Below are 288,358 nucleotides of genomic sequence, written 5' to 3' on the forward strand. Positions count from 1 at the left end.
GAAGACCCGTTTTATTGCTTTCCATTCTTCCATTATAGCCCTATGTACCTTTCTCAAATGTTTTGATAAAGCTTTATTGCTGTTGATATACAAAACATCTGATTTGTAATTTGACCGAACATGATGTGCACCCAATGTAGTGTACATGTTTTCTATACTGTGTGCATGATGCCAGGTAGATAACCACGGTGGTATTGCTATTAATGTAAATGTGCACAGTATGCCTACAGCTATCATGCGTTACAAAAGACTCAAATTAAGAACCTGTCTCAGTGTATTTGTGAGCAATACATTTAGTGTGTCTTCACTTGAAACAAGCCAGATATCTACGACAGACTCTGTTTTCTGTTATAATTTGTATAGAACCCATTTCCATTAAGTGTAGGAGTAATCAGGGTATAAAGGGGTTTGTGTGTGCTGCTATGAATGACAAGCTGCTATTATATACAATATATTGGGGCAGATTTACTTACCCGGTCTGTTCGCGATCCAGCGGCGCGTTCTCTGCGGTGGATTCGGGTCCGGCCGGGATTCACTAAGGTAGTTCCTCCGCCGTCCACCAGGTGTCGCTGCTACGCTGAAGTTCCCCGGAGGCCCGCCGGAATGCCCTGAAATTCACCGGCCTATACCTGGTGAAGGTAAGTGTAATTTTCGCGACACATTTTTTGTCTTAAATGCGGTGGTTTTTCCGAATCCGTCGGATTTTTCGTTCGGCCACGCCCCCGATTTCCGTCGCGTGCATGCCAGCGCCGATGCGCCACAATCTGATCGCGTGCGCCAAAATCCTGGGGCAATTCAGGTACAATCGGCGCAAATCGGAAATATTCGGGTAACACGTCGGGAAACCGCAAATCGGGCCCTTAGTAAATGACCCCCATTATATTCACTTGCAGGATACCGGGACGTATTTGTCAGGGTTAGAAGTTAATTGGGATAAACTCATTTAATGATATAAGGGATCTCCTAAAGTATTAAAGGAGGAGGAGAATTTGGAATATTTGGGGTAATGGGTCAGCAGGGATCCCGACCAATTTAAAGGTAGCAATTTGTTATGATTGATACAGAAGATAAGGGCTCAGACCAAAGTTTGGGTGTAACTACCGTTGTCTCGTGCCGACAGAGTTGCACTAATTACGATGGTTACACTTCCGCAGCTTCTCTATGTTATTAATGCTGCTGCGGTTTGGATTGATGGTAAATTCTTACGAGTTATTGAGTGTCTTTTAAATTACTTGATTTGGGAAAGAAAGAGGGTTTACATAAAAAATGTACTATATAGACCAAGGGGTATGGGAGGATTTGCTATCGGATACTTTTTTGGGTACTATATTGGGTCATGATTACAATATTTGGCTGTGGAAGAATATGTCGATATTATATGTTCATAAAGTTTGGTGTTAGTTTAAAGGTTTTGTTGATCTGGGTGGGAGCATGGTATTTTCACCCTCATGGCTACTTAACCCCTTAGTGACGCAGCCTGAAAAGCCGAATTTTGGTAAGTGGCGGTTTAAGGGCCATAACTGTTTTTTTTTTTTTTGCGTGCTACCTTAAAAATGTTATGCAGTGTTTTTTTCTGGACACAGAGCTATTTGGGGTTAAAAGTGGAAAAAAAGTATTTTTTTGTAATTGACTTAAAATTAACATTATTAATGAATTCCCTATTTTGTTTCGGTCGTTTTGATATAAAATATGTATAGTCTCGGGCAAACGGGGAGACTATGGGGGTGTGTTTTGTAGTGTAGCGGGGGATTTTTTTTATCATGGGGAAATTTAAATTTTTTTGAATATTTATTAATATTTTGTGTGTGTTAATTAATGAAATGTCCACTGCAGTTCCCCCCATTAATGAATTGTCCACAGCAGAGCCCCCCATTAATGAAATGTCCACAGCAGAGCCCCCCATTAATGAAATGTCCACAGCAGAGCCCGCTATTAATGAAATGTCCACAGCAGAGCCCATTAATGAAATGACTACTGCAGAGCCCCCCCATTAATGAAATGTCCACAGCAGAGCCCCCCCATTAATGAAATGTCCACAGCAGAGCCCCCTATTAATGAAATTACTACTGCAAAGCCCCCATTAATTGAATGTCCACAGCAGAGCCCCCCATTAATGAAATGACTACTGCAAAGCCCCCATTAATGAAATGTCTAGTGCAAAGCCCCCACTAATGAAATGTCCACAGCAGAGCCCCCTATTAATGTAATGACTACTGCAGAGCCCCCCATTAATGAAATGTCCACAGCAGAGCCCCCATTAATGAAATGACTACTGCAGAGCCCCCCATTAATGAAATGTCCACAGCAGAGCCCCCCATTAATGAAATTACTACTGCAAAGCCCCCATTAATTGAATGTCCACAGCAGAGCCCCCCATTAATGAAATGACTACTGCAAAGCCCCCACTAATGAAATGTCCACAGCAGAGCCCCCCATTAATGAAATGACTACTGCAGAGCCCCCCATTAATGAAATGTCCACAGCAGAGCCCCCCATTAATGAAATGTCCACAGCAGAGCCCCCCACTAATGAAATGTCCACAGCAGAGCCCCCCATTAATGAAATGTCCACAGCAGAGCCCCCATTAATGAAATGACTACTGCAGAGCCCCCCATTAATGAAATGACTACTGCAGAGCCCCCCATTAATGAAATGTCCACAGCAGAGCCCCCCCATTATTGAACCTACCTTCGGTTTCTTCTCGTCGTGGCTCCATCTTCTTCTTTTCAAAGCTTCCTGGCAGAGCGGACAGAGGTGCGTCTATGGGCCCTGCCTATTTTCGGCCTTGGGCCGTGACCCGGTGGTTGGGGGCCACTGGATTAGGGAATGGGAAGACCAATATGAGAAGATGGATAGATGGATGGAGAAAGCTCTGGCTACTTGGTACAGGAATGAGGCGCATTACATCTTGCTGGGGCCACATGAGAGGCTACTGTACACGGGGTCCACGGTCCACGTGGGGGCATTTTACATTTTAATAGGCCTCAATAACACACAGTGAGGATGGAGGATGGAAATGGGACATTGTGCAGTGTGGGGGTTATAAAGGAGGGGGTTATTCTCTGCTACTGGTGGGATAGGGCATAAAGCTTTTCATGTGGTTATGGATATGATAATATAATATAATGTGCGCTGCTGGTCTCCTCAGGCTCCATTTCCCCGCGCAAAATTGTAACTTGACGTGTGTGCTAGCATACACTGCGCATGCGCCACCTGAAGCGCCATAAATTCTGAGAGGAAACGAGAGCCGTGTGCGCGCATGCTCAGTTCGGTAATAAAAATCAATAGGAACCAGTTGTGGCAGGAGGATGTTTCTATTGGGAACGCCTTTTAGCCTGGACTAGTGTGCGGCAGTAAATTAGGTCCCCCTCAGTACGGCGCTGTTTAGCTGGAGCTACAGTGATGAGGCTGACCTGTTTTCTCCGCCGACCCTTTGACTTTGGGCAGCGGGATGTCGCTCACTGGTTCCCGGGACACATGGCTAAGGGTGAGACGGACAGATAATAGCGGGACTACAGTTGTGTGACAGGGAGAGCTGTCATGGAGCACAGCCCCAATTCCTTCATAGCTAAGGCGGTGAGGACTGTCACTGTCCGTACCCCGCTCGTATACGGCTCCATGTGTGAGATGGGACAGTCACCGCAGGGCTCTGGTTACCATATACAGTGTGAATAGAGCGCTAGGATCCCCTGTGCTGCGTTTATGTACAGGACATTGACTATCGTGATGCGGATCTTGGCAGGACACTGATTATATGGGTGTTAGTACAGCCCAAAGAAGGAAACATGACTGCAAAAGCTAAACTAAAATAACACAGACAATACAAGGGGCAACTTCCAAAATTATTTGCCTGATTTTAGACATTTCTTTTAATGACTAATGAAGCATTTTTTTCTCTCTCCTGCAGGGCTTAAACAGATGAGAGCTAAACTTTCCAAAGTTGACTGCATTGTGGAAGTGCACGACGCCCGAATATCCTTTCGTACGTGGACTAAATAGTTGATAGTCGGTCACATTCCGCATTTTGTGAAACCTATATAAAAAAAAAAACAATGTTGGTGCTCGAACTCCACAATAAAACATGAAGATTGAGAATTCCACAGAACGGTCTCACCCAGTTCCTTATAGATCAAAGATTGAAGAAATTCCTCGGTAATTCGTCCTGTCACGATATTCACTTCTCTGTACTGTATGACAGGAGGAATTACTGATCTATAAGGAGCTTGGTGAGACCGTTCTGTGGAATTCTCAATCTTAACGTTTTATTGTGAAGTTGGAGAACTAACATTGTTTTTTCTGGATAATTTGGGAGTGTGCCAAGTTAGTAGCTCCTCCAGTATTTGCCTCCCTTTTTCCGGACACTGCAATACAACTTTTTCTCATTTTGTGGAACCTGCCTGCCTCCCTTCATCAGCCCTCGCCAGTGGAAGGAAGCTGGGGCTGAATACAGTCTCTTGCAGCTCTTGAAATGACGGCCACACATTGATCACATGCCGGGTCTGTGGAAAGTATATGATGCAAGGAATCCCTGTCTGCTGGTGGTAATGGGTAATGCTGTTCCACCAAATAGCACAGATTCCTTGCATCATTTTGTCTAGTGCTTTGTCCATGGAATCTGACCAGCTTTCTCCACCTCTGTGTATTTGGCTGCAATAGCAACAAAAGTTTGTTGCTAAAAAGTTTTAGTAAGGGATCACGTATGTTTGTTTCAATAACTTTAAAGAAGTTTTCAAATTCTCAAATCTAAACCCCTAGTGATAACACAATAAAGGCCAATTTAACCCTTTACTTCACAATTTTACTCAGTTTTATTGCTTTTTAGCTCCTATAACTCTCTTGGCTGATCAGTGCAAAATTCCAGAGTGCAGAGGCGACTCTATTAAATAGACACATCATGATTCATTTAGTTCTTTGAGCTGACAATGTGGCTAGTTTATCAGGGTTGAAGGTTTACATACACTCATTTAGCTTCTGAACATTGTACTAGTATCTGACACATAGAGAGATGAGACAGATCAGAGATGAAAGATGATGAGATACATGCTACACACAATGACACAGTTAGCTCTCCTATATCTCTGCTATTCCACAGCACACTAGATCTGCTGTACCTTCCTCCCCCGACTGAAACTGAAATTGTGTACAGCAGGACTAATAGAGACCGGTTGGACTGTGAAATGCTTTATTTTTATTTTTTGTTAATAACAGCAAATTAGAGACAGTGTTATTTTGTTGTCCTGAGTACATTTAGGAAGGGAATACACCTTTAAGTTTTGGATTCTCTCCATTTGGTTACATTGAGTTTCACTTCTGTATTGTTTATCAAAAATTTCCTTAACTATAAACAAATTCCTCTATCTGGTCGGAACCCCCTCTTTAAGGAATACCTTGGGATTAAACCGCACTTGCTTGTGCTCAATAAAGTTGACTTGGCAGACTCCTTGCATCAAAAGGTGAAAATATTTATGTAGTTTTTTTTGTATGTTTGATTATAGGTTTGGAAAACAAAACCAGTGTGTTTTGATTATTCTTTTTTTAGCTTATCATAGGTTAAAATGCAGCCTAAGGCTACATTCACACTACCGTATGGGGGACGTTTGTACGGCCGACATACGTCCCCCGTAGATGACAGTGGGCACACGGTGCCCCACGGGAGCAGTGCGGCACCGTACCGCTCCGTACCCGGGAAAAAGATGGGAACTGTCCTATCTTCACCCGTAATACGGCGCCGTGCGCCATGTATCCCTATGGAGAGGGAAATTAGAGACAGTGTTACCTGCGCTCACCTCTTCCACCTCTCCCTGTGCACTGCCGTTGCCCGGTACGGTACGGGCGGGCAACGGCAGTGTGAATGTAGCCTTAGGCTACATTCACACGGACGTATGAAACGGCCGTTACCGTACCGTTTTTTACGGATTACATACGGCCACGTTCATGTCAATGGACAATACGTCTGACCATTTATATTGCCGTTGTTAACTCCGTTCCGTATACTGGCTGTATAAAAATATGGAGCATGTCCTATTTTCTCCCGTATTTCAGTTCCGTATGCCCTAGAAGTCTATGGGGACGTATAAAACACGGGTTACATACGGGTTACATACATGCTGCATACGGATGAAAAATGTCACGTATATACGGCCCATAAATACGGGACTGGAGAAATCATACGTCCGTGTGAATGTAGCCTAAGGACGACTTATCTTGGATTTTGGTAATTTTTTTAGGTTCTTTACATTCCCCCAGCTCTAGGGGAGCTGATATACAAATAAATATCGTTGCTCCAATGGCATTAGGTGACCCCTGTGTTTTGGTCATTCAACCCTGACCGGGGTCACGACCCACAGGTTGAGAACTGCTGATCTAGACCGACATTTAGTATAGAGGAACAGGTCATCCTTTATTTACGTTTTCTTTTATTATTGTCACACTATTATATTGTAAATGATATGTCACGTATCATGTATGATGTACCTTGTAATTTTCATTAAATGTTTAAATACCACTGTCATCCTTGCCGGCAGCATTTAAAAAGTTAACACCCACGATCAGTGCCAGCACCGACTCTTACTGATGGGTATTTGCTGCATAATGCAGCAAACCCCAGGTCTGTATGACAAGTGGTTACTGCGTAAGCCATCATCATACATCCTTAACAGCATTGCGACGGATATGTCATAGAGCGTTAAGGAGTTAAAGCCCCAGTAATACATCTATATATGTATAGTCACTAACCAGCACCCTAGATTCACCAACAACCATACAGCAAAAAATGCCACCCCAGAAATGATAAATACCAGTGTAGAAATAACCGTAAATCAAATACTGTGTTCAGAGCTTACAATTATAATGGAGGGACCCCCGAGCAGGCAGCGATAATAGTGGAGGGACCCCCGAGCAGGCAGCGATAATAGTGGAGGGACCCCCGAGCAGGCAAAAAATGAATTAATCCTCTCCTTTGCTGGCTCTTTTTCTCCTCTCTGCACCAGATCTGGCAGCACAATTTGCAGCTGGATCATGGACCCCATTAAGGTCTATGGCAGCCGGTCACAGTGTGGTGAACACAAAGGGGCAGATTCATTAATCTCCTGCACAAGATTTTCTTTCAGATTTGAGCCAAAAATAGCCTAAATACCCTTCCGACACATTTATGAGGGCTTTTAGCCTATTTGTATAGGTGCGTTACCAACTTGTCCAACAAATGGGGTGTAGTCTTGAGAAAGGGGTGTGGTCTTCAGAGTGCCTTATTGTGTTTTTAGAATAGCAAGTATAAAATAGAACACAACATCCTTCCCACCGCAGCCGCTTGTTTTCTGCCTAAAAAATGTGACGGTATTTAATATCCCCTGCCCTGCAAGAAAAAAAACATTTCAAATGCAGTGAAATTGGTAAAAAAAAAAAAAACCACACATTTGCGCAATTTTTCCCCTTCATCACGACGGCACCACCAGAGAGATAGGGATCCGCCCTCCAAGGACAGGAAACCTGAGCATAAAAAGAGGCTCCTCCTACTCCACTTCAGTTTTGGTTTCCTGTCCTTGGAAGGAGACCTGAGCACGCCGTGATGAAGGTGTCCCTGCGGTGTCTCACTTACCCTTCTCTATGAAAGGAGTATGGGCCGCCGGCAGTTCGATCCTCCGGTGTGGGGATGAGGTTGTGGCGTTTTTCTCCTCCCTCCGGCTGTGCAGGACCGCGGTCGGAACAGAGCTGACAGGAACCTGCGGCTGCCGGCAACGGGGGTGAGTGATTACGCGCGCACCGGAAGTGACGCGTAGTCACTTCCGGTTTCAACTACGAGCGCCCGAAGTGGCGCTCGGAACAAGCAGTAAGCGCGCCGCATGTCTTCAACAGCGGTGAGGCGCACAATTTTTAATTAGTCTAAAGGAAAGTGTTCTTTCTTCATCACCTTTTAATATTCGTGTCTCGCCGCTGGCAGCCTGACCGGAAGGGGATCAGAGGCCACGCCCACTCGGCGGGAGGTTTAAATAGAATAAGGTGCAACTGCTGAGTGCTGGTTACAAGTCAGCAGTGCAGCATGGCAGACAAACGGGATCTTGTAGATACACCCAGGACTCCAGCCCCGGTAACTATACTGCAGGGCGGTGAGTGTTTTTCACTTCTTTGTGCTGATCTTGTAACATGTGTTATTGTTTGTCTGTCTTAGGGAGAAGAGGGGCCTAAAAAGGCTACCCGTAAAACGCACCATAGAGAGTGTAAAATTTGCGCCCATAAACTCCCTTCCAGTTATGAAAAAGCCACCTGTAACACCTGTATTGGCAAAATCTTAACTGAGGAATCTGCCGTTTGGATGGAATCATTAAGAAGCGTGGTTAGAGAGGAAGTCCAAAAGGCCAGAGAGTTGTCAAACCCACCCCCACTCACTCAGGATCAGCCAGGCATCTCCGCGGTATACGTGGCAGAAGGGTCAGGTTCGGAGGAAGAAGGTGTAGCCTCAGTCAGCGATTCAGGTTCCCTGGCCTCTGAAGTAGAACATGCGGGGCGGCCTCTGTTTAATATTGACGACTCGGATCGTCTTCTTAAATTGGTCAGGATGACTATGGACAAGAAGCAACCTAAATCCGTTCAGGATATTATGTTCGAGGGCCTTAAAGAAAGACATAAATTATCTTTTCCCCTTCATGAGACAGTGTCTTCCCTGATACAGAAGGAATGGGAGAAGCCAGATAGGAAATCATATATCCCTAGATCAGTTAAGAGGAAGTATCCCTTTGACTCAGAGGTATCCAGTACATGGGGCTCTGCTCCTAAAGTGGATGCGTCTGTAGCAAAGGTCAGGCGCAGGTCTTCTCTCCCGTTTGAAGATTTAGGTTCCCTAAGAGATCCTATGGATAAGAAAATTGAAAGTTTTCTTAAAAGGTCTTGGGATTCGGCTACTTCGGCCTTTAAGCCTAATATTGCAGCCGCTTGTGTTTCCCGTTCTATGATGTTTTGGTTAGATCAGCTAGAAACAGATATTCAAAATAAGGTGCCAAGGGATGCTTTAGCCTTGTCAATTTCTAATGTGCAGAAGGAAGCCGCCTTTTTAGCAGATGCCTCTGTCGATGCCCTTAGACTTACTGCTCGGTCATCAGCATTGTCCAATTCTGCTAGGAGAGCCCTCTGGCTAAAAAATTGGCCAGGGGATGTAGGGTCAAGGAACAGACTATGTGGAATCCCTTGTGACGGAAAGTTGTTATTCGGGAAGGTGTTAGAGGAATTATTGGAGAATGCAGGGAGTAGGGTAAAATCTTTTCCCTCTACCCAAGGTAGTTCCTTTCGTCCCTTTCGGAGGCCGAGATCTCAAAGAAGGGGAGCAGAAAGGAATCAGAATTCCAGATCTTTTCGAAAAAAAAAAAAGAGGACTCCTGTTCAATCAGCCCAGAGACCCAAAGCGTCAGAGACCTAATGCTTTATGACGCCAGGCTTCCCGTAGGGGGAAGACTAGCCCACTTTTTCGAAGCCTGGTCGGAGATATCAGGCAGCAAGTGGGTGCTTCAGACAGTTCAAAAGGGCGTCTCGATGGATTTTCTATCTCTTCCTCCCTCTCGATTAGCCATCACGTATCCCGCTTCCAGAGAAAACAGAGAAGCGATGTTTACAGAAGTCCGGACCCTGGTCCAGAAAAAGGTACTGTGTCAAGTTCCGCTTGCCGAACAGGGCCAGGGAATTTATTCAAATCTGTTTCTGGTAAAGAAACCGGGGGGTTCATTAAGAGTCATTTTAAATCTAAAACCTCTAAACAGATTCCTGATTGTCCCAAAGTTCAAGATGGAGACCCTGAAATCAGCGGTAAACCTGTTGTTCCCCGGTTGTTTCATGGCCTCAATAGATCTAGCCGATGCGTATTATCACATCCCCATACATCAGGATTTTCAGAAATACTTAAGGGTGGCCATTCAGGTAGACTCGGAGGTTCATCATTATCAATACAGAGCACTACCATTCGGGATTGCTATTGCCCCAAGAATTTTTACGAAAATAGTGTCAGAAATGGCAGCCCACATACGAGAAACACAGGGGTTGTTCATTCCATATCTGGACGATTTCCTACTAGTAGGGTCATCAAGTCAGGAAGTACAAACTCAGCTATCCAGGGTTCTTCAGATATTAAAGAAATTAGGGTGGCTGATAAACAAAGAAAAGTCATCTATGATTCCCACAACAAGAAAGCTCTTTTTAGGGACATGGTTAGATTCACAGAGACAGAGGACCTTTCTTCCAGTAGAAAAGATAGAGAAGATAAGACTCCTAGTGCTAGAGGTAAAGCAAAATCCCCTGATTTCCTTAAGAAAGGGTATGTCTCTTCTAGGTCTTTTTTTCAGCCGCCATCCCTGCTGTTCCTTGGGCTCAGTTCCACTCAAGGAGTCTACAGAATTTTCTTCTGGAGAAGTGGGACAGGGATCGGGCCTCCTTAGAAGTAAAAATTCTCCTCCCCCAAAGAATCTTAAACTCCCTAGATTGGTGGTTAAACGTAACAAATCTAGAGGTTGGTCTTCCCTGGAACCCCAGTCAGGACAGGTTAATCACTACGGATGCCAGTCCGTGGGGGTGGGGGGCCCACATGGAGAATCAGTATTTTCAGGGCATTTGGGAAGTGACAGAAAGGGACCTGTCATCAAACAAAAAAGAACTATTAGCAGTCTTAAAAGCCCTGACGCAAGCACTTCCTCTGTTACAGGGACATGGGGTGGCCGTGATGTCAGACAACACTACAACCGTTGCCTATATCAACAAACAGGGCGGCACAAGAAGTTCAGGCCTCATGCTCATAGCCACTCAGATCCTAACCCGGGCAGAGACCTTTTTTTACATCTCTAAAAGGAATTCACATAAGAGGTGTAGAGAATGTTTCGGCAGATTTTTTAAGTCGAGAGACCCTATATCAAGGGGAATGGGAACTGAATCAGTCAGTATTTCGGAAGATAGTCGGGCTCTGGGGGATGCCTCTGATAGATCTTTTCGCCACAAAGAAAAATCGCAAGGTAGAAAGATTTTTTTCCCTCAACAGGGCAGACCTTCCCTTGGCTGTGGACGCCTTTTCTCAAAAGTGGGACAGTCCTCTTCTTTATGCCTTCCCCCCCCCCATGATCCTCCTGCCCAGGATTATCAGGAAGATAAGACAGGACAGGGCGAAAGTAATTTTGATAGCTCCCTTTTGGCCTCGTCGGGCATGGTTCTCAAGTCTAAGGGAGCTGTCAGTAGCCGATCCCTGGGTGCTTCCGGAATCCAGGAAATTATTGTCGCAGGGGCCGATCCTCCATCCAGAGATAAAAGCCCTGCATCTGACGGCATGGCTATTGAGAGGATGATTCTCCAAAAGCAAGGTTTGTCTCGTGAGGTGATTTCCACTCTACAGAAGAGTAGGAAACCAGTTACGTATAGGATATATCATAGGATTTGGGAGGCTTACTTTTCCTTCTCTGGTCAGGTCCCAGAGCGGTTGGCTCAGCCTAATGTTAGTAAGATTCTTGAGTTCCTGCAAAAAGGTCTAGAGAAGGGTCTCAAGCCGGCTACTCTTAAGGTTCAGGTGTCAGCTCTAGGAGCCTTATTTGATCAAGAGTTAGCCAAACATCCCTGGATTTCCAGATTTATTAGGGCAGCAGGTAGAATTCGGCCCACAATTAGGAGTAAGTTGCCTCCCTGGGATTTGTCTATGGTCCTCAAGATTTTGTCAGGTCCTCCCTTTGAGCCATTAGATAGTATTTCTATAAAGCTCCTCACTTTCAAGACGGTTTTTCTTACAGCCATTACCTCAGCCAGAAGGGTAGGCGAGATGGCAGCTCTGTCCTGTAAACAGCCATATTGTAGAGTCTTGGATGACAGGGTTATCCTTAGACCAGACCCAGGGTTCCTGCCTAAGGTAGTTTCTGATTTCCATAGATCTCAAGACATCATCCTTCCATCATTCTGTAGTAACCCTAAGACAGAGAAAGAGAGGGTTTTTCATTGTCTTGATGTTAGACGGAGTATTGTACAGTATTTGGATTCCACTTCTAGTTGGAGGAAATCAGATAGCTTGTTCATTTTCTTTTCAGGAAAGAATAAGGGGAATAAAGCATCTTCCACAGCCATCGCTAGATGGATTAAAGTGACTATTCAGATGGCCTATGAGATTGCGGAAATTCCTGTTCCGGTCGGCATCCGGGCCCATTCGACTAGATCATTAGCTACATCATGGGCCGAGTGTAGGGATGCTACGCTGGAACAGATTTGCCAGGCGGCCACCTGGTCTACCCCTCACACTTTCCTAAAACACTATAGGGTGGATGTGATGGGTTCTTCCTCTCTTTCATTTGGAAGGAAAGTCTTATCCTCTATTATCCCCCCCTAATTGTTTGTATTTTCTCTGCAATTCTCTCTGGTGGTGCCGTCGTGATGAAGGGGAAAACAATGAATTACTCTTACCGGTAATGTTGTTTCCTCAAGTCACGACGGCACCTGGTATTCCCACCCGGGTGTTACTTTTTTGTGTGGTTTGGTTCACGGATGTCGCAAAAAAAAAAAATTATAAATAAAAAGAGACATGAAGAAGATATATATATGCCGAATGAATATGTGTATATGTTTTGTCTACTAACTAAACTGCTCTTCCAAGAAATTCTCTGTAACCTAACTGAAGTGGAATAGGAGGAGCCTCTTTTTATGCTCAGGTTTCCTGTCCTTGGAGGGCGGATCCCTATCTCTCTGGTGGTGCCGTCGTGACTTGAGGAAACAACATTACCGGTAAGAGTAATTCATTGTTTTTTGTGCGGATGGTTTTTACGGCTTTCACTACTAATCCCAAAAGACGTGTTCCCTTGCGTCCCAACAGACATGTGTCCTGTATTCTTTGGGTTGGTATTTTTTCGCCTTTTTTTTTTTTTTTAGAATATTTTTAGGTTTTTTTAAAGTATTTTTAAAACTTGTTTTTATGTTATATGAACCTTTTATGTCTAGGTTGTCTGATTAATCTTGCCATATACTGCCATACTACAGGCACATTAAAATAAATGCAGTAAAACTGCGCAGCCTTGGGTCTTATAAAGACGAGAGGCTGTTATGGTGACAGATCGTCTCGCCCTGATAATGTATCGGGGAACGACAATCTCAAATTACGTCGGGTCAAATCAAGTCGAGTCAAAGTTGCTTTACAAATTTCCACCATTGACTTTGGGCTCCTTTAGATGAACGTTCGGTGCCACCAACGCATTTGTGTCTTGTCCGGATTGTATCTGCAGTTTAAGTCAGTTTGACTGTTGTCACTGTCCCACAAACTTGTGCTCATGCATCAGCTGCCGGATACTTTGAGAGACTCCTGCCTCTTGGTGTATGTAAAGCAGACTGTGCAACCAGTTTTGCAAAAGATGACCCCAGATGGTGATGTAGAGGCCTACCTCACTGTGTATCATAGGGTGGTGGAATGAGAAAGAGAATGACTGGGCAGATGTCGTCATGCTTTATGTGACAGGCAAACCAAGGAAAGCATATTATACCGGCAGGATGTCCGAGACTATGACAAGCTGAAAGCACAAATCCATGCTCGGCTAGGGGTAAAACCTGCTGTCTGTGCCTGGCAAGTTCATTCTTGAAGTTTCTCTGTGGACAAACCTGCCAGGTCCCAGATGTACGACCTTATACATCTGGTAAAGGAATAGCTGGAACAAGACTCCTGCGCAGATGGTGGAGAAGGTGCTCCTAGACCGCTTTGTCAGAGCTCTTCCTCCTGAGTTGCAGCACTGGGTTGGACATAGAGATCTCAAAGATGTCATCCAACATGATTTCCCATTGTTGTGGGGAAATCTTAAGACTTCTAAACAAAGTGTGTAAACCCCTCCGACCCCAGACATGCACAATGATTGTGACAGTTTTCCATTACAGGTTCTAGCTGAAGTGGAAGATGATACCCCTTCCCCAGCTTCTGATCATAATGTCCCGGAGGTAGAGGTCTCACGTGATAATTTTGGTACAGCACAGTTGAGAGATCCCACTCTTGTTACTGCTCTGGAAAGTGTGACCGTTGTAAATAGTGTGCCTCAGGAACCGGATGTTGAGCACCAATTTTCACATTTTGCTATGAATAACAACCTCTTATACCGCCATATGGTACTTGATATGGCCCATAATCATGCACTTGGGGGACATCTAGGGACTGAGAAGACACAGAAGAGGATTCTCCAAAGGTTTTATTGGCCAGCTGTGTATAGGGAAGTGAAGGACCACTGTGTGCTCTGTCATTTAAGTACCTTTTTAAAAGGATTGTTATGGATTTGGTGAGTCCAATAGTCAAGTCAGGGTAAAGGTCATAAATATATCCTGGTGGTCTTGGATTATGGAAAAAAAAGAAATATTACAATATCTCACCAAAGTTGCCATGCCGACTCCTAAAATATTTCGGTCCTTTATTTCATAATAGTACTAAAAAATCAAGGCATAAGATTCCAGGTGTACAATACAAACTTGTATCCATTTAAGAGGGTAGAATGACCTACACGGTTCAGACAAAAAACATTTGTTTGGTTACTCTCTATGTAGAGGCGGTTCCCTTGCCTTATACTGTATCAGAGTATTGCCAACGAGTTGTTCTATATGTTTTCAAGAACAGGCATACCGAAATAAATACTGACTCAAAAAGGTGACGAATGAGCTGTGCAAGATGTTTCAAATTTACCACAAAAGGACCCCTGGTGAAAAAATATGGTCGTGATTGGGATTGCCTGTAAATTTATTCAAGCCCTGGAACCAAAGGGAAGCCTTGTTGTCCACAAATACAGAAGTAGGTGATTTATTGCTAACAATCCCTCCAGTCCATTTAAATGAGACCCTGTCAGCGCACCAACAACTTCCTGCGGAGAAATAGACATAAGTTCTGTCAGGGCATACGCACCCGAGAGAGAACCATGTAGAGACAGTACACAAAGACCAGTATTCAAGACATATGTGACTAGCTGATGTGCTACAAATCTATGTATTTTAGTCACAGGGACCAATCAAAAGATGGCTGTCAGGGTTCTGGGTCTTTGGACCCTCTGGACCACCGTGGGAGATGATACTAGCCGACACTTGGGACTGGAGTCTAAGTGGCACCTGGTCTTCACCAGAGCCCGCCGCAAAGCGCGATGGTCTACCTGGTCAGCTGGGTACCACCAGGTCATTCCACTGGTGCGACCGGCCTGGGTGGCAGCCAAGGTGGAATTACAGGACAGTCTGAGCCCAGGGTGACAGCAGGAGAACAGTGTAGGAAGGAACACTGGAACTCACAGCAGGATGACTGGAACACAGGAGGGCTTTCACTTCACAGGGAATGGCTTGAAGATCCAGCGCCGAATGATGGGAGCCGCCAGATTATATAGCAGACCCAAAGTGGCCAGCGCCAATCACCAGTGCCCTTGCCCTTTAAATCTCCCCCCTCTTTAAAATGGGGCGTGCACTCCCTAGGGAGCAGGGACGTGCACGGGCCTAGACCAAGCAGGAACGTGAAGTAAGTTTGGAGCGCCACGGACAGGGGCTTGGGTGTGCCAACGATCCGTTGCATAGGTCACTGGGGCACCCGTGACAATGGCACAAATGTATGTATTATTAGAGATGACATGGTTACACAGATAAAATAATAATACAAGAAATTCTTTATAGAAAAATAGAAGCACATCAAGCACTTAATCCAACATTTGTATAATTTACCAATAAAGTGCCTGTCCCTAGTAACAAATGCATAACTGAGTCAATCAATGCATACCCATGTCAGTAGCACACCAGTTAATGCAACCCGGGGCCGGGAAATGCTGATGCCCTGTCATGACTACACGGAATGATGACCACAAATGCCCAGCCCTCCAGTCTGGAGAAGAGGGGGGGGGGATATGTAAGCCGATGGCCGGACACATACTGGAAGGGATGCACATCTCATCCAGATTTCTCAGATGGGTAAAATGAGAAAAACCATAATGTTTGTTTCTCATCAAAAACTGTTTGCTAAGCAATGTTTAAGTGCTGTGCTGTGCCAGAGGTGGCACTCAGAGCCCTTTCTGTGGGCACTCAGGCCATCAGCCCAGGACAGAGTTCACCAAACAGGACCAAATCCATCAAATCTTCCTGCTGTCCCAGGCAACTTATGAGATGCTGCGCTCAACACTATTTTAAGGCAACACTTCATTGACTGTGAGAAGGTTTTGACAGAACTGCATTATCTTTGGAGGTCCTCCTGCTGGACTTTCCATTCTTCCTAAACAGAGAGCCCCTGGAGAGAAGCTACAATGATGGTCTGAATTTGCCCACCTTCTTTCATCTGTATTGGTGGCCTCAAGTGGGCGATACTATTAAAGAAGTGGAAGAACAGGTAGCAATAAGTTACTGTTTAAAATGGAACATTGGCACATCATGGTAAATAAGTGGGTTTTGGTTGTAGTTTGGGCACTCGGTCTCTAAAAGGTTCACCATTGCTGTTTTAGGGAATGGCAGTTAGGCTGGTAGTGGAACTTGGCATTCCCATCCCCTCCAGTCCACATCTTGTGGACTTTCTTGGGGAAAGTCTACTATAGGAAGAGCAGACAATGGCAGAGCTTGGCTATAGAGCCAGAAAGGTGTTTTGGACTGTGTGAACTATTTGTTATTATCGGTGAGGAAACCAATTCCTGATTGTTTAATACCCGGGCGGGCAGGTGTTTGTTTTATGTTTTGTTCTTGTGCTGCATTTGTATACCCCTGTTGGAGTGAATAAAACTCAACATTTGAACTTCTAACCTTGTAGTCTGTGTCATTGCCAGCCACCCAGCCATCCCAGGTCCTGACACTGCCTATATATTCCTTTGTGCAATTGTTTAAATAAGGAAAGTGTCTGCTTTCAGAAAATATATGGTTTGTTGGGATTTAGTGTAATTCCTTATGCTGTCATTTCAATTTTATTTGTACATGTGAAAACTAGAACTCTTAAAAAAAATAGCTCTTGCTGTTTATAGTGCAACAAAATGTGCAGGGGGCATCCTCTACACCTAGAGGAGAGGAGGTTCTACCATCACCATAGACAGGAGGCATCCTCTACACCTAGAGGAGAGGAGGTTCTACCATCACCATAGACAGGGGGCATCCTCTACACCTAGAGAAGAGGAGGTTCTACCATCACCATAGACAGGGGCATCCTCTACACCTAGAGGAGAGGAGGATCTACCATCACCATAGACAGGGGACATCCTCTACACCAAGAGGAGAGGAGGTTCTACCATCACCATAGACAGGGGCATCCTCTACACCAATAGGAGAGGAGGTTCTACCATCACCATAGACAGGGGGCATCCTCTACACCTAGAGGAGAGGAGGTTCTACCATCACCATAGACAGGGGGCATCCTCTACACCTAGAGGAGAGGAGGTTCTACCATCACCATAGACAGGGGGCATCCTCTACACCTAGAGGAGAGGAGGTTCTACCATCACCATAGACAGGGGGCATCCTCTACTCCTAGAGGAGAGGAGGTTCTACCATCACCATAGACAGGAGGCATCCTCTACACCTAGAGGAGAGGAGGTTCTACCATCACCATAGACAGGGGGCATCCTCTACACCTAGAGAAGAGGAGGTTCTACCATCACCATAGACAGGGGCATCCTCTACACCTAGAGGAGAGGAGGATCTACCATCACCATAGACAGGGGACATCCTCTACACCAAGAGGAGAGGAGGTTCTACCATCACCATAGACAGGGGCATCCTCTACACCAATAGGAGAGGAGGTTCTACCATCACCATAGACAGGGGGCATCCTCTACACCTAGAGGAGAGGAGGTTCTACCATCCCCATAGACAGGGGGCATCCTCTACACCTAGAGGAGAGGAGGTTCTACCATCCCCATAGACAGGGGGCATCCTCTACACCTAGAGGAGATGTGGTTCTACCATCACCATAGACAGGGGGCATCCTCTACACCTAGAGGAGAGGAGGTTCTACCATCACCATAGACAGGGGGAATCATCTACACCTAGAGGAGAGGAGGTTCTACCATCACCATAGACAGGGGACATCCTCTACACCTAGAGGAGAGGAGGTTCTACCATCACCATAGACAGGAGGCATCCTCTACACCTAGAGGAGAGGAGGTTCTACCATCACCATAGACAGGAGGCATCCTCTACACCTAGAGGAGAGGAGGTTCTACCATCACCATAGACAGGGGGCATCCTCTACACCTAGAGGAGAGGAGGTTCTACCATCACCATAGACAGGGGACATCCTCTACACCTAGAGGAGAGGAGGTTCTACCATCACCATAGACAGGGGGCATCCTCTACGCCTAGAGGAGAGGTGGTTCTACCATCACCATAGACAGGAGGCATCCTCTACACCTAGAGGAGAGGAGGTGCTACCATCACCATAGACAGGGGGCGTCCTCTACGCCAAGAGGAGAGGGGGTTCTACCATCACCATAGACAGGGGGCATCCTCTACACCTAGAGGAGAGGAGGTTCTACCATCACCATAGACAGGGGGCATCCTCTACACCCAGAGGAGAGGAGGTTCTACCATCACCATAGACAGGGGGCATCCTCTACACCTAGAGGAGAGGAGGTTCTACCATCACCATAGACAGGGGGCATCCTCTACACCTAGAGGAGAGGAGGTTCTACCATCACCATAGACAGGGGGCATCCTCTACACCTAGAGGAGAGGAGGTTCTACCATCACCATAGACAGGGGGCATCCTCTACACCTAGAGGAGAGAAGGTTCTACCATCACCATAGACAGGGGGCATCCTCTACACCTAGAGGAGAGGAGGTTCTACCATCACCATAGACAGGGGGCATCCTCTACACCTAGAGGAGAGGAGGTTCTACCATCACCATAGACAGGGGGCATCCTCTACTCCTAGAGGAGAGGAGGTTCTACCATCACCATAGACAGGGGGCATCCTCTACACCTAGAGGAGAGGAGGTTCTACCATCACCATAGACAGGGGGCATCCTCTACACCTAGAGGAGAGGAGGTTCTACCATCACCATAGACAGGGGCATCCTCTACACCTAGAGGAGAGAAGGTTCTACCATCACCATAGACAGGGGGCATCCTCTACACCTAGAGGAGAGGAGGTTCTACCATCACCATAGACAGGGGGCATCCTCTACACCTAGAGGAGAGGAGGTTCTACCATCACCATAGACAGGGGGCATCCTCTACACCTAGAGGAGAAGAGATTCTACCATCACCATAGACAGGGGGCATCCTCTACTCCTAGAGGAGAGGAGGTTCTACCATCACCATAGACAGGGGGCATCCTCTACACCTAGAGGAGAGGAGGTTCTACCATCACCATAGACAGGGGGCATCCTCTACACCTAGAGGAGAGGAGGTTCTACCATCACCATAGACAGGGGCATCCTCTACACCTATATACTAGCCTTATATACTATGATACTATGATGTAACAAAGAGAGATGAGAAGAAAATGCAAGTTCCTGACTTGTGTGTGGCTTTTGCTTCAGTAACTCCTAGAATCATACATTAAGCAGAATCTTCAATGATAAAAAGGAGATAAAAGCCCAGCAATGCCGCGGTTCAGCTGTTGGGGAAATGCCTCAACGCTCGGCTTCATTAAAGAGGACCTGTTGGGTCAATTTAGGACCCTAAATCACCTATATCTCCGTATGGACCTGTGATTTAGGGTCCTACCTTTTACTTGTATAAATCTGTGAGTGGCTGCAATATAAAAAACAAATAGTTCTGCTTACTTGGATGTGATTCAGATGAGGCACATCGCACTCAAATCAGCATATGAGTCCGAGAAGTGAAGTCAGGACACTTCACTATGCATGCGCCGTACCTATAGCACCTCCATAGTGAAGCCAGATTGCACTATGCCGGCTTCACTAAGCCGCAACACGCAGGTGGCACGACTTATGAGCGAGGTAAGGTATAAATGTAGGAGCGATTTGGGTCACTAAACACCAGTCCATAAGGTCCGGTAGGCAGTTTAGCATCCCAAATCACGCTGCAGGTTCCCCTTAGGGCATGTTGGGCTCAGTGTGTTAGGGTCCAGATGCACCTAGCTACATGCTGTTTAGCAATAATGATTCCCATACAGGCGGTCCCCTACTTAAGGACACCCGACTTACAGACAACCCCTAGTTACAGACGGCCACTTGTGACCTCTGGTGACCTCTCTGGATGTTACTATAGTCCCAGACTGCAATGATCAGCTGTAAGGTGTCTGTAATGAAGCTTTATTCATAATCCTTGACCCCATTACAGTAAAAAAATTTTGAAAATCCAATTGTCACTGGTGCAAAAACATTATCTCCGGGGTAAAAAAAAAAAAAACTTTGTCTGGAGCTACAATTATAAAACATACAGTTTCGACTTACATCCAAATTCAACTTAAGAACAAACCTATGTAACCCGGGGACTGCCTGTATTGCTTTTTGCTGTGGTCCCTGCAGAATAGGATTATTTAATTTGTAATGGATTTTCAGATTTCTTGAAATATTGCTGTGGTGCCTCGTATTACTTCATGTCTTTGCTCTTTTTTCCAGAGAATTGTTTCCGAGCTACAGAAACAGGGAGTCAGAAAGGTGATTTACACTGACTGTATCCATGAAGAGAACATCAAACAGGTGGGTAGTGTCTGCACCTCCGCGGTCAGCTGGGAGTCCAGAGAAGTAGCTGCTGTCCAGCTATTAACAACCTACAGTATCTATAGGAAAAGTCCCATCAGCTGTTCCTATCACAAGTTTTTGCTATTGGTTGGTTGTTGTCTTGATGTACATCGACCCCTTTGACAAGAATACAAGTAGTTGTTTCTAGTATACTGTATATATTCGAGTATAAGGTGACCCGTGTATAAGCCGAGGCCCCTAATTTTAATTTTAACACAAAACTGGGGAAAACTTTTGACTTGAGTATAAGCTGAGGGTAGGAAATGCATTGGTCACAGCCTATATACCCTGCTTCCCCTGCCCCCCATGTATATACCCTGCTTCCCCTGCCCCCCATGTATATACCCTGCTTCCCCTGCCCCCCATGTATATACCCTGCTTCCCCTGCCCCCCATGTATATAGCCTGCTCCCCCTGCTCCCCATGTATATAGCCTGCTTCCCCTGCCCCCCATGTATATAGCCTGCTTCCCCTGCCCCCCATGTATATACCCTGCTTCCCCTGCCCCCCATGTATATACCCTGCTTCCCCTGCCCCCCATGTATATACCCTGCTTCCCCTGCCCCCCATGTATATAGCCTGCTTCCCCTGCCCCCCATGTATATAGCCTGCTTCCCCTGCCACCCATGTATATAGCCTGCTTCCCCTGCCACCCATGTATATAGCCTGCTTCCCCTGCCACCCATGTATATAGCCTGCTTCCCCTGCCCCCCATGTATATAGCCTGCTTCCCCTGCCCCCCATGTATATAGCCTGCTTCCCCTGCCCCCCATGTATATAGCCTGCTTCCCCTGCCCCCCATGTATATAGCCTGCTTCCCCTGCCCCCCATGTATATACCCTGCTTCCCCTGCCCCCCATGTATATACCCTGCTTCCCCTGCCCCCCATGTATATACCCTGCTTCCCCTGCCCCCCATGTATATAGCCTGCTTCCCCTGCCCCCCATGTATATAGCCTGCTTCCCCTGCCCCCCATGTATATAGCCTGCTTCCCCTGCCCCCCATGTATATAGCCTGCTTCCCCTGCCACCCATGTATATAGCCTGCTTCCCCTGCCACCCATGTATATAGCCTCCTTCCCCTGCCACCCATGTATATAGCCTGCTTCCCCTGCCCCCCATGTATATAGCCTGCTTCCCCTGCCCCCCATGTATATAGCCTGCTTCCCCTGCCCCCCATGTATATAGCCTGCTTCCCCTGCCCCCCATGTATATAGCCTGCTTCCCCTGCCCCCCATGTATATAGCCTGCTTCCCCTTCCCCCCATGTATATAGCCTGCTTCCCCTTCCATCCCAGTATATAGCCTGCAGCCCCCACCTTGAGCTATATCCAGCCTATAAGGAAAAAAAAAATGTACTCGCCTTTCCCCCACCTACCCCTCGATAGCGGCGCACACATTAGAATGTCAGCGAGTGGCTCACATCATGATGTGCGTTACTAAGAGCCACCGACACGCAGCCGATGCCAGATCATTGATGTATAGAAGAGGACCTGCTGGGGGGTGTCGAAAGGTGAGTACATTTTTTTTTTTTTTTTTAAATAGACTTGAGTATAAGCCTAGTTAGGGTTTTTCAGCACATTTTTTTGCTGAAAAACTCAGCTTACACTTGAGTATATATGGTGTATGTGTGTATATATATATATATATATATATATATATATATCTCAGATGTCTACAGTGGTTAGAAGAATAGCAATTGTTGGGGCAATAATCTGATTTGTATTTGGCTCTTTTCCTAGTTGATTTCCCTGCGCTCGTGGGTAGTGAGGAATTGGTTGGTGTCTTTTATGCGCTGCACACAGGGATTGCCACTATGCACTTTGCCTTTATAGTCTTGTAACGTTTTTGCTGTATCTTATTTTTTTTTAACTTTAGATTGTTCCAGCTATTACTGAACGGATCGGAAGTAACCCTCGGTTCAACAGAGCAGAGGTCAGGTTCTATCTGGACAGGTAGAAGTGTGTTCAATGTCATTATCTCCTAGAGCAGAGTGTCCTCTAGTTACAAATATGGCATTGGGGCTGGCACAGCAATCTGTTGTATTTATAGAACGAGCCGTTCAGACACTTTCCCCACAGTGATTTCTCCCCATGGGCATAACCGAAAATTGTTACTTTAGAGTGAAGGGAATACTAGCACTTAGTAGAAATGTAAACTAAATATACTTACCTGTCATCTGCTCCCCGATCCCGACACTTATCTTTATTAGTCTTGACATTCCTGGATAAATGCAAAAAAAAAAAGAGACTTTTTAATAAGATGCTACTTGGCCCCGTGCTCTGTGAGATTTGGTGCTACAGGATCAGAAAACCAACTGTTTGTAGCTCCGTGTCCCTGTGTTTATATAGCAGCAAGTGACTCCGGACAGATGAAGATTCTCCCTCCATCCCATATCCGGGGCAAAGCCTTCTTAATATCTGTGCTTGGAGATAAAAGCGTGAATTGTAACATAATAATTGCAGAACTCTATTGCTGCCATCATTTCCTTATCCTTTTATTTTATTCTTTGACTCATTTATATACAGTAGCGTAACTAGGGGAAGCAGGGGCCCATAGCATGCTTCTGCATGGGGCCCCCCTTCTCACTAAAGAAATATACATATTTGTATACTCACACATGCAAGTTATAATCACACATTTATACACACATATACATCACAGTGTATGTTATATACATGTTATACTGTACAATGTGCAGCATAATTTGTATATACTGGTGCACATCCTCCTCTCTTTAGTATGTCAGGTAGGATGACGGGGGCCCCTGACACTGTGGGCCCCATAGCGGCTGCTATGGCTGCTACCACTGTAGTTACGCCCCTGTTTATATACATAGATGCTTGAGATGTTTTCCTTTGTTTACCCTTCACAGAACCCGGAAATATCGATTATGGTTACTGGAATTCCCAATGTTGGCAAATCCTCTCTAATAAACGCCCTGCGCAGAACACATCTAAAGAAAGGTAGAATCGCTCTGGTTATACAGTGCAGTATCCCTAATCCTAGCGGGACTGTAGATGTATAACATCATCGTATTCTTCCATATCCTAGGGAAAGCTTCTAAAGTTGGGGGAGAACCTGGAATCACTCGATCTGTGCTTTGTAGGATACAGGTCAGTATTAGTTTTAGTGTTGGGATGCAAACTAGTGACGTATCTGGATATTTTATTTATTGGGACACCTATAAAAGCCGGTTACATATTAAAGGGGTTGTACAAGTTAGACCCAATCCACCGGATCCTCAGTGATGGGAACCCCATAGATCAAAACAACACGGTCAGTTGTTATCTGCTTGTACCCCCAATAAACAGAGCAGTCTGTCGTGCATGCGCTGACTGATATTGCGAGGAGCCGCTGCATTAGCTACTTGGGCATTTAACGAGAGCACAACTGACCCTGTTCTCGTGATCTGTCGGACTCCCATGACTGCGGATCCTGTGGATAGGAGCTAAATTGTCACACCAGACAACCCCTCTAATCATTGCTATTAGTAAACATTTTGGGGCAGATTTACATACCCGGTCTGTTCGCGATCCAGCGGCGCGTTCTCTGCGCTGGATCCGGGTCCGGACGGGATTCATCAAGGTAGTTCCTCCGCCGTCCACCAGGTGGCGCTGCTGCGCTGAAAAGCATCTGAACACGCTGGAGTTCACCGGGCCGGACCAAGTGAAGGTAAGCGCGTCCCAAGCAACACATTTCTTTTTTTAAATGCGGTGGTTTTTCCGAATCCGTCGGGTTTTTCGCTCGGCCACGCCCCCCGATTTCCGTCGCGTGCATGCCAGCGCCGATGCGCCACAATCCGATCACGTGCGCCAAAATCCCGGGGCAATACAGGGAAAATCAGCGCAAATCGGAAATATTCGGGTAACACGTAGGGAAAACGCGAATCGGGCCCTTAGTAAATGACCCCCTTTGTCTTCAGGCCACAGACTACTTTAAACAGAAACGTGTCATGTCTTACAAACTGCTTTTATTTCAGCTCATGTGTCACATTTTGTGCATATTGTAGATTTATCTCTAGAAGAAGCTCCTTATAAAGAACTTTCATATTTCAGGTTTCAGAAAACCCCCTAATTTATCTCTTGGACACGCCAGGCGTTCTTTCACCCCGCATCGAATCGGTTGAGACAGGAATGAAGTTAGCCCTATGCGGTAAAGCATTAAACCTGTACCGAATATTCAGTTTCATGGATTATGGAAAATAAGTTAGTCATTTAGAAAGTGATAGATTCTGTCAGTGCCGCCCTGACAGGTTTAGTTTCCAGGTTTGTGCTTTGTACCTTCCTGTGCTGTAGTTCATACACGGTAAGTGACCGATGATTTTATCCCAGCAGCTCCTGAATAGCTGATTGACAGAAGTCTTAAAACAAATAAGGGAAAAGGGGTTTATCCCTCAAAGGGAACCTACCACCAGGGATCTACCTATCGGTCACTTACCGTGTATGAACTACAGCAGAGGAAGCTATAATGCACAAACTTGGAAACTAAACTTGTCTTATGTAGTTTTCCCTCTGCAATAACATTATTTTTGGATTTGTATATCACTGCAGGAACAATTCTGGATCATTTGGTGGGTGAAGATATAATTGCTGATTATCTCCTGTATACTCTAAATCAGCATCACCAGCATAGGTAAGAGCGGGCAATGTGACCTCCTGTTAGCCATAAATACAGGCGGTCCCCTACTTAAGGATACCCGACTTACAGACAACCCATAGTTACAGACGGCCCCTATGACCTCTGGTGAAGGCTCTGGATGCTTTACTATAGTCCCAGGCTGCACTGATCAGCTGTAAGGTGTCTGTAATGAAGATTTATGGATAATCCTTGGTCCCATTACAGCAAAAAATGTTTAAACTCCAATTGTCACTGGGACCAAAATTTTTTTTGTCTGGATCTACAATTATAAATATACAGTTTCGACTTACATACAAATTCAACTTAAGAACAAACCTCCGGACCCTATCTTGTACGTAACCCGGGGACTGCCTTTACATTGAAGTGGGATTGAAATTAAGTGGCAGCCGAGAAAAACATTCATGTCACTGCACCAGCGGAAGTCCTGTGCGAGCAGCGAGACTCTGCCACAACATGGCCTGGAGGGAATAGTATAAGATTAAATGGAACTTTTTTTGTTAGTAGTTTCAGTTTATCCATGGAGTTATTGTGACCACCAGATTAGGGGTCGGGAAGGAATCTTCCCCTGCTTTGAGCCTTGCAGGGTTTTTTCTTCTTCTGGATCAACGCTTTATTATCTGTAGGTCGGCCTTGATGGACGATATATTTTTTCTAACCTTTTTTACTATGATACATAAGCTTTGTCTTATTTACAGACCTAACGTCTCCTGTAACTTCATTTTGACCACAGGTCCCCCCCCCCCGCCTGTCACCAGAATGGGGTTTTAAGTCTCTATTTTGAATAGAGCATTGTTCTTGTGTTTGGACAAGAACACTGCCTTTTCTACATATAGGATATACGTATATATCGCTCTCTGCATCACCATTGATCAACACGTCTGCTTATACCTGGATTGTACCAAAAGTTTTGCACCCACTTTCCTATTCAATTCTGCGTTGGACACCAGGGGACGCTGCAGCTCTGTGTATTATTGTAGCTCACATGTATTTCATCACTATATTTGCTATACTAAACCCAATGGAGCATCTCTGGAGACGCTTATAAATGGCGTCCACCAACATTCACCATCCAACCTGAGGGAACTGGAGAGGATCTGCAATGAAGAGGGAACACACACAGTGGGTAAGATGAAAAACGTTATTTCTTTTGGTGCATTAACGGACACTGATCCCCATCTTGTCAGAAAAAAACGGAAATGTAGATGCTGATTTATTAAACAAGAAAAACTGCAATATCACATGGTGATAAGAATTCGGCCCCTTTGCTCAGGATTGTGTAGAAGCAGCTTTGGAGCTGGTGCAGCCCGGAGTCTTCCTGGGAACGATGCAAGAAGTTTTTCCCACCTGGATTTGTGGATCCTCGGCCTCCTCCTTGCAGATCCTCTCCAGGTCCCTCAGGCTGGATGGTGAATGTTGGTGGACGCCATTTTCCAGTCTGTCCAGAGATGCTCCATTGGGTTTAGTATAGCAAAAAAATACATATATACACACACAGCGCAATATAGTGATATAGTTATATATAATTATATAGTGATATATATAGTGATATAGTGATATAGTGATATATATAGTGATATAGTTATATATATATATAGTGATATAGTTATATATATATGTATATATATATAGTGATATAGTTATATATATATATAGTGATTAAACAAATGTTTATGGTTATGTACAGTGAGATACTTTAAAAAAAAACCTCAAATATTTACCCAAAACAGAAGTTAGACTCACAGGTCTGTAGTTTCCAGGACGGATTGTTGTTCCTTTTTTTGTATATTGTCACCACATTCGCTATGCGGCAGTCCTGTTGAACAGAACTTAACTATAAGGTTTTGTAAATGAAGTGTCCTGCATCAACATTTTGTATTTCCTGGGAAATATTGTGGTCTGGAACTTCATTTCATTATACAGATGATTGTTTCAGTTCACCCTTCTTTGCCTGGTTTCACCATCCAGCACTTTGCACTCAGACTTGCTCCCTTGGTGGCGTTGGACAAGAGATCACATCCATGATGCACTGAAATGCTAATTGGCTTATAATTAATAAGAATATTGCAGGAAACAGACGATTTCCTACATATGTAGTAGTGGAATTGTAATGATTGTTTGAATGTGCATTTCTTTTTCAGATATGTGGAACAATATGAGCTGGAGGGACCCTGCTCAAACATAGAGACCCTTCTAAAAAAGATTGCTCATAGGTTAGGAAAAACGCAGAGAGTGAAAGCCATTACTGGTGTTGGTAGGTATTAATAAAATATAATAAATACAGAAGCATGAAAGAATATTTTATTCAATTATATCAAAACGATGCAAAAGGGCAGTGCTCCCAAAAATGGGAAAGAAAAAGTTAAAAACACCTTTTATATAATGAACACATGGGAGACCGGAGCCGGAGATGAGGCTGAAAAATTGTGCCCCTCCCCCTTTCGGTCTGTAATGAACAGATAAAAAGAATCAAAAGAAGGAAACAAAAATAGTGCATATATGTAGTTTACAAACCATGCCACATATGTATCAAGCCTGACAAGGACACAAGCGTCATGTCCGCCGTTTACCTGACCGCTTCACCTTTGTTGCTGACTGCAGCCACATTGCAGGCTGATGCAGGATTTGACCTTGTCATCATTTTTATGGTCCCCCTTTCTTAAAAAAGAGGTTTTTAATATGCTAATGAGCTACTAGTGCTGGGGCCTCTATACTATGCTGATAGCACATTGTAATGAAAGGGTTAATACGAGACAGCCTCGGGTTTTCGGGAAGACCCAAGGCTGTCATGGCAACGGATCGCCGCTCCCAGATGACGTCACGGGGAGCAACAATCTTCGGCAAGATGGTGAGCCCTCTCTGTGCAGTGGGACCCGAGGTGCGACATACTATTCCGGCGCGCGTCTGTACAAAGCTGTACATAAAAATCTTAGTACATAAAAATTTTAGTACAATTTTAAGGGAGAATATCTCCGGTTCTGTTAAGCATCCACCCGCAAACCCACAATCTCCTCTTTGATATCATTAAATGACATAACAATTATGTTTCTATGAGCCAGGGTTGATGATATGGCCGTTTATAAGACGTCCCTTCTGCCCGGGGCATCAGCAAACAGGACGTTTCTAGCAGTCGTGAAGGGGTTAATATTAAAGACAGAGTTTTAGAAACTATTTCTCATATTCTACCTAATAGATTAGAATGTGGTGACAGTGTTTGCGCACATAACGCTTTCTCAGACCTCCTCGTCATGTACAGGACACCTCCCTAAAAGAAAAAGGGGGCGGTGCCTAACAATACGGCAATCACTGTGGGTTACACTGTAATCAATAAAACGAATACACTTCTGTATTGCTGGATATAGCAATCTTACTGATGATGTCTAATGACCTGTCATTTACTGGTATTATACAACCCACTGTGTATGGAGAGGGCTCTCTCCATACACCCCCGCAGCACCAGGATGTAATAGTACGTCCTGGTGCACGAGGGGTTGAACCACTGGAGTGGTGGTTGTTGGAAATGGGCCTACATACACCTATGTAGATATTGCATAAAAACCAGACGTTTGCAGTGAGGATAGTCATTTACAATGTACAGAGTGCATTTATGGTTCATTTAAAGGAAACCTACCATGTGATTTGGTGCAGCAAATGAAGCAAATGAACCCTGAGACTGCTGTAGCTACACTGGTGCAGGATCAGATCTTGGTTAATCCCTGAGCTGAGTGGTTATACAATTCAGGACCTTGGGAAAGCTGGTTCAGCATGGCTGCCTCAATCAGCACTGAGCTTGTAATTACAAATGGAGGTTAGTCAAGACATGACTAATCAATCTGAGCTGGATCCCTCATACACAGCAGCTGGGGGATGGTGCAGCAATTGATTATTCTGTCTGGCAGGGAGAAAAGGGATTGCATCATCATCTCCTGCAGAGAAAAACTCACATGCTAGGAGAAGCGTGGAAGCAAGCGCTGGAGCACCCATAGAAGCCACAGAGCCTCATTATCATAATGTTATATCTGTTTTATCAGCAAAACCCCTCAGCTCAGGGATTAACCAAGATATGTTTCTGCATCAGTGCAGCTACAGCAGTCTCAGGATATGTTTGCTTCATACTGCATCACATCACATGGTAGGTTTCCTTTAATGTTAGCTTCATCCAAAGACAATGTGCTTTTCTTTAAAAAAATACATTTCTAAGTGACCCCAAACTTTTGAGCAGTAGTGTATGTAAAAAACATTTCGGTGTTCCCTTGTGTTGTGCTCCGTTCATGTTGCTGTTATGTTTTTAGGCGATGTGACTATCACAGTACCAAATTACTCAGCTGCTGCTTATGACTTCATTCGATCCTTTCGAAAAGGTGATTTGGGAAAAGTGACTTTGGACTAAAGCAATGTTAAAGGAGACGCAAGAGCCGGGGGAAAATTGGTCGTTAAACTAAACAAGTTTTTTCCAACACTATTTAATGGGATTATGAAAGACGTGAATTTTTGATGCATCAAGGTCCTGCCACGGTGTCAAGAGTTTTGTCTATTTGCTATCAAGGAAGTAATAATACAGTGGATTTTGATTAACACAGTGGGTGTAAACATGCAGGAGACATATTTTTGTATAGAGACATTAAAATATCTGAAAAATATCAATAAATGTATTTTTTCTGTTTTGAACTTGGTTGTGTTACCTATTGATTACATTACTATAGTGTTGGCTTCTGAAGACTGAAGAACTCCTTAACTGTGAGAGACATAATCGAAAAAAAAAAATCGAAAAAATTACAAGGGGAAAAAGTGGATATGAACAGACAAAAGAAAGGGAAAAAATGGAGCTCCCCCCCCCCCCCCCCGTCACCTATGGATCATCCCAGTAGCTCATGGTAGGCAAGATCAAGGGCCACGTCTTTTAGGATCTAGGAGTATAGTTTGATGTCTATGTTGATTGTTGAGTTGGGCCTATAACCAGAAGTGACAGCCGGTGGTGGTCAAGATGGGCGTAAGACCCTTGGTGAGGTACGTATCAGTAGCTTCCTGTACTATGTATAAAAAACGACTGTGAAGCCGCCGGGGCACGGGGACCTCCCCAACATGAACAGTGTAACAACAAGGATTACAAAGATCACTTAAGTCCAGTGGTGGCGAACGTATGGCACAGGTGCCAGGGATGGCACTCGGACACCTCCCTGAGGGCACTCGGGCTGTTTCCCAGGCACAGAGTTTGCCAGACATGGCAAACTGCAGTCTCAGACAGTCTGTGTTATTTTAAAGAGACCCATCTTGGGCTGCCTGGGACTGTAAGAATAGTGAGGGGGTGTGATTAGGGTTGGTTTAGAGAACTTGCTCCAGGCCCCCACGATTCTTCCTGTCCAGGGGGCCCTATTGTCTTTGAACGGTATTGGGGCACTCAAGCAGTTATGTTACTGCTATGTTGACATTTTGGGAAAAGGGTTTTGGGTCACATTTTGGGCACTTGTTCTCAAAGGTTTTCCATCACTGCTTTAGTCACCCGTAAGAGTATAACGACTACAAAGAGCCAAGGATTGGGAATCCAGGATTGTGAAGTCGTGAAAGATAGCGGAGTAATAGGAGAAAAAGGTTTCCCGTATTTCCAGTGCGTCTCGGGGCCTGAGGACGTTATCGCCAGGACGGAGGTTTCATTTTAGCTGTTGGTAAAATAGAAAAATTGGCAACTGCAAGAATATGAACTATTACTGGTCTGATCATCGGATGGTGTACGATATAGCTGCTCTGGTGACAGGAACCAAGAGGACAGGAGACCGCGGTGCACATGGGCAAGAGCAGCGGAAACTACACTTACAGGGGTGCTCCCATTTAGGCAAATTAATGTTATTGTTTGTATGATGAAATTTATATAATTTTCCAATATACTTTCTGTATCAATTCCTCACGGTTTTCTAGATCTCTGCTTGCTGTCCTTCTATAGAAAACTTCTATCTTCAGTTCCAGTGGACAGAAACCCGTCCATGGTCACACAGGTGCACGGCTCGTTATATCACACAGGTGCATGGCTCGTTATATATCACACAGTTGCACGGCTCGTTATATCACACAGGTGCACGGCTCGTCATATCACACAGGTGCACGGCTCATATCACACAGGTGCACGGCTCGTTATATCACACAGGTGCATGGCTCGTTATATATCACACAGTTGCAAGGCTCGTTATATATCACACAGTTGCACAGCTCGTTATATATCACACAGGTGCACGGCTCGTTATATCACACAGGTGCACGGCTCGTTATATATCCCACAGGTGCGCGGCTCGTTATATCACAGGTGCACAGCTTGTTATATATCACACAGGTGCACGGCTCGTTATAGATCACACAGGTGCACACCTCGTTATATATCACACAGGAGCGCGCCTCGTTATATATCACACAGGTGCACAGCTTGTTATATATCACACAGGTGCACGGCTCGTTATATATCACACAGGTGCACGGCTCGTTATATCACACAGGTGCACGGCTCGTTATATCACACAGGTGCACGGCTCGTTATATATCACACAGTTGCACGGCTCGTTATATATCACACAGGTGCACGGCTCGTTATATCACACAGGTGCACGGCTCGTTATATCACAGGTGCACAGCTTGTTATATATCACACAGGTGTACAGCTCGTTATATCACACAGGTGCACGGCTCGTTATATCACAGGTGCACAGCTTGTTATATATCACACAGGTACACGCCTCGTTATATATCACACAGGTGTACAGCTTGTTATATATCACACAGGTGCACAGCTTGTTATATATCACACACGTGCACGGCTCGTTATATATCACACAGGTGCACAGCTTGTTATATATCACACAGGTGCACGGCTCGTTATATATCACACAGGTGCACGGCTCGTTATATCACACAGGTGCACGGCTCGTTATATCACACAGGTGCACGGCTCGTTATATATCACACAGTTGCACGGCTCGTTATATATCACACAGGTGCACGGCTCGCTATATATCACACTGGTGCGCGGCTCGTTATATATCACAGAGGTGCACGGTTCGTTATATCACACAGGTGCGCGGCTCGTTATATCACAGGTGCACAGCTTGTTATATATCACACAGGTGCACGGCTCGTTATAGATCACACAGGTTCACGCCTCGTTATATATCACACAGGTGCGCGCCTCGTTATATATCACACAGGTGCACGGCTCGTTATATATCACACAGGTGCACGCCTCGTTATATATCACACAGGTGCACGCCTCGTTACATCACACAGGTGCACGGCTCGTTATATCACACAGGTGCACGACTCGTTATATCACACAGGTGCACGGCTCGTTATATCACACAAGTGCGCGGCTCGTTATATCACACAGGTGCGCGGCTCGTTATATCACATAGGTGCACGGCTCGTTATATCACACAGGAGCGTGGCTCGTTATATCACACAGGTGCGCGGCTCCTTATATATCACACAGGTGCACGGCTCGTTATATCACACAGGTGCGCGGCTCGTTATATAACACAGGTGCGCGGCTCGTTATATCACACAGGTGCGCGGCTCCTTATATATAACACAGGTGCGCGGCTCGTTATATCACACAGGTGCACGGCTCGTTATATCACAGTGGCTGTCACCAGGTAACATCCTAACAACTTTATTTTGGGCCAGGAGGTATATAAAGGGAAGCCCGACACGCAATAGAGGTGGTGAGTAGATGGCATGAAGTCCTGACCATACCACAATTTTGTGGAAATTCTAGTCTCTACTGTCCGTTTATTCCCATTTAGCAATAAGAAAAAATAAAACTAAGGAGTGAGAGTTAACCCCCGGGGGACTACAAACCCCATCATATTATATTGCCAAATTTTAATAACCCAGAATATTAACAATGTTTGTCTATGGAGAAATATTGTTAATCATCCAGTTCTAGATAATAAGTGAACTGTGCTGCGCCAAGGTGTCAGGGTTCAGGGTCAGTGAACCCCCTGGACCACCGCTGACGATGACACCTGGGACCGGAATCTAAGGGGCACCCGGTCTACACCAGAGCCGCCGCAGAGCAGGATGGTCTTTTCATAAATCTGCCCCATTGTCTGCAGTTGTGCATGCAGGATTTAGTTCCCCCTTAACTAAACTCTGAGACAAACGCCGGGTCCTGAAGCTTCATGCACACAGATGTGTCCATCAACCGTGAACTAAACCCATTCTTTTCTATTGGTCACATTCGCATGGCACCAAACAGAACTGGAGCGGCAGAGGGGACCCGTATTTCATGTTTGTTATGTTCAGACCCTCTTGTGATTTATATGCAAATCCTGATCCCAGAAAACCCCAATCAAGGCCTCACGTGCACGAATGTGTTATACTATTATGTATGGTATAGTATATTATGTATAGTATAGTATATTATGTATAGTATATTATGTATAGTATAGTATATTATGTATGGTATAGTATATTATGTATAGTATATTATGTATAGTATATTATGTATAGTATAGTATATTATGTATAGTATATTATGTATAGTATAGTATATTATGTATGGTATAGTATATTATGTATAGTATATTATGTATAGTATATTATGTATAGTATAGTATATTATGTATGGTATAGTATATTATGTATAGTATAGTATATTATGTATAGTATATTATGTATAGTATAGTATAGTATATTATGTATGGTATAGTATATTATGTATAGTATATTATGTATGGTATAGTATATTATGTATAGTATATTATGTATAGTATATTATGTATGGTATAGTATATTATGTATAGTATATTATGTATAGTATATTATGTATAGTATATTATGTATGGTATAGTATATTATGTATAGTATATTATGTATAGTATAGTATATTATGTATAGTATAGTATATTATGTATGACAGTATATTATAAAGCATGTAGGGGACCTTGTTGGAGTCTTGTTGCAAAGCTGACTACCACAAAGCATAGCTCACTGGGGTATGTTGATGACAGAATTAGACTAGGGGGGATTTATCACGGCTTTTACGTCTGAAAACTTATGTACAACCTGTGATTTAGTCGCAATGCAATTTGGGTCGGGCCATGCAGTGTGCGGCGAGGGTCGTTCCTGCATTGTGTCTGCACACTACTGGTAGAAGGCGCAATCTATGGCTCACTGTTATGCCAGATCAGACCGGGACTCATCGGTAGGCCGCAGACCCCTGATTGATCTGATGCAGGGACAACAGAGGTGACAATCTGTGGTGGAAGCACATAAATATTACTTAGCTATATAGTCAGTACTGTTGAAAAAAATGATGGGGCACATTTACTTACCCGATCCCTCAGAGTTCCCTGAGAGTGCGTTGTCCGACTACAATGCACTGTGCCGCGATTCACTAAGATTGTGCAACCGATATCCTGCATGTGTCTCTTCCCCGCTCAGGTCCCCGGAGTTCACCTTCTTCTTCCTGGTGCATGTAAGTGCATTGTCCGTGTATAATGCACTGTGCGGGGAGTCACTAAGATTGTGCCCCGATATCCTGCATGTGTCGCTTCCCCGCTCAGGTCCTCGGAGTTCACCTTCTTCTTCCTGGTGCATGTAAGTGCATTGTCCGTGTATAATGTGCTGTGCGGGGAGTCACTAAGATCGTGCGTCCGATATCCTGCATGTGTCGCTTCCCCGCTCAGGTCCCCGGAGTTCTTCTTCTTCCTGGTGCATGTAAGTGCATTGTCCGTGTATAATGTGCTGTGCGGGGAGTCACTAAGATCCTGCGCCCGATATCCTGCATGTGTCTCTTCCCCGCTCAGGTCCCCGGAGTTCACCTTATTCTTCCTGGTGCATGTAGGTGCATTGTCCGTATATAAGCGCTGTGCGGGGAGTCACTAAGATCCTGCCCCCGATATCCTGCATGTGTCACTTCCCCGCTCAGGTCCCCGGAGTTCACCTTCTTCTTCCTGGTGCATGTAAGTGCATTGTCCGTGTATAATGCGCTGTGCGGGGAGTCACTAAGATCCTGCACCCGATATCCTGCATGTGTCACTCCCCGCTCAGGTCCCCGGAGTTCACCTTCTTCTACCTGGTGCATGTAAGTGCATTGTCTGTGTATAATGCGCTGTGCGGGGAGTCACTAAGATCCTGCGCCCGATATCCTGCATGTGTCACTTCCCCGCTCAGGTCCCCGGAGTTCACCTTCTTCTTCCTGGTGCATGTAAGTGCATTGTCTGTGTATAATGCGCTGTGCGGGGAGTCACTAAGATCCTGCGCCCGATATCCTGCATGTGTCACTTCCCCGCTCAGGTCCCCGGAGTTCACCTTCTTCTTCCTGGTGCATGTAAGTGCATTGGATGCAACATTATTTGAATCTTAAATCCTGTGCTCAGTCCGAATCTGTCAGATTATCCTACGGGCCGCCCCCTGATTTCTGTCGCATGAAAGCCGGTGCCCATGCGACAGAATCTGATCGCGTGCGACACAATCCCCTGCTAAATCCCTTTCAAAGCGGTGCAAATCCCGAAAATGATGATCCATGGATCCTTAGTAAATAAGCCCGATGTGTCCATCAAGTTCAACCTAGGAAGGAAAGGGATATGATCAGATTGGGATGGGATGGAATTGTATATTATGTTATTTTCATCCCTTTCCTTACTAATAAGCTGACAACGTTTAATAATGAAATGTTTGCCATCAGTTCAGGTACATTGAAAAGTAAATTTCCATTTAACAAAACAACAATGTTGAATTTCCCAGTGAATATGCATAAATATATATAGTAGATATAGAAAGGCTTGTAAAGACAGTGACATGCAGATAGCAGAACACAATGACTAAAATGTAGAATAAACTTGGAGTGGAGTATAGCTTGCAGCTCATTGCTGGTAGTTTCCATGGAAATGCCGTTACAGGCACAGATGGGTTACCACCTCCTCTACAGTCTGTGTTCTTCAATGTACCGCGGGCAGGAAACAGCACAGGGAAGAGAAGAATAACATAGACATCATCCAGTTATTCCGACCATCACTGAGGAGGTGTCATAGGGGACAAAATCCAGGGAAGCCACAGAGCCCCCCACAGACCCAACTCCAGAGGAGGCAGAACACTGAAAGAAGCTCCGAATCCTCAGGGTCCATTCTGTAGGTGATGTATAGTTACATGAATTATCCTGTGTACAGTAATGGACCACCTAGCTGTCTGTTACATCCATACATATACATTACTTCATCTAATAGCCAAGTACACGCATCTGCTCTGCTTTACATGACACTGATACATTATACACTGATACATTATACACTGATACATTATACACTGATACATTATACACTGATACATTATACACTGACACATGATACATTATACACTGATACATTATACACTGATACATTATACACTGATACATTATACACTGACACATTATACACTGATACATTATACACTGATACATTATACACTGACACATTATACACTGATACATTATACACTGATACATTATACACTGATACATTATACACTGACACATTATACACTGATACATTATACACTGACACATTATACACTGATACATTATACACTGATACATTATACACTGACACATGATACATTATACACTGATACATTATACACTGATACATTATACACTGATACATTATACACTGATACATGATACACTGATACATTATACACTGACACATGATACATTATACACTGATACATTATACACTGACACATTATACACTGATACATTATACACTGATACATTATACACTGACACATGATACATTATACACTGATACATTATACACTGATACATTATACACTGATACATTATACACTGATACATGATACACTGATACATTATACACTGATACATTATACACTGATACATTATACACTGACACATTATACACTGATACATTATACACTGATACATTATACACTGACACATTATACACTGATACATTATACACTGATACATTATACACTGATACATTATACACTGATACATTATACACTGATACATTATACACTGACACATGATACACTGATACATTATACACTGACACATTATACATTTTAAATGATTGAAAATCGAGACACAGTTACATGGAAAACACAATAATGTTTATAATGTAATATACACGATAATGTATAAAATGTAATATACACGATAATGTTTATAATGTAATATACACGATAATATATACTGTGTAATCTGAAGCGGCTCCTTTTCAATCATCTTTTGGATTTATTACAAAATCTTTGCTGTTTTCTCTCTGGTGCTCATGGAGCCTTAATCCAGCCCTCACATATTCATATGCAGCGTTCATGCTTTCTTCAGCTGATCTATTCTGGCAGATCTAACTGCAAATGACCCATTTTTGCTCAGACTGTGAAGTGTTGTGAACTGCCATTTACACCAACCAACCACAGCGCTGCAGTGTATGTATCTCAGGGGCTTTGTGGGCTAAAAAAATAACAATACAGGCGGTCCTCTACTTAAGGACACCCGACTTACAGACAACCCCTAGTTACAGACGGACCCCTCTGCCCCCCTGTGACCTCTGGTGAAGCTCTGGATATTTTACTTCCACGTTGCAATGATCAGCTGTAAAGTGTCTGTAATGAAGCTTTATTGATAATCTTTCACCCCTTTACAGCAAAAAATTTTGAATGTCCAATTGTCACTGGGACAAAAAAAAAATTGTCTGGATCTACAATTATAAACCATACAGTTCCGACTTACATACAAATTCAACTTAAGTACAAACCCAAGGATCCTGTCTTGTCCATAACCCGGGGACTTCCTGTACAATTCATTTCCGGGGGATGTAATAAAATATAAAGTTACATTGTGAATATATTATATGCATGGATCCTATCTTGTCCATAACCCGGGGACTGGCTGTAATAATAATAATAAATACTTCTTTCCCTCGAACGTTAAACAATTCCTTCTAAAAATTCATCATTTGAACATTTCTAGACGCTTTATATAGAAACACATACGATTTGTTACATTCTTAGCTTATACATTATATCGCCAAAATATTATCCAGTGTTATCACACTGTGCGCCTGGCAGGACCTGCAATCTAAGTCTCCAAACAGACACGACACATGCAAATATTGGAACACAAGGCCCTAATGCTGTAAGGCCACAGTAACCACCGGCGGCCTGGAGTTTCTTGTCTTTTGTTGGAAAAAGGGTTATGTGAAATGATCCTGCTAATTGTTTTGATCCGTAACTTTTGGCTTTTTGTCATCTAAGGTATTGTAAAATGCGGGGAAGCTCAGCCCTGTGTTGGTCAGTTCTACTATTGGTGGCACTTCTTACCCACACTGTCAACACTAAAGGAGGTCGTGGTGGGGCCAGAGGAGGAGCACGTGGAGCCGCTAGGGGGGCATCTCGTGTGCGTGTAAGGACCCCCACTCGTTATGGATCCTTTAGGGTGGCAGCTGGAGCAGCTGCTGCGGGAGCGGTGGCTGGAGCCGCAGCAGGAATAGCTGGAAGAAGAAGATGGAGATATGACGATAGCTCAGAAGTCAGTTCTCAATGGGGCAACCAGACAGACGATGGGATCTACAGCTACAGAGCATGGACATCCGGCACTAATATTCTCCATACAAGTTTACCTGTCACTCTCACCTACTGTGCTGCTGCCATTTTAAAGTATTTTTGTTGACAATTGGTTATTTTTTGTTCACTCACTTGGAGCGATTTTACTTCTGGGAGATTGTTATTGATGTCCTGTATCTTACAAGCGTGAAGTTTACCCCGTTATACTACGACATTGCGGCAACCTGTAGGGTTTTATTTTACAGGTCTGCAGCCTTTGTGACCTGCGACAAGCTCTAAATGAGAATTACCCGGACATATTTGTATTTAATGAAATGTGAACACCGTAGTAACGCAGCAATCCATATTGGTAATTGTAGAGAATTCAGTGTCTGAAGGTTAAGGGGGGGTCTAAGAGTCCCTTCTCCATTTATGAGGCGATATGTGTACGATAGATGTGCGATCGTTTTGTAATTTCTGATTTTGTGTTGGTATTTCCTCTGCATTACAAATATCCATTATATTGTTGAAAAATGATTGTGCACATCATGTAAAAGTCTTAGGCTGCATTCATACGAGCGTATGCCTGCCGGGCCGTAGCCTGTGATGGAGATAGCACATGTCCTATCTATTCCCCGTGTATGGAGCGTTACAGTGCGGTAGTCATTGCCGTCTATGGGGGACGTATGTAGGCACCGTGATTTTGTACCAATGTATATACGTCCTCCCGATGGTCGTGTGAATGCAGCGTTAGACCACATTCAAATTGACGTGTGCCCGCCATACCGTAGCACAGCCAGCATAGGACATGTCCAATCTTTTCACGGCTACGGAACGGTATGGTGCCACGCGCCCATTGCCCGCCTATGGGGGGGCGTATATGCGATGTATATATGTCGCCCATACGGCCGGGTGAATGCAGCATTAAACTGCTCCATTACAAGCTCTACTGTATTCACACAGAAGTGGTGACACATAGCTGGAATATACACCAAGGAAAATGCAAACCAAAAAGGTCACTATCCTAACAAGGAAGACGGTTATTTACAGCTGCTATTTTTAGTTACCGGTAACTTATTTGCTAAATATCAGAACATGGTGAAATGTCGTGTATGTAGTAAAATTGTATCTTTTGCTTAGGTTTTAATGTTAGAGGTTTAACATGCAGTGTGTGAAGCCAAAATCAGATAAAGTCAAAGAAAACATATATATATAAGGACAGTTACTCCATTTTATTCTTTTTCTATCCACTTTGGGTTTTCGTTTAAAAAAAAAAAACTAAATAAAATGAGAAACTGATTATATATAGAGTATTTTCTACGTAGCTTTAGGGTTGGATGGGATGTATGACTGGTATCAGTATACAATGAGTGGAGAGATAATCTGACATTTACATGATTTACTTCTTAGTTTTTTCTAATGATGGACGTCTGCTGATCCTCCATTTCTCTTACTGTGTATTTTACAATAATGTGTCCTTGAAGATCACTTTTAGTAAATGACTGTTTAATAAGATTGCTTAAACATATCCACTTTTGATCCACAAGTTTTTTGCTTATTATCTTCGAGCTATAATAATAATATTATAATAATGTCTATAGCGCACACAGATTACTTAGCGCTGCACAGAGCTGCCAGATCAGTCCCTGTCCCCATGGGGCTTACAATCTAATCACCTACCAGTATGTTTTTGGAGTGTGGGAGGAAACGGGAGGACCCGGAGGAAACCCATGCAAACACTGAGAACTTACAAACTCTCTGCAGATGTTGACCTGTTGACCTGGGTGTGACTTGAACCCAGGACTCCAGCGCTACAAGGCAGAAGTGCTGCCCGTTGAGTTTTTCAAGTCCAACCGTCTGCAGGTGTGAAAAAGTATTCGTCCCCCTCTTAATTTCTTAATCTTTTGGATATTTGTCTCACTTAAAGGACACCTGTCATCAGGTCTCTGTCACTAGTCTTGTCACTACTACCTGTTGGAGCAGCTCACAGGGATCCCATCCCAGCCTTTATCTAGTTATTTCATACATTATTCATTGTAAAATCATCTATTTTTTATCATGTAAATGAGGCTGGTCACATGGTCAGAGGCAGTGATGTCACCCCTGTTCCCCCTCCCCTCTCCTCCCCCTGCTCATGTCTGTGTGTAATGTATAGTAAAGCATTGCTAGTGTGTGTGCTGCATCTGCTGACATGCTGCATCCTCCTAATACACATGTGTGATACACTGACATCAGCTAAACAAGTGCCTGGCATGTTCTGCTATAACATGGCTGCATCCTGGAGCTGTTGTATCTCTCCTATACACACACAGGCTGCAGGAGGCGTGGCCACCAGCAGGCACATGGAGCAGCCAACCTGAGTGAAGTTGCCCCCCCCCCCTACCTTGTTCAAATCAAACAAAATTGGTGTCAAACGTTTGTGCTACGTTTGTTCTGGTTTGTGCAGCAAAAATTTTCGTTTGTGTCGCTATCGTTTTTAAGATATTAATGAAAGTTTCCAGAGGTCATCAGAGGTCAACCAGCCCCCCACATTGCCCAAACCAAACCAAACTGGTGGCAAACAATTCTGCTACGTTTGTGCTGCTCAAGTTTTTGTTTGTGCTGCTTTTGTTTTGAATAAATGAACAAAAAATTAAAGGTCAAAAGTTCAAGCAGCCCCCCCACATTAACTGAATCAAACAAAACTGGTGTCAAACATTAGTGCTACGTTTGTGCCGGTTTGTGCAGCAAAGATTTTCATTTGTGCCGCTATCATTTTTAAGATATGTTCAGGTGTTTACATAGGTTAAAGGTGTTTAGGATGAACTGCTAAAAAACAAACTTAGTGACAGTTCCTTGGTTTGATCACCAGGGGGAGCTAGCAAACACTTTGTACTTTGGAAGAAATTAACTCTGATAACCTCTGGAAAAAAGTATGAATATCTTCAAAACGATAGTGGCACGAACAGAAATTTTTGCTGCACAAACCAGCACAAACGTAGCACTAACGTTTGACACCAGTTTTGTTCGATTTAGTTAATGTGGGGGGGGGGGGGGGTCTGCTTGAACTTTTGACCTTTAACTTTTTGTTCATATATTCAAATTTGAGCAGCACAAACCAGCACAAACGTAGCAGAATTGTTTGGCACCAGTTTGGTTTGGTTTGGGCAATGTGGGGGGGCTGGTTGACCTCTGGAAACATTCATTAATATCTTAAAAACGATAGCGGCACAAACGAAAATTTTTGCTGCACAAACGTAGCACAAACGTTTGACACCAATTTTATTTGATTTGAACAAGGTGAGGGGGCCAACTTCACTCAGGTGAGCAGCCATTACATGGAGCAACTGTCAGTCAAGCACTGGGGGTGTGGCTGTACCTCCCACTCATGAATAAGCTGGACAGCTTGAATATGCTAATGACTCATTGGACATTTCACAGGTCATTTGCATACAGCTTTAGGACCTCATTGCTTAGGGTTACAGGCATGTAGAGGGACAATGAAGGGATAGAGGCAATGCTCTCTAATGGCAGTTTATGAAAATATATTTAGTTTATGGGGTTATTTTGCATGACGGGTGCTCTTTAAATGTCTCAGATTTTGAACCATTTTAAATAACATCTACCATCGGAACAGCTGACGTTTATACTCCCCTCCCCGCCCCCTGGTGCAGCCATCTTGTTTTTGTATATCAAAGTAAGTCACCATTTTAGTGAAATAACTTTTTTGAAACTGTAAATGAGCCAGAGCTTCTCTGCCAAGCGCCTCTTGGCTCCTCCAATTAGTAATTATGCATGACCTGTGACCCGGCTGGCTCCACCCACACAGTGGTCAGCCGGTGTGACACCATCCGCTCTCCCTATGCAATTCTCGTGCTATTTGCTATAGTAGCAGAGTATCTAGATGCAATCCTATGATCGGGCGTAGAGCGGGAGCTGCAGAGGGGGAGCCAGTGACGTAATGAAAAGTGATAACTCCCAATGATTCTTTGCCAATGTTCTGGAGGAATTTTGGTCACTCATCTTTGCACAATTTTTGTAATTCACCTACATTTCAGGTACAATTTGCTCTCAGGGTTTCCAAACCTATAAATCGCTTTTTTATGATCACGCCACAACATCTCAATCCAAATAAAGTCCGGATTTTCACTAGGACTCTCCAAAGTGTCGATTTTGTACTTCTTTAGCCATTCAGAGGTGAGTGTGCTGGAGTGTTTTGGATCAAGGTCCTGCTGCATAACTCCAATGTGCTTCAGTTTGAGGCCACAAACAGATGGACTGAAATTCCCCTTCAAGATTCATGGTCAGACAGCAGATTTTATGGTCCCATTGATCACACCAAGTCTTCCAGGTCCTGATGCAGCAAAATGGTCCCAGACCATCACACGAGCACGGCCGCCATGTTGTAGTGCTGGTATCATTCTCTTTTTCTGATTTGCTGAGAAACTTTTTGTCTCCTTCTCCTTTGTGTTAAGGATCATCAAGATGTCTTCTGCCAAAACTGAGACAACCCTTTCTGCCCTGATCTCGACTGGGCAAATAGAGGCCTTCAGTTCTCTGGATGTTGTTGTGTGGGATTTTGTGACCTCTTAGATGAGGGGTCGTTGCGCTCTTGGGGTAGTTTTGGATGGCCAGCCACTCCTGGGAATGTCTACCACAACTGCATGTCTTTTCTATTTGTGGATGACGATGTTTCTGACAATCTTTTGGTCTACTTCACTTATGTTTTTTTTTGCTTTCATCCCTGAGAACATGTGTGGCTTGCGTTTACGGCGCGTTTACACTTCCGTGCCATCACGTTTGCGTTTACACTTACATTTATGTGACATTTGTCTTGTGCTTCGCGTTTACGCTTATGTGGTGTATGCGTTGATGTCTCGTTTACGTTTCTGTTTACATTGCATGCGTGTTTACCAATACGTGTAACATTGCATTTATGTAAACACTGTGTAAACACATGTCAACAGAATATTAGAATATGTGTAAACATAGCCTTTAGATGCACATGGAGAAATTACAGCACACTACTGACAGTATGAGAGAAGATTAGCATAAGACACACCCCCAGCTCCTCCTCTCTGACCAAACACAGATCATAATGGTCAGATCTCGGGACTCATAGCTCCGCAACAGAGAAGGCTAGAAGGAAAATTCTAAGTGTTTGTGAATCTACGTAGCAGCCCCTACAGTATGGTATAGTGATCTCCACATGTGTGAGGTGGTGAAAGGTCCTCTTTAAATAAATGTCACTTTAAGGAAGAAACTATAAAGGGGTGAGTTTCATTCTCTACTATTGCAAGTCTCTGGGAAAGGCGAGGGAAATTGAACTCCCAAAGATGTGAGGGAAAAAAAAGGGCTGTCCTCAGGCATCGCCTGTAAGATCCCATCACGGGATCCGAAAGCAGTGTCAGCCTATACACGTGGATAGGCTGACTGAGCAAATACCCCGCAATACAGACAAGCAGATGATTGCCTCTCCATGTCCCATGCTGGAGCTAATAAAAAAGTAAAAGTTCTTAAATAAAAATAAATTAATAAAATTGCCCATAAGCCCCATAAACATATAAAGAGACATATAATGCGAAAAAAAGTCAAAATTATAACACAAACACCACAAATAAAGCATCACCGCGTCCATAACGACCTGTAAAATTTAATGAACCCCTTCGCTGAACTCTGTAAAAAAAAAGCTGTTAAAAACCACCAAAAATAGATTTTTACATATTTAATCCCGCATAAAATGCAATAAAAAGTGCAACAGTATCATTCTGGAGTACATATGGTTTTTGATCAAAGTGCAACATGTCCGTTAAAAAATGGTCCATCAATAAGCTCCGTAGCCAAAAAATAAAAAATATTATGCTACTTGGAAGACGCAAAAGTGCAAAAATGATAGATTTTTTCCCACATTAGGTTTTGTTTAATTTAGTAAACCGTATGAAAAAATGTCTAAGTCTGGTATCCCCTTAATCACTGGAAAAAGCTTCTCATCCCGCAAAAAAAAAATACCGTCACATGACCCCAATAAAGAAGAAACTAAAATTTTATAGTCTACAAAAGGGGCCAATGAGGAAACTAAAATCCTGGCAGCTGCAGGTCCCTCCTTTCCTTCTGCTCCTCGCTGTGCGCCCATAAAACGAGTAACGGCCACATGTGGGGGGGTCTCTGTACTGGGGAGAAGTAACGGCCACATGTGGGGGGTCTCTGTACTGGGGAGAAGTAACGGCCACATGTGGGGGGTCTCTGTACTCGGGAGAAGTAACGGCCACATGTGGGGGGTCTCTGTACTCGGGAGAAGTAACGGCCACATGTGGGGGGTCTCTATACTCGGGAGAAGTAACGGCCACATGTGGGGGGTCTCTGCACTCAGGAGAAGTAACGGCCACATGTGGGGGGTCTCTGCACTCGGGAGAAGTAACGGGCACATGTGGGGGGGGGTCTCTGTACTCGGGAGAAATAACGGCTACATGTGGGGGGGGTCTCTGCACTCGGGAGAAGTAACGGCCACATGTGGGGGGTCTCTGTACTCGGAAGAAGTAACAGCCACATGTGGGGGGTCTCTGTACTCAGGAGAAGTAACGGCCACATGTGGGGGGTCTCTGTACTCGGGAGAAGTAACGGCCACATGTGGCGGGTCTCTGCACTCGGGAGAAGTAACGGCCACATGTGGGGGGTCTCTGCACTCGGGAGAAGTAACGGCCACATGTGGGGGGTCTCTATACTCGGGAGAAGTAACGGCCACATGTGGCGGGTCTCTGCACTCGGGAGAAGTAACGGCCACATGTGGGGGGTCTCTGCACTCGGGAGAAGTAACGGGCACATGTGGGGGGGGGTCTCTGTACTCGGGAGAAATAACGGCTACATGTGGGGGGGGTCTCTGCACTCGGGAGAAGTAACGGCCACATGTGGGGGGTCTCTGTACTCAGGAGAAGTAACGGCCACATGTGGGGGGTCTCTGTACTCGGGAGAAGTAACGGCCACATGTGGGGGGTCTCTGCACTCGGGAGAAGTAACGGCCACATGTGGGGGGTCTCTGTACTCGGGAGAAGTAACGGCCACATGTGGGGGGTCTCTGTACTCAGGAGAAGTAACGGCCACATGTGGGGGGTCTCTGTACTCGGGAGAAGTAACGGCCACATGTGGGGGGTCTCTGTACTCGGAAGAAGTAACAGCCACATGTGGGGGGTCTCTGTACTCGGAAGAAGTAACGGCCACATGTGGGGGGTCTCTGTACTCGGGAGAAGTAACGGCCACATGTGGGGGGTCTCTGTACTCAGGAGAAGTAACGGCCACATGTGGGGGGTCTCTGTACTCGGGAGAAGTAACGGCCACATGTGGGGGGTCTCTGTACTCGGAAGAAGTAACAGCCACATGTGGGGGGTCTCTGTACTCGGAAGAAGTAACGGCCACATGTGGGGGGTCTCTGTACTCGGGAGAAGTAACGGCCACATGTGGGGGGTCTCTGCACTCGGGAGAAGTAACGGCCACATGTGGGGAGTCTCTGCACTCGGGAGAAGTAACGGCCACATGTGGAGGGTCTCTGCACTCGGGAGAAGTAACGGGCACATGTGGGGGGGTCTCTGTACTCGGGAGAAGTAACGGCCACATGTGGCGGGTCTCTGCACTCGGGAGAAGTAACGGCCACATGTGGGGGGGTCTCTGTACTCGGGAGAAGTAACGGCCACATGTGGGGGGTCTCTGTACTCGGGAGAAGTAACGGCCACATGTGGGGGGTCTCTGCACTCGGGAGAAGTAACGGACACATGTGGGGGGTCTCTGTACTCGGAAGAAGTAACGGCCACATGTGGGGGGTCTCTGTACTCGGAAGAAGTAACAGCCACATGTGGGGGGTCTCTGTACTCGGGAGAAGTAACGGCCACATGTGGGGGGTCTCTGTACTCAGGAGAAGTAACGGCCACATGTGGGGGGTCTCTGTACTCGGGAGAAGTAACGGCCACATGTGGGGGGTCTCTGTACTCGGAAGAAGTAACAGCCACATGTGGGGGGTCTCTGTACTCGGAAGAAGTAACGGCCACATGTGGGGGGTCTCTGTACTCGGGAGAAGTAACGGCCACATGTGGGGGGTCTCTGCACTCGGGAGAAGTAACAGCCACATGTGGGGGGTCTCTGTACTCGGAAGAAGTAACGGCCACATGTGGGGGGTCTCTGTACTCGGGAGAAGTAACGGCCACATGTGGGGGGTCTCTGTACTCAGGAGAAGTAACGGCCACATGTGGGGGGTCTCTGTACTCGGGAGAAGTAACGGCCACATGTGGGGGGTCTCTGTACTCGGAAGAAGTAACAGCCACATGTGGGGGGTCTCTGTACTCGGGAGAAGTAACGGCCACATGTGGGGGGTCTCTGTACTCGGAAGAAGTAACAGCCACATGTGGGGGGTCTCTGTACTCGGAAGAAGTAACGGCCACATGTGGGGGGTCTCTGTACTCGGGAGAAGTAACGGCCACATGTGGGGGGTCTCTGTACTCAGGAGAAGTAACGGCCACATGTGGGGGGTCTCTGTACTCGGGAGAAGTAACGGCCACATGTGGGGGGTCTCTGTACTCGGAAGAAGTAACAGCCACATGTGGGGGGTCTCTGTACTCGGAAGAAGTAACGGCCACATGTGGGGGGTCTCTGTACTCGGGAGAAGTAACGGCCACATGTGGGGGGTCTCTGCACTCGGGAGAAGTAACGGCCACATGTGGGGAGTCTCTGCACTCGGGAGAAGTAACGGCCACATGTGGAGGGTCTCTGCACTCGGGAGAAGTAACGGGCACATGTGGGGGGGTCTCTGTACTCGGGAGAAGTAACGGCCACATGTGGCGGGTCTCTGCACTCGGGAGAAGTAACGGCCACATGTGGGGGGGTCTCTGTACTCGGGAGAAGTAACGGCCACATGTGGGGGGTCTCTGTACTCGGGAGAAGTAACGGCCACATGTGGGGGGTCTCTGCACTCGGGAGAAGTAACGGACACATGTGGGGGGTCTCTGTACTCGGAAGAAGTAACGGCCACATGTGGGGGGTCTCTGTACTCGGAAGAAGTAACAGCCACATGTGGGGGGTCTCTGTACTCGGAAGAAGTAACGGCCACATGTGGGGGGTCTCTGTACTCGGGAGAAGTAACGGCCACATGTGGGGGGTCTCTGTACTCAGGAGAAGTAACGGCCACATGTGGGGGGTCTCTGTACTCGGGAGAAGTAACGGCCACATGTGGGGGGTCTCTGTACTCGGAAGAAGTAACAGCCACATGTGGGGGGTCTCTGTACTCGGAAGAAGTAACGGCCACATGTGGGGGGTCTCTGTACTCGGGAGAAGTAACGGCCACATGTGGGGGGTCTCTGCACTCGGGAGAAGTAACAGCCACATGTGGGGGGTCTCTGTACTCGGAAGAAGTAACGGCCACATGTGGGGGGTCTCTGTACTCGGGAGAAGTAACGGCCACATGTGGGGGGTCTCTGTACTCAGGAGAAGTAACGGCCACATGTGGGGGGTCTCTGTACTCGGGAGAAGTAACGGCCACATGTGGGGGGTCTCTGTACTCGGAAGAAGTAACAGCCACATGTGGGGGGTCTCTGTACTCGGAAGAAGTAACGGCCACATGTGGGGGGTCTCTGTACTCGGGAGAAGTAACGGCCACATGTGGGGGGTCTCTGCACTCGGGAGAAGTAACGGCCACATGTGGGGAGTCTCTGCACTCGGGAGAAGTAACGGCCACATGTGGAGGGTCTCTGCACTCGGGAGAAGTAACGGGCACATGTGGGGGGGTCTCTGTACTCGGGAGAAGTAACGGCCACATGTGGCGGGTCTCTGCACTCGGGAGAAGTAACGGCCACATGTGGGGGGGTCTCTGTACTCGGGAGAAGTAACGGCCACATGTGGGGGGTCTCTGTACTCGGGAGAAGTAACGGCCACATGTGGGGGGTCTCTGCACTCGGGAGAAGTAACGGACACATGTGGGGGGTCTCTGTACTCGGAAGAAGTAACGGCCACATGTGGGGGGTCTCTGTACTCGGGAGAAGTAACGGCCACATGTGGGGGGTCTCTGCACTCGGGAGAAGTAACGGCCACATGTGGGGGGTCTCTGCACTCGGGAGAAGTAACGGCCACATGTGGAGGGTCTCTGCACTCGGGAGAAGTAACGGGCACATGTGGGGAGGGTCTCTGTACTCGGGAGAAGTAACGGCCACATGTGGCGGGTCTCTGCACTCGGGAGAAGTAACGGCCACATGTGGGGGGTCTCTGTACTCGGGAGAAGTAACGGCCACATGTGGGAGGTCTCTGCACTCGGGAGAAGTAACGGCCACATGTGGGGGGTCTCTGCACTCGGGAAAAAAAACGGCCACATGTGGGGGGTCTCTGTACTCGGGAGAAGTAACGGCCACATGTGGGGGGTCTCTGTACTCGGGAGAAGTAACGGCCACATGTGGGGGGGGGGTCTCTGCACTCGGGAGAAATAACGGCCACATGTGGGGGGTCTCTGCACTCGGGAGAAATAACGGCCACATGTGGAGGGTCTCTGCACTCGGGAGAAGTAACGGCCACATGTGGGGGGTCTCTGCACTTGGGAGAAGTAATGGCCACATGTGGGGGGTCTCTGCACTCGGGAGAAGTAACGGCCACATGTGGAGGGTCTCTGCACTCGGGAGAAGTAACGGCCACATGTGGGGGGTCTCTGCACTTGGGAGAAGTAATGGCCTCATGTGGGGGGTCTCTGCACTCGGGAGAAGTAACGGCCACATGTGGGGGGGTCTCTGCACTCGGGAGAAGTAACGGGCACATGTGGGGAGGGTCTCTGTACTCGGGAGAAGTAACGGCCACATGTGGCGGGTCTCTGCACTCGGGAGAAGTAACGGCCACATGTGGGGGGTCTCTGTACTCGGGAGAAGTAACGGCCACATGTGGGAGGTCTCTGCACTCGGGAGAAGTAACGGCCACATGTGGGGGGTCTCTGCACTCGGGAGAAGTAACGGCCACATGTGGAGGGTCTCTGTACTGGGGAGAAGTAACGGCCACATGTGGGGGGGGGGTCTCTGCACTCGGGAAAAAAAAACGGCCACATGTGGGGGGTCTCTGTACTCGGGAGAAGTAACGGCCACATGTGGGGGGTCTCTGTACTCGGGAGAAGTAACGGCCACATGTGGGGGGGGGTCTCTGCACTCGGGAGAAATAACGGCCACATGTGGAGGGTCTCTGCACTCGGGAGAAGTAACGGCCACATGTGGGGGGTCTCTGCACTTGGGAGAAGTAATGGCCACATGTGGGGGGTCTCTGCACTCGGGAGAAGTAACGGCCACATGTGGAGGGTCTCTGCACTCGGGAGAAGTAACGGCCACATGTGGGGGGTCTCTGCACTTGGGAGAAGTAATGGCCTCATGTGGGGGGTCTCTGCACTCGGGAGAAGTAACGGCCACATGTGGGGGGGTCTCTGTACTCAGGAGAAGTAACGGCCACATGTGGGGGGTCTCTGCACTCGGGAGAAGTAACGGCCACATGTGGGGGGTCTCTGCACTCGGGAAAAGTAACGGCCACATGTGGAGGGTCTCTGTACTGGGGAGAAGTAACGGCCACATGTGGGGGGGGGGGGTCTCTGCACTCGGGAGAAATAACGGCCACATGTGGGGGGTCTCTGTACTCGGGAGAAGTAACGGCCACATGTGGGGGGTCTCTGTACTCGGGAGAAGTAACAGCCACATGTGTGGGGGGGTCTCTGCACTCGGGAGAAATAACGGCCACATGTGGGGGGTCTCTGCACTCGGGAGAAGTAACGGCCACATGTGGAGGGTCTCTGCACTCGGGAGAAATAACGGCCACATGTGGGGGGTCTCTGCACTCGGGAGAAGTAACGGCCACATGTGGAGGGTCTCTGTACTGGGGAGAAGTAACGGCCACATGTGGGGGGGGGGTCTCTGCACTCGGGAAAAAAAAACGGCCACATGTGGGGGGTCTCTGTACTCGGGAGAAGTAACGGCCACATGTGGGGGGTCTCTGTACTCGGGAGAAGTAACGGCCACATGTGGGGGGGGGTCTCTGCACTCGGGAGAAATAACGGCCACATGTGGGGGGTCTCTGCACTCGGGAGAAATAACGGCCACATGTGGAGGGTCTCTGCACTCGGGAGAAGTAACGGCCACATGTGGGGGGTCTCTGCACTTGGGAGAAGTAATGGCCACATGTGGGGGGTCTCTGCACTCGGGAGAAGTAACGGCCACATGTGGAGGGTCTCTGCACTCGGGAGAAGTAACGGCCACATGTGGGGGGTCTCTGCACTTGGGAGAAGTAATGGCCTCATGTGGGGGGTCTCTGCACTCGGGAGAAGTAACGGCCACATGTGGGGGGGTCTCTGTACTCAGGAGAAGTAACGGCCACATGTGGGGGGTCTCTGCACTCGGGAGAAGTAACGGCCACATGTGGGGGGTCTCTGCACTCGGGAGAAGTAACGGCCACATGTGGAGGGTCTCTGTACTGGGGAGAAGTAACGGCCACATGTGGGGGGGGGGGTCTCTGCACTCGGGAGAAATAACGGCCACATGTGGGGGGTCTCTGTACTCGGGAGAAATAACGGCCACATGTGGGGGGTCTCTGTACTCGGGAGAAGTAACAGCCACATGTGTGGGGGGGTCTCTGCACTCGGGAGAAATAACGGCCACATGTGGGGGGTCTCTGCACTCGGGAGAAGTAACGGCCACATGTGGAGGGTCTCTGCACTCGGGAGAAATAACGGCCACATGTGGGGGGTCTCTGCACTCGGGAGAAATAACGGCCACATGTGGAGGGTCTCTGCACTCGGGAGAAGTAACGGCCACATGTGGGGGGTCTCTGCACTTGGGAGAAGTAATGGCCACATGTGGGGGGTCTCTGCACTCGGGAGAAGTAACGGCCACATGTGGAGGGTCTCTGCACTCGGGAGAAGTAACGGCCACATGTGGGGGGTCTCTGCACTTGGGAGAAGTAATGGCCTCATGTGGGGGGTCTCTGCACTCGGGAGAAGTAACGGCCACATGTGGGGGGTCTCTGTACTCGGGAGAAGTAACGGGCACATGTGGGGGGTCTCTGCACTCGGGAGAAGTAACGGCCACATGTGGGGGGGTCTCTGTACTCAGGAGAAGTAACGGCCACATGTGGGGGGTCTCTGCACTCGGGAGAAGTAACGGCCACATGTGGGGGGTCTCTGCACTCGGGAGAAGTAACGGCCACATGTGGAGGGTCTCTGCACTCGGGAGAAGTAAAGGGCACATGTGGGGGGGGTCTCTGTACTCAGGAGAAGTAACGGCCACATGTGGCGGGTCTCTGCACTCGGGAGAAGTAACGGCCACATGTGGGGGGTCTCTGTACTCGGGAGAAGTAACGGCCACATGTGGGGGGTCTCTGTACTTGGGAGAAGTAACGGCCACATGTGGGGGGTCTCTGCACTCGGGAGAAGTAACGGACACATGTGGCGGGTCTCTGTACTCGGAAGAAGTAACGGCCACATGTGGGGGGTCTCTGTACTCGGGAGAAGTAACGGCCACATGTGGGGGGTCTCTGCACTCGGGAGAAGTAACGGCCACATGTGGGGGGTCTCTGCACTCGGGAGAAGTAACGGCCACATGTGGCGGGTCTCTGCACTCGGGAGAAGTAACGGCCACATGTGGGGGGGGTCTCTGTACTCGGGAGAAGTAACGGCCACATGTGGGGGGGGTCTCTGCACTCGGGAGAAATAACGGCCACATGTGGGGGGTCTCTGTACTCGGGAGAAGTAACGGCCACATGTGGGGGGTCTCTGTACTCGGGAGAAGTAACAGCCACATGTGTGGGGGGGTCTCTGCACTCGGGAGAAGTAACGGCCACATGTGGGGGGTCTCTGCACTTGGGAGAAGTAATGGCCACATGTGGGGGGTCTCTGTACTCGGGAGAAGTAACGGCCACATGTGGGGGGTCTCTGTACTCGGGAGAAGTAACGGGCACATGTGGGAGGTCTCTGCACTCGGGAGAAGTAACGGCCACAAGTGGGGGTTCTCTGTACTCGGGAGAAGTAACGGCCACATGTGGGGGGTCTCTGTACTCGGGAGAAGTAACAGCCACATGTGTGGGGGGGTCTCTGCACTCGGGAGAAGTAACGGCCACATGTGGGGGGGTCTCTGCACTCGGGAGAAATAACGGCCACATGTGGGGGGTCTCTGCACTCGGGAGAAGTAACGGCCACATGTGGAGGGTCTCTGCACTCGGGAGAAGTAACGGCCACATGTGGGGGGTCTCTGCACTTGGGAGAAGTAATGGCCACATGTGGGGGGTCTCTGCACTCGGGAGAAGTAACGGCCACATGTGGAGGGTCTCTGCACTCGGGAGAAGTAACGGCCACATGTGGGGGGTCTCTGCACTTGGGAGAAGTAATGGCCACATGTGGGGGGTCTCTGCACTCGGGAGAAGTAACGGCCACATGTGGGGGGTCTCTGTACTCGGGAGAAGTAACGGGCACATGTGGGGGGTCTCTGCACTCGGGAGAAGTAACGGCCACAAGTGGGGGTTCTCTGTACTCAGGAGAAGTAACGGCCACATGTGGGGGGTCTCTGTACTTGGGAGATGTAACGGCCACATGTGGGGGGGTCTCTGTACTCAGGAGAAGTAACGGCCACATGTGGGGGGTCTCTGTACTCGGGAGAAATAACGGCCACATGTGGGGGGTCTCTGTACTCAGGAGAAGTAATCTCCTGTCCCCAGCGTTCCCCTACCCTTCCTGCTATGCCTTCCAGGGTTCCAGTCCAGCGGTGTCTTCAGTCCGTGCCAGTGTTACCAGTGTTCCTCCATGTTCTGCTTTCATCCCAGTCTTGGCCTGTTTCCTGTACCTTGGCTGCCACCGCCTGCCTCACACCATCTCCCGCGGTGGTCCAGTGGGTCCACAGACTCCTCCCACCAGACTCTTCCCATAGAGACTTTCCTCCCGGGTTCTCCCAGGTGCCTTGCTGTTGTCTGTGTGACCCGTTACAAAATTTCATTATATACAGTAATTATCCCCAGAAAGGGGAACTTTCGGGGTCTCGCAAGTAAGTGTTTGGGCTCACAAGTCACTATAAAGAGTCACGGAGCGCCCCAGACAGAGCCTGGGGTCAGGGCGCCGGTGCTGGAGATTCACACCTCTATCCCGCAGCTTATTAAATTTTGCTGGACAATTCCTATGTGTATAGACCACTCGCTCGTAGGATACCATAGTGTTAACTCTTTACTTCCATGTGTTGCTGGTAGGAGGCCGAGGGTCCCTTATGAATATCTTATTGTGGTGTGACCAGACCTGCTCCTCCACCCGACCAAACAAACACAGCTCCGGGGTGTGGGGGATCAGACAAGATATGTCTCTGCATCCGTGTAGCTACAGCAGCCTCAGGGTATGTTTGCTTCATTATGCATCACATGGTAGGTTTCCTTGAAGCTCATCTTGTACCTTTTACAATGACTCTTTCCATAACACAAACTATTCTTTGCCCATGTTCATATTTTACATTATTAAAAGTCTTTGTTACATCGAGGTAAATTACCTTCAGTCACATGATCCAAATGTAGATTTGCCGTTACCTCCTCATACATATAGAACACATTATTTATACCTCATCTCATCTTCAGGAATCCATGTGGGTCATTTATTAGTTCTGTTATAGACTTTCGCAGTCTGTGATATGTAACGATTGTGATAATATACGTTTGGTGATTTGGCTTTTCTTGTTCATGTTTATCATTTGTAGGTGAGGTCTTTAGTCTTGTACAACAGGATCATTCCAGAGAAAGGTAATAATCCTTCTCTATTACAGTACAGGCTTACAGGGTTACATACAAAATAGATTCAGTAGGTTTGTTCTTAAGTTGGATCTGTATGTAAGTCGGAACTGTATATTTTATTATTATAACCCCAGTCAAGAAATTTTTTTGGTCCCTGTGACAATTGGATTTCAAAAATGTTGGGTTGTCATAAGAACCAGGAGTAACAATAAATCTCCATTACAGACGCCTGTGATAACTGTTACAGCTGATTATTGTAGCCTAGGACTAAAGTACAGGAAATTACCAATATCCAGAGGTCCGTCTGTAACTAGGGGTCGTCTGTAAGTCGGGTGTTCTTAAGTAGGGGACCGCCTGCACTTTCTTACTTACACCTAAAGATGAAGCTCATATAATGGTAAGGGTATTTTATTAGCTATTCCTGATGTACATTTTTATATATTTGTGTTTCTTTTTTTGTTGTACATTAGACACTTTCAAATGTGTATAATATCATCTTTTCTCCACTCTAAACAAAGAATATACACGCGGTCCCGACCTAAGAACAAAATAAGATAGTGACAGCGCAAGGGGGCAACAGTGCGCACGCGCCGGGGGGCTCGCCCTTTAAATGGCACGAGCGGCGGTCCCGCGCATGCGCCGGTACTGAAGATGGCCGCGCTGTGTAGAGGAGTCCTTCGGGTGGCGGTGCACGGGTGTCGCTATGGTCCCGGGATGTTCAGGGAGTTTAGTTCTGGTAGGTGAGGGCGGGAGGTCTCGGGGTTCACCGGCGCCGTAAACTTAACCTGGAAGACAAAGCCCTGAAGGACAAAACTATAAAGGTCACGTGTCTCCTGGAGGTGACAGCCCGGGGGTGCACCGTGTGGCCCCACAGCTCCGGCCCGGACAGGGGCTATACAGGAGCCAGGCAGGGGCTATACAGGGGCCAGGCAGGGGCTATACAGGGGCCAGGCAGGGGCTATACAGGGGCCAGGCAGGGGCTATACAGGGGCCAGGCAGGGGCTATACAGGGGCCAGGCAGGGGCTATACAGGGGCCAGGCAGGGGCTATACAGGGGCCAGGCAGGGGCTATACAGGGGCCAGGCAGGGGCTATACAGGGGCCAGGCAGGGGCTATACAGGAGCCAGGCAGGGGCTATACAGGAGCCAGGCAGGGGCTATACAGGAGCCAGGCGGGTGCTGCTATACAGGTGCTATACGGGAGCCAGGCCGGCACTGGAGTTGCTTGTCACAAAATGGTGTTATACAGAGACATGCACCTAGTAATGCAGGGTTTGCACGGCTCAGTGTAACAGTACGCTAGAGTTTGCAGCAATTACATAGGATCAATAGTATGAAGAATAGGGATCGGGTCGTACTTGTTTGACAGGGAAATCCCCCTTTGATTTAGGGTTTTAATAGCCGGATACCTCGTATAATGCAGACAATCCCTGAATGTTCTCGCCATGTTTCTCTCTTCTCGCAGGACCCTCCTATCAGTACATTCTGGTAGAACGCAGAGGACAAAGCCAAAATGTTGGTTTTATACAACTGAACCGACCCAAAGCGCTGAACGCGTTATGTGACGGACTGATGACGGAAATCAATCAAGCCCTGGACTCTTTTGAACTAGATCCACAGATTGGAGCAATTGTGATCACCGGGGGTGAGAAGGCTTTCGCAGGTTAGTTTTTCCAATCAGTTTGTAGTAGTGACTGTATAACTATTATCCACTCGTGATATATAGAAGTATTATTGCTCGCAGCGAGATAAGATAATCCGTTATTACTCCAACATTACAGCAGCAGAGAGAAGGCGCGTCTTAGGTTTCATTCTCGTCACTTTTTGTGGATACGTATTAGTACGTCACATGGTTGTTTATGGGAGTATCAAGGTGTCACAGATGAGCCCTCTCCAGATAACCTGGGAGTTTGCTGCACATTAAAGCAAACACCCACAATTGGATCCGGCCCCTTTAGATACACAGCTTTGTACACCGCAGTATGAAAACGTTATTGAGGTTAAAGTAAGGCAAAATAAAAAATGTTTCACCTACACCAACACTGTACCACAGTCCATCCCCGGGGACTGGAGACCTGAGACTTTAGAAGAACAACCCCTCCACCTGCCTCAGTGGTTTCCTGTCCTTGGAGAGACCTGAGCACTATCGTGGTGTAGGGTGGTTTTTGGCCCCATCAGATTGGGGGTGTCTTACCAGACCTGGAGGTCTGCGGTTTCTCGGGACTCCCTCTGTATTCCATTGCAATTATGGGTCTGGAGACTGGAAGTTTGGCGACACCTGATCTCGGACGCAGGGATTTTGCAGTTGGAACTTTGCAGCAGGAGCTGGATTGCATCTCAGGAGCTCGGTTTAAAGACTCCAGTGGACGAGGTACTGTCACCAGCAATCTCCAGGCCCCTGCTTCCTCAGCACCGGGAGTGAAAATACTGAGGGCAGTGGGACCACCTGGAACCTCCAAAACATGTGTATTGGAAGGGGAGGGTGTCCCTACAAAAGGTACCCGGAAGACCCACCATAGTGTAGAATCTGTGGATGCAAATTACCCTCTAATTAGAAAGAATTAATTTCAGGCAGTTTGGGAAAGCTGGTATCAGAGGTCTGCTACGTCTATGGAGACTTTCCCAGAAATTATTAGAAACGAAGTTCAATCTCTCAGGCCGGGACCGTCTGGGGCCCTCTACATCCATTCCTATGGCGTTCCAGAAAGAAAACACTAATAGTCTTTTTAAATTTGTCCGTGCTACTGTGAATATTGAAGTGAAGGCCCCTAAAACCCTTCCTGGGCTCGGAGGATAAGTTTAGAAGTTTTCCTGTTCACAAATATGTTTCCTTAATGGAGAAAGTGTGGAAGCGACTGGATAATTATTAATTCCTAAAGCGGTGAAACGGACGAACCCCTTTAGTGTGGAAGATTCCACATCATGGAACTATCAATTTTAGGAGCCGAGCCCCATTTCAAAGATCTCTCGAAGGGCCCTGCTTCCTTTTGAGGACTCTAGATAAAGGAACTCCAGTGTTTTTTAGGAGATCCTGGAACCCCTGCACTGGGGCATGTAACCCTGATGTTCGGCTCTCCTACTGTCTGGGGCAGTTGCAGATGGATATGCAAAACAGACTTTGTAGAGAAGGGTCTTTGGAAGCAATTGACAATCTATAAACTGGTGCGGCTTTTTTGGCTGAGGCTTCAATTGATGCTCTCCAAATGTATGTCAGGTTGGGCTCCCGGATGCAGCCAATGTGGCTTTATGCTTGAAGAGTTGATCAAAAAATAGATTACTGTTTGGCCCAATTTTGGATGAAAAGGCAGCAGATAGAAGAAACAGATTCCCCTCTTTACTACCCGAATTCTTTTGCTCCAAAGGAGGGGTAGAGAGGATTGATATTTCCGTGGTGATCGCTGCAGGAAGTCCAGGGTTTTCTGTTTGGCCGGGACCCCGATGAGTCCAGAAAGCCCAGAGGTCCGGGGGGAGGGGGAGGCTGTAGCAGTTTTTCCGGGAGTGGTAAAAATGCAGATCAGTTCTAGACACTTTAGAGGAGAACTTAGGCTTCCTCCCTTTAGAATCAAGGTCACCTTGGTAAACTTTATCAAGAACACAAATGCCATCAGAGGTTTCTATTCTTCTGGAAAAAGAGTCCTACAGTTTGTTGCCAGAGAAGAAGTGGCTTGGGTGTTTACCCCCCCCCCCCCCCTATTTCTGTCGCATGGAAGCAACGCAGCTGCGCCAAAATCTGATTGCTTGCGACACAATCCCCTCCAAAATCCCTGTCCCAGCGGCGTGATCCGCGAAAACGTCGGAAAACCTGAAGGAAATGCGGCCACGGGACCCCTAGTAAATAAGCCCCATAATGTTTAAAAAGTGAATAAGCACAACACCCATAGAAATATGGTAACGCCACATCCATAACAACTCTTATATCAGACCCACCAAAATGAATGATATAATTTTTTTTTTTAACAAAAAAGTTACGGCTTTTGGAATGAGGGGAGTAAAAATTAGAAACGCAAAAATGAAAAAGTCCTGTAAGAGCAGAATGACAAAAAATTAAAAAAGAAAGGAATAATTTTAAAGACTTTTTTTTTTTTTTTTTTTTTTCTTGCAGCTGGTGCTGATATCAAAGAGATGCAAAACCGAACCTTTCAGGAGTGTTACGGGGGCAGCTTCCTGTCCCACTGGAATCGGGTGTCTACCGTTAAGAAGCCGGTGATTGCAGCTGTTAATGGCTTTGCAGTAAGTAATTACATATTCTAAAGCTGTTGATCTTTGCACTTTTTAAAGTACAGACGGTCCCCTACTTAAGGACACCCGACTTAAAGACGACCCCTAGTTGCAGACGGACCCCTCTGCCCCCTGTGACCTCTGGTGACCTCTCTGGATGTTACTATAGTCCCAGACTGCAATGATCAGCTGTAATGAAGTCTGTAATGAAGATTTATGGATAATCCTTGGTCCCATTACAGCAAAAAATTTTGAAACTCCAATTGTCACTGGGACAAAAAAAAATTGTCTGGATCTACAATTATTAACTATGCAGTTCCGACTTGCATACAAATACAACTTAAGTACAGACCTTGAGGAACCTATCTTGTACATAACCCGGGGACTGCCTCTGGTGACCTCTCTGGATGTTACTGCAATGATCAGCCGTAAGGTGTATTGTATTGTAAATAAGACGGGTTGTCACTCTGCATTGCAAAAAAAACCCCAAATACTCGGATTGTTATAAACTCCAGCCCGTCCTCCATTCAGTAATCGGTGTCACAGTAAATAGAGGATTGAGATAAAGAAATGTACACGAAAAAGAACAAGAGCCTCTGTTCTGCTCTCGGTTATCACTTAGAGCCACTGGGCGATGGTAACACAAAGCTTTACGACCACTACTTGGCCTTCGACCCATCGTTCTGGCCACTGATTCCACTAAATATTACATCAATGGGAAATAAAGGAGTAGGGTATAGAAGGGTGAACGAGGGACGACCAGTGAGCGCTCATAGAGCAGTAGTGTTGTCACCTGTGGGGGTCATTTCAAGGATTGGAAGGAGGTCACCGGATCCGGTTGTGCTAAGTTTGGCACAACTCTATTGAGGGTTTGTTGGAGAAGGTGTCGATGCCTCCAGGTGCTGCCTATGGACTGGGTCGTCAAGACGCGGTTGCCACACCGGCCTGGAAGCGAATCCGGTAGATCGGGAAGGGCATTTGTCATGGTTGGCGCACACAGGTCATTCACATAGACAGAAATATATTGTGAAAGGATTTTTATTACTCTACTTTGTGTCTCTTACGTGACGACCCCATTACAGGTGAGCGTGGTGCACTATTGAGTATTGATGGACGGTTTTGTTTTCTGTGTGCATAAAGCTCGGTGGAGGATGTGAACTTGCCATGATGTGTGACATTATCTACGCCGGAGAGAAGGCGCAGTTTGGGCAGCCAGAAATCTTGCTTGGAACCATTCCAGGTACGTTTTATGTATCGTGATGATTGTGGGGTTTCATAAACTTCATATTGTGAAGCATTTATAAAAACTTTCCATAAAAAGAATGGATTTGGGTAGTGTAGCAAATACCATACGGCGTGCTGAAATATACCCCGGCTAGAAGAGATGTGTATACAGTATTAAAGAGGGCGTAATAAAAAAATTATTTCACCCATTTCTAGCCACAATTCCACAACATTGTATCTTGTGCGATATAACGAGTCGTGCACCTGTGTGACATCACATGACCATGCACAGGTTTCTTTCTACTGGAAGTAAACACTGACGCTATCTATAGTACGACAGCAAGCAGAGATCTAGAAAACTGAGGAATTGATACAGAAAGTATATGAGAAAATTGTACAACTTTTCTTTACATCGATTAGTTGCTGGAAGTGGACGACCCCCTTTAACGTATAAACGGGCTACGCCCTGACTCGCCCGGTTGTGATATATATGTGTATCATCCCAGCCTTCCTATTGGTAGCGAATTACAAAGCATTTCCATTGCTGTATAATTCTGTGAAATGTTAGGTACAGGATATATAAAACATTTATAGAAAAGTTGCTTAGTAATTCTCTGCTAGTAGAAAAGTGAAGATGAAAAATGCGGACGCTAATCCTCTTTAGGCTACATTCACACTGCCGTATGGGGGATGTATATACGGCCGAGGTCCGCCATACACGGCAATGGGCGCACGGCGCTGTACAGGACCGGTACGGGTACAGCACACGTAGCGTGGAGAAAGACCGGACAGGTCTTATCTGTCTCCGGAATACAGCGCCATACATTACTATGGAGAGGGGCGGGGGTGTGCGGCGCTGTCCCCTCCTTCTCTCCCCGGCACCGGTGTATAAATCGTGTGCATGAAGCCTCAGTGTGAGATTCCTCTTTGTCTCTTCCAGGGGCTGGAGGTACGCAGAGGCTCACTAGAGCTGTGGGAAAGTCCATGGCCATGGAAATGGTCCTTACCGGTGACCGCATCAGCGCCCAAGAGGCCAAGGCCGCAGGTAAGATGTGGATAATGGGTGTAGGTCATCCAGATCTAGTGATTAGGCTATGGACACCTAGAAAAATCAGTCAATGTACATTTTTAGTAACCCCGACCACAAAGCTGTTTTTATGTGTCTTGGATAAGCCCTTTGAGTAGTCTTTAAAGATTTAAAATGACAGTAGGTTATGGAGGCGCTAGATTCGAGGCTTCCTTCTTTTCAGGACTCGTGAGCAAAGTCTACCCCGTGGACAAGGTTGTGGATGAAGCCGTTACGTGTGGAGAGAAAATAGCCAAAAACTCCAAACTCATTGTATCTATGGCGAAAGAAGCTGTAAATGGAGGTGAGGAGATTCTGTTTAATCAAACTATCCGCACCTTAGGGTGTGGTCTCGCGTAGTTTTTTCGATTACGTTTAGAAATGGGGGCGTGCCAAAGCCCAATCACACGTATGTTTCTATGGAAACGCAAGCAATCGGTAACAGCACCCGGTGTCTTACATTTAAACAATACAAGATGTCGTGTACGAGTCCAAAATGTCCCAGTAATTTCCTACAATAAGTCTCCCTGCAACCCAGAACGATGCTTACATTTATGTGCCTTGATCCATGTATTGGGGGAGATTAATCTTTGGTTTTGCTGGACTTTATTTTGCAGATAAAAGTTGCAGAAGAGTCTCATAGGTGTTTGCGACTTTTCATTTGCTCAAAAGTCGCACAGGACTATTCCCGCTACTTCGCTATAGTGCGACGCCAGATTCATGACTTAGTTGCAAGCCGCTGCTTGTGTGCTGGGACTTTGGGATTTTTGGGATTTTTCTTTCAAAAAGGCCGAAATACAAGAAGACACACACAGAGCATAAGAACGCTGAAGGGCTAAAGCCACTTTAATGAATGTGATGGGCAGCGGAGATCCAAAGACTGACCTAGAACTGTCCCACTGAGCCGCCTAATGATAAATGACCCCCACTGTAATTATGGGCAGTTGATTACTTTGCTGCCACCAGAGTTAGTTACTGCAGATGTATCACAGCTGTGCCATCAGCTTCAGGGGACTTTGTGGATGCACAAGGGGGATCGTCAGCAGTGTCCAAGGAGCGTGTTATAGGGGGGGGGGGCTATATCCTCCGAGCCCGCTTGTGATGCCCCACTCGTAGCTCTTGTAGTTAACCTTCGTGAGGTTTAGGCACAAAGGAGGCCGCATCATGGTGTCCTGGGGAATCTGCCACTAGAGCTATCTGGGTGAGTCGTTGCCAGATGGTAATTTCCTTTTCATAGATTTTATCATTAAAGGTAATGAATTACTTGTATAAAGCCAGAACCCTGGAGGCCAGATATGGCCGATCCACAGGATGGAGGATAAAGAAGTCTTTAAGGGAAATACGCCACTAATATGAAGTAAAATGAAACCCCTACGTGCCTATAACTCCTCAATCTCTGCGCTCGTCTAAATGAAGGCTGACAGCGTGGGATTACTGTTAAAAAAAACTTATAAGTAGTTAGAAAGAAGTTATAAAAAGCGGGGGAGAGGAAGGAGATGTCACGGCAGCGTCAGACTTTTTACAAAAATGTTTTGGTTAATGGAGATCCCGTCATTTTACCATTAACAACGACTTGTGTGAGATTGAGGATTAGAGGGTTGTAGATAATTGTGTAATTTAATTTAATATAAGATTGGAGGTCTATTTCCTTTAAAGACTTCTGGCACATCCGCAGGGTGGACAATAAATATCCGGCCTCCAGGGCTCCGACTGTTAGAATCCCTAGATATTTGGACAATGAGAGACCACAAGATTCTTGGGATCGGCCGACCCTGAGGCCCAATCACTGCAGGGACTCGTGTGGTTCGTGGTTATTTGTCGTGTCGTCTTTCCTGTTATGTTTATGTCTATGACTGTTACAGTTGCTCTCCGGTTCTAAGTTCTGTAGGTGATTAACCTTTAAAATCCCTTTAACAAATTGGAGTTATGAAAAATGTTTCTCTCTCTCCGTAGCCTTTGAATTATCCTTGTCAGAAGGCAACAGACTGGAGAAGCGACTCTTCCACTCCACGTTTGCTACTGTAAGTTTTGAAAACTTTGATACATTTGAACAATGGTGGGACCGTCCGGAGGGCGCCGCCATTTATCCCGTCTGTTATTTACTTTTAATAGGATGACCGTAAAGAAGGAATGACGGCTTTTGTGGAGAAGAGAAAGGCAAACTTTGTGGACCAATAGGAGCTGAGCGTTGGGACGATTGTGCACCAGTAAATTATCCTAATCCTTCAGCTGATTCCATACTCTGCCTTAATGATTTCTGAAAGATTGGGTGAGATGTATTCATGCGTCAGCGTTTTAGACCAGTGCAGAGTAGAACCAGACAGATTGATTCCGGCTTCTGATGCTGGATGATTGGTAATAATCTGTTATGGCGCCATCATATTCCGTAGCACTTTAGAACTTTAGCACTTAAGAGTAAAAGTAGTCAAATGGTTACAATAGGAGCGCTGCCGAGAGCTTACAGTCTATTATTAATCTGGTCCAGTATAAGACGGGTGACTAGTACTGGGCACCTCCTCATAGTTGGTCTTGTTTGCTGCATCACAATATTTGAAATTTCTGGCACACAAGACGTTTTCTGTCTGGTCACGCCCCCCTAGGTACAAAGGAAACGCCCATTTTTTTTTTTTTTTTTTTTTTGGAGAAGCGTGAAAACCACCTAAAAATGGGTCCAAAACCTCCATTGGCGCTCAGCAGTTCAGGTGTAAATTACTGCAGTGTTCCGGCGCAGACAGATTGATGCATCTCCCCCCAATGTGATTCGTCTTATTCAGAGCAGAGGTTTATTCTCCATGACTTATTCGGATGACAAATATAACAGGATAAGTACCTGCAGTATGGGAGTGTCACACACTATAAAATACATGAGAGTTGAATATAAGATTATTTTGAAATAAATATTTTTCTCAAAAGAATTTTTGCCTTTCTGTGGATCCAGAATGACAGAGATGGAGACCTATGGAGTAAAGCTCAAGCAATCCTTAAAGGGGTGTTCCAGGAATCGGCATAATTCATATACAAATGAGTCAGTAAAATAGAAGCGAATATGTAATTAGTTGTTATTTAGAATGTTGCTCCCGTTGTGACATAGACTGTGATGGAGAATTATAATGCTCCCGGCCCTTTATCAGTCCGTTATTTTCCTCCGCGCAGAGAAGTCACAGGACAGAAGATGCCGCTGGTCACATGTCCACATCACATGTCCTGCAGCTGCCTGGGCAGGTCATGTGATCACCACTCTGTTTGGCTGTAGTCGGTTGGTTGCAGGGCATCCAGTATGGCCGGTGTGTGGTGATGGCAGTTACACATCATTACTATGGTAACAGAGCAGGACAGTCTGTTACATCATCACTGGGGACAGAGCATAAGAGGGGGAGGAGTTACTGACAACTAAGGGATCATGGGACTTGTAGTTTCCAGTGGTGGCCATCTTGTTGATAACTCCGCCTACTTTAGAGAGGCCTTAAAATCTAATTATTTAAGCTCCATTTTATGACTAATGACATTGAGTTTTATTTATTTATAACATCGCAGCCGCTCTCTGTGACTCAGGGAACATCATAGACTCAGTTTTGAACCAATTTTCCGCCTGCCAGTTGGTTGCTGTTTTGCCCCAGGTCATTAATATGAGCTCTGAGCTGTGATTGGTTACTAAAGGCAATGAGTATAAGACGCTTATGTGTGAGGTAAGATGGATAGAGAGAGAGGTAGATTTATGAGAAATGTCTGAGATAAAACTGCTCCAGTTGCCCATGGAAACCAGAAATCAGCTGTAATGTTATAAACAACTGTGGGAAAATGAACTTCAGCCCATGGCAACCAGATCTGCTCCCAGACACTTCTGTTAAATTCCCCCATAGACTGTCAGAGACAGACATACACAGAAAGAGACAGTGACTCTCTGACCGTCTGCCTCTGTGTCTAAGACTGTCAATGATACACACACCGAGACTGTCAGTCTGTGGCTCTCTCCTTCTGATAGTCTGACAGAGACGCACACAAGGACTGTCAGAGAGAGAGAGATCCATATAAATATTTTTTGTTAACCCATTCCATTTTGTTATAGTTAAGAGCAGTTTTTCACTATCCCAGGCAGCGCTGGGGGCTACAGGTTGTGTACATGCTGGGATGTGGAGCAGGAGCTGTAGGTGTGCACTTGTCTGTGACGCTGGAGTTCTGCGCATGTGCAGCAGCTTTGTTTTCTAAGTTGAGCGTGTGCAGCGTTGTGGCTATGATGCTGGAGCTACTACGCATGCGCGGGACTCCGGCTTCACACATGAGTGTGCGCAGCTACAGCGAGCTGATCGCTAAAGAGAAGGTGATGTGTGGAAGAGAATAAAGGGAAACTGTAAAATAGGAGACGAGGATAGAAAGAACCGGAAGAGCAGAAGAAGGAAAGGATCTTACCCACCGAAGAGCAGAAGAGAGAATTAAAGGGATCATATCCTCTGAAGAGAAACAAAATAAACTTAAGACATGAACAAAAATTCCAGAATATCTCTGAGCATAAAAGCCTCGCACACGATTCTCACTGGAACGTGGAGATAACGCTCCCAGCAGGAGGGATCAATGTCCTAAGAGCGGAAATGAGTAAAACATATTACAGGAAGCGGTTACCATCAATCATTCCTCCATAGTCCTGGCCATAAGTCCTGAGAATGACACAAATCTCCTCCTGTCACATGATGTGTCCCTCTGGTCTGTCAGATGTTTATCACATACAGAGATACAAGTGCAATCATATTATGGGGAGCAGAAGCTTTTATTGTCAGGTGGGAGGAGTTACTGCAGCCAGTCAGTATCTGCAGGACCTCTCCTTCTCCTTCAGGACCTCTGTAATTCTCCCTGGCAGCTCTCACTCACCTCCTGCACCAGATCCTGACTGATCGCCGTCCATTCCTGCACTATCACTGCTGCATTCTGTCACAATGTGTTGGGTTTTGTTTGTCCCCCGTCTCCTGATGATTGACCACAAGTTCTCAATGGGATAAGATCTGGGGAGTCTCTGGGCCATGGACCCAGAATCTCTGTGTTCTGTTCCCGGAGCCATGGACCCAGAATCTCTGTGTTCTGTCCCCGGGCCATGGACCCAGAATCTCTGTGTTCTGTCCCCGGGCCATGGACCCAGAATCTCTGTGTTCTGTTCCCGGGCCATGGACCCAGAATCTCTGTGTTCTGTTCCCGGGCCATGGACCCAGAATCTCTGTGTTCTGTTCCCGGAGCCATTTAGTTCTCCCCTTTATGGCGGGTGCTCCATCATGCTGGAGGAGGCTCTGCTCATCACCATCTGCTCCTGGAGGGTTGGGTGAAGCGGCTCCTGGAGGACATTCTGGTCCCATTCTTTATTCATGGAGGTGTTTTTAGGCGATTCCCTTGGCTGAGAAGCCGCCCCCCCCCACATGAATGGCTGCAGGAGACTTTACAGGTGCAGGAGACAGGACTGGGGCATCGCTCACCTTGTCTTCTCCCAACAATCGGAAAGGGGATTCATCAGAGACAATGACCCCCCCCAGTCCTCAGCGTCCACTCCCTGCACCTCCTGCAGAATATCCGTCTGTCCCTGATGGTCCCTGGAGAGAAGCGGCTTCTGTGCTGCCCTCCTGGACACCAGGCCTTGCTCCAGGAGTCTCCGCAGTGTCACAGTGCGTGCAGATGCCTCACACCTGCTGCTGCCATTCCTGAGCTCTGCGATGCTGGGAGCCCCATCCCCAAGTTGAGACACTTGTAAGAGACGCTCCTGGCGCTTGCTGGTCCTTCTTGGGCCCCTGGAGCCTTTTTGGTAACAATGGAGCCTCTCTCCTTGGATTCCTTGATGATGCGATAGATTGGTGACTGAGGTGCAATCTTTCTCGCTGCGATACTCTTCCCTGTTAGGACAGTTTTGTGCAGTGCAATGATGACTGCACGTGTTTCTTTAAAGATAACCATGGTTAACAGAAGAGAAACAATGATCTCCAGCCCTGTCCCCATCAGCCCCTGCACCTGTGTTACTGGAGACATCACTGACACCATGTTACCTGCTCCTATTATACTGCCCAGTGGTGATTGTTACTTACACATGACACATTGTCCCCCAGCCCTGTCCCCATCAGCCCCTGCACCTGTGTTACTGGAGACATCACTGACACCATGTTACCTGCTCCTATTATACTGCCCAGTGGTGATTGTTACTTACACATGACACATTGTCCCCCAGCCCTGTCCCCATCAGCCCCCGCACCTGTGTTACTGGGGACATCACTGACACCATGTTACCTGCTCCTATTATACTGCCCAGTGGTGATTGTTACTTACACATGACACATTGTCCCCCAGCCCTGTCCCCATCAGCCCCCGCACCTGTGTTACTGGAGACATCACTGACACCATGTTACCTGCTCCTATTATACTGCCCAGTGGTGATTGTTACTTACACATGACACATTGTCCCCAGCCCTGTCCCCATCAGCCCCCGCACCTGTGTTACTGGAGACATCACTGACACCATGTTACCTGCTCCTATTATACTGCCCAGTGGTGATTGTTACTTACACATGACACATTGTCCCCCAGCCCTGTCCCCATCAGCCCCCGCACCTGTGTTACTGGAGACATCACTGACACCATGTTACCTGCTCCTATTATACTGCCCAGTGGTGATTGTTACTTACACATGACACATTGTCCCCAGTCCTGTCCCCATCAGCCCCCGCACCTGTGTTACTGGAGACATCACTGACACCATGTTACCTGCTCCTATTATACTGCCCAGTGGTGATTGTTACTTACACATGACAGATTGTCCCCAGCCCTGTCCCCACCAGCCCCTGCACCTGTGTTACTGGGGACATCACTGACACCATGTTACCTGCTCCTATTATACTGCCCAGTGGTGATTGTTACTTACACATGACACATTGTCCCCCAGCCCTGTCCCCATCAGCCCCCGCACCTGTGTTACTGGAGACATCACTGACACCATGTTACCTGCTCCTATTATACTGCCCAGTGGTGATTGTTACTTACACATGACACATTGTCCCCCAGCCCTGTCCCCATCAGCCCCCGCACCTGTGTTACTGGAGACATCACTGACACCATGTTACCTGCTCCTATTATACTGCCCAGTGGTTATTGTTACTTACACATGACACATTGTCCCTAGCCCTGTCCCCATCAGCCCCCGCACCTGTGTTACTGGAGACATCACTGACACCATGTTACCTGCTCCTATTATACTGCCCAGTGGTGATTGTTACTTACACATGACACATTGTCCCCCAGCCCTGTCCCCATCAGCCCCCGCACCTGTGTTACTGGAGACATCACTGACACCATGTTACCTGCTCCTATTATACTGCCCAGTGGTGATTGTTACTTACACATGACACATTGTCCCTAGCCCTGTCCCCATCAGCCCCCGCACCTGTGTTACTGGAGACATCACTGACACCATGTTACCTGCTCCTATTATACTACCCTGTGGTGATTGTTACTTACACATGACACATTGTCCCCAGCCCTGTCCCCATCAGCCCCTGCACCTGTGTTACTGGGGACATCACTGTCACCATGTTACCTGCTCCTATTATACTGCCCAGTGGTGATTGTTACTTACACATGACACATTGTCCCTAGCCCTGTCCCCATCAGCCCCCGCACCTGTGTTACTGGAGACATCACTGACACCATGTTACCTGCTCCTATTATACTACCCTGTGGTGATTGTTACTTACACATGACACATTGTCCCCAGCCCTGTCCCCATCAGCCCCTGCACCTGTGTTACTGGGGACATCACTGACACCATGTTACCTGCTCCTATTATACTGCCCAGTGGTGATTGTTACTTACACATGACACATTGTCCCCCAGCCCTGTCCCCATCAGCCCCTGCACCTGTGTTACTGGAGACATCACTGACACCATGTTACCTGCTCCTATTATACTGCCCAGTGGTGATTGTTACTTACACATGACACATTGTCCCCAGCCCTGTCCCCATCAGCCCCCGCACCTGTGTTACTGGAGACATCACTGACACCATGTTACCTGCTCCTATTATACTGCCCAGTGGTGATTGTTACTTACACATGACACATTGTCCCCAGCCCTGTCCCCATCAGCCCCCGCACCTGTGTTACTGGGGACATCACTGACACCATGTTACCTGCTCCTATTATACTGCCCAGTGGTGATTGTTACTTACACATGACACATTGTCCCCAGCCCTGTCCCCATCAGCCCCCGCACCTGTGTTACTGGGGACATCACTGACACCATGTTACCTGCTCCTATTATACTGCCCAGTGGTGATTGTTACTTACACATGACACATTGTCCCCCAGCCCTGTCCCCATCAGCCCCTGCACCTGTGTTACTGGAGACATCACTGACACCATGTTACCTGCTCCTATTATACTGCCCAGTGGTGATTGTTACTTACACATGACAGATTGTCCCCAGCCCTGTCCCCACCAGCCCCCACACCTGTGTTACTGGGGACATCACTGACACTATGTTACCTGCTCCTATTATACTGCCCAGTGGTGATTGTTACTTACACATGACACATTGTCCCCAGCCCTGTCCCCATCAGCCCCCGCACCTGTGTTACTGGAGACATCATTGACACCATGTTACCTGCTCCTCCGCCTAAGGCGCCTGCAATGAAGTTGAAATGTGTTTTGGGGGAAAAAGTTCATTTTCTAGGCAAATATTGACTTTACAATGAATTGCTGATAAGCTGATCCCTCTTTATAACATTCTGGAGAATATGCAAATTACCATTATAAAACCTTATGCCAGAGACTTTGTAACAATTAACATTTGTAACTTTTGGCCATGACTGGAGCTCCATACCATCGATACAGGCTATTTATCACATTTAATAAAATATATATATATATATTCATATTCATATATTCGGAAGTAACATCTAGCGACTCTGTTTTTAAAGAACATATCTTCCCATTATAAGCATGAATTGCTTGCTCTTTTTTTCCAATTTGATGACAAGAAGTTACGTTTTGGTAATGCTCAGATATGAACAGTTTTGGTAATACAACTAAGGTATACTTTAGAAACAATTGTTGTCCTTGGATATGACCACCTCTACTGGAGTGAGTCCACAAAGAACCTAACTGCTTTTGCATATAGAATGGCCGGGAGTTACTGCATGTCCCACTGTCATCCTGTGGTATTGAACACTGAATCCAGGTGGTCAGCTAGGACTTAATAATGAATGTCTGCCCACACTGCCTTCATGTGGGCGGTGGTTGTATCCAATTACAGCTATCTGGGACAACATGACCACATTTATGGGTAACTATTGTTAAATAGGAAATGTTTTTTTTTAGAAAACATGTATGTATGTGGCAGAAAAATTAAATATGAATCCCAAGATGGGAACATATATACCTTACATATACAAGGTCCAAAATAAGGAGTGTATCAATAGGACAAGTGAATCCTTGCATCGCACACGTAACCCCCACAAACTAACACAATTTGTTTCAAGTAGCATTGAAAGTTTTAATCATTACATTGTATATATGCAGCAAACACAAAGTAAAGGAAATTTCTTTATTACGGTTGTTTTACTAAAATGAGACAAAATAGAAAGGTTTCAGGTTTTCAGTCTTCGATGGTCATTTCTTTTTTCTCGCAGGTCTAAATCCTCTGACAGATCCGTGGCCAAAGCAAATTGTGGCAGGCACCCTGACAAAGAGGAAGGAGAAATTAGATCCTAGAAATAAAATTTTGATCACTTATAATTTATAACTGCTTAGAGGAGCATCGGGGTCAGATTGCCACAACAAAACAAACCAACGCAGATGAGAAGTTAGGCTACAATTTTGTAGTTCTTAAAGGGGTTTTCCCACAAAAGAAAATTTTCACACTTCAATCCCCTAGTGATGATCATTTTAACCCCTTACGTTACAATGTTACTCAATGTTATTGCTGTTTTAGCTCCTATCACTCCCTCGGCTGCTCAGTGCAAAATCCCTGGTGTGGGCGGGGCCTCTGAGCAGACACATTACTGTATTATTCATCTAGAATGCATTTTTGCATTCTTTATTCATGGAGGTGTTTTTAGGCGATTCCCTTGGCTGAGAAGCCGCCCCCCCCCCCCACATGAATGGCTGCAGGAGCTTTACAGGTGCAGGAGACAGGACTGGGGGCATCGCTCACCTTGTCTCCTCCCAACAATCGGAAAGGGGATTCATCAGATTCATCACCCTTAGTTTTGTGCTCTGGGGGACCCCATATCAGTACCTCTCTGTTCTGAGGGTATTTAGATTTAGCATTTCATCTGCTCTGGGGGTCTCTACATTATTATTGTTGCCTGCTCTGGGGTCTCCAGTATTGTCTGCTATTTGGTTGCTGGGGTGGTATTTGTTGCTGTACTCTGGTATCATTTCTGGGTTGGCATTTTGTGCTGTGGTTGTTGGTGCATCTCGGGTGCTGGTTATTGATGTGGGCCCCTAAAGCCGAGCAGTATGAAAGTATGGCCCAATACTGGACCAATAAATGTCGCTCACCCCTGATCCAAATACTTAGATCTGGAATACATCAGACATTTAAAGGAAATGTCAACATTTTTTTTATCATTTATTATAGGTTTGTGGTCCATATCATTATGACCGACTCCACAGCCCTGCAGGAAGTGTTCATCATTCCTGAGATGGGACTCACATAGATCATTCATATAGGACATATCCCGTAGATAAGGAAACCGCCTTTTAGTACCAAATATCTGCACCAGCAAAGGAGAAACTAGTGAAAACTATTGCATTTTATTTCATCCATGTTCGGCTAAAAAAGTGACGTCACTTAAAAAGAGAAAAAGAGTCTGCGGAGCGCACGGACATAAACACCTCAGATCCAGACCAAGCGCTTTGGAGATCCGGCGCGGGACACGCATCACAAAGGGCGAGCACCGGCCTCTCTCCTTCTTATGAACAATTATTGGGATATTTTCCTGCTAACTCTTATCATAACCAGAGAGAAGCAGGAGGATGAGAAAAGTCCATATATCATATGACAATACAGACATAGGGAACTAACTAAAGAGGTAGCAGCCATAGAAGCTGCTATAGGGCCCACAATGTGAGGGGGGCCCCAACATCGGAGGTATTGTGTATGTATTGGGTGTATGGTGTGTATATATAACATATGTGTGTGTATATATGCTGTATGTCTCCATAAGGTATTGTATGTATGTGTGTGTATGCTGCATGGGTGTATATGGTAGTGTATGTATATGTGATGTGTATATGCTGCATGGGTGTATATGGTAGTGTATGTATATGTGATGTGTATATGCTGCATGGGTGTATATGGTAGTGTATGTATATGTGATGTGTATATGCTGCATGGGTGTATATGGTAGTGTATGTATATGTGATGTGTATATGCTGCAAGGGTGTATATGGTAGTGTATGTATATGTGATGTGTATATGCTGCATGGGTGTATATGGTAGTGTATGTATATGTGATGTGTATATGCTGCATGGGTGTATATGGTAGTGTATGTATGTGTGTATATGCTGTATGTCTCCATATGGTAGTGTATGTATATGTAATGTGTATATGCTGCATGGGAGTATATGGTAGTGTATGTATATGTAATGTGTATATGCTGCATGGGAGTATATGGTAGTGTATGTATATGTGATGTGTATATGCTGCATGGGTGTATATGGTAGTGTATGTATATGTGATGTGTATATGCTGCATGGGAGTATATGGTAGTGTATGTATATGTGATGTGTATATGCTGCATGGGTGTATATGGTAGTGTATGTATATGTGATGTGTATATGCTGCATGGGTGTATATGGTAGTGTATGTATATGTGATGTGTATATGCTGCATGGGTGTATATGGTAGTGTATGTATATGTGATGTGTATATGCTGCATGGGTGTATATGGTAGTGTATGTATATGTGATGTGTATATGCTGCATGGGTGTATATGGTAGTGTATGTATATGTGATGTGTATATGCTGCATGGGTGTATATGGTAGTGTATGTATATGTGATGTGTATATGCTGCAAGGGTGTATATGGTAGTGTATGTATATGTGATGTGTATATGCTGCATGGGTGTATATGGTAGTGTATGTATATGTGATGTGTTTATGCTGCATGGGTGTATATGGTAGTGTATGTATATGTGATGTGTATATGCTGCATGGGTGTATATGGTAGTGTATGTATATGTGATTTGTATATGCTGCATGGGTGTATATGGTAGTGTATGTATATGTGATGTGTATATGCTGCATGGGTGTATATGGTAGTGTATGTATATGTGATGTGTATATGCTGCAAGGGTGTATATGGTAGTGTATGTATATGTGATGTGTATATGCTGCATGGGTGTATATGGTAGTGTATGTATATGTGATGTGTTTATGCTGCATGGGTGTATATGGTAGTGTATGTATATGTGATGTGTATATGCTGCATGGGTGTATATGGTAGTGTATGTATATGTGATGTGTATATGCTGCATGGGTGTATATGGTAGTGTATGTATATGTGATGTGTATATGCTGCATGGGTGTATATGGTAGTGTATGTATATGTGATGTGTTTATGCTGCATGGGTGTATATGGTAGTGTATGTATATGTGATGTGTATATGCTGCATGGGTGTATATGGTAGTGTATGTATATGTGATGTGTATATGCTGCATGGGTGTATATGGTAGTGTATGTATATGTGATGTGTATATGCTGCATGGGTGTATATGGTAGTGTATGTATGTGTGTATATGCTGCATGGGTGTATATGGTAGTGTATGTATATGTGATGTGTATATGCTGCAAGTACAAAGTGCAGAACATTTACCTGGGTTTGTAACTGGGCAATGAGGAGGCGGCGGCACATGGAGCGCTATCCCTCTCTGTAGCTGAAGAACTTATCTCCATTGGTTCTGCCGCTTCGGGTGTTATGTCCATGGATGGAGGTTTCCCTCTGCAGCCCCTCTGCTTCATGTTACTGTAGAAACAAATAAAATATAAAAATAAAATGATTGTGAATACGAATGTTTCCAATCCTGTGATGTGCTGTTCCCGCATTTCTACTTATAATTTATGGATATATCCACACTTGGAGGTTTACATTTACCCTTGTAGATGTACAACACAACATAATAGGGGGGGGGGGGGGGGGGTAACACTGGGGGGAGGGGGGATGTAACACTGGGGGGAGGGGGGATGTAACACTGGGGGGAGGGGGGATGTGACACTGGGGGGAGGGGGGGGGGGAGGTAACAATGTGTCTCAGGTTCCGCCAGTCTCCAGCTGGAGAACACTCGTCTTTAGCTGCACCAGATTTATCCCTGTGATGATGAATTCTGGTACAGGATAAGACTGTCAGTTCCTACTTTAGACCTTACTTTTTAGGCGCACAGACAATTTCTTGCAAGCCACGCCCCTTTCCCACGAGCCCACACCCATTTCCCCCCAAAGACCACGCCCCTTAATCAGACAAGTCAGGAAAGCGCCAAAAAAAGGTCTAAAAGCCTCGATAACTGAGGTGCAAGGCATTTTAGGCAGAGTTTTTGGAGCAAAGCCGCCAGAAATGTGGTGCAAGAGCGTTCATAAATCCCCCCCACTGTGTTAGCAGCTACTAGCCACATATCTGACTGGTACCACCCAGTTGTACATTTAGTCAGAAATTTTTAAAACAAGAAAAGAAAAGCGTCCATGATTTTATACACAGGAAAGCGCAACTGGCAGGAAAAAAAAATGACATAAATGAGTTTTTTCTGTTATTTTCTGATAATTTTGAAGAATTCAGGACAACGGACCTCTTACTTTTCTTAGGTTTGTCAAATCGGAAGTCGGATGGATAGAGATGGGATTTGATTAAATGGTTTTTCCGCTCTCCGCTGGTTTTGAATTTCTCCGTGCAGCCCTCGACCAGACACTGGAACTAGAAAACCACAATCATCTTATAAGACGGAACACAGAACGTCTACAAAAGATACAAAATGCAATTCATTCATACTACACATAATAAATCATCAAATACAGGCCCCGGGTTACATACAAGATAGGGTCCGGAGGTTTGTGCTCAAGCTGAATTTGTATGTAAGCGAAAACTGTATATTTTATCATTGTAGATCCAGACACATTTTTTTTTGCCCCAGTGACAATTGTAGTAATTTTTTTGCTGTAATGGGACCAAGGATTATCCAATCTTCATTACAGACACCTTACAGCTGATCATTGCAGCCTGGGACTATAGTAACATCCATAGAGGTCACAGGGGGCAGAGGGGTCACAGGGGGCAGAGGGGTCACCAGAGGTCACAGGGGGCAGAGGGGTCACAGGGGGCAGAGGGGTCACCAGAGGTCACAGGGGGCAGAGGGGGCCGTCTGTAACTAAGGGTTGTCTGTAAGTCAGGTGTCCTTAAGTAGGGACCGCCTGTATTTGTAACGTGCCACACTGTTGGATCCTTACAGAGGTTTTTTTTAAATAATAACTAGAAAATGATGATTTATTTTATGCAACATTAATGAGCTCCTTATAAAAGCCTCATGCACGTGACTGTGCGCTGCGTGCGGCCCAGAACAGGACCGGCTCTAATTTGCGGCACGGCCAAGCAGCGCGTTCACGGTGAGCCACCGCACCATGCACAACAGAAGGAAATAAACTGCTGTGAGGTGCAAATCTATGGACAACACCATCTCCAATGGGTATTTCCCAAAGTAATGACAGAATTAAAGGGGTTGTCCAGAAGTTGAAAAAACATGGCCGCTTTCTTCCAACAAGAGCGCCACGGTTTCTGTTGGTATTGCAGCCAGGCTGTGCAGCAATGAATGGAGCTCAGCGGCAATAGCAGGCGCTGCCATGGCAAATTATAGACCGAGTACAACAAAGTACAAACAATAAAAAAAGGACACAAGCCCATAATAATACAATAATACTAATAATAATACAATAATACTAATAATAATAATCCAATAATACTACTAATAATAATACAATGATACTACTAATAATAATACAATGATACTACTAATAATAATACAATAATACTACTAATAATAATACAATAATACTAATAATAATCCAATAATACTAATAATAATCCAATAATACTAATAATAATAATCCAATAATACTAATAATAATAATAATACGTGTAACAAACTGTGAGACGCAAGGAAGTCAGGAGGGTTGCGGTAAATGTTCTCTGTGTGTAGGGAAGACGTAGAGGTGCAAAGACTTAGAGCCTGTGAGCCCTCTCCATGCACCCGCACCAGGCGCGCGCCGCACTATTACGGTGCACCTCTGGAAGGGGTTAAAGCAAGTTTTCACCACTTGTAGCCACAACTCCTATTCCATAATGCAGGGATGTACTAAGGATCATTACTTCCACCACTTACCATGTCAGTCCTTTCTGCCATTATCTGGAAGAGACAGTCGTGCCACTCCAGAATATGGATGTCCAGAAGCCGGACAGACGGGAAAGATCTCTTGCAGGTGGAGCAAACATTTCGATGCTGCGTGTTGTAGTGATGCTCGTAAAACTCCAATCTGTCAAACAGCTGCGAGCAGTTTGCTATTTGGCACGAAAATTCGGACACCCTGTAGGAAATGAAATAAACGCACAATAAGGAGAGGTTGTAATACAATTATTGGTGCGGTAAAGAAAAAAAAAAAAAAAAACTTTCCAATCATCAAGTTCCATACGGCATAAACGTCAGACGCTGTCCGTTTTTTGCAGTTCTTTTTTTAAATGATATTTTTTAAAACACTTTTACACCTCTTTATAATTTTAGTCTTCCATGACATACGAGACTTGAATGAATGACATGTTTTTTTATTTATAAAACTGTGGCACCTCCAAACAAAGTTCCGGTATCATTTTAAAAAAAGACTTCTGCAGAATATCTGAGGTTGGGGATGTAAAGAGGCCAATGCCGGCACAGGTCAGTGATCTCCAGCCCCAAATGTCTGAATCCAAGACAAAGCGCTTGGGTCGTGGGGTCCCTGAACAAACTGAGGGATCTGACCCTATCACCTGCCTAAAAGACCTGCCACCTCTTCTCCCTTCTTCATGTGTGCCGTCCTACCCTTGCCCCGAGGGGGATAATCCAAAAGCCTTCTTGGCTAGACCACATACATTTTCGGGACAGAGACGCTACCCTCCAGGCAGTTCAGGCTAAAGGGGAAATTCTATATGGCAACTGCAGAACCTCCTTCCGCCTTTGTAATAATGCAACAACTTGCCGATGTCCACAAACTCGCTTCTTCACTTCTCCGGACTAAGCTCTCCGCTGGGTGGACGCCCCCCTCCTCCACACTTCTGACTGAAGCAAGACTATTTTTCTTGTCTTCCTTTATGTATGGGGGGGGGGGGGGGAGGGGTGTTAAAGGGGTTTCCCCAAGCCTCTCACCCATGCCGTTCTGGATTTGCAGGGCTTTAGACCAGATCAGCAACAGCTCCGAGTGCACGACCCGACCAACGCATAAATAATGATGTCAGCCGGTGTGCATGGGGCTGTCACGGATCAAAGCCGGCTCACATGAAGAAAGAAGTGGAGCTGCCCAGGGTATCGGAATGGTGAGTGCTCAGTTTACTTTTTTATGTGCTGGGCATGGCTGGCTCTGCGCTACCGGGGCGGCCAGGCTGGCTCTACACTACCGGGGCGGCCAGGCTGGCTCCACACTACCGGGGCGGCCAGGCGGGCTCTACACTACCGGGGCGGCCAGGCGGGCTCTACACTACCGGGGCGGCCAGGCGGGCTCTACACTACCGGGGCGGCCAGGCGGGCTCTACGCTACCGGGGCGGCAAGGCGGGCTCTGTGCTACCGGGGCGGCCAGGCTGGCTCTACACTACCGGGGCGGCCAGGCTGGCTCTACACTACCGGGGCGGCCAGGCTGGCTCTACACTACCGGGGCGGCCAGGCTGGCTCTACACTACCGGGGCGGCCAGGCGGGCTCTACACTACCGGGGCGGCCAGGCTGGCTCTACACTACCGGGGCGGCCAGGCTGGCTCTACACTACCGGGGCGGCCAGGCTGGCTCTACACTACCGGGGCGGCCAGGCTGGCTCTACACTACCGGGGCGGCCAGGCTGGCTCTACACTACCGGGGCGGCCAGGCTGGCTCTACACTACCGGGGCGGCCAGGCTGGCTCTACACTACCGGGGCGGCCAGGCTGGCTCTACACTACCGGGGCGGCCAGGCTGGCTCTACACTACCGGGGCGGCCAGGCTGGCTCTACACTACCGGGGCGGCCAGGCTGGCTCTACACTACCGGGGCGGCCAGGCTGGCTCTGCGCTACCGGGGCGGCCAGGCTGGCTATATACAGGGGGGAAGGGGGGGGGGGATTTGTGGCTGGCAATATATAGGGGGTAAGGCTGGCTGTATACAGGGATACTACATTATGGTTCCTGAAGACATGGCCTTAATTACCGTGGTCCATTCCAAGACCGGTGGAGGGAAAGAAAGTAATTATACACGTTTACAAATCTTACATACCTGGACCTTGCCTCTACCTCCCCAATGCCAGTCAACATTTCCTGGAGGTACAAATGGCGATGTACATCTCCATCCTACATAAGAAAGGGTATATAGGTTACATTGATCAAGACGGAGAGACCGGTGATGAAAGAAAACTGCAATCTCATTCACTGTGGTGGATTTACTAAGCAAAATGTACCAGAAGTCTGGCACAAAGTGCACCAAAAAAGAAATTTCCTTGAAAAATAAACTCATTACTCACCTTCCAGGCTTCTCTTCTCTCCTGTACTTTTGCAGCAGTGGCGGCGGAGCCAGCAACATGCCCTTGGCCCGCGTGCACACTGCGATGTCATGAGGCGGCAACCCTCCGCTTCGTAGTATGTGGTGGGCAGAGCTTGTGGAGCTCCGCTACTGCTGCAAAAGAAGAGGAGAGAAGAGGAGCTGCGGGGAGTCCATCAAGTCAAACCTTTAAGAAATAAATAAATGTTTTTACCCATAAACTGTGATATTTTTTCTCTCCAGAAAGGCATCCAGGCCTCTCTAGAACCTGTACATAGAGTCCAACATAACAACCTCCTGCGGCAGAGAGTTCCACAGTCTCACTGCTCGTACAGTAAAGAACCTTTGTCTATGGTGATGGTAAAACCTCCTCTCCTCTAGGTGTAGAGGATGCCCCCTGTCTATGGTGATGGTAGAACCTCCTCTCCTCTAGGTGTAGAGGATGCCCCCTGTCTATGATGATGGTAGAGCCTCCTCTCCTCTAGGTGTAGAGGATGCCCCCTGTCTATGGTGATGGTAGAACCTCCTCTCCTCTAGGTGTAGAGGATGCCCCCTGTCTATGATGATGGTAGAACCTCCTCTCCTCTAGGTGTAGAGGATGCCCCCTGTCTATGGTGATGGTAGAATCTCCTCTCCTCTAGGTGTAGAGGATGTCCCCTGTCTATGGTGATGGTAGAACCTCCTCTCCTCTAGGTGTAGAGGATGCCCCCTGTCTATGGTGATGGTAGAACCTCCTCTCCTCTAGGTGTAGAGGACGCCCTCTGTCTATGGTGATGGTAGAACCTCCTCTCCTCTAGGTGTAGAGGATGCCCCCTGTCTATGGTGATGGTAGAACCTCCTCTCCTCTAGGTGTAGAGGATGCCCCCTGTCTATGGTGATGATAGAACCTCCTCTCCTCTAGGTGTAGAGGATGTCCCCTGTCTATGATGATGGTAGAACCTCCTCTCCTCTAGGTGTAGAGGATGCCCCCTGTCTATGGTGATGGTAGAACCTCCCCTCCTCTAGGTGTAGAGGATGCCACTGTCTATGGTGATGGTAGAACCTCCTCTCCTCTAGGTGTAGATGATGCCCCCTGTCTATGGTGATGGTAGAACCTCCTCTCCTCTAGGTGTAGAGGATGTCCCCTGTCTATGGTGATGGTAGAACCTCCTCTCCTCTAGGTGTAGTGGATGCCCCCTGTCTATGGTGATGGTAGAACCTCTCCTCTAGGTGTAGGGGATGTCCCCTGTCTATGGTGATGGAAGAACCTCCTCTCCTCTAGGTGTAGAGGATGTCCCCTGTCTATGGTGATGGTAGAACCTCCTCTCCTCTAGGTGTAGAGGATGCCCCCTGTCTATGGTGATGGTAGATCCTCCTCTCCTCTAGGTGTAGAGGATGTCCCCGGTCTATGGTGATGGTAGAACCTCCTCTCCTCTAGGTGTAGAGGATGCCCCCTGTCTATGGTGATGGTATGACCGCCTCTCCTCTAGGTGTAGAGGATGCCCCTATCTATGGTGATGGTAGAACCTCCTATCTTCTAGGTGTAGAGGATGCCCCCTGTCTATGGTGATGGTAGAACCTCCTCTCCTCTAGGTGTAGAGGATGCCCCCTGTCTATTGTGATGGTAGATCCTCCTCTTCTCTAGGTGTAGAGGATGCCCCCTGTCTATGGTGATGGTAGAACCTCCTCTCCTCTAGGTGTAGAGGATGCCCCCTGTCTATGGTGATGGTAGAACCTCCTCTCCTCTAGGTGTAGAGGATGCCTCCTGTCTATGGTGATGATAGAACCTCCTCTCCTCTAGGTGTAGAGGATGCCCCCTGTCTTTGGAGATGATAGAACCTCCTCTCCTCTAGGTGTAGATGATGCCCCCTGTCTATGGTGATGATAGAACCTCCTCTCCTCTAGGTGTAGATGATGCCCCCTGTCTATGGTGATGGTAGAACCTCCTCTCCTCTAGGTGTAGATGATGTTCCCTGTCTATGGTGATGGTAGAACCTCCTCTCCTCTAGGTGTAGAGGATGTCCCCTGTCTATGGTGATGGTAGATCCTCCTCTCCTCTAGGTGTAGAAGATGCCCCCTGTCTATGGTGATGGTAGAACCTCCTCTCCTCTAGGTGTAGAGGATGCCCCCTGTCTATGGTGATGGTAGAACCTCCTCTCCTCTAGGTGTAGAGGATGCCCCCTGTCTATGGTGATGGTAGAACCTCCTCTCCTCTAGGTGTAGAGGATGCCCCCTGTCTATGGTGATGGTAGAACCTCCTCTTCTCTAGGTGTAGAGGATGCCCCCTGTCTATAGTGATGGTAGATCCTCCTCTCCTCTAGGTGTAGAGGATGTCCCCTGTCTATGGTGATGGTAGAACCTCCTCTCCTCTAGTTGTAGAGGATGCCCCCTGTCTATGGTGATGGTAGAACCTCCTCTCCTCTAGGTGTAGAGGATGTCCCCTGTCTATGGTGATAGTAGAACCTCCTCTCCTCTAGGTGTAGAGGATGCCCCCTGTCTATGGTGATGGTAGAACCACCTTTCCTCTAGGTGTAGAGGATGCCCCCTGTCTATGGTGATGGTAGAACCTCCTCTCCTCTAGGTGTAGAGGATGCCCCCGTCTATGGTGATGGTAGAACCTCCTCTCCTCTAGGTGTAGAGGATGCCCCTGTCTATGGTGATGGTAGAACCTCCTCTCCTCTAGGTGTAGAGGATGCCCCCGTCTATGGTGATGGTAGAACCTCCTCTCCTCTAGGTGTAGAGGATGCCCCCTGTCTATGGTGATGGTAGAACCTCCTCTCCTCTAGGTGTAGAGCAGTGATGGCGAACCTTTTGGAGACAGAGTGCCCAAACTACAACGAAAATCCACTTATTTACCGTGAAGTGCCAACATGGCATATTAAGCAGTAACTTATTGCTACCTGTTGTTCCACATCTTTCAATCGTATTGGCCCCCTGAGGCCATCAATACAGTTGAAAGAAGGAGGGCAAATTCAGACTCTCGTTATAGCTTCTCTCCAGGGTCTCTGTGCAGAGGAAGAATGGTGGGTTCAGAACGAGGACCTTGAAAGGTTGCATCTCTGTCAACACCTTGTCACTTTCCCAGCAGTTCCAAACAGCCAATGAAGTGTCACTTTAAAATAGCGCTGAGAGCAGTATCTCTTGCCTGGGACTACCGGAAGATTTGGTGGATTTGGTCCTATTTGGGGTGCCCACAGAAATGGCTCTGAGTGCCACTTCTGGCACCAGTGCCATAGGTTCGCCATCACTGGTGTAGAGGATGCCCCCTGTCTATGGTGATGATAGAACCTCCTCTCCTCTAGGTGTAGAGGATGCCCCCTGTCTATGGTGATAGTAGAACCTCCTCTCCTCTAGGTGTAGAGGATGTCCCCTGTCTATGGTGATGGTAGAAGCTCCTCTCCTCTAGGTGTAGAGGATGTCCCCCTGTCTATGGTGATAGTAGAAGCTCCTCTCCTCTAGGTGTAGAGGATGCCCCCTGTCTATGGTGATGGTAGAACCTCCTCTCCTCTAGGTGTATAGGATGCCCCCTGTCTATGGTGATGGTAGAACCTCCTCTCCTCTAGGTGTAGAGGATGTCCCCTGTCTATGGTGATAGTAGAACCTCCTCTCCTCTAGGTGTAGAGGATGCCCCCTGTCTATGATGATGGTAGAACCTCCTCCCCTCTAGGTGTAGAGGATGCCCCCTGTCTATGGTGATGGTAGAACCTCCTCTCCTCTAGGTGTAGAGGATGCCCCCTGTCTATGATGATGGTAGAACCTCCTCTCCTCTAGGTGTAGAGGATGCCCCCTGTCTATGGTGATGGTAGAATCTCCTCTCCTCTAGGTGTAGAGGATGTCCCCTGTCTATGGTGATGGTAGAACCTCCTCTCCTCTAGGTGTAGAGGATGTCCCCTGTCTATGGTGATGGTAGAACCTCCTCTCCTCTAGGTGTAGAGGACGCCCTCTGTCTATGGTGATGGTAGAACCTCCTCTCCTCTAGGTGTAGAGGATGCCCCCTGTCTATGGTGATGGTAGAACCTCCTCTCCTCTAGGTGTAGAGGATGCCCCCTGTCTATGGTGATGATAGAACCTCCTCTCCTCTAGGTGTAGAGGATGTCCCCTGTCTATGATGATGGTAGAACCTCCTCTCCTCTAGGTGTAGAGGATGCCCCCTGTCTATGGTGATGGTAGAACCTCCCCTCCTCTAGGTGTAGAGGATGCCACTGTCTATGGTGATGGTAGAACCTCCTCTCCTCTAGGTGTAGAGGATGCCCCCTGTCTATGGTGATGGTAGAACCTCCTCTCCTCTAGGTGTAGTGGATGCCCCCTGTCTATGGTGATGGTAGAACCTCCTCTCCTCTAGGTGTAGGGGATGTCCCCTGTCTATGGTGATGGAAGAACCTCCTCTCCTCTAGGTGTAGAGGATGTCCCCTGTCTATGGTGATGGTAGAACCTCCTCTCCTCTAGGTGTAGAGGATGTCCCCGGTCTATGGTGATGGTAGAACCTCCTCTCCTCTAGGTGTAGAGGATGCCCCCTGTCTATGGTGATGGTAGAACCTCCTCTCCTCTAGGTGTAGAGGATGCCCCCTGTCTATGGTGATGGTAGAACCTCCTCTCCTCTAGGTGTAGAGGATGCCCCCTGTCTATGGTGATGGTAGAACCTCCTCTCCTCTAGGTGTAGAGGATGCCTCCTGTCTATGGTGATGATAGAACCTCCTCTCCTCTAGGTGTAGAGGATGCCCCCTGTCTTTGGAGATGATAGAACCTCCTCTCCTCTAGGTGTAGATGATGTTCCCTGTCTATGGTGATGGTAGAACCTCCTCTCCTCTAGGTGTAGATGATGTTCCCTGTCTATGGTGATGGTAGAACCTCCTCTCCTCTAGGTGTAGATGATGTTCCCTGTCTATGGTGATGGTAGAACCTCCTCTCCTCTAGGTGTAGAGGATGCCCCCTGTCTATGGTGATGGTAGAACCTCCTCTTCTCTAGGTGTAGAGGATGCCCCCTGTCTATAGTGATGGTAGATCCTCCTCTCCTCTAGGTGTAGAGGATGTCCCCTGTCTATGGTGATGGTAGAACCTCCTCTCCTCTAGTTGTAGAGGATGCCCCCTGTCTATGGTGATGGTAGAACCTCCTCTCCTCTAGGTGTAGAGGATGCCCCCTGTCTATGGTGATGGTAGAACCTCCTCTCCTCTAGGTGTAGAGGATGTCCCCTGTCTATGGTGATGGTAGAACCTCCTCTCCTCTAGTTGTAGAGGATGCCCCCTGTCTATAGTGATGGTAGATCCTCCTCTCCTCTAGGTGTAGAGGATGTCCCCTGTCTATGGTGATGGTAGAACCTCCTCTCCTCTAGTTGTAGAGGATGCCCCCTGTCTATGGTGATGGTAGAACCTCCTCTCCTCTAGGTGTAGAGGATGCCTCCTGTCTATGGTGATGGTAGAACCACCTTTCCTCTAGGTGTAGAGGATGCCCCCTGTCTATGGTGATGGTAGAACCTCCTCTCCTCTAGGTGTAGAGGATGCCCCCGTCTATGGTGATGGTAGAACCTCCTCTCCTCTAGGTGTAGAGGATGCCCCCTGTCTATGGTGATGGTAGAACCTCCTCTCCTCTAGGTGTAGAGGATGCCCCATGTCTATGGTGATAGTAGAACCACCTCTCCTCTAGGTGTAGAGCAGTGATGGCGAACCTTTTGGAGACAGAGTGCCCAAACTACAACGAAAATCCACTTATTTACCGTGAAGTGCCAACATGGCATATTAAGCAGTAACTTATTGCTACCTGTTGTTCCACATCTTTCAATCGTATTGGCCCCCTGAGGCCATCAATACAGTTGAAAGAAGGAGGGCAAATTCAGACTCTCGTTATAGCTTCTCTCCAGGGTCTCTGTGCAGAGGAAGAATGGTGGGTTCAGAACGAGGACCTTGAAAGGTTGCATCTCTGTCAACACCTTGTCACTTTCCCAGCAGTTCCAAACAGCCAATGAAGTGTCACTTTAAAATAGCGCTGAGAGCAGTATCTCTTGCCTGGGACTACCGGAAGATTTGGTGGATTTGGTCCTATTTGGGGTGCCCACAGAAATGGCTCTGAGTGCCACTTCTGGCACCAGTGCCATAGGTTCGCCATCACTGGTGTAGAGGATGCCCCCTGTCTATGGTGATGATAGAACCTCCTCTCCTCTAGGTGTAGAGGATGCCCCCTGTCTATGGTGATAGTAGAACCTCCTCTCCTCTAGGTGTAGAGGATGTCCCCTGTCTATGGTGATGGTAGAAGCTCCTCTCCTCTAGGTGTAGAGGATGTCCCCCTGTCTATGGTGATAGTAGAAGCTCCTCTCCTCTAGGTGTAGAGGATGCCCCCTGTCTATGGTGATGGTAGAACCTCCTCTCCTCTAGGTGTAGAGGATGCCCCCTGTCTATGGTGATAGTAGAACCTCCTCTCCTCTAGGTGTAGAGGATGTCCCCTGTCTATGGTGATGGTAGAACCTCCTCTCCTCTAGGTGTAGAAGATGTCCCCTGTCTATGGTGATAGTAGAACCTCCTCTCCTCTAGGTGTAGAGGATGCCCCTGTCTATGGTGATGGTAGAACCTCCTCTCCTCTAGGTGTAGAGGATGCCCCCTGTCTATGGGGATGGTAGAACCTCCTCTCCTCTAGGTGTAGAGGATGCCTCCTGTCTATGGTGATGGTAGAACCTCCTCTCCTCTAGGTGTAGAGGATGCCCCTGTCTATGGTGATGGTAGAACCTCCTCTCCTCTAGGTATAGAGGATGTCCCCTGTCTATTGTGATGGTAGAACCTCCTCTTCTCTAGGTGTAGAGGATGCCCCCTGTCTATGGGGATGGTAGAACCTCCTCTCCTCTTGGTGTAGAGGATGCCCCCTGTCTATGGTGATGGTAGAACCTCCTCTCCTCTAGGTGTAGAGGATGTCCCCTGTCTATGGTGATGGTAGAAGCTCCTCTCCTCTAGGTGTAGAGGATGCCCCCTGTCTATGGTGATGATAGATCCTCCTCTTCTCTAGGTGTAGAGGATGCCCTTGTCTATGGTGACGGTAGAACCCTCTCTCCTCTAGGTGTAGAGGATGCCTCCTGTCTATGGTGATGATAGAACCTCCTCTCCTCTAGGTGTAGAGGATGCCCCCTGTCTATGGTGATGGTAGAAGCTCCTCTCCTCTAGGTGTAGAGGATGTCCCCCTGTCTATGGTGATAGTAGAAGCTCCTCTCCTCTAGGTGTAGAGGATGCCCCCTGTCTATGGTGATGGTAGAACCTCCTCTCCTCTAGGTGTAGAGGATGCTCCCTGTCTATGGTGATGGTAGAACCTCCTCTCCTCTAGGTGTAGAGGATGCCCCCTGTCTATGGGGATGGTAGAACCTCCTCTCCTCTAGGTGTAGAGGATGCCTCCTGTCTATGGTGATGGTAGAACCTCCTCTCCTCTAGGTGTAGAGGATGCCCCTGTCTATGGTGATGGTAGAACCTCCTCTCCTCTAGGTATAGAGGATGTCCCCTGTCTATTGTGATGGTAGAACCTCCTCTTCTCTAGGTGTAGAGGATGCCCCCTGTCTATGGGGATGGTAGAACCTCCTCTCCTCTTGGTGTAGAGGATGCCCCCTGTCTATGGTGATGGTAGAACCTCCTCTCCTCTAGGTGTAGAGGATGTCCCCTGTCTATGGTGATGGTAGAAGCTCCTCTCCTCTAGGTGTAGAGGATGCCCCCTGTCTATGGTGATGATAGATCCTCCTCTTCTCTAGGTGTAGAGGATGCCCTTGTCTATGGTGACGGTAGAACCCTCTCTCCTCTAGGTGTAGAGGATGCCTCCTGTCTATGGTGATGATAGAACCTCCTCTCCTCTAGGTGTAGAGGATGCCCCCTGTCTATGGTGATGGTAGAAGCTCCTCTCCTCTAGGTGTAGAGGATGTCCCCCTGTCTATGGTGATAGTAGAAGCTCCTCTCCTCTAGGTGTAGAGGATGCTCCCTGTCTATGGTGATGGTAGAACCTCCTCTCCTCTAGGTGTAGAGGATGCCCCCTGTCTATGGTGATGGTAGAACCTCCTCTCCTCTAGCTGTAGAGGATGCCCCCTGTCTATGGTGATAGTAGAACCTCCTCTCCTCTAGGTGTAGAGGATGTCCCCTGTCTATGGTGATGGTAGAACCTCCTCTCCTCTAGGTGTAGAGGATGCCCCCTGTCTATGGTGATGGTAGAATCTCCTCTCCTCTAGGTGTAGAGGATGCCCCCTGTCTATGGTGATGGTAGATCCCCCTCTCCTCTAGGTGTAGAGGATGCCCCCTGTCTATGGTGATGGTAGAACCTCCTCTCCTCTAGCTGTAGAGGATGCCCCCTGTCTATGGTGATGGTAGAACCTCCTCTCCTCTAGGTGTAGAGGATGTCCCCTGTCTATGGTGATGATAGAACCTCCTCTCCTCTAGGTGTAGAGGATGACCCCTGTCTATGGTGATGGTAGAATCTCCTCTCCTCTAGGTGTAGAGGATACCCCCTGTCTATGGTGATGGTAGAACCTCCTCTCCTCTAGGTGTAGAGGATACCCCCTGTCTATGGTGATGGTAGAACCTCCTCTCCTCTAGGTGTAGAGCAGGGGTCAGGAACCTTTTTGGCTGAAAGAGCCATGAACGCCACATATTTTAAAATGTTATTCCGTAAGAGCCGTACCACATGCACATGCTCCCCAGCACTTGCGGATTTAAAGGGCCAGTGTGCCGCTGCCCACTTCCTGGGTTCCTATAAAGACCGGCGGCTGCCAGATAGGTAGCCATACCACATGTCCCCCAGTATGTAGGTAGCCGCAGCACATGCCCCCAAGTAGATAGGTAGCCACAGCACATGCACCCAAGTAGATAGGTAGCCCCAGCACATGCCTCCCAGTAGATAGGTAGCCACAGCTCATAACCCCATTAGATAGGTAACCACAGCACATACCCCCAGTAGATAAGGTAGCCCCAGCACATACTCCCAGTAGATAAGGTAGCCCCAGCACATACTCCCAGTAGATAGGTAGCCACAGCACATACCCCCCCAGTAGATAGGTAGCCACAGCACATACCCCCAGTAGATAGGTAGCCACAGCACATGCCCCCAGTATATAGGTAGCCCCAGCACATACTTCCAATAGATAGGAAGCCCCAGCACATACCTCCAGTAGATAGGTAGCTACAGCACATGCACCCAAGTAGATAGGTAGCCACAGCACATGCCCCCAGTAGATAGGTAGCCACAGCACACACTCCCAGTAGATAAGGTAGCCCCAGCACATACTCCCAGTAGATACGGTAGCCCCAGCACATACTCTCAGTAGATACGGTAGCCCCAGCACATACTCTCAGTAGATACGGTAGCCCCAGCACATACTCTCAGTAGATAGGTAGCCACAGCACATGCCCCCCAGTAGATAGGTAGTCACAGCACATGCCTCCCAGTAGATAGGTAGCCACAGCACATGCCCCCCAGTAGATAGGTAGTCACAGCACATGCCTCCCAGTAGATAGGTAGTCACAGCACATGACCCCCAGTAGATAGGTAGTCACAGCACATGACCCCCAGTAGATAGGTAGTCACAGCACATGACCCCCAGTAGATAGGTAGCCACAGCACATGCCCCCCAGTAGATAGGTAGTCACAGCAAAAAAAAAAAAAAAAAAAGAAGAATATTCACTTATCAGTGCTCTCCGCAGTCAGCTCCTCATCGCTCCCACGCTCTTCTCTTTGACCCAGGCTTAGATGATGGCGCCTGGGTCGTACAAAGGACATAGGCAGTGGTAACATCGCTGCCTGTGATCAGTCTAAGAGACACACAGCAGCCGTCACTATTTATTAAAGATCTGTCTGAGAGCCGGATGCAGCCAACAAAAGAGCCATATCTGGCTCCCGAGCCATAGGTTCCCTACCCCTGGTGTAGAGGATGCCCCCTGTCTATGGTGATGGTAGAACCTCCTCTCCTCTAGGTGTAGAGGATGTCCCCTGTCTATGGTGATGGTAGGACCTCCTCTCCTCTAGGTGTAGAGGATGCCCCCTGTCTATGGTGATGATAGAACCTCCTCTCCTCTAGGTATAGAGGATGCCCCCTGTCTATGGTGAGGATAGAACCTCCTCTCCTCTAGGTGTAGAGGATGCCCCCTGTCTATGGTGATGATAGAACCTCCTCTCCTCTAGATGTAGAGGATGCCCCCTGTCTATGGTGATGATAGAACCTCCTCTCCTCTAGGTGTAGAGGATGCCCCCTGTCTATGGTGATGATAGAACCTCCTCTCCTCTAGGTGTAGAGGATGCTCCCTGTCTATGGTGATGATAGAACCTCCTCTCCTCTAGGTGTAGAGGATGTCCCCTGTCTATGGTGATGATAGAACCTCCTCTCCTCTAGGTGTAGAGGATGCCCCCTGTCTATGGTGATGGTAGAACCTCCTCTCCTCTAGGTGTAGGGGATGCCCCCTGTCTATGGTGATGGTAGAACCTCCTCTCCTCTAGGTGTAGAGGATGCCCCCTGTCTATGGTGATGGTAGAACCTCCTCTCCTCTAGGTGTAGAGGATGCCCCCTGTCTATGGTGATGGTAGATCCTCCTCTCCTCTAGGTGTAGAGGATGCCCCCTGTCTATGGTGTTGGTAGAACCTCCTCTCCTCTAGGTGTAGAGGATGTCCCCTGTCTATGGTGATGGTAGGACCTCCTCTCCTCTAGGTGTAGAGGATGCCCCCTGTCTATGGTGATGATAGAACCTCCTCTCCTCTAGGTATAGAGGATGCCCCCTGTCTATGGTGATGATAGAACCTCCTCTCCTCTAGGTGTAGAGGATGCCCCCTGTCTATGGTGATGATAGAACCTCCTCTCCTCTAGATGTAGAGGATGCCCCCTGTCTATGGTGATGATAGAACCTCCTCTCCTCTAGGTGTAGAGGATGCCCCCTGTCTATGGTGATGATAGAACCTCCTCTCCTCTAGGTGTAGAGGATGCTCCCTGTCTATGGTGATGATAGAACCTCCTCTCCTCTAGGTGTAGAGGATGTCCCCTGTCTATGGTGATGATAGAACCTCCTCTCCTCTAGGTGTAGAGGATGCCCCCTGTCTATGGTGATGGTAGAACCTCCTCTCCTCTAGGTGTAGGGGATGCCCCCTGTCTATGGTGATGGTAGAACCTCCTCTCCTCTAGGTGTAGAGGATGCCCCCTGTCTATGGTGATGGTAGAACCTCCTCTCCTCTAGGTGTAGAGGATGCCCCCTGTCTATGGTGATGGTAGAACCTCCTCTCCTCTAGGTGTAGAGGATGTCCCCTGTCTATGGTGATGGTAGATCCTCCTCTCCTCTAGGTGTAGAGGATGCCCCCTGTCTATGGTGATGGCAGAACCTCATCTCCTCTAGGTGTAGAGGATGCCCCCTGTCTATGGTGATGGCAGAACCTCCTCTCCTCTAGGTGTAGAGGATGCCCCCTGTCTATGGTAATGGTAGAATCTCCTCTCCTCTAGGTGTAGAGGGTGCCCCCTGTCTATGGTGATGGTAGAACCTCCTCTCCTCTAGGTGTAGAGGATGCCCCCTGTCTATGGTGATGGTAGAACCTCCTCTCCTCTAGGTGTAGAGGATGCCCCCTGTCTATGGTGATGATAGAACCTCCTCTCCTCTAGATGTAGAGGATGCCCCCTGTCTATGGTGATGATAGAACCTCCTCTCCTCTAGGTGTAGAGGATGCCCCCTGTCTATGGTGATGATAGAACCTCCTCTCCTCTAGGTGTAGAGGATGCTCCCTGTCTATGGTGATGATAGAACCTCCTCTCCTCTAGGTGTAGAGGATGTCCCCTGTCTATGGTGATGATAGAACCTCCTCTCCTCTAGGTGTAGAGGATGCCCCCTGTCTATGGTGATGGTAGAACCTCCTCTCCTCTAGGTGTAGGGGATGCCCCCTGTCTATGGTGATGGTAGAACCTCCTCTCCTCTAGGTGTAGAGGATGCCCCCTGTCTATGGTGATGGTAGAACCTCCTCTCCTCTAGGTGTAGAGGATGCCCCCTGTCTATGGTGATGGTAGAACCTCCTCTCCTCTAGGTGTAGAGGATGTCCCCTGTCTATGGTGATGGTAGATCCTCCTCTCCTCTAGGTGTAGAGGATGCCCCCTGTCTATGGTGATGGTAGAACCTCATCTCCTCTAGGTGTAGAGGATGCCCCCTGTCTATGGTGATGGCAGAACCTCCTCTCCTCTAGGTGTAGAGGATGCCCCCTGTCTATGGTAATGGTAGAATCTCCTCTCCTCTAGGTGTAGAGGGTGCCCCCTGTCTATGGTGATGGTAGAACCTCCTCTCCTCTAGGTGTAGAGGATGCCCCCTGTCTATGGTGATGGTAGAACCTCCTCTCCTCTAGGTGTTGAGGATGCTCCCTGTCTATGGTGATGGTAGAGCCTCCTCTCCTCTAGGTGTAGAGGATGCCCCCTGTCTATGGTGCTGGTATAACCTCCTCTCCTCTAGGTGTAGAGGATGTCCCCTGTCTATGGTGATGGTAGAACCTCCTCTCCTCTAGGTGTAGAGGATGCCCCCTGTCTATGGTGATGGTAGAACCTCCTCTCCTCTAGGTGTAGAGGATGCCCCCTGTCTATGGTGATGGTAGAACCTCCTCTCCTCTAGGTGTAGAGGATGTCCCCTGTCTATGGTGATGGTAGAATCGCCTCTCCTCTAGGCGTAGAGGATGCCCCCTTGTCCTGGTCACAGGCCTAGGTATAAAAAGATCTTTGGAGAGATCCTTGTACTGTCCGTTCAGGTATTTGTACATTGTAATGAGGTCTCCCCTCAGTCGTCTTCTTTCTAAGCTGAACAATGCCAAATTTTGTAATCTGTCAGTGTATTCTAGTCCCCCATTCCCCAAATAATCTTGGTAATCTTGATAAACTATGTCTTTATCATGACAATCAATTCCTCTCGATACTTCCCATGATTTTATTTGCTTTAGCAAAATTAAGTTTACCATCCACCAATACCCCCCAAGTCCTTTTCAGCTCCAGTTTTACTAAGTAATTGACCGTTTAGAACATAATTATACTTTTTGTTTCCATGGCCCAAGTGCATAACTTTACATTTATCTACATTAAACCTCATGAGCCATTTCTCTGCCCACTCCTCAAGCTTCCACTAATCTCTCTGTAATAATAAACTATCGACCTCAGTATTTATTACTTTGCACAGCTTAGTATCATCTGCAAAAATTGAAACTTGACTGTGTAAACCCACTACAAGGTCATTAATAAAAATATTTAAAAGAAGTGGCCCCAATACTGACCCCTGGGGCCCCAATACTGACCCCTGGGGCCCCAATACTGACCCCTGGGGCACTCCACTGGTAACATCAACCCAATCTGAGAATGTGCCATTAATGACGACCCTCATTTCTATCACTATTATTTTTGTTTTAAAACTTTATTAATTGTTTTAAAATTTTTTTTTTTTTTTTTACAGATCTGCTTAAACAAGCTGACCACTTGTTTAAGCTCACATTGAACTAACAGACTACAATAAATAAATGTATTCACCGGGGGCCCGGCCTGCAAGTGCCATCACACAGTCCAGCGGCACTAGCTGGAACCCCCCCTCCCAGTTTTTAGTGGTAAAATTCGGGGTCTCGGCTTATACTCGAGTATATACGGCTATTCGTCAGATACAAACTTGTGGATCGATCCCCCTGGGTTAAGCCCCATTCAATTGTCAGCAATAATAGGCAAAGAGCGTTGAAGGTTTGAGCGACTTATCTGCTCTAATCACTATACACAACATTTTTTGTGCTGAAAGACTCGGCTTATACTTGAGTATATTACCTGAGCCTGGTCTGGGGCCTATATAAATAATAGCCATTTAAGCTCCTATGGAGTATTTCTATTACTGAAAATATCATACTCCTCCAAAAAATACGAGCAAGGCACTCGGCAATCTCCGCCAGCTCAATAGTCATTAACGGGACAGCCCAGGAATGTGCGGATGGCTGCTCCGCTCATCTTGTGGAGCGACATGGGGTCTGACTGGGGTTCATCGGACCCCCCGTTCTCATGATCAGCAAGTTAAGCCCCATGCCTTGGATAGGGCCCAACTTGTTTTGTGTTTTTTTATGGCGTTAAAGTATTAAATATGAATAACCCATATTAATACGTGATTTCTGTGGTCGCACTGAAATAACGGATAAAGGGGAGGAGTCATTGGGACCAGACAGGAAAAGATGTAAAAATTGTAAATTCTGCCGCATGAAGATTTTTTTGCTAGCTTCACTGTACACAAACTATAAAACGCTGCCACCAGGAAGATCATTTGTCTTGCAGATAACAAGCCCCCGTACGTCCATGTCTGCAGACAGGGAAGGACACAGCGCTACTGTGCGGCGCCAGAGGTATCATCCACAAGAGGCAAAAATTGGGTCCAAAGGATAATTTTATTATTCAGTAATGAAAACTGTGAATAATACAGCTAAAAATGATAATATGACTTCTCCATGTGGTTCTTAACGCGTTTCGGGTAATAGACCCATTCTCAAAATACGGACTTAGGCTGCATTCACACTGCAGTATGGGGGAGGTATACATGGCATATATACGTCCCCCATTCCCTTCTATGGGCTCACTGCCCTGTACAGGAGCGGTATGGTGCAGCACACATGCGGCGCCGTACCGTTCCGTATCCGGCAGAAAGATAGGACGTGTCCTATCTTTTCTCGGAATACGACGCCGGGCCCCATGTTACCCTAAGGAGATGGGCAGGGGGAGCGCCATTCTCCTCCTCCTCCTCTCCCCGGTGCCACCGTGTGCCCACCCTGTTACGGCAGGCACAAGTCAGCGTGAATGTAGCCTAAGTGAAACAGCATGTTGCAGCTTGTCTTGTATTTGTACCCGGGCAGTACCGTATATACTCATGTATAAGCCAAGTTTTTCAGCAAAAATGTGCTGAAAAACGTCCCCTCGGCTTATACACGAGTCAATATACAAGAGTCATGAGTAAAAAATACTTAAAAAAAAATAAACATATACTCACCCTCCGGTGGCCCCGATGTCCGCGCCGCTTGTCTTCAGGCTTCCGTGCCCGTCTTCTTTCTTCTGCTGGGCGCCGCCATGTCTTTCCCCCGGGCGGCGCCTAGTATGACATCAGCAGCGGCGCGTCATAATAGGCGCCGGCCGGAAGAGAGCAATGGCGGCGCCCAGCAGAAGAAAGAAGACGGGCGCAGAAGCCTGAAGACAAGCGGCGCGGACATCGGGGCCACCGGAGGGTGAGGGTGGGCTGGCTGTATACTATAGGGAGCTGGTTGGCTATATACTGGGGGGGGGGGGGGTTTGACCAATGCATTGCCCACCGTCGGCTTATACTCGAGTCAATAGTTTTTCCCAGTTTTTGGTGCTAAAATTAGGGGTCTCGGCTTATACTCGAGTATATACGGTAATAGCCCAATCAATCAATGGGGGGGGGGGGGTTGTTAATAAACATCAACAACAGATTATAATAATGAGTGTAAATGTTACTCAGGGGGCAGCAGAGTAACTTCTCCATATGGTTCTTATTATTCATTGTTTTAATTAGTGAATAATAAAATTCTTTTGGACACAATTTTTGCCTCTTGTGGATGAGATCTCTGGCGCCGCACAGTAGTTCTGTGTCCTTCTCTGTCTGCAGACATTTCGGCTGTTTGGGGTTTGAGCATTTGGGTGCTGCTTCAGTGATCCTAAGAGAGCTAGTGGCTACATACAGGTGGACCCCTACTTAAAGGGAACCTACCACCACGGGTCTACCTATAGAGGATGTATGGGATGTGAGGAGAGACCTTTTTAGAGCTAATCCTCACGTCCGGCTATCTTTTAGAAAACTTTATTACGCTAATATGTAAATTTTGTAAAGCGGCTTCTCCACGCCCCAGTAGCCTCTTTTATCCTCCTACCCTTACATCTCCGCTTAACAAAATTTACATATTAGCCTAATAAAGTTTTCTAAAAGATAGCCGGATGTGAGGATTAGCTCTAAAAAGGTCTATCCTCACATCCCATACATCCTCTATAGGTAGACCCGTGGTGGTAGGTTCCCTTTAAGGACAGACGGACCCCTAGTTACAGACGGACCCCTCTGCCCCCTGTGACCTCTCTGGATGTTACTATAGTCCCAGGCTGCAATGATCAGCTGTAAGGTGTCTGTAATGAAGATTTATGGATAATCCTTGGTCCAATTACAGCAAAAAGTTTTGAAGCTCCAATTGTCACTGGGGCAAAACATTTTTTTTTGTCTGGATCTACAATTATAAAATATACAGTTTCAACTTACATACAAATTCAACTTAAGAACAAACCTATGGAACCCGGGGACTGCCTGTATTCCTAGGATCTTGGCGGTTTCTCCGGATCGGAATCGTCACCTGGAGCCCGGGATGGGAGTTTAATGTCCATTACCGAGAAGTAACCAGGAGCGCGCACAATAGTGTCGGAGCAGCGTTACAAAACACTATCACCCGAGGCGCCGCCCTCTGCGTTCCCTGTTTTTGTTTCTCCTATTTTTGTCTCATATGTCAATGTAAATGTTGAAATAAGAAACTCAGAAATGGAAAAGGGCACAGTAAGGAATTAGCTACAATAGTAGTTACAGTATAGCCCCCATCCCTCCCGAATATCAGTGTCTGCCCCTCAGTCCCATAGTAATGTCAGGCAGACAGAAGGTGACAGGTGATCAGTAACTATTCCTCATTCCCACCTCGAAGAAATCGTCATCTCTCCTCCATCCCGCTCTGCGCGGAGTCCCTGGCCCGGGTTCATCTACATTCTCTGTTACCGGTAACGCGGAGAAGCGTCCGATGTCCAGCGACTCATTGCCGGAAAGCGCGGACAGTAACTCCGGCGGCAGCATCCTCACTGACACACGCTCCACACTGCGCGTGCGCAGCCCAGTCACCAGAGGCAGCTGCTTGACCACCTGAATTGTCTCCGATCAAAATGAAAGGAAACTACACGAGCGGCCATGTTTAAGAAGCCCAAAGCGCATAAGAGTGAATGGCAGGCTGACATGCGCGGACAGAAGACAGAAATGTTGACGTTTCGTTTCAGCTCATTGTAGATCCCCGCGCTCACTTGGCGGTGCGCTGTTATGTGACGGCAGCGGCCGTTCACTTCTATACATCGGCGTCCGGTAGCGCAAGTAGTCGCCCGCAAGTCCCATAGGTGTGATAGCGGCCTGCGGCGGTCAGGGCTGCCGGCGGCGGGTGGGCGGCAGGTAAGACCTGGGGCTCCTGTCAGTGTGTTTGCATCTCGTGTTATTATATATAATAAGTATTATAACCATTGTCCCTACATAACAATGTGGAATTCATAACACTGTGTATCTCGGAGATGTTATATCTCTATCTAATTATTATTATTATTGTTATTATTGTTCTTAGGTTACAGATGACTTTTGGCCTTTTTTTTGTGCATTTATTATGTCATCACATTATTTTATTTGATAACTTTAAAGTGTAATCGTCATTCTGTGGAAAAAAACCCAATTCTGCTCCAGGTGTCCCTGGGAAACCTCAGAGTATTTTGCCTCTTGGTCTTTATTTCTGGCGCATTCACACTGCCGGTGCCACCGTACCGTAGCACAGCGGGCACACCGCGGCGCCTGCTCAGCCCCGCCCCTCTCCATAGGAATATACAGTGCACGGCGCCGTATTCTGTAGAAAGATCGGACATGTGAGACCATTGAAGTGTATGGGGAAACGTATATACTCTGCATATATATGTCGGCTGTATATACGTCCCCCATATGTTCGTGTGAATGTAGCACGTTGGAGGGGCGGAGCCTGACCCCTGTGACCTCATCACAAGCGCAAGGTGCTGACCAATGTCACTATATCTATCTCCTATCATATGATATCATATCTATCATTTATCTGTCTATGTATCTATCTATACCTCCAGCACAGAACAGCTCAGCCCCACTTTTTTTTTGTAATCTGACATGTTTCTTTATATGGTTGTAACTTTTGAACACTTTAAAGGGAACCTGTCAGCAGAAGCTGACCTAATAAGTCCCTACCAGTATTCTGCCAAGTAGCACACTGGTCATGTTTCTTTCATAACCGTGTCATGCAGAAAATCTACCAGTAAACTGGTTGTATAAAGTCAAGGAGGCGGAGATTTTAACACTGAAGTCCAGCTCTCTTCTCATCAGAAAGCCCCCGTCACTGTAATTGATGGTTCTGCATCCAGAGACATCACTGACCAGATCTCCTGTAGACCAATGCATGATGTCAGTCACAGAGGAGGAGACGCTCAGTGCTCCCCGCCATGACTTCAGTGTTAAACTCTCCGCCTCTGTGACTTTATACAACCAATTTACATTTTGTAAACTTCGAAGCTGATTTTCTGGACGATGGCACAAGACCATGAAAGAAACAAAAACTAGAAAGTGTTACACTTCATGGCAATGTACTGATGGTGGTTTATTAGGCCAATGACAGGTTCCCTTTAACTTAAGTGATTTTGAGATTTTGTTTGTTGTACTTTATGTTGGTGGTAAATTTTGGTAAGTTTTTGCGTCTATGAAAAAAATATATATACAGGCAGTCCCCGGGTTACATACAAGATAGGGTCTGTAGGTTTGTTCTTAAGTTGAATTTGTATGTAAGTCGGAACTGTATATTTTATCATTGTGGCTCCAGACAGAACTTTTTTGGTCTCTGTGACAATTGGATTTTAAAAATGTTGGGTTGTTAGAAGAATCAGGAGTAACACTAAAGCTTCATTACAGACGCCTGTGATAAGTGTTACAGCTGATCATTGTAGCCTAGGACTAAAGCACAAATATTTACCAACATCCAGAGGTCCGTCTGTAACTAGGGGTCGTCTGTAAGTCAGGTGTTCTTAAGTAGGGGACCCCCTGTATTAGAAAATGGCAAAGTTTTCAAAATTTTAAATCCTCTTTTGCAGACATTTTTACAACCCTTATCAATTGCTAACAAACCTTTTCATAATTTTTGTAATTTTCTGCATATTTTATTTCGATGTCTCGCAGCTCACAATTCTAACATCGGTTTTCCGTATTTTCAAGAAGATTTCAGAATTTATTTTTTTGGGGGGGTTTAATTTTTCTTTAAATGAGTTAAATGTATAGCGTATATACTCGAGTATACTTTGAACACAAATAACTGGGAAAACCCATTGACTTTGAGTATAAGCTGAGGCTGGGAAATGCACTGGTCACTGCCCCGCCCCCAGTATATAGCCAGCAAACCCTCTGTAGTATATAGCCTGCCAGCCCTTTCCCCCTCGTAGTATATAGCCTGCCAGCCCTTGCCCCCTGTAGTATATAGCCTGCCAGCCCTTTCCCCCTTGTAGTATATAGCCTGCCAGCCTTTCCCCCCCTTGTAGTATATAGCCTGCCAGCCCTTTCCCCCCCCCCCCTTGTAGTATATAGCCTGCCAGCCCTTGCCCCCTTGTAGTATATAGCCTGCCAGCCCTTGCCCCCTTGTAGTATATAGCCTGCCAGCCCTTGCCCCCTCCCCCTGTTAGTATACAGCCTGCTGGACAGCCCCCTCCCCCTGTTAGTATACAGCCTGCTGGACAGCCCCCTCCCCCTGTTAGTATACAGCCTGCTGGACAGCCCCCTCCCCCTGTTAGTATACAGCCTGCTGGACAGCCCCCTCCCCCTGTTAGTATACAGCCTGCTGGACAGCTCCCTCCCCCTGTTAGTATACAGCCTGCTGGACAGCCCCCTCCCCCTGTTAGTATACAGCCTGCTGGACAGCCCCCTCCCCCTGTTAGTATACAGCCTGCTGGACAGCCCCCTCCCCCTGTTAGTATACAGCCTGCTGGACAGCCCCCTCCCCCTGTTAGTATACAGCCTGCTGGACAGCCCCCTCCCCCTGTTAGTATACAGCCTGCTGGACAGCCCCCTCCCCCTGTTAGTATACAGCCTGCTGGACAGCCCCCTCCCCCTGTTAGTATACAGCCTGCTGGACAGCCCCCTCCCCCTGTTAGTATACAGCCTGCTGGACAGCCCCCTCCCCCTGTTAGTATACAGCCTGCTGGACAGCCCCCTCCCCCTGTTAGTATACAGCCTGCTGGACAGCCCCCTCCCCCTGTTAGTATACAGCCTGCTGGACAGCCCCCTCCCCGAGTATGCTAAACTTTAAAACTAGATAAAAAATAATTAACACAGTACTCTCCTTTCCGTCACCCCTGTAGGTCCTCTTCTTGCTTTGGATCTGCTTCGTCTCTTCGCACTCGGCTGGCACACACAATGACGGCAGCCGCTTGCCGACATCATTGCTTGTGAGCCTCTGGCATCGTGAGGGGACCCGAAGAGGCACCGGAGCATCGGAAGTGAGAAGAGGACATACGGGGGGCGTCAGAAAGGTATAGATAGGCCTTTCAAGTATAAGTAGAGTCGGGGTTTTCCAGCACATAACTCGGCTTATACTTGAGTATATATGATAATATTAGAAACCCCCCTGTATATTGCTCCATTTTAAAATCTGCACCAACCTGCTAGTTGGTTCAGGGGTGCTACAAAATAATTTGTTTTTCCATTAATATTTCCATGTGAGGGATTATTTTTTGCTGGATTAGATACATTTTTCAGTTATTCTATTTTGGGTGGCTTTACCCTATTTATGAAAATGCGTTAACTTTGTTTGTGTGTGTGTGTGGGGGGGGGGGTAGAAAAAACATCAGTCCTGTTCTCCTTATTCTATGAGTCAGTATGATTATAGTGAGGCCCAATTTCTATAGTTTTGCTTAAGTTTTCCTAACTTTGTGGGATAAAGCCTAACATGGGGGTTCAAAATCTATTATTTTTGCAGCGACATTTTGGGATTAGCTGTGATTGGTAGCTATGGAAACCAGATGTCTTTCATTCATATTGTTTTATAGAAACGTGCACTTTTATTTTTGGTTCCAGATCATCCACAATGAGTGAGTTTAGAATTCACCATGACGTTAATGAGCTCATCAGTCTTCTGGGCGTGCACGGCAGTGAGGGAGCGGAGCTTTACACCGACCTGCTGCAGAAGAATCGCACCCCGTACGTCACCACTAGCGTGTCTGCTCACAGCGCCAAGGTAAGTGCTTCAGCTTCTTAAGAACACGACTCATTGGCTCTTTTAAAACCAGGACTAATGACCGTAAAATCAGCTGGAGAGATCCCATGAGAACAGCTCCAACAATACCTACCGTATATACTCAAGTATAAGCCCAGTTTTCAGCTCAAAATGTGCTGAAAAACCTTAACTCTGGTTATATTTGAGTCAAGCACCCCCGGAAGCTCCTCTTCCATACATCGCGGCATCGGCTCCATGTCCCGGTCCGTCGCAGGCATCGTGATGCACTCTGATGTCAGCGACCGGTCATGGTGCCTGCGTCGGACTGCACGGGATAGACTGCGTCGCAATGGATAGAAGAGCACATGCCGGGGGGAGGGGGTGTTGGAAGGTTAGTACACCTTTTTGTTGTTTTTCTACAGCCATTATATTGGGGGCAGGGGCTGGCAGGCTATTTACCGGGGGGGGGGGGGGGGGTGTTCTGTGACCAATACATTTTCCATCCCCGGCTTATACTCGAGTCGATAGTTTGTTCCAGTTTTTTGTGTTAAAATTCGGGGTCTCAGTTTATACTCGAGCATATCCGGGTTTATCATGCCACTAGCTTCATTCTAGCCTGAGATTCAGCCTCCTATTTCTATCAGCCTTCCTCATAAAACAAAACTGATGAAACTTTCACTTCTGACCTCATAAAAACGGCATAAAAAGTGATCAAAAAGTAACATTTACCCCAACATAATGCCAAGAAAAAGTACAGCTTGTCCCACAAAATAAATCTCTAAAACAGCTCAGTAAACAAAAATATAAATCTCATGCCCATTTAATACATGGTGATGCAAAAACGAGCACATTTCCCACAAAATGAGTTCTATATTCTGCAAAACAAGTTAACCATAAAAAGCCAAATAAATGGGGTATCGGCGTAATCGTGATGATCCATAGAATAAACTTTGAAAACCATATACTAGAATTTAAAGATATTTTTTTTTTTAATATACATGACTGACGGCCTGTATAATGGTGTGATGTATAATGGTGTAATGGCTTCTCCATGTGCTTCCTGGTGCTGGCGCCCCCTGCGGCCTGTGTGTATGAGATACTCCTATACACATGACTGACAGCCTGTATAATGGTGTGAGGTATAATGGTGCAATGGCCCCTCCATGTGCTTCCTGGTGCTGGCGCCCCCTGCAGCCTGTGTGTATGAGACACTCCTATACACATGACTGACAGCCAGTATAATGATGTGATGTATAATGGTGTAATGGCTTCTCCATGTGCTTCCTGGTGCTGGCGCCCCCTGCAGCCTGTGTGTATGAGACACTCCTATACACATGGCTGACAGCCTGTATAATGCTGTGAGGTATAATGGTGTAATGGCTCCTCCATGTGCTTCCTGGTGCTGGCGCCCCCTGCAGCCTGTGTGTATGAGATACTCCTATACACATAACTGACAGCCTGTATAATGATGTGAGGTATAATGGTGTAATGGCTCCTCCATGTGCTTCCTGGTGCTGGCCACGCCCCCTGCAGCCTGTGTGTATGAGATACTCCTGTACACATGACTGACAGCCTGTATAATGGTGTAATGGCTTCTCCATGTGCTTCCTGGTGCTGGCGCCCCCTGCAGCCTGTGTGTATGAGACACTCCTATACACATGACTGACAGCCTGTATAATGGTATAATGTCTCCTCCATCTACTTCCTGGTGCTGGCGCCCCCTGCAGCCTGTGTGTGTATGAGATACTCCTATACACATGACTGACAGTCTGTATAATGCTGTGAGGTATAATGGTGTAATGGCTCCTCCATGTGCTTCCTGGTGCTGGCGCCCCCTGCAGCCTGTGTGTACGAGATACTCCTATATACATGACTGACAGCCTGTATAATGGTGTGATGTATAATGGTGTAATGCCTCTGAGAGCGGTCCAGCGTTTCTGTTGTACTCCGCAGCGGTGTAAGTTAGTGTTATGGGAGGTTTCCGGTTACGCTATCATTATAACACTGCGGCGTTTGGTTTAGCATTAGGAGCTGCTCACTTTAGTAACATCTCCTGGTGCCGGATTTCTGGCTGACAGATCCTCTTTAAGCTATAAACTGGCAACGTCCTGAAGGGGTTAACATGCTCAGTACAAAATGTCTTTTTTCCAGGTGATGTTACACATTATGGGGAGCATTTATTAGCAACAGCGGATTTTATTTGCCTTCCTCTAGGACGGTGGTTCTGATCCTTGTTTGAGGTACCGAACCCACAATTTTCATTTGTGCATTCACGGAACCCGTCTTTAGTGATACATCAAATACGTGTGTGTCCGCCGAACCCCTAAGACCGACTCACCGAACCCCAGTCCAGAACCGCTGCTCCAGGATGAATAGTTTTTACATAACGGGCCGAGGTCTTCTTGTTAGTGTTTATGGATAGAATCGTTATTTCTGTATGTAACTTGTGTGCAATAGTTTTGTGTACAATGAAACTTCGCTTTCATGTGAGACCTGCAATATTTTATTTTATGCATATTTTTCAATAAAACTGTTACATTTTTTAATTTTTTTTTTATTCTGCTCTGTTGCTAATAACTTGTATGTAACGTTTTTTCATAGGTGAAAATAGCCGAGTTTTCAAGGACTCCTGAGGATTTTCTAAAGAAATATGAAGAGTTAAAGTCAAAGAACCTCCGTAATCTTGACCCATTAGTATATTTACTGTCCAAGCTGACTGAAGACAAAGAGGTATGAGTATTTATTAGGGGCTTTCTGCTTTTGTGGAAGTCTCGTTGAAGTCCTCCCGCTGGCGCAGCGCTCAGTATGAGCCGTGTAATTGTCGGCTGCTTTGAGAGGGGACCGATAATATGGCCCCAGTCACAGTACCGGATCAGTACCAACGGCTAAATCCTGCCAATGGCATGGAGTGCAGGAATGCTCACTGCCATGTGGACGCGCAGAGCCCCTCACCGCCATATACAGTCATGTGACTGTAGCACCCGCAGCTTATACTGAATAACGGAGCTCACATGGGATTTTAGCAGGTTACGAGCTGCAGCAATACAGAGATGGAGAGAGGCGGCATCTTCTAGTCCAGGACTATTTTTTAGGAGTAATACTGGCTGCACAGGGTCACAGACGGAGTTCAGTAAGTTATGACCTGCAAGAGAAAGAAGGAGCAGAAAAAAGGCACAACGCAGGCGGCAACCTACATGAACCACGAGTGTAGGCATGGGACAGGGAACGCTTCCACTGTGCACCGCCCCAACCTTCCCCCACATTGCCCTATCCTTTCTCGTTCCTTCCGAAATCCCATTACTCTTCCCCATCCTTTCTTGTCTTCAGTCAAAGCTTTCGCGGGTTAAACTGTTTTGCTATTCTTAACGTGTCTTAATTATATCAAATGTATCAGATGTACTATTCTCGGATAATTCCTGCATACATGCGTATCTCAATGTTGCAAGTTATGTAATGCTGTATCACATGCGGTCACACCGTGCGGCAATCGGTAACCTCAACGTTCGATGTTGAGCTATAAAAGAAAAGTGCTTTAAGCTTTCATTCAAACAGATGTGAAGCTTTATTCTCCCCCATCCTCTATTTACAGACCCTTCAGTATCTGCAGCAGAATGCCAAAGACAGAGCAGAAATCCCTACTATTCCTGCTGCCGCTAGCAGCCTGGCTCTTCCTCCTGGCTCCTCAAAGATCTCCATGCAAGAACTTGAAGAGTTACGTAGGCAGCTTGGAAGCGTTACAGCTTCAACGACTAGTGGACCCCAGGTACAACGTACATTTCTTGCACTATTGTCATATGTTGTTTAAATAATTATTTGATAATTGGAAGCTGGGAATGGTATGTTACCAGCATCATGTAAATTTTGTGCTGTTACTGACTGAGTAATTACTCACTGACGCATGCGGTCAAACTGTACGTCTTTAAACACCTTGAAGAACGCATGCGTGTGGTTGGTTTGAATTATTTTCTGGGAGTGTAAGCAGCTGGGTTAACATTTTCACAGCTGCTTCCACTTCCAGGAATGCAGAAAAAAATTGATCAGAAAGGTAACATGCAAAAACGCGCATTGTGACCGCACCCTAAAGTGTCCAGTAAAATCCCATCAATGCAAATCTCTCAATATTTATTGTGATTGGGAAATAATAGGGTTATAGAGAGATGTGCACTTGCTTTTGTTAATTTTACCCATTAATAAATTGTGATATAAATCAGTCTTCTAAAATAAATAAAATGAATCCCAAAGAATTGGGGCTGATTTACTTCTTTCTTAGTAATGGTTCTAATGGCTTCACCAGCTCTTTACTTTTTGTGTCACTTGGCCAAGTAAGTTTCTTGACTCTGTGGCATCTGGTGGCCATTTTGCTAAGACGACCCTTACCGGTCACCAAATTATGTGGCTGTGCACCCGGGCGTGTAAATCTAGGTTTTCTTGCTCCCCCACGCCGCTGCCGTCTCCAGCCGTGATACGGCATTTGAACAAAGTGGAGATGGACTCGGTGCTAGGTCTGGGCAACAAAATTAACAAAAGTATGCGAATGAATATCAAAATGAACAAACAAATACATTAGAGGCCGTTTTTTCCCCCCAATTTTTAACCCCTTACCACATTTGGACGTTCATATATTTACATATATATAGCCCTCTTCATACTTGGCAGGGATTTGCTGCACAGTAAAGCAAACACCCGTCACTAACACTGCGATCAGTGCAAGCACCGATCGCAGTCTCCACCCTTTGATCGCCGACGGCAAAGCTGCTGATGGCATTAATGAGCCGGCAGCGCTTGGGTGCCGCCATCTTGGCTTCGGATCTGTTGCCATGACAGCCTCGGGTCGCACAAAGATCCAAGGCTATCATGTTTGAGGCTGTCATGATCTATGTGTCCCCATATACTGCTAGACTGTAGTATGGTGGTATATGGTAGGATCAATCAGACAACCTTGGGTTATAGTACCCCAGGTGGGGTCTCAAAAAAACAGTAAAAAATTTAATTAAAACCTAAGAATTCAAATCTCCCCCCTTTCCCTAGAACTAATATAAATCGTAGAAATCATTAACTTGTTATGTATCGCCCTGTTCCATAATGTCTCATCTATCAAAATATTATCACATTTATTCCCGGCGTTTAACTCTGTAACGGAAATTAGCACTCAAAGTAAAAAATGCCACTTTTTTGCCATTTTGCAAACTAAGAAATTCAATAAGAGATCAAAAGAACATATAGTCCTCAAAATAGTAGCATTGAAAACGTTATCAAAACTCGCAAAAAATGACAGCACCCGCAGCTCCGTGCACCGAAGTGTGAAAAAGTTATTAGCGCCAGAAGATTGCAAAACTATTTATTTATTTTTTGTGAAGGAAGTTTTAATTTTTGTAAATGTATAAAAACTTTATAAAACCTATATAAATATAGTATCTCAGTGATTGTACCGACCCGGAGAATAAAGTAGACCTGTCATTTGTGGCACTCAGTGAAAGCCGTGAGATCCAAGCCCACAAGAAAACGGCGCAAATGTGTTTTTTTTTATCATTTTCACTGCATTCAGAATTTTTTTCTTCCCAGTACACGGCAGGGAATATTAAACACCATCACTATGAAGTGCAGTAAGCAAGCCCGCACACAGCTCTGTACATGGAAAAATAAAAAGTTATAGATTTTTGGAGGTGGGGAGTGAAAAATAAAAACGAAAAAAAGGGCCTGGGTTTTTTCAGCATTAATTAACCCCTTAACTGTGGTGCAGAGGCAAAAATTGTGGTTTATAGGCAGCAGTTATAATTTAGTTTCTCCCTCAAGCTCTTTCATTTCTGATTCTTTTAGCCGGTGGAGGTTCAGCGGAAGCAGCTCCGAGATAAGCTGAACAAGAAGAATGTGGGACAACCAATCCCGGTTTTCCCACAATGGGTTTATGAACGACCGACCTTAACTGGGGACTTCTCTTCTCTGTCCAATACCAGCACAGATGTCACCGTGCCCATAGGTTTGTGTTACATTGTAAATGTCATTAAATGTATCAAATGCGTGTGGGTTAATGGGGTCATGGGATGTGTGTTTTTCCCTAGTCCAGCTTTTTATACCTATAAACCCTTATTAACCTGCAGGAAAGCAGAGAACACTCTTTATGGTGTCATTCAATGAGAACTTTTCACTCCTCCCATGTGGTCACTTACATTTGGGCTTCTTCCAGAGACTCTTCAGTGCAATGACCTGACCTCTACCGATACTTTCTACATTGGCCATTGTGAATTCTTGGGTAGTGGGACCTTGCTTGCGTTCCTCTTGAATACTCTTTGGCCGCCTGCCTAGAGTTGTGTTCTTTATGTATATCTTTTCAAAGATGCCTTTCCTTCTTCAAAATTTTTTTGCTGTAATTGGGCCAAGGATGATGAATAAAGCTTCATTACAGACACCTTACAGCTGATCACTGCAGCCTGGGACTATAGTAACATCCAGAGAGGTCACCAGAGGTCACAGGGGGCAGAGGGGTCTGTATGGGGCATCTGTAAGTTGGGCGTCCTTAAGTAGGGGACCGTCTGTATTGTGTATACAACAGTCCCAGACTGCAATGATCAGCTGTAAGGTGTCTGTAATGAAGATTTATTGATAATCCTTGTTTCTATTACAGCAAAAAAATTGGCAACTCCAATTGTCACCGGGGCAAAAAAATGTTTTGTCTGGATCTACAATTCTAAAATATACAGTTTCGACTTACATACAAATTTGACTTAAGTGCAAACCTATGGACCTTATTTTGTATGTAACCCGGGGACTGCCTGTATACACCTTTTTGGTTTATTATTTTTTAGAATTTTAGTCCTAATTTAACACTTGATAAATGGGATTGCACTGTCGCTATGTGTCCTTGTCTCTTCGTAGCTCTCATCTGGGCAGGGAAGGGACTGTGGTGGCGATTATTCAAAAATAATGAAGAGCCTATTATTACCCTTCCTGGAAAAATTTAGTAACCTCTGCGCCCATTCTATCCTAGTTGCCCTTTCTGGTTAATAAAATGTTACTTGTAGCTAATCGGTTTGAGGCTTTACCTTAACGGCGTTCTCATTTCGGGTCTACTCTATGCACACAAACGTATAATAGGTGGAGCCATTGCACGGACTGTCGGCATACGTCCCCATTTCTTTCAATGGGTTGATGTTTTCCATGGCCCGATGCATGAGCCAGTCGGCTGACCCACAAATTTAGAGCAGCTTTTGGCTTTCCCCTCTTTTGCAGGCTTCCCCTCTGTGTATGTTATGCTGTGATTCATTTATTATGTATCACTTTTCACCCCTCATCCTTTGTTTTTGTGATTTTTGTTTCTTGTACCGGTGTCTGAATTTTTTTATTTTTTGTCTTCAGGGACTCTCCCCCTGCCTGCCCAGGAAGCCTCCATCGTTGAGGACCTGCTATACGTTCTGATTGGAGTTGACGGCCGTTACATTACATCACAGCCCATGGCGGGACGTCAGATCCGATCCTTCATCGTAGACTCAAACCTAGATATGTCTATAAAAGAACTCGTCAGCAGGATTCTGCCCTTGGCTTCCAGCTATTCTACAGTCACCAGGTATGAAACAAGAAGTTAGATTTTGTTGGTCCATCTAGCGCCACCACCAGCAATCATGAGAACTTGGCTCCCATTCACTCTGAAAAAGCAGCAGCCAAGGGAAGTCTATCACCGGATGAAGGATAGTAAACCAAGCACACTGACATACTGGTGTGCGCTCCCTCTGCCAGGATCTGCTGTTCTTTTAGCTTCTTATGCCCTTGTTTTTAAGAAAAAGGTTTTAAAGATTATGCATATGTATCTTAGGGGCTCCAGACTTTATTAACTCTTATGGAGCCTGGAGCCTCTCCGGCTCATTTGGATAATTGAATTTGATACACGCCTTTTTTTTTAAATACCAGAGCATAGGAGGCTAAAAGAAGAGCAGATCCTGCCACAGGGGCGCACACCAGTATGTCAGTACCAGAGGGGGGAGCACACACCAGTATGTCAGTACCAGAGGGGGGAGGAGCACACACCAGTATGTCAGTACCAGAGGGGGGAGGAGCACACACCAGTATGTCAGTACCAGAGGGGGGAGGAGCACACACCAGTATGTCAGTACCAGAGGGGGGAGGAGCACACACCAGTATGTCAGTACCAGAGGGGGGAGGAGCACACACCAGTATGTCAGTACCAGAGGGGGGAGGAGCACACACCAGTATGTCAGTACCAGAGGGGGGAGGAGCACACACCAGTATGTCAGTACCAGAGGGGGGAGGAGCACACACCAGTATGTCAGTACCAGAGGGGGGAGGAGCACACACCAGTATGTCAGTACCAGAGGGGGGAGGAGCACACACCAGTATGTCAGTACCAGAGGGGGGAGGAGCACACACCAGTATGTCAGTACCAGAGGGGGGAGGAGCACACACCAGTATGTCAGTACCAGAGGGGGGAGGAGCACACACCAGTATGTCCGTGTGCTGGGTTTCCAATCATTGATCTGGTGATAGATTACCTTTAATACCCAGTCCCTTGTATTGGAATACTAAAGTATTCATTGAGATTTTTATGTTTTTCCCTAAAAGTTTGTCAATTGAAAACCCATACATTTATAAATACTGTGCTTGCATTTAGTTTTTTTTACCATCTTCCTTCCTCCTTTATACACATTTCAGTAAGTGGGACTGATATAGCTCTGGTTTTTTCATCTAAAGAAACTAAAGACATTAAAATCAAATGTTATGGTATTTTTGGATCCGATTACAATTCATTTTCAGGAGCCAAGGATTGTAAAGGGAAATTTTTTTATTTTATAAGGAAAGTGGTTTCCTGGCCGCAAAAATGTTCTGGCAACAAAATTATACCATAATAATACCAAAATATGGCCTAGTTAACTCTGCACTGAGACCATGACTGTTTGCACCTTGTACTTCTTTTCTTTTTCCTTGTTTTATTACATTTCTACCTTGGTAAAATTAACCATTTTATTTTTCAACTTTGATCTTGGATGCATGGCTAAAAAATATTTAGGGTATCATAACTTATTGTTTAAAGAAAGTATTGAAAAACTTAAAGGGGCTTGCCCATGAAAGAAAATTCTGTATTGTGTAAACTTCACTTAAGGGGTTAAAATGATCTCAAATTTCAATCCCTACTTTAATTTTTTTTTGTTTAGGAACTAAAATGGCTATAAAACTATTACTCCCTAGGCAGGCTAATGTAAGATTCCAGAGTGTTGGCTGGAAGCAGACACATTGGGGCAAATTTACTTACCCGGCCCATTCGCGATCCAGCGGCGCGTTCTCTGCTCTGGATTCGGGTCCGGCCGGGATTCATGAAGGCAGTTCCTCCGCCGTCCACCAGGTGGCGCTGCTGCGCTGAAAATCATCTCCACGCGCCGGAATGCACCACCTCGGACCAGGTGAAGGTAAGCGGTCACCAAGCGACACTTTTTCGGTCTTTAAATGCGGCGGTTTTTCCGAATACGTCGGGTTTTCGTTCGGCCACGCCCCCCGATTTCCGTCGCGCGCATGCCGGCGCCGATGCGCCACAATCCGATCGCGTGCGACACAATCCCGGGGCAATTCAGGTACAATCGGCGCAAATCGGAAATATTCGGGTAACACGTCGGGAAAACGCGATTCGGGCCCTTAGTAAATGACCCCCATTGTGATCTATCTAGTGCTGTGAGATGCTGTGTGCTGACAATGTGTTTAGATTATTAGGATCCAGGGTTATGTACACTTTCATTTAGTTTCTGAACATTCAATATTATCTGACACATAGAAAAGAGTTGAGGCAGATCAGAGATGAGATGATAAGCATATAACACCCAATGACATTCTCTGCTCTATCTCAGCCATAACATACACCATAACCTCTGATATCTCCCCCTCCCCTGGATTAAGCCCGTATCTGCCTGGAGGTTGTAGATTGACTTTCCTCAAGCTGCTGTTTGTGTGTGAGCTTGTCCTGGAATGCACAGGGAGATCACTGAAGAGTCAGACAGGACAACAATATGTCCTGCCCGACCCTAGACTTCTGATTTACGGTCGGATCCGTAAATTCCAACCTGATAAAGGTTGGAATTTATATATGTGAAATACTGTCGTTTTGTTAATAACACTAAATTGGAGAATGTGTAATTTTGTTGTCCTGAGTATATTTAAAAATCTTGTTTTTGTTGGAATTCCCCTTAAATTTTAGTAATATTTGTGACTACATATTTTATTTTTTAATTATCCTGAATGTCTATGTTGCTGCATCCATTTATTACAGGTTCATTGAGGAGAAATCTTCATTTGAGTACGGACAAGTGAACCATGCTCTGAGCGCTGCTATGAGGACATTAGAGAAGGAATACCTGATCCTTATTACACAACTGGAACACCTTCAGCGCCAGGGGCTGCTGTCACTGCAGAAACTGTGGTTCTACATTCAGCCCACTCTGAGAACAATGGAGGTATTGGCATCACTCGGTAAGTGCCGTAGATTTGGGAATAGTTTAAAGAAAATTTACCAGTCATTTTGTTATTGCCAGAAGCCCTGGATGTTACAGGCTCCCTAAGGCCCTTGTAAAATGTTGCCCCCTCGAGGGGCATAAATGGGAGAATTCCAAACGGGGCCCCTGCGCACTTAATTAAGCTGTTGGGGGCATCTTCTGGCTACACATATTACTTGTGTGGGACTTTTTTCTCCAGGTCCTCCAAAAAAATCCATGAGGCCATTAGCCACCTGCCCCAAGTGTTGGTCTGCTTGCACAGACTGCGAGGCATCAGATGGTGCTAGCCGGCCCTCTACTGTGGTAACACGTGTGTCTAGGCCCTGCATGAGGTCTCAGTACGGCGAGAGTGGCCTGCAACAAAGCGGTGAGGTGCCAAACATTTGGCGACTTCTATTCCGATGAGGTAGTAGACGGAGTCGCCTGTAAGGTAGTTGCTTTTCTGGCCGTTCACTAAAGGTTTAGGATGAATTGGTGCCATATCTGAGTCCTAGAGCTGTGAATGAAACATTACCAGAAGCACCATCTTAGGTGTCTTGTGCTGGAATGTGCCAGGGTACAGAGGAGCTTCTCCCCATGCTATCATTTCTGCTAGTGCTGTAATTTGGAAGTCCAAGAACAGAAGTTTTTAAGTGCTCTTAATTGCGGAAAATCCCTATAGGGCAGATTTTGCCAGAATAATTGAAGGTGCTGCATCGCATTTGGAGAGCCCTGGAGATGCCAGAGCAGTTGGAAACCCCACTTAGTGGCCTGCACCCCTTAAGGAAATTATCAAAGGGTGAAGCAATTTGATGCCTCAAGTATTTTTTCAAAAATAAAGTGTAATAGCAAGTGAAAATCCCAATTTATAGATGAATATTCCATTTTGGTGTCTATTCTGTATTCCACTTGTGCTACTATTAAAGGTCATCTTTATAAAATCAGGAAAGAGTCGTGTAAAAGTCCTACTCGTGGCCCTAATCTTTGTTCTGGAAATACGACAGGGCTCAGGAGTGAATGGGCACTATGTGCGTTTTAGGCCTAATTGCCTAATCTCAACGTACAACGGCCCTTTAGGGAGATGAAGATGTTCTATTCCCTCTGTGGAGGGATGTACAAACCACAAAAATCTCGAGAAGCAGGTATGAGACAACAGAAATAGTTGCCAAATTGGGCTTGTTCTGAGTAGGTTTCTCCTGTGGATCCGTGCTACGACTGTTTTCTTCTGGTGGACATCTCTTTGTGGAACAATGTTAATATAATGCTTAAATATACATAAGCCAGTGACCTGTTATGGATACTCCATAATGCATTTCCAAAGCATCCTTTATGGTGGCCACCAGGATGATGTCCTTTTGAGCTCTGCAGGGATTGGAAGCAGAATATAGGTTATTACCTGATCTCCCTATAACCTACAGCAGTGGTGGCGAGCCTATGACACGGGTGCCAGATGTGGCACTCAGAGCCCTCTCTATGGGCACCCGCACCATCACCCCAGAGCAGAGTTTGCTAGACAGGACTCAAGGCCTCTTGCAGTCCCAGGCAGCCCGGGACCCTAGAAGGAAGCTACAATGATAATCCAAACTTCTTCTCCTTCTTTCTACTGTATTGGGGTCCTCAGGTACCGATACAATTTAAACCTGTGACCGAGCAGGGAGTAATAAGTTACTGCTTAAATTGTCAAATCGGCACTTTGCAAAAAATATGTGGGTTTTGGTTGTAGTTTGGGCACTCTGCATCTAAAAGGTTTGCCGTCACTGACCTATAGGTTAGTATTGCATCTCCCTACTCTCGGGTCCTTCTCCCGTGCCTAGTGTGAGAGCAGTGTGGCGAGTGTCTAAAGACGTTGCTGCACACTCCGGACCTTTGCCGCTGACGTCTGAGAAGAGTTAAGTCTTTGATAAATATGTATTTGACAACAAAAAATTGCAAGTGTAAACGGGTGTTTCCCATCGACGGCACCCTTAGTGCTAGTAGCACATGAGTGAAAAGATCCTGAAAAAGTGGCGTTATCCCAAAAACTTCAGGAAAAGATTTCCACTTGATCGTAAACAAAGCAAACTCTGGGATTCCTTGCCTAAAGTGGAAATGCAGGTTACAAAGGTGGTCAAGGAAAAGGTTTTATCCTCGAAGGGCAGAGCCTATCTCTTTTCAAGTCGGCAACGGCCTTCATTTGCTGAATGCATTCGATTTTCAGCACCAGGAGGCGCCTTATCTACTGCTTCTTGATGCACCCTCCGGCTTAAACAATGGGGAGCTGATTTCTGTTCTAAAGCCAAGCTTTGCAGCATGCCACTCAGTGGAGAATGTCTGGTCCTGAATTGGACATTTTTGAGGAGGCTGCTGATTAAAAAAAAAAAAAAAAAAGTTTCCCAGAAAGCAAAGCAAGTTTCTATGCATATAGCGAGAAAGAAAGAGTGTCATACCAGCCCAGCAACTGTCAATAATAATAGCAATCTTTATTAGAACAAATAGAACACAAGACCTCAAAAACATAAAACACTTAAAAGGTGCAATGAAGCACACTGTACATGACTCGGTGAGGTGAGTACAATATAGTCAACCTCACAAACCCCCTCCTGATTGTGGACGAGTGTGATGCCGGAAGTCTTGTGGGCCACTTTCTCTCTTGGACCAGTGTTATTTAATCTCTCTCGTTATAAGCTCTGGTAATTAAGTGGTTAATGCGTTTATTTTTTCGCTTTTTTAGCCACTTCTTTGGACAAAGGTGAATGTTTGGGTGGAGCGACACTTAGTCTGCTGCGGGACAGAACTTTTGGTTACACGGGCGATACCCAGGCACAGGAGTTGTGCCTTTATTTGACCAAAGCCGCCAGTGCGCCATACTTTGAGATCCTGGAGAAGTGGATATACAGAGGAATAATCAATGATCCATACAGGTAGGAACGTGTAAATGGAAATAAACTAATGATAGATTTTATATTTTACACTTACAAGTGCTTGTCTGAAGATTTAGTATTTAAATGAGATTCATTGTAAAGGAAACCTGTCATCTGGGAACCCCCACAAACCCCAAGCAGTGTGTCCTATTGCTGGTTCTATATCTCCTCCGCATTACTCCATAAATAACTTTTATTTAACCTCTTGTTGCCCTTGCATAAAGTTAAAGGGAGTTGATCCATATGGTCAGTTCCCTCCACCTTCTCACAGCAGTCGGCCGCTTGATAAAACCCCTTATTTTGGAAGAAATTCCGCCCATAATGACCTCTGTATCTGCTTTGTTTTGATGACCAACGTAGAAAAGTTTTATCAGAAAAATGTCTGATTTGCCATTTTTAAATTTACTGCACGGCAGAAACGGACTGGGAGATTATAGCAGTCCTGGAAAAAATAAGTGGTCCCCTGGTGTCTGCATAAGTACGTGGAGTTATCAAGCTTTTAATTAAGCTGCATAGTTAGTTTATAGCCTCAGGCGAAACTTTTTTGATATGAGACACAGCTAATTATTAAGTAAGAACGTAAGAAGACAATGGGGCACATTTACTTACTGGTCCCGCGCAGTTCACGAAAGTGCTTTGTCCAATGATCATGTACTGTGCCGCGATACTTGTCAGAATATTACACTGCAATGTATCACTGCACTCACACACTGGTCAGAATATTACACTGCAATGTATCACTGCACTCACACACTGGTCAGAATATTACACTGCAATGTATCACTGCACTCGCACACTGGTCAGAATATTACTCTGCAATGTATCACTGCACTCGCACACTGGTCAGAATATTACTCTGCAATGTATCACTGCACTCACACACTGGTCAGAATATTACACTGCAATGTATCGCTGTACTCACATACTGGTCAGAATATTACACTGCAATGTATCGCTGCACTCACACACTGGTCAGCATATTACACTGCAATGTATCGCTGCACTCACACACTGGTCAGCATATTACACTGCAATGTATCGCTGCACTCACACACTGGTCAGCATATTACACTGCAATGTATCGCTGCACTCGCACACTGGTCAGAATATTACACTGCAATGTATCGCTGCACTCACACACTGGTCAGAATATTACACTGCAATGTATCACTGCACTCGCACACTGGTCAGAATATTACTCTGCAATGTATCACTGCACTCGCACACTGGTCAGAATATTACTCTGCAATGTATCACTGCACTCACACACTGGTCAGAATATTACACTGCAATGTATCGCTGTACTCACATACTGGTCAGAATATTACACTGCAATGTATCGCTGCACTCACACACTGGTCAGCATATTACACTGCAATGTATCGCTGCACTCACACACTGGTCAGCATATTACACTGCAATGTATCGCTGCACTCACACACTGGTCAGCATATTACACTGCAATGTATCGCTGCACTCGCACACTGGTCAGAATATTACACTGCAATGTATCGCTGCACTCACACACTGGTCAGAATATTACACTGCAATGTATCACTGCACTCGCACACTGGTCAGAATATTACACTGCAATGTATCGCTGCACTCGCACACTGGTCAGAATATTACACTGCAATGTATCACTGCACTCACACACTGGTCAGAATATTAAACTGCAATGTATCACTGCACTCACACACTGGTCAGCATATTACACTGCAATGTATCACTGCACTCACACACTGGTCAGCATATTACACTGCAATGTATCACTGCACTCACACACTGGTCAGCATATTACACTGCAATGTATTGCTGCACTCACACACTGGTCAGAATATTACACTGCAATGTATCACTGCACTCACACACTGGTCAGAATATTACACTGCAATGTATCACTGCACTCACACACTGGTCAGCATATTACACTGCAATGTATCGCTGCACTCGCACACTGGTCAGAATATTACACTGCAATGTATCACTGCACTCACACACTGGTCAGAATATTACACTGCAATGTATTGCTGCACTCGCACACTGGTCAGAATATTACACTGCAATGTATCACTGCACTCACACACTGGTCAGAATATTACACTGCAATGTATCACTGCACTCGCACACTGGTCAGCATATTACACTGCAATGTATCACTGCACTCACACACTGGTCAGAATATTACACTGCAATGTATCACTGCACTCACACACTGGTCAGAATATTACACTGCAATGTATCACTGCACTCGCACACTGGTCAGAATATTACACTGCAATGTATCACTGCACTCACACACTGGTCAGAATATTACACTGCAATGTATCACTGCACTCACACACTGGTCAGCATATTACACTGCAATGTATCACTGCACTCACACACTGGTCAGCATATTACACTGCAATGTATCGCTGCACTCGCACACTGGTCAGCATATTACACTGCAATGTATCACTGCACTCACACACTGGTCAGAATATTACACTGCAATGTATCGCTGCACTCGCACACTGGTCAGCATATTACACTGCAATGTATCACTGCACTCACACACTGGTCAGAATATTACACTGCAATGTATCACTGCACTCACACACTGGTCAGCATATTACACTGCAATGTATCGCTGCACTCACACACTGGTCAGCATATTACACTGCAATGTATCGCTGCACTCGCACACTGGTCAGCATATTACACTGCAATGTATCACTGCACTCACACACTGGTCAGAATATTACACTGCAATGTATCACTGCACTCACACACTGGTCAGCATATTACACTGCAATGTATCACTGCACTCGCACACTGGTCAGCATATTACACTGCAATGTATCACTGCACTCACACACTGGTCAGAATATTACACTATATTACTTAATCTAGGAGACTTAATACATGTGGATCAAGTTCTAAATAGAGAAACAAACTCATTGAGCGACATAAATGGACAGTAAATTTACGGATATATAGCATTGCAGAGGGTGAGACCTGATTAAAGATGGTCTATGAGTGAAAGATTTATTCAGCAATCAGAGATATATTCCATTGCAGACGGCAAGACTGTAGAAGAGAAGAGATCTCCATGTTATATCCATTCACTGTATAACTGCAGTTGTATACAGAATATTATGATAAGCAAACAATCAAAGCATGGCGGAATTACCAGCGCTGTAAAATGCTAAGCTTAAAGGGGTGTTCTCATCTGGGCAGTCACATTCAGTGTCATTAATCTGCCTTATATAAACATTTCTCCAATTGGATGTTATTAAAAAAATGTTCCTGTGTGAAGATAATTTCTCATAAATGTAGTCCTATGGTCCCTTAGAAACAAGACTGTGTCCTTGGATACGACCACCTCTGCTGGAGGGATTGCACAAAATAAACTATTTTTTGTATATGAAATGTCCGGGAGTTACTGCAGGTCCCACATCCGTCCTGTGGTAATGATCGCTGAACCCAGGAGGTCAGGCAGGGCTCTATAGCTCATGTCTGGCCACTGCTGCTAAAATGTGAGGTCGTATCCAAGGAAGTCATCTCATTTCTAAGGGACAACATGGCCACATTTATGAGAAATTATCTTCACACAGGAACATTTTTTTTAATAACATCCAATTGGAGAAATGTTTACATGTGGCAAATGAATTTAATTAAATGTAAATGTCCAGATGGGAAAACCCCTTTAAGCTTTAAGTCAATTTTTAACCCATTATCTTCCCCTAGCCACATCTTCCTTATTTTATGCGGCACAGTATCAAATGACAAATTCCAGATGCAGGGTCTTACTCAGTCCAGTCTGGGACTTACCTTCTCATAGAAGCCAAGAAGTTTGTCCTATTGTTATTTGTTTTCATAATGTTGAAGGTATCGGAGTCATCTAGTTTTATGGATACATTGTTTTCACACAAGTGCCTTTTGTTGTCTTTTGTCTTCAGTTTTCGGTTTGATTTTATCTAAATTTTCCCTACAGACCTTGTGCTTGACATTTTGCTATCCGACTTTTTCTTTTTTAAAACAGCGAATTCATGGTGGAAGAACATGCGTTACCGAAAGAGAATATACAAGAGGATTATAACGACAAGTACTGGGATCAGCGATACACTGTTGTGCAGCAGCAGATCCCTTCATTCCTTCAGAAGGTGGCGGACAAGATCCTTAGTACAGGTAATGTAACTGACTCATCAGTCCTGAATCACCATTAAAGGGGATTTCCCCATCTGGGCATTCACATTTAATTACATTCATTTGCCACATGTAAACATTTACTCAATTGGATGTTATTAAAAAAAATGTTCCTGTGTGAAGATAATTTCTCATTAATTTAGCCATGTTGTTCCTTAGATATGAGATGGCTTCCTTGGATACAACCACCTCACATTTTGGCAGCGGTGGCCAGACATATGCCGTACTGAGTCCTGCCTGACCTCCTGGGTTCAGCGATCATTACCACAGGACGGCTGCGGGACCTGCAGTAACTCCCGGACATTTCTTAAACAAACACCTTTTGTTTCTTAGTGCAATCCCTCCAGCAGTGGTGGTCGTATCCAAGGACACAGTCTTGTTTCTAAGGGACCATATCACTACATTTATGAGAAATTATCTTCACACAGGAACATTTTTTTTATAACCTCTAATTGAAGAAATGTTTACATATGACAGATTAATGACACTGAATGTGACTGCCCAGGGGCGAATAACCCCCTTTTAAACCCATGCATGGGGGTTCACTTACATTGCATATAAACAAGTAAAAACTAAATACAAAACTATATTGTAGTGGCACATGAAGGGCGTTCCCTGCCCGTGTGGTCTCGCAGTCTGTATAGTTCTCCTATTCGGGTTATCAGCAGATACTATTTGTAATTAATTTGTCTAAAGCATTGATGATGTCATCCTTATTGTATCTCAAGGTAAATATCTTAATGTGGTCCGGGAGTGCGGCCATGATGTCACGTGTCCTGATGCCAAGGAGATCATTTACACCCTTAAGGAGCGAGCCTACGTGGAACAGATCGAGAAGGCGCACAGCTTTGCCAGCAAGGTGCTTCTGGACTTCCTGATGGAGGAGAAGCAGCTGGTGGCTCATCTCCGGTAGGTGTCCATTCACATTGGTGTGTTATATCCCCTACTTAAGAACACTCAACTTACATACGACCCATAGTTACAAACGGACCTCTGGATATTGGTAATTTATTGTACTTTAGTCCTGGGCTACAATAATCAGCTGTAACAGTTATCACAGGCGTCTGTAATGAAGATTTATCGTTAATTCTGATTCTTATGACAACCTAACATTTTTCAAATCCGATTGTCACAGGGACCAAAAAAGTTCTGGCTGGGATTACAATGATAAAATATACAGTTCCGACTTACATACAAACTCAACTTAAGAACAAACCTACAGACCCTATCTTGTATGTAACCCGGGGAATGCCTGTATTCATAGTTCTGTATGTAAAGAATTCATAAAGTAATACTCCAGTGGGTTTTAATAGGCTGAATAAAATAAATTCTGATTAACTTTTACTGGATAACTAAAGATATGCAAGGACTGCAGGATACTCCAAACTATGTGACACGGAGCTGTGACTAATGTAAATGCTCAAAATGAGCTCCCGTATAATAATAATATTTCTATAGCTCTTTACAGATCATAGGAGACATATACAAATATAGTATTACATATGGAACAATAGGAGGGAGGGCCCTGATCACAAGAGCTTACAGTCTATGAGGATGAGGGGGTGACACAAGAGCTTACAGTCTATGAGGATGAGGGGGTGACACGAGAGCTTACAGTCTATGAGGATGAGGGGGTGACACGAGAGCTTACAGTCTATGAGGATGAGGGGGTGACACGAGAGCTTACAGTCTATGAGGATGAGGGGGCGACACAAGAGCTTACAGTCTATGAGGATGAGGGGGTGACACAAGAGCTTACAGTCTATGAGGATGAGGGGGTGACACAAGAGCTTACAGTATGAGGATGAGGGGGGACACAAGAGCTTACAGTCTATGAGGATGAGGGGGGACACAAGAGCTTACAGTCTATGAGGATGAGGGGGTGACACAAGAGCTTACAATCTATGAGGATGAGGAGGGACACAAGAGCTTACAGTCTATGAGGATGAGGGGGAGACACAAGAGCTTACAGTCTATGAGGATGAGGGGGTGACACAAGAGCTTACAGTCTATGAGGATGAGGGGGTGACACAGGAGCTTACAGTCTATGAGGATGAGGGGGTGACACAAGAGCTTACAGTCTATGAGGATGAGGAGAGGACACAAGAGCTTACATTCTATGAGGATGAGGGGGTGACACAAGAGCTTACAGTCTATGAGGATGACGGGGGACACAAGAGCTTACAGTCTATGAGGATGAGGGGTGACACACGAGCTTACAGTCTATGAGGATGAGGGGGTGACACGAGAGCTTACAGTCTATGAGGATGAGGGGGTGACACGAGAGCTTACAGTCTATGAGGATGAGGGGGTGACACGAGAGCTTACAGTCTATGAGGATGAGGGGGTGACACGAGAGCTTACAGTCTATGAGGATGAGGGGGTGACACGAGAGCTTACAGTCTATGAGGATGAGGGGGTGACACGAGAGCTTACAGTCTATGAGGATGAGGGGGTGACACGAGAGCTTACAGTCTATGAGGATGAGGGGGTGACACGAGAGCTTACAGTCTATGAGGATGAGGGGGTGACACGAGAGCTTACAGTCTATGAGGATGAGGGGGTGACACGAGAGCTTACAGTCTATGAGGATGAGGGGGTGACACGAGAGCTTACAGTCTATGAGGATGAGGGGGTGACACGAGAGCTTACAGTCTATGAGGATGAGGGGGTGACACGAGAGCTTACAGTCTATGAGGATGAGGGGGTGACACGAGAGCTTACAGTCTATGAGGATGAGGGGGTGACACGAGAGCTTACAGTCTATGAGGATGAGGGGGTGACACGAGAGCTTACAGTCTATGAGGATGAGGGGGTGACACGAGAGCTTACAGTCTATGAGGATGAGGGGGTGACACGAGAGCTTACAGTCTATGAGGATGAGGGGGTGACACGAGAGCTTACAGTCTATGAGGATGAGGGGGTGACACGAGAGCTTACAGTCTATGAGGATGAGGGGGTGACACGAGAGCTTACAGTCTATGAGGATGAGGGGGTGACACGAGAGCTTACAGTCTATGAGGATGAGGAGGTGACACGAGAGCTTACATTCTATGAGGATGAGGGGGTGACACAAGAGCTTACAGTCTATGAGGATGAGGGGGACACAAGAGCTTACAGTCTATGAGGATGAGGAGGTGACACGAGAGCTTACAGTCTATGAGGATGAGGGGGACACAAGAGCTTACAGTCTATGAGGATGAGGAGGTGACACGAGAGCTTACAGTCTATGAGGATGAGGAGGTGACACGAGAGCTTACAGTCTATGAGGATGAGGGGGTGACACGAGAGCTTACAGTCTATGAGGATGAGGAGGTGACACAAGAGCTTACAATCGTAATGAGAGAAATAAGGTGGATAGACGTGTAGCGGTTTCTATAAATAAATCATCTGATGATCTGAGAAATATAAAGGCAAAAAAAGTTTCAACTACAAGTAAATCTACAAAAATGAAAACGCAGAGAGAGAATTTGATCCCGGAGTCGCTGGTCTATACCCGGAGGAGAAATCCAACGTATTATCCTATTCCGTCTCGAGCCGGGGAGATCGATAATTTCCAGGCACCAGTTGATCAAGATTAAAACAAAATTGCATTTTAAGAACAAAAAGATAAAGGCTAACATGGGGCTTAAGGGTAAGAAGAGGGGTGCGCTGATGAGAGGGGGTGCAATCCTAGTTCTAGATGGTGATCTTTATGAACGCTCTATCCTGGAGTGAGCAGCAAGTCTATAGACATGGTAGTCAAGACCCTATGATATATAAAAACTAAAATGTATACCTGCGCCAACCTGTATGTACATAACACACTGCGGCAAGACAGTACTAGACTATTCCATTTCCACACCAGTACTGGCACATGTATGTTACTACAAACTCAAAACCAAACTAGTATGGTTGTTTGAGAAGAGAATGTAAGTAATTCACGGCAACCAATAGATGTGTGTAGGTGCCTGTAGGTGAACGATCATGTCCAGCTTACTGTTCATGGATACAGCTGTAAGTCCAAGCATTCAGCGGGTGATGGCTCCTTACGTAGCTTTCAATATCCCAGGAGTGATGTTACAAGTCATTCTCCGCAAGAAATCTTACTTGTATCCAGCAAAGGCTACCCTGTATAGGGTAGCAGAGCCCCGGCCGGTGGCTTCTGCTCCGTTCACAGTTCTGGTACAGTCCGATGGGTGATGTCACCACGCTACGGGAAATCCAGAAGGACAAACTTTCCTACGCGTTTCGGAGACTGTCAGTGACTCCTTCGTCCGAAGTGCGTCTCCGAAACGCGTAGGTAGTTTGTCCTTCTGGATTTCCCGTAGCGTGGTGACGTCACCCATAGTGTTTCTGTGTACAACATGTATTTTTTTTTTTTATCATGTTTTATTGTATCTGCTTTTTTAAATCTTTCAACAAAAGTTAAAAATAAAAAAAAGTGGGAGGTTAATTCACTGAATAAAAACTGAAAATATCAGTGCTAATATACAAGTTAAGGTTCTGAGGCATTGGCCCTACATTAGAAAGAGTAGCAAAGCTGCAAGAATCCTACACATCAAGGCTTTTATGGCGTATCATAAAACCGCTTCACACTGATCTTTTGTTTAGAGTACAGCAAGTTCTTAACTAAAAATTTTAAAGGGGTATTCCTCCCACAAAGCCAAGATTCTTAAATGTACTCAGGATAACAAAATATCACATTCTCTAATTCACTGTTAAGTGCAAAAATACAGCATTTCACGGACAGATTGTTATTCTATCAGTCCTGGTGTAAACAATTTCTGTTGCCCCGGGTTCTGACCATAAATCATCTCCTGTCTAGGGTCGGGCATGGCAGATTCTTCTAATGACAAGATCACACATACAGTGCCTGCCTGCAACCAACACAGCTTGAGGAGACTAAATTTACAAGCAACAGGCACTATATAATTATATCAGGGGGCTGTGTGAGTTATAGCTCAGATGTAGCAGAGCTGGAGTGTCATTGTTTGTTATATGCATCTCATGGATCTCATCTCTGATCGGTTTCCTCTATTTGTGTCAGATACTAGTAGAGTTTTCAGAAGATAAATGAAAGTGTATATAAACCTGGACCCTGATCTAACCACCTTGTCATCACAGTGTATCTCACTAGATGGGTCATGAAGTGTCTGCGTAGATTCCTGGTCCACACTTTGTTTTATGGCTGTTTTAGATGCTATAACTAAGTGTAAAATTCCAGAGTAAAATTGTAAAATATGAGGGGTAAAAATCATTTTTATTGTGTAAACGTCACTATGGGGTTAAAATTTGAGGACTTTTCTTTCATGGGGAAAACCCCTTTAACTGGCTTCCCTTTTACATTCTGTTGCAAGGTCCATAAAGCATTATTTCCTCATGGACCAAGGAGACTTCTTTGTTCATTTTATGGACCTCACAGAGGAGGAACTCAAGAAGAAAGTGGAAGATATCATCCCAACCAGACTGGAAGCTTTGTTAGAACTTGCCTTGCGAATGAGTACAGCGAATACAGATCCCTTTAAGGACGACCTAAAGGTAAAGTTATTTGATAACGTTTTTTTTGCTATGTTATAATGAACTATTCAAGAAGCTAAATATTTACCTAAATATTTTTTTACATATATTTTTGAGTAATGAATATAGATTAAACAAGTTGAGTTTGGCGCAATCCTAAATATAAAAATACTTTGTAGATGTCGCTGGTAACAGAAGTGGTGACCTGCACCCCAACTAAATGGAACCACTGAAAACAGAATAAAAACCAGAGTACCTGCGCCAATCAATCTGTCACTAAAAGCCTCTTCTATGCATACAATAGTCCCAATGTCTACATCCAACTAGAAAGTCTGTCCTTCTCCCATGTAGATGGGTTCACACTTTTATATAAAAAAAAAAAAACTTTATCCAAAAAACCAAGCAGCGTTCTAAAATCTTCATATTTTTATTTGTTGTCAAATTTAGAACCCACGGATTGTATATTTTTAAGATCTTAGGATTTTCCCTGCAGCGGTGGGGCAGATAGTGCCGGGCTCCCCAGCGCCTCTGATGGCTCCTCTTCTGTCTGCTGCTACAGTACATATTGGTCACTGATGTGCGTGTAGTGTAGGCAACCAGATGGCCACCACCATGGACACAGGGAGTAACGTGTCGAATGCACCAGAGTCCGGGGGTGGGTGCAGAAGGATCCTCTGAGGCCTCCATGATACCAGCACAGTAGCTGTGAGCCTCCCAAGATCCTGGGCCCTAAATCTCTCCCTTTGCAGCTCCGCTTCGACACAAAATAAGCCCCAGTTATACCTTCCTGCTCTCTAACATCTAACATGATTCAGAGCCAAGTAATGAGCCCTTCTGCCCTTGGCTGGGCTGTGCTGCTACAACACCCCCTCGCCCCCCCCCCCCTCTCCTTACATATGCCTCCCCTCAAGGCCTCCCAATATTGGCGAGCCCTACACCATACAGGGTCACAATGTCATCCTAATTCACATTCAGCAGTAGTTCCCCCCCCCCCCCATCACCTCACACTCCACAGCAGGAAATGGCAGGAGAGACTCTCCAAGTCTTCAAGCTGAGCCCTCATCCTGTGCTGTGCTGAAGGTATAGATAGATACATAGATATGAGATGTGATATGGATGGATACATATATACATAGATATTAGATACATAGATATGCTCTCATTGGTCAGCATCTGGCGCTTGTGATGAGGTTGCAGGGGTCAGGCCCCGCCCCTACTTCTTGCTGAATGTAGATTTTTTTTGACAGCTGGAAACCCTGGTGTCTATGGGCCAAAAAAAGGTACTAAATGAGGACTGAGGGGCAAAATACTTTGAGGATTCCAAGGCACACCGGGAGCAGAATTATGTTTTTAAGTTTTTTTTTTTTTGTTTTTTGCTCAGAATGACGGTTACACTTTTATTTTGTTTGACTTTATTAATCAATAGTTTTCTCTTCTCTCTCCAGATTGAGCTTATGCCACATGACCTCATCACTCAGCTTCTGCGTGTTCTGGCCATTGAAACCCGCCAGGAAAAAGCCCTTATAAATGTTGATCCGACTGAGCTGGAACTAAGTGGTCTGGAAGCTTTTTCCTTTGACTATATTGTTAAGTGGCCGCTGTCGCTCATTATTAGCAGGTATGGGAACAGAGATGTCAAGATTATTCAAGTTCCTGTATACGTAATTGTGGTAGCGATTTCCATCTTTGTATGTTTATCATGATATCTTATGCTAATATTGTATGTGGAGAATCGATTGTTCCCTAATAACTTGTCTCCCCATCACAGGAAGGCGCTCACACGTTACCAGATGCTTTTCCGGCACATGTTCTATTGCAAACACGTGGAGAGACTTCTGTGCAATGTGTGGATCGGCAACAAGGCAGCCAAACAGTTCTCGTTACATTCTGCCAAATGGTAAGTTCACAAATGTACAAAAAATTACATCTCACAATGTCCTCTATGTGGCAGATGCTAATGAGGGGGGGGGGGCACTCGTACAAATAGTTAATTCCGCAGTTCATGCACAAACTCCATGTTCCCTGCATTAGACATGGCGGCTTGATCCGCACCGCAATGTTATTTCACAGCAATTACTGTACATTGCTCACATTGAAAGACGACTTGTGCATCTTAAAGGGAACCTGCACATTTTCCCGAATATAACTAATGACAGGAGAGTCTTATTAACGGTCGCCCTTCGTTTACCTAAAAATTGTTTCCTTCACATCCCTAAAAAGTTTGGGGATCGGGAGGGAAGGGGGGGTAAAGACCCCTCCCCAAGGGCAGTTTAGATGTTGTGCTGACCGCGGCATCTAACGGGTTAAATACCCACAATCTGAGCCCATTACGACCACAAGTGTTACACTGACAAACAGCCGACACCCCGTGTATCCCGATGCCGGCTCGGGCTCAGATCTCGAGCTGAACCGGCATCAGCTATATCAGATATATCGGAAGCCAAGTGCAAACCGTCAAGCGGTTAAAGGGAACCTGTCATCAGGATCAAACATTTGCACCTAATGAGCGGTTCCATCGTGCTGTTCGATAATAAATCCCAAGCTGTTTTTTTATTATTAAAATTACGGCTTCCATTCACTTCGTAAGGTATAATAAAGTTTTCCTGGCTCCCTGCCTGCGAACTGCATTCAGTGATTGTGTTACCAGGCTGGAATCGGCGTCATTATCTGCTCTTTCCAACGCTAGATCTTTCTCCTTCCTCCACCATAACTCATGGAGCCAACGGCTGAACCTTTGCTCCAATCAAATCTTTCTCAGCTCCTGTCTCCTTTAGGGAGGAGCCAGCGGAGCTGAGAGGAGATGGTGGTGACACCAGGGACACCCCTGGGACTCAATACATTTTTCTGGCTGGGAGGCAGGTGAACTTTTGGCAATTGTTTAAAAGTGAGTGGAACCATAAATGTTAATTATAAAAGCAGATTGGGAAATGGTATTTACAAAGGCTGTAATTAGGAGAAAATGTGTCTCCTGATGACCCTTTAGAGAATAGATTTAGGATTTATACAGTCATATTTGTGTTTTATTTTTATTACTTTCTTCCTTTATTATATCAGGTTTGCAGGGGCTTTTACTCTCCGCCAGCGAATGTTAAATTTTGTACAGAATATCCAGTATTATATGATGTTTGAAGTGATGGAACCAACCTGGCACATCCTTGAGAAAAGCCTCAAATTGGTGAGTAGTCAAGTATCTGAATTTTACCTTCCGGAACTGTGATATTACGTAGGACTGTGCCGAATTGTGTGGCCCACGTCTATCAATATGAATAATAGATTGAAGTGCTTTGGAGGACGTTGGCAGAGCACCTCGTGGTTACGGCTTCACAGTAATGATGATGCCCCTGCTACGCTTCCAGCACAATCCCTCATCCTCGCCTCTTCAGCAATGTCCACCAAATGCGAAGCCAGAACTTTGAGGTTCTCTTCCAAAGCACTTCAGTCTAATTTGTATGTTTATAAAGTATTCTGAAGTGTAGAAGTGCCATAAAAATCTTTTATCATGATAAATACTTTTGTGTAAAAAAACAAAAGTGACTTTATTTAACCCCTTAATAGTAAGTCGCGTGTCGGCTGCAGGTGTATGGAGAGGGCTCACGGGCTGAGTCCTCTCCATACAAGGCTGGCATTTGTTACATGTTGCAGCAAACACCCATCGTTTACACCCCATGATTGGTGCTAGCACTGATCGTGGCTGATTACCCTTCCATTGCCGGCAACATGGGTGCTGCCATATTGTCTTAGATTGTCGCTCCCCGTGATGTCATCAGGGAGCCGCAACCGGGGAGTCCGTCTTGTTTTAGGCTGTCTATTACTATGTGCGATTTGCGCACTGTAATAGATGATGTCCAAAATCCCGATATACTGCCATACTGTAATAGGACAGTATATGGTAGCATCATTCAGACAACCTAGGGTTAAAGTTCCCTAGAGGGTCTGAAAAATAGTAATAATAGTTATTTATATTAAAAAAACTTTAAAATCCCCCCCCCCTTCCCTTTAAATATAAATAAACAACTGTTAAAATCATAAATACGTTGGGTATCACCGCGTCCTAAAGTGTCGAAAGTGTCGAAATGTATTTAGGTATTTTCACGGCGTTTAAAGCCGTAATGGAAAATGGAGCCCAAAGTCGAAGATGACGCTTCTTTGCCATTTAGAACAATATAAAAATTCAAAAAAAAGTGATCAAACGGTCGCACAGTGCTAAAAATAATTGAAACCGCCATTGAAGCGCAGTGTGGAGCAGAGCCGTCATTGAAGCGCAGTGTGGAGCAGAGCCGTCCTGCACGTTTGCAGGTATTTTTGTGATCTGCATAAATAGTGGCTTTGATATTTTGTTTTCTACAAGTTCCGTACAAACGTCTCCTGCTTCTGCTTTCCCTTCAGGCTTCTAACATTGATGACGTCCTCGGGTACCACACAAGTTTCCTGGACAACTGTTTGAAGGACTGCATGCTGACCAATCCAGAGCTGCTGAAAATGTTCTCCAAGCTCATGTCCGTGTGTGTGATGTTCACCAACTGTATGCAGGTAAGTACTGCCTATTCCTGTCATCCCAAATCTAACTGAGATAAAGTATCCACTGTCTGCAGGAGCTCGGCTTATGGAGCCCGACAAGTACATGACCAAAATCTTTTCATCTGTGGATTAGACTTCTGTTTTCTTAAAAATTCTCACAGCTGTAAATAAAATCTTTATTTCTCCCGAGCTTTTAAAATTCAGCTCCGCTTTAGCTCTACCTCTACCTCTACTCGCTTTGTTTTTTTTTAAGGTACGACAAAGCACAATGTTCGTGCTGAAAAAGCACAACTCTGCTTATACTCGGGTATACAGGTGGTCCCCTACTTAAGGACACCCCACTTACAGACGACCCCTAGTTACAGACGGCCCCCTGTGACCTCTGGTGACCTCTCTGGATGTTACTATAGTCCCAGACTGCACTGATCAGCTGTAAGGTGTCTGTAATGAAGATTTATTTGAATGAATGTTTATTTTTTTGGAAAAATTTTAATGCAGAATTGTACATTCATGATGATGCGTATGGGGCGCATTGAGCCTCATAAAGGAGAGGTTATTTAAAAAAAAAAAAAAAAAAAAACACTTAGAACTAGTTTGAAAATCACTTGCATGTGGAACGTGGTAAAATTGTTGCCATATTCTGACAACTAAATTGGTTTTGCTGCATATTTGTAATTTGTGATGTCTTACATATTTTTCTACAAATTGGCAACACGGTGACTCAGTGGTCTGCACTTCTGCCTTGCAGCGCTGAGGGCCTAGGTTCAAGTCCCAGGGTCAACATCTGCAAAGACTTTATATGTTCTCTTGATGTTTGCATGGGCTTCCTCCAGTTTCCTCCCACACTCAAACATACTGTTAGCGCCCCATGGGGACAGGGTCTGATCTGGCAGGCTCTGCGTAGCACTGCGTTATCTGTGTGCACTATATACATTTATAAGTACATCTACATATATTGATTTAGTAGAAATGTTTTATGATTAGTAATTTTTTGAAATTGTCAGCACCATGTTGTATTTTTACCCTGTAAATCCTTTCTTCTAGCGGTTTACACAGAGCATGCAGCTGGAGACGGAGATGCAGCGCTTGACTTTGGAGCACGGCACAATGATGGGGCCGCCCACACAAAGTGAGAAAACGGAAGAGGCCATGAAAAAGAAGCTCACCTCGAAGGTAAATGATGAGTGAGTGTAGCCCTGGGAAATGGTTAATTACATTTTATTTTATTCCGTCTATTCTTTTAGTTTCTTGCAGAACACGTTGATGCATTTCAGTCGTCCACTGGTTTCGAATCCACGATCAATAATTTTGATAACAATTTTTCAATACATCTGATGGAACTTCTTGATAAGCTGAGTATGTACAGCGCCAATGACTGCGAGCACAACATAATAAACATCATATACAGGTAAGAAATGGAGTCAATATCAAAGTTACCGTATATACTCGTCAATAAAAAAACTATTTTAAAAAAAAAAAAGTGCTGGGCGGGCACGCTGTATACTACAGGGGGCGGGCACGCTGTAAACTACAAGTGGCAAGCTGTGGGCTCTATACTACAGGGGGCTGGCTGGCTGTATACTGTAGGGGGCTGGCCGGCTGTATACATACTATAGGGGGCTGGCCGGCTGTATACATACTATAGGGGGCTGGCCGGCTGTATACATACTATAGGGGGCTGGCCGGCTGTATACATACTATAGGGGGCTGGCCGGCTGTATACATACTATAGGGGGCTGGCCGGCTGTATACATACTATAGGGGGCTGGCCGGCTGTATACATACTATAGGGGGCTGGCCGGCTGTATACATACTATAGGGGGCTGGCCGGCTGTATACATACTATAGGGGGCTGGCCGGCTGTATACTACTAGGGGGGCGGCTGTGGGCTGTATACTACAGGGGGCTAGCCGGCTATACTGGGAGACTGTGACCAATGCATTTTGCGCCCTTCGCTTATACTTGAGTCAATAGGTTTTCCCATTTTTTGGTGGTACAATTAGGGCCCTGGGCTTATACTCAATGTATATACAGTATGATGCTAGTAAACTCTAATCTGTTATTGTGGGCAGAACATGTTTAGTTGCACATTTTCTGTTGCAGAAATGTGTCATTACACACCACCTATAAAAATTCAATGAAAGGAGGTTTCTTTTTGCTTTGGGTTCCTATGTAGGGGGAGACGGTTCTTGCTCATGCAAAAAAACACAAATATTTCAGCTCCATTCTCAGTACAGATTAAGTTCCCAACTGTTAATCTGGAGGAATACCAGCAATCGTCCCGGTCTTACTGGGTGGAGTCCAAAACATGTCCGGAAACTTTTTTGTATAACGTCCTCTATCGCATAGGGACAGGAGTCGGTGCGGACAACTCCATAGAAAATGTAAAATTACATTTATTCTCTCGTTGCTCAATTTGTTCAGATACATTAGCTGCTCATGTTTTCATTCTTGTTAAATTTATTAGGTTGGATTTTAATGGTTTCTACACGGAACGTTTGAAGAGAATTTCTGCGGAAAGGAGCCAAAAGATCTCCCCGCAGATGGGTCCTGGAAGACCTAGTGTGGCCCCTCCATGATGGCACAGAAAGTCTCCAGGTGCTTCCTCCCTCATCTGTATCAAATCTCCGAATGTCTCCCCTCGTATTCCACACATTTATATATGAGATCCAGACGAATCACCGGTGACGACCATTCCGGCCCTTATGTCCTTCTCTCCCGATGTGTGCTCCCTTCCAGGATGATTATACCTGACACTTTGTTCTCATTGTGCTAACCGACATTTCAAGCTCTTTGTATGTTCTGTATTTTGGATATTTATACTTGTATATAGAGGGGGATTTATGGCAAATGTGTTACAGGAGGATTGTTGTTCCATTATCTGCCCGTTTCTTATACTTATTCTTTGCTCTGTGTGTAAACGGCTTCCATTCGTTATCTCTAATTTCTTTCTACTTCTTATTGTAAATGGGAAAAAACATAAATTAAAAAATAACAAAAGAATAAAAACTGAGTAATAAACAGACGGCAGGACATTATTTGTATTGGTCACATGTTATGCAGAAATGAAGACGGGGGGGGGGGGGGGTTTTGTTGGTACCAGTCGGAGAACACCAGACAAACGCACAACCCAACACAGACCCAAGACGATCACAATCCAACCCCCCCAACACTCCTCAATAGAGGGAAGAGAATAATCTCCGGCCATTATATTGCAGTATAGGACTGCGCACATCACCTTGAATTGATGAACTCAAACTTCTGAGGACACCTCCTGGTGGTATACACTGAGTGGTCGTGGAGATGATGCTGTTAATGAGCAGAATACATCGTTTTCGAGTGAATCCATGTGTCCATTAACCCCTTGGTGCACATGGATATAATGGTACGTCCTTGCGTGAAGATGCCTCCCGCACAGGGATTTGCTATTGTGAATGGAGCCAGAAGCAGCGGGTGGCACCAAACTGGGCCCTAAATGCAGGACGCGACTGGGGATAGTGGAAGGGGCTATGGTGGGCAAAGCTAATCTTTCACCAAGCAACTCAGAGCCCACATCTTCCATCCAGGGACGATGCTAAATTCCTGGCTGGTGCTGCAGTTTCTCCTGACCCATAAGTCTTGACCCTTAGGGATCCCATTACGAAGCGGTAACAGATGATGACCTTCCCATCTTAATAATGAATTTGTTTACAAGAGATGGTTGTCCCTAGAGACCCGCATTCTGTTTTGGTCAATAATACATCAAGAAACGAGAGCCTTGGCCTTGCATGTAAATCTTAAACCTATTTGTACCGGTTTTACTGAAGCTTCGTTTCACGTCAATTCGAGCGCTCAATGATGTTCCAGACTCCCGACATATATAGTAAATATCGGATTTTATTGATTTAAAATACAACGCGTTTCGGTCCGGTACTCGGACTTTCGTCAGGTAATCAATATGTAATTTATTTGTATGCAACATATAAATTCTAAAAAACCGGAAGTGTTCCGTTGCCGGTAATCAGGATTGACTTCCGGTTCGGAGTTTAACCGGTGTCGGTAAAAACCTGTACTTTTTACTTAATCTCCTTCTCGTTGTCGTGGAGATGAAATGACCGGAGCCTATTTCCCTATATCGCTGTATACTGATCATCGATCAGGTGAGAGTCCCATTGGACAAAGAATTTTCTTTTTTATCATTGCGTAATGCACTAGGAGAGCGCTCCTTTTGTTTTCTCTCTGTCTCTGCACTATACACTTTGGAGGAAGATTGCATATCGTGCATCACTCACTCCAATCCCAGGTTTCTATATTAAACCTATTTGGTTACTAAGGTTTTGTGGTGCCCTTCCACAATGCAAAAATATCAATGTATCAAAGAAAAACTTCAGCCCTTTCGATCCTTGGAATATCCCCAAACAGCAGTGTAGTCTCCCACCAGCCAGAAGCAAGATGACGTACGTGGCAGCACTTCCCTTCGCCGTGGCCCTGAGCTGGTGGAAAACGTTACCATTAAACATAAAGAAGTTATCAAGAATCCGTTTGTTAGGGTCACAAAATTGTAAGCCTCTACTTAAAGTACTTTACCGCCTCAAGCCCCTTATTGTGTAGTATGGATGAATATAAAGTTTCTTACAGCAATACTGGCGAGTAGAGAATCTCCTATGTCAACTCGCTCAAGGTGTTATAAGAGATCTGTATAAAATGTATGTTGGGGGAGAGAGAACAAACGGTTTCAGGTCAGTATAGAGTTCATTATTTTTATATACCTGAGTATAAGCCAGTATTTATAAAGATGTAGACTTGCCCCAGACCGGCTCCACACCAGCCCCAACTCAGCCGGCCAGACCGCCCCTGATGCCACCTATACACAACTGTAATTGTAGCCGAGATCTGATTGCACCAGGTGATGGCTACAATAGAAGTCTATGGCACCAGGTCAGGGTGTGGTGAGCAGACCGGGGCACCTTTACTTACAGGGTCACCGGAGTTCATTGAAAGTGCATTGTCCATCTATAATGCAGTGTGCGGCAATTCACTAAGGTTGTGCACTTGAAATCATGGAGTATACCTGGGAAAGGGAGTGGGAACGCACAGAGCTATGTATGCGCCCTCTTCCGCGTAGTGGGATAGATTAACAAAAGACAAAAAAAGGAATACGAGCGCTCTCCTAGTGCATTAAACGAAGTAAAACTTAGGAAAAATTCTTTCTTTATGGTTGGACTCTCACCTGATATAAGAGCATGTATAATCAATCTTTCGAGAATCCTGGCAGCTCTTCCACAAGCAGGTCCCGTCTTCCGTGTTCCAGGGTCACCGGTGTACGGTATCCAAGAGGAAGGAAATTACTGCTGGTATTCCAAGCTTGTTGGTTATAGCGCCCAAAAAAAGGATATCTCGGAGTTCCGATCCTTAAAATTAATCTCATGCTTTATTTCATAAAAATCTCGACGCGTTTCGGTTCTCTACTAGAACCTTCTTCAGGCAAAAAACATAAATCTTACATTGTGTTGTTCAGTATAAATACATGTACATACCTCTAAATACGTGTACAAGTATTTATACTGAACAACACAATGTAAGATTTATGTTTTTTGCCTGAAGAAGGTTCTAGTAGAGAACCGAAACGCGTCACGATTTTATTCATCTTTTATACATTTTTATGCAATAAAGCACGAGATTAATTTTAAGATTGGAACTCCGAGATATCCTTTTTCAGGCGCTATAACCAACAAGCTTAGAATACCAGCAGTAATTTCCTTCATCGTACTTGAAATCATGAATCTGTCACTTCCCCTGCTCAGGACCGACAGACTTCTCCATCTTTTTGTTGTGCATCTTTGTGCTTGAGCTTGCGACACAATTTAAAAGTTAAATACAGCATTATGCCTGAATCAGTCAGACTGCCCGACGACAACGCCCCCTCATGTGTATGGCATGGAAGCCGCGCAGCTCCGCCACAAAAGGGTCATGTGCGCCATAATCTCAGCGGAGACACTTATTAAATACCTGTGCAAGTCGTTTTAGCACTGAAAAAAGTGCACAGTGAGACAAAAGTGCGCACCACGACCCCTAGTAAATCGGCCACGCTGTGTCTCACTGCACCATGACCTGGCCTGGTGTCGGTGCCACAAGAGATTGGACAGTTCCCATCTTTCGCCATGTTGTGGCCGTGGCCACTCTGGGTCCTATGGAGAGGGGTGTGTGGAGGCGCGCTCCCCAGATCTCTGCTGCATCCAGCTGCGCGCTAGCCTGGGGACAGGTCCAGGTGAGCACGAGCTGATGTGCATGTGGCCTCAGGCAGCAGATGGCAGCAATCTATTAATACACTACTTGGCACTAAACTGTGAAGATTTTTGCTGAAGTAATTTCCCTGCTGTCGTCTTTGTGGCTAAAAAAAATGTTGCAAACGATACAACAAATGTATGGTGCGCCGCCTCCTAGAAAGTATAAGACACAAGTAATGCAGATGAGAGCACATATCACTATGCAGCAGAGGAGAAGACGTCTCCTGTAACACATGGCATGAGGTGGGTGTTATGTGTATATACTGTGTATACTCCTCCCGTGTCTGATATTCCAGGCGCTTCTAAGCTGATTGCAAATGAGAATTGCAAAAAAAAATCACAAAAATGTTTGCGTCTGCTGGAAAGCAGGACACGTGAGGAAACGATGTGCGTGCAATGTCCTGGATGGAGCAGAAAATTCTGCAGCTAAAAGCAATGGACGGGGGGAAGGGGGGGGGGGGGGGTCTCTGTGCAGTTTTGTACTGGACTGTAAGTTGCAGGATGCCATTTATGTCTGTATCTGATCAGTATTGTAGTCACTGACCTAACAACTCTCAACATGTGGATTGTGGGGTGTTATTAACTGCTATTGTTGTCAGTATCCTTAGATTAGGTGGTAACTGCTTTTCTCCCCCCTAGGGCTCATGGTAGCTTAAAGGGTTGTTCTTGTCTGGACATTGACATTCAATTTCTTCAATTAGATGTTATTACACTTTTTTTTTACCTGTGTGAAGAGGATTTCTCATGTGTAGTGATATGGTCCCTTGGAAATAAGGCTGTGTCCTTGGATACGACCACCTCTGCTGGATTGATTGCACAAAGAAACAAAAGTTTTTTGTATATGAAATGTCCGGGAGTTACTAAAGGTCCGACAGCCGTCCTGTGGTAATGATCGCTGAACCCAGGAGGTCCGGCAGGACTCAATAGCGCACGTCTGGCCACTGCTGCCAGAGTGCGGGGTGGTCGTATCCAAGGAAGCTCTCGTTTCTAAGGGACAACTCCTGCCTGTAATGAGAAGCGCAGCGGTACCGCTGAGTGCAGGGCAGTATTAGGGGCGGACACCATCCTCCGTGCAGCCTATCAGGAGGGAGAGAGGGAGGGGAGGAGCCTGCCTGCAGCCAATCCCTGCTCTGCCTTTCAACAGCAGGAGAAGCTTCATACAGAGAAGAGGGAGAATGTCCAGCACCTGCAAAGAAGCCGCAGCCTCCTCCATAGCAGCGGGGAATCATCCAGAGCCAAGTCCTCCGTCCCCCCAGTGTCTCCTCACACTCTGCATTAACCCCTTAGTGTCCTGTGTGCAGGAGCAGCTATGAAGCTCCTAAGTGTCCCTTACAGACCCCTCTGCATCATCCTCTCATATCTTCCCCCACCACTGCATTTCTACATTAATATGAGGTTCTGCAGCAGATGACTTATGTATAGAGATGAGCGAACACTAAAATGCTCGGGTGCTCGTTATTCGAGACGAACTTTTCCCGATGCTCGAGTGCTCGTCTCGAATAACGAACCCCATTGAAGTCAATGGGAGACTCGAGCATTTTTCAAGGGGACCAAGGCTCTGCACAGGGAAGCTTGGCCAAACACCTGGAAACCTCAGAAAAGGATGGAAACACCACGGAAATGGACAGGAAACAGCAGGGGCAGCATGCATGGATGCCTCTGAGGCTGCTTAATCGCACCATTATGCCAAAATTATGGGCAACAGCATGGCCATGACAGAGTGACAGAATGAAGCTAGATAGCATCTAAAACATCCAATAATTGACCCTGACACTATAGGGGACGGCATGCAGAGGCAGCGGCAGCAGGCTAGAGAGTGTCATGGCGACATACCCTAAATGGACTCAGGCTTCAAACCAATGGGTGGCAGAGAGGAACCAAAGGAGGTGAGCAAGAAACGCTCAAATAATATCGGTACATGATAAAAGTTTGCCAGTATATTTTGTGGATTACACAGCAGGGTGGCGACAAAGTTAACATGGAAGCCATGAAAACAACCCAAAATTCTGCCTGACACAGCTCGTTTGATAAGGGGACCATGTATGGAGGCAGTGAACTAGTAGTAGATTAAAGGTGCTGCAGTTAAAACTATGTTAGTTGGATCTTGGGATGGAGCTGGCGCTCCGCTGCCAGGCGAGCTTTCGCCAATCCAAGCCCCTGTCTATAGGCTACTCCCCAAACAGCACTTCTAAGAACCTTTTGTATAAGATCAAGTGTAGTAGCGTTCTTATAAGTTTAGGATATGGCGGGTGAGGGGAATGTAAACAGATGCGCAAGAAGCGCTGAAATAATATCCCTAAATGGTAAAAGTTTGCCAGTATATTTTGTGGATAACACAGCAGGGTGGCGACAAAGTTAACAACTTTGATGTGGAATCCATGAAAACAACCCAAATTTCTGCCTGACACACCTCGTTTGATAAAGGGACGATGTATGGAGGCAGCTATATGGACGACTTTTGGAGGTAGCAATGGAGACAACGTGTGGAGGCTGCTATGGAGACAATTTAATTTGGATAGTGCCTGTATGTGGCAGTCCCAAACATTTTTCAAACCAGAGGAGCAGGTAGGTGGCCCTCCAGTAAAATGGAATAGATTGAGTGCCTGTATGTGGCAGTCCCAAACATTTTTCAAACCAGAGGAGCAGGTAGGTGGCCCTCCAGTAAAATGGAATAGATTGAGTGCCTGTATGTGGCAGTCCCAAAAATTGTTCAAACCAGAGGAGCAGGTAGGTGGCCCTCCAGTAAAATGGAATAGATTGAGTGCCTGTATGTGGCAGTCCCAAAAATGTTTCAAACCAGAGGAGCAGGTAGGTGGCCCTGCAGTAAAATGGAATAGATTGAGTGCCTGTATGTGGCAGTCCCAAACATTTTTCAAACCAGAGGAGCAGGTAGGTGGCCCTCCAGTAAAATGGAATAGATTGAGTGCCTGTATGTGGCAGTCCCAAAAATTGTTCAAACCAGAGGAGCAGGTAGGTGGCCCTGCAGTAAAATGGAATAGATTGAGTGCCTGTATGTGGCAGTCCCAAAAATTGTTCAAACCAGAGGAGCAGGTAGGTGGCCCTCCAGTAAAATGGAATAGATTGAGTGCCTGTATGTGGCAGTCCCAAAAATGTTTCAAACCAGAGGAGCAGGTAGGTGGCCCTCCAGTAAAATGGAATAGATTGAGTGCCTGTATGTGGCAGTCCCAAACATTTTTCAAACCAGAGGAGCAGGTAGGTGGCCCTCCAGTAAAATGGAATAGATTGAGTGCCTGTATGTGGCAGTCCCAAAAATGTTTCAAACCAGAGGAGCAGGTAGGTGGCCCTCCAGTAAAATGGAATAGATTGAGTGCCTGTATGTGGCAGTCCCAAACATTTTTCAAACCAGAGGAGCAGGTAGGTGGCCCTCCAGTAAAATGGAATAGATTGAGTGCCTGTATGTGGCAGTCCCAAAAATTGTTCAAACCAGAGGAGCAGGTAGGTGGCCCTCCAGTAAAATGGAATAGATTGAGTGCCTGTATGTGGCAGTCCCAAAAATGTTTCAAACCAGAGGAGCAGGTAGGTGGCCCTCCAGTAAAATGGAATAGATTGAGTGCCTGTATGTGGCAGTCCCAAACATTTTTCAAACCAGAGGAGCAGGTAGGTGGCCCTCCAGTAAAATGGAATAGATTGAGTGCCTGTATGTGGCAGTCCCAAAAATTGTTCAAACCAGAGGAGCAGGTAGGTGGCCCTGCAGTAAAATGGAATAGATTGAGTGCCTGTATGTGGCAGTCCCAAAAATTGTTCAAACCAGAGGAGCAGGTAGGTGGCCCTCCAGTAAAATGGAATAGATTGAGTGCCTGTATGTGGCAGTCCCAAAAATGTTTCAAACCAGAGGAGCAGGTAGGTGGCCCTCCAGTAAAATGGAATAGATTGAGTGCCTGTATGTGGCAGTCCCAAAAATGTTTCAAACCAGAGGAGCAGGTAGGTGGCCCTGCAGTAAAATGGAATAGATTGAGTGCCTGTATGTGGCAGTCCCAAAAATTGTTCAAACCAGAGGAGCAGGTAGGTGGCCCTGCAGTAAAATGGAATAGATTGAGTGCCTGTATGTGGCAGTCCCAAAAATGTTTCAAACCAGAGGAGCAGGTAGGTGGCCCTCCAGTAAAATGGAATAGATTGAGTGCCTGTATGTGGCAGTCCCAAACATTTTTCAAACCAGAGGAGCAGGTAGGTGGCCCTCCAGTAAAATGGAATAGATTGAGTGCCTGTATGTGGCAGTCCCAAAAATTGTTCAAACCAGAGGAGCAGGTAGGTGGCCCTCCAGTAAAATGGAATAGATTGAGTGCCTGTATGTGGCAGTCCCAAAAATGTTTCAAACCAGAGGAGCAGGTAGGTGGCCCTCCAGTAAAATGGAATAGATTGAGTGCCTGTATGTGGCAGTCCCAAACATTTTTCAAACCAGAGGAGCAGGTAGGTGGCCCTCCAGTAAAATGGAATAGATTGAGTGCCTGTATGTGGCAGTCCCAAAAATGTTTCAAACCAGAGGAGCAGGTAGGTGGCCCTGCAGTAAAATGGAATAGATTGAGTGCCTGTATGTGGCAGTCCCAAAAATTGTTCAAACCAGAGGAGCAGGTAGGTGGCCCTGCAGTAAAATGGAATAGATTGAGTGTCTGTATGTGGCAGTCCCAAAAATTGTTCAAACCAGAGGAGCAGGTAGGTGGCCCTGCAGTAAAATGGAATAGATTGAGTGCCTGTATGTGGCAGTCCCAAAAATTTTTTAAAACAGAGGACCGGGTAGGTGGCCCTCCAGAAAAATGGAATAGATTGAGTGCCTGTATGTGGCACTCACAAAAATTGTTTCAAACAGAGGACCGGGTAGGTGGCCCTCCAGAAAAATTAAATGCATGAAGTACTATAGCAAGAGCCAGTGGGCCCTGTCAAAAAATAGCCATTTTCCTCTGCTTTACTGTACAAAGAGGAGGAGAAGGAGGAAAATGAGGAGGAGGAGGAGTGCATAAATTATTCAGGTTGAGCTTCCTTCACCTGATGGAGATTGGAAATTCTGAGAAATCCAGCCTTTATTCATTTTAATAAGCGTCAGCCTGTCAGCGCTGTCAGTCGACAGGCGTGTACGCTTATCGGTGATGATGCCACCAGCTGCACTGAAAACCCGCTCGGACAAGACACTAGCGGCAGGGCAGGCAAGAACCTCCAAGGCGTACAGCGCCAGTTCGTGCCACATGTCCAGCTTTGAAACCCAGTAGTTGTAGGGAGCTGTGTGATCATTTAGGACGATGGTATGGTCAGCTACGTACTCCCTCACCATCTTTCTGTAAAGATCAGCCCTACTCTGCCGAGACTGGGGACAGGTGACAGTGTCTTGCTGGGGTGACATAAAGCTGGCAAAAGCCTTGTAAAGCGTACCCTTGCCAGTGCTGGACAAGCTGCCTGCTCGCCTACTCTCCCTCGCTACTTGTCCCGCAGAACTACGCACTCTGCCGCTAGCGCTGTCAGAAGGGAAATACTGTTTCAGCTTGTGCACCAGGGCCTGCTGGTATTCATGCATTCTCACACTCCTTTCCTCTCCAGGGATGAGAGTGGGAAGATTTTGCTTGTACCGTGGGTCCAGGAGAGTGAACACCCAGTAATCGGTGCTGGAATAAATTCTTTGAACGCGAGGGTCACGGGATAGGCAGCCTAGCATGAAATCTGCCATATGCGCCAGAGTACCAACGCGTAAGAATTCACTCCCCTCACTGGCCTGACTGTCCATTTCCTCCTCCTCCAACTCCTCCAACTCCTCTTCTTCTGCCCATACACGCTGAACAGTGAAGGACTCAACAATGGTCCCCTCTTGTGTCTCGCCAACATTCTCCTCCTCTTCCTCCTCATCCTCCTCCACCTCCACCTCCTCCGATATGCGCTGAGAAACAGACCTCAGGGTGCTTTGGCTATCAACAAGGGAATATTCTTCCCCCGTCTCTTGTGACGAGCGCAAAGCTTCCGACTTCATGCTGACCAGAGAGTTTTTCAACAGGCCAAGCAGCGGGATGGTGAGGCTGATGATGGCGGCATCGCCACTGACCATCTGTGTTGACTCCTCAAAGTTACTCAGCACCTGACAGATATCAGACATCCACGTCCACTCCTCATTGTAGACTTGAGGAAGCTGACTGACCTGACTACCAGTTCTGGTGGAAGTTGACATCTGGCAGTCTACAATCGCTCTGCGCTGCTGGTAAACTCTGGATAACATGGTCAGTGTTGAATTCCACCTCGTGGGCACGTCGCACAACAGTCGGTGAGCGGGCAGTTGGAGGCGGCGCTGCGCTGCCCTGAGAGTGGCAGCATCTGGGCTGGACTTCCTGAAATGCGCACAGATGCGGCGCACCTTCGTGAGCAAATCAGACAGATTGGGGTATGTCTTGAGGAAACGCTGAACTATCAGATTTAACACATGGGCCAGGCATGGCACATGTGTCAGTCTGCCGAGTTGCAGAGCCGCCACCAGGTTACGGCCGTTGTCACACACAACCATTCCCGGCTTGAGGTTCAGCGGTGCCAGCCACAGATCAGTCTGCGCCGTGATGCCCTGTAATAGCTCTTGGGCGGTGTGCCTTTTGTCGCCTAGGCTCAGCAGTTTGAGCACCGCCTGCTGTCGCTTAGCGACGGCACTGCTGCTGTGCCTAGAGCTACCGACTGATGGCGCCGTGCCCACGGATGGTAGTTCGGAGGAGGAGGTGGAGGAGGGGTGGGAGGAGGAGGAGGCATAGTAGGCCTGAAACACCTGGACCGAGGTAGGCCCCGCAATCCTCGGCGTCGGCAGTATATGAGCAGCCCCAGGGTCAGACTCGGTCCCAGCCTCCACCAAGTTAACCCAATGTGCCGTCAGCGATATATAGTGGCCCTGCCCGGCAGCACTCGTCCACGTGTCCGTGGTCAGGTGGACCTTGTCAGAAACGGCGTTGGTCAGGGCACGGATGATGTTGTCTGACACGTGCTGGTGCAGGGCTGGGACGGCACATCGGGAAAAGTAGTGGCGGCTGGGGACCGAATACCGAGGGGCGGCCGCCGCCATGAGGTTGCGAAAGGCCTCGGTCTCTACTAGCCTATAGGGCAGCATCTCCAGGCTAAGCAATCTGGAGATGTGCACATTAAGGGCTTGGGCGTGCGGGTGGGTTGCACTATATTTGCGTTTCCGCTCCAGCGTCTGGGGTATGGAGAGCTGAACACTGGTGGATGCTGTGGAGGATCGTGGAGGCGACGATGGGGTTTTTGTGGCAGGGTCCTGGGCAGGGGGCTGACTAGCAGCTGACACAGGGGAAGGAGCAGTGGTGTGCACGGCCGGAGGTGAACGGGCTTGTTGCCACTGAGTGGGGTGCTTAGCATTCATATGCCTGCGCATACTGGTGGTAGTTAAGCTAGTAGTGGTGGAACCCCTGCTGAGCCTGGTTTGGCAAATGTTGCACACCACAGTCCGTCGGTCATCCGGTGTTTCCTTAAAGAACCTCCAGACTTCTGAAGATCTAGCCCTCGCCGCAAGAGCCCTCGCCACGGGAGCTTCACTAGTTGACACATTTGGCGCTGATGCACCAGCTCTGGCCCTGCCTCTCCGTCTGGCCCCACCACTGCCTCTTCCAACCTGTTCTGGTCGAGGACTCTCCTCCGTCTCAGAAGCACTGTGTTCACCCGGCCTCTCAACCCAGCTTGGGTCTGTCACCTCATCATCCTCCGATCCCTCAGTCTGCTCCCCCCTCGGACTTCCTGCCCTGACAACAACTTCCCCACTGTCTGACAACCGTGTCTCCTCATCGTCGGACACCTCTTTACACGCTTCCACTACGTCAAGAAGGTCATCATCACCCACAGACTGTGACTGGTGGAAAACCTGGGCATCGGAAAATTGCTCAGCAGCAACCGGACAAATGGTTTGTGACTGTGGGAAGGGTCCAGAAAACAGTTCCTCAGAGTATGCCGGTTCAAATGGCAAATTTTCCTGGGAGGGGGCAGACTGGGGGGGAGGAGGCTGAGGTGCAGGAGCTGGAGGAGTGGCGATTTCGGTGACATGGGTGGACTGCGTGGAAGACTGACTGGTGGTGGACAAATTGCTCGAAGCATTGTCAGCAATCCACGACATCACCTGTTCGCACTGTTCTGGCCTCAACAGTGCTCTACCACGAGTCCCAGTAACTTCAGACATGAACCTAGGAAGTGTAGCTCTGCGGCGTTCCCCTGCTCCCTCATCAGCAGGTGGTGTCTCACCCCGCCCAGGACCACGGCCTCTGACCCCTGCAGTAGTTGGACGCCCACGTCCCCGCCCTCGTCCTCTACCCCTAGCCCTCGGGTTAAACATTTTTAAAATGAGAGTTATAACTTTATTTTTTTTTTAACTTTTTTTTGTTTTTTTTTGTGTTTTTTGTTTTTTTTTGTGTTTTTTGTTTTTTTTTGTGTTTTTTTTTTTTTTTTGAGTTTTTAAAACCAAACAATGCTATCCTATTGCTATGGCTATTTTCTAGCCAAGTATCAAAGCACACTACTATGCCAGATGAGATGACACTGAGTTAGTGCCTAATTGAAATCCAACCCCTACTAAATTTTCCCACTTCGGTCTTTGCTATGGATATGTGCGTCACTAAGCGCAGAACACAGCGGTCGCAAGTCTCACTACAAATTGCTCAGAATTGGCTAGTACATGCACTGCAGAAAGTACAGCCACCAGCAGATCAACCAGAAATCAAATATATAGAACGCTACTGTACGCGTAAGTAAGCTCTTTGTATTCTCCTATGGCTATTTTCTAGCCAAGTATCAAAGCACACTACTATGCCAGATGAGATGACACTGAGTTAGTGCCTAATTGAAATCCAACCCCTACTGAATTTTCCCACTTCGGTCTTTGCTATGGATATGTGTGCCACTAAGAGCTAAACACAACGGTAGCAAGTCCCCCTGCTAATTCCTCACAAAATGGTACTAGATGCAAATTAAAATAAAAAAAGTAGAACGTTATTGTAGCCCTAAGAAGGGCTGTTGGGTTCTTTGAGAATCACTCCTGCCTAACAGTAAGCTAATAGAACACCCTAACGCTTTCCCTGACCAGCAGCAGCTCTCTCCCTAGCGGCATCCAGACACAGAATGATCCGAGCAGCGCGGGCAGCGGCTAGTCTATCCCAGGGTCACCTGATCTGGCCAGCCAACCACTGCTATCGACGTGTAAGGGTACCACGTCATGCTGGGTGGAGTGCAGAGTCTCCTGGCTTGTGATTGGCTCTGTTTCTGGCCGCCAAAAAGCAAAACGGCGGGAGCTGCCATTTTCTCGAGCGGGCGAAGTATTCGTCCGAGCAACGAGCAGTTTCGAGTACCCTAATGCTCGACCGAGCATCAAGCTCGGACGAGTATGTTCGCTCATCTCTACTTATGTATCTAAGACCCAGGACACAAATGTGGAGCAGTCAGTAATAAATATGGAGCAGTCGGTGATAAATGTGATGTAGTCAGTAATAAATGTGATGCAGTCAGTAATAAATGTGATGCAGTCAGTAATAAATGTGATGTAGTCAGTAATAAATGTGATGCAGTCAGTAATAAATGTGATGTAGTCAGTAATAAATGTGGAGCAGTCAGTAATAAATGTGGAGTAGTCAGTAATAAATGTGGAGCAGTCAGTAATAAATGTGGAGCAGTCAGTAATAAATGTGGAGCAGTCAGTAATAAATGTGATGTAGTCAGTAATAAATGTGGAGCAGTCAGTAATAAATGTGATGTAGTCAGTAATAAATGTGGAGCAGTCAGTAATAAATGTGGAGCAGTCAGTAATAAATGTGGAGCAGTCAGTAATAAATGTGGTGCAGTCAGTAATAAATGTGATGTAGTCAGTAGTAAATGTGATACAGTCAGTAATAAATGTGATGTAGTCAGTAATAAATGTGATGTAGTCAGTAATAAATGTGGAGCAGTCAGTAATAAATGTGATGCAGTCAGTAATAAATGTGATGTAGTCAGTAATAAATGTGGAGCAGTCAGTAATAAATGTGGAGCAGTAAGTAATAAATGTGGAGCAGTCAGTAATAAATGTGATGCAGTCAGTAATAAATGTGGAGCAGTCAGTAATAAATGTAATGCAGTCAGTAATAAATGTGATGCAGTCAGTAATAAATGTGATGCAGTCAGTAATAAATGTGGAGCAGTCAGTAATAAATGTAATGTAGTCAGTAATAAATGTGGAGCAGTCAGTAATAAATGTGATGTAGTCAGTAATAAATGTGGAGCAGTCAGTAGTAAATGTGATGCAGTCAGTAATAAATGTGATGTAGTCAGTAATAAATGTGGAGCAGTCAGTAATAAATGTGGAGCAGTCAGTAATAAATGTGATGTAGTCAGTAGTAAATGTGATGCAGTCAGTAATATATGTGGAGCAGTCAGTAATAAATGTGGTGCAGTCAGTAATAAATGTGGTGCAGTCAGTAATAAATGTGATGCAGTCAGTAATAAATGTGGTGCAGTCAGTAATAAATGTGATGTAGTCAGTAATAAATGTGATGCAGTCAGTAATAAATGTGATGCAGTCAGTAATAAATATGATACAGTCAGTAATAAATGTGGTGCAGTCAGTAATAAATGTGATGCAGTCAGTAATAAATGTGATGCAGTCAGTAATAAATGTGATACAGTCAGTAATAAATGTGGAGCAGTCAGTAATAAATGTGGTGCAGTCAGTAATAAATGTGGTGCAGTCAGTAATAAATGTGGAGCAGTCAGTAATAAATGTGGTGCAGTCAGTAATAAATGTGGTGCAGTCAGTAATAAATGTGATACAGTCAGTAATAAATGTGGAGCAGTCAGTAATAAATGTGATGCAGTCAGTAATAAATGTGATACAGTCAGTAATAAATGTGATGCAGTCAGTAATAAATGTGGAGCAGTCAGTAATAAATGTGGTGCAGTCAGTAATAAATGTTATACAGTCAGTAATAAATGTGATACAGTCAGTAATAAATGTGATGCAGTCCGTAATAAATGTGATACAGTCAGTAATAAATGTGATGCAGTCAGTAATAAATGTGATGCAGTCAGTAATAAATGTGGAGCAGTCAGTAATAAATGTGGTGCAGTCAGTAATAAATGTTATACAGTCAGTAATAAATGTGGTGCAGTCAGTAATAAATGTGGAGCAGTCAGTAATAAATGTGATGCAGTCAGTAATAAATGTGATACAGTCAGTAATAAATGTGGTGCAGTCAGTAATAAATGTGGAGCAGTCAGTGATAAATGTGATGCAGTCAGTAATAAATGTGGTGCAGTCAGTAATAAATGTTATACAGTCAGTAATAAATGTGGAGCAGTCAGTAATAAATGTGATACAGTCAGTAATAAATGTAATACAGTCAGTAATAAATGGGGTGCAGTCAGTAATAAATGTAATACAGTCAGTAATAAATGTGGTGCAGTCAGTAATAAATGTGGTGCAGTCAGTAATAAATGTGGAGCAGTCAGTAATAAATGTGGAGCAGTCAGTAATAAATGTGATGCTGTCAGTAATAAATGTGGAGCAGTCAGTAATAAATGTGATGCAGTCAGTAATAAATGTGGAGCAGTCAGTAATAAATGTGATGCAGTCAGTAATAAATGTTATACAGTCAGTAATAAATGTGGTGCAGTCAGTAATAAATGTTATACAGTCAGTAATAAATGTGGTGCAGTCAGTAAAAAATGTGGAGCAGTCAGTAATAAATGTGATGTAGTCAGTAATAAATGTGATGCAGTCAGTGATAAATATGATGTAGTCAGTAATAAATGTGGAGCAGTCAGTAATAAATGTGATGTAGTCAGTAGAGATGAGCGAACATGCTCGTCCGAGCTTGATGCTCGGTCGAGCATTAGGGTACTCGAAACTGCTCGTTGCTCGGACGAATACTTTGCCCGCTCGAGAAAATGGCAGCTCCCGCCGTTTTGCTTTTTGGCGGCCAGAAACAGAGCCAATCACAAGCCAGGAGACTCTGCACTCCACCCAGCATGACGTGGTACCCTTACACGTCGATAGCAGTGGTTGGCTGGCCAGATCAGGTGACCCTGGGATAGACTAGCCGCTGGCCGCGCTGCTCGGATCATTCTGTGTCTGGATGCCGCTAGGGAGAGAGCTGCTGCTGGTCAGGGAAAGCGTTAGGGTGTTCTATTAGCTTACTGTTAGGCAGGAGTGATTCTCAAAGAACCCAACAGCCCTTCTTAGGGCTACAATAACGTTCTACTTTTTTTATTTTAATTTGCATCTTTTACCATTTTGTGAGGAATTAGCAGGGGGACTTGCTACCGTTGTGTTTAGCTCTTAGTGGCACACATATCCATAGCAAAGACCGAAGTGGGAAAATTCAGTAGGGGTTGGATTTCTATTAGGCAATAACTCAGTGTCATCTCATCTGGCATAGTAGTGTGCTTCCTTTGATACTTGGCTAGAAAATAGCCATAGGAGAATACAAATAGCTTCTTGAAGCCTACAGTAGCGTTCTATATATTTGATTTCTGGTTGATCTGCTGGTGGCTGTAGTTTCTGCAGTGCATGTACTTGCCAATTCTGAGCAATTTGTAGTGAGACTTGCGACCGCTGTGTTCTGCGCTTAGTGGCGCACATATCCATAGCAAAGGCTGAAGTGGCAAAATTCAGTAGGGGTTGGATTTCTATTAGGCAATAACTCAGTGTCATCTCATCTGGCATAGTAGTGTGCTTCCTTTGATACTTGGCTAGAAAATAGCCATAGGAGAATACAAATAGCTTCTTGAAGCCTACAGTAGCGTTCTATATATTTGATTTCTGGTTGATCTGCTGGTGGCTGTAGTTTCTGCAGTGCATGTACTTGCCAATTCTGAGCAATTTGTAGTGAGACTTGCGACCGCTGTGTTCTGCGCTTAGTGGCGCACATATCCATAGCAAAGGCTGAAGTGGCAAAATTCAGTAGGGGTTGGATTTCTATTAGGCAATAACTCAGTGTCATCTCATCTGGCATAGTAGTGTGCTTCCTTTGATACTTGGCTAGAAAATAGCCATAGGAGAATACAAATAGCTTCTTGAAGCCTACAGTAGCGTTCTATATATTTGATTTCTGGTTGATCTGCTGGTGGCTGTAGTTTCTGCAGTGCATGTACTTGCCAATTCTGAGCAATTTGTAGTGAGACTTGCGACCGCTGTGTTCTGCGCTTAGTGGCGCACATATCCATAGCAAAGGCTGAAGTGGCAAAATTCAGTAGGGGTTGGATTTCTATTAGGCAATAACTCAGTGTCATCTCATCTGGCATAGTAGTGTGCTTCCTTTGATACTTGGCTAGAAAATAGCCATAGCAATAGGATAGGATTGTTTGGTTCTAAAAACTCAAAAAAAAACAAAAAACACAAAAAAAAACAAAAAACACAAAAAAAACACACAAAAAAAAAAAAAAAAAGTAAAAAAAAAAAAAAAGTTATAACTCTCATTTTAAAAATGTTTAACCCCAGGGCTAGGGGTAGAGGACGAGGGCGGGGACGTGGGCGTCCAACTACTGCAGGGGTCAGAGGCCGTGGTCCTGGGCGGGGTGAGACACCACCTGCTGATGAGGGAGCAGGGGAACGCCGCAGAGCTACACTCCCTAGGTTCATGTCTGAAGTTACTGGGACTCGTGGTAGAGCACTGTTGAGGCCAGAACAGTGCGAACAGGTGATGTCGTGGATTGCTGACAATGCTTCGAGCAATTTGTCCACCACCAGTCAGTCTTCCACGCAGTCCACCCATGTCACCGAAATCCCCACTCCTCCAGCTCCTGCACCTCAGCCTCCTCCCCCCCAGTCTGCCCCCTCCCAGGAAAATTTGCCATTTGAACCGGCATACTCTGAGGAACTGTTTTCTGGACCCTTCCCACAGTCACAAACCACTTGTCCGGTTGCTGCTGAGCAATTTTCCGATGCCCAGGTTTTCCACCAGTCACAGTCTGTGGGTGATGATGACCTTCTTGACGTAGTGGAAGTGTGTAAAGAGGTGTCCGACGATGAGGAGACACGGTTGTCAGACAGTGGGGAAGTTGTTGTCAGGGCAGGAAGTCCGAGGGGGGAGCAGACTGAGGGATCGGAGGATGATGAGGTGACAGACCCAAGCTGGGTTGAGAGGCCGGGTGAACACAGTGCTTCTGAGACAGAGGAGAGTCCTCGACCAGAACAGGTTGGAAGAGGCAGTGGTGGGGCCAGACGGAGAGGCAGGGCCAGAGCTGGTGCATCAGCGCCACTGTCAACTAGTGAAGCTCCCGTGGTGAGGGCTCTTGCGGCGAGGGCTAGATCTTCAGAAGTGTGGAGGTTCTTTAAGGAAACACCGGATGACCGACGGACTGTGGTGTGCAACATTTGCCAAACCAGGCTCAGCAGGGGTTCCACCACTACTAGCTTAACTACCACCAGTATGCGCAGGCATATGAATGCTAAGCACCCCACTCAGTGGCAACAAGCCCGTTCACCTCCGGCCGTGCACACCACTGCTCCTTCCCCTGTGTCAGCTGCTAGTCAGCCCCCTGCCCAGGACCCTGGCCCAAAAACCCCATCGTCGCCTCCACGATCCTCCACAGCATCCACCAGCGTTCAGCTCTCCATACCCCAGACGCTGGAGCGGAAACGCAAATATAGTGCAACCCACCCGCACGCCCAAGCCCTTAATGTGCACATCTCCAGATTGCTTAGCCTGGAGATGCTGCCCTATAGGCTAGTAGAGACCGAGGCCTTTCGCAACCTCATGGCGGCGGCCGCCCCTCGGTATTCGGTCCCCAGCCGCCACTACTTTTCCCGATGTGCCGTCCCAGCCCTGCACCAGCACGTGTCAGACAACATCATCCGTGCCCTGACCAACGCCGTTTCTGACAAGGTCCACCTGACCACGGACACGTGGACGAGTGCTGCCGGGCAGGGCCACTATATATCGCTGACGGCACATTGGGTTAACTTGGTGGAGGCTGGGACCGAGACTGACCCTGGGGCTGCTCATATACTGCCGACGCCGAGGATTGCGGGGCCTACCTCGGTCCAGGTGTTTCAGGCCTACTATGCCTCCTCCTCCTCCCACCCCTCCTCCACCTCCTCCTCCGAACTACCATCCGTGGGCACGGCGCCATCAGTCGGTAGCTCTAGGCACAGCAGCAGTGCCGTCGCTAAGCGACAGCAGGCGGTGCTCAAACTGCTGAGCCTAGGCGACAAAAGGCACACCGCCCAAGAGCTATTACAGGGCATCACGGCGCAGACTGATCTGTGGCTGGCACCGCTGAACCTCAAGCCGGGAATGGTTGTGTGTGACAACGGCCGTAACCTGGTGGCGGCTCTGCAACTCGGCAGACTGACACATGTGCCATGCCTGGCCCATGTGTTAAATCTGATAGTGCAGCGTTTCCTCAAGACATACCCCAATCTGTCTGATTTGCTCACGAAGGTGCGCCGCATCTGTGCGCATTTCAGGAAGTCCAGCCCAGATGCTGCCACTCTCAGGGCAGCGCAGCGCCGCCTCCAACTGCCCGCTCACCGACTGTTGTGCGACGTGCCCACGAGGTGGAATTCAACACTGACCATGTTATCCAGAGTTTACCAGCAGCGCAGAGCGATTGTAGACTGCCAGATGTCAACTTCCACCAGAACTGGTAGTCAGGTCAGTCAGCTTCCTCAAGTCTACAATGAGGAGTGGACGTGGATGTCTGATATCTGTCAGGTGCTGAGTAACTTTGAGGAGTCAACACAGATGGTCAGTGGCGATGCCGCCATCATCAGCCTCACCATCCCGCTGCTTGGCCTGTTGAAAAACTCTCTGGTCAGCATGAAGTCGGAAGCTTTGCGCTCGTCACAAGAGACGGGGGAAGAATATTCCCTTGTTGATAGCCAAAGCACCCTGAGGTCTGTTTCTCAGCGCATATCGGAGGAGGTGGAGGTGGAGGAGGATGAGGAGGAAGAGGAGGAGAATGTTGGCGAGACACAAGAGGGGACCATTGTTGAGTCCTTCACTGTTCAGCGTGTATGGGCAGAAGAAGAGGAGTTGGAGGAGTTGGAGGAGGAGGAAATGGACAGTCAGGCCAGTGAGGGGAGTGAATTCTTACGCGTTGGTACTCTGGCGCATATGGCAGATTTCATGCTAGGCTGCCTATCCCGTGACCCTCGCGTTCAAAGAATTTATTCCAGCACCGATTACTGGGTGTTCACTCTCCTGGACCCACGGTACAAGCAAAATCTTGCCACTCTCATCCCTGCAGAGGAAAGGAGTGTGAGAATGCATGAATACCAGCAGGCCCTGGTGCACAAGCTGAAACAGTATTTCCCTTCTGACAGCGCTAGCGGCAGAGTGCGTAGTTCTGCGGGACAAGTAGCGAGGGAGAGTAGGCGAGCAGGCAGCTTGTCCAGCACTGGCAAGGGTACGCTTTACAAGGCTTTTGCCAGCTTTATGTCACCCCAGCAAGACACTGTCACCTGTCCCCAGTCTCGGCAGAGTAGGGCTGATCTTTACAGAAAGATGGTGAGGGAGTACGTAGCTGACCATACCATCGTCCTAAATGATCACACAGCTCCCTGCAACTACTGGGTTTCAAAGCTGGACATGTGGCACGAACTGGCGCTGTACGCCTTGGAGGTTCTTGCCTGCCCTGCCGCTAGCGTCTTGTCCGAGCGGGTTTTCAGTGCAGCTGGTGGCATCATCACCGATAAGCGTACACGCCTGTCGACTGACAGCGCTGACAGGCTGACGCTTATTAAAATGAATAAAGGCTGGATTTCTCAGAATTTCCAATCTCCACCAGGTGAAGGAAGCTCAACCTGAATAATTGATCCACTCCTCCTCCTCCTCCTCATTTTCCTCCTTCTCCTCCTCTTTGTACAGTAAAGCAGAGGAAAATGGCTATTTTTTGACAGGGCCCACTGGCTCTTGCTATACTTCATGCATTTAATTTTTCTGGAGGGCCACCTACCCGGTCCTCTGTTTGAAACAATTTTTGTGAGTGCCACATACAGGCACTCAATCTATTCCATTTTTCTGGAGGGCCACCTACCCGGTCCTCTGGTTTGAACAATTTTTGGGACTGCCACATACAGGCACTCAATCTATTCCATTTTACTGGAGGGCCACCTACCTGCTCCTCTGGTTTGAAGAATTTTTGGGACTGCCACATACAGGCACTCAATCTATTCCATTTTACTGGAGGGCCACCTACCTGCTCCTCTGGTTTGAAACATTTTTGGGACTGCCACATACAGGCACTCAATCTATCCCATTTTACTGGAGGGCCACCTACCTGCTCCTCTGGTTTGAAGAATTTTTGGGACTGCCACATACAGGCACTCAATCTATTCCATTTTACTGGAGGGCCACCTACCTGCTCCTCTGGTTTGAAACATTTTTGGGACTGCCACATACAGGCACTCAATCTATCCCATTTTACTGGAGGGCCACCTACCTGCTCCTCTGGTTTGAAACATTTTTGGGACTGCCACATACAGGCACTCAATCTATCCCATTTTACTGGAGGGCCACCTACCTGCTCCTCTGGTTTGAAACATTTTTGGGACTGCCACATACAGGCACTCAATCTATTCCATTTTACTGCAGGGCCACCTACCTGCTCCTCTGGTTTGAACAATTTTTGGGACTGCCACATACAGGCACTCAATCTATTCCATTTTACTGGAGGGCCACCTACCTGCTCCTCTGGTTTGAACAATTTTTGGGACTGCCACATACAGGCACTCAATCTATCCCATTTTACTGGAGGGCCACCTACCTGCTCCTCTGGTTTGAAAAATGTTTGGGACTGCCACATACAGGCACTATCCAAATTAAATTGTCTCCATAGCAGCCTCCACACGTTGTCTCCATTCCTACCTCCAAAAGTCGTCCATATAGCTGCCTCCATACATCGTCCCTTTATCAAACGAGGTGTGTCAGGCAGAAATTTGGGTTGTTTTCATGGATTCCACATCAAAGTTGTTAACTTTGTCGCCACCCTGCTGTGTAATCCACAAAATATACTTGCAAACTTTTACCATTTAGGGATATTATTTCAGCGCTTCTTGCGCATCTGTTTACATTCCCCTCACCCGCCATATCCTAAACTTATAAGAACGCTACTACACTTGATCTTATACAAAAGTGCTGTTTGGGGAGTAGCCTAGAGACAGGGGCTTGGATTTGCGAAAGCTCGCCTGGCAGCGGAGCGCCAGCTCCATGCGCATCATGCGCTTCTTGCGCATCTGTTTACATTCCCCTCACCCGGCATATCCTAAACTTATAAGAACGCTACTACACTTGATCTTATACAAAAGGTTCTTAGAAGTGCTGTTTGGGGAGTAGCCTAGAGACAGGGGCTTGGATTGGCGAAAGCTCGCCTGGCAGCGGAGCGCCAGCTCCATGCCAAGATCCAACTAACATAGTTTTAACTGCAGCACCTTTAATCTACTACTAGTTCACTGCCTCCATACATGGTCCCCTTATCAAACGAGCTGTGTCAGGCAGAATTTTGGGTTGTTTTCATGGCTTCCATGTTAACTTTGTCGCCACCCTGCTGTGTAATCCACAAAATATACTGGCAAACTTTTATCATGTACCGATATTATTTGAGCACTTCTTGCTCACCTCCTTTGGTTCCTCTCTGCCACCCATTGGTTTGAAGCCTGAGTCCATTTAGGGTATGTCGCCATGACACTCTCTAGCCTGCTGCCGCTGCCTCTGCATGCCGTCCCCTATAGTGTCAGGGTCAATTATTGCATGTTTTAGATGCTATCTAGCTTCATTCTGTCACTCTGTCATGGCCATGCTGTTGCCCATAATTTTGGCATAATGGTGCGTTTAAGCAGCCTCAGAGGCATCCATGCATGCTGCCCCTGCTGTTTCCTGTCCATTTCCGTGGTGTTTCCATCCTTTTCTGAGGTTCCCAGGTGTTTGGCCAAGCTTCCCTGTGCAGAGCCTTGGTCCCCTTGAAAAATGCTCGAGTCTCCCATTGACTTCAATGGGGTTCGTTATTCGAGACGAGCACTCGAGCATCGGGAAAAGTTCGTCTCGAATAACGAGTACCCGAGCATTTTAGTGTTCGCTCATCTCTAGTAGTCAGTAATAAATGTGATGTAGTCAGTAATAAATGTGATGCAGTCAGTAATAAATGTGGAGCAGTCAGTAATAAATGTGATGCAGTCAGTAATAAATGTGGAGCAGGCAATAATAAATGTGATGCAGTCAGTAATAAATGTAGTGCAGTCAGTAATAAATGTGATACAGTCAGTAATAAATGTGGTGCAGTCAGTAATAAATGTGGTGTAGTCAGTAATAAATGTGATACAGTCAGTAATAAATGTGGAGCAGTCAGTAATAAATGTAGTGCAGTCAGTAATAAATGTGATACAGTCAGTAATAAATGTGGTGCAGTCAGTAATAAATGTGATGCAGTCAGTAATAAATGTGGAGCAGTCAGTAATAAATGTGATGTAGTCAGTAATAAATGTGGAGCAGTCAGTAATAAATGTGATACATTCAGTAATAAATGTGGTGCAGTCAGTAATAAATGTGGAGCAGTCAGTAATAAATGTGATGCAGTCAGTAATAAATGTGGAGCAGTCAATAATAAATGTGATGCAGTCAGTAATACATGTGGAGCAGTCAGTAATAAATGTAGTGCAGTCAGTAATAAATGTGATACAGTCAGTAATAAATGTGGTGCAGTCAGTAATAAATGTGGTGTAGTCAGTAATAAATGTGATACAGTCAGTAATAAATGTGGAGCAGTCAGTAATAAATGTGATACAGTCAGTAATAAATGTGGTGCAGTCAGTAATAAATGTGATGCAGTCAGTAATAAATGTGGAGCAGTCAGTAATAAATGTGATACAGTCAGTAATAAATGTGGAGCAGTCAGTAATAAATGTAGTGCAGTCAGTAATAAATGTGATACAGTCAGTAATAAATGTGGTGCAGTCAGTAATAAATGTGATACAGTCAGTAATAAATGTGGAGCAGTCAGTAATAAATGTGATACAGTCAGTAATAAATGTGGAGCAGTCAGTAATAAATGTAGTGCAGTCAGTAATAAATGTGATACAGTCAGTAATAAATGTGGTGCAGTCAGTAATAAATGTGGTGCAGTCAGTAATAAATGTGGAGCAGTCAGTAATAAATGTGATGTAGTCAGTAATAAATGTGGAGCAGTCAGTAATAAATGTGATACATTCAGTAATAAATGTGGTGCAGTCAGTAATAAATGTGGAGCAGTCAATAATAAATGTGATGCAGTCAGTAATAAATGTGGAGCAGTCAGTAATAAATGTAGTGCAGTCAGTAATAAATGTGATACAGTCAGTAATAAATGTGATGCAGTCAGTAATAAATGTGATGTAGTCAGTAATAAATGTGATACAGTCAGTAATAAATGTGATGTAGTCAGTAATAAATGTGATGTAGTCAGTAATAAATGTGGAGCAGTCAGTAATAAATGTGATACATTCAGTAATAAATGTGGAGCAGTCAATAATAAATGTGATGCAGTCAGTAATAAATGTGGTACAGTCAGTAATAAATGTGATGCAGTCAGTAATAAATGTGGAGCAGTCAGTAATAAATGTAGTGCAGTCAGTAATAAATGTGATACAGTCAGTAATAAATGTGATACAGTCAGTAATAAATGTGGAGCAGTCAATAATAAATGTGATACAGTCAGTAATAAATGTGGTACAGTCAGTAATAAATGTGATGCAGTCAGTAATAAATGTGGAGCAGTCAGTAATAAATGTAGTGCAGTCAGTAATAAATGTGATACAGTCAGTAATAAATGTGATACAGTCAGTAATAAATGTGGTGCAGTCAGTAATAAATGTGGTGCAGTCAGAAATAAATGTGGAGCAGTCAGTAATAAATGTGATGCAGTCAGTAATAAATGTGGTGCATTCAGTAATAAATGTGATACAGTCAGTAATAAATGTTATACAGTCAGTAATAAATGTTATACAGTCAGTAATAAATGTGATACAGTCAGTAATAAATGTGATGCAGTCAGTAATAAATGTGGTGCAGTCAGTAATAAATGAGATGTAGTCAGTAATAAATGTGATACAGTCAGTAATAAATGTGATGCAGTCAGTAATAAATGTGATGCAGTCAGTAATAAATGTGGTGCAGTCAGTAATAAATGTGATGCAGTCAGTACTAGATGTGGAGCAGTCAGTAATAAATGTGGAGCAGTCAGTAATAAATGTGGAGCAGTCAGTAATAAATGAGATGTAGTCAGTAATAAATGTGATGCAGTCAGTAATAAATGTGATGCAGTCAGTAATAAATGTGGAGCAGTCAGTAATAAATGTGATACAGTCAGTAATAAATGTGGAGAAGTCAGTAATAAATGTTATACAGTCAGTAATAAATGTGATACAGTCAGTAATAAATGTGATGCAGTCAGTAATAAATGTGATGCAGTCAGTAATAAATGAGATGTAGTCAGTAATAAATGTGGAGCAGTCAGTAATAAATGTGATGCAGTCAGTAATAAATGAGATGTAGTCAGTAATAAATGTGGAGCAGTCAGTAATAAATGAGATGTAGTCAGTAATAAATGTGATGCAGTCAGTAATAAATGTGATGCAGTCAGTAATAAATGTGGTGCAGTCAGTAATAAATGTGATGCAGTCAGTAATAAATGTGATGCGGTCAGTAATAAATGTGGTGCAGTCAGTAATAAATGTGATGCAGTCAGTAACAAATGTGATACAGTCAGTAATAAATGTGATGCAGTCAGTAATAAATGTGGTGTAGTCAGTAATAAATATGGAGCAGTCAGTAATAAATGTGATGCAGTCAGTAATAAATGTGGTGTAGTCAGTAATAAATGTTGAGCAGTCAGTAATAAATGTGATGCAGTCAGTAATAAATGTGGTGTAGTCAGTAATAAATATGGAGCAGTCAGTAATAAATGTGATGCAGTCAGTAATAAATGTGGTGTAGTCAGTAATAAATGTTGAGCAGTCAGTAATAAATGTGATGCAGTCAGTAATAAATGTGGTGTAGTCAGTAATAAATGTGGAGCAGTCAGTAATAAATGTGGTGCAGTCAGTAAAAAATGTGATGCAGTCAGTAATAAATGTGATCCAGTCAGTAATAAATGTGGAGCAGTCAGTAATAAATGTGGAGCAGTCAGTAATAAATGTGATGCAGTCAGTAATAAATGTGATGCAGTCAGTAATAAATGTGATGCAGTCAGTAATAAATGTGGAGCAGTCAGTAATAAATGTGGAGCAGTCAGTAATAAATGTGATGCAGTCAGTAATAAATGTGGTGTAGTCAGTAATAAATGTGGTGTAGTCAGTAATAAATATGGAGCAGTCAGTACTAAATGTGATGCAGTCAGTAATAAATGTGGTGTAGTCAGTAATAAATATGGAGCAGTCAGTAATAAATGTGATGCAGTCAGTAATAAATGTGGTGTAGTCAGTAATAAATGTTGAGCAGTCAGTAATAAATGTGATGCAGTCAGTAATAAATGTGGTGTAGTCAGTAATAAATGTGGAGCAGTCAGTAATAAATGTGGTGCAGTCAGTAAAAAATGTGATGCAGTCAGTAATAAATGTGATCCAGTCAGTAATAAATGTGGAGCAGTCAGTAATAAATGTGGAGCAGTCAGTAATAAATGTGATGCAGTCAGTAATAAATGTGATGCAGTCAGTAATAAATGTGATGCAGTCAGTAATAAATGTGGAGCAGTCAGTAATAAATGTGATGCAGTCAGTAATAAATGTGGTGCAGTCAGTAATAAATGTGGTGCAGTCAGTAATAAATGTGATGCAGTCAGTAATAAATGTGGAGCAGTCAGTAATAAATGTGATGTAGTCAGTAATAAATGTGGAGCAGTCAGTAATAAATGTGATACATTCAGTAATAAATGTGGTGCAGTCAGTAATAAATGTGGAGCAGTCAATAATAAATGTGATGCAGTCAGTAATAAATGTGGAGCAGTCAGTAATAAATGTAGTGCAGTCAGTAATAAATGTGATACAGTCAGTAATAAATGTGATGCAGTCAGTAATAAATGTGATGTAGTCAGTAATAAATGTGATACAGTCAGTAATAAATGTGATGTAGTCAGTAATAAATGTGATGTAGTCAGTAATAAATGTGGAGCAGTCAGTAATAAATGTGATACATTCAGTAATAAATGTGGTGCAGTCAGTAATAAATGTGGAGCAGTCAATAATAAATGTGATGCAGTCAGTAATAAATGTGGAGCAGTCAGTAATAAATGTAGTGCAGTCAGTAATAAATGTGATGCAGTCAGTAATAAATGTGGAGCAGTCAGTAATAAATGTAGTGCAGTCAGTAATAAATGTGATACAGTCAGTAATAAATGTGATGCAGTCAGTAATAAATGTGATGTAGTCAGTAATAAATGTAGTGCAGTCAGTAATAAATGTGATACAGTCAGTAATAAATGTGATGCAGTCAGTAATAAATGTGGTGCAGTCAGTAATAAATGTGATACAGTCAGTAATAAATGTGATGTAGTCAGTAATAAATGTGGAGCAGTCAGTAATAAATGTGATGTAGTCAGTAATAAATGTGATGTAGTCAGTAATAAATGTGGAGCAGTCAGTAATAAATGTGATGTAGTCAGTAATAAATGTGGAGCAGTCAGTAATAAATGTGATACATTCAGTAATAAATGTGGTGCAGTCAGTAATAAATGTGGAGCAGTCAATAATAAATGTGATGCAGTCAGTAATAAATGTGGAGCAGTCAGTAATAAATGTGATACAGTCAGTAATAAATGTGGTGCAGTCAGTAATAAATGTGATGCAGTGAGTAATAAATGTGGTGCAGTCAGTAATAAATGTGATACAGTCAGTAATAAATGTGATACAGTCAGTAATAAATGTGATGTAGTCAGTAATAAATGTGATGTAGTCAGTAATAAATGTGGAGCAGTCAGTAATAAATGTGATACATTCAGTAATAAATGTGGAGCAGTCAATAATAAATGTGATGCAGTCAGTAATAAATGTGATGTAGTCAGTAATAAATGTGGAGCAGTCATTAATAAATGTGATACATTCAGTAATAAATGTGGAGCAGTCAGTAATAAATGTAGTGCAGTCAGTAATAAATGTGATACAGTCAGTAATAAATGTGATACAGTCAGTAATAAATGTGATGCAGTCAGTAATAAATGTGGAGCAGTCAATAATAAATGTGATACAGTCAGTAATAAATGTGATACAGTCAGTAATAAATGTGATGCAGTCAGTAATAAATGTGGAGCAGTCAATAATAAATGTGATACAGTCAGTAATAAATGTGATGTAGTCAGTAATAAATGTGGAGCAGTCATTAATAAATGTGATACATTCAGTAATAAATGTGGAGCAGTCAGTAATAAATGTAGTGCAGTCAGTAATAAATGTGATACAGTCAGTAATAAATGTGATACAGTCAGTAATAAATGTGGTGCAGTCAGTAATAAATGTGGTGCAGTCAGAAATAAATGTGGAGCAGTCAGTAATAAATGTGATACAGTCAGTAATAAATGTTATACAGTCAGTAATAAATGTGATACAGTCAGTAATAAATGTGATGCAGTCAGTAATAAATGAGATGTAGTCAGTAATAAATGTTATACAGTCAGTAATAAATGTGATGCAGTCAGTAATAAATGTGATGTAGTCAGTAATAAATGTGATGTAGTCAGTAATAAATGTGGAGCAGTCAGTAATAAATGTGATACATTCAGTAATAAATGTGATGTAGTCAGTAATAAATGTGATGCAGTCAGTAATAAATGTGATGTAGTCAGTAATAAATGTAGTGCAGTCAGTAATAAATGTGATACAGTCAGTAATAAATGTGATACAGTCAGTAATAAATGTGGTGCAGTCAGTAATAAATGTGGTGCAGTCAGAAATAAATGTGGAGCAGTCAGTAATAAATGTGATACAGTCAGTAATAAATGTTATACAGTCAGTAATAAATGTGATACAGTCAGTAATAAATGTGATGCAGTCAGTAATAAATGAGATGTAGTCAGTAATAAATGTGATGCAGTCAGTAATAAATGTGATGCAGTCAGTAATAAATGTGGAGCAGTCAGTAATAAATGTGGAGCAGTCAGTAATAAATGTGATGCAGTCAGTAATAAATGAGATGTAGTCAGTAATAAATGTGATGCAGTCAGTAATAAATGTGGAGCAGTCAGTAATAAATGTGGAGCAGTCAGTAATAAATGTGATGCAGTCAGTAATAAATGAGATGTAGTCAGTAATAAATGTGATGTAGTCAGTAATAAATGTAATGCAGTCAGTGATAAATGTGGAGCAGTCAGTAATAAATGTGATGCAGTCAGTAATAAATGAGATGTAGTCAGTAATAAATGTGGAGCAGTCAGTAATAAATGAGATGTAGTCAGTAATAAATGTGATGCAGTCAGTAATAAATGTGATGTAGTCAGTAATAAATGTGATGTAGTCAGTAATAAATGTGATGCAGTCAGTAATAAATGAGATGTAGTCAGTAATAAATGTGATGTAGTCAGTAATAAATGTGATGCAGTCAGTAATAAATGAGATGTAGTCAGTAATAAATGTGGAGCAGTCAGTAATAAATGAGATGTAGTCAGTAATAAATGTGATGCAGTCAGTAATAAATGTGATGCAGTCAGTAATAAATGTGGTGCAGTCAGTAATAAATGTGATGCAGTCAGTAATAAATGTGATGCGGTCAGTAATAAATGTGGTGCAGTCAGTAATAAATGTGATGCAGTCAGTAACAAATGTGATACAGTCAGTAATAAATGTGATGCAGTCAGTAATAAATGTGGTGTAGTCAGTAATAAATATGGAGCAGTCAGTAATAAATGTGATGCAGTCAGTAATAAATGTGGTGTAGTCAGTAATAAATGTTGAGCAGTCAGTAATAAATGTGATGCAGTCAGTAATAAATGTGGTGTAGTCAGTAATAAATGTTGAGCAGTCAGTAATAAATGTGATGCAGTCAGTAATAAATGTGACGCTGTCAGTAATAAATGTGGAGCAGTCAGTAATAAATGTGGTGCAGTCAGTAAAAAATGTGATGCAGTCAGTAATAAATGTGATCCAGTCAGTAATAAATGTGGAGCAGTCAGTAATAAATGTGGAGCAGTCAGTAATAAATGTGATGCAGTCAGTAATAAATGTGATGCAGTCAGTAATAAATGTGATGCAGTCAGTAATAAATGTGGAGCAGTCAGTAATAAATGTGATACAGTCAGTAATAAATGTGATGCAGTCAGTAATAAATGTGGTGCAGTCAGTAATAAATGTGGTACAGTCAGTAATAAATGTGATGCAGTCAGTAATAAATGTGGTGCAGTCAGTAATAAATGTGATGCAGTCAGTAATAAATGTGGTACAGTCAGTAATAAATGTGATGCAGTCAGTAATAAATGTGGAGCAGTCAGTAATAAATGTGGTGCAGTCAGTAATAAATGTGATACAGTCAGTAATAAATGTGATGCAGTCAGTAATAAATGTGATGCAGTCAGTAATAAATGTGATGCAGTCAGTAATAAATGTGGAGCAGTCAGTAATAAATGTGATGCAGTCAGTAATAAATGTGGAGCAGTCAGTAATAAATGTGATGTAGTCAGTAATAAATGTGGAGCAGTCAGTAATAAATGTGGAGCAGTCAGTGATAAATGTGGAGCAGTCAGTAATATATGTGGAGCAGTCAGTAATAAATGTGGAGCAGTCAGTAATAAATGTGATGCAGTCAGTAATAAATGTGGTACAGTCAGTAATAAATGTGATGCAGTCAGTAATAAATGTGGTGCAGTCAGTAATAAATGTGATGCAGTCAGTAATAAATGTGGAGCAGTCAGTAATAAATGTGATGTAGTCAGTAATAAATGTGGAGCAGTCAGTAATAAATGTGGAGCAGTCAGTGATAAATGTGGAGCAGTCAGTAATATATGTGGAGCAGTCAGTAATAAATGTGGAGCAGTCAGTAATAAATGTGATGCAGTCAGTAATAAATGAGATGTAGTCAGTAATAAATGTGGAGCAGTCAGTAATAAATGAGATGTAGTCAGTAATAAATGTGATGCAGTCAGTAATAAATGTGATGCAGTCAGTAATAAATGTGGAGCAGTCAGTAATAAATGTGGAGCAGTCAGTAATAAATGTCATACAGTCAGTAATAAATGTGGAGCAGTCAGTAATAAATGTTATACAGTCAGTAATAAATGTGATACAGTCAGTAATAAATGAGATGTAGTCAGTAATAAATGTGGAGCAGTCAGTAATAAATGTGATGCAGTCAGTAATAAATGAGATGTAGTCAGTAATAAATGTGGAGCAGTCAGTAATAAATGAGATGTAGTCAGTAATAAATGTGATGCAGTCAGTAATAAATGTGATGCAGTCAGTAATAAATGTGGAGCAGTCAGTAATAAATGTGATGCAGTCAGTAATAAATGTGATGCAGTCAGTAATAAATGTGGTGCAGTCAGTAATAAATGTGATGCAGTCAGTAATAAATGTGACACAGTCAGTAATAAATGTGATGCAGTCAGTAATAAATGTGGTGCAGTCAGTAATAAATGTGATGCAGTCAGTAATAAATGTGATACAGTCAGTAATAAATGTGATGCAGTCAGTAATAAATGTGGAGCAGTCAGTAATAAATGTGGTGCAGTCAGTAAAAAATGTGATGCAGTCAGTAATAAATATGGTGCAGTCAGTAATAAATGTGATGCAGTCAGTAATAAATATGGTGCAGTCAGTAATAAATGTGATGCAGTCAGTAATAAATGTGATGCAGTCAGTAATAAATGTGGAGCAGTCAGTAATAAATGTGATGCAGTCAGTAATAAATGTGGAGCAGTCAGTAATAAATGTGATACAGTCAGTAATAAATGTGATGCAGTCAGTAATAAATGTGATGCAGTCAGTAATAAATGAGATGTAGTCAGTAATAAATGTGGAGCAGTCAGTAATAAATGTGATGCAGTCAGTAATAAATGAGATGTAGTCAGTAATAAATGTGGAGCAGTCAGTAATAAATGAGATGTAGTCAGTAATAAATGTGATGCAGTCAGTAATAAATGTGATGCAGTCAGTAATAAATGTGATGCAGTCAGTAATAAATGTGATGTAGTCAGTAATAAATGTGGTACAGTCAGTAATAAATGTGATGCAGTCAGTAATAAATGTGGAGCAGTCAGTAATAAATGTGATGCAGTCAGTAATAAATGTAATGCAGTCAGTAATAAATGTGGTGCAGTCAGTAATAAATGTGATGCAGTCAGTAATAAATGTGATGCAGTCAGTAATAAATGTGGAGCAGTCAGTAATAAATGTGGTACAGTCAGTAATAAATGTGATGCAGTCAGTAATAAATGTGGAGCAGTCAGTAATAAATGTGGTGCAGTTAGTAATAAATGTGATACAGTCAGTAATAAATGTGATGCAGTCAGTAATAAATGTGATGCAGTCAGTAAAAAATGTGGAGCAGTCAGTAATAAATGTGATGCAGTCAGTAATAAATGTGGAGCAGTCAGTAATAAATGTGATGTAGTCAGTAATAAATGTGGAGCAGTCAGTAATAAATGTGGAGCAGTCAGTGATAAATGTGGAGCAGTCAGTAATATATGTGGAGCAGTCAGTAATAAATGTGATGCAGTCAGTAATAAATGTGGAGCAGTCAGTGATAAATGTTGTACAGTCAGTAATAAATGTGATACAGTCAGTAATAAATGTGATGCAGTCAGTAATAAATGTGGAGCAGTCAGTAATAAATGTGGTACAGTCAGTAATAAATGTGATACAGTCAGTAATAAATGTGATGCAGTCAGTAATAAATGTGGAGCAGTCAGTAATAAATGTGGTGTAGTCAGTAATAAATGTGATGCAGTCAGTAATAAATGTGGAGCAGTCAGTAATAAATGTGATGTAGTCAGTAATAAATGTGGAGCAGTCAGTAATAAATGTGGAGCAGTCAGTAATAAATGTGATGTAGTCAGTAATAAATGTGATGTAGTCAGTAATAAATGTGGAGCAGTCAGTAATAAATGTGGAGCAGTCAGTGATAAATGTGGAGCAGTCAGTAATATATGTGGAGCAGTCAGTAATAAATGTGATGCAGTCAGTAATAAATGTGGAGCAGTCAGTGATAAATGTGGTACAGTCAGTAATAAATGTGATACAGTCAGTAATAAATGTGGTGCAGTCAGTAATAAATGTGGAGCAGTCAGTAATAAATGTGGTGTAGTCATTAATAAATGTGATGCAGTCAGTAATAAATGTGGAGCAGTCAGTAATAAATGTGATGTAGTCAGTAATAAATGTGGAGCAGTCAGTAATAAATGTGGAGCAGTCAGTAATAAATGTGATGTAGTCAGTAATAAATGTGATGTAGTCAGTAATAAATGTGGAGCAGTCAGTAATAAATGTGGTGCAGTCAGTAATAAATGTGATGTAGTCAGTAATAAATGTGGAGCAGTCAGTAATAAATGTGGTGCAGTCAGTAATAAATGTGATGCAGTCAGTAATAAATGTGATGTAGTCAGTAATAAATGTGGAGCAGTCAGTAATAAATGTGGAGCAGTCAGTAATAAATGTGATGTAGTCAGTAGTAAATGTGGAGCAGTCAGTAATAAATGTGGTGCAGTCAGTAATAAATGTGATACAGTCAGTAATAAATGTGGAGCAGTCGGTAATAAATGTGATGCAGTCAGTAATAAATGTGGAGCAGTCAGTAATAAATGTGATGTAGTCAGTAATAAATGTGATGCAGTCAGTAATAAATGTGATACAGTCAGTAATAAATGTGATGCAGTCAGTAATAAATGTGGAACAGTCAGTAATAAATGTGGAGCAGTCAGTAATAAATGTGATGCAGTCAGTAATAAATGTGGAACAGTCAGTAATAAATGTGGAGCAGTCAGTAATAAATGTGATGCAGTCAGTAATAAATGTGGAGAAGTCAGTAATAAATGTGATGCAGTCAGTAATAAATGTGGAACAGTCAGTAATAAATGTGGAGCAGTCAGTAATAAATGTGATGCAGTCAGTAATAAATGTGGAACCGTCAGTAATAAATGTGGAGCAGTCAGTAATAAATGTGGAGCAGTCAGTAATAAATGTGATGCAGTCAGTAATAAATGTGATGCAGTCAGTAATAAATGTGGAGCAGTCAGTAATAAATGTGATGCAGTCAGTAATAAATGTGGAGCAGTCAGTAATAAATGTGATGCAGTCAGTAATAAATGTGGAACAGTCAGTAATAAATGTGGAGCAGTCAGTAATAAATGTGATGCAGTCAGTAATAAATGTGGAACAGTCAGTAATAAATGTGGAGCAGTCAGTAATAAATGTGGAGCAGTCAGTAATAAATGTGATGCAGTCAGTAATAAATGTGGAGCAGTCAGTAATAAATGTGATGCAGTCAGTAATAAATGTGGAGCAGTCAGTAATAAATGTGATGTAGTCAGTAATAAATGTGATGCAGTCAGTAATAAATGTGGAGCAGTCAGTAATAAATGTGATGTAGTCAGTAATAAATGTGATGTAGTCAGTAATAAATGTGGAGCAGTCAGTAATAAATGTGATACAGTCAGTAATAAATGTGATGTAGTCAGTAATAAATGTGATACAGTCAGTAATAAATGTGATGTAGTCAGTAATAAATGTGATGTAGTCAGTAATAAATGTGGAGCAGTCAGTAATAAATGTGATACAGTCAGTAATAAATGTGATGCAGTCAGTAATAAATGTGATGCAGTCAGTAATAAATGTGGAGCAGTCAGTAATAAATGTGGTGCAGTCAGTAATAAATGTGATGTAGTCAGTAATAAATGTGATGCAGTCAGTAATAAATGTGGAGCAGTCAGTAATAAATGTGGAGCAGTCAGTAATAAATGTGATGCAGTCAGTAATAAATGTGGTGCAGTCAGTAATAAATGTGATGCAGTCAGTAATAAATGTGGAGCAGTCAGTAATAAATGTGGAGCAGTCAGTAATAAATGTGATGCAGTCAGTAATAAATGTGGTGCAGTCAGTAATAAATGTGATGCAGTCAGTAATAAATGTGGTGCAGTCAGTAATAAATGTGATGCAGTCAGTAATAAATGTGGTGCAGTCAGTAATAAATGTGATGCAGTCAGTAATAAATGTGATGTAGTCAGTAATAAATGTGGAGCAGTCAGTAATAAATGTGGTGCAGTCAGTAATAAATGTGATACAGTCAGTAATAAATGTGGAGCAGTCAGTAATAAATGTGATGCAGTCAGTAATAAATGTGATGCAGTCAGTAATAAATGTGATGTAGTCAGTAATAAATGTGATGTAGTCAGTAATAAATGTGGAGCAGTCAGTAATAAATGTGGAGCAGTCAGTAATAAATGTGGTGCAGTCAGTAATAAATGTGATACAGTCAGTAATAAATGTGATGTAGTCAGTAATAAATGTGGAGCAGTCGGTAATAAATGTGATGCAGTCAGTAATAAATGGGAACAGTCAGTAATAAATGTGATGTAGTCAGTAATAAATGTGATACAGTCAGTAATAAATGTGATGCAGTCAGTAATAAATGTGATGCAGTCAGTAATAAATGTGATACAGTCAGTAATAAATGTGATGCAGTCAGTAATAAATGTGGAGCAGTCAGTAATAAATATGGAGCAGTCAGTAATAAATGTGGTGCAGTCAGTAATAAATGTGATGCAGTCAGTAATAAATGTGATACAGTCAGTAATAAATGTGGAGCAGTCAGTAATAAATGTGGAGCAGTCAGTAATAAATGTGGAGCAGTCAGTAATAAATGTGATGCAGTCAGTAATAAATGTGGAGCAGTCAGTAATAAATGTGATGTAGTCAGTAATAAATGTGGTGCAGTCAGTAATAAGTGTGATGTAGTCAGTAATAAATGTGATGTAGTCAGTAATAAATGTGGAGCAGTCAGTAATAAATGTGGAGCAGTCAGTAATAAATGTGGTGCAGTCAGTAATAAATGTGATACAGTCAGTAATAAATGTGATGTAGTCAGTAATAAATGTGGAGCAGTCGGTAATAAATGTGATGCAGTCAGTAATAAATGGGAACAGTCAGTAATAAATGTGATGTAGTCAGTAATAAATGTGATACAGTCAGTAATAAATGTGATGCAGTCAGTAATAAATGTGATGCAGTCAGTAATAAATGTGATACAGTCAGTAATAAATGTGATGCAGTCAGTAATAAATGTGGAGCAGTCAGTAATAAATATGGAGCAGTCAGTAATAAATGTGGTGCAGTCAGTAATAAATGTGATGCAGTCAGTAATAAATGTGATACAGTCAGTAATAAATGTGGAGCAGTCAGTAACAAATGTGGAGCAGTCAGTAATAAATGTGGAGCAGTCAGTAATAAATGTGATGCAGTCAGTAATAAATGTGGAGCAGTCAGTAATAAATGTGATGTAGTCAGTAATAAATGTGGTGCAGTCAGTAATAAGTGTGATGTAGTCAGTAATAAATGTGATGCAGTCAGTAATAAATGTGGAGCAGTCAGTAATAAATGTGGAGCAGTCAGTAATAAATGTGAAGCAGTCAGTAATAAATGTGGAGCAGTCAGTAATAAATGTGGAGCAGTCAGTAATAAATGTGATGCAGTCAGTAACAAATGTGATGCAGTCAGTAATAAATGTGGAGCAGTCAGTAATAAATGTGGTACAGTCAGTTATAAATGTGGAGCAGTCAGTAATAAATGTGATGCAGTCAGTAATAAATGTCAGTAATAAATGTGATGCAGTCAGTAATAAATGTAGAGCAGTAAGTAATACATGTGATGCAGTCAGTAATAAATGTGGAGCAGTCAGTAATAAATGTGATACAGTCGGTAATAAATGTGATGTAGTCAGTAATAAATGTGATGCAGTCAGTAATAAATGTGATGTAGTCAGTAATAAATGTGGAGCAGTCAGTAATAAATGTGATACAGTCAGTAATAAATGTGGTGCAGTCAGTAATAAATGTGGAGCAGTCAGTAATAAATGTGGAGCAGTCAGTAATAAATGTGGTGCAGTCAGTAATAAATGTGATGTTGTCAGTAATAAATGTGATGCAGTCAGTAATAAATGTGGTGTAGTCAGTAATAAATGTGGTGTAGTCAGTAATAAATGTGATGCAGTCAGTAATAAATGTGGTGCAGTCAGTAATAAATGTGATGCAGTCAGTAATAAATGTGATGTAGTCAGTAATAAATGTGGAGCAGTCAGTAATAAATGTGATACAGTCAGTAATAAATGTGATACAGTCAGTAATAAATGTGGTGCAGTCAGTAATAAATGTGATGCAGTCAGTAATAAATGTGATGCAGTCAGTAATAAATGTGGAGCAGTCAGTAATAAATGTGGAGCAGTCAGTAATAAATGTGGTGCAGTCAGTAATAAATGTGGTGTAGTCAGTAATAAATGTGATGCAGTCAGTAATAAATGTGATGCAGTCAGTAATAAATGTGATGTAGTCAGTAATAAATGTGGAGCAGTCAGTAATAAATGTGATACAGTCAGTAATAAATGTGATACAGTCAGTAATAAATGTGATGCAGTCAGTAATAAATGTGGAGCAGTCAGTAATAAATGTGGAGCAGTCAGTAATAAATGTGGTGCAGTCAGTAATAAATGTGATGCAGTCAGTAATAAATGTGATGCAGTCAGTAATAAATGTGATGTAGTCAGTAATAAATGTGATGCAGTCAGTAATAAATGTGGAGCAGTCAGTAATAAATGTGATGCAGTCAGTAATAAATGTGGAGCAGTCAGTAATAAATGTGATACAGTCAGTAATAAATGTGATGCAGTCAGTAATAAATGTGGAGCAGTCAGTAATAAATGAGATGTAGTCAGTAATAAATGTGATACAGTCAGTAATAAATGTGATGCAGTCAGTAATAAATGTGATGTAGTCAGTAATAAATGTGGAGCAGTCAGTAATAAATGTGATACATTCAGTAATAAATGTGGAGCAGTCAGTAATAAATGTAGTGCAGTCAGTAATAAATGTGATACAGTCAGTAATAAATGTGATACAGTCAGTAATAAATGTGGTGCAGTCAGTAATAAATGTGGTGCAGTCAGAAATAAATGTGGAGCAGTCAGTAATAAATGTGATACAGTCAGTAATAAATGTTATACAGTCAGTAATAAATGTGATACAGTCAGTAATAAATGTGATGCAGTCAGTAATAAATGAGATGTAGTCAGTAATAAATGTGATACAGTCAGTAATAAATGTGATGCAGTCAGTAATAAATGTGATGTAGTCAGTAATAAATGTGGTGCAGTCAGTAATAAATGTGATGCAGTCAGTAATAGATGTGGAGCAGTCAGTAATAAATGTGGAGCAGTCAGTAATAAATGTGGAGCAGTCAGTAATAAATGAGATGCAGTCAGTAATAAATGTGGAGCAGTCAGTAATAAATGTGATACAGTCAGTAATAAATGTGGAGCAGTCAGTAATAAATGTTATACAGTCAGTAATAAATGTGATACAGTCAGTAATAAATGTGATGCAGTCAGTAATAAATGTGATGCAGTCAGTAATAAATGAGATGTAGTCAGTAATAAATGTGGAGCAGTCAGTAATAAATGTGATGCAGTCAGTAATAAATGAGATGTAGTCAGTAATAAATGTGGAGCAGTCAGTAATAAATGAGATGTAGTCAGTAATAAATGTGATGCAGTCAGTAATAAATGTGATGCAGTCAGTAATAAATGTGGAGCAGTCAGTAATAAATGTGGAGCAGTCAGTAATAAATGAGATGTAGTCAGTAATAAATGTGATGCAGTCAGTAATAAATGAGATGTAGTCAGTAATAAATGTGGAGCAGTCAGTAATAAATGAGATGTAGTCAGTAATAAATGTGATGCAGTCAGTAATAAATGTGATGCAGTCAGTAATAAATGTGGAGCAGTCAGTAATAAATGTGATGCAGTCAGTAATAAATGTGATGCAGTCAGTAATAAATGTGGTGCAGTCAGTAATAAATGTGATGCAGTCAGTAATAAATGTGACACAGTCAGTAATAAATGTGATGCAGTCAGTAATAAATGTGGTGCAGTCAGTAATAAATGTGATGTAGTCAGTAATAAATGTGGTGCAGTCAGTAATAAATGTGATGCAGTCAGTAATAGATGTGGAGCAGTCAGTAATAAATGTGGAGCAGTCAGTAATAAATGTGGAGCAGTCAGTAATAAATGAGATGCAGTCAGTAATAAATGTGGAGCAGTCAGTAATAAATGTGATACAGTCAGTAATAAATGTGGAGCAGTCAGTAATAAATGTTATACAGTCAGTAATAAATGTGATACAGTCAGTAATAAATGTGATGCAGTCAGTAATAAATGTGATGCAGTCAGTAATAAATGAGATGTAGTCAGTAATAAATGTGGAGCAGTCAGTAATAAATGTGATGCAGTCAGTAATAAATGAGATGTAGTCAGTAATAAATGTGGAGCAGTCAGTAATAAATGAGATGTAGTCAGTAATAAATGTGATGCAGTCAGTAATAAATGTGATGCAGTCAGTAATAAATGTGGAGCAGTCAGTAATAAATGTGGAGCAGTCAGTAATAAATGAGATGTAGTCAGTAATAAATGTGATGCAGTCAGTAATAAATGTGGAGCAGTCAGTAATAAATGTGATGCAGTCAGTAATAAATGAGATGTAGTCAGTAATAAATGTGGAGCAGTCAGTAATAAATGAGATGTAGTCAGTAATAAATGTGATGCAGTCAGTAATAAATGTGATGCAGTCAGTAATAAATGTGGAGCAGTCAGTAATAAATGTGATGCAGTCAGTAATAAATGTGATGCAGTCAGTAATAAATGTGGTGCAGTCAGTAATAAATGTGATGCAGTCAGTAATAAATGTGACACAGTCAGTAATAAATGTGATGCAGTCAGTAATAAATGTGGTGCAGTCAGTAATAAATGTGATGCAGTCAGTAATAAATGTGATACAGTCAGTAATAAATGTGATGCAGTCAGTAATAAATGTGGAGCAGTCAGTAATAAATGTGGTGCAGTCAGTAAAAAATGTGATGCAGTCAGTAATAAATATGGTGCAGTCAGTAATAAATGTGATGCAGTCAGTAATAAATATGGTGCAGTCAGTAATAAATGTGATGCAGTCAGTAATAAATGTGGAGCAGTCAGTAATAAATGTGATGCAGTCAGTAATAAATGTGGAGCAGTCAGTAATAAATGTGATACAGTCAGTAATAAATGTGATGCAGTCAGTAATAAATGTGATGCAGTCAGTAATAAATGAGATGTAGTCAGTAATAAATGTGGAGCAGTCAGTAATAAATGTGGTGCAGTCAGTAATAAATGTGATGCAGTCAGTAATAAATGTGATGCAGTCAGTAATAAATGTGGAGCAGTCAGTAATAAATGTGGTACAGTCAGTAATAAATGTGATGCAGTCAGTAATAAATGTGGAGCAGTCAGTAATAAATGTGGTGCAGTCAGTAATAAATGTGATACAGTCAGTAATAAATGTGATGCAGTCAGTAATAAATGTGATGCAGTCAGTAAAAAATGTGGAGCAGTCAGTAATAAATGTGATGCAGTCAGTAATAAATGTGGAGCAGTCAGTAATAAATGTGATGTAGTCAGTAATAAATGTGGAGCAGTCAGTAATAAATGTGGAGCAGTCAGTGATAAATGTGGAGCAGTCAGTAATATATGTGGAGCAGTCAGTAATAAATGTGATGCAGTCAGTAATAAATGTGGAGCAGTCAGTGATAAATGTGGTACAGTCAGTAATAAATGTGATACAGTCAGTAATAAATGTGATGCAGTCAGTAATAAATGTGGAGCAGTCAGTAATAAATGTGGTACAGTCAGTAATAAATGTGATACAGTCAGTAATAAATGTGATGCAGTCAGTAATAAATGTGGAGCAGTCAGTAATAAATGTGGTGTAGTCAGTAATAAATGTGATGCAGTCAGTAATAAATGTGGAGCAGTCAGTAATAAATGTGATGTAGTCAGTAATAAATGTGGAGCAGTCAGTAATAAATGTGGAGCAGTCAGTAATAAATGTGGAGCAGTCAGTGATAAATGTGGAGCAGTCAGTAATATATGTGGAGCAGTCAGTAATAAATGTAATGCAGTCAGTAATAAATGTGGAGCAGTCAGTGATAAATGTGGTACAGTCAGTAATAAATGTGATACAGTCAGTAATAAATGTGATGCAGTCAGTAATAAATGTGGAGCAGTCAGTAATAAATGTGGTACAGTCAGTAATAAATGTGATACAGTCAGTAATAAATGTGATGCAGTCAGTAATAAATGTGGAGCAGTCAGTAATAAATGTGGTGTAGTCAGTAATAAATGTGATGCAGTCAGTAATAAATGTGGAGCAGTCAGTAATAAATGTGATGTAGTCAGTAATAAATGTGATGTAGTCAGTAATAAATGTGGAGCAGTCAGTAATAAATGTGATGCAGTCAGTAATAAATGTGGAGCAGTCAGTAATAAATGTGATGTAGTCAGTAATAAATGTGGAGCAGTCAGTAATAAATGTGGTGCAGTCAGTAATAAATGTGGAGCACTCAGTAATAAATGTGATGTAGTCAGTAATAAATGTGGAGCAGTCAGTAATAAATGTGGAGCAGTCAGTGATAAATGTGGAGCAGTCAGTAATATATGTGGAGCAGTCAGTAATAAATGTGATGCAGTCAGTAATAAATGTGGAGCAGTCAGTGATAAATGTGGTACAGTCAGTAATAAATGTGATACAGTCAGTAATAAATGTGATGCAGTCAGTAATAAATGTGGAGCAGTCAGTAATAAATGTGGTGTAGTCATTAATAAATGTGATGCAGTCAGTAATAAATGTGGAGCAGTCAGTAATAAATGTGATGTAGTCAGTAATAAATGTGGAGCAGTCAGTAATAAATGTGGTGCAGTCAGTAATAAATGTGATGTAGTCAGTAATAAATGTGGAGCAGTCAGTAATAAATGTGGTGCAGTCAGTAATAAATGTGATGCAGTCAGTAATAAATGTGATGTAGTCAGTAATAAATGTGGAGCAGTCAGTAATAAATGTGGAGCAGTCAGTAATAAATGTGATGTAGTCAGTAATAAATGTGGAGCAGTCAGTAATAAATGTGGTGCAGTCAGTAATAAATGTGATACAGTCAGTAATAAATGTGGAGCAGTCGGTAATAAATGTGATGCAGTCAGTAATAAATGTGGAGCAGTCAGTAATAAATGTGATGTAGTCAGTAATAAATGTGATGCAGTCAGTAATAAATGTGATACAGTCAGTAATAAATGTGATGCAGTCAGTAATAAATGTGGAACAGTCAGTAATAAATGTGGAGCAGTCAGTAATAAATGTGATGCAGTCAGTAATAAATGTGGAGAAGTCAGTAATAAATGTGATGCAGTCAGTAATAAATGTGGAACAGTCAGTAATAAATGTGGAGCAGTCAGTAATAAATGTGATGCAGTCAGTAATAAATGTGGAACCGTCAGTAATAAATGTGGAGCAGTCAGTAATAAATGTGGAGCAGTCAGTAATAAATGTGATGCAGTCAGTAATAAATGTGATGCAGTCAGTAATAAATGTGGAGCAGTCAGTAATAAATGTGATGCAGTCAGTAATAAATGTGGAGCAGTCAGTAATAAATGTGATGCAGTCAGTAATAAATGTGGAACAGTCAGTAATAAATGTGGAGCAGTCAGTAATAAATGTGATGCAGTCAGTAATAAATGTGGAACAGTCAGTAATAAATGTGGAGCAGTCAGTAATAAATGTGGAGCAGTCAGTAATAAATGTGATGCAGTCAGTAATAAATGTGGAGCAGTCAGTAATAAATGTGATGCAGTCAGTAATAAATGTGGAGCAGTCAGTAATAAATGTGATGTAGTCAGTAATAAATGTGATGCAGTCAGTAATAAATGTGGAGCAGTCAGTAATAAATGTGATGTAGTCAGTAATAAATGTGATGTAGTCAGTAATAAATGTGGAGCAGTCAGTAATAAATGTGATACAGTCAGTAATAAATGTGATGTAGTCAGTAATAAATGTGATACAGTCAGTAATAAATGTGATGTAGTCAGTAATAAATGTGGAGCAGTCAGTAATAAATGTGATACAGTCAGTAATAAATGTGATGCAGTCAGTAATAAATGTGATGCAGTCAGTAATAAATGTGGAGCAGTCAGTAATAAATGTGGTGCAGTCAGTAATAAATGTGGAGCAGTCAGTAATAAATGTGGAGCAGTCAGTAATAAATAAGATGCAGTCAGTAATAAATGTGGAGCAGTCAGTAATAAATGTGATGCAGTCAGTAATAAATGTGATGTAGTCAGTAATAAATGTGGAGCAGTCAGTAATAAATGTGATGCAGTCAGTAATAAATGTGATGCAGTCAGTAATAAATGTGATGCAGTCAGTAATAAATGTGATGCAGTCAGTAATAAATGTGGTGCAGTCAGTAATAAATGTGATGCAGTCAGTAATAAATGTGGTGCAGTCAGTAATAAATGTGATGCAGTCAGTAATAAATGTGATGTAGTCAGTAATAAATGTGGAGCAGTCAGTAATAAATGTGGTGCAGTCAGTAATAAATGTGATACAGTCAGTAATAAATGTGGAGCAGTCAGTAATAAATGTGATGCAGTCAGTAATAAATGTGATGCAGTCAGTAATAAATGTGATGTAGTCAGTAATAAATGTGATGTAGTCAGTAATAAATGTGATGTAGTCAGTAATAAATGTGATGCAGTCAGTAATAAATGTGATGCAGTCAGTAATAAATGTGATGTAGTCAGTAATAAATGTGATGCAGTCAGTAATAAATGTGGAGCAGTCAGTAATAAATGTGGAGCAGTCAGTAATAAATGTGGAGCAGTCAGTAATAAATGTGGTGCAGTCAGTAATAAATGTGATACAGTCAGTAATAAATGTGATGTAGTCAGTAATAAATGTGGAGCAGTCGGTAATAAATGTGATGCAGTCAGTAATAAATGGGAACAGTCAGTAATAAATGTGATGTAGTCAGTAATAAATGTGATACAGTCAGTAATAAATGTGATGCAGTCAGTAATAAATGTGATGCAGTCAGTAATAAATGTGATACAGTCAGTAATAAATGTGATGCAGTCAGTAATAAATGTGGAACAGTCAGTAATAAATGTGGAGCAGTCAGTAATAAATGTGATGCAGTCAGTAATAAATGTGGAACAGTCAGTAATAAATGTGGAGCAGTCAGTAATAAATGTGGAGCAGTCAGTAATAAATGTGGTGCAGTCAGTAATAAATGTGATGCAGTCAGTAATAAATGTGATACAGTCAGTAATAAATGTGGAGCAGTCAGTAATAAATGTGGAGCAGTCAGTAATAAATGTGGAGCAGTCAGTAATAAATGTGGAGCAGTCAGTAATAAATGTGGTGCAGTCAGTAATAAATGTGATACAGTCAGTAATAAATGTGGAGCAGTCAGTAATAAATGTGGAGCAGTCAGTAATAAATGTGGAGCAGTCAGTAATAAATGTGATGCAGTCAGTAATAAATGTGGAGCAGTCAGTAATAAATGTGATGTAGTCAGTAATAAATGTGGTGCAGTCAGTAATAAGTGTGATGTAGTCAGTAATAAATGTGATGCAGTCAGTAATAAATGTGGAGCAGTCAGTAATAAATGTGGAGCAGTCAGTAATAAATGTGAAGCAGTCAGTAATAAATGTGGAGCAGTCAGTAATAAATGTGGAGCAGTCAGTAATAAATGTGATGCAGTCAGTAACAAATGTGATGCAGTCAGTAATAAATGTGGAGCAGTCAGTAATAAATGTGGTACAGTCAGTTATAAATGTGGAGCAGTCAGTAATAAATGTGATGCAGTCAGTAATAAATGTCAGTAATAAATGTGATGCAGTCAGTAATAAATGTGATGCAGTCAGTAATAAATGTAGAGCAGTCAGTAATACATGTGATGCAGTCAGTAATAAATGTGGAGCAGTCAGTAATAAATGTGATACAGTCGGTAATAAATGTGATGTAGTCAGTAATAAATGTGATGCAGTCAGTAATAAATGTGATGTAGTCAGTAATAAATGTGGAGCAGTCAGTAATAAATGTGATACAGTCAGTAATAAATGTGATACAGTCAGTAATAAATGTGGTGCAGTCAGTAATAAATGTGGAGCAGTCAGTAATAAATGTGGTGCAGTCAGTAATAAATGTGATGTTGTCAGTAATAAATGTGATGCAGTCAGTAATAAATGTGGTGTAGTCAGTAATAAATGTGGTGTAGTCAGTAATAAATGTGATGCAGTCAGTAATAAATGTGGTGCAGTCAGTAATAAATGTGATGCAGTCAGTAATAAATGTGATGTAGTCAGTAATAAATGTGGAGCAGTCAGTAATAAATGTGATACAGTCAGTAATAAATGTGATACAGTCAGTAATAAATGTGGTGCAGTCAGTAATAAATGTGATGCAGTCAGTAATAAATGTGATGCAGTCAGTAATAAATGTGGAGCAGTCAGTAATAAATGTGGAGCAGTCAGTAATAAATGTGGTGCAGTCAGTAATAAATGTGGTGTAGTCAGTAATAAATGTGATGCAGTCAGTAATAAATGTGGTGCAGTCAGTAATAAATGTGATGCAGTCAGTAATAAATGTGATGTAGTCAGTAATAAATGTGGAGCAGTCAGTAATAAATGTGATACAGTCAGTAATAAATGTGATGCAGTCAGTAATAAATGTGGAGCAGTCAGTAATAAATGTGGAGCAGTCAGTAATAAATGTGGTGCAGTCAGTAATAAATGTGATGCAGTCAGTAATAAATGTGATGCAGTCAGTAATAAATGTGATGTAGTCAGTAATAAATGTGATGCAGTCAGTAATAAATGTGGAGCAGTCAGTAATAAATGTGATGCAGTCAGTAATAAATGTGGAGCAGTCAGTAATAAATGTGATACAGTCAGTAATAAATGTGATGCAGTCAGTAATAAATGTGGAGCAGTCAGTAATAAATGTGATGCAGTCAGTAATAAATGTGGAGCAGTCAGTAATAAATGTGGAGCAGTCAGTAATAAATGTGATGTAGTCAGTAATAAATGTGATGCAGTCAGTAATAAATGTGATGCAGTCAGTAATAAATGTGGAGCAGTCAGTAATAAATGTGATGTAGTCAGTAATAAATGTGATGCAGTCAGTAATAAATGTGATACAGTCAGTAATAAATGTGGAGCAGTCAGTAATAAATGTGATGCAGTCAGTAATAAATGTGGTGCAGTCAGTAATAAATGTGGAGCAGTCAGTAATAAATGTGATGCAGTCAGTAATAAATGTGATACAGTCAGTAATAAATGTGATGCAGTCAGTAATAAATGTGATACAGTCAGTAATAAATGTGATACAGTCAGTAATAAATGTGATGCAGTCAGTAATAAATGTGATGCAGTCAGTAATAAATGTGGTGCAGTCAGTAATAAATGTGGAGCAGTCAGTAATAAATGTGATGCAGTCAGTAATAAATGTGATACAGTCAGTAATAAATGTGATGCAGTCAGTAATAAATGTGATACAGTCAGTAATAAATGTGATACAGTCAGTAATAAATGTGATGTAGTCAGTAATAAATGTGGAGCAGTCAGTAATAAATGTGGTGCAGTCAGTAATAAATGTGATGCAGTCAGTAATAAATGTGGAGCAGTCAGTAATAAATGTGGAGCAGTCAGTAATAAATGTGGAGCAGTCAGTAATAAATGTGATGCAGTCAGTAATAAATGTGGAGCAGTCAGTAATAAATGTGGAGCAGTCAGTAATAAATGTGGTGCAGTCAGTAATAAATGTGGAGCAGTCAGTAATAAATGTGGAGCAGTCAGTAATAAATGTGATGCAGTCAGTAATAATAAATAGGAGGAGACACTCTCGGTCACTACCTGATTTTAAGGGGGTGCAATGTTTTTATTGTCAGCGTTATGACGTGATCTCTTGTGTTCAATCAGTCTTGGTGCCCCATATCCCTAATAGATCTCACATGGTCGTGAAACATGAGGTTAAGATCTCTCATTGTTTTACCAATATATAACTGTTTGCAAGGGCAAAATATTACATCACTCGTCATCATGCAAGTCAAGAAATGTCTGATCTTTATTTCGTGTCCCCCAATCCATAGAGGTCTAGAGCACGGTCCTCAACCGCCAAGTCAAAGACAAGACCAGTCCGAGGGACACCCCATCCCTGGCCGTGGCCAAGAGAACTTAAAAAGAAAAACTGTATACTTACCTGTGACACTCCTCTTCTCCTCTTCTCCTCTTCTCCCCTCGGCTCCAAGTTCTTCTCTGCCCCTTGGGCTCCCGGCGAAGGAATGTCTATGCGCTCTGCCCTTATACACACTGTGACGCTGACGATTACATTAATTGCTGTATCAATAAGGGGGTCATATAAATTACATTTAGACAAGAACAAATACAAGTACAAAATACAAAAACAATAGAAATCCCACAAAAAAATGAAAGGAGAATCCTGAGTGAAAGATTGGCTTCCAATGTATATGGGAGGGTTAATAGAGACAGGAAGTGACGGGGCAAACCCAAACAGAAGGGTTCAGGTTATGTTTGAAGCTTTGGAAGGTGGAGGATAGATAGTCTAAGGATCAGAGTTTGGGGGAAGCAAGCAAAAAATACTTGACACTTTGGGGCACATTTACTTACCCGTCTGCTGGAGTTCTCCAAAAGTGCATTGTCCGTGTATAATGTCCCCGGAGTTCACCTTCTTCCTCCTGGTGCATGTAAGTGCATTGTCCGTGTATAATGCGCTGTGCGGGGAGTCACTAAGATCCTGCGCCCGATATCCTGCATGTGTCACTTCCCCGCTCAGGTCCCTGGAGTTCACCTTCTTCTTCCTGGTGCATGTAAGTGCATTGTCCGTGTATAATGCGCTGTGCGGGGAGTCACTAAGATCCTGCGCCCGATATCCTGCATGTGTCACTTCCCCGCTCAGGTCCCCGGAGTTCACCTTCTTCTTCCTGGTGCATGTAAGTTCATTGTCCGTGTATAATGCGCTGTGCAGGGAGTCACTAAGATCGTGCGCCTGATATCCTGCATGTGTCGCTTCCCCGATCAGGTCCCCGGAGTTCACCTTCTTCTTCCTGGTGCATGTAAGTGCATTGTCCGTGTATAATGTGCTGTGCGGGGAGTCACTAAGATCCTGCACCCGATATCCTGCATGTGTCTCTTCCCCGCTCAGGTCCCCAGAGTTTACCTTCTTCTTCCTGGTGCATGTAAGTGCATTGTCCGTGTATAATGCGCTGTGCGGGGAGTCACTAAGATCCTGCGCCCGATATCCTGCATGTGTCACTTCCCCGCTCAGGTCCCCGGAGTTCACCTTCTTCTTCCTGGTGCATGTAAGTTCATTGTCCGTGTATAATGCGCTGTGCAGGGAGTCACTAAGATCGTGCGCCTGATATCCTGCATGTGTCGCTTCCCCGATCAGGTCCCCGGAGTTCACCTTCTTCTTCCTGGTGCATGTAAGTGCATTGTCCGTGTATAATGTGCTGTGCGGGGAGTCACTAAGATCCTGCACCCGATATCCTGCATGTGTCTCTTCCCCGCTCAGGTCCCCAGAGTTTACCTTCTTCTTCCTGGTGCATGTAAGTGCATTGTCCGTGTATAATGCGCTGTGCGGGGAGTCACTAAGATCCTGCGCCCGATATCCTGCATGTGTCACTTCCCCGCTCAGGTCCCCGGAGTTCACCTTCTTCTTCCTGGTGCATGTAAGTGCATTGTCCGTGTATAATGCGCTGTGCGGGGAGTCACTAAGATCCTGCGTCCGATATCCTGCATGTGTCGCTTCCCCGCTCAGGTCCCCAGAGTTCACCTTCTTCTTCCTGGTGCATGTAAGTGCATTGTCCGTGTATAATGTGCTGTGCGGGGAGTCACTAAGATCCTGCACCTGATGTCCTGCATGTGTCGCTTCCCCGCTCAGGTCCCCGGAGTTCACCTTCTTCTTCCTGGTGCATGTAAGTGCATTGTCCGTGTATAATGCGCTGTGCGGGAGTCACTAAGATCCTGCGCCCGATATCCTGCATGTGTCTCTTCCCCGCTCAGGTCTCTGGAGTTCACCTTCTTCTTCCTGGTGCATGTAAGTGCATTGTCCGTGTATAATGCGCTGTGTGGGGAGTCACTAAGATCCTGCGCCCGATATCCTGCATGTGTCGCTTCCCCGCTCAGGTCCCTGGAGTTCACCTTCTTCTTCCTGGTGCATGTAAGTGCATTGTCCGTGTATAATGCGCTGTGCGGGGTGTCACTAAGATCGTGTGCCCGATATCCTGCATGTGTCACTTCCCCGCTCAGGTCCCCTGAGTTCACATTCTTCTTCCTGGTGCATGTAAGTGCATTGTCCGTGTATAATGTGCTGTGCGGGGAGTCACTAAGATCCTGCGCCTGACATCCTGCATGTGTCGCTTCCCCGCTCAGGTCCCCGGAGTTCACCTTCTTGATCTAATATTGATTTCTTCTGTTCAAATAACCTTATGGTAATGAGCGAGTACATGTCTTGTTAGTTGCTCCTTTGGCCACATTTATCACTTTTGTGCGCCTAAGTGTAGGAGTTGCGCCTAAATTCTGGCGTACTGTTGCACCAGAATTATCACAAGCTACAACCATCTTTGAATCTGTTAATTTCCTGTTTCTTATTAATCACTTTGCTTTAACACAGTTTAGGCACAATTTTGGCGCAGTTTAGGCGCAATGTTAGATTCGGGCAGTTACATGTGATCCTGCTACAAGCTCTTCTCTGCTTCTCCCACAGCCCAGAATGAAGATAACACTCACAGCAGCACCCAGGTGTGTGACACCCAGCACCCAGTGACCTCCTCAGCAGCTCCCAGGTGTGTGACACCCTGCACCCAGTGACCTCCTCAGCAGAGGCTTCTCCTAGTGGGGATCCCCCAGTGCTGGTCTCCTGCTGCCCCCCTGTAATTCTGCCCAGTATCCTCCTCAGACACCAGTGTGGTCATCCTGCTACACGGGGGACACTTCTCTGTCCTGTCTGCAAAATTCTGCAAACTTCTCTCCTGTCCTGCTCTGAGCTGAGGCTCCTGCAGAATGTTTTGTAAATAGAAGGTGATGAACCTTGCAGGTCCTGTCTGTAATGTCTGTATTATCTGTACTAGTGTCTGCAGTGTCTGTATTATCTGTACTAGTGTCTGTAGTGTATGTAGTGTCTGTATTATCTGTACTAGTGTCTGTAATGTCTGTATTATCTGTACTAGTGTCTGCAGTGTCTGCATTATCTGTACTAGTGTCTGCAGTGTATGTAATGTCTGTATTATCTGTACTAGTGTCTGTAATGTCTGTATTATCTGTACTAGTGTCTGCAGTGTCTGTATTATCTGTACTAGTGTCTGCAGTGTATGTAATGTCTGTATTATCTGTACTAGTGTCTGCAGTGTATGTAGTGTCTGTATTATCTGTACTAGTGTCTGCAGTGTATGTAATGTCTGTATTATCTGTACTAGTGTCTGTAATGTCTGTATTATCTGTACTAGTGTCTGCAGTGTCTGTATTATCTGTACTAGTGTCTGTAGTGTATGTACTGTCTGTATTATCTGTACTAGTGTCTGCAGTGTATGTAGTGTCTGTATTATCTGTACTAGTGTCTGCAGTGTCTGTATTATCTGTACTAGTGTCTGCAGTGTATGTAATGTCTCTATTATCTGTTCTAGTGTCTGCAGTGTATCTAATGTCTGTATTATCTGCACTAGTGTCTGTAGTGTCTGTAATGTCTGTACTAGTGTCTGTAGTGTATGTAGGGTGTGTATTATCTGTACTAGTGTCTGTAGTGTATGTAGTGTCTGTATTATCTGTACTAGTGTCTGCAGTGTATGTAGTGTCTGTATTATCTGTACTAGTGTCTGTAGTGTCTGTAATGTCTGTATTGTCTGTACTAGTGTATGCAGTGTATGTAATGTCTGTATTATATGTACTTGTGTCTGCAGTGTATCTAATGTCTGTATTATCTGTACTAGTGTCTGTAGTGTATGTACTGTCTGTATTATCTGTACTAGTGTCTGCAGTGTATGTAGTGTCTGTATTATCTGTACTAGTGTCTGCAGTGTCTGTAATGTCTGTATTATCTGTACTAGTGTCTGTAATGTCTGTATGATCTGTACTAGTGTCTGCAGTGTATGTAATGTCTGTATTATCTGTACTAGTGTCTGCAGAGTATCTAATGTCTGTATTATCTGTACTAGTGTCTGTAGTGTATGTAGTGTCTGTATTATCTGTACTAGTGTCTGCAGAGTATCTAATGTCTGTATTATCTGTAGTAGTGTCTGCAGTGTATGTAATGTCTGTAGTATCTGTACTAGTGTCTGCAGTGTATGTATTGTCTGTATTATCTGTACTAGTGTCTGTAGTGTATGTAGTGTCTGTATTATCTGTACTAGTGTCTGCAGTGTGTGTATTATCTGTACTAGTGTCTGCAGTGTATGTAGTGTCTGTATTATCTATTCTAGTGTCTGCAGTGTCTGTATTATCTGTACTAGTGTCTGCAGCGTATGTAGTGTCTGTATTATCTGTACTAGTGTCTGCAGTGTATGTAGTGTCTGTGTTATCTGTACTAGTGTCTGTAGTGTATCTAATATCTGTACTAGTGTCTGCAGTGTATGTAATGTCTGTACTAGTGTCTGTAATGTCTGTATGATCTGTACTAGTGTCTGCAGTGTATGTAATGTCTGTATTATCTGTACTAGTGTCTGCAGAGTATCTAATGTCTGTATTATCTGTACTAGTGTCTGTAGTGTATGTAGTGTCTGTATTATCTGTACTAGTGTCTGCAGAGTATCTAATGTCTGTATTATCTGTAGTAGTGTCTGCAGTGTATGTAATGTCTGTAGTATCTGTACTAGTGTCTGCAGTGTATGTATTGTCTGTATTATCTGTACTAGTGTCTGTAGTGTATGTAGTGTCTGTATTATCTGTACTAGTGTCTGCAGTGTGTGTATTATCTGTACTAGTGTCTGCAGTGTATGTAGTGTCTGTATTATCTATTCTAGTGTCTGCAGTGTCTGTATTATCTGTACTAGTGTCTGCAGCGTATGTAGTGTCTGTATTATCTGTACTAGTGTCTGCAGTGTATGTAGTGTCTGTGTTATCTGTACTAGTGTCTGTAGTGTATCTAATATCTGTACTAGTGTCTGCAGTGTATGTAATGTCTGTACTAGTGTCTGTAGTTTCTGTAATGTCTGTATTATCTGTACTAGTGCCTGCAGTGTATGTAATGTCTGTACTAGTGCCTGCAGTCTATGTAATGTCTGTATTATCTGTTCTAGTGTCTAGCAGTGTATGTAGTGTCTGTATTATCTGTACTAGTGTCTGTAGTGTCTGTAATGTCTGTATTGTCTGTACTAGTGTCTGCAGTGTATGTAGTGTCTGTATTATCTGTACTAGTGTCTGCAGTGTATGTAATGTCTGTATTATCTGTACTAGTGTCTGCAGTTTATGTAATGTCTGTATTATCTGTTCTAGTGTCTGCAGTGTATCTAATGTCTGTATTATCTGCACTAGTGTCTGTAGTGTATGTAATGTCTGTACTAGTGTCTGCAGTGTATGTAATGTCTGTATTATCTGTACTAGTGTCTGCAGTGTATGTAGTGTCTGTATTATCTGTACTAGTGTCTGCAGTGTATGTAGTGTCTGTATTATCTGTACTAGTGTCTGCAGTGTATGTAATGTCTGTATTATCTTTACTAGTGTCTGCAGTGTATGTAATGTCTGTATTATCTGTTCTAGTGTCTGCAGTGTATGTAGTGTCTGTATTATCTGTACTAGTGTCTGTAATGTCTGTATTGTCTGTACTAGTGTCTGCAGTGTATGTAATGTGTGTATTATCTGTACTAGTGTCTGCAGTGTATGTAATGTGTGTATTATCTGTACTAGTGTCTGCAGTGTATGTAATGTCTGTATTATCTGTACTAGTGTCTGCAGTGTATGTAATGTCTGTATTATCTGTACTAGTGTCTGCAGTGTATGTAATGTCTGTATTATCTGTACTAGTGTCTGCAGTGTATGTAATGTCTGTATTATCTGTACTAGTGTCTGCAGTGTATGTAATGTCTGTATTATATGTACTAGTGTCTGCAGTGTATCTAATGTCTGTATTATCTGTACTAGTGTCTGTAGTGTATGTAATGTCTGTATTATCTGTACTAGTGTCTGCAGTGTATGTAGTGTCTGTATTATCTGTACTAGTGTCTGCAGTTTCTGTAATGTCTGTATTATCTGTACTAGTGTCTGTAATGTCTGTATGATCTGTACTAGTGTCTGCAGTGTATGTAATGTCTGTATTATGTGTACTAGTGTCTGCAGAGTATCTAATGTCTGTATTATCTGTACTAGTGTCTGTAATGTCTGTATGATCTGTACTAGTGTCTGCAGTGTATGTAATGTCTGTATTATCTGTACTAGTGTCTGCAGTGCATGTAATGTCTGTACTAGTGTCTGCAGTGTATGTAATGTCTGTATTATCTGTACTAGTGTCTGCAGTGTATGTAATGTCTGTATTATCTGTACTAGTGTCTGCAGTGTATGTAATGTCTGTATTATCTGTACTAGTGTCTGCAGTGCATGTAATGTCTGTACTAGTGTCTGCAGTGTATCTAATGTCTGTATTATCTGTACTAGTGTCTGTAGTGTATGTAATGTCTGTATTATCTGTACTAGTGTCTGCAGTGTATGTAATGTCTGTATTATCTGTACTAGTGTCTGCAGTGTATGTAGTGTCTGTATGATCTGTACTAGTGTCTGCAGTGTATGTAATGTCTGTATTATCTGTACTAGTGTCTGCAGTGTCTGTATTGTCTGTATTATCTGTACTAGTGTCTGTAGTGTTTGGCTGAGCTCTGCTGCTGGGAATGAGCTTCTCTTCACAGGGGCTCAGTGTTACTTCTCAGTAACAATCGGGCTGAATTGTTTTTGCGCCTGAATGAAAAGTCGCAAGTGATGAATATTATTAGCCGCAACAAAACATCTAGATTGGTAGGATAAATGAGGGAAAAGCTGCTTATTTTTGCTGCGCGACTAGTTTGGCATTTAGTCGCAAAAATGGCGAATAAACGGTGCGCCAGTATGAAAATAGAACAGAAAAAACAAGTGATACATGTGGCCCTTTATTTTTAGAGTCTCTATGGTATTATTATAGCTTTTATACAGTAATTATATAGTATTTTTTTAGCTATCTTTATAAGTTCTTCTCCTTAGGCTCAATAAAATCTTCAGAGAAATGTTATTGTGCTGTGATTATCCATATCCTCAGATTGATGGGGTTCCAACACTCAGCACCCCGGTCAATGAATTAATGGGAATGTGATGTATAGCCCCCTTATCTCCCAAAGGGAATGGAGCGACTGTTTTCTGCTTCACCTGTTTATCTTCTTTTGACTATGTGGCTGTCTCCTTGGTGTTGGACTCCCACCAGCCTGTACTTTTCTGTGGTTATGTTATCATTACTTTCAGCCTGAGACGTCTTTATGACAATGTGTTTTATGAGCCTCTGTATATATGTAGCTACGTTTGAATATCAGATAATATAACAAGAACTGTTACTTTTTCGTCAGGCCTCTTGTCCTTGGATACAGTCACTGACTTTCAGACATACATTGAAGCCGCGTCCATTGGGATAACCCGTGAAGAAGCGCCTAAGAAAGGATCTTTTTAGGAACCGTCACTTTAGTCAGTTGATACATAATTTATATGATGAATTCTGTTCCTTCACTGGAAAAGGGTCACAAATACCACATCTTCATCAGCTATAGTAGCGGAGACTCCATCTGGGTGTCCGGTCTTGTCAACAAACTTGAGAACACTCTTCCAAATCTTAAAATCTGTTACCACGAGCGGGATTTCATCCCCGGGAAGACAATAATAGATAATATGGTTGAGTGTATCCAAAGCAGCCAAAAGACTGTGATGGTTCTAAGTCCTGATTTTGTACGCAGCGGCTGGTGTTTGTTTGAAGCCAAGTTGTCCATATTTCAGGACTGCATGCTGCATAAAGCAATTGTCCCGATAATGTTGAGGCCTTGCCCGATACCTCTTCAGCTTAGTCACCTGACTTACCTAGAAGCTGACGATGAGCAGTTCTTTGAAAAACTATGCGATGTCCTCCTGGGAAACAATGATGAAATGGTCCATTCTACTGCGCTGGTCCATTATCAGCCGTCACTACTGTACAATGGAAAGAACATTCTGACTTTACCTGCTGTCAACGAGGAGAGTGAGAATTGGCAGCCGGGGATGTATTCCTGCGCCTATGTCCCAGACCCACTGAAGGTTGTACTGGAAGACACCAAAGTGTACAAGGAAGTAATGGAGAACATCAATGATATTCCCGTGACTCGCTCTTGTTTGCGTTTTACCACTTGCAGAGTGCTGCTATGTATGATAATTGTTCTTTTGTTCATTACATTTGCTTTGTTCTGTGGAGTTCTTTTTGCTATGAACTTTGCACATTTTTGGGGTATTCTCATATACTCTCCTTTTGCCATGGTTCTTGTCTTACTGCTCACAGTGCTAATTAATATTTTATGCTGGAGCTCAAGGCATAACAAGAGAATGATGCAAAGAATGGTTCAGAAAACCTGTCAGGCAAACCTCATACTGAGTAAGTATTCGGTGCTGGCCGGCTGCTCGTCTAGAACACAACTGTTTTTTGTGTATGTGTCTTTACTCCATTGTAAAGAAACCGTTTTGAATACGTTTGGTCATGACAGCAAAGTAGCGGGAGAAATGTGGGAGAGGTCCATCAGCAATTATTCCTCTGACTATGCCTGTTGTTTAGCAAAAAACCATTTCCCTTTTACTTCTGTCCCTTTTCCTGGCCACACGGAGGAGAGGATCTGCTTTTGTCAATACATTTCCATGCAACTCGCTGCAGGAAGCTAAAGGCAACGGAATCATTAGCAACATGGCTTATTGTATGAACCCCGTGGTTATTACCCTTCCTAAGGCTGCGACCCATTAATATAGTTATTAATATATGTTGTAGTGGCCCCAAACCATATAATTATTCTTGTTACTGCTATAATTCGTAACTTTAATAATAATTATCTTTATTTATATATAGCGCCATCATATTCCGTAGCGTTTTACAAATCATAGGGGACATATACAAATGAAATAACACATTACACAGTACAGACATATCCAGGGCCGGCTCCAGGTTTTAGTAGGCCCCTGGGCGACAGAGCCTTAGTAGGCTGTCCTCCAGTAACCACACTGCCCCACTACACCGTGTAGCCACACTGCCCCCCTACCCCTGTGGACACACTGCCCCCTCTACCCCTGTAGACACACTGTCCCCCTCCAGTTACACTGCCCCCCTCCAGCTACACTGCTCCCCTCCGGGAAAGAAAAAAACCCCACCTTTCCTCGCTCTCCGGAGCAGCGCCAACTTCCTTTGGGATGTGCCTGCCGTAGGCACCGGATCTGAAGCTGGCAACACGTGATCCAATGACATCATAATGTGCTCCAGCTTCAGAGCGGATGGATACAGTGCGGAGCGCCGCTTCAGGGGAACGAGGAAAGGTGAGTTTTGGATTCTGCCTCTACTGTATGCTCCTCTCCCGACAAGCGCAGCATAGAGCCAGAAAAGTACAGGAGCCGGATGGTGATAATTTGTACAAGTGTCTTAAAGCGACACTGGCACAATTGATCTGCGGGCCCGAGTGGGCCCCTCCAGCACCCAGGGGCCCCGGCACTTGCCCGAGTTAGCCGTGTGCTGGCGCTGGGCCTGGACATATGGAACAATTGGAAGTGAGGGCCCTACTCACAAGAGCAGCCATAGTAACAGTGATTCCCCCCTCCAGTAGCTAGTAATCACAGTGATCCCCCCTGTAGTCACAGAACCTGGTTAAATGGATAGGTGAGCAGTGTCTTAGTCTCTAAGACCATTGGAAAATATATTAGGTGACCCCTGTAAAATGGTCCTTAATCCTTTATCAGTATCTCATACATCATGGAAGAGTGGGACTACCATTGTGCTCAATCTGTGGTACCTAGGACCCCAGTTTTGGTGTCTCTTAAAGATGAGTATCTCATCTCCAAAACTACACCAGGACACTGTATAGGTACTACAGAACAGAGAAAAACCGCTATTAAAGTCATAGTTTGGAATGAAAGTATCACTTTTGGCTACAAACTACACCTTTAACGGGGAATAGTAACACAATAGTGAATAGATACAAATTGCCTGAATCTGCCATCCTTTAAAATGACAGCAGTGTAGTTGGTGGTGCCACAGATGGAAAGTTATGACTGTTAGTAATAAATGTACTGATCTTAGTGATAAGAAGATGTCGTGGTCCGATTGGCGTTATTCTTTATAACAATTTCAAATTTTACAGAACTTGTCAAAAATTTGTAGTTTTCAATATTTTAAGTTTTCATCATTTTACTGACTTATTTTTTTGCTTTAGCTGTATGTTTTTTTTTTTGCAAAGTAACCAAAAAATACAAGTGAAAAAAAGGTTTTTACGGTTCAGCTCATCTCTAGTACGTGGGATGTACCATAAGATCGCATTACTGGGGCCACCAAGCAGGGGCTCAGCTCTTTCCCCGGCATGTCAGGGCTTTCTAAGCACTTTCGGGAGTTGCATCATGGTGATGTTTCTTCTCTGTCATTCCCATAGAACACGTGCCCCGCCCCTTAGAGGAGGGGGCTGGACTTTTCGCTCTCGTGAAGCTTACTGGATTTCTATTCTGCAAACTAGATATCGGCAAGGTCTGAACTAGAAGACTGATCTAATACTTTATATTGAATGACTAACCATGTGTTTTTGCTTTTGGTCCTTAGTGTTGACCGGAAATCATGATTATCTCGTTGATGCTTAAATACTCTGTGATTTGTCATACACATAAGGCTACGACTAAGAACCTCTTGGTTCGAAACGCGTCAGTTTCTTCTCACGTCTACTAATGTTTTTATCTTATTAATTGTTCCTAATAAAGTGGATCCTTTTAATACATTTTTGGGAGCTGGACAAACTTTCTTTTTTTCTACTGTTGTAACCAAAAAATAACACTTATGCAGGTGAGAGGAGAAATGTTTTTGAGTTATTTATGTTTCTTTTCTTTATATTTTTTTAATTGTTGCAATGCTTAAAAAAAGTCCCATAAGTGAACTCGAACAAGATTTATTTATTTCCATGTAACGTGCAGTGTATAGGACATTTATCTGTAAAGACCCATAAGTACACGGCAGTCTGCGAGCCAATGTCCAGCCGCTCCCTTAAAGGAAATCTACCACCAGGATGAAGGATTGTAAACCAAGCCACTGACATAATGCTGTGTGCCCCCTTTGGCAGGATCTGCTCTTCTTTTAGCTTCTTATGTCCTTGTTTTTTAAGAAAAAAATTATGCAAAAGAGGGGCACTTAGGCTCCATTAACATGTATTTGCATAATTATAAAAAACATTGTTTTGTAAAAACCAGCGCACAAGAAGCTAAAAGAAGAGTGGATCCTGCCAGAGGGAGCACATACCTGGATGTAGGTGTGCTTGGTTTACAATCCTTGATTTACAGATAACCCCTAGTTACAAAGGGACTCCTGTGCCCACTGTCTGGTAATGTACTGAATGTTAGTCCCAGGCTGCAATAATAAAATTAAAGGCGTCTTCATTGAAACGTAAATGGGTGGGCCACTCCTTTACATAAATTGCCTATGTGCCTTTACTGCCTTTATGATAATCCCTGAATGCTAACCAATTCATTCATCATCCCTGATGCTTCCTTTATTGCTGTGTGCAGACTCTCCGTGCCCTCTGCATAGACATGAAAACAAAGATCCTTCACTGATAAATAGGAGGGACCTGCAGCAGGAGATTAGGAGTCATCCTGCTCCCTCCCCCTCCCCTCTCCCTGTGTTTGTCAGTGAGATTAAGGACGGACCGAAGGAGTGAGAAATAGGAAGTTGTGTAGAGATAACAGGGAAAGGCTGAAGCTCTCACAGAAGGCAAAGACACAGGGACATGTACATGCAAGAGATTTATCGAAAAGTAACCGCCCCTTTAATCCTTGTTCCTTTGTCAACACAAACATTTTTTAAATCCAATTGTCACAGGGGATGAAACAGAATTTGTCTAGTGTTACATTACAGAATATACCTGCTCCTACTCTATACAAATTCAACTTAGGAAGGAACCTAAAGAACCCATCCTGCACGTAACCCTGTGGTAAAGAAATGTTATCTATCTAAACACTATCCGGTCAATACCTTACAGCGCTATTATAAAATATGAGTGTCACATGTCAGCCTCATTTTCTATAATATTCTGCCAAATCCATAACTCCAAGGCCTTGTCCAGTGTATAGGCCATTTATCTGTATGAACATATAACTTGTAATCGAAGCAATAACTGCCTGTAACTAGGAACATTAAAAGCTCAATCTTTATTTACTATGATACGAAAAATAAGGCTCATAACCAGAAGGAGCCTTGCACTTGTTCTGTGCACATACCGGCTCAGGTACCCCCTCTGGGGCCAAATGTGCATCAGCCAACCATCTACATGTGTACTCCGGTACACAACTTCACAAACTTCCAAAGATATCGGCCCATTGGAGGAGCTACTAAAGTGCTAGAACCGAGCCGATGATAGGGCTTCCCCCCAATTGTATCTCATGACTTCCATTCAAGTGTAAACATCCTATAAAGCCGCGCGTTACAATATTCTCAGTGTGCACGGCACAACAGTGCACTAACGCGTTTCCCTGCTAATGGTCGGCGTAGGTGTGAAGTGGATTATACAGAAGTATAGCGCATAGCACCCGAGCCACGGCGAGCCATGGCGAGCCATAACGCACCACTAATATTCTGACCCGTCCTATTCTATCAATGCGCTGCACTGTCTAGGACGGCGGAGTTATCTATTCCGTGCATCAGTTCAGAGCTGGGATGCTACACGTCTTTCTGCACCCTCTCCATCTGACTAACTAGACAAGAACAGACTCTAGTTTGGCCGCCGTATATTTTGGCTGTATGTCCGAGACGCAAATTATGTTGCAGTCAGCAGGCCACAAAAATACTGAAACCAGTAGCCGAGTGTTAGCAACTGTTTTCAAAGGTAAACTTGTGGTGTGTGCACTGCTAATCTGTTTAACTAGCTTCTAATTTAATGCTTCATTTGTACTTGTTAGTTCACTTTTTGAACCTTGTATCTTCATATATTTATATATATTCTCTGATAAATAAAGCGAGCAATGCTGGAGATAGTGAAGAGAGAATATAGTCATGTTTCTAGGCACAAGTTGTGGGATTGTTACTATTCCACATTACTATTAGAATAGCTGAGATACAATGTATTGCCAGGTTTCGGGAAGAAATCCGCTACATTGTTCTAGGCCGGGGCACTTCCACCTAAACTAGAAATGCAACTGAAATATGGAACTGAAAATCCTGAGTCTCATCGTCTTGTGGTAAAGAATTGTTGTCTATCTAAACAGTTTTTCATCACCTTGAAAATTTCACTTCCAACATTTTCACATACACTTTGTTCTAAGGGACTCTCCGCTCAAGATCTTACAGAACTGGTAAGTGAGAAGAGAGAGAAAAAATAGTTTGCAGTAAGTGAAGGTGAACGGCCTGCCTAGAACTACAAAAACTGAATAAAAGAAGTTTAAAAATGTTCAAATCAACACTTTCTTAACAAAAATTTGAACAAGACGTTATCAAAAGGTTGTAAGGTCCCCAAAATGGCATCAAGTGAAACGTCAATGGGGCAGATTTACTTACCCGGTCCAGTTGCGATCCAGTGGCGCGTTCTCCGATGCAGATTTGGGTTCTGCCGGGATTCACTAAGGTTGTGCGCCTGATGTCCACCAGGTGTCGCTGCTGTACTGAAGTCCGCCAGAGTTTACCGGAGTTTACTTCCTCCGTCTTGGTGTATGTGAGTGCTATTTTTGTGACACAATTTTTTTTAAAAATTCCACAGTTTTTCCGAATCCGTCATGTGAAAGCTGACGCGATGCACCACAATCTGATCGTGTGCGCCAAAATCCCGGGGCAATTTGGTGCAAAACGGAAATATTCGGGAAACCCGACAGAAAAACGCAATTTGGACCCTTTGTAAATGTGCCCAATTGTGTCCCGCATACAATGACTCTTTACACTGATTTTTTAAAGGTATTAAAGCATGACAAGGTGATATTAATTTGAAACCTACTTGATCAAACACAAAGAACATAAGAAAGGTGAAAGCCATAAAGATGACGAAAGTGGGGCACTTCCGGTTATGGCACCTGGCTGAGCCGGCTACCCTTACCAAACATAACCCTATACACCCTCCAGTTCTCGCCCTGAACCAGGAGAAGGTGTATGGATCAATTCCTGTATAGGATGGGACCACGGACCGGTAAAGCCCTGGGGAAATTGCCACTTGGCAGGGCAGTTAAGATGGCGGCTGCTGTAAACGGTCTCAGCAATCCTCTACTGAATATGAGGAGGTGGATGAAGTGAAGCCACCTGATCTTACAGGTACCGGCTCTGGCCCTCTGGGATAAGATTCTATCCTATTGTACTGAGGTAGCTAAGAAGAGAAAGGTATTTGCATCGATTTGAACCAAACTGTATAACATGAAAGTCAGGTTCACCCTGACCTATCAGGTTGTTCTACGAATTTTCCGTCCAGAATCAGGAAGATGCCAAATCTGGCATTATACACGGACAATGCACTTTCTGTGAACTCCGGTGACTCTGTAAGTAAATGTGACCCATTGTACCAAACAATAAATCACAAGATCCACAACATGACCCCTGACATAGTAATGAAACAATCTTTCCTCTAGAAGATGCCGCCTTATTTCTGGTGTAGGTGTAAAAACAAAGATCTTGGTGCTGCTTATTCAAAGTGTTTGTCCATTATAGTGAGAAGTATCAGTGTAACAAATGAGGAAGGAAAACTTCCATGGCACCAGGCGCTACTCCATAGGTCGCTCCATTTCCCGACAAACGACAGAGCAAGGACAAGCAGGGCAATGGTTCCTTAACTGCCAACTTTAAACCACCTGTCAGGATTGCAGGTGTGGATCCGCTGGACCACTGCAGACGATGACTCAAGCCACTACCTGGGACCGGAGTCTAAGTGGTACCCGGTTTTCACCAAAGCCCGCCGCAAAGTGGGTTAGACAAGCTGCGGCGTGGTACCACCAGGTGGTTCCTCAGGCGTGACTTGTCTGCAGTGGCGGCCGAGGTCAAGGTACAGAGACGGCAGACAATCTCGAGGTCAAAGTCGAGGCACAGGGTCAGGGCAGGCGGCAGAGATGCAACTTCAGAGTCCGATCCGGGGTCAGCAACAGGAGGTCCAAGCAGATGGGTACAGGAACACGGCACACAGGACAGCAACACGGAGGAGGTCAGGTAACACAGGAACACGGAGGAGGTCAGGTAACACAGGAACACAGAGGAGGTCAGGTAACACAGGAACACGGAGGAGGTCAGGTAACACAGGAACACGTAGGAGGTCAGGTAACACAGGAACACGGAGGAGGTCAGGTAACACAGGAACACGGAGGAGGTCAGGTAACACAGGAACACAGAGGAGGTCAGGTAACACAGGAACACGGAGGAGGTCAGGTAACACAGGAACACGTAGGAGGTCAGGTAACACAGGAACACGTAGGAGGTCAGGTAACACAGGAACACGTAGGAGGTCAAGTAACACAGGAACACGGAGGAGGTCAGGTAACACAGGAACACGGAGGAGGTCAGGTAATACAGGAACACGGAGGAGGTCAGGTAACACAGGAACACGGAGGAGGTCAGGTAACACAGGAACACGGAGGAGGTCAGGTAACACAGGAACACGGAGGAGCTCAGGTAACACAGGAACACGGAGGAGCTCAGGTAACACAGGAACACGTAGGAGGTCAGGTAACACAGGAACACGTAGGAGGTCAAGTAACACAGGAACACGGAGGAGGTCAGGTAACACAGGAACACGTAGGAGGTCAAGTAACACAGGAACACGGAGGAGGTCAGGTAACACAGGAACACGGAGGGACTCTGGAGGAATGCTGGAGACACAGGAACGCAGGAGACACAGGAACGCAGGTAAATCGCAGCAGACACTGGAACGCAGATAAATCACAGAAGAGCTTTCTCTCAGGCTGTTAGGCACAAAGATCTGGCAAGAGTGTAATGAAGGTGCAGGATTTTTAAAGGGGAAGTGATCAGCCAGTGCACCAATTAGAGGTGCGCTGGCCCTTTAAATTTCCTGAAGGTGCTCGGCAGCGATTCTGGAACGGGGGAGGTGAGCTGCGCCGGCACCGCGCCTGCGAGCCACGGGGAGCACGGGTGAGCCCGCGACCCACGATATGGGTTGTGGGACCACCCGTGACACCTCATATGCAAATCTAATTTTTTTCCTCCGCTTAATACATCTATAGATAAGTAGACGCTGTTCCAAAAGCAGACAAATGTCCGGAGAATGGCAATTTCCAAAGTCCATCAAGAATTAACTTACACAGTTCCCTGTAAGTTTTAGTAATTTATGTACCTTTATGACCAAAGAAGCAGAAATCGGAGGAGAGAAGCCACAAGATCCCACGAAGATCACTGGTTTTCTCCCGCTAGAGTGAACACGTTCCACGCTGACTGAGTACCACGTGCAGCTGTCCCTCCGGAAACTGAACTCACTCCCCAAGGGTTCCGCTTTTTTCTGGGTTACCGTCTCCAGGGGATCGTATACCCGGACTGATATACACCAACACTAGTGCCACACCATTGGTATACAGGTCAATGTAAAGTGCTTATGTTATACTCACAAAGCGTATAGCTCAAGTCCAGCTAAAAGTCCTTTTCGGGATCTCAAAGGATGTGACCCGACTCGAGTATCGACGATTTTGGCTTCTTCAGAGGCATAACCACTTCTTCCAGTTACGGTAACTTCTTTATTACTATTGTATTACTATTCACGACCTTAGTGAATCGCTGGAAGACCTGAATCCTCGTTGTAGAACGCGCCGCTGGATCGCGACAGGACCGATTAAGTAAATGTGCTCCATTGTGTTAATTTTTTTGCCTTGGCAGCAGCTTCCTGGCACTGGTTACAAACGTGTACATTTCTATTTAACACTTCATTTTAATTGTGTCGTTTATCATTAAAAAGACAAAAAAATGTTTATTGGGAAAGTTTTCATTTTATTACAATTCCATTATTTACTCTGTTAAACTGATATATTATTTTTTAAAGGTGAGAGGTTACACAGAATTAGTGCATTAGTAATAGAGCGCCCCCTCCGATCATCCCCCAAAATAAGCCCCGCCTTAAACAACCTCCTGGATTCACGGACCAATGATCCCATCGCTTGTTGAGCTCACTGCGGGGCTGTGCCCATCTCTCTCTTGCCCTTTTCTACCTCCTTTAGGGCGTTGATGACGGGTAACCAGGGAGAGGGCAGGTCTGGGAGGCTCTTCTTGGCCTGCGTTATGGCAGTGTACAGAGCGCCTTGTGGTCCAGTTTCTTGCTGTGAGTAGTACATTTCCAGATCTGTTGGTGAGCAGTGCTTGTGCTGCAGGAACAATGGAGAAATAGTCTATAAATAATACAATATTACAATGCAGTGATTTATGGTAATATCATAAACCCAAACTGCTTCCCATTCTTAGCATCGTAACATAGTCATCACATATTAATCACAGGTAAATGGATTATTTGGAGACCATAAATGGACCTACTGGAGTTAGTTAAATTATCAAATCTGCTGAAGCGTCTTGTTGGTGATATATTCCTCTACGGTGGCCATCTTGACCAAGAGAACTAAACAGACGCCATTACAGGTCTGGCCTGGGGGGGGGGGGGGGGGCGGGGGGTGTATGTTCTTATTTAAACTGTTGTTTGCCTTTCACATTATCCTTGGAATTTTTACTGTCCTTCCGCCTCTGTTTTCTTATTACTTGTTTTGCTTAGTAAGAACCTTCTGGAGACATTCTGTGTACATTTGGTAGTATAAACATGTCTGGGAACAAGGCCTGTTAATTTTTTCACAGAATGTGCTGATGAATTCATTATGGCCAATAGCATTGCAGTATTCTATTCACGCCTCTTTGATGACTCTTCTGTCTGTGATATTATGCATTTGAGAGATTAAACAAGGGAGATGATCTTTACATACACTAAGAGACTGACGTGTGTCTTGGTTTTATGTTCAAGTTCCTGGTACCAGGACAACCATGAAAGGGTTAAGCTCTAGATAGAAATCTGTAACAGTCTCCAGGAAGGGACATCTGCACCCCCTCCCCCCAGGGCCTATTTCTATGGGCCTCTGTACATTAAAATTCATTAAAACAGTTCGAGAAAACTTCTTCCGGGATCACAGAAAGTTTCCAAACCACCATACGCTCTTTGTGTGACATCATTCAGAGCTGCACCATTACTTTTTTCATTTGGGCATTTACATTTAATTTAATTCATTTGCCATATGTAAATATTTCTTCCATTGGATGTTATAAATAAAAATGTTCCTGTGTGAAGATAATTTGTCATAAATGTGGCCATGTTATCCCTTAGGAACCAGATGGCTTCTTCAGATACGACCACCCCACACTCTAGCGGTGGCCAGACATACCACATGGACTCAGCGATCATTATCACAAGACGGGGGTGGGACACAGTAACTCCCGGACATTTCATATACCAAAACAATCACCCAAAGTTCTAAGTATCTGCGAGGGTTGTATGTAACTCCTGTGATGCACGAAGGGCTGGAGCGGGTGCTTATAGTAAATGGCACAGACTAAGGGGTTGGATAGAATCAGGGGAAGCCCTAGGAACTGAGATAAAAGAACCCAAATCCCTTTATCAATATTCAGCATCCAGTTACATTTACTAAGAACAGGGCAGTGTGTACTATGTGCAGGGTCCAGTGTACTATGTGCAGTGTCCTGTGTACTATGTGCAGGGTCCAGTGTACTATGTGCAGTGTCCTGTGTACTATGTGCAGTGTGTACTATGTGCAGTGTCCTGTGTACTATGTGCAGGGGTCCTGTGTACTATGTGCAGTGTCCTGTGTACTATGTGCAGTGTGTACTATGTGCAGTGTCCTGTGTACTATGTGCAGGGGTCCTGTGTACTATGTGCAGTGTCCTGTGTACTATACGCAGTGTCCTGTGTACTATGTGCAGTGTCCTGTGTACTATGTGCAGTGTCCTGTGTACTATGTGCAGTGTGTACTATGTGCAGTGTCCTGTGTACTATGTGCAGGGGTCCTGTGTACTATGTGCAGTGTCCTGTGTACTATACGCAGTGTACTATGTGCAGTGTCCTGTGTACTATGTTCAGTGTCCTGTGTACTATGTGCAGTGTCCTGTGTACTATACGCAGTGTCCTGTGTACTATGTGCAGTGTCCTGTGTACTATGTGCAGTGTCCTGTGTGCTATGTGCAGTGTCCTGTGTACTATGTGCAGTGTCCTGTGTACTATGTGCAGGTTCCTGTGTACTATGTGCAGTGTCCTGTGTACTATGTGCAGGTTCCTGTGTACTATGTGCAGTGTCCTGTGTACTATACGCAGTGTCCTGTGTACTATGTGCAGGGTCCTGTGTACTATGTGCAGTGTCCTGTGTACTATGTGCAGTGTCCTGTGTACTATACGCAGTGTCCTGTGTACTATGTGCAGTGTCCTGTGTACTATGTGCAGTGTCCTGTGTGCTATGTGCAGTGTCCTGTGTACTATGTGCAGTGTCCTGTGTACTATGTGCAGGTTCCTGTGTACTATGTGCAGTGTCCTGTGTACTATGTGCAGTGTCCTGTGTGGTGTGCAGGGGGCGCCAGATTCAGGATTTGTGGCGCACGTTCCTCATGAATCTGGCTCTCCCTGCACTACTCCGACAGAGGGCACCAACTTTCTTTTGGTGCACCTTTAACTTAGGGCGTGCAACAGGGTAAATGCTTTCCTTCCTGATTCACTCCCTGCAAGTGCCTTGTACTCCTGAAATATGTCTTCTTGGGCTACTGTATACTGTGTACTTGGGTTACTGTATACTGTATACTGTGTACTTGGGCTACTGTATACTGTAAACTGTGTACTTGGGCTACTGTCTACTGTATACTGTGTACTTGGGCTACTGTATACTGTGTACTTGGGCTACTGTATACTGTATACTGTGTACTTGGGCTACTGTATACTGTAAACTGTGTACTTGGGCTACTGTCTACTGTATACTGTGTACTTGGGCTACTGTATACTGTGTACTTGGGCTACTGTATACTGTATACTGTGTACTTGGGCTACTGTATACTGTATACTGTGTACTTGGGCTACTGTATACTGTAAACTGTGTACTTGGGCTACTGTCTACTGTATACTGTGTACTTGGGCTACTGTATACTGTGTACTTGGGCTACTGTATACTGTAAACTGTGTACTTGGGCTACTGTATACTGTGTACTTGGGCTACTGTATACTGTATACTGTGTACTTGGGCTACTGTATACTGTATACTGTGTACTTGGGCTACTGTATACTGTGTACTGTGTACTTGGGCTACTGTATACTGTATACTTGGGCTACTGTATACTGTATACTGTGTACTTGGGCTACTGTATACTGTGTACTGTGTACTTGGGCTACTGTATACTGTATACTTGGGCTACTGTATACTGTATACTGTGTACTTGGGCTACTGTATACTGTATACTTGGGCTACTGTATACTGTATACTGTGTACTTGGGCTACTGTATACTGTATACTGTGTACTTGGGCTACTGTATACTGTATATTGTGTACTTGGGCTACTGTATACTGTGTACTTAGGCTACTGTATACTGTGTACTTAGGCTACTGTATACTGTATACTTGGGCTACTGTATACTGTATACTGTGTACTTGGGCTACTGTATACTGTGTACTTGGGCTACTGTATACTGTATACTTGGGCTACTGTATACTGTATACTGTGTACTTGGGCTACTGTATACTGTATATTGTGTACATGGGCTACTGTATACTGTGTACTTGGGCTACTGTATACTGTGTACTTAGGCTACTGTATACTGTATACTTGGGCTACTGTATACTGTGTACTTGGGCTACTGTATACTGTGTACTTGGGCTACTGTATACTGTGTACTTGGGCTACTGTCGGAAGACACTTGGTCCAACTACCACAGATTTTTCTTGCAATAATCACTTCTCATGGCCAGAAAATGTCATTTCCTTCACTCCCCGTGGGTCCTACATGGTTTGATGGTCATAACTGGGGGTGGGGGGTAGAATTCTCGTTTCCCGGGATTTCCTCTCTATGACTGAGGGATACGATACATTTCTACATTTACACAGGATAGAAACGTTTGTTGAATTTAATAGTTTACTTATTTTTATTAGGTTTATGTTGTGCACTGCATTGCCTCCATGATGTGACTTGTGTATAACTCTCTGCGTTCCATTGTCCATTGTTCACGGTTGTTATAGATATTTTTTCAATAATCTTTGTTTGCGTGCATTAGGGCGGAGAAGGGCAAGAAGAAGCCCACAACATGTAAGAATGAAGATTTATAAGTTGGTGCCAAGATCTTCTTCCTCTTTCCTCTTTCTGCTGTGGATGGTTTTGGGTTGCGGGATGTTACACAATTCGAGAGTTTCTATGTTTAGGCTCAGAAACCTTCGCTGTCAGCATAGTCACTTCAGTAACTAGGATTGACAACGTGTTGTAGGTAATAGGCACGATGATGGTTTATACTGTGCTTAGTTTATTTTACATTATGACATTTGATTTCAGTTGCAACAATAAAAGGGTCACATCCTAAAAATACCTTAAAAATGAATCCCTCGGGACACGTGAGTTGTTCATACCACAAGGCTTTGTACATCACCAACATCAGAAGGCAAGCGAGGAAAACCATGGTGATCAAGATCAGGCCAGTCAGCTGGTGGGGAACAAAGTATGTAAGTTATTAGTATTTAGGAAGCAAATAACAAAAATATTGCTATAATTGATAGAGTTGTTTAAAAGGTGTATTCCGGGAATATGAACGTCTGATACAAAAACCCCATGATGCTATAAATAAATTAATACAACAAAACTCAATGTCATTAGTCACAAAACGGAGCTTAATTAGTTTGATTTTATGATTCAGAAAATTTTGTGGCCTCTCTAAAGTAGGAGGAGTTATTACCAAGATAACGCCAGTGGAAACTACAAGTCCCATGACCCTTAAGTTCTCACTAACTCCTCCCACCTCTCATGTTCTGCCCCCAGTGATGATGTAACATACTGTCCTGCTCGGTTACCATAGTAATGATGTGTAACTGCCATCACCACACACCGGCCATACTGGATGCACTGCAACCAACCGACTTCAGCCAAACAGAGTGGTGATCACATGACCTGCCCAGGCAGGAAATTAACTGGCCGATTAAAGGGTCAGGATTATTTTAATTCTTCATTACAGTCTATGTCATCAGCATTTTCTGCTAAGGGGAGCAAAATTTTAAATAACAACTAATTACATATTAGCTTCTATTTTAAGGAGCCACTTATTCCTGGAATACCCCTTTAAGGATCTACAGCGTTATCTATGAGTAAAGCAAAACTAATATATCAGAGGGTTAGTGGTTTAGATATTGACATGTTATAAAGTTGTCTAGTGCTAATCTTAGAGAATCTGTCAGCTCCATGGTCACAAATCAGCTAAATCTTCAGCCACGTAAGTGAAGTGTCACATTTTGTAGGACGAGCTTGAGGGCTTGTGTGGGGCTACATGGGCGGAGTAAGCTGCGGGACAGTGGGACAATGTGCAGTCCTCTAGTAGATGTATACAGGCAGTCCCCTACCTAAGAACACCTGACTTACAGGCGACCCCTAGTTACAGACGGACCTCTGGATGTTGGTAATTTCCTGTACTTTATCCTTAGGCTACAATAATCAGCTGTAACAGATATCACAGGCGTCTGTAATGAAGATTTAGTGTTACTCCTGGTTCTTATGACAACCCAACATTTTTCAAATCCAATTGTCACAGAGACCAAAAAAATTTTGACTGGGGTTTGACTGGGGTTCCGACTTACATACAAACTATGTAACCTGGGGACTGCCTGTACAGAAGATTCCCTCCTAACTCACATCACTGGTGCAAAGCTCAAGCAAGAAAATTTTTTTTTACCCACCTTGACTTTCTCAGAAACCTCATCATAGAGATTTATATTCAGTTTCTTTATGCCGGGAACATGAACCTTCCTCTTCTTCTGCTGAAGCTGATATTCTGTTCTTGTCTTTACAATCAGCTGAGACATGAAAGTAAGAAATAAATCTTTATTAAAAAGTTCCTAAATTTTCATGCACCTAATGAGCGCGTGGGTTTTGTTTGTCAGGGTGCAGCCGATTCTCAAACATACAGTGGAAAGGTGACAATGTACCTTATTCTTTACAAATTGTTACATTTCAGGTTCTACTCACCCACAATTACTCTATAGGAATTTGTAGGTGAAACGGATGCTCAGAAAAAAATCCTCAGAGATGTTTCTGTGTACGATTTCTCTTTAATAAAACTTCACAACACCGAAAATGGACGCGTGCAAATAAAAATTTAATCTGGAATGTTTTTCATGCTCGGACCAAGTTTTTCATCTGGTTCTGAGAACCAGGTAAAGCTCTTCTCATTCGAAGGCACTTTCCTCAGGTGCTCGCGGGCTCCACTGTTCAACCCCTACAACTCCTGATCTCTAATGAGACACCCACCTCCACACATATCCCCAAGTATAACCAACTTATAAGCATTACTCAATGACCCAATTGGCAACCATAATAAGCGTCGCACGATAATCTCGCACCCGCTCAGATTTTGAGCAAGTGTGGCTAGCCTCTACCCCCACACCTCTTTCATCTATACGTTGCTGGTTACTACACAGTCTACCTCACTTCCGCGGTTCTGTGCGGCTTGGGAGGCTGAACTGTACGGTAAAACGTTCTCCACTGCGCAGTGGTCGAATGCTTCTCCCTTTCCCATAGATCCTTGATCACCACCAGGCATTAAGAAACTAGCGAGGTCCCTGACGTCTGCTGACGATGTGGCTCTAGCGGTGGCGTTATGACTCACCTCTGCTGGTCCTGCCCTTGTCTAAGTAACTTTTGGTCCACTGTTCTCAACTGCATAATGGACGTTACGGATGCCAAACACCCCGGGAGCGACTCTTCTATTGATGTTTAATATACCGGCTCCCAAATATAAAAAATCTGTCACCCACCACCTTCTCCAAGCTGCCAAAACCTTAATCCCCAGGAGATGCTGCTTACATTCTCCCCCCTCTGAAATAGCCTCCACTCATAGGATGAAAAAACTTATTGACCAATCCCCAATGGATCGTACCCATTTCTCTAACAGATAGCAGACCTTCCGTCCTCTGCTGTTTACCGTGCATTCCAGGGTGTCAGTGGGAGTGATGGACCCGCTCCTAACCTCCTTGTATGCTTCTGGCTGCTTTCTCCCTCCCCACCTTCCATCTCTATCTCATCACTTCCCAAACTTCCTTTCTTTTTCTAGCCCCTTATTTGTCCATTCCCATTCTTTCAGTCTTCATCCATCTAACTTTTTATGGCGCTTGGTTGCATTCACCCTAAAAGGCGCACTATTGTTCTCATGCTATTGTCATGCCATTGTTTACATCCATTCCAGTCTGTTATTTAATAAAACTCTTTGAATGGAAAACAAAAAAGTTTCATTTCCCACAAAAAAAAACAGGGATCATAGCCGCCAGCGCTGCCCGGGATAGTAAGTAACTGCTCTAAGCTATAACATAATAGAATGGGTTAACTACAAAATGTTTTGAACATAAAGATCACAAAGACAGACATTTTATTGTGAAAATTCAAAAGCTAATGGCAACATTTCAAATCTTATATTCAACACCACAGATATGCAACAAAGATGGAGTATACAAGATTATCTAACAATAGATAGATGATTACAGCTCTGGATGTGACTGAAGTATTTAATGGCAAGAATAAGACTGCAGCTATGGATGTGACTGGAGTATCACAGATGATATAAGCGTCGTAATTGAGAACCTATTGCCTCACACCTAAGCTGCCTTATACTAACTGATTATAATGGCAAATTGATACTCCAGTCACAGCCAGAGCTCCAGAAATCTGAAATGATATCATGACAAGGATAAAACTGCAGCTCTGGAAGTGACTGGAGTATCATGCCAACATAGGAATTGAGACTATATTATATCAAATTACTTCACATATTACTTAACATATTGGGGCAGATTTATCAAGTGTCGGAAAGTCAGAATATTTCCAGTTTCCCACGGCAACCAATCACAGCTCAGCTTTCATTTTACCAGTGCACATGAATATTTTAAAGAGGAGCTGTGATTGGTTGCCATGGGCAGCTGGAAATATTCTGACTCTCAGACACTTGATAAATCAGCCCCATTATCTATTGAGGTTATATTTGAGGTTATATGTAAGGTAATACTCCAGTCACAGCCAGAGGTGCAGTCATCTGAGATTATATAATGGTGGACAGATGATTGTAGCTCTAGATGTGACTGAAGTAAATAATGGCATTGATAAGACTGCAGCTTTGGATGTGACTGGTATAAGCAGCACAAGTGAAAACATATGACCTCACACATAAGCTGCCTTATACTAAGAATGATAACAAATTGATACTCCAGTCACAGCCAGCGCTGTAGGCATCTGAGATGATCTCACTGTAGATGGATGATTGCAGCATTAGATCTGGCTGGAGTATCACAGATGATATAAGCATCATAATTGAGAACACTTTGGGGCTTATTTACTAAGAGTCGCAGATCGCACTTTTGTCAGACTTTTCACAGTTTCTGGGATTTGCGCAGCTTTGACAGGTATTTAACAGTGGTTTGCGCTGGGATTGTGTTGCATGCGATCGGACTGTGGCACAGCTGCGCTGGCTTTCATGCGACAGGGGGACGGGCCGTCGGACGATTCAACGGATTCTGATTGAGCGCGGGATTTAACTTTCATTTGTGTCGCAAGACAATGCATTTACATGGACCAGGAAGAAGAAGGTGAACTCCGGGGACCTGAGCGGGGAAGCGACACATGCAGGATATCGGGCGCAGGATCTTAGTGACTCCCTGCACAGCACATTATACACGGACAATGCACTTACATGCACCAGGAAGAAGAAGGTGAACTCCGGGGACCTGAGCGGGGAAGCGACACATGCAGGATATCGGGCACAGAATCTTAGTGAATCGCGGCACAGTTCATGATCGTCGGACAATTTACTTTGGGTGAACTCCATCGGAAAGGTAAGTAACTGTGCTCCATTATCTCATGTTACCTCACATATTACTTCACATAATACCTCATGTCCACTCCCATATGACTTTACATATTATCTGAATTATTACTTTACATATTACCTCATGCATAGGTTGACTTAGATGTATTGCCTATTGTAACTAATCAAAGCTCAGAGCTCCTATCAATGACCTGTGGCAAAATAGAAACTGAGCTGTGATTGGTTGCTAGAAGCTGAGCTGCCGTTTGGTGTGGCCACAGCAGCCAGAAGACAATGGCTCCTGGTGATTAATAAGTGCATTCTGAAAAGCAAGGGTGTCACGGCGAGGACGCCGCCGCCTCGTCACGTGATGTGGGGTGCAACTGTACGGGTTAATTTAGCCTACTCAAACTTGCGCTCACCTTTTACTCAGGACACAAATTGAGCCTAAATCACACCTCATACAGCTCCAGCACCAGAACCAGACCCACTGCCACCACTTATTGCATTTATACTGGGACCAATAAGTATCCCACTCTACATCAATTCTTGCTCTCAAGCAGTCACCTTGTCACACCCCTAGACATGCACACTCAGCACTCCAGCAGTCACACAGCTAAGCACACTTCACAAGGCTATGAGTTCGCAGAGCATACAGGGACCAAAATTAAAGTGAAAAGCTTTAATTACAAAAAGTTGATCAGTGCATAAAAAGATATTAAAAACAAAAGAATTACAAAATAAAATGACACACAACACGGCAAAACAGTTATAAAATAAAAAGGGAGAAAAATAACAGAAACTTACAAACTTAAAGTAAATCCTGATCCCTGGAGGTGGGAGAAATAAGGGACACACTCAGCTTGTCAAGCAGCCCCCAAAATGTGAACACCAATTCCTGGATTTCATATTGTTTTATATCTTTACAGTTTGGTTCAGATTTCAGAACCTCCCATTCATTAATTAGTCCAGAGGGTCATTCAGGATTGGGCAAAGTGATAATGAGGCGGGAGAGTCCAGGAATATTTAAACAGTTCTTTGTTTCCAAATTCCTAGATGCAGGGGTGGGGGTAGGTGCAGAGGAGAGGTGACCAAATGGCTTTTGAGGTCACCAGAGAACATTCTGCAGGTCAGAGTTTATCAGGTTGTAAGGATCTCCAGGATGTTGTAAATGAGGCCTGGACGCTTCAATGGATGCCATATATTTCTACAAAGTTTGTAATTGCCCAATAGTTCAACAAATCTTACACATTCAAGAATAATATTTCCTTGACAAAGGGTGAAAATTTCGACTCAAAACTAAGTGTATGATGTAGCATGAGGCACAGGAGGCGGCTGTGCAAAATTTAGTAAATATAACACCAATCGTGCAGTCTCCTTTAGCAGAAAAACACACACACATACACTAAGCTTTATGTATTAGGTACACTGGGTACAGAAAGTATTTAGACCCCTTTACATTTTTTACTCTGTTTCATTGCAGCCAATTAATAATATCAAAAATGTATCTTGCTCCTTAATGTCCACTCCGCAGCTCATCTTCACAGAAGACAAACAGACATGTTGATATTTTGCTACTGTATATACTCGAGTATAAACCGAGTTTTTCAGCACAAAAAATTATCAGAAAAACCCTTACTCGGCTTATACTCGAGTCTAGCGAGTCTAGTGGGCAGACGGCCGACGTCATGGTATATGCTACAGCACTGTACGGGGACCCAGAGATGGAGCAGGAGCTTCAGAAGTAAGAAAAGCACCTGCAGGGAGCGTCGGAAAGGTGAGTACCCTTAATAGGTTGGGCATAAGGAGCTGCTGGCCATATATACAATGGGATATAGCAGTGGGTATATACTAAGGGGGCAGCCACTGGCTATATACTAAGGGGGCAGATACTGTCTATATGCTAACGGGCAGACACTTTCTATATACTAAGGGGGCAGGCACTGACTAGATACTAAGGGGGCAGGCACTGGCTATATACTAAGGGGGCAGGCACTGGCTATATACTAAGGGGGCAGCCACTGGCTATATACTAAGGGGGCAGATACTGTCTATATGCTAACGGGCAGACACTGTCTATATACTAAGGGGGCAGGCACTGTCTATATACTAAGGGGGCAGGCACTGGCTATATACTAAGTGGGCAGGCACTGGCTATAAACTAAAGGGGCAGACACTGTCTATATACTAAGGGGCAGGCACTGGCTATAAACTAAGGGGGCAGGCACTGGCTACCTATTAAGGTAGATCCAGTGGTAGGTGCAACTGACGTATGTAAGGATAGCCCCTATTAGGCCTATGGAGCCGCTCTGGCTTATAAAATAAAGGGAGAGTATGGCCGTCCCTGTATTATGGTCCTGAGAAATATAAAGGACATTTGTTTCTTACATGCGTCCTCATTCTCATCTATGGGTTAGTGCACATGGCCGTGGATTAGATGACCCGGTGCATGTGGCCACTGCCCAAGACACATCAGATAGCGGTGAATGGAGCTCTCCCACCAACAACACATCGGACGCCAATGATGGTTAAAATGCACAGGTCGTTTGCATGAAGCCCACGTTGTAATAAAGCTTTTAATCAGTTACCGTATAAACTCGAGTATAAGCCGAGCCAAGTATAAGCCAAGATACCTATTTTTCATACAAAAAACAGGGAAAACCTATTGACTCGAGTATAAGCCGAGGGTGGGAAATGCATTGGTCACAGTCTCCACCCAGTATATAGCTTGCCGGACCCTGCCCCATAGTATATAGCCAGCACCTGCCCCCCCAGTATATAGCTGACTAGTCCGCCTATTCCCCTAGTATATAGCCATCCAGCACCCTATCCCCCAGTATATAGCCACCTCTCTGACCCCCAGTATATAGCCAGCCAACCCATACCCCCACCATATAGCCTGCAGCTGCTGCCCGAGGTATACCCAGCCTAAAAGAAAACTCAGTGCCATCGCCAATGGGGGCACACATACTCTGATGTCCGCAAGCGGCCAATGTCATGGTGTGTACCACGGCACCGCAGGACCTAGAGATCGGGCCAGGACATCAGAAGAAAGAAGAGGACCTGCTCGCGGGAATCGGAAATGTGAGTACAAAGTTTTTTTTTTTTTAATAGACTTGAGTATAAACCGAGTTTTTCACTCAATTTTTAGTGCTTAAAAACTCTTTTCTCAAGTATAAATGGTAGAACAGAAAGCACAGGATTGCTGGAGGATAGCCGCAGTGCAATAGTTAGCGGCTAGCACACATCAATTTGCATTGGCGGCTTATACCGGATGAGGTTTATATAACATTCACATGTTCTGCTGCAATAGAAAACCTGCAAAGGTAACGGAGTCTTTCTGTGGGTTTGGAATCCAACAGAAGGTCAATCACTGGTGCAGATTCAGGGGGTGAATTCAAGGTGGGAAATATTACAAAATGATATTCTCCAATGATCCCAACCAATCTCTTCTGGTCTTAGGGACAAGGAAAGTATAAAAATGTACAAATTATAAAAGGTATAATAATCCAAATGTTTTCCTTACCTTGTCTGGGAAAGGTTGCTCCAGTTGGTTGACATCCAGAGGTGCTATCAGGGGCACAGTGTCCTCATCCAGACCTTGTTCATTGTCCTCTTTCTCAGCCAAGATAGTTCCCAGTTGTACCATGGTCCCGGGCACGGCTACACATGAAATACAAACGTTACGTTAAGAAACACTAAAATAAGAAGGATAATTCACACGTCATTTTGAAGCAAACCTGTCGCCTCAATAACCCCACCCAAGCCCACTGACAGTGCCCTTTTTCTGTAATATATACGTCCCCTGGAGGTGTTTTTAGCATATTTCTAGGTTGCAGAAATCCTCTTTTATTCTTCTGTACCCTGCAGTCAGTCTGCTCCACCCACCCCATGCATCTGGCCCAGCCCCGCCCACCCCATGCATCTGGCCCAGCCCCGCCCACCCCATGCATCTGGCACCGCCCCGCCCACCCCATGCATCTGGCCCAGCCCCGCCCACCCCATGCATCTGGCCCCGCCCCGCCCACCCCATGCATCTGGCCCAGCCCCGCCCTCCCCATGCATCTGGCCCAGCCCCGCCCACCCCATGCATCTGGCCCAGCCCCGCCCATCCCATGCATCTGGCCCAGCCCTGCCCACCCCATGTATCTGGACCAGCCCAGCCCTCCCGATGTATCTGGCCCAGCCCAGCCCTCCCCATGTATCTGGCCCCGCTCCACCCACCCCATACATCTGGCCCAGCCCCGCCTCCTAATTGTGATGTCATTCTCTGAGTATCTGGAGATCTAGGAGGCAGGGCTAGGCCGGATGCCTGGAGTGGGCGGAGCAGACTGACTGCAGGAGGATGGGTTACCTGACTGTCTTCTTCCTACATAAGAATAAAATATGATTTTTTAATCATGCTAAAACCTAGAATTGTGCTAAAAAAACTTACCGGAGACCCACATATTACAGAGGAAGGCACCGTCTGCACGTTTGGGCGGATAGTGTGGTGACAGGTAAGTTTTAAATCTGACTTAAAGCTTGTAAATGAAAAATGTCACACAGATTTCTGGTTTAGATCCTTACAGACCTTATACAGAATTAGAATTCAGACTTAAGACTTAATTAGGCAAATCTCCTCCCCTCCGCTATTGTACTGGGTTTCAAAACACAATTTAAATGCAACATGTAAATGCAGTCTCAAGCTACATTCATGGTGCGCTCACACATGGCGGCAGATTTATCAAGCTGTCTGAAAGTCAGAATATTTCTAGTTGCCCATGGCATGTGATTGGTTGCCATAGGCAGCTAGGAATATTCTCACTTTCAGACAGTTTGATAAATCTGCCCCATGGTGTTGGCAATGCATTTTTAAACACATTGCAGAAACGCGTCCGTTTTTTCCATGTTGCCATGTGTTTGGTTGGTTTGAAGGCCATTTTCTTTATTCATGAAGTGTAAGCAGCCGTGTTATCATTTTCACTGTTGCTGAAATTTTATAAAAACATTGTGGACAAACAAGTAGCACATAAGTGAGAGAGCTCCGATACAAAAAGCGGGAGGCATCCGGCAGGGTACAAGTGCAGGGGAGGCGGGGATAAGGAAATGAAGTGGGAGCCCGGAGCATCTTCTACCTAGCATTTATTTTTTTGTAGGAGGGGGCAAAACCTGTGATTTCTTTTATTTCACATATATGGCCATTACATACACAGATAGACCTTTACATGTATATACATTGGGGTACATCATGTGGTGTAGGTATATTCCACTCTAAGGCGACATTCACGTATATACATCCCCCATACACCGCAATGACCTAAAGTGGTGGAAATTTTGCTCCGCCCCCAGCTCCCCCTCTTATTTTCTGCCTCCAGCTTCCCATCATATGAAAGCCCCCTCTTATTGTGCCCTCCTAGCAGCTCCCCCTCTTATTGTGCCCTCCTAGCAGCTCCCCCTCTTACTGTGCCCTCCTAGCAGCTCCACCTCTTACTGTGCCCTCCTAGCAGCTCCCCCTCTTATTGTGCCCTCCTAGCAGCTCCACCTCTTACTGTGCCCTCCTAGCAGCTCCACCTCTTACCGTGCCCTCCTAGCAGCTCCACCTCTTACTGTGCCCTCCTAGCAGCTCCACCTCTTACTGTGCCCTCCTAGCAGCTCCCCCTCTTACTGTGCCCTCCTAGCAGCTCCCCCTCTTACTGTGCCCTCCTAGCAGCTCCACCTCTTACTGTGCCCTCCTAGCAGCTCCACCTCTTACTGTGCCCTCCTAGCAGCTCCACCTCTTACTGTGCCCTCCTAGCAGCTCCCCCTCTTACTGTGCCCTCCTAGCAGCTCCACCTCTTACTGTGCCCTCCTAGCAGCTCCACCTCTCACTGTGCCCTCCTAGCAGCTCCCCCTCTTACTGTGCCCTCCTAGCAGCTCCCCCTCTTACTGTGCCCTCCTAGCAGCTCCCCCTCTTACTGTGCCCTCCTAGCAGCTCCACCTCTTACTGTGCCCTCCTAGCAGCTCCCCCTCTTATTGTGCCCTCCTAGCAGCTCCCCCTCTTACTGTGCCCTCCTAGCAGCTCCCCCTCTTACTGTGCCCTCCTAGCAGATCCACCTCTTACTGTGCCCTCCTAGCAGCTCTCCCTCTTACTGTGCCCTCCTAGCAGCTCCCCCTCTTACTGTGCCCTCCTAGCAGCTCCACCTCTTACTGTGCCCTCCTAGCAGCTCCCCCTTATTGTGCCCTCCTAGCAGCTCCCCCTCTTACTGTGCCCTCCTAGCAGCTCCACCTCTTACTGTGCCCTCCTAGCAGCTCCCCCTTATTGTGCCCTCCTAGCAGCTCCACCTCTTACTATGCCCTCCTAGCAGCTCCCCCTCTTACTGTGCCCTCCTAGCAGCTCCCCCTCTTACTGTGCCCTCCTAGCAGCTCCCCCTCTTACTGTGCCCTCCTAGCAGCTCCCCCTCTTACTGTGCCCTCCTAGCAGCTCCACCTCTTACTGTGCCCTCCTAGCAGCTCCACCTCTTACTGTGCCCTCCTAGCAGCTCCCCCTTATTGTGCCCTCCTAGCAGCTCCACCTCTTACTGTGCCCTCCTAGCAGTTCCCCCTCTTACTGTGCCCTCCTAGCAGCTCCCCCTCTTACTGTGCCCTCCTAGCAGCTCCCCCTCTTACTGTGCCCTCCTAGCAGCTCCCCCTCTTACTGTGCCCTCCTAGCAGCTCCCCCTCTTACTGTGCCCTCCTAGCAGCTCCCCCTCTTACTGTGCCCTCCTAGCAGCTCCACCTCTTACTGTGCCCTCCTAGCAGCTCCACCTCTTACTGTGCCCTCTTAGCAGCTCCACCTCTTACTGTGCCCTCCTAGCAGCTCTCCCTCTTACTGTGCCCTCCTAGCAGCTCCCCCCGTTATTGTGCCCTCCTAGCAGCTCCACCTCTTACTGTGCCCTCCTAGCAGCTCCCCCTCTTATTGTGCCCTCCTAGCAGCTCCCCCTCTTATTGTGCCCTCCTAGCAGCTCCCCCTCTTACTGTGCCCTCCTAGCAGCTCCACCTCTTACTGTGCCCTCCTAGCAGCTCCCCCTTATTGTGCCCTCCTAGCAGCTCCCCCTCTTACTGTGCCCACCTAGCAGCTCCCCCTCTTACTGTGCCCTCCTAGCAGCTCCACCTCTTACTGTGCCCTCCTAGCAGCTCCACCTCTTACTGTGCCCTCCTAGCAGCTCCACCTCTTACTGTGCTCTACTAGCAGCTCCACCTCTTACTGTGCCCTCCTAGCAGCTCCCCCTCTCACTGTGCCCTCCTAGCAGCTCCCCCTTTTACTGTGCCCTCCTAGCAGCTCCACCTCTTATTGTGCCCTCCTAGCAGCTCCCCTTTTACTGTGCCCTCCTAGCAGCTCCACCTCTTATTGTGCCCTCCTAGCAGCTCCCCCTCTTACTGTGCCCTCCTAGCAGCTCCACCTCTTATTGTGCCCTCCTAGCAGCTCCCCCTCTTACTGTGCCCTCCTAGTAGCTCCACCTCTTATTGTGCCCTCCTATCAGCTCCACCTCTTACTGTGCCCTCCTAGCAGCTCCCCCTCTTACTGTGCCCTCCTAGCAGCTCCACCTCTTATTGTGCCCTCCTAGCAGCTCCACCTCTTACTGTGCCCTCCTAGCAGCTGCACCTCTTATTGTGCCCTCCTAGCAGCTCCCCCTCTTACTTTGCCCTCCTAGCAGCTCCCCCTCTTACTGTCCCCTCCTAGCAGCTCCACCTCTTATTGTGCCCTCCTAGCAGCTCCACCTCTTATTGTGCCCTCCTAGCAGCTCCCCCTTTTACTGTGCCCTCCTAGAAGCTCCCCCTCTTATTGTGCCCTCCTAGCAGCTCCACCTCTTACTGTGCCCTCCTAGCAGCTCCCCCTCTTACTGTGTCCTCCTAGCAGCTCCCCCTCTTACTGTGCCCTCCTAGCAGCTCCCCCTCTTACTGTGCCCTCCTAGCAGCTCCACCTCTTACTGTGCCCTCCTAGCAGCTCCACCTCTTACTGTGCCCTCCTAGCAGCTCCCCCTCTTATTGTGCCCTCCTAGCAGCTCCACCTCTTACTGTGCCCTCCTAGCAGCTCCCCCTCTTACTGTGCCCTCCTAGCAGCTCCACCTCTTACTGTGCCCTCCTAGCAGCTCCACCTCTTACTGTGCCCTCCTAGCAGCTCCACCTCTTACTGTACCCTCCTAGCAGCTCCACCTCTTACTGTGCCCTCCTAGCAGCTCCCCCTCTTACTGTGCCCTCCTAGCAGCTCCCCCTCTTATTGTGCCCTCCTAGCAGCTCCCCCTCTTATTGTGCCCTCCTAGCAGCTCCCCCTCTTAATGTGCCCTCCTAGTAGCTCCACCTCTTACTGTACCCTCCTAGCAGCTCCACCTCTTACTGTGCCCTCCTAGCAGCTCCCCCTCTTACTGTGCCCTCCTAGCAGCTCCCCCTCTTATTGTGCCCTCCTAGCAGCTCCCCCTCTTATTGTGCCCTCCTAGCAGCTCCCCCTCTTAATGTGCCCTCCTAGTAGCTCCACCTCTTACTGTGCCCTCCTAGCAGCTCCACCTCTTACTGTGCCCTCCGAGCAGCTCCACCTCTTACTGTGCCCTCCTAGCAGCTCCACCTCTTACTGTGCCCTCCTAGCAGCTCCCCCTCTTATTGTGCCCTCCTAGCAGCTCCCCCTCTTATTGTGCCCTCCTAGCAGCTCCCCCTCTTAATGTGCCCTCCTAGTAGCTCCACCTCTTACTGTGCCCTCCTAGCAGCTCCACCTCTAACTGTGCCCTCCTAGCAGCTCCACCTCTTACTGTGCCCTCCGAGCAGCTCTCCCTCTTACTGTGCCCTCCGAGCAGCTCTCCCTCTTACTGTGCCCTCCTAGCAGCTCCACCTCTTACTGTGCCCTCCTAGCAGCTCCACCTCTTACTGTGCTCTACTAGCAGCTCCACCTCTTACTGTGCCCTCCTAGCAGCTCCCCCTCTTATTACCTCACCAGTAGCTTCTCCTTTTATTGTGTTCCCCCAGTAGCCCCCAGTGCGCCTTATAAACCGGTGCTCCTTATAGTCTGAAAAATACGGTACCCCTAAATGAGTCCTACCTATATTCCATTGGATACAGAGACCAACTACTGATGTTGTGAACCTAACCACCTACCAAGTCAGGACCACAAAATCCCATAAAAGTAACTGTTGGCCAAAATCCTTGGCAGGACAATCCTACGTAGAGCTCTACTGCTAACATTCATCATTGCTATTACAGTATCCATTGAGGTCATATGCTTCCAGTATTGTTACAGTACATGCTCATTTCTGGTGAACAACACAAACACGTGGCCTACATCAAGCTGCTACAAGCTACAAACCCTCCAAGAAAAGGCTCATTTATTTTGCCACTGGTCTCTCCATCTCTGGTAAACACAACAATTTATTATTGTGGCAAATAATTCTAATAAAATTGGAGTCACTGAAATACATCTCAAATACCTCATGTTATGAACAGTTTGTGGTTGATTTGCATATTACGTGATATACACATGATTTTTTTGCAACGGCCTTTGCATATTAGGATTCATACCCAGTAGGGATTCCTGACTAGACATGAGTGGACCAGAACTTCCAGTTCACGTTCGTGGTTTCGACGTGTCCCACTATCCGGACAGATTGTCGTATTGGCTGTCAAACAATCAATCCAGCATATTAATGCCCCTAGCTGCTAGCCTTGGCTTTGATTGGCCAGGTGTGATTGGCCAGGGGTGTCCCCTTTCCAATCACAGCCATGGCTAGCAGCTAGGGGCGTTAATTGGTTTTACAACCAATCCGGCAATATGTCTATGTTGTGTGTGCTGCAGCTGAACCATGACCCTGAATGGAAAGTTTGAGTCCACTCATCTCTGCTCCTGACCGAGGAAGATTGGACCAGATTTATCATTATTAAGGCAAACCTTAAACCCCTTTACATTGGCCCAGTTGGCAACTGTATACACCGCCATGAGAAAACGCAGCACACCACAGGCTCGGTCTTTTGTGGACTATAGTTATGGACGATGTGATGCACTCTCATACAACTTATACATCTTCGTGCCATACCTTGCCATCTTATTTGGCAGGTACTCCCTTTACATTGTACCAGGGACTTGCCTATAGATACATGTTTTGCGACCCTCTGTTTCCTATCACAAAGCCAATATCTAACTCACATACACAGATTTCCCCTAGTCCCAGCAGTCTCATTTTATGTACAGACCTTTTATGTGGCACTGTGTCAAATTCCGTGGAAAAGTTCAGATACACACCCACAGCCTCCAGGTCCAGTCTAGAAGTTACCTTCTGATAGAAGCTGATCAGATGAGTCTGACAGGACCGATCCCTCATAAACCCGATGCTGATGCTGGGTTATGTACAGTGAGATAATTCAGAATAGCATCCTTGGCAAACCCCCATTAAACCTCCCACAACCAAAGTTAAGCTCACAGGTCTGTAGTTACCAGGGTTGCATTTGAAAACTTTTTTTGTATGCACCATCCCCAAGCTGATGTGTTTGAATCATCCAGCTCAGGTTGATCAGTCCTGTCTGGACAGTTCAGGCAGCTCCTGCGTATGTGGAAGTAATGTCCTTATGTAAGGCAGCCACTCAGCACCCAGCTTTTCCAAGGTCCTGAATTTTATAATTGTCTTTTGAGCAAAACCACTTAGTTCAGGGATTAAACAAAATATGTATAGTGCAAGTAACTATACAACGCACCCAATAGATTATAGTGAGAATGATAACTATATGCACTGCTATAAATCATGTGATTATTGGCAGGGGGCTAGTGTGTGTGTGTGTGTGTGTGGGGGGGCATTGTCTCTATCCGCAGTGTTTACATTGTATCATATGACCTCATCCTAAATCCTCTATGCCTTTTCCTATTGCCACTGCAACTTTTTTAATATCCTGTAATTACCTAATATCTTTGGTTGTGCATTGTCTTGAAGGGAACCTGTCACCAGAGGGGTAATTTTCACTGGTGACCGGTACCTATAGACACTATACAGTAGATAGTGTGCCTCACTTTGTCGGCCCAGCGGACCAGTTAACTTTGCGCTTGCGCGGTGATCCTTGTATTTCCAACATGGGCAGTGAGCAGTGACACGGCTCGCCGCACATCATTACGCATGCGTGGTTTCCCTGCACATAGTGCCGTGACAGTGAGGCGCTCACTAAGGAGTTTGCGTACCTCTAGCGCCTCGCTGCCTAGCAGGCGCAAAATTTCCTTGTGCAGTGACCCAACATCATTATGGGTCAAGACAGGGAGGATGTGGAAGGGGGTGTGGGTGCATCATGTAGAGTGGGGTGCTGAGTGAATTGAGCGGGCAGACGTTAAAATTCGAAATGCGCAGCCCCCCGGGACTTCACTGCGGGGGGTGGCTGGGACCCAGATAATGTTTGATATTATGGCACACATTGGATAAAAATATCATTGCTATCTACTGTATAGTGTCTATAGGTACCTGTTACCAGGGAAAATTACCCCTCTGGTGACAGGTTCCCTTTCAGACAACTCACAACCAAAGAGCTTAGGAAATTGCAGTAGCAATAGGAAAATACATAGAGGATTTAGGATGACGTCATATGATACAATGTAAACACTGCGGATGCAGACAATACCCCCCCACACATACTAGCCCCCTGCCAATAATCACACCTATTATGCTCCCGTATTATATAACGATCTGTTTACTCATCCATAACCCAGAATGAAATAATGAAATAAGATTTCTCTCGAATGTTTTCTACATGATTTCAGTGCAGCCAACGTCTCCTCATAAAGCAAAGGGTTTAACATGATATCAGCACACATCAGGGAAACCAGAGAATACATTGCTATAGATACAAGAAATACAGGGTTAATGCCAACACCTACAAATCACGTCCAATTCAGTATGGAAAATCTTATACAGTACGGTACATAGCAGAAGGGGTTATTGCACGTTATTACCTCTCAGTCCAGGATGATGGGAGACGCTTTGGAGCTTCGGCTGTAAGTAATTCTGTATCGATGTGTCTGTGCGGAATCTGACGGAGCTCGGTTTCCTAGGTGACGTTTCTCAGACTGTCTCCCTAAGGTTGGGCTTAGAGAAAATGGTTTCCGTAAAGCTGACAAAGATAACGACGACCGCAGGAGCCTCTCTCCGACGTAATAACGTGCAGCAAATCTGCAGAGTCACATAAGCAGCAAATCTGTAATTATGTAACAAAAGGATGAATTGTATCAAGGATATTGTCTGCAGTCCGAGATCTGGGTCCTGTCATGTACAAAAGGAAAATAAGACAATGCATTGATAGTTAAAGATCAGGGAATATCTTCACATGTACCTCACTGGGAAGAACAAGAACAGTTTGCTTGGAGTTTTGGGAATAATGATATCTCTGAAATGAGAAGCTGGAGGGGACAGGACAAGAGGGGTTAATGGGCCATAATACTACAAGTAATGTGTAGGTAAGGAAAAAAGGAAGGTCAACAGTGGCGTAACTTCAAGCTGTCAGGCCCCAATTTTAAGCTATTGTTTATAGTAATAGTCTTATCATATAGGAAAGGTACACAATGCACCCTATGCATCCCCTCAAGTTTTGCCCATGACGATCAAAAAAAGGAAAGTGCATCAAGAAAAAAATAATTTATCAAGGAATAATCCAGGTCCATGCTGAAATTATAACTAGAAGTATATGTAACCTGGTACACCTGGGACTGGAGTCTAAGTGGCACCTGGTCTTCACCAGAGCAAAGTGGGATGGACTTGCTGCGGCAGGGTGCCACCAGGTCATTCCTCAGGTTCCACAGGTGCAACTAGCCCGTGGGAGCGGCCAAGGTCGAAATACAGAATCAGCGGGCAGTCTCGGAGTCAGGGCAGGCGGCAGAAATGCTGGGTCAGAGGTCAAACCCGGCAACTGAAGATCAAGGCAGAGCGGGAATGGGAACAGGAACAAGGAGCAAGGAACAATGCAGGTAGACTTTCACTAAGGCAATGAGCTCAAAGATCCAGTTGATGGGAGCAGCCAGTCTTCATGGGAAACCCGGAAGTGCCAGCGCCATTTAGAGGTGTGCTGGCCCTTTAAATCTTCGAATGCCGGCATGCTCGTTCAAGGGGACGGGGGTGTACATACGGCCTGGCCGGTAAGGGAGCTGGAGCGTGGAGACGTGAGTGCGGGCCAGGGGACGGAGCAGCGCCACCAACAGGGGCATGGGTGTGTCTGCCATCCGAGGCATGGATCACAAGGACACCCATGACAACAAGAGAGTAGTCAGAAAACAAACAGAACAGTAGTCAGGCCTAGTATTTTTCACACTTCCAGAATCAGAACCAAAGTGTGTTTACACTAAGAAGCTTAAAGGAAGCCTACCACTTCGGGTAGGGCTTATAAGCAGCACATGCCGTGCACCAGCTCAGGGTGAGCTGGTGCCGGCGCTTATCTTCGTTATGTTTTTAAACTGTTTTAAAACTTTATTCATGTTTATATCCTTACTAGCTTCCCCGCACAGAGAGCGGACCTCGGCATGTGCACAGAGAGCGGACCTCGGTGCTGGGAAGCTAGTAAGGATATAAACATGAATAAAGTGTTAAAACGCTTTAAAACAGTTTAAAAACATAACAAAGATAAGCGCCGACACCAGCTCACCCTGAGCTGGTGCACGGCATGTGCTGCTTATAAGCCCTACCCGAAGTGGTAGGTTTCCTTTAAATGGGAATTTGCATCTGGGATTGAACATAAAAAATGTATCTGTGTCCCTGATACCTGTGCTGACCACCAGCGCTCAATGATGTAAATGCCTATGGCTGTATCACTTGATTTCAGGTAGATGGCAGAAATACAGTCTTAATAGAGTAGTAGCCGCCTCCCAATCTGGCGATCCTGTAAGTATGGCTATACGGCTAGACGCGTTTCGGGGTGTCTAACCCCTTTCTCAATAGCTGACGGTCAGGGAACAGGAGAGGGAGTGAGAGATCCCAGCGTCTCTAGACCATGGGCTGCACTGAAGACACAGGTAACAGATATTTAACATTACAGAAAATAGCAAATCTGCTAATTGTCTTAAAACCCGGTGAGATACGTTATTCACCATTTTCATTGTGACACTGGACAATATATGGTGACTCCTGCAGATGATATATGAGCGATATTAGCAGAACAATTCAGTGGCCAAACTCTGGAGATAATCATTACCTATAACAGCAGTGACTGACGATCTAGATGCTATACAGTGTATTCACATCCCCGTCTGGTTTGTCCATTCATTTGACATTTTTATAAGATTTTATGTGCATGCACTAATATTTTTATCAGTGTTTTCTTTTTTATCCACGTACGTGTGTGGATTTAGCTGCCACATAACCTACTGTGATACTAGAGATTGCCTTGTATTGTGTATAGAAAACGTCTCCAGATGTCCTATAACAAGGCTTCATATGTATATTTTTATTTGTAGGAATTAAACACATGTTGGTAAAAAGAATTGAGTAGTGCTTGGGATTTTACTTAGATTAGTGGCGTTTTTTTATATACCGAGTGACACGTGGTACAACCATAGCACACGTCCCTTTAAGGGGGGATCCCACAAGTTTAGTGTGTTCTGGAGTATATTTGCCATATACATGTTTCTGCATACACATGCTATGTATACTATTGGGATTTTCCATGGCGTCCCCCATGACGCCCCTGCTTGGAAGCTGACCCCTTCACTCCTGTAGGGACAGAAAGCAAAGAAGTTAAATATCCCACCCACCACCGCATCCACACTCCAGTGTCTTTCTGTCCCTACAAAGGGCAGGGAGTAGAGGAAAATCTCTCCTCGCTTCCTCCTCTTAGGGGAACAGTGAGGTGGGAACGCAGTACGGTGCGGGGCTTACCCAATCGGACAGCGACCATCTTAGGGCCGGGGATTATGGCTTTGTCCATGGCCCCGCCTGGTCTATGACACTCGGATAGTGGCAGATCTGGCCACCGATGACGACTTCCGGCGGTGCACCATAGGTGACGTCAGGAGCAGCGAGGTCGCAAATCAGGAGCTTGGGGCAGAAAGTTAAAAACTCCAGCGGGGACACACGCTGTATTGATAATATCCTAAGAGAGGAGAACTACTCCCTTATGGATGAGATGCAAAACTTTATTACAGGGGAAGTGCAATGCTCGCTAGCATCTTCAATAGCCAGCCTCCTGACCCAGGAACCTTGACAGAAAAGGCAGATGGTAGAATATGTGTCAGCCATGGAGAACAGAAGAAGAGTGAAGAAATCAGCCCATAGCTTTTTGAGGCTGAGTATATTTGATGGCGGAGCTTTCGAGAATACTCGTAGTTCTCTTCGTCAGCTAACATCATGTCTGACGAAGAGAACTAGTATTCTCAAAAGCTCCGCCATCAAATATACTCAGATAGCCTCAAAAAGTTAAGGCCCGGGCAGAGTGAGCCCTAAATGTCCCAGGGATGACTTTGTCACATTCAAGTAGAAGAGAAGAATCTTCTGACATCCAGTGAGGGACATTTTTCCTCTTGAGCCGACTTTGGATTCTGACAGAAAGTAGGTAAGATGATCTCTTGACTCTGATGAAAACTTGAGGAGACCTTAGTAACAAAATTGTTGTCAAGCGTTAGAGTTCCTCTATCCTCTGATAGAGGAAGGCAGATTCAGATGAAGGATCTATTACACATTCTCTAGATCTTGACCCAATTCCATCTACTCCAGCAGTTAAGATGGAGTCAAGATATTTATTTGTCTTGGAAGACCTCGATCGATTGCCTAAATCACTCTTAAAATTGAGGAAGTGGAGGAAGCCAAGTCCATACAGGATGAGCTTTTTGGGATCCTTAAAACAAAGAAAATACTTTTTTTTACCCATTAACAAAACCTTAAAAGAGATAATTCTGGAAGAGTGGAGAGAACCAGAAAATAGAATATCCTTGTCCAGAGAATTTAAAAAGCGTTTGATCTTTGATGAAGTGGAAACAAAAACGTGGAGTACATTTCCCAGAGTAGACGTCCAAGTTACCAAGATAGCTAAAAAATGGACCTTCCATCTGAGGATATGACTCTCCTTTAGGTAGGAAAGCAGACAGCCTGCTAAAAAGATGTGGGGGTCAGCCATGTTGAAGCTGAAGTCAAACATTGCCATGACCTCAGAAGCCCGCATTCTATTTTAGTGGTTATCAGAACTTCTGGGTACCATTGCTATGCTCAAATCTGCTTCTGCCTTCATCACTGACGCTTGGGCAGAGGGAGTAATGTTCAGTGTAAAAGAAAGAGCCTTACCATATTCGGCCAGAAGAACACTCTGGTTAAGGCAATGGAGCAGAGACTTTAGGTCTAAATCTAAACTCTGTGGTCTCCCTTTTCAAGGTGAATATCTGTTTGGACCAGAGCTGGACACAATCTTTGAAAAAGAAGCCGATAGAAAAAGGGTTTTCCAGAAGAAAAACCAACCTAAAGGAAACAGTCCTTTCGGGACCTCAAAGACCCCAAGTTTCTATATAGACAGAAAGGAAAACAGGGGAAATGGAGTTACCCCAAAGGAGGCGGAGGAAGAGGCTTCCTCCTCGGCTCCAGCAACGCTGACCAATCTTTCAAGAAATGACGCCAGAGCGGGAGGAAAACTGCAGAGGTTTCACCAACAATGGACAAGAACTACATCAAATCCTTGGATTGTAACATTGCTGGAGGACAGTTACAGGTTGGAGTTAACATCTTTGGATGTCATTATTCCCATTCCACCAGCAGAACCAGAGAAAGCTCATTACTCCCCATTATTTCTGATGGAGAAACTGAACAGCTCTTTCTAGATGATATTCAACCTAAAAAACTTGAGCCAATATATTTTGTATGATATTCAAGATGGAGGCAGTGAGTTCTGCAATTACGCAGATTCATCCGGAAGCTTACATGTGCATGATACAACTCATCCCAGAAGGTTTGCAGTACTCACACCAAAAGGAGAAGTGGCCTATTTCCTATACAAGGCCATCAGCTCCAAGAACCTTCTAGAAGATTATAATAGAGATAGTGGCCTATCCTAATAATAGCACGCACAGAACGGGAATGAATCCAGGACAGAAACTTCACCATTGTCACACTCCAACAACTTGGTTGGATCATAAATTGAACAAATCAAAACTAATTCCCAGCAGGACAACAACTATATTTCTGGGAGTCTGCCTCAACTCAATACTTCAAATGTCCGTTCTTCCGGAAGAAAAATGATCAAATTGATTCATCAGATGTGAATTAACGAATATGTTAAAGAACTCTCACATAAAGATTAACTCAGACAAACTCACCACTGGCATAGCTACACCATCTAGGGGGAACAAGAAGTCCAGATCTCCTTCACCTGTCAGAGAAGATATTCAACTGGGCAGAAGACAATATCCAGTCATATATCAGCAGTCCACTTAAAGAGGACCTGTCACCGCGGAAAACCCACCCACCAAATGTGCACCCCATGATCCCCCCATGTGCCCCTTTCTCCCTAGCAATCTTTTTTTAAAATTTATGTGCAGTAAATTGATTTAAAACGATCCGATCTCTTACCAAATAAGAGGTCGGATCGTGTGTCTGGCGTGCTGGCAGTCGGCGGAATTCATAGGTGTGCTGGGGGGGGGGGTGTCGGCACGCCCCTGCCAGTGGTCACATTGGAGGAGATAAGCCGGGCTCGGCCACAGCTGCTGACGCGGCCGGCCGGTAATGTGAGTAAGCCAGGTTGCGGCTGCAGCTGCTGCTGCTGAGAGCCGAGAGCGAAGCGATGCTGCCGGCTTCTCCTACAATGTGACCGCTGGCAGGGGTGTGCTGACACACCCCTAGCACGCCTATGAATACCGCCGATTGCCAGCAAGCCAGATACACGATCCGACCTCTTATTTGGTAAGAGGTCGGATCATTTTAAATCAATTTACTGCTCATAAATTTAAGAAAAAATGGCTAGGGAGAAAGGGGCTGGGGGGAGGATTATGGGGGGCACATTTGGTGGGTGGGTTTTCCGCGGTGACAGGTCCTCTTTAAAAGGGGATGAAAACTAAACAAACACAATGAACCAGAACAAATGGTGTTTGAATGACAAACTAACAAAGAAATGGAGAACTCCAGAGATAGATCTGTCCACTACCCGAACCAATATGAAGGTGGAATCTTCTCTCTAGATGGATCCAGTACAATTTCACAGCTAGATGCCTTCAGTCGCGCCTCTCTAATATATGCCCTTCCTCCAATACTAGTAATACCGAAGGTAGTTCAAAAAGTACAAAGGGGCAAGGCTACAGTTATCCTTGTAGCACAATTTTGGCTCTATAGTCCTTATCTACCTTACTGGTCCACCATTTGAACCACTAGACTCCTCAAATATGAGGGAAATTACTTTCAAGCAAACTTTTTTAATAGCCATAACATCAGCTAGACGATTAGGAGAGATGGAAGCACTCTCCACTAAGGAACCCTACTTGAAAATATCAGAGGAGAGAGGAACTCTAACGCTTGACAACAATTTTGTTCCTAAGGTCTCCTGAAGTTTTCATCAGAGTCAAGAGATCATCTTACCTACTTTCTGTCAGAATCCAAAGTCGGCTCAAGAGGAAAAATGTCCCTCACTGGATGTCAGAAGATTCTTCTCTTCTACTTGAATGTGACAAAGTCATCCCTGGGACATTTAGGGCTCACTCTGCCCGGGCCTTAACTTTTTGAGGCTATCTGAGTATATTTGATGGCGGAGCTTTCGAGAATACTAGTTCTCTTCATCAGACATGATGTTAGCTGACGAAGAGAACTACAAGTATTCTCGAAAGCTCCGCCATCAAATATACTCAGCCTCAAAAAGCTATGGCCTGATTTCTTCACTCTTCTTCTGTTCTCCATGGCTAACACGGCACAAATCTACTCTGCCAGGGCCATGGCAGCCTCCGGGGCTTCGGTTAATGAAATATGCAGGGAAGCTTCATGGTCTAGCCAAATGACTTCCACAAAACACTACAGATTAGACATCCAAAACACTAAAGAATTAACTTTTGGTAGAAGAGTATTGCAAGCAGTTGTCTCTCCATAATTATCATTATTTGTTATGTCTCCACGCGGAGCCATCATGTGGGACGCCATGGAAAATGAGAAATATTCTCACCGTTACTCCAGTTTCCATTAGTCCACCATGACGGCCCATATATATTCCCACCCATAAGAGATAATGTTTGCTATGTGATATGCCTTCCTGATTACTTTGTATCTGAATTGACATGCAATAAATTGGTTGCATCCACTGCCGGGTAGTTATTTGGTAGTCACTGTAGTATGGATGTCAGTGTGGGGTATTTAACTTATCTGCTTCCTGTCCCTACAGAGGTCAAGGGGTCATCCTCCAAGAGGGGCCATCAGGGTGGACTAATGGAAACCGAATTAACGGTGAGAATAATTCTCAATATCAGATACAGGCAGTCCCCGGGTTACATACAAGATAGGGTCTGTAGGTTTGTTCTTAAGTTGAATTTGTATGTAAGTCGAAACTGTATATTTTATAATTGTAATCCCAGCCAGAACTTTTTTGGTCTCTGTGACAATTGGATTTTAAAAATGTTGGGTTGTCATAAGAACCAGGAGTAACACTAAATCTTCATTACAGACGCCTGTGATAACTGTTACAGCTGATTATTGTAGCCTAAGGCTAAAGTACAGTAATTACCAACATCCAGAGGTCAGTTTGTAACTAGGGGTCGTATGCAAGTCGAGTGTTCTTAAGTAGGGGACCGCCTGTATATAAATTTGTTTGTATTTCAAGGATTTCAATAGTGATTACAATAAATATATACAGTTAGATACAAAGGTCCATAAGCAGCTCGGGGTTAATATATACTTTACACATGGTAAAGGCTGAAGCCATTTGCTACAAGATCACAGACCATTATAGAGATAACAGTACAGTATATTTTCGCCACCCAACAAAATAAGTAGAAAAATCACATGAATAGCTCGACGTTACACGTTCTAATTAAACAGTGATATAACCAGAAGGAGAAGGTAGAGAATGCACGCAGGCATCTCACACATCATTCAGCACAGAAAGTACTGAAACATTATGAATATTCATCAGGAGGGATGATATGTCTTTGATCTGCATACACACAATCATAAGCAACTATTCACCTGCCAACAGCCTCTAAAATGTATAGAAACACGGCCACATATAGTCAGATTAGCTGCGAAGATCCTAAAAAAATAGGGTAACTTCTACGTGTAGTGTGTCAGCTTAGATGCAGCCGCTTTACTCTTTGTAAGGGCTCATTCACATGGCCGTCTACGGGGACGTACATGTGGCCGCATGTACGTCCCCATAGACGGCAATAGCGGCACGGCGCAGATACGGTGCCACACACTGCAAAGAGATAGAGCATGCTCTATCTTTCGGCGTGTGTGCGGCCGTGCGCCGCTATTCTCTATGGAGGGAGGAGGGGTCACCTCCTCCTCCTCTCCAGAACACGGCGGTATGCTGGCACGGCAGGCATACCGCGTGTGAATGGACCCTAAGGCTACATTCACACTGCCGTATGATTTCTCCAGTCCCGTATTTATGGGCCGTATATACGTGACGTTTTTCATCCGTATGCAGCACGTACGTGACCCGTATTTTATACGTCCCGAAAGACTTCTAGGGCATACGGAACTGAAATACGGGAAAAAATAGGACATGCTCTATATTTTTATACGGCCAGTATACGGTACGGAACGAAATGAATGAATGTGGCCGTATGTAATCTGTATGTAATCTTTAAAAAAACGGTACGGTACGGCCGTTACGGTACGGTACAAAGTAATATAAAAAAAAATATAATAATTAAAAAATAATCAAAAATTATTATTATATTATTTAGTTTTATTCTGTTTTAATATTTACAATAAAACCGCATACCGATTGCCAATAATCGGGTAGCGCCCTAGCGACAGTCCATTGTTTTTCCTATTACCCGTAAGGACGGCATTGACCCTCTTCCCTTCGGAACAACAATATATCCGGAACCCTTCTGCCGGCAAAGACGAGGCAGCCCCCGATGTGCATTCCCACAGTGTAGTGCCTGCATGCACAACTACTGAAGGTGAGCGCGACACTAGACCATTGAGGATATCACCCAGTTATCAAAACTTATTTGCACCAGGAAGCGCTTGTTTTTTTTCTTCTTTTATTTCACTTTATGATATTGCTCAGGCACCAGCTTAGACGGTCACAGACTGACAGCAGGTTTCAGCAGATGTCCTGCAGAAGAGGATGTTGAATGTCACACAACTGCAGTCACATTTAAGGGAGGTATGAGCCCCCCATGTGTCATGCTAGACCTGGGGTGTGCACAGCCTGGAGTTGTGGCACCATGATGTTGGCAGATCCCAGATCCCAGTATGAATACCGAATCGGCTGCAGGCAGGGGACAGTAATGGGGTCTACCAGAACCCCTGCGTGCAGCCAGTTACTCACAATTACCTGCTCCACATGCAGGGAAGTTGCTTCCTTTGCGGCTTCATTGTAGTCAGCACTGGGGGTCTCCAGTATTGTCAGCTCTATGAGGGGGGTCTCCCGTATTATAGCCTGCTCTGGGGGTCTTCCTTAGTATGTATTTGCTGTGGGTTCTCCATTATTATTAGCTGGTTCTTGAAGCAATGAGAAGTAGCACAGCAATCACAGGACTGGTAGCAATACTTGTAGGGGGTGTATGAAGCCAACAATCCTGGTACCTGTATCCACAGCCAAACCGAGAAAAACACAGAAGAATCTGCAGCCCTCCAAATGATGGATTGAAGATCAAATGTAGAATGTTCCTTGTCTGTCTCACGGATTGAATGTCCAAGGCTGTATGCGGTGTTTGTGACAATTTCAGTTCTGTTACATAACTCCCAACATTTCTAGAAGGGAAAGAGGGACAAAATGGCGGCATGCGCAGCCCCTCTAAGCCACACCCCTAATCACGCCCTAGCCACATCCCCAAATTTGCCCAAGCAAGCATCATGATTACTGTGTGAACACTGCAGTTCAGCCGGCAGACAGGGAGTCCTTCCATTTTATTCCCTAAAAGTCCTGATATATCAACATTTTAAAATGGAGTCTTCCGTTGGCGAACCCTGTAACGGAAAATAGCACCCAAATGTCCGAAACCCCATTTTTTTTCTATTTTGCGACACATAAAAATTTGAATAAAGAGCGATGAAAAGATCATATAGTCCCCAAAATCGTATGAATGTAAACGTCATCAAGTATGGCAAAAATGACACTTTATACAGCTACTTACAGGAAAGTATAAAAAAAGTTATTGTTCGCAGAAAAGATTTACTAAAACATTATAAAACCCGTCTAAATTCGGGGTCCCCACGATTGTCCTGACTCAAAGAATAAAGGGGAGTGTCATCTGGAGCGCAGAGTAAAACCCGTAAAAACAGGACCAAAAAGAAAATTGTGGGTTTGTTTTGTACGATTTTCCACATTTGGATTTTTTTTCCAGCTATGGAATATTTAACCTCTTCATGCTCCTCGTCCGATATATTGGACGTAGAACTGATGCCACTTCAGCTGGAGATCTGAGCAGAACCGGCATCGGGATACACGTGGTGCCGGCTAGAACTAACTCCCGACACCCCAGTGTAACACCCGCTGCTTGCTGAGTTTTTTTTAAAAACCTGACCCATACCGGCTAATAATTTTTTTAACTCTCTGACAACCTCAAAAGCAGGATACATCCTTGTCAAGCTGTAATTGATCCTTAAAGCGCACCGTAGCCTCTGGCATGCAGATTTTGAAAATGCATTTTTTTCATGCATCTATATAATTCTACAGGTTCTACTAGAGGTCAGGGAGGTCAGAGGTCAGAAACTCAAATGCCTTAATCCTTTCGTTTTCAGGAGATCTCCGGCAGCACCATTCATTACATTTACACTTTCAGCCAAGCTGATCGCGCATGTGAATGGATGAGTTAAAGAAAAAAGCTTTTTGATGTATGTCCTAAAGGTCAAGCTCTCAGAAAGAACATCCAACTCAATAATTCCAACATGAACAGTAGATACAAGACAAGCGACTTTTGAAACAAGTTATGTCTATAGTGCAATAAAACTGACAAACACCAATAGATTGTGGGAAACTGATGACTTATTATCATAGGAGTCCAAAGTTCTGGAAACAAGTGAGTGCTGAACTTTGTGTCCAGCTTACATTTATATCTTCTGTAGCTGAGCTCTCGGCAGACCGATCGCTCTCCGACAAAATGAAGAGGTAAATATAGAAATATTCTTTATGTAATAGCATTCATATCGTGGCATGAATAGGTGGTGGGCCACGCCCAGCCTTTCCTATTCCCGGCATTGTATCATGTAATCCCAGGTTATTAATATTCTTATTATTGTACAAAATCGAGATTTGGGGGAAAGCTGTAAGAGTTGGGTGAATAGTTTAAAATGTTGTTAACCCCTTAACGACCAGACCATTTTAGTGTTTTGTATTTCCATTTTTGACTCCCCGTCTTTGATCGCCTTCCCTATGCGTGATATAATAGTACTGAACGAGCCCAGACGACCAATAGAATGATGACTTTAAATGTTAGACCGGCTTGGGGGGGGAAATTGTCAGGTTTAGAGCTCTGGACTCTTCGAGGGGAGTTCGTTAATCACCTGCGCAAGATTGCTGGCGCATATGCACAAAAAAATCATTATAAAACTTTAAAATTTTAGACCCTTTTTCCCTTTCCCAACTTGATCAACAAATGAGTCCTGGTCTCAAAAGAATGGGCGTGGTCTCCGGAAAAGGGGAAATGCTCGGACTGAAAAAAATTAGGGAGGGTCATTGTTTAGACCAGATAAAAGAAAATCTAAGACAGATTCATCACCACAATGTTGAATCTGTTGCAGCAAAAGACTAGTTGTCGAGCTCTACACTATCAGTGTTGGCAAAACATTAAAGGGGTTTTCAAACTCTCTTGAAATCCGTGCAAGCGCTCCGGGGAGATACGTTTTAAAAAATTAGAGCTGTACTCCCCTCCCTGTCACTCCTGGTGTCCCGCTCTGCCACCTCGCTTGTCCATGCCCCTGTTCAGTTACAGGACGCTCCGCGGAGTTTGGCTTCCAGCCAGCTGAGGTGGTGGGCCACGTCCAACATTTCCTATTCCCAGAGTTGTATCATGTAATCCCAGATACAGACCTGAACCTGGACAGATACAGACCTGAACGTGGTAAGAAAATAACCAATAGAATGTATTCCTCAAACAAGCCTGATTGGAGGTGGGTAGCTCCTCACATCGGTGTTATTCCAAATTTGGCTAGCCAACGTCTCCACAGCTAGAGGAAAAGGGCCAGCCACAATGGATATGCAACTGTTCAGAGCAGAATCCTTGCACACATGTACTTGTGCGTGTACATAATGAATAATAAGGCCCAACTCTTCAGGACTGTGAATAGGTAGGACCAAGCCAGGAAGTAAAAGAGCTTTATGGATCTCTAATGGCAGGACAATAGCAGGTGCCCTCTTATGGAGACACGTGTAGGAGATGAGCTATCCGGGGGTATTGTTGGTGAGGGACAAAACAATTTCCCTAAACCAGGGGATTAATAAAGTCTTACCACATTGCAAAAACCCACCGAGTGCTCGATCACACAAGGGAGACATTGTCTATGAGCTAAACTTTGGGGAGCAGCTTAAAGAGAACCTGCCAGCAGCAATACCCTCCACAAACCACACACAGTAACCTCTCGATGCCTCTATGCCTGATCCACTGATGTCTCTATCCAGGGGATTAGAGCCACCATTCTTCTAAGAAAAATAGACTTTTAGTGACATCTTCTCCGGTCATACTGGAGCTGCAGTATAGAGTAAAGCCACGCTGCCCTGTGCACTGCTAACCCTGGAGAGAATTCCTGAGGGAAGTGTGAAGAGCAAGACTTCTCCAAAGTCACTCACAACCCCCAACTTCATAAGGGAGAGGTTAATGATGTAGCACAAAGCCACTCTCTCCCTCTATCTCTCACCTGCCCCCCCTCCCACACTCAATGTCTCTCTATCTCTTACCCCCCCCCCCCCAGGAATGCTCTTCAGTAAGTCACATGTCGCTGTCTCTCTATCACCTGCCCCCCCCCTCACTGTCTGTATCTCTTACCTGCCCCCCCCCCTCACTGTCTCTATCTCTTACCTGCCCCCCCCTCACTGTCTCTATCTCTTACCTGCCCCCCCCCCACTCACTGTCTCTATCTCTTACCTGCCCCCCCCCTCACTGTCTCTATCTCTTACCTGCCCCCCCCCTCACTGTCTCTATCTCTTACCTGCCCCCCCCCACTCACTGTCTCTATCTCTTACCTGCCCCCCCCCACTCACTGTCTCTATCTCTTACCTGCCCCCCCCCCTCACTGTCTCTATCTCTTACCTGCCCCCCCACTCACTGTCTCTATCTCTTACCTGCCCCCCCCCACTCACTGTCTCTATCTCTTACCTGCCCCCCCCCCTCACTGTCTCTATCTCTTACCTGCCCCCCCCTCACTGTCTCTATCTCTTACCTGCCCCCCCCTCACTGTCTCTATCTCTTACCTGCCCCCCCCCTCACTGTCTCTATCTCTTACCTGCCCCCCCTCACTGTCTCTATCTGTTACCTGCCCCCCCCCCTCACTGTCTCTATCTGTTACCTGCCCCCCCCTCACTGTCTCTATCTGTTACCTGCCCCCCCCTCACTGTCTCTATCTGTTACCTGCCCCCCCCCTCACTGTCTCTATCTGTTACCTGCCCCCCCCTCACTGTCTCTATCTCTTACCTGCCCCCCCCTCACTGTCTCTATCTCTTACCTGCCCCCCCCCCTCACTGTCTCTATCTCTTACCTGCCCCCCCCCCCTCACTGTCTCTCTCAAAGTTCCAGCATATCTTTCCCATGATAATAAGTAAACGGAGCTTTATATGTCTGTCTACAGCGTGAGACAGAGCAACATAAATATGCAGGACTCCTCAGGAGAGTTACATTATAAGTATACACAGAACAATTATTTTACATTGCAGCCATGAAGATGAATCATTTAGGGATAATGACAATGATTTTCCTGCATATTTTTAATGGAGTATTTATTTTTGGGCGAGTTAATTAGAATGGCAAGTTCCCTTTAACTAAAGTGTTAATTATTAATGTTTCAGGTTTCATATCATATGTTCCTGCGCTCTCCTAATACTGACAGTGGTCCCAGCCATGAGTAAGGTAGGTGTCACTTTACTAAAGTCACTGAGTAAAACTTTCACAATATGAAGAAACCGGACATTTGCTATTTACATGCCCGTACAGGTTCTTTTAATTGATATTTTTTCTTTATATGAAAAGCTGACATCCATGCAGCTGTTGTATCTGTGCGTGCAGCGACATGCAGCTGTTGTATCTGCGCGTGCAGCGACGTGCAGCTGTTGTATCTGTGCGTGCAGCGACGTGCAGCTGTTGTATCTGTGCGTGCAGCGACGTGCAGCTGTTGTATCTGTGCGTGCAGCGACGTGCAGCTGTTGTATCTGTGCGTGCAGCGACGTGCAGCTGTTGTATCTGCGCGTGCAGCGAAATGCAGCTGTTGTATCTGCGCGTGCAGCGACATGCAGCTGTTGTATCTGCGCGTGCAGCGACATGCAGCTGTTGTATCTGCGCGTGCAGCGACATGCAGCTGTTGTATCTGCGCGTGCAGCGACATGCAGCTGTTGTATCTGCGCGTGCAGCGACATGCAGCTGTTGTATCTGCGCGTGCAGCGACATGCAGCTGTTGTATCTGCGCGTGCAGCGACATGCAGCTGTTGTATCTGCGCGTGCAGCGACATGCAGCTGTTGTATCTGCGCGTGCAGCGACATGCAGCTGTTGTATCTGCGCGTGCAGCGACATGCAGCTGTTGTATCTGCGCGTGCAGCGACATGCAGCTGTTGTATCTGCGCGTGCAGCGACATGCAGCTGTTGTATCTGCGCGTGCAGCGACATGCAGCTGTAGTATCTGCGTGCAGCGACATGCAGCTGTTGTATCTGCGCGTGCAGTGACATGCAGCTGTTGTATCTGCGCGTGCAGCGACATGCAGCTGTTGTATCTGTGCGTGCAGCGACATGCAGCTGTTGTATCTGTGCGTGCAGTGACATGCAGCTGTTGTATCTGTGCGTGCAGTGACATGCAGCTGTTGTATCTGTGCGTGCAGTGACATGCAGCTGTTGTATCTGTGCGTGCAGTGACATGCAGCTGTTGTAGACCAGGGGTCGGGAACCTTTTTGGCTGAGAGAGCCACTAACACCACATCTTTTAAAATGTTATTCTGTGAAAGCCATAAATAAGCAAATGCGCCCAGTAGATAGGTAGCCACAGCACGTGCCTCCCAGTAGATAGGTAGCCACAGCACGTGCCTCCCAGTAGATAGGTAGCCACAGCACGTGCCTCCCAGTAGATAGGTAGCCACAGCACGTGCCTCCCAGTAGATAGGTAGCCACAGCACGTGCCTCCCAGTAGATAGGTAGCCACAGCACGTGCCTCCCAGTAGATAGGTAGCCACAGCACGTGCCTCCCAGTAGATAGGTAGCCACAGCACGTGCCTCCCAGTAGATAGGTAGCCACAGCACGTGCCTCCCAGTAGATAGGTAGCCACAGCACGTGCCTCCCAGTAGATAGGTAGCCACAGCACGTGCCTCCCAGTAGATAGGTAGCCACAGCACGTGCCTCCCAGTAGATAGGTAGCCACAGCACGTGCCTCCCAGTAGATAGGTAGCCACAGCACGTGCCTCCCAGTAGATAGGTAGCCACAGCACGTGCCTCCCAGTAGATAGGTAGCCACAGCACGTGCCTCCCAGTAGATAGGTAGCCACAGCACGTGCCTCCCAGTAGATAGGTAGCCACAGCACGTGCCTCCCAGTAGATAGGTAGCCACAGCACGTGCCTCCCAGTAGATAGGTAGCCACAGCACGTGCCTCCCAGTAGATAGGTAGCCACAGCACGTGCCTCCCAGTAGATAGGTAGCCACAGCACGTGCCTCCCAGTAGATAGGTAGCCACAGCACGTGCCTCCCAGTAGATAGGTAGCCACAGCACGTGCCTCCCAGTAGATAGGTAGCCACAGCACGTGCCTCCCAGTAGATAGGTAGCCACAGCACGTGCCTCCCAGTAGATAGGTAGCCACAGCACGTGCCTCCCAGTAGATAGGTAGCCACAGCACGTGCCTCCCAGTAGATAGGTAGCCACAGCACGTGCCTCCCAGTAGATAGGTAGCCACAGCACGTGCCTCCCAGTAGATAGGTAGCCACAGCACGTGCCTCCCAGTAGATAGGTAGCCACAGCACGTGCCTCCCAGTAGATAGGTAGCCACAGCACGTGCCTCCCAGTAGATAGGTAGGCACAGCACGTGCCTCCCAGTAGATAGGTAGGCACAGCACGTGCCTCCCAGTAGATAGGTAGGCACAGCACGTGCCTCCCAGTAGATAGGTAGGCACAGCACGTGCCTCCCAGTAGATAGGTAGGCACAGCACGTGCCTCCCAGTAGATAGGTAGGCACAGCACGTGCCTCCCAGTAGATAGGTAGGCACAGCACGTGCCTCCCAGTAGATAGGTAGGCACAGCACGTGCCTCCCAGTAGATAGGTAGGCACAGCACGTGCCTCCCAGTAGATAGGTAGCCACAGCACGTGCCTCCCAGTAGATAGGTAGGCACAGCACGTGCCTCCCAGTAGATAGGTAGGCACAGCACGTGCCTCCCAGTAGATAGGTAGGCACAGCACGTGCCTCCCAGTAGATAGGTAGCCACAGCACGTGCCTCCCAGTAGATAGGTAGCCACAGCACATGCCTCCCAGTAGATAGGTAGCCACAGCACATGCCTCCCAGTAGATAGGTAGCCACAGCACATGCCTCCCAGTAGATAGGTAGCCACAGCACATGCCTCCCAGTAGATAGGTAGCCACAGCACATGCCTCCCAGTAGATAGGTAGCCACAGCACATGCCTCCCAGTAGATAGGTAGCCACAGCACATGCCTCCCAGTAGATAGGTAGCCACAGCACATGCCTCCCAGTAGATAGGTAGCCACAGCACATGCCTCCCAGTAGATAGGTAGCCACAGCACATGCCTCCCAGTAGATAGGTAGCCACAGCACATGCCTCCCAGTAGATAGGTAGCCACAGCACATGCCTCCCAGTAGATAGGTAGCCACAGCACATGCCTCCCAGAAGATAGGTAGCCACAGCACATGCTTCCCAGTAGATAGGTAGCCACAGCACATGCCCCCAGTAGATAGATAACCACAGCACATGCCTCCCAGTAGATAGTGTGGGGATTTGGCCCAGTAGAGACTGTGGTAACGGGGTGCTGTGATGCAGTTCAAGACAGTGACACCAAGGTTTAGTCCAAAACAGGTCTCGCCTGCGTTTATTGCAGCAAAAGTAAAATAAAACAGCCTTCACATTCAGGCATCCAAACAAAATAATATCCTACCCGTCAGGGTGCTAACTAAACATAGGTTCTCTGACTCACCGCTAACAAAACACTTTTGTTGCTCCAGGCCCAGAGAACAAGGCTGCATGCTCCCCAGCCTCCTGCCAGAGAGAGACAACAACTTCAGCTCTGCTGAGTGATTTTATCCAGGCTGATTAGGCTGTTCCCATCACCTGTGTCCAAGGTGCTGGACAAACCCACCTCAGCACTAAGGCCTTGCATAGAAGCAAAACCTAGGGGAAACATACCGCCCATCCACAGTTAACCCCTTCAGTGTCTCACATACCCTCCCCCTCTGTTTGACCCTGTGGGGACGAACACTTTTGGCCATCAGACAGTGGGTACGGGATAGGGCATCGGCATTCCCATGCAGCTTTCCTGCTCGATGTTCCACCGTGAATTTGAAATTCTGGAGCATTAGGAACCACCTTGTGACCCTGGCGTTCCTCTCTTTGGCCTGACTCATCCAGGTTAGGGGAGAGTGATCAGTCACTAGTGTAAACTGCCGCCCTACCAGATAATACCTCAGGGATTCCAGAGCCCATTTGATCGCCAAGCACTCCCTCTCAACTATACTATAGTTCTTTTCAGGAGGTGTGAGCTTGCGGCTCAGGAATGTCACGGGATGTTCCTCACCCTCCACTACTTGGGACAGGACAGCCCCTAAGCCCACGTCAGAAGCGTCAGTCTGGACAATAAAGGTCTTGGTGAAGTTAGGGGTGATCAGTATCGGTCCCTCACACAAAACCGTCTTAAGTCGCTGAAACGCCCCCTCAGCCTCTTCACTCCACTTTACCATCACCGCCCTGCTACCCTTAGTCAGGTCAGTCAGGGGTGTCGCTATTGTCGCAAAATCGGGGATAAATCGGCGATAATAGCCCACTATGCCCAGAAAAGCCCTCACTTGCTTCTTGCTCAAAGGTCGTGGCCACTGCTGGATCGCCTCCACTTTATTTACTTGGGGTTTGATGACCCCTCGCCCAATACGGTACCCCAGGTAACGGGCCTCTTCCAGACCCAGTGCACACTTTTGAGGGTTCGCTGTCAGCCCTGCTGCCCTCAGGGAGTCTACCACTGCTTGTACTTTGGCTAGATGACTCTCCCAGTCGTTACTATAGACTATGATGTCATCTAAGTAGGCCGAGGCATAACTCCGGTGAGGTTTTAGCACGAGATCCATTAACCTCTGGAATGTGGCGGGAGCCCCATGTAGCCCAAAGGGAAGTACCACGTACTGAAAAAGCCCATCAGGGGTAACAAAAGCGGTCTTCTCTTTAGCCCTGTCAGTCAGGGGTACCTGCCAATACCCTTTCGTCAGGTCAAGGGTGGAGAAGAACCTAGCCTGTCCAAGTCGTTCTATCAACTCGTCAACCCTGGGCATGGGATAGGAATCAAATTTGGACACCTCGTTCAACTTCCTAAAATCATTGCAGAACCGTAGGGAACCATCAGGTTTGGGAATCAACACAATAGGACTCGACCAGTCACTTTTAGATTCCTCGATAACCCCCAGGTCTAACATCTGCCTGACTTCTTCGGATATGGCAAGCCGGCGCGCTTCAGGGACCCGGTAAGGTTTTTGGTGTACCCGGATGTGGGGTTCGGTTATGATGTCATGCTTGATGACTGAAGTACGTCCCGGTAACTTAGAGAACACATCCATATTTCGGAGCACAAACTCCTTCGCTTCCTGAATCTGGGCCCTGGAGAGGGACTCCGAGATCCGTACTTCAGGCACCTTGGCATCGGGTACACCTACCTCCGGTGTCCCCTTCTTGGAGACAGACGCCTTCTCTACTCCCATGGCCACCAGGGACTCTCTTTCCCTCCATGGCTTTAGGAGGTTCACGTGGTATATCTGTTCGGGTTTCCTCCTCCCCGGCTGAGATACCCTGTAGGTTACCTTCCCCACTCTCTCCATGACCTCATATGGTCCTTGCCATTTGGCCAAGAACTTGCTCTCCACGGTGGGCACCAGAACTAGCACTCTGTCGCCTGGGTTAAAGGTCCTGAGTCTGGCTGACCTATTGTAGACCCTAGACTGGGCCTCTTGTGCCCTTGTCATGTGCTCCTTTACAAGGGGCATTACCGCCGCTATGCGGTCCTGCATAAGGGAGACGTGTTCTATCACACTACGGTGGGGGGTCCTCTCCTGTTCCCAGGTCTCCTTGGCTATATCCAAAAGCCCACGTGGGGAACGGCCATATAACAGCTCAAAGGGTGAGAAACCCGTGGAGGACTGGGGAACTTCCCGTATGGCAAACATCAAATAGGGCAACAAACAATCCCAGTCCTTCCCATCTTTGCTGACCACCCTCTTAAGCATCCCCTTCAAGGTCTTATTAAACCTCTCGACCAGGCCATCTGTCTGAGGATGATACACAGAGGTGCGGAGCTGTTTTACCTGTAGTAACTTACACATCTCCTTCATTACCCTAGACATAAATGGGGTACCCTGGTCAGTCAAGATTTCCTTGGGGAGGCCGGTGCGTGAGAACACCTGGAACAGCTCCCTAGCAATATTCTTGGAGGAGGTGTTCCTTAATGGAATCGCCTCGGGATACCGCGTAGCGTAGTCCAGGATAACTAGGATGTATTGGTGCCCCCTGGAGGATTTGACTATGGGGCCAACCAGATCCATTGCAATCCGTTCAAAGGGCACTTCTATGATTGGTAGCGGGACCAAAGGACTCCTGAAGTGGGACACCGGGGCAGTAAGTTGACACTCAGGGCAGGAGCTACAATACCGGTTTACCTCCTCCCACACCCCGGGCCAGAAAAATCGCTGCAGGATCCTCTCTCGGGTCTTCTCAGCACCTAAGTGCCCTCCCAGCACATGTTTGTGTGCCAACTCTAGCACCAGCCTACGGTGAGATTGGGGTACTACAAGTTGCTCAACCTCCTCACCCCGTATCTGGTCGACCCTGTACAACAGTTCCCCAATAATCACCATTCGGGGGTATATTTTATCAGCCCCTGGTATTTGGAGTACCCCATTTACCACCTTAACATTCTCCCGTGCTTTAACCAAGGTAGGGTCCTGTAGCTGTGCAGCCCCAAAATTCTCACGGGAAAACTCAAGGTCCAGCATGTCGGCCATCTCCTCGTGGCCCTCGACCTCACCAGCTAGGACCTCTAGGGGAGAGAATTCATCACATGGGGTCACCCCTACTGCTGGTGTGGGTACATCGGCCTCAAAGGGTTCAGGGGCCAAGGCCGGACATACCTGACGTCCATTATCTGCAACAGCACCTGAGGTGGGTCTTCGTCTCCAGAGGTCCCAAAACACTGGTAAGTCTCTGCCGATAATAGCCTCATGAAACAGGGTCCCCACCACCCCCACTTCATGGGTCATAGTACCACAAGGGGTATGTAGGTTGATGACAGCAGTGGGATATTCGCGAGTGTCCCCATGTATACATAACACTCCCACTTTACGCCCACTGTACAGTCCAGGATCAACCAAAGTTCCCCGCACCAGGGTAACCAGACTCCCTGAGTCTAGCAAGGCTTCCACCGTGTGACCACCGATTGTGACCATACACACTTGGGGTTCTGCATCCGTGACTGACTCGGCTGCCAGAACCGGCCGGGCAAACAGTGACATTCGCCGGGTCTGGTTGCAGTCCATTGGCTCCACTGACAGGGGACAGTTGGCAGCAATATGGCCCATTTCATGGCATCGCCAGCACTGGATACGGCTATGACCTCTGTCACGAGCCTCACTGGGTTTCTGTGTATCCAAGCCCCCCAGTGTACCCCCTCCCAACCTGACCTGTTTCCCTTTTTCTGCAGTAGCAGTCTTACCAGATGGTTTAATGGCCTTGTCACTGGCACTGCTTCGTGTGGGAGGGATAAGTAGAAGATCCTCCGTAGCCCGATATCTCACTACTAGGGACACAAGTTCCTCAGCATTTGTGGGACCGGCCTGTCCAACCCACCGCTGGAGCCGAGAGGGCAGAGAACGGGTGAACTTGTCAAGAACCACTCTCTCGACCATCTGTGCTGGGGTGCAGTCCTCGGGTTGTAGCCACTTCCGGACAAGATGGATCAGGTCATGCATTTGGGAGCGCGGGGGTAGTTTTTCAGAGTATGCCCACTGGTGGACCCGGATGGAACGAACTTGAACGGTGACCCCAAGACGAGCCAGAATCTCCGCCTTTAGCTGGGGGTACTCACGGGCCTTCGTTTCACTCAGGTCGTAGTAAGCCTTCTGCGACTCGCCTGTCAGGAACGGTGCCAGGACATCTGCCCACTGCTCAGCCGGTAACTCCTCTCGCTCAGCTACTCGCTCGAACACAGTGAGATACACCTCCACGTCGTCGGTCGCCGTCATCTTTTGTAAAGCCTTCTGCACTGCAGCCCGTGCGGAATGCTGGACAACCGGGTACCCTTGCAAACTAGTATGGGACCCCTGAGTAGTCGTCGCTTGCGGTGCTGCCATAACGCCTGAAAACTTTTCCATCATCAGCTGGAACATGGCTCGGGACTCTTCCTGCTGTTGCTGGAGCATGGCTTGCTGCTGGCGGGACCTCTCCTCCTGCTGCTGGAACATGGCTTGCTGCTGACGGGACCTCTCCTCCTGCTGCTGGCGGGACCTCTCCTCCTGCTGCTGGAGCATGGCTTGCTGCAGCTGTCGATTAGCCTGGGACTCTTCCTGCTGCTGGCGGAACCTCTCCTCCTGCTGCTGGAGCATGGCTTGCTGCAGCTGTCGATTAGCCTGGGATTCTTCCTGCTGCTGGCGGGACCTCTCCTCCTGCTGCTGGAGCATGGCCTGCTGCTGCTGCCGATTAGCTCTGGCCTCCTCTTGCAGGTATTTAATAAAGTCCTCCATCTTGGCTTTATCCTGCAATTTGCCTGCTGCTTTCACCCAGGCCATGCAATGTTGCAGGATGTAGCGAGCCTTTCAGGTGTGTGTCTTTTGAACTGCCCGCAATCCGAAGCACCATATGTGGGGATTTGGCCCAGTAGAGACTGTGGTAACGGGGTGCTGTGATGCAGTTCAAGACAGTGACACCAAGGTTTAGTCCAAAACAGGTCTCGCCTGCGTTTATTGCAGCAAAAGTAAAATAAAACAGCCTTCACATTCAGGCATCCAAACAAAATAATATCCTACCCGTCAGGGTGCTAACTAAACATAGGTTCTCTGACTCACCGCTAACAAAACACTTTTGTTGCTCCAGGCCCAGAGAACAAGGCTGCATGCTCCCCAGCCTCCTGCCAGAGAGAGACAACAACTTCAGCTCTGCTGAGTGATTTTATCCAGGCTGATTAGGCTGTTCCCATCACCTGTGTCCAAGGTGCTGGACAAACCCACCTCAGCACTAAGGCCTTGCATAGAAGCAAAACCTAGGGGAAACATACCGCCCATCCACAGTTAACCCCTTCAGTGTCTCACAATAGATAACCACAGCACATGCCTCCCAGTAGATAGGTAGCCACAGCACATGCCTCCCAGTAGATAGGTAGCCACAGCACATGCCTCCCAGTAGATAGGTAGCCACAGCACATGCCTCCCAGTAGATAGGTAGCCACAGCACATGCCTCCCAGTAGATAGGTAGCCACAGCACATGCCTCCCAGTAGATAGGTAGCCACAGCACATGCCTCCCAGTAGATAGGTAGCCACAGCACATGCCTCCCAGTAGATAGGTAGCCACAGCACATGCCTCCCAGTAGATAGATAACCACAGCACATGCCTCCCAGTAGATAGGTAGCCACAGCACATGCCTCCCAGTAGATAGGTAGCCACAGCACATGCCTCCCAGTAGATAGATAACCACAGCACATGTCCCCCAGTAGATAGATAACCACAGCACATGTCCCCCAGTAGATAGGTAGCCACAGCACATGCCTCCCAGTAGATAGGTAGCCACAGCACATGCCTCCCAGTAAATAGGTAGCCACAGCACATGCCTCCCAGTAGATAGATAACCACAGCACATACTCCCAGTAGATAGGTAGCCACAGCACATACTCCCAGTAGATAGGTAGCCACAGCACATGCCCCCAGTAGATAGGTAGCCACAGCACATGCCTCCCAGTAGATAGGTAGCCACAGCACATGTCCCCCAGTAGATAGGTAGCCACAGCACATGTCCCCCAGTAGATAGGTAGCCACAGCACATGCCCCCAGTATATAGGTAGCCACAGCACATGCCCCCAGTATACAGGTAGCCACAGCACATGTCCCCAGTATATAGGTAGCCACAGCACATGTCCCCAGTATATAGGTAGCCACAGCACATGTCCCCCAGTAAATAGGTAGCCATAGCACATGTCCCCAGTATATAGGTAGCCACAGCACATGCCTCCCAGTATATAGGTTATCACAGCACGTGCCTCCCAGTAGATAGGTAGCCACAGCACGTGCCTCCCAGTAGATAGGTAGCCACAGCACGTGCCTCCCAGTAGATAGGTAGCCACAGCACGTGCCTCCCAGTAGATAGGTAGCCACAGCACGTGCCTCCCAGTAGATAGGTAGCCACAGCACGTGCCTCCCAGTAGATAGGTAGCCACAGCACGTGCCTCCCAGTAGATAGGTAGCCACAGCACGTGCCTCCCAGTAGATAGGTAGCCACAGCACGTGCCTCCCAGTAGATAGGTAGCCACAGCACGTGCCTCCCAGTAGATAGGTAGGCACAGCACGTGCCTCCCAGTAGATAGGTAGGCACAGCACGTGCCTCCCAGTAGATAGGTAGGCACAGCACGTGCCTCCCAGTAGATAGGTAGGCACAGCACGTGCCTCCCAGTAGATAGGTAGCCACAGCACGTGCCTCCCAGTAGATAGGTAGCCACAGCACGTGCCTCCCAGTAGATAGGTAGCCACAGCACATGCCTCCCAGTAGATAGGTAGCCACAGCACATGCCTCCCAGTAGATAGGTAGCCACAGCACATGCCTCCCAGTAGATAGGTAGCCACAGCACATGCCTCCCAGTAGATAGGTAGCCACAGCACATGCCTCCCAGTAGATAGGTAGCCACAGCACATGCCTCCCAGTAGATAGGTAGCCACAGCACATGCCTCCCAGTAGATAGGTAGCCACAGCACATGCCTCCCAGTAGATAGGTAGCCACAGCACATGCCTCCCAGTAGATAGGTAGCCACAGCACATGCCTCCCAGTAGATAGGTAGCCACAGCACATGCCTCCCAGTAGATAGGTAGCCACAGCACATGCCTCCCAGAAGATAGGTAGCCACAGCACATGCTTCCCAGTAGATAGGTAGCCACAGCACATGCCCCCAGTAGATAGATAACCACAGCACATGCCTCCCAGTAGATAGTGTGGGGATTTGGCCCAGTAGAGACTGTGGTAACGGGGTGCTGTGATGCAGTTCAAGACAGTGACACCAAGGTTTAGTCCAAAACAGGTCTCGCCTGCGTTTATTGCAGCAAAAGTAAAATAAAACAGCCTTCACATTCAGGCATCCAAACAAAATAATATCCTACCCGTCAGGGTGCTAACTAAACATAGGTTCTCTGACTCACCGCTAACAAAACACTTTTGTTGCTCCAGGCCCAGAGAACAAGGCTGCATGCTCCCCAGCCTCCTGCCAGAGAGAGACAACAACTTCAGCTCTGCTGAGTGATTTTATCCAGGCTGATTAGGCTGTTCCCATCACCTGTGTCCAAGGTGCTGGACAAACCCACCTCAGCACTGAGGCCTTGCATAGAAGCAAAACCTAGGGGAAACATACCGCCCATCCACAGTTAACCCCTTCAGTGTCTCACATACCCTCCCCCTCTGTTTGACCCTGTGGGGACGAACACTTTTGGCCATCAGACAGTGGGTACGGGATAGGGCATCGGCATTCCCATGCAGCTTTCCTGCTCGATGTTCCACCGTGAATTTGAAATTCTGGAGCATTAGGAACCACCTTGTGACCCTGGCGTTCCTCTCTTTGGCCTGACTCATCCAGGTTAGGGGAGAGTGATCAGTCACTAGTGTAAACTGCCGCCCTACCAGATAATACCTCAGGGATTCCAGAGCCCATTTGATCGCCAAGCACTCCCTCTCAACTATACTATAGTTCTTTTCAGGAGGTGTGAGCTTGCGGCTCAGGAATGTCACGGGATGTTCCTCACCCTCCACTACTTGGGACAGGACAGCCCCTAAGCCCACGTCAGAAGCATCAGTCTGGACAATAAAGGTCTTGGTGAAGTTAGGGGTGATCAGTATCGGTCCCTCACACAAAACCGTCTTAAGTCGCTGAAACGCCCCCTCAGCCTCTTCACTCCACTTTACCATCACCGCCCTGCTACCCTTAGTCAGGTCAGTCAGGGGTGTCGCTATTGTCGCAAAATCGGGGATAAATCGGCGATAATAGCCCACTATGCCCAGAAAAGCCCTCACTTGCTTCTTGCTCAAAGGTCGTGGCCACTGCTGGATCGCCTCCACTTTATTTACTTGGGGTTTGATGACCCCTCGCCCAATACGGTACCCCAGGTAACGGGCCTCTTCCAGACCCAGTGCACACTTTTGAGGGTTCGCTGTCAGCCCTGCTGCCCTCAGGGAGTCTACCACTGCTTGTACTTTGGCTAGATGACTCTCCCAGTCGTTACTATAGACTATGATGTCATCTAAGTAGGCCGAGGCATAACTCCGGTGAGGTTTTAGCACGAGATCCATTAACCTCTGGAATGTGGCGGGAGCCCCATGTAGCCCAAAGGGAAGTACCACGTACTGAAAAAGCCCATCAGGGGTAACAAAAGCGGTCTTCTCTTTAGCCCTGTCAGTCAGGGGTACCTGCCAATACCCTTTCGTCAGGTCAAGGGTGGAGAAGAACCTAGCCTGTCCAAGTCGTTCTATCAACTCGTCAACCCTGGGCATGGGATAGGAATCAAATTTGGACACCTCGTTCAACTTCCTAAAATCATTGCAGAACCGTAGGGAACCATCAGGTTTGGGAATCAACACAATAGGACTCGACCAGTCACTTTTAGATTCCTCGATAACCCCCAGGTCTAACATCTGCCTGACTTCTTCGGATATGGCAAGCCGGCGCGCTTCAGGGACCCGGTAAGGTTTTTGGTGTACCCGGATGTGGGGTTCGGTTATGATGTCATGCTTGATGACTGAAGTACGTCCCGGTAACTTAGAGAACACATCCATATTTCGGAGCACAAACTCCTTCGCTTCCTGAATCTGGGCCCTGGAGAGGGACTCCGAGATCCGTACTTCAGGCACCTTGGCATCGGGTACACCTACCTCCGGTGTCCCCTTCTTGGAGACAGACGCCTTCTCTACTCCCATGGCCACCAGGGACTCTCTTTCCCTCCATGGCTTTAGGAGGTTCACGTGGTATATCTGTTCGGGTTTCCTCCTCCCCGGCTGAGATACCCTGTAGGTTACCTTCCCCACTCTCTCCATGACCTCATATGGTCCTTGCCATTTGGCCAAGAACTTGCTCTCCACGGTGGGCACCAGAACTAGCACTCTGTCGCCTGGGTTAAAGGTCCTGAGTCTGGCTGACCTATTGTAGACCCTAGACTGGGCCTCTTGTGCCCTTGTCATGTGCTCCTTTACAAGGGGCATTACCGCCGCTATGCGGTCCTGCATAAGGGAGACGTGTTCTATCACACTACGGTGGGGGGTCCTCTCCTGTTCCCAGGTCTCCTTGGCTATATCCAAAAGCCCACGTGGGGAACGGCCATATAACAGCTCAAAGGGTGAGAAACCCGTGGAGGACTGGGGAACTTCCCGTATGGCAAACATCAAATAGGGCAACAAACAATCCCAGTCCTTCCCATCTTTGCTGACCACCCTCTTAAGCATCCCCTTCAAGGTCTTATTAAACCTCTCGACCAGGCCATCTGTCTGAGGATGATACACAGAGGTGCGGAGCTGTTTTACCTGTAGTAACTTACACATCTCCTTCATTACCCTAGACATAAATGGGGTACCCTGGTCAGTCAAGATTTCCTTGGGGAGGCCGGTGCGTGAGAACACCTGGAACAGCTCCCTAGCAATATTCTTGGAGGAGGTGTTCCTTAATGGAATCGCCTCGGGATACCGCGTAGCGTAGTCCAGGATAACTAGGATGTATTGGTGCCCCCTGGAGGATTTGACTATGGGGCCAACCAGATCCATTGCAATCCGTTCAAAGGGCACTTCTATGATTGGTAGCGGGACCAAAGGACTCCTGAAGTGGGACACCGGGGCAGTAAGTTGACACTCAGGGCAGGAGCTACAATACCGGTTTACCTCCTCCCACACCCCGGGCCAGAAAAATCGCTGCAGGATCCTCTCTCGGGTCTTCTCAGCACCTAAGTGCCCTCCCAGCACATGTTTGTGTGCCAACTCTAGCACCAGCCTACGGTGAGATTGGGGTACTACAAGTTGCTCAACCTCCTCACCCCGTATCTGGTCGACCCTGTACAACAGTTCCCCAATAATCACCATTCGGGGGTATATTTTATCAGCCCCTGGTATTTGGAGTACCCCATTTACCACCTTAACATTCTCCCGTGCTTTAACCAAGGTAGGGTCCTGTAGCTGTGCAGCCCCAAAATTCTCACGGGAAAACTCAAGGTCCAGCATGTCGGCCATCTCCTCGTGGCCCTCGACCTCACCAGCTAGGACCTCTAGGGGAGAGAATTCATCACATGGGGTCACCCCTACTGCTGGTGTGGGTACATCGGCCTCAAAGGGTTCAGGGGCCAAGGCCGGACATACCTGACGTCCATTATCTGCAACAGCACCTGAGGTGGGTCTTCGTCTCCAGAGGTCCCAAAACACTGGTAAGTCTCTGCCGATAATAGCCTCATGAAACAGGGTCCCCACCACCCCCACTTCATGGGTCATAGTACCACAAGGGGTATGTAGGTTGATGACAGCAGTGGGATATTCGCGAGTGTCCCCATGTATACATAACACTCCCACTTTACGCCCACTGTACAGTCCAGGATCAACCAAAGTTCCCCGCACCAGGGTAACCAGACTCCCTGAGTCTAGCAAGGCTTCCACCGTGTGACCACCGATTGTGACCATACACACTTGGGGTTCTGCATCCGTGACTGACTCGGCTGCCAGAACCGGCCGGGCAAACAGTGACATTCGCCGGGTCTGGTTGCAGTCCATTGGCTCCACTGACAGGGGACAGTTGGCAGCAATATGGCCCATTTCATGGCATCGCCAGCACTGGATACGGCTATGACCTCTGTCACGAGCCTCACTGGGTTTCTGTGTATCCAAGCCCCCCAGTGTACCCCCTCCCAACCTGACCTGTTTCCCTTTTTCTGCAGTAGCAGTCTTACCAGATGGTTTAATGGCCTTGTCACTGGCACTGCTTCGTGTGGGAGGGATAAGTAGAAGATCCTCCGTAGCCCGATATCTCACTACTAGGGACACAAGTTCCTCAGCATTTGTGGGACCGGCCTGTCCAACCCACCGCTGGAGCCGAGAGGGCAGAGAACGGGTGAACTTGTCAAGAACCACTCTCTCGACCATCTGTGCTGGGGTGCAGTCCTCGGGTTGTAGCCACTTCCGGACAAGATGGATCAGGTCATGCATTTGGGAGCGCGGGGGTAGTTTTTCAGAGTATGCCCACTGGTGGACCCGGATGGAACGAACTTGAACGGTGACCCCAAGACGAGCCAGAATCTCCGCCTTTAGCTGGGGGTACTCACGGGCCTTCGTTTCACTCAGGTCGTAGTAAGCCTTCTGCGACTCGCCTGTCAGGAACGGTGCCAGGACATCTGCCCACTGCTCAGCCGGTAACTCCTCTCGCTCAGCTACTCGCTCGAACACAGTGAGATACGCCTCCACGTCGTCGGTCGCCGTCATCTTTTGTAAAGCCTTCTGCACTGCAGCCCGTGCGGAATGCTGGACAACCGGGTACCCTTGCAAACTAGTATGGGACCCCTGAGTAGTCGTCGCTTGCGGTGCTGCCATAACGCCTGAAAACTTTTCCATCATCAGCTGGAACATGGCTCGGGACTCTTCCTGCTGTTGCTGGAGCATGGCTTGCTGCTGGCGGGACCTCTCCTCCTGCTGCTGGAGCATGGCTTGCTGCTGACGGGACCTCTCCTCCTGCTGCTGGCGGGACCTCTCCTCCTGCTGCTGGAGCATGGCTTGCTGCAGCTGTCGATTAGCCTGGGACTCTTCCTGCTGCTGGCGGAACCTCTCCTCCTGCTGCTGGAGCATGGCTTGCTGCAGCTGTCGATTAGCCTGGGATTCTTCCTGCTGCTGGCGGGACCTCTCCTCCTGCTGCTGGAGCATGGCCTGCTGCTGCTGCCGATTAGCTCTGGCCTCCTCTTGCAGGTATTTAATAAAGTCCTCCATCTTGGCTTTATCCTGCAATTTGCCTGCTGCTTTCACCCAGGCCATGCAATGTTGCAGGATGTAGCGAGCCTTTCAGGTGTGTGTCTTTTGAACTGCCCGCAATCCGAAGCACCATATGTGGGGATTTGGCCCAGTAGAGACTGTGGTAACGGGGTGCTGTGATGCAGTTCAAGACAGTGACACCAAGGTTTAGTCCAAAACAGGTCTCGCCTGCGTTTATTGCAGCAAAAGTAAAATAAAACAGCCTTCACATTCAGGCATCCAAACAAAATAATATCCTACCCGTCAGGGTGCTAACTAAACATAGGTTCTCTGACTCACCGCTAACAAAACACTTTTGTTGCTCCAGGCCCAGAGAACAAGGCTGCATGCTCCCCAGCCTCCTGCCAGAGAGAGACAACAACTTCAGCTCTGCTGAGTGATTTTATCCAGGCTGATTAGGCTGTTCCCATCACCTGTGTCCAAGGTGCTGGACAAACCCACCTCAGCACTAAGGCCTTGCATAGAAGCAAAACCTAGGGGAAACATACCGCCCATCCACAGTTAACCCCTTCAGTGTCTCACAATAGATAACCACAGCACATGCCTCCCAGTAGATAGGTAGCCACAGCACATGCCTCCCAGTAGATAGGTAGCCACAGCACATGCCTCCCAGTAGATAGGTAGCCACAGCACATGCCTCCCAGTAGATAGGTAGCCACAGCACATGCCTCCCAGTAGATAGGTAGCCACAGCACATGCCTCCCAGTAGATAGATAACCACAGCACATGCCTCCCAGTAGATAGGTAGCCACAGCACATGCCTCCCAGTAGATAGGTAGCCACAGCACATGCCTCCCAGTAGATAGGTAGCCACAGCACATGCCTCCCAGTAGATAGATAACCACAGCACATGCCCCCCAGTAGATAGGTAGCCACAGCACATGCCTCCCAGTAGATAGGTAGCCACAGCACATGCCTCCCAGTAGATAGATAACCACAGCACATGTCCCCCAGTAGATAGGTAGCCACAGCACATGCCTCCTAGTAGAAAGATAACCACAGCACATGCCTCCAGTAGATAGATAACCACAGCACATGTCCCCCAGTAGATAGGTAGCCACAGCACATGCCTCCCAGTAGATAGGTAGCCACAGCACATGCCTCCCAGTAGATAGGTAGCCACAGCACATGCCTCCCAGTAGATAGATAACCACAGCACATGTCCCCCAGTAGATAGGTAGCCACAGCACATGCCTCCCAGTAGATAGGTAGCCACAGCACATGCCTCCCAGTAAATAGGTAGCCACAGCACATGCCTCCAGTAGATAGATAACCACAGCACATACTCCCAGTAGATAGGTAGCCACAGCACATACTCCCAGTAGATAGGTAGCCACAGCACATGCCCCCAGTAGATAGGTAGCCACAGCACATGTCCCCCAGTAGATAGGTAGCCACAGCACATGTCCCCCAGTAGATAGGTAGCCACAGCACATGCCCCCAGTATATAGGTAGCCACAGCACATGCCCCCAGTATACAGGTAGCCACAGCACATGTCCCCAGTATATAGGTAGCCACAGCACATGTCCCCAGTATATAGGTAGCCACAGCACATGTCCCCCAGTAAATAGGTAGCCATAGCACATGTCCCCAGTATATAGGTAGCCACAGCACATGCCTCCCAGTATATAGGTAGCCACAGCACATGTCCCCAGTAGATGGATAACCACAGCACATGTCCCCCAGTAGATAGGTAGCCACAGCACATGCCTCCCAGTAGATAGGTAGCCACAGCACATGCCTCCCAGTAGATAGGTAGCCACAGCACATGCCTCCCAGTAGATAGATAACCACAGCACATGCCTCCCAGTAGATAGGTAGCCACAGCACATGCCTCCCAGTAGATAGGTAGCCAAAGCACATGCCTCCCAGTAGATAGGTAGCCACAGCACATGCCTCCCAGTAGATAGGTAGCCACAGCACATGCCTCCCAGTAGATAGGTAGCCACAGCACATGCCTCCCAGTAGATAGGTAGCCACAGCACATGCCTCCCAGTAGATAGGTAGCCACAGCACATGCCTCCCAGTAGATAGGTAGCCACAGCACATGCCTCCCAGTAGATAGGTAGCCACAGCACATGCCTCCCAGTAGATAGGTAGCCACAGCACATGCCTCCCAGTAGATAGGTAGCCACAGCACATGCCTCCCAGTAGATAGGTAGCCACAGCACATGCCTCCCAGTAGATAGGTAGCCACAGCACATGCCTCCCAGTAGATAGGTAGCCACAGCACATGCCTCCCAGTAGATAGGTAGCCACAGCACATGCCTCCCAGTATATAGGTAGCCACAGCACATGCCTCCCAGTATATAGGTAGCCACAGCACATGCCTCCCAGTAGATAGGTAGCCACAGCACATGCCTCCCAGTAGATAGGTAGCCACAGCACGTGCCTCCCAGTAGATAGGTAGCCACAGCACGTGCCTCCCAGTAGATAGGTAGCCACAGCACATGCCCCCAGTAGATAGGTAGCCACAGCACATGCCTCCCAGTAGATAGGTAGCCACAGCACATGTCCCCCAGTAGATAGGTAGCCACAGCACATGCCCCCAGTATATAGGTAGCCACAGCACATGCCCCCAGTATACAGGTAGCCACAGCACATGTCCCCAGTATATAGGTAGCCACAGCACATGTCCCCCAGTAAATAGGTAGCCACAGCACATGTCCCCAGTATATAGGTAGCCACAGCACATGCCTCCCAGTATATAGGTAGCCACAGCACATGTCCCCAGTAGATGGATAACCACAGCACATGTCCCCCAGTAGATAGGTAGCCACAGCACATGCCTCCCAGTAGATAGGTAGCCACAGCACATGCCTCCCAGTAGATAGGTAGCCACAGCACATGCCTCCCAGTAGATAGATAACCACAGCACATGTCCCCCAGTAGATAGGTAGCCACAGCACATGCCTCCCAGTAGATAGGTAGCCACAGCACATGCCTCCCAGTAAATAGGTAGCCACAGCACATGCCTCCAGTAGATAGATAACCACAGCACATGCCTCCCAGTAGATAGATAACAACAGCACATGTCCCCCAGTAGATAGGTAGCCACAGCACATGCCTCCCAGTAGATAGGTAGCCACAGCACATGCCTCCCAGTAAATAGGTAGCCACAGCACATGCCCCTAGTAGATAGATAATCACAGCACATGCCTCCCAGTAGATAGGTAGCCACAGCACATACTCCCAGTAGATAGGTAGCCCAAGCACATGCCCCCAGTAGATAGGTAGCCACAGCACATGCCCCCAGTATATAGGAGCCACAGCACATGCCTCCCAGTAGATAGATAACCACAGCACATGTCCCCCAGTAGATAGGTAGCCACAGCACATGCCCCCAGTATATAGGTAGCCACAGCACATGCCCCCAGTATACAGGTAGCCACAGCACATGTCCCCAGTATATAGGTAGCCACAGCACATGTCCCCAGTATATAGGTAGCCACAGCACATGTCCCCCAGTAAATAGGTAGCCACAGCACATGTCCCCAGTATATAGGTAGCCACAGCACATGCCTCCCAGTAGATGGATAACCACAGCACATGTCCCCCAGTAGATAGGTAGCCACAGCACATGCCCCCAGTATATAGGTAGCCACAGCACATGCCCCCAGTATATAGGTAGCCACAGCACATGTCCCCAGTAGATGGATAACCACAGCACATGTCCCCCAGTAGATAGGTAGACACAGCACATACCCCCAGTATATAGGTAGCCACAGCACATGCCCCCAGTATATAGGTAGCCACAGCACATGTCCCCAGTAGATAGGTAGCTACAGCACATGTCCCCAGTATATAGGTAGCCACAGCACATGCCCCCAGTATATAGGTAGCCACAGAACATGCCTCCCAGTAGATAGGTAGCCCAAGCACATGCCCCCAGTAGATAGGTAGCCACAGCACATGCCCCCAGTATATAGGAGCCACAGCACATGCCTCCCAGTAGATAGATAACCACAGCACATGTCCCCCAGTAGATAGGTAGCCACAGCACATGCCTCCCAGTAGATAGGTAGCCACAGCACATGCCCCCAGTAGATAGGTAGCCACAGCACATGTCCCCAGTATATAGGTAGCCACAGCACATGCCTCCCAGTATATAGGTAGCCACAGCACATGTCCCCAGTAGATGGATAACCACAGCACATGTCCCCCAGTAGATAGGTAGCCACAGCACATGCCTCCCAGTAGATAGGTAGCCACAGCACATGCCTCCCAGTAGATAGGTAGCCACAGCACATGCCTCCCAGTAGATAGATAACCACAGCACATGTCCCCCAGTAGATAGGTAGCCACAGCACATGCCTCCCAGTAGATAGGTAGCCACAGCACATGCCTCCCAGTAAATAGGTAGCCACAGCACATGCCTCCAGTAGATAGATAACCACAGCACATGCCTCCCAGTAGATAGATAACCACAGCACATGTCCCCCAGTAGATAGGTAGCCACAGCACATGCCTCCCAGTAGATAGGTAGCCACAGCACATGCCTCCCAGTAGATAGGTAGCCACAGCACATGCCCCTAGTAGATAGATAACCACAGCACATGCCTCCCAGTAGATAGGTAGCCACAGCACATACTCCCAGTAGATAGGTAGCCACAGCACATGCCCCCAGTAGATAGGTAGCCACAGCACATGCCTCCCAGTAGATAGGTAGCCACAGCACATGTCCCCCAGTAGATAGGTAGCCACAGCACATGTCCCCCAGTAGATAGGTAGCCACAGCACATGCCCCCAGTATATAGGTAGCCACAGCACATGCCCCCAGTATACAGGTAGCCACAGCACATGTCCCCAGTATATAGGTAGCCACAGCACATGTCCCCCAGTAAATAGGTAGCCACAGCACATGTCCCCAGTATATAGGTAGCCACAGCACATGCCTCCCAGTAGATGGATAACCACAGCACATGTCCCCCAGTAGATAGGTAGCCACAGCACATGCCCCCAGTATATAGGTAGCCACAGCACATGCCCCCAGTATATAGGTAGCCACAGCACATGTCCCCAGTAGATGGATAACCACAGCACATGTCCCCCAGTAGATAGGTAGCCACAGCACATACCCCCAGTATATAGGTAGCCACAGCACATGCCCCCAGTATATAGGTAGCCACAGCACATGTCCCCAGTAGATAGGTAGCTACAGCACATGTCCCCAGTATATAGGTAGCCACAGCACATGCCCCCAGTATATAGGTAGCCACAGAACATGCCTCCCAGTATATAGGTAGCCCAAGCACATGCCCCCAGTAGATAGGTAGCCACAGCACATGCCCCCAGTATATAGGAGCCACAGCACATGCCTCCCAGTAGATAGATAACCACAGCACATGTCCCCCAGTAGATAGGTAGCCACAGCACATGCCCCCAGTATATAGGTAGCCACAGCACATGTCCCCAGTAGATGGATAACCACAGCACATGTCCCCCAGTAGATAGGTAGCCACAGCACATACCCCCAGTATATAGGTAGCCACAGCACATGCCCCCAGTATATAGGTAGCCACAGCACATGTCCCCAGTAGATAGGTAGCTACAGCACATGTCCCCAGTATATAGGTAGCCACAGCACATGCCCCCAGTATATAGGTAGCCACAGAACATGCCTCCCAGTATATAGGTAGCCCAAGCACATGCCCCCAGTAGATAGGTAGCCACAGCACATGCCCCCAGTATATAGGAGCCACAGCACATGCCTCCCAGTAGATAGATAACCACAGCACATGTCCCCCAGTAGATAGGTAGCCACAGCACATGCCCCCAGTATATAGGTAGCCACAGCACATGCCCCCAGTATATAGGTAGCCACAGCACATGTCCCCAGTATATAGGTAGCCACAGCACATGTCCCCCAGTAGATAGGTAGCCACAGCACATGTCCCCAGTATATAGGTAGCCACAGCACATGCCTCCCAGTAGATGGATAACCACAGCACATGTCCCCCAGTAGATAGGTAGCCACAGCACATGCCCCCAGTATATAGGTAGCCACAGCACATGCCCCCAGTATATAGGTAGCCACAGCACATGTCCCCAGTAGATGGATAACCACAGCACATGTCCCCCAGTAGATAGGTAGCCACAGCACATACCCCCAGTATATAGGTAGCCACAGCACATGCCCCCAGTATATAGGTAGCCACAGCACATGTCCCCAGTAGATAGGTAGCTACAGCACATGTCCCCAGTATATAGGTAGCCACAGCACATGCCCCCAGTATATAGGTAGCCACAGAACATGCCTCCCAGTAGATAGGTAGCCACAGCACATGCCCCCAGTATATAGGAGCCACAGCACATGCCTCCCAGTAGATAGATAACCACAGCACATGTCCCCCAGTAGATAGGTAGCCACAGCACATGCCTCCCAGTAGATAGGTAGCCACAGCACATGCCCCCAGTAGATAGGTAGCCACAGCACATGCCTCCCAGTAGATAGGTAGCCACAGCACATACCTCCCAGTAGATGGATAACCACAGCACATGTCCCCCAGTAGATAGGTAGCCACAGCACATACCTCCCAGTAGATGGATAACCACAGCACATGTCCCCCAGTAGATAGGTAGCCACAGCACATACCCCCAGTATATAGGTAGCCACAGCACATGCCCCCCAGTAGATAGGTAGCCACAGCACATGCCTCCCAGTAGATGGATAACCACAGCACATGTCCCCCAGTAGATAGGTAGCCACAGCACATACCCCCAGTATATAGGTAGCTACAGCACATGCCCCCCAGTAGATAGGTAGCCACAGCACATACCCCCAGTATATAGGTAGCCACAGCACATGCCTCCCAGTAGATAGATAACCACAGCACATGGCCCCCTGTAGTATATAGCTAGTATATAATGCCTGTAGGAAAAAAACAAACAGTGTACTCACCTTCCGACACCGCCCCAACCCGCAGGTCCTCTTTTATGCGGCTCTGTCACCGGCTCCGTGTCCCCGCGCAGTCCGTCATAGGGATCGTGACATCAGCCGCTTGATGGAAGCGCACATAGTAGAATGTCAGCATGCAGCTGACATCACAATCCTTGCAATTAAAGTGTTAACAAACTTCATAAAATGTGTTTTATGTATGTTAAGGGGTGTAGTTTTTAAAATGGTGTAATTTATGGAATTTTACTATTATTTAGGCCTCTCAAAGTGACTCGAAGTGAGCAGGGCCCTCAAAAGTATGATTTAGCATTCTTATGAAAACGTGAAAAATATCACCTAAAGTTCTAAGCTTTGCAACATCCTACAAAAATTAGAGGATGCATAAAAACCATATTAACATAAAGCAGGCACACTCACCTCTCCACGCTCCTGCTCCCGTTCCGGCTGTGCTGCGTGCGGGTCCCCACCCCCTAGGGCTTCCTTCACTTCCTGGCGGAACTTTGCGCTCATTAGCCCTAGAGAAAGCTTCCTTGTTCCCTGCGTTTGTTCCTGGTCACCGAGTGCCTTAATCTCCTGTTGCTGACCCTGGACCTGGACTCTGACCTCTGCTGTCTGCCCTGACAACCTGCCTGTACCTGACCACAACCCTGTACCGCAACCTTGGCTGCCACCAATCCTGACACAGACATTCAGTAAATGTTAGTCATAACAGAGCAGGAAAGTCTATTACCTCATCACTGGGAGTCGTTACTGAGAGCTGAGGGATCATGAGACTTGTAGTTTTCTGTGGCGGCCATCTTGGTTATCACCAAGATGCCTACTTTTGAAAGCCCATAATATTTTGTGAATCATAAAATCAAACAATTTTAATCTCCATTTTGTGTCTGATGCTATATTAATTTATTTATAGCATTATGGGTTTTTGTATCAGACGTTCATATACACGGAATACCCCTTTTCTGCTGTAATGGGGGACGGCAAGGCTCAAGCTTTGCAAAGGCTTAATTCCGAACTAGTATCAGTAGCAGGTAAATGCCTTTTACCTTGCTAATTTGTTTGAATGGTTAATGGGATGTGATGAAATCTTATAAACTACACTGCTACTTTATTACGTTACAGATTTTTCGCCTGGGGCATTCCCATTCCATTGCTATAAATCTAGAACTAAAGCATAATTTACTTTCCCTGAGCATTAATATTGTAAACTAAAGGATAATACTCTTTATTTTTAGGTCCTGACAGGAGAAGAGAGACAAAGAGCCATGAAACGTGACGTGTAAGTCAGCAGAATAATTACTGTTTAATGTATCAATGCTGTTAACCTGTGTACGGTCTTTAACCCCTTAGGGACGTGGCCCTTTTTCGTTTTTGCGTCTTTATTTTTGACTCCCCACCTTCAAAAATCTATAACTTTTCTATGTTTCCATGTAAAGAGCTGTGTGTGGGCTTGTTTTCTCAAATGGCACTTCATAGTGATGGTATTGAATATTCCATGCTGTATAGTGGGAGGCCAGAAAAAAATTCTGAATGCAGTGAAAATGATGCAAAAACACATTTGCACAGTTTTCTTGCGGGCTTGGATATTACGTCTTTCACTGTGCGCCACAAATGACAGGTCTACTTAATCTTTGGGTCTGTACGATTATTGGGATAACAAATTTGTACAGTTTTATGTTTTCATACATTTACAAAAATTAAAACCTCCTGTACAAAAAAAAAAAATCTTCATTTTGCCGTCTTCTGGCGCTAATAACTTTTTCATACTTTGGTGTACAGAGTTGTGGGTGGTGTCATTTTTTGCGACTTTTGATGACGCTTTTAATGCTTTTATTTTTAGGATTGTACGACCTTTTGACCACTTTTTATTGATTTTTATATATTTTTCAAAATGGCAAAAAAAGGCCATTTGTGACTTTGGGCTATTTTCCGTTGCCAGGTGCTGCACGCAAAAGACATAGAAGGAGGATCGACAGAGGCTACTGGGGCGTGGAGTAGTCGCGCCGTTGGTGTCAGCTACTCCACACACCAGTAGTAGTTTGCTATTAACTCATCGGCCAATGAAAAATTAGCCCTAAAAGTGGCTACAATTGCATTTATTAGAGGAACCTGCGACCAGATCTATCTTAATAGGTAGATCCGAGATGGTAGGTTTCCTTTAAGATAAGTTGCAGAAGCCCATCACACCTGCAGTGCACAACTGCCTTTCTGCTTTCTCTAAGCATTTGAATTACAATATAATTGTGTTTTTTAACTTACCTGGCTTCCTGACTAAATCATCTGTTTAGTTCCAGGGGTTGGCTTTGGTTTGGATGCATTTCAAAAAACAACATGCGACTTGTCTGTGTTGTTCACTCATCTGCTCTCAGCCCCCATCTTCATGATCCTTCACAGGAACTGAGCTCACAGCCTTGTCAGCTGACATTAGTGGGGCAGGGAGGAGCTGTACAGGAGCACAAAGGTGGGGGCTGAGAGCTGAGGAGTGGGCAGGACACACAAGTTAGGCAAAAAAGAGAGGAAAATGCGTCACTCACGGGAATTCTACTGCAATAAAGAAGGGTATTTTCCCCTCTTTTTTTGCCTCATCTGCATATATTAGACTTGCACCCCGGACTGCTTTGATTCTGCCTTTGGTCTGCAGAATGTATTTGCTAATTTTGGTGTGAGCAGTGCCAGCTGTTGGACTTTCTTTTCTCCTCTCCCTCCTGAAGGACACACAAGTTGTTATTTTTTAAATGTATTCAAACCAAAACCCAACCCCTGGGACTACACAGAGGATTTTTTCAGGAAGCCAGGTAAGTTAAAACACACAATTATATTGTAATGCAAATGCTTAGAGAAGGCAGAAAGGCCGATGTGCACTGCAGGTGTAAAGGGCTTCTTCAACCCCTCTTTAGTGAAAATTAGGTCCCTGATGACAGGTTCCCTTTAATTATATGGCAAAACTTTGGAAACTTGTGAGCTCTTATTTAGTGTAAAAGATATTGATATGTAACAATTTTACAGTATGCCACAGGGAACCTTTTTCTTGACACTCAAATAAATGGAATGAGACAAGAGACTGCATAAGATTATACAATTTCTTAGAATGTTGTGATGATGATACATTAAGATCAGTTGTGTTTCTCTCCTGACAGGGAGCTGGGTTTATTGGCGGTGGAACCACCAGTGGAGAACGATGTTGCAGTGGCCTTTGATCAAGACATAAAAATGCCAGAAGGTAACAATAACCAAATGGAGAGAAAATAACCCAGAGCCATCATGTGCCGAGGCCGTGAGCTGTATGCACAAACGGCAGATAGATCACAGCCCCCATAGGACCGGCTCTAAAATTGCCGTTGCCGTCAGTCGGCATGTTTCCGCTCTTTTAGGTGACATACCCACGTTAGCCCTACCACCAAGAACGGCACACGGCCTGTTTGTGGCCCACGTGAATACGTAATCATATCTAAGTAATAATGTGTGCGTAGGATAGCATCAAACTTCCCTTCCTAACCATAGTGTGAATTTTAAAATGTTTTTTTTTCTCTCCTAAGGAACAAACAAGTATAACTTCCATAGTAATACAAAATCAGATTTCAATAAAAAAAATAGAGGAAGCTATTAGCAAATCGCCATTCTAATTAGCAGCCTACCCCCCCCCCCCTCCACTTTTTAGATAAACTTCTAATAGGAGATGGGGCTTGTAACATGATGGCGTAGTAGATTCCCCCATTGTATGTATTAGCTCATATGATCCCTTCAGGTGTCCCTGGTCAAAAAAAAAAATCAGATTGAATATTGTAGTAAAGGTCAAATCCTTGCTTCAAATGTTAGAAAGCCTTTCCAGCTAGTTTAGATAATCCTTGTTGGATTAGGCGGGGGGAGTGGGGGGGGGGGGGTCAGACCTATACTAACAGCTAAATTCTTATTGCCTGTGATACTATTCAACATATTAATTAAACACAGTGAACACAGCCAAAAAACTGTTTAAGGCTGGATTCACACTACCGTTGGGCACATGGCAGCGCGCGGGGAGAGGAGGAGGGGGGACAGCGCTGCTCACCCCCACCCCTCTCCATAGGGATGTATGGCACACGGCGCCGTATGCCATGAAAAGGTAGGACATGTCCTATGTTTTCACAGGGTACGGAGCGGTACAGTGCCGCACGTGTTCTGCACCATACCGCTCCCGTAGGGCGCCGGGCACCCATTGCTGTCTATGGGGGACGTATATTGGCCGTATATATACATCCCCCATGCGGCAGTGTGAATGAGGCCTCATTCTGTGAGAGTTTGTTACTGTGTTACTGCAGCTCCCACTCCTATTCTGAGCACAGCCAGTTTAGTCACTATGCAGAGAACAGTGCTGCTCTTCGGGATAGCTTCTCTGTGTTGATTCGAGTACCTGAGACATACAGAAACACATGATCAGTGGAATCCTCACCTATCTATTATGGAGGACCTATCCCATGGAAGATCCATACTACCAGAGATCATGAAGCTTGTACAGGCAGATTTACTTCTTAAGAAAGTCCCATGTGGATTTATCCGCTTGACACTTTTCTCTCCCTGATCCTCGTATACTCCTAAAAAATCGTGCGAGGAGTATTATTGCTTTTCTGGAAAAACATCAGTGTGATCACTGCTACTACCAATGTGGGATAGAGCAGGCACATTCACTAACACAAGTTATGTCAATGCCTTTCAGCTGAAGAAGACCGGGACCTCCTGCATCACGCACATCACAGCGCCCAAAGAGATTTCCCTGTGCAGAAGCTAAGAATGCAGGTCCGGGCGATTCACAGAGAGCCAGAAGAAGACAGAGATCATCTGTACCATCAGCGCTAGGGTACTGAGAGAGCTGCCATATAAAGAACCCACCTACCTGTAATCTACTGTTCATTTATAAGATTTATACAAAATTTGCATAAATATAATGTGTGATAAAAGGCTAATTGCTGCAACAAATAAACTGAGAAGTACTGATTATCCTGTCTAACGTCATAAAACATAAGACTGAGCACAATCTTAAAGGGACACCAGTAAACTACCAGATAGACTTGATATCTTTTCTGGCATTATCTCTATTATATTCAAACTTATACATTTATCTATAAAAAAAAATCCTCTAAAAGTCATATGCAAATGAGCTGGTGTTGTATTAAAGGAAATTGGACTTGTGATTCTGTGAACCTGAAATAGGGCAGTTAAAAGACATTGAAGTCATTCATTCAAGCAATGAAGTCTACAATGAGGTCCTTTAAAGGGGGTTTCCCACAAAAAAAAATTCTCAAATCTCAGTCCCCTAGTTTATATAATAAATATTATAATTATATAGTGATATAATGATATAGTTTATATAATAAAGATCAGTTTAACTCCCTACTTTACAATTTTACTCAGTTATATTTCTGTTTTAGCTCCTATGGCTCCCTAGGCTGCTCAGTGCAAAATCCCAGCGTGTGGAAGGCGACTCTCTAAGCAGTTACATTAGATACTTCTTGTTCTGTTAGCAGACAGTGCAGTTACATTATCAGGGTATAGGGTTTATATACACTTTTATTTGAGATTGTACTAACACACTGGCACATAGAAAGAGAGATAAGACAGATCAGAGATGGAGAGATCCAGGAGATGCCTATTACACACTGTCAGCTCTGCTATATATGCACTCTTACATTATGAGACCTCCTGTGCCTTCCTCCCCCCATTACCCCATATAACTTATCTGCCTGTAGCTTGCAGCTTCTTTATGATGTGGCGTTTGCCTGCAGGAAGTGAGTGTCTGTGAGCTCCCTCCTGGACTGCAGTGGGCGGGGTTCAAGTGCAGGGGCAGTGAGAGAGAAATCTGCTGCACGCCCTCACACAGAAATCCAAGATGGCTTTCCCAACCCTAAGTCAGAAGTTAAAGGGTCGTGTCTAAGGGCAACTGAAATTGTGTACAGCAGGACTGATAGAGACAGGTTGGACTTATATCTGTGAAATGCTGCGTTTTTGTTAAGAACATTGAATTAGGGAATGCGTTATTTTATTATTCTGAGTAAGAAACTAATTTAAGAAACTAGTCTTCGTGGGAGGAATAGCCCTTTAACATGGAATAGTAAAGCTTCTACTTATACAACACATACCGTTCAATTTTAGAAAAGCAACAAAGATTGAATACAAGCAAAAAGTATAACATGTACAGTGCAAGCAAAGCAATTGCAGAATATTCACTGCTGCTGTATGAATCTGGCTGGTACCTTTGAGGATAGATGGAAACGTTACCATGGTAACAGATTTTCGATGAATGCACCCAGCGAATCTCATCCTAGCCGAGATTGGAATCCAGGATCTGATTGGCTCGTATTTAGGGGTATTGGACAAACAGGACATTGCATAATATTTTGTGCATAACAATTCACATCTTAACAATGACATCATCTGCACTTTGTTTGAACAGTTTAATGTTATTATGTAAAAATAGAGGTTTTACATACACACAGATGATAACCAGAAGACATTATAGAAAAGAGAAGGAAAGGAGAAGATGATCTGTGATATGGAGCTATACATCCTCCGGGTATCCGGACTGAAGCGAGTTCTCGTGGTTCACACCAGGTGACTGGGATCCATCACACCTTTCTTTAGGATAAGGTTTCCATACAGCGCGCTCTCTCTGAGACAAGCACAGAAACAACAATGTTACATTACGGAGATACATTACATTAGGAAGCAATAGAGATGCAATATTGTGACACACAGCCAATACACACACGCCCAGGCCAGTACCCTACATAATACATGTTTGGCTGGATAGGTACAAGGGTAGCTGCTCACCCCTCCCTTACCCATAGGGATAGGTGCTGCCGGGCCATATGTACAGCTACAGAGAGTGACGACATGATACAGTGACATCCGTGTGTGCTCACCAGAGCGTGCACTGTGCAATGAACTCTTATTGTGCCGTATGGTAGCTGCTATGTGTACAACTAGTATACGGACGCTTTATACTGTTGTGTGCAAGGGGCCTAAAGGAGAGGGACCGGAGAGCTTTATTTCTTGTCAGCTGTAGTAACTTTTCCCGGGTCCTATCCTGCTCTGGGTCCTGATGCTGCAGTATGTGCCAGCGTCAGACTCCAAAGCGGAGCAGCAAATTGAGTATAGAAGAACATCAAGCACGGAACAAAGGAGCTACGACAGGTCAGTATTTAGTTGTTCATTATTTTTCTCCAGAATTGAGGTCTCTTTTTTTGCCTGAGCTGGGGTGCCCATTGTTTTGTGTCTCCTCTGGGGGTTATACGTCTTACTAGCGCCTGCTCGGGGACCTCCATTACTAGCGCCTGCTCGGGGGCCTCCATTACTAGCGCCTGCTCGGGGGCCTCCATTACTAGCGCCTGCTCGGGGGCCTCCATTACTAGCGCCTGCTCGGGGGCCTCCATTACTAGCGCCTGCTCGGGGGCCTCCATTACTAGCGCCTGCTCGGGGGCCTCCATTACTAGCGCCTGCTCTGGGGCCTCCATTACTAGCGCCTGCTCTGGGGCCTCCATTACTAGCGCCTGCTCTGGGGCCTCCATTACTAGCGCCTGCTCTGGGGCCTCCATTACTAGCGCCTGCTCTGGGGCCTCCATTACTAGCGCCTGCTCTGGGGCCTCCATTACTAGCGCCTGCTCTGGGGCCTCCATTACTAGCGCCTGCTCTGGGGCCTCCATTACTAGCGCCTGCTCTGGGGCCTCCATTACTAGCGCCTGCTCTGGGGCCTCCATTACTAGCGCCTGCTCTGGGGCCTCCATTACTAGCGCCTGCTCTGGGGCCTCCATTACTAGCGCCTGCTCTGGGGCCTCCATTACTAGCGGGTATGGTGGGTATACACTTACCTCTATGATATAATCTATCAGATGGCAACCAGAAATAGGTGTATTATTATTGAATACCATATCTACTCAAGTATAAGCCGAGGTACCACAAAAAAACCCTGGGAAAACCTCATGACTCAAGGATAAGCCTCGGTTGGGAAATGCATTGGTCACAGCCTCCAGCCAGTAAAAAGCTGACCAGCCGCCTTCCCCCCAGGTATATAGCTAGCCAGTCCCCCCCCCCAATTATATAGCCCTTCTACCCCCCCAGTAGAAAGTCTGCTAGCCCCTGCAGTGCATAGCCAGCCCCCCCCCCCCCCCAAGTATATAGCCAGCCAGCCCCTGCCCAGAGTATGCCAAGCCTTTACTGCACTCCCCTTTCCGGAGCGGAGGACTGACATCTCCAGGGCCCCCCAGCATCATTTACATATTTGTAAAACTCTTTTTTCTCATTATTGCAGGAATTACTGGATATAAAACAGGACAGGACTTGATGGTAGATTCCCTTCCTTTATCTGCTGTACACCAGTAACAGCCTGACAGGGCACTTACCCGGAGGCCACCACAGCAAAAGAATTTTTTGCTCGTTCATAGAAAGCAAATCTTTCAACTTTTTCAAGCGGAGCCTAAAAAAAAAATTCAAACAATCACTATTATTATAGCATATAAGGAGGAGAAATTTTCACACAAAGCTCCCTCCACGGTGTAAGCCAAGTGTCTTTCTGATTTTAGTAGAATTACGACCTGTTATGTGAAATCTTTCAATTTACCTATAAAAATCTCCTCCAAAGTCATGTGAAAATAAGGAGAGACGAGTCATATTTTGCTTAGACGCTGCAAGGAGAGTGTCACTTCAGGAAGGGTATCACTTTATTCGGCTTTTTTAAACTAGAAAAAGACATTTTCAAAGACAATAATTTCATCTTTCAGTTCCCATCATGAGCTACAGAACCAGAGATACAGACAATTAAAGGAAAAGGTGGGAACTGGATCATTAACTGGAGCTCACATTTCCATCTCAGCGTTTAACCCCTTGATGAGGTGCGGGGGGTGTATGACGAGGGCTCACGGGCTGAGACCCCTCTTCATTCACATGTGGGGTTTGCTGCATATTGCAGCAAACCCCCACCACTAGTAACCGCGGTCGATGCAAGCACCGATCGTGGCTATTAACCTTTTTGATGCCAGCAGTATTCAAAAGACGGCAATCTTTTGCCAAGACAGCCTCGGGTCTTCGTCAGACCTGAGGCTGAATGGTTTCTACAGATTCGTTACAATGAGCCATTGGCTCATTGTAACATATACTGTGCAGAAATGCCATATACTGCAATACAGAAGTACTGCAGTATATGGTAGGAACGATCAGACGATCTAGGGTTAAATGTATTTTTCTTTTTAAAAAAGTAAAAGACCTAAAAGTTATAAGCAATAAGCATCATTTACAGGAGTTCAATAGCAAATAATCATATTTTATTAACTCTTTCTTGGAGGTGGTTAAAAAAAAATCATTAAGTCTTGTTTATATTTTCAGCATTTTTTCCCCGGACGTTCACCGTACCATAAAAATAATGTGTTATCTTTATTCTATGGGTCACCACGATTACGCCGATACCCCATTTATATGGCTTTTTTATAGTTAAAGGGGTATTCCCACCTCACCTACTACAGTTAGCCCCCCCCAAAAAAAACATTTCCTCAATGCATTGACATTTTAAGAAAATGACCTTTATTCCCATAACAGTGTAAATAGGGCTTATCTGCCCCCTAGTAACGGCCCGCTGTTATCACTAGATGCGCCCACCGCTGCTCTTCAGCCGCGCAGGAGCTTAGAATGAGGCTTCTCTGAATCTGCCGGGAATGCATGAACGTGCATAGCTAGTGCATGCGCAGTGCACATGTACCTCACTCACTAGATCAGGACGGCTGCTGGGCATGTGCAGTAGCTTCACAGCATCCCTGGTCCATCAAGCCTTACCATGGGACAGCTGTGTACTGCAGCAAGCCGGCACTACTGGAGGAAGAGAACTTACTAGTGCCGGCACTACAGGATGAAGAGAACTCACTAGTGCCGGCACTACTGGATGAAGAGAACTCACTAGTGCCGGCACTACTGGATGAAGAGAACTCACTAGTGCCGGCACTACTGGATGAAGAGAACTTACTAGTGCCGGCACTACTGGAGGAAGAGAACTTACTAGTGCCGGCACTACTGGAGGAAGAGAACTTACTAGTGCCGGCACTACAGGATGAAGAGAACTCACTAGTGCCGGCACTACTGGATGAAGAGAACTTACTAGTGCCGGCACTACTGGATGAAGAGAACTTACTGTGTACTGCACTACTGGAGGAAGAGAACTTACTGGTGCCCGCACTACTTGATGAAGAGGACTTACTAGTGCCGGCACTACTGGAGGAAGAGAACTTACTGGTGCCCGCACTACTTGATGAAGAGAACTCACTAGTGCCGGCACTACAGGATGAAGAGAACTTACTGTGTACTGCACTACTGGATGAAGAGAACTTACTAGTGCCGGCACTACTGGATGAAGCGAACTTACTAGTGCCGGCACTACAGGATGAAGAGGACTTACTAGTGTCGGCACTACTGGATGAAGAGAACTTACTAGTGCCGGCACTACAGGATGAAGAGGACTTACTGGTGCCGGCACTACTGGAGGAAGAGAACTTACTGGTGCCCGCACTACTTGATGAAGAGAACTCACTAGTGCCGGCACTACAGGATGAAGAGAACTTACTGTGTACTGCACTACTGGATGAAGAGAACTTACTAGTGCCGGCACTACTGGATGAAGAGAACTTACTAGTGCCGGCACTACTGGAGGAAGAGAACTTACTAGTGCCGGCACTACTGGATGAAGAGAACTTACTAGTGCCGGCACTACTGGATGAAGAGAACTTACTAGTGCCGGCCCTACTGGATGAAGAGAACTTACTAGTGCCGGCCCTACTGGAGGAAGAGAACTTACTAGTGCCGGCCCTACTGGAGGAAGAGAACTTACTAGTGCCGGCCCTACTGGAGGAAGAGAACTTACTAGTGCCGGCACTACTGGATGAAGAGAACTTACTAGTGCCGGCACTACTGGATGAAGAGAACTTACTAGTGCCGGCACTACTGGAGGAAGAGAACTTACTAGTGCCGGCACTACTGGAGGAAGAGAACTTACTAGTGCCGGCACTACTGGATGAAGAGATCTTACTAGTGCCGGCACTACTGGATGAAGAGAGCTTACTAGTGCCGGCACTACTGGAGGAAGAGAACTCACTAGTGCCGGCACTACTGGATGAAGAGAACTTACTAGTGCCGGCACTACTGGAGGAAGAGAACTCACTAGTGCCGGCACTACTAGATGGAGAGAACTTACAAGTGCCGGCACTACTGGAGGAAGAGAACTTACTGGTGCCGGCACTACTGGATGAAGAGAGCTTACTAGTGCCGGCACTACTGGAGGAAGAGAACTTACTAGTGCCGGCACTACTGGAGGAAGAGAACTTACTAGTGCCGGCACTACTGGAGGAAGAGAACTTACTAGTGCCGGCACTACTGGATGAAGAGAACTTACTAGTGCCGGCACTACTGGAGGAAGAGAACTTACTAGTGCCGGCACTACTGGATGAAGAGAACTTACTAGTGCCGGCACTACTGGATGAAGAGATCTTACTAGTGCCGGCACTACTGGATGAAGAGAACTTACTAGTGCCGGCACTACTGGAGGAAGAGATCTTACTAGTGCCGGCACTACTGGAGGAAGAGAACTTACTAGTGCCGGCACTACTGGAGGAAGAGAACTTACTAGTGCCGGCACTACTGGAGGAAGAGAACTTACTAGTGCCGGCACTACTGGATGTAGAGTTACGTCATGGTGTGGGAAGGGGTTAATATCACATCAGGTGAGCTACATATAAATTTACAAACTGATTTTTTTATCCCACGGAAAGGATCCATTTAAGGATCAGGGCAATGCTTTTTAATCATAGTTTTGATCAATCTTGGGTGGGTTAATTTACCTGGCAAGTTCCCTTTAAGCATAAATGATCTCCTAACTTTTAAATATGTAAGTTCACGTGTTTAGGTAAAAAAAGAAAAAAAACGTTAGGCAACAATCTAAAAGCGGAAGTGGACACAGTAACAAACGAGATACTAACACATAGGATATTGCTGAGGAAGGAAAGTAGCTCCCCCCCCCCCAACAAGCTACCGGCATAGGCTCTTTAGCTGTGTTCAAATGTTGTACAGGCGCTCCCCTACTTAAGGACACCAGACTTACAGACGACCCCTAGTTACAGACGGACCCCTCTGCCCCCTGTGACCTCTGGTGACCTCTCTGGATGTTACTATAGTCCCAGGCTGCAATGATCAGCTGTAAGGAGTCTGTAATGAAGTTTTATGGATAATCCTTGGTCCCATTACAGCAAAAAATTTTGAAACTCCGATTGTCACTGGGGCAAAAAAAAATTGTCTGGATCTACAATTATAAAATATACAGTTTCGACTTACATACAAATTCAACTTAAGAACAAACTTATGGACCCCATCTTGTATGTAACCCGGGGACGGCCTGTATATCTAAATGCAATGTAAACTATGTACACATTAGGTTCAGGCTAACATTGTTTTGCATAAATTTGATGTTAACATTGTTAAAAATGCAAACACAACATAAATGGACTGTTAACACTATGTCAACACAACACAATGCAACGTGTGAAAGCAGCCTCAGCCCAATAGGTAAAGTTAATAAAATATATATTTTTAATGTATGAAAAATACAATTTGCTAACACGATGTCAGGACTGACCTCACATCCAGCCTTCAGGAGCAAGGACTGGTACTCATCCCACACAGGAGTCTTCAGGCCTTTCACCTTATCATTATCCACAAGATCCATTACCGCTGCCTGCAAGAAAAAAAAAAATCTAAGTTTATATTAAAAAAGGGGAATGAAAAAATATTTAATACATTATAAATATAGGAAACTCAAACTCTCAAACCCAAGGCTTTATACAATGGTGCGCGCTTTGTTTTGCAATCATCTGGCCTAATAGGAAAACTGGTTCACAAGAGCGAGAAGAGTGCGACACACGTGGCGTTTTAAACCAGTTTTTAGGCCGTTTTTAAGTAGTCCGTTAAAAAACGTCCGTTTTTAAAACGCATGCATTTTTGACCGTTTTCCCCAATTATCTTAATTAACGGACAGAAATGGTAAAAAAACTAATGTGGTTTTTAACGGACTGCTTAAAAACGGCCTAAAAATGGGTTCAACATGCCACGTGTGCCACCAACCTAATGCAAACTAACGTAGTTAGGGGGTGTGCGCTAGTTTTAACGACAAGTGGCCATCCCCATGTATTTCTATGTGTTCATACACACGACCACAGCCCTATGTAGACACTGACTGGCAGGACCCGTATTTCTGCGCATGTTTGTGGTTTGGGATTGGTCTTTTCTCCCATTAACAGCGGAAGAGGTGACCTCACACAACAAGGACACCGAAGGTCTAAAAAGGGATCATTTAGTAACGTCAGGTTCTGGTACCATGACAAATCCCAAAGGTCCAGCTATGGAAAGACTTATTTTGGATGACACCCTCCTACACTTATGTTTGCAACAGAACTGCAGTCATATCTTTATCAGCCCTTCTATTCTCTGTAGAACGCTTTTTAGGAGTCGACCTATTAAGCTTTATAGTCACACATTGACCATCAGACTCCAGGAACACAAAATTAAAGGGGTGGGTCAGGATAGAGACAGAGCTGGAAGAAGTTGGCTTTATGGAGGTTAATATATATTATATACATACAGGCGGTGCCCTACTTAAGAACACTCGACTTACATACGACCCCTAGTTACAGATGGACCTCTGGATGTTGGTAATTTCCTGTACTTTAGCCTTAGGCTACAATAATCAGCTGTAACAGTTATCACAGGTGTCTGTGATGAAGATTTAGTGTTAATCCTGGTTCTACTTAAGAACAAAACCTATCTTGTATGTAACTCGGGGACTGCCTGTATATATATATTAGTATAAAAAGTGATAAAAATTGATATATCTATATATATATATATCTACCGTATATCTATATCTATATATATCTCTATCTCTCTATATATATAATCAATTTTTATCCCTTCTAATTGGTTTTATAACCAGAAATGTATACAACAAAAAGGCAAAATCCCTAAGTGGCAGTTAATGGAAAACTAAACTGAACCATGTAAAATAAATAAATAAAAGAAAAGATGTGATTACAGTCACATATGACACAGATATGTTATTACTTACTGGACTTGGGACATAGGTATCTAATGGGAGAAGCTGAAGAATGGCTTCTAGAAGTCTCGGAATTCCCAAACCTGGATGAAAACATCATTGATATTGTGTGGGTTAAAATGATACAAGGGACAATTAAAAATGGTTTCATCTTTTATTGCCAACGAAACTTCTATGTGCAATATTTACCTATTTATTGAAAAGTGAAGAGAAATACTAAATATCAGGCAGTTCGAGTGCAGCCAAACGTTCAGTTTTTGGAGCCAAAAGCCGGTGTGGATGATAATGGATGAGGACTTATAGAGAAGTGGCTCCTTCTCTATTTTCAATCCGCTCCTGGTTTGGGCATCAAAAACTGCATCTGAAAAACTGACCGTGTGGACGCGGCGTCCATTTTTTTAGCAGTATAGATCGTGATAAATAAAAGGTCATATAGATTGTATTCGTGATGAGAAGACCCAAAGACGTTTAGGTCCGGCTGTGGTTGGCCAAACTTGACAATTGTGTCCAGGACCCAGACCCACGCCGGTAACACCTGAGATCACTGTTGGTACCAATTGGGGCTGTTAACCCATTGAACATTAGCGCCATTTATATCCATGAGGTGTCACTACTTTGGGGAAGCGTCACATCGAGTTAAATGCTGCCGAAGGCTTTTTAGATGTTACCACCAATAATCGGTGCCCACAAATGTTACCGAACCTGAACTTCTGACTAAACCCAAAGTTTACCTCAAAGTTTGTGGTTCAGTTCTTCTCAAAACTAATAGCAAGAGCTCAGGGCAGCGTATTCCTTCCACTTGTGCCAGTTCAGTCTGGTTTTGTGTCTTTTGTACATATTTTGCCTGGTTTTATGTACAAAATGTCAACCCACTTCTAAATAAAGGGGTTTTCTGGGATTATTTTTGAGTATGGGGCCCAGCAGGGGCTTAACTAGGAGAGGCAGGGACCCATAGCAGATGTTTGAATGGGGCCCCGTACACACTTAGTAAATATACACATTTGTGTACTCAAACATTTATACGCTCTTACACACATTTTTGCACCGATAAATATGCTGTACAATATGCAGCAAAATATGTATATACTGGTGCACATTCTCCATTCTTTAATGTGTCAGGTCAGATGCCGGGGCCCCCTGACACTGTGGGGCCCCATGGCGGCTGCTATGGCTGCTACCGCTGTGGTTACGCCCCTGGGGCCCAGTGGTTATGAAGATGACAAACAGGTTATGATCACCTCTCTCTCTGTCTGTAGTGATGATGCGGCATTGACAGTTTCGCAGGAGCAGCACAGGAAGGAGCAGACATTTTAGGAAATAACCCATCGGAAAAAGGGTAAAAACACTGAGCTATTAGTAAAGAGAAAGTGGGAAGCGCTGCAGGGGAACCTTCAAACTATTGAATAGGGCAAAATTTGTTCTTTCGTACTGGTCTCCAAGCTTCCACTGCACAGACGCTACTGAAAGCTGCACCCAAAACTGCCGGCCTTCCACAACTCAAACACTTACCATCGGCTCGTACAAGTTCAGGTCCAGAGCGGCTTACGGAGGACACAGGGAAATTTGCATCTGCAAGAACTAAAAAATAAAAACTGAATCAAAACTGACCAAATTATTCAGTCCCATCCGATTTATTTGTAACCTTCCACCTGTAACCAGTAAAGTTTACACAATCATATGGAATATTAAAGGCATTATTCTCGGCTGCGCGGTCACATTCAGTCTCACTAATCTGCCGTATATAAACATTTCTTCAATTAGATGTTATTTAAAAAAAAAATTACCTCATAAATGTAGTCATATGGTCCCTTAGAAACAAGACTGTGTCCTTGGATACGACCACCTCTGCTGGAGGGATTGCACAAGGAATTAAAAGGTTTTTGTATATGAAATGTCCGGGAGTTACTGAAGGCCCCACAGCCGTCCTGTGGTAATGATTGCCTTCAGGCAATGCGGTCGGATAGGACTTAATAGCACATGTCTGGCCACCGCTGCCAAAGTGTGGGGTGGTCGTATCCAAAGAAGCCATCTCGTTTCTAATGGACAACATGACTGCATGTATGAGAAATTCTTTACACAGGAACATTTTCTTTTATAACATCCAATTGAAGAAATGTTTACATATGGCAAATGAATTAAATGTAAATGCCCAGATGGGAAAACCCCTTTAACTCCACGGCAATGTAACTCCGGGCCCTTCACTATTTTATTAGGGCTTTTAATGTAAGGTTTGCTTTTCATGGTAGTCATGAGTTTAAAGACACATTTATAGGATGGACATTTTTTTTCTTCCATAGATGGTTATTATTTTGTTGCACATATTATATATTTCCACAGCAGGTACAGATGTATCTACAGCCAAGATTGTTACAGTGGGAAGTTCCATGATCATACGATAATTGCCACAGACTTGCTACATGGACAGGATGTAATAGCCTGTAACACTTCCTTTACAATGCGTGCACTAAGCAGGTACAGCTTCAAATTCTTTTCAATGGACTGAAGGGTTACTGCATGTCATATGTATCTGCTTGTAGGTCATGAAGTGCCGTATATGTAATGCCTTTATGTTGGGTCAATGTACTTACCTATATCGGTCACACTTTATTGTGTGCAAAATTCCAAAGTTATTTTCTTTAAAGGGAACCTGTCACCACTTTTTTCTCAAATACAGGCAGTGACAGGTTCCCATAGAGCCCTAGTAAGTAACGGACACCCTTATTTTAGCTAAAAATGATTCCCCTCAGATTCCCATATGCTCAACTTTATAATTTTACCTGGCATCCAAGCGTGTCTATAGCGAGTCACGGTGGGCATGGCCTCCTCTGGATGATTCCAGCAGCTCATCCCCTTGCTTTCTCTGCATGCAGTAGTAATGTCATGTGACCTCATCGCAGGTCTTTTAGCCTTATAACATAAGCAAACTGTACATCAAGCATATATCACATGAAATCACAGCAGCCTGCATGGAGAGAAGTAGAAGTCCATGCAGGCATGCTGTGATTTTTTATGTGGTCAAATATGTGCATAGGTTACAATTTGCTAATTTTATGAGTCTAAAGGACCTGTAATGATGTCACACTAGGGTTCTACAGGAACCTGTCATTAACTGTATTTGTGAAAAATGTGGTGACAGGTTCCCTTTAATCATCAAAAACTTCAGCATGTCATCATAGCACGTGTAGCTGACACATTTAGAGCTTTAAGGTGTATGCAAGGATTACCCATTCATAAGAATTATATGTATGAGAATGTATAAGAGAGAGGAGTTCTGGGAGAGTATATTATGTGAATCTGGTCTTCTATTGGGAAGTTGTAGGACATAGGAGGAGTTCTGGGGATGCTTCAAACTTTCCAATTGTCGATCATTACTCTTTGATTGGCTAGAGGGGGATTGAGGGAGCGGTTTTACTATTTTAGGTGGCTATGGGTGTATACTTTTTGACTTGGTTGTCTAGTCTTCTCTAAGGTCTACTGGAGACGTAGCTTATTTTCTTTACCAACCAGGTTTTCTGAGGGCATGGTCCATGGTTTCTACCAACGTAGCCAGTTTATATCTTAAAGCTCAGCCCCATTTTTTGTATCCTGACTTGTGTTGCTTTATATTGTAATAACTTTTGGACACTGTTTTTGTGTCACATGCTGTACTTCATTTTAGTGGCAAATTTTGGATGATAAGTTTTGCGTTTATTTATAAAAATGATGAATAATGATCACATGCTTACCTCCCCACAACACCTGCTGTCCCTCTCCCCTGCTGCATGAGTGCCTCTAAGCTCCGGAGATCCTCCTCCTCAGGCCGTAACTTCCATGCCCCGACAAGCGGCAGCTGTCCCTCGCCCTGAGTACTCCGCTGTGAGTACATGAACTGGGGCACAGCATATCCTCGGGCCTCACTTCGTCCCTGATGATGGACCCTCCAATGCCCCCCGGAGCTTACTGCTCCAAGCCTCCAACCCTGCTGCAAGGGCCTCCATGATCCTAGGAACTGATGAGCCTGAAAACCAATCGCAGGGAGTGGGGTTTCCTCCAGCTACTCCACAGATCTAGCCCTCCTTGGCAGCTCCTGTGCCTGGGTCATTTGAAGGGCCACGGATGTCCTGCGGGCCTGCCCCATCATTGTCCACCTTTGATGCCTTCCTGGTGCTGACCCCACCTGTCCTTGCTGCGATTCATGTGCCCAGCTTCCTGGCCTGTGGGACGCCACCTTCCAACTACACCTTTCTTCACTCCTCTCAAGAAGATAGACTAACAACTGTAGAGGACATCAGGGTCCTGCTATCCTCATTGCCTCCTAAGGAGGACATGTTCAGTTTTGCCTCTCAGATCCCAGCGGACTGCAGGCGAGAGATTGCCGGTATGCGTTCATATATCACCTTCCTATCCGCTGGAGTGAATGACCTAGATCACACACACTCTTCTACTTCCTCAAACCTAGTGGCCCTTCGGGACACTGCACAACTCCACCAAATGCAGCCGCTTGCCATGCAACAACATATGGTCGATATAGAAAATTGGAGCAGACGCAGCAACCCCCGTATCAAAGGTCTCCCTGAATCTGTCCCGGCTGCCTCCCTTCTCTCTACTGTTACTGCTTTTTTCAACAACATTCATGGACAACCACTAAGCACCAACATCAATACTGACAGGGACCATCGGGCATTCGGGCTGCCTGACCCCAATTCACTAGCTTTGGGATCTGCTTTTTGTCTGCTCTTTCCTCTCTCCCCTCCTTTTCTATCTCTACTATTCATCTCTTCCCTCCCTACTCACACAGCTGCTGGGCAAATGGAGACTGACGGTTGCAGCCTTCCTACCTACCTATGGCGGACTTCAACACCCAGGGACTGAACTCCCCCAAGAGGGCTCAGCTTCTCCACCATCACAGGGTTCATGTTCTAGGCTTATAAGTGGCTCATGCTCCTACCATCAAACATAAGGGTTACACTTCTTGGTAATATGACAACAACCCCCAAGCCTGCACCCAAGGAGTGGCCATTGCCATCCATAAACCAGCACCTTATACACAAGTGGACTGTACAGTAGACCCCAGGAAGGGTTTATTCTTCTCCATCATTTTACCATTGTTAATGTGTAGGTGCCCAATCAAAGTCAGGTGCCCTTTTTGCTCCAATTTTTGGACGATGTCCTCCCCTTGTTCATGTGGTGTGAAGCACTTCATGTAACTCTGGCTCTGGAATGGGATAACTCATTGGACAGACACAGCATAGCCTAATCTACATTGGAGAAGTTGAGACAAGCCCTTTGTATCTCCAATTACGTGATACACGGTGGATGCAACATCCCTCAGATAGACTTAGCAGGTTGGACGACATCCTGGCTCTGCGGATCACCTCTAGCTCCACTGGTAACATTCTCCTGTTAGATCATAACCCGGTCTTCTCCACTTTCAGACTTCCTTTCTTAAATTGGCCGGAGTGGACGTGGAGTCTCAATGGATCTCTATTGTTAGATACAGTCTGCCCATTCCACCCCAGACCATGAGGGGGACCCTACCTCTGCCTTGGTTCGACAGGAGACCCTCAATGGATGTATCAGCCGTGGTCTGGACTCTTGGGATAAGGATGTGATATTCCCACTGCACAAGGCATTGGTTTGGCCTCACCTGGAATATGCTGTTCAATTCTGGGCTTCGGTCCATAAAAAGGAGGCCCATAAAACGAAGAGCCGCAAAAAGGGTTATGGTGGCTCAGTGGCCGTGTATCAAAAGAAGGGGGAGGGGGGAGGATAGGAAAAGAAAAAAGTTGTGAGTGTAATACAATGTAACCTTTATTGTATTCTTAAAAACAATTTTGTTGATTACCACATATACTCGAGTATAAGCCTAGTTTTTCTGCACAAAAAAAATGTGCTGAAAACCCAAACTCGGCTTATACTCGAGTAAAAAAAAAATAGGTTTAATCAGGTTTTTGTGGTAAAATTAGGGGCCTCGGCTTATACTGGGGTCGGCTTATACTCGAGTATATACGGTATATGTTCACATTGATGACATTTGTCATGAATGTGAAAATATAATAAAAAAAAAAATTAAGAAAAAAAATTGATGAGATTATATTAACTCTTGAATGTATGGAGGAGAAAAAATTGTAAAAACTCTGGTTTCTTTTCTTCTGCATCCTTTCAGGGGCCGTACACCGTACCATAAAAAATACTAGATTATCTTTATTCTATAGATCACTACGATTACGCTGATAACTCATTTATACATTTTTTCGAGATTTTTACACTTTTACTGAAGAAAAACGAATATAGAGAAAATCTCTTTTGTTTTCGTATCGCCGTCTTTTATAACTTTAATGTTTTTTGGTTGACAGAGCCGGTCTGGGCTGATTGTTTCATGTGTTGAGTTTTCAGTGCGACCATTTTGGTGCACACAACTTTTTTTTTTAATTTTTTTGGAAGGGATTTGATGAAAAATTTCGTTTTTCTGAGTTTTTTTCACAGTGTTCACCGAGCGGGTCCAATAATGTTACTGATTGTACAGATACGCCGATACCAAGAAAGGGTTTTTTCTCTTACACGCTCAACATTTCCTTAAAGGGGGGCTCTGCAGTCGACATTTCCTTAAAGGGGGGCTCTGCAGTCGACATTTCCTTAAAGGGGGGCTCTGCAGTCGACATTTCCTTAAAGGGGGGCTCTGCAGTCGACATTTCCTTAAAGGGGGGCTCTGCAGTCGACATTTCCTTAAAGGGGGGCTCTGCAGTCGACATTTCCTTAAAGGGGGGCTCTGCAGTCGACATTTCCTTAAAGGGGGGCTCTGCAGTCGACATTTCCTTAAAGGGGGGCTCTGCAGTCGACATTTCCTTAAAGGGGGGCTCTGCAGTCGACATTTCCTTAAAGGGGGGCTCTGCAGTCGACATTTCCTTAAAGGGGGGCTCTGCAGTCGACATTTCCTTAAAGGGGGGCTCTGCAGTCGACATTTCCTTAAAGGGGGGCTCTGCAGTCGACATTTCCTTAAAGGGGGGCTCTGCAGTCGACATTTCCTTAAAGGGGGGCTCTGCAGTCGACATTTCCTTAAAGGGGGGCTCTGCAGTCGACATTTCCTTAAAGGGGGGCTCTGCAGTCGACATTTCCTTAAAGGGGGGCTCTGCAGTCGACATTTCCTTAAAGGGGGGCTCTGCAGTCGACATTTCCTTAAAGGGGGGCCTGCAGTCCACATTTCATTAAAGGGGGGGCCTGCAATCCACATTTCATTAAAGGGGGGGCCTGCAGTCCACATTTCATTAAAGGGGGGCTCTGCAGTCGACATTTCATTAAAGGGGGGCCCTGCAGTCCACATTTCCTTGAGGGGGCTTTGCAGTCCACATTTCACTAAAGGGGGGCTCTGCAGTCGACATTTCCTTAAAGGGGGGCTCTGCAGTCGACATTTCCTTAAAGGGGGGCTCTGCAGTCGACATTTCCTTAAAGGGGGGCTCTGCAGTCGACATTTCCTTAAAGGGGGGCTCTGCAGTCGACATTTCCTTAAAGGGGGGCTCTGCAGTCGACATTTCCTTAAAGGGGGGCTCTGCAGTCGACATTTCCTTAAAGGGGGGCTCTGCAGTCGACATTTCCTTAAAGGGGGGCTCTGCAGTCGACATTTCCTTAAAGGGGGGCTCTGCAGTCGACATTTCCTTAAAGGGGGGCTCTGCAGTCGACATTTCCTTAAAGGGGGGCTCTGCAGTCGACATTTCCTTAAAGGGGGGCTCTGCAGTCCACATTTCATTAAAGGGGGGGCCTGCAGTCCACATTTCATTAAAGGGGGGGCCTGCAGTCCACATTTCATTAAAGGGGGGGCCTGCAGTCCACATTTCATTAAAGGGGGGCCCTGCAGTCCACATTTCATTAAAGGGGGGGCCTGCAGTCCACATTTCATTAAAGGGGGGGCCTGCAGTCCACATTTCATTAAAGGGGGGCCCTGCAGTCCACATTTCCTTGAGGGGGGCTTTGCAGTCCACATTTCACTAAAGGGGGGCCCTGCAGTCGACATTTCCTTAAAGGGGGGGCCTGCGGTCGACATTTCCTTAAAGGGGGGCTCTGCAGTCCACATTTCATTAAAGGGGGGCTCTGCAGTCCACATTTCATTAAAGGGGGGGCCTGCAGTCCACATTTCATTAAAGGGGGGGCCTGCAGTCCACATTTCATTAAAGGGGGGGCCTGCAGTCCACATTTCATTAAAGGGGGGGCCTGCAGTCCACATTTCATTAAAGGGGGGGCCTGCAGTCCACATTTCATTAAAGGGGGGGCCTGCAGTCCACATTTCATTAAAGGGGGGGCCTGCAGTCCACATTTCATTAAAGGGGGGGCCTGCAGTCCACATTTCATTAAAGGGGGGCCCTGCAGTCCACATTTCCTTGAGGGGGGCTTTGCAGTCCACATTTCACTAAAGGGGGGCCCTGCAGTCGACATTTCCTTAAAGGGGGGGCCTGCGGTCGACATTTCCTTAAAGGGGGGCTCTGCAGTCCACATTTCATTAAAGGGGGGGCCTGCAGTCCACATTTCATTAAAGGGGGGGCCTGCAGTCCACATTTCATTAAAGGGGGGGCCTGCAGTCCACATTTCATTAAAGGGGGGGCCTGCAGTCCACATTTCATTAAAGGGGGGGCCTGCAGTCCACATTTCATTAAAGGGGGGGCCTGCAGTCCACATTTCATTAAAGGGGGGGCCTGCAGTCCACATTTCATTAAAGGGGGGCCCTGCAGTCCACATTTCCTTGAGGGGGGCTTTGCAGTCCACATTTCACTAAAGGGGGGCCCTGCAGTCGACATTTCCTTAAAGGGGGGCTCTGCAGTCCACATTTCATTACAGGGGGGGCCTGCAGTCCACATTTCATTACAGGGGGGGCCTGCAGTCCACATTTCACTAAAGGGGGGCCAGTATGGGCTGCAGGGGTGTTGTCGGGCAGAGATTAGGCCTTGGGGCACAAGGTTGGTTTGGACGCTGGGGGGGGGGGGGGGGGCCTAGTCGTGTGACAATGAATCCACCACTGATTGTTCTGCGGTAAGAAAATGTTAATAAATTTGATTCATTATTTTTTTTCTTATCTGCCTTAAAAATGAACCCCATGGAAAATATCAATCTTATCGCAAAAAAAAAAAAAAAAAAAAAAAAAACCCCACGCTCTCTTTTGCTCATGTCAGGGAAAAAATTAAAAAAAAGTTATGTCTTTTTAAAATCTGAGCAGGAGAAAACGAAAAAAAAGTCCCACGTCCTTAAAGGGGTCGTCCACTTTCAGCATATAATGGATATTGTTTGTTTTCCATTGTCCCAGTATATTTTCTGTATGAATTCCTCTGGGTGTCTAGATCTCCGCTTGCTGTCAGTGTAGGGAAGCTTCATCATTTTTTTTTTCCAGTGGACAGAAATCTGTCCATGATCGTGTGATGTCCCACGGGTGCACGGCTCCTAAGGGTGATGCCACTCGCCACGTTTTGGCCCGTCTTTAGTGTGTTTTTGTACGTTTACCGTGTGTTTGGCGGCATTTGATCTATATACAGCTGCTTACGCTTGAAATGAAGATAAACAAGTTCAAAGTCGCCAAACACACGGTAAACTTACAAAAACGCAGACTGAAACGGGGCAAAAGCGCGACGCGTGGCCTCACTCTTAGGCCAGGGGCACGTGTGCCGTTTTGAACCTGTTTTTTTTAAGCAGTCTGTTTGTCCATTTTTTTTCTCCATTATCATAATTGGGGGAAACCGGCCCAAAAACGTGTTCAGAACGCCCCCCTCACTATCCCAGGCAGTCGTCAGGGCCGTGTGTAATAAGGAGCCGTGCACCCGTGTGACATCACATGACCAGGGACTGATTCCTGTCCACCGGACGCAAACATAGAAGCTTCCTATATAATGACAGCAAGCAGAGATCTAGAAAACAAGGAGGAATTGATACAGGAAGTACATTGGGAAAGTGTAACATTTCATTACACAAACTATAACAATTATTTGTGGACAGTGGACAATCCCTTTAAGATTTGGGCCTCTTCCCTTTGCCCCCATAGTCCCGGTTCCTTTCTCTTTTACCCCTCTTGTTGCCCCCGGGGCAGGGCTGTTATAACCTGTCAGGTCTCAGCATAAGCGCGTTATTACAATGATACCGCCAGTAACCCTGCGGTACCGCACCGGCCGCTCACTCACCGATCTCATCCCCGTGCCCCATCCGTGCCAGGACATAGAGCAGCTCCGGGGACAGCACTGACGGGACTCCTTTCAGAACCACCATGGTTCCGTCCTGCCCGACCCGGAACCGAGATACCGGCTCCCAGCATGCACTGCGCCCGGCATGACGCGTCACACGGTAGGTGGCCGAGTACTCACCTGCCGTCTCTCATAGTTTCCTCCTTCTCCTTGTTACATTTTGTTTCTTTTTTGAAGTTTTCTAATTATTTTTTTAAACTTAAACTTCTCATTTTTTTATTTGTAAGGACAATTATTCTTGTATCGGGAATAACAAACCTCATGGAAAGGGAAAGTTGTCTGAAGCAAACACTCACCCACATGGGGCAGACACCCGCTGTGGGGGGCTCACATTGGGGCTTATTTACCAAGAGTTCGGGTTAGGGCAGGGCTCCCCAAACTTTTTACATAGGGGGCCGTTCACTGTCCCGCTCAGACTGTTGGAGGGCCGGACTGAAGTTTAAAAATAAAAAATATATAAGAAATTCCTTGAAAACACAGCGCCAGCGGTACACGTGACTGGAGAAAGAAATATCCAAAGCCATTGTTGTTCTGGTACAACAACATCAGGTTATCCTCAACCTGCTCATGGGGGTAGTGTCACGGGTGTCCCCACCACCCACATCTCGGGTCGTGGGTACACCCGTGTCTCGCTCCGGTCCCTGGCACCTCCGTGGCCCTGATCAGTCTTACCTCTCCACGCTCCTGATCAGGATTCGGCAGAGCGGTGCCGCCGCCCAGGGTGCTGGCCATTTCCAGGAATTTTATAAATGCCGGCCACTTCCTGCATTCCCTGCCGGATCTTTGTGCTTCATGACTCTGAGAAAGCTCCCCTGCGATGTTCCTGTGTTCTGTTTCCGTGTTCCTGCATTCCCATTCCCATCTGCCTGGACCTCCCGTTGATAACCCTGGATTGGATTTGACGTTGCATCTCTGCCGCCTGCCCTGACCCTGTGCCTGGACCTGACCACGAGACTGTCTCCTGCCAAGGTACCTCGACCTCGGCTGCCCCCTCGGGCTAGTCTCACCTGTGGAACGACCTGGTGGCACCCTGCCGCAGCAAGTCCATCCCACTTTGCGGCGGGCTCTGGTGAAGACCGGGTGCCACTTAGGCCCGTTCCACACTTGCGAGTGTGGAACTCGCATCACACTCGCAACGCTTGCTGCTGGGAACGCACGGCCCGAACGCTGCACCGCGGGAGTGAACTCAGCATGTCATCACACTCGCAAGTGTGGAGCGGGCCTTAGACTCCGGTCCCAGGTGTCGGCTAGTACCATCTCCCGCGGTGGTCCAGAGCACCCACGTATCCCGAATCCTGACAGGTAGCACGAAGCCAAGACCGAAACAATATAATTCTAAGGAAATGAGGAGATTTACAAATAATAGCTCGATGCAATGAGAGTTTAATGGATTATCTTATTCTTAATGATTATGATTTCTGGTTCATTGATTATTTAGCCCTTCATATAAATGAATAGTTATAAATCTGATTGTTATCATTTCCTTTTCCCTGGATGTGCCTAAAGGACACCCATATTGTGTGCCTGGCTAAAACTCACAGATGATGAGACGCTTTTCGTCGCAATTCTTATCATTCCATTTTCCAGTGTCATACATTTCCACACAATCTTCCACTCCAAAGTCATCATTTGGTTCTCCATCTTTCCAGTTTGTGTACTTAAGTTTTTCTCCGTTTGGGTAAGTGAAAGTGCCCTCCGTCTTCAAGTCATTTATACCCAAAAATGGGTCAATCTTATAAAGTTTGATAAATGATTGCACGACCTCGTTCTCCGCAACATTCTGTGGTGAAGGCAACTCTCCTTTTGCTTTGGTACAGGCGGCTTTTGCATCATTGTAATTTGCCTGTTCACCTTTAGAAACATAAATCTTGTCACCAGCTGTTTTTGCACCCGCAATAAATGTGAAGACTGAAATAAAGAGAATATAAATATTGCATAAGAAAATAATTACTGTACTATGATACGAATGATCTGCCTAAATATCATAAAGTGACCAATCATTTTATAAGAATGCCAGTGTTCTTATCACTATAACAGCATTGAAAACATACAAACCTTTATCATGTTTCTCTAATTTTGATTGTAAAGAATTAACTCTTCCATTTAAAGTTGATGCTTGGTTTTTTATGGCTGCAATTTCTGAAAAGGAAATACTTTGTTACATATCATTAAAGGGAACCTGTCATCTCCCCTAATGAGACTTTCCCATAGCTTGTTTAAAGGGGTTTTCCTACGAAAGAAAATTCTCAAATCTCAATCCTCTAGTGATGTTTACACAAGAAAGATCTTACTTTACAATTTTACTCAGTTTTATTGCTATTTTAGCTCCTATCACTCCCTAGGCTGCTCAGTGCAAGGGTGTGAGCGGGGACTCTCTAAGCAGACACTTCATGAGCCATCTAGTTCTGTTATATCACACAGCTCTGATTACTCTCTGCCGTTGTCAGGCTAGCAGATGTGGATCCACTGGACCACTGCAGACGATGACTCAAGCCACTACCTGGGACCGGAGTCTAAGTGGTACCGGTTTTCACCAGAGCCCGCCGCAAGGCGGGTTAGACAAGCTGTGGCGTGGTACCACCAGGTCGTTCCTCAGGCGTGACTTGTTTGCAGTGGTGGCCAAGGTCGAGGTACAGAGACGGCAGACAATCTTGTGGTCAAAGTCCAGGTACAATGTCAGAGCAGGCGGCAGAGATGCAACGTCAGAGTCTGGTCCGGGGTCAGCAACAGGAGGTCCAAGCAGAAGGGTACGGGAACACGGCACACAGGACAGCAACACGGGGGAACACTGGTACACAGGAACACGGGAACTTTAAATTTCCTGAAGATGCCGCGCGCGTGCCCTAGGAGGCGGAGGAAAGGTGAGCGAGCCTGCGAGCCCCGGGGAGCACAAGTGAGCCCGCGATATGGGTCGCGGGACCACCCGTGACAGCCGTGCACCTGTGTGATATACGTTTATTTGGAGATTTGTAACTCATCCCATTTTGCTATAATACAATGTAAACTGTGATACTTTCTTCCTGTGATACTTAGTTCCTCCTCTGTGTACTGTGTAACATAATTTAACATAATTAATAAAAATTATGTTAAAAAAATTCAGTGGGCAAACAATGCATGTCTGGGTTCTTGTTTCTATAACAACATTGAGAATCGATAGTATTCAAACCTTTATCATATTTTTCTATTTTTGATTGTTGAGAATTCAATCTTCCAGTTAGAGAGGACACTTCCTTTTTTAAGGCTTCAAGCTCTGAAAAGAAAATACTGAAAAGTGACATCTCTTTCAGCAGGACACACAGTTTCACCTTTTAGGTCATTAGCCTGATTAATACTATTTCCCCATCTGCTTTAATAATCAATGTTGCTGCTTCCAGTTGATAAAAGTTTAGATGGTTCCCTAAAATCAAACTGCAAGCTAAGTCACAGGGAGGTTGGAAACCCTGGTGTCATCTCCTCTGCTAGCTCTCTCCAGCTTCCACCCTCCCCTTCATCTCCTGCTTGACCTGACAGAGATTTGGGAGGGAGCAGATAATGATGATGATCATAGCCTTGTAACAGACGCCCAAGGGACTTGATGAAGTTTGCTGGCAGAGAGCCAAGTAAACTTTTATATACTTTTAAAACTAAGTGGAAGCAGTAATGCCGAATATAATTAGGATTGTTAAAAATGCTTCAGCCTGTAAAAAATTAATAAAGATTCCCTATTGCCCCATTCGATGTAAAACTCACATTTTACATCAAAAAAGTAAAAAAATCCCCACAAACATTACATGTTGGATATCATCACATCTGTAACCACTTGCGCAATAAAATAAAATTGTTACTGAAACCATATGACATGGAAAAAAAGGCAAAAATTACAATGTTTCATATCCAACCTCACAAATAGGATAAAATGGGATCAAAAAGTAACATTTACAACTACATGACACCAATAAAAAGTACCGCTTGTCCCACAAAAAACAGGCCCTAAATCAGCTCTGTAAAAATTGCGATGCAAAAACATGCACATTTCTGAACAAATGAGTTTGCCCATAAAGCAATTTACCAGCACATTCGGAGCTTTGCTTCATTTACTGCATTTTGAATGTTTAATTTTAAGGCCAAAATGAATGTATTGTCAAAAAAAATTACATAAATTATAAATTCCACCTCCATTTTGTAATAAACCCCTGTAAAATCTCCTTTATCTTTTCTTTAGGTCTACATTGACAAATGTATCTTCCGTGTATTCGATGCTATTGCACAAAGTGATTTTTCTGTAAACATTTACCAATATTGAAAAATAATATTTACAAAGTCTTTCACATGTTCCGTTGTCCAAATGTGCGGAGCACGGTGACTGCTACATTTCGGAGGTGGGTCACCATTACGGGGGTGGGGCAGGGCTCTGAAAAGTTCTTGATTCTTATGGAAGATTTTCATTGAGTTCAAGATATGATGCAAAACACTAAATGTATCATTACCTGAAGCTGCACTGTCTCCTTTTTCCCCTCTTGGACCTGGAGGCCCCGATTTTCCATTGGTCCCAGCTGGCCCAGCAATGCCTTGCAGACCTGGGGGTCCTGAAGTAAATATATTAATGCATTTAGAAGTTAAAATTCATATAATTGTATCTATAATGTAAATGGATGCAAATACTAAGACATAATACGGTACTGTTCATATTATCAACAGATGCCAAACCAGTTTCTTACGCTGAAAGCTAAAAGAGGCGAATGTTTTCTTTATCACATCCCGAAAAACTTTGCTTATTTTCCCAGAATCCGCCGAGTGGAGCATCCATGGCTATAAGACTCCACTTGCCTACACGGTGGCCTTAGTTGGCAGTCTCCCGACCCTAGTCACAAGCCTCTCACCAGCCAAACCAGTTCCCTCCCCTGTACCGAGGAGACCCAACCAGGTGGAAGCAGCGCTGTCTACAGCTGGGAGTCTGCTCCTTCTGGAATAGATAGACTGGATTGGTTCTAACCCCACATCATGTCATAAGGCTTCTTGTAGGTCATGCTTGATGTTAAGGGAGCTGCCTGACAAGGAGCTAAGAGAGGGGTGGTTTTCCTTATCCCATCCTGGAAACTTTGCTTATTATCCTATTACACATATAGACACATGTTGGGTGACGTGATATTATTTGCTTATTATCCCATTACACATATAGACACATGTTGGGTGACGTGATATTATTTGCTTATTATCCTATTACACATATAGACACATGTTGGGTGACGTGATATTATTTGCTTATTATCCCATTACACATATAGACACTTGTTGGGTGACTTGATAGAAAGCTTCTATTTTCTAATTCAATGTCCAGTTCTTTTACTAGTCCTAGAACGTGGTATTCTTAGATATGGAAGTCAATCTTGGCTTACAGCTATTTGAGGGGATGGAGGCCACAATAGGAATGGTACTTGCCTTATACACAGTAATGGAAACACTTGCACTGAATGCAATATCATATTTCATTAGAATTGGATTGGATTGATCTAAATTCAATAAATTCACCTTTGTCTCCTTTCTCCCCTTTAAGGCCATTTGCCCCAGGTGATCCGTCCTTCCCTGGAGCTCCGCATGTAAATACAGAACAAGGACCGTCTGAGTCTTGACATATCTGTGTAGCGGACGACCCTCTGAGCAGAAGGAAGCAGAGAACCAAAAGTGGTAGCATTTTCCAAATCCTGTGTATCTGTACAGGAATATTATTTATTAGATAGCAGAATATCTATTCTAGAATATAATAGTAATACAGGCGGTCCCCTACTTAAGGACACCCGACTTACAGACGACCCCTAGTTACAGACGGCCCCCTCTGCCCCCTGTGACCTCTGGTGACCTCTCTGGATGTTACTATAGTCCCAGGCTGCAATGATCAGCTGTAAGGTGTCTGTAATGAAGATTTATTCATAATCGTGCTCCAATTACAGCAAAAGAAATGTGAGATTTCAATTGTTACTGGACAAAAATATTTTTTACATACTTTCATACAAATTCAACTTAAGAACAAACCCAAGTAACCTATCTTGTACGTATATGTAATAGAGTGCACAGTAGTGTTGGATTGTGCATGTAGATAAAATATCCATATTCTAACAGACATATACAGTATATTCACACAAAGTCTATTACAGGCGGTCCCCGGGTTACATACAGGATAGGTTCCATAGGTTTGTTCTTAAGTTGAATTTGTATGTAAGTTGAAACTGTATATTTTATAATTTTTTTGCCCCAGTGACAATTTGATTTTCAACATTTTTTGCTGTCATGGGACCAAGGATTATCCATAAATCTTCATTACAGACACCTTACAGCTGATCATTGCAGCCTGGGACTATAGTAACATCCAGAGAGGTCACCAGAGGTCACAGGGGGCAGAGGGGTCCGTCTGTAACTAGGGGTTGTCTGTAAGTCGGGTGTCCTTAAGTAGGGGACCACCTGTATTCTTTATTTAAACTGTACAGACATCTAAATAACAAAATAAACTAAAAATATGAGAAAACTTTGCAGAAAAACATAAGAATAGATAGATGTACTATGAGTGTAAGACTGTCAAATAATAAGTATAAATCCATGAATAAGGTGATGCCGTTACATTGTAATCATTGTAGATGTATAATACATACCATTGTGCCGGCGCTCGTCCGCTGATTATAGACACATCCAGATCTTTATATACTGTGCTATGGAATTATTTCCTTATTTACTTGATATTGATCGATGTAACTGCTTGGATTGCAAAAGCTTTGTAAACAATGAAAAACAAACACAGCGTTTACCATTGTCTTTATCTGGCAATGTCGCCAAAACATGTTCCCTATTTCATAATTAAAGGTGATTGAGGGTTAAAGGGAACCTGTCATCACGGTTTACCTCCCCCGAATGACTGATTATCCACACACAACATCCATACCATTGTTATTCTAGTCCAGCTTCACTCCCAAAACTTCTCTCTCGAAATAAAAAAAGTGGCTAAAGTGCGTTGGGCCATGTGCACGTGCAGTGTTTGCGTTGCTTTTTGAAACGCAGCTGAAGTGCTGTGAGGGAGGGGCTTGCCCGATTGTAGATGTGTTTCTACTGAAAAGCTTGAGATAGGTAACAAGCACCATGGGGGACACTAATCATAGGGGGTCTCAGGTTCGCCTGTTTCTGCGCCTGGTTTGCATGTCGCAGGTCCGATTCATTTGCGCCTAAATTAGCGCCAAATTTGTCTCAAATTGTTAGATCTCATTTGTGTCCAATAATGAAAGGAGACTGAGAAAATGTGACAGAACGTTCAGGGCTTCATCTCTGCACAAAACCTATCATTGTGATGTAACTGCAGGGACTAAAAGTTACAGAGATGGAAAAAAAAAAATCTTGCTGAATTATTTTTATTATAATGTCCAGGAAATGGAGACTGATAATATTCTCAGATCTGTACAATAAGACAATAATCACTCCCAGAGATGATCCATAGACAATGATCACTCCCAGAGATGATCCCAGAGACAATGATGAAGTCGTTACTGGAGAAATGTTACATTATAAAACTGCTCCGAAGTATTTTCCATGTTGCATTGAGGGAATTTTTCATTTTGGAACCTAAAAATTATGTTTTTAGTAATGAAAAGTAATTTTTTTTGGAAGTGCAGCTGCTCGGAGTTGGTGCATTTTTGTGCCTATTTTGCGCCTTTTTAGGCGCAAATTAGTGATAGATGCCGAGCAAACATCTGTATAGGACGCACTCACTGGGGCAGATAAGGCGCATAAATGCACCAAATTAACGAGATGCGCCAGATTTTTGCGCAAAAAAATGCTCAAAACAGTCTAACAGACTATGATTAATGTCCCCCCATGTGTTTTGCCTCGTTTATATGCCTTGGGCGATATTCACACAACCGTACGGGGGACGTATATACAGTATCCAACTCCCATAGACAGCAATGGGTGCACGGCCCTGTACAACATCAGTAATGGCGCTGCAATTCTGTATCCGGGAGAAAGATAAGAAATGTCCTATATCTTTCCCCGTAATACGGCGCCGTGTGCCATATATCAGTATGGAGAGGGGCGGGGTGAGAAGCGGCGGTGCCGCCGTGTGCCCGCTGTGCTAAGGTATGGTGGGCACACATTGTGTGAATGTAGCCTAGGAGGTAGCACAGCACCTGAGGTTCTCTAGCATTGACTTTGTATGTTCTCTCTGTGTTTGTGTGGGTTTCCTACGGGTCCTCTGGTTTCCTCCCACACTCCAAAACATACTGGTATGTGAGCCCCATTGGGGACAGGGACTGATTTGGCAATCTCTGTGCAGCGCTGTGTAATCTGTGTGCACTATATAAATAATAATAATTATTATTAACAATGCCCCCTGCAGCACTGCCATTTTGCCCAGCACTTTCTCTTACCCTTCCCTTTTCAGGGTTATCACTCCTACACCAGGCACAGGAGGCTTCACATTTGGCCTGTACACTCGGAAATGATGCCCCTGGCTCCCACACTTTACACCTGAAGCTGCTTCCACGTGTGGCTGTGTTTGGATGGCGCATGCGTTCTGGAGACAAGGAGGCATCTGCAGCCGTCACTATCCCCTGGAAACGAGCCTCGTATGCGCGTTCATAGCTGATGGAGGAATGATGAGAGAAGATAATGGGGCAGATTTACTTACCCGGTCCATTCGCGATCCACCTGCGCGTTCTCCGGCGAGGATTTGGGTCTTCTGGCGATTCACTAAGGTCGTGCGACCGATGTCCACCAGGTGTCGCTGCTGCGCTGAAGTCCGCCGGAGTTCACCATCCGTTGCTGGGTGCAGGTAAGCGCGTGTCAAGCGACAAATTATTTTTTAAACTCCGTGGTTTTTCCGAATCCGTCGGGTTTTCCGACGGCCAAGGCCCCCGATTTCCGTTGCGTGCATGCCGGCGCTGATGTTTCACAATCCGATTGCGTGCGACAAAAACCCGGGGCAATTCGGCGCAAATCGGTAATTTACGGGAAACCGCCAAAAAAAAGCGATTCGGGCCCTTAGACATTTTAATTTATGTGGAGCTTAAAGGAATGTTCCCATTTCAGCAAGTAAATGTTATTGGTTGAGTAATGAAAAGTTATACAATTTTCCAATATACTTTCTGTATCAATTCCTCACAGTTTTCTAGATCTCTGATTATTGTCCTGCTATAAAAGCTTCATTGTTTACCTCCAGTGGACAGAAATCTGACCATGGTCACTCAGGTGCACGGCTCGTTATATCACACAGGTGCACGGCTCGTTATATATCACACAGGTGCACGACTCGTTATATCACACAGGTGCACGGCTCGTTATATCACACAGGTGCACGGCTCGTTATATCACACAGGTGCACGGCTCGTTATATCACACAGGTGCACGGCTCGTTATATCACACAGGTGCACGGCTCGTTATATCACACAGGTGCACGGCTCGTTATATATCACACAGGTGCACGGCTCGTTATATATCACACAGGTGCACGGCTCGTTATATATCACACAAGTGCACGGCTCGTTATATCACACAGGTGCGCGGCTCGTTATATCACACAGGTGCACGGCTCGTTATATCACACAGGTACGCGGCTCGTTATATCACACAGGTGCGTGGCTCGTTATATCACACAGGTGTACGGCTCGTTATATCACACAGGTGATCGGCTCGTTATATCACACAGGTGCATGGCTCGTTATATATCACACAGGTGCACGGCTCGTTATATATCACACAGGTGCACGGCTCGTTATATCACACAGGTGCACGGCTCGTTATGTATCACACAGGTGCACGGCTCGTTATATCACACAGGTACGCGGCTCGTTATATCACACAGGTGCACAGCTCGTTATATCACACAGGTGCACGGCTCGTTATATCACACAGGTGCACGGCTCGTTATATATCACACAGTTGCACGGCTCGTTATATATCACACAAGTGCATGGCTCATTATATCACACAGATGCTCGGCTCGTTATATATCACACAGGTGCACAGCTCGTTATATATCACACAGGTGCACTGCTCGTTATGTATCACACAGGTGCACGGCTCGTCATGTATGACACAGGTGCACGGCTCGTTATCTATCACACAGGTGCACGGCTCGTAATATATCACACAGGTGCACGGCTCGTTATGTATCACACAGGTGCACGGCTCGTTATATATCACACAGGTGCACGGCTCGTTATATATCACACAGGTGCACGGCTCGTTATATATCACACAGATGCTCGGCTCCTTATATATCACACAGGTGCACGGCTCCTTATATATCACACAGGTGCGCGGCTCGTTATATATCACACAGGTGCACGGCTCGTTATATCACACAGGTGCACGCTCATTATGTCACACAGCTCTGATTACTCTCTATGATACTAGCGAGCCGTGCACCTGTGTGATATAACGAACCGTGCACCTGTTTGACCATGGTCAGATTTCTGTCCACTGGAAGTAAACACAAGCTTTCTATAAAATGACAGCAAGCAGAGATCTAGAAAACCATTGAATTGATACAGAAAGTACATTGGAAAATGGTATAATTTTGAATCATACAAACAATAACATTAATTTGATGAAATGGGACAACCCCTTTAAGCCCTAAGGTGCTATGCTCACACCCTTCAAAGCCTTTCATCCTCATCTGCATATTTATAATGAAGCTTCAGCTGGAAAGTAAAAAACAAATGTCTGGATAAAATGTGCTGGTAAAGCTCTACATTATTCAGCAGAAAGTTCAGGTAGGTGAGGAAATCTCTTTACTGTGGATGCGGGGGAAGATTACCTGTTACTTCTGTGTGCTAGGTAGGTAGGTAGGTAGGTAGGTTTTTCACCTATAAGAATACAGTTTGTGAGCCATTAAAATCACTGAAAACTAGGACTCGCTCTACTTTTTAAATGATAAACATGGGATAATATTGCGAGTGTTATTTGCATTTAATGTAGGCTGTCTGTCATCTTGTGAGTAAGGCTTTAAGGGTGAGTTCACACGTTCAGTTTTTCAGATATAGTTTATGATGTCAACACCAGTAGTGGAGTTAAAGGGGTTTTCCTGCGAGAGAAAATTCTCACATCTCCATCCCCAGGTGATGTTATCACAATAAAGATCATGTTAACCCCTTACTGTACAATGTTACTCAGTGTTATTGCTGGTTTAGCTCCTATCACTCCCTAGGCTGCTCAGTGCAGAATTCCAGGGTGTGGGCGGGGCCTCTCTAGCAGACCCATTATAATCTCTCTAGTTCTGTGGGGTTACAATGTGTTACATTATCAGGGCACAGGTGTATATACACTTTCATCTGGCTCCTGACATCTGTTTTTTTCCCATCTGTGCTTTAGTGATTTTCACTGAACCATTCATTTGGGATAAAGGTTTCTTTTCTCCCTGGCATTAGTGAGCTCCAATTCTTTTCATTTTTTTCAGTGGTCCATGGAAAACATTTGGTGCCTGTGCTATTTTTTTTAACTGATGACACCGGATTAGTGGGAATAAAATGAAATGAGAATGTAATTTTTCCTAGTGTTTTTGCCGCAGTCCTTTCTTACCGTCATCGGCTTGTGAGTGGACTTCACGCACCAATGTCACACACAGTGTTGTCACATAGCCTCAGGTGTGGACTTACATCACTTCGCTGAGGATCTTTCTCCAAGTATAAGCTTCAGCAACAAAGGAGGAAAACAAGCCCAGTCTTGCAAAACATAGGACAAGGACAAAAGGTGGATGTTCTTATTTGTACCAGACTGCGTCGGCTTATGACACGCCATAGTAACTGTAGTCCTTGTCCTTCCCTTCTCCACAGTTCACACTGTGCCCCGCTTTGAAAATACATTCAGCCACCATAATCCACGGCTCTCCTGGTGGGAGGTACATATGCAGATTATGTTTCTGCGACCAATGCTGGATCTTTTTGCTTCCTTGCAGTACCTTTTATACTCCAGTGCCTGCACCTCCTGCTATAGCAGCAGACGCCCAACCAAAATGACGTGGAAGCAGGTCTCAGGCTCCTAAGCTACAGCAGTGAAGCAACTGCTGGACAGTGAAGTACAGTCCACGAGTGTAGCAGAGTCTTCACCTTTATGATCCTAAACTCCAACAGCATAAGGATTTGAGGAAAACAAACAAGATTACAGATTCAGTTTAAAGCGACCCTGTCATCAGGAATGTCATTTTTAGCTAGTGACTGGTTACAATAGCCTTTGCTGGTCTGATTTTAAATTAAAATGCAGTTGTTGGCATTCTGAATACTTCTACTACTTCATAAAAGTTTATTTCCCATTACTTGGCTCCTTGGAATGTGGTGAGGCGCAGCCAGGAGAGGGGGCAGCTGCAGCAACCTGTGTGCCTGTGTCTCAGTCTCCTCGTGCATTCTTCCTGCCTCCACACCATCCCTCTCCCCTACCCGCACAATGCACATGACAGGAAGAGGGGAGGGGGGGAGGGAGCTGGTTGTGGAGTTTGTCTGATGCCTGATTTTATTTTTATTTGTAACCCCCCCCCATGTTGAGTACAATTTTGTATCCGAGATTCTTGTGTATCCCTCCCCTTCCCTTCCGTCTGATCCTTTTACTGTTTAAAAATTTAATAAAAATTTTAATATGAAAAAAATAAGAATTTGTCTGATGCCTCATGCAGAATGCGGGCAAAAGTGTTTATTTTTATAACCAGCATAGCAGAGGCTTCTGGGACCTGTCGCCAGCTAAAGATGACATTC

At 45.4% G+C, this 288,358-nt stretch overlaps 8 protein-coding genes across 11 annotated transcripts; 4 read left to right on the forward strand and 4 right to left on the reverse strand.

Moving 5' to 3' along the window:
• The first annotated feature begins 3,285 nt into the window (after positions 1–3,285).
• On the forward strand, positions 3,286–29,919 carry MTG1 (mitochondrial ribosome associated GTPase 1). Its single transcript, XM_072129280.1, has 11 exons — positions 3,286–3,487; positions 3,908–3,971; positions 5,348–5,453; positions 20,494–20,574; positions 22,492–22,548; positions 23,489–23,579; positions 23,668–23,729; positions 24,672–24,768; positions 25,167–25,248; positions 27,393–27,505; positions 29,544–29,919. The coding sequence occupies exons 1-11, from the start codon at positions 3,403–3,405 to the stop codon at positions 29,639–29,641; spliced, it is 936 nt and encodes a 311-aa protein (XP_071985381.1). The 5' UTR covers positions 3,286–3,402; the 3' UTR covers positions 29,642–29,919.
• Positions 29,920–55,089: 25,170 nt separating this feature from the next.
• ECHS1 (enoyl-CoA hydratase, short chain 1) lies at positions 55,090–63,932 on the forward strand. Its single transcript, XM_072129455.1, has 8 exons — positions 55,090–55,246; positions 55,975–56,172; positions 58,612–58,739; positions 59,868–59,967; positions 60,892–60,996; positions 61,202–61,321; positions 62,971–63,038; positions 63,130–63,932. The coding sequence occupies exons 1-8, from the start codon at positions 55,162–55,164 to the stop codon at positions 63,193–63,195; spliced, it is 870 nt and encodes a 289-aa protein (XP_071985556.1). The 5' UTR covers positions 55,090–55,161; the 3' UTR covers positions 63,196–63,932.
• A 6,573-nt stretch (positions 63,933–70,505) lies between these two features.
• Positions 70,506–95,645, reverse strand: ZNF511 (zinc finger protein 511). Of its 2 annotated transcripts, XM_072131312.1 has the most exons (6): positions 95,402–95,642; positions 78,512–78,585; positions 76,409–76,610; positions 74,825–74,949; positions 73,861–74,010; positions 70,506–70,716 (listed from the first exon to the last, which is right to left on the reverse strand). In XM_072131312.1, the coding sequence occupies exons 1-6, from the start codon at positions 95,552–95,554 to the stop codon at positions 70,647–70,649; spliced, it is 774 nt and encodes a 257-aa protein (XP_071987413.1). In that variant the 5' UTR covers positions 95,555–95,642; the 3' UTR covers positions 70,506–70,646. The 2 variants fall into 2 exon arrangements, with proteins under 2 accessions (XP_071987413.1, XP_071987414.1); XM_072131313.1 differs by lacking the exon at positions 70,506–70,716 and having other exon boundaries at positions 73,889–74,010; positions 74,832–74,949; positions 95,402–95,645.
• TUBGCP2 (tubulin gamma complex component 2) lies at positions 95,610–130,332 on the forward strand. 2 transcript variants are annotated; one of them, XM_072131310.1, is made up of 19 exons: positions 95,611–95,917; positions 98,872–99,042; positions 99,587–99,746; positions 102,327–102,455; positions 103,315–103,488; positions 105,543–105,702; positions 107,079–107,286; positions 109,990–110,189; positions 112,902–113,091; positions 117,119–117,264; positions 118,011–118,191; positions 122,622–122,802; positions 124,227–124,399; positions 124,550–124,678; positions 125,836–125,956; positions 127,168–127,311; positions 128,344–128,472; positions 128,544–128,707; positions 129,767–130,332. In XM_072131310.1, the coding sequence occupies exons 3-19, from the start codon at positions 99,597–99,599 to the stop codon at positions 129,876–129,878; spliced, it is 2,691 nt and encodes an 896-aa protein (XP_071987411.1). In that variant the 5' UTR covers positions 95,611–95,917; positions 98,872–99,042; positions 99,587–99,596; the 3' UTR covers positions 129,879–130,332. The 2 variants fall into 2 exon arrangements, with proteins under 2 accessions (XP_071987412.1, XP_071987411.1); XM_072131311.1 differs by lacking the exon at positions 98,872–99,042 and having other exon boundaries at positions 95,610–95,917.
• Positions 130,333–133,603: 3,271 nt separating this feature from the next.
• LOC140106001 (uncharacterized) lies at positions 133,604–187,887 on the forward strand. The gene is made up of 3 exons (XM_072130146.1): positions 133,604–133,808; positions 179,307–179,385; positions 184,114–187,887. Exon 3 carries the CDS (start codon positions 184,250–184,252, stop codon positions 185,438–185,440), a length of 1,191 nt encoding a protein of 396 aa, XP_071986247.1. The 5' UTR covers positions 133,604–133,808; positions 179,307–179,385; positions 184,114–184,249; the 3' UTR covers positions 185,441–187,887.
• A 5,783-nt stretch (positions 187,888–193,670) lies between these two features.
• Positions 193,671–214,964, reverse strand: CALY (calcyon neuron specific vesicular protein). The gene is made up of 5 exons (XM_072129765.1): positions 214,679–214,964; positions 206,297–206,433; positions 199,658–199,774; positions 198,304–198,417; positions 193,671–194,062 (listed from the first exon to the last, which is right to left on the reverse strand). The coding sequence occupies exons 2-5, from the start codon at positions 206,417–206,419 to the stop codon at positions 193,868–193,870; spliced, it is 549 nt and encodes a 182-aa protein (XP_071985866.1). The 5' UTR covers positions 206,420–206,433; positions 214,679–214,964; the 3' UTR covers positions 193,671–193,867.
• Positions 214,965–257,767: 42,803 nt separating this feature from the next.
• On the reverse strand, positions 257,768–275,762 carry FUOM (fucose mutarotase). Of its 2 annotated transcripts, XM_072129281.1 has the most exons (6): positions 275,597–275,759; positions 266,973–267,041; positions 265,476–265,546; positions 263,991–264,089; positions 259,726–259,799; positions 257,768–257,996 (listed from the first exon to the last, which is right to left on the reverse strand). In XM_072129281.1, exons 1-6 carry the CDS (start codon positions 275,679–275,681, stop codon positions 257,930–257,932), a joined length of 465 nt encoding a protein of 154 aa, XP_071985382.1. In that variant the 5' UTR covers positions 275,682–275,759; the 3' UTR covers positions 257,768–257,929. The 2 variants fall into 2 exon arrangements, with proteins under 2 accessions (XP_071985382.1, XP_071985383.1); XM_072129282.1 differs by lacking the exon at positions 259,726–259,799 and having other exon boundaries at positions 275,597–275,762.
• Positions 275,763–277,023: 1,261 nt separating this feature from the next.
• LOC140105906 (collectin-46-like) lies at positions 277,024–282,386 on the reverse strand. Its single transcript, XM_072130035.1, has 6 exons — positions 282,280–282,386; positions 281,165–281,345; positions 280,123–280,221; positions 278,823–278,906; positions 277,712–277,795; positions 277,024–277,564 (listed from the first exon to the last, which is right to left on the reverse strand). The coding sequence occupies exons 1-6, from the start codon at positions 282,280–282,282 to the stop codon at positions 277,185–277,187; spliced, it is 831 nt and encodes a 276-aa protein (XP_071986136.1). The 5' UTR covers positions 282,283–282,386; the 3' UTR covers positions 277,024–277,184.
• Between the last annotated feature and the right edge of the window lie 5,972 nt (positions 282,387–288,358).

The sequence above is a fragment of the Engystomops pustulosus genome, chromosome 11 (genome assembly GCF_040894005.1).
Source record: "Engystomops pustulosus chromosome 11, aEngPut4.maternal, whole genome shotgun sequence".
Lineage (NCBI taxonomy): Eukaryota > Metazoa > Chordata > Amphibia > Anura > Leptodactylidae > Engystomops > Engystomops pustulosus.

Bases quoted from the DNA above. Each gene is read 5' to 3' on its own strand.
- LOC140105906 (XM_072130035.1), bottom strand. The intron at 280,222-281,164 runs GTGAATTTATTG...TATTTACTTCAG, and splicing joins AGGGGAGAAAGGAGACAAAG to GACCCCCAGGTCTGCAAGGC. The intron at 277,796-278,822 runs GTTTGAATACTA...TTTCCTTTTCAG, and splicing joins AATAGAAAAATATGATAAAG to AAATTGCAGCCATAAAAAAC.
- LOC140106001 (XM_072130146.1), top strand. From the start codon at position 184,250: ATGATGAATTCTGTTCCTTCACTGGAAAAGGGTCACAAATACCACATC.
- MTG1 (XM_072129280.1), top strand. From the start codon at position 3,403: ATGAGGCTGACCTGTTTTCTCCGCCGACCCTTTGACTTTGGGCAGCGG. The intron at 3,488-3,907 runs GTGAGACGGACA...TCTCTCCTGCAG, and splicing joins CCCGGGACACATGGCTAAGG to GGCTTAAACAGATGAGAGCT. The intron at 3,972-5,347 runs AATATCCTTTCG...TAACTATAAACA, and splicing joins GTGGAAGTGCACGACGCCCG to AATTCCTCTATCTGGTCGGA.
- ZNF511 (XM_072131312.1), bottom strand. From the start codon at position 95,554: ATGCTGCCGCCGGAGTTACTGTCCGCGCTTTCCGGCAATGAGTCGCTG. The intron at 74,950-76,408 runs GTAAGTGGTGGA...GTGGTTTTCTAG, and splicing joins TGGCAGAAAGGACTGACATG to TTCCAGTGTCTGGTCGAGGG. The intron at 70,717-73,860 runs GTAAATGTTCTG...CCTCTTTGTCAG, and splicing joins TTGCCCAGTTACAAACCCAG to GGTGCCTGCCACAATTTGCT.
- ECHS1 (XM_072129455.1), top strand. From the start codon at position 55,162: ATGGCCGCGCTGTGTAGAGGAGTCCTTCGGGTGGCGGTGCACGGGTGT. The intron at 59,968-60,891 runs GTACGTTTTATG...TGTCTCTTCCAG, and splicing joins CTTGCTTGGAACCATTCCAG to GGGCTGGAGGTACGCAGAGG. The intron at 60,997-61,201 runs GTAAGATGTGGA...CCTTCTTTTCAG, and splicing joins CCAAGAGGCCAAGGCCGCAG to GACTCGTGAGCAAAGTCTAC.
- TUBGCP2 (XM_072131311.1), top strand. From the start codon at position 99,597: ATGAGTGAGTTTAGAATTCACCATGACGTTAATGAGCTCATCAGTCTT. The intron at 102,456-103,314 runs GTATGAGTATTT...CTCTATTTACAG, and splicing joins AGCTGACTGAAGACAAAGAG to ACCCTTCAGTATCTGCAGCA. The intron at 105,703-107,078 runs GTTTGTGTTACA...TTTTGTCTTCAG, and splicing joins AGATGTCACCGTGCCCATAG to GGACTCTCCCCCTGCCTGCC.
- FUOM (XM_072129281.1), bottom strand. From the start codon at position 275,681: ATGGTGGTTCTGAAAGGAGTCCCGTCAGTGCTGTCCCCGGAGCTGCTC. The intron at 265,547-266,972 runs GTAAGTGTTTGA...GTTTTCATCCAG, and splicing joins TGAACTTGTACGAGCCGATG to GTTTGGGAATTCCGAGACTT. The intron at 259,800-263,990 runs GTCAGTCCTGAC...TTTTTTTTTTAG, and splicing joins TCCTGAAGGCTGGATGTGAG to GCTCCGCTTGAAAAAGTTGA.
- CALY (XM_072129765.1), bottom strand. From the start codon at position 206,419: ATGGTACAACTGGGAACTATCTTGGCTGAGAAAGAGGACAATGAACAA. The intron at 199,775-206,296 runs GTAAGGAAAACA...TTCATGTCTCAG, and splicing joins AGCAACCTTTCCCAGACAAG to CTGATTGTAAAGACAAGAAC. The intron at 194,063-198,303 runs GTATTTTTAGGA...TTGTTCCTGCAG, and splicing joins CCGAGGGATTCATTTTTAAG to CACAAGCACTGCTCACCAAC.